Genomic DNA, 288,358 nt, shown 5'->3' with positions numbered 1-288,358 from the left:
AACACTCTTCTCAATGATACCTTGGTCAAGGAAGGAATAAAGAAAGAAATTAAAGACTTTTTAGAGTTTAATGAAAATGAAGCCACAACGTACCCAAACCTTTGGGACACAATGAAAGCATTTCTAAGAGGGAAACTCATAGCTATGAGTGCCTTCAAGAAAAAACGGGAGAGAGCACATACTAGCAGCTTGACAACACATCTAAAAGCTCTAGAAAAAAAGGAAGCAAATTCACCCAAGAGGAGTAGACGGCAGGAAATAATCAAACTCAGGGGTGAAATCAACCAAGTGGAAACAAGAAGAACTATTCAAAGAATTAACCAAACGAGGAGTTGGTTCTTTGAGAAAATCAACAAGATAGATAAACCCTTAGCTAGACTCACTAAAGGGCACAGGGACAAAATCCTAATTAACAAAATCAGAAATGAAAAGGGAGACATAACAACAGATCCTGAAGAAATCCAAAACACTATCAGATCCTTCTACAAAAGGCTATACTCAACAAAACTGGAAAACCTGGACGAAATGGACAAATTTCTGGACAGATACCAGGTACCAAAGTTGAATCAGGATCAAGTTGACCTTCTAAACAGTCCCATATCCCCTAAAGAAATAGAAGCAGTTATTAATAGTCTCCCAGCCAAAAAAAGCCCAGGACCAGACGGGTTTAGTGCAGAGTTCTATCAGACCTTCAAAGAAGATCTAACTCCAGTTCTGCACAAACTTTTTCACAAGATAGAAGTAGAAGGTATTCTACCCAACTCATTTTATGAAGCCACTATTACTCTGATACCTAAACCACAGAAAGATCCAACAAAGATAGAGAACTTCAGACCAATTTCTCTTATGAACATCGATGCAAAAATTCTTAATAAAATTCTCGCTAACCGAATCCAAGAACACATTAAAGCAATCATCCATCCTGACCAAGTAGGTTTTATTCCAGGGATGCAGGGATGGTTTAATATACGAAAATCCATCAATGTAATCCATTATATAAACAAACTCAAAGACAAAAACCACATGATCATCTCGTTAGATGCAGAAAAAGCATTTGACAAGATCCAACACCCATTCATGATAAAAGTTCTGGAAAGATCAGGAATTCAAGGCCAATACCTAAACATGATAAAAGCAATCTACAGCAAACCAGTAGCCAACATCAAAGTAAATGGAGAGAAGCTGGAAGCAATCCCACTAAAATCAGGGACTAGACAAGGCTGCCCACTTTCTCCCTACCTTTTCAACATAGTACTTGAAGTATTAGCCAGAGCAATTCGACAACAAAAGGAGATCAAGGGGATACAAATTGGAAAAGAGGAAGTCAAAATATCACTTTTTGCAGATGATATGATAGTATATATAAGTGACCCTAAAAATTCCAACAGAGAACTCCTAAACCTGATAAACAGCTTCGGTGAAGTAGCTGGATATAAAATTAACTCAAACAAGTCAATGGCCTTTCTCTACACAAAGAATAAACAGGCTGAGAAAGAAATTAGGGAAACAACACCCTTCTCAATAGCCACAAATAATATAAAATATCTCGGCGTGACTCTAACGAAGGAAGTGAAAGATCTGTATGATAAAAACTTCAAGTCCCTGAAGAAAGAAATTAAAGAAGATCTCAGAAGATGGAAAGATCTCCCATGCTCATGGATTGGCAGGACCAACATTGTAAAAATGGCTATCTTGCCAAAAGCAATCTACAGATTCAATGCAATCCCCATTAAAATTCCAACTCAATTCTTCAACGAACTAGAAGGAGCAATTTGCAAATTCATCTGGAATAACAAAAAACCGAGGATAGCAAAAACTCTTCTCAAGGATAAAAGAACCTCTGGTGGAATCACCATGCCTGACCTAAAGCTTTACTACAGAGCAATTGTGATAAAAACTGCATGGTACTGGTATAGAGACAGACAAGTGGACCAATGGAATAGAATTGAAGACCCAGAAATGAACCCACACACCTATGGTCACTTGATCTTCGACAAGGGAGCCAAAACCATCCAGTGGAAGAAAGACAGCATTTTCAACAATTGGTGCTGGCACAACTGGTTGTTATCATGTAGAAGAATGCGAATCGATCCATACTTATCTCCTTGTACTAAGGTCAAATCTAAGTGGATCAAGGAACTTCACATAAAACCAGAGACACTGAAACTTATAGAGGAGAAAGTGGGGAAAAGCCTTGAAGATATGGGCACAGGGGAAAAATTCCTGAACAGAACAGCAATGGCTTGTGCTGTAAGATTGAGAATTGACAAATGGGACCTAATGAAACTCCAAAGTTTCTGCAAGGCAAAAGACACTGTCTATAAGACAAAAAGACCACCAACAGACTGGGAAAGGATCTTTACCTATCCTAAATCAGATAGGGGACTAATATCCAACATATATAAAGAACTCAAGAAGGTGGACCTCAGAAAATCAAATAACCCCCTTAAAAAATGGGGCTCAGAACTGAACAAAGAATTCTCACCTGAGGAATACCGAATGGCAGAGAAGCACCTGAAAAAATGTTCAACATCCTTAATCATCAGGGAAATGCAAATCAAAACAACCCTGAGATTCCACCTCACACCAGTCAGAATGGCTAAGATCAAAAATTCAGGTGACAGCAGATGCTGGCGAGGATGTGGAGAAAGAGGAACACTCCTCCATTGTTGGTGGGATTGCAGGCTTGTACAACCACTCTGGAAATCAGTCTGGCGGTTCCTCAGAAAATTGGACATAGTACTACTGGAGGATCCAGCAATACCTCTCCTGGGCATATATCCAGAAGAAGCCCCAACTGGTAAGAAGGACACATGCTCCACTATGTTCATAGCAGCCTTATTTATAATAGCCAGAAACTGGAAAGAACCCAGATGCCCCTCAACAGAGGAATGGATACAGAAAATGTGGTACATCTACACAATGGAGTACTACTCAGCTATTAAAAAGAATGAATTTATGAAATTCCTAGCCAAATGGATGGACCTGGAGAGCATCATCCTGAGTGAGGTAACACAATCACAAAGGAACTCACACAATATGTACTCACTGATAAGTGGATACTAGCCCAAAACCTAGGATACCCACGATATAAGATACAATTTCCTAAACACATGAAACTCAAGAAAAATGAAGACTGAAGTGTGGACACTATGCCCCTCCTTAGAAGTGGGAACAAAACACCCATGGAAGGAGTTACAGAAACAAAGTATGGAGCTGAGATGAAAGGATGGACCATGTAGAGACTGCCATATCCAGGGATCCACCCCATAATCAGCTTCCAAATGCTGACACCATTGCATACACTAGCAAGATTTTACTGAAAGGACCCAGATGTAGCTGTCTCTTGTGAGACTATGCCGGGGCCTAGCAAACACAGAAGTGGATGCTCACAGTCAGCTAATGGATGGATCACAGGGCTCCCAATGGAGGAGCTAGAGAAAGTACCCAAGGAGCTAAAGGGATCTTCAACCCTATAGGTGGAACAACATTATGAACTAACCAGTACCCCTGAGCTCTTGACTCTAGCTGCATATGTATCAAAAGATGGCCTAGTCGGCCATCACTGGAAAGAGAGGCCCATTGGACACGCAGACTTTGTGTGCCCCGGTACAGGGGAACGCCAGGGCCAAAGGGGGGGAGTGGGTGGGTAGGGGAGTGGGGGTGGGTGGGTAAGGGGGTCTTTTGGTATAGCATTGGAAATGTAAATGAGCTAAATACCTAATAAAAAATGGAAAAAAAAATAAAAAAAAATAAAAAAAAAATAAAAAAGAAAGAAAAAGCAAAACAAAAACCGAAAATAAATAAATAAATAAATAAATAATAACTTTGTTCTAGTTTTCTCATGAATCATCTAAGTCCTTCTTGTTTTCTTTTAAAAATCTGTCCCTTGGGCCTTTCATCATATATACGATATTTTCTGGTTACTCTCTTCTCATTTTATTTTTCCTCCTCTAACTCATGCCAAGTCCCTCTCTTCTCTTATAGGTATTTCTGCCATATTGATGCCTCCTGTTTTGAGACACAGTGACTCTTTTTAAATTTTATTTTATTAGATATTTTCTTTATTTACATTTAAAATGCTATCCCGAAAGTTACCTTATACCCTCCCCCCACCCTGCTCTCCTACGCACCCACTCCCACTTCTTGGCCCTGGCATTCCCCTGTATTGAGGCATATAAAGTTTGCAAGACCTAGGGGCCTCTCTTCCCAATGATGGCCGACTAGGCCATCTTCTGATACATATGCAGCTAGAGACATGAGCTCTGGGGGTACTGGTTAGTTCATACTGTTGTTCCATCTATAGGGTTGCAGACCCCTTCAGCTCCTCGGGTAGTTTCTCTAGCTCCTCCATTGGGGGTCCGAGACACAGTGACTTTAACCATGACCAACTTTGCAAACATATTTGGTACTCTCCGTTAGCTTTTGGTGTCTTCCTGATAACAAGTTGAGATTTCAGGTGATGAGTGAGACTCAGAATCAGAAAAATGTCATACAAACCTGTCACCATGACAGATTCAGGGCTTCAGCAAATTGCCCTCTTTGAGACAGTACTAGAATGCTTTATAAACCATTCCCATCTATCTCTGGCCATAGGTAAGGCAGAAAGTTTGTAATTTTATGAGCATGTGAATTCCAGTCCTAGAATCATAATATGTATAATTGTTGCTGATGTTTTAAAAGAACTTCAAAAAATTACTACAGATAAAACTTTTAAAATCTAAACTATATATTTCCAAAGAATACACAATACTCTTAACTTACATCATCCTAAATACTAAAGTAAATGAGAGGCATTTTACCACTGAATAACCCAGGAGCATAATGCCCTGTGGAGAAATAGAACAACACAGAAACCTGGTAGCTAGACTTGTCATCCATCTCTGATAAATGAGAGGCTCATGGGGAAATTACCATTAATACTCAAGAGAGCAAACAACATCTATCATGTCTGCCTCACTGAAGAAATATTCAAATATCACAATTTCCAGGATAAAACATTTGAATCAGATAAAGCAACAGTATAATTGATAACTAATATTCTACTTTGTCAGGGTATGAGTAGCCATGGATTGCCTGCCAATTCTTTCACTGTTGGACGGACACTCAGAATCTAATAGCATCAAAACAACTTTATTTTAATCAAGATCAGGAGGGATGTAGATGTTTAGTCAATCAGAGAAGTGATTCTTGTGGCAGTGGCTGACTGGGAGATAGGAAGCCTGCTGATAAGAAATGGTGGGGCTTTCATCTGAAAGAGCTCATCACCAACTCCACCTCTTGAGCTGCATCTGATTTGCAGGTTTCCCCCCAAAAGTAGATAGGGCAAGGCTTTGTAAGGAAAACTCTGTCTACATATGAAGTATGTGCTGTTTGTAGGAAAACCCTTTGAAGAGACAACAACAGTTTTGCTGGCTCAACAACTAGGAAGAAACAAATAACATCAGTAGTAGCAGCAGAAGTGGTAAAAGAAACAATAGTGATAGAGTCCTGGCAAGCAAGTAGTCACATGACTGAAGCATGGTTGCAAAAGTGGAGAGGTTCCTGGGGATCTGCTCAGTCCCTCCTTCCACTTATAAATAGGAGCTTAAAGGTGGGAAGAAACAAAGGGTTTCTAGAAGGGGCCAGAGAAACAAGCAAAAATACCAATAAATAATTCAAATAATGTACATTTCTGTCTTACAAAGTGCAACATAAAGCTAAAACTCTGTGATTGCCAAAGCTGCTCACAGGGCAGTGATTCTGGAGTTCATGAAAGTCTTTGTAGTACACTGAGATATATGATCATAGTTATGGTCTCACATGAAGTGAGAATCATCTCAGCAAGGGAAAAAAACAGTTATATACTTTCCCTGAAATCTATATAAACAGATGCAGTTATTGTAAGGAGAGAGAGAGAGAGAATAAACAGATGCAGTTATTGTAATGAGAGAGAGAGACAGAGACAGAGACACAGAGAGAGACACAGAGAGAGACAGAGAAAGAGAGAGACAGAGAGAGAGAGAAATTAGTAAACTCAACCTACTTAATAGTTTCTGAATCATCTCCATGCTGTGTTTATCTCTTCAACGTGCATTTATGGATGTTTTTCAACACCTTATAGAAGTTTGCAGAATATTAAAGTACAAGTCATTCCAGTACTAAAATTAATGTCACATGCCCAGATTCACGTCCAATAAGATATTAACATTTAACATAGATCCATACTTAAAATGAATCTGTGCAACAAAGTTTTAAGTTTAGAATCAGGCAATGAATAGATCCAGAGACCAGCAAATCTGAAGTTCTTGTTTTATAAAATTGGGCCCAGACTTTTGGCTAAATGGCTAGCTGGTGGCTGTGGTCTGCAGAGTGTGGTGGCAGGAGGCAAGACATCCTTAATGTCATTGAATGGGGAAGTTGTTGTTATCATTGTTTATCTTGTTTGGTTTGCTCTGCTTTCATGAGACAGGATCTCTCTGTGTGGGATAGATTGACTTCTAACTTCTAGAGTTCTCCTGATTAAGTCTCTACAGTGCTCCGATGTAAGATATGCATCATCACAGGCAGCGAAAGGACATATTTTATTATAAATGAGCCATGAAGCCAGGATTAAAAATAAGAATGACATACGGAAGCCACCCATGGCAGCACCAATTAGCACAGGGTAGGATCCACTTAGGGTGTACAGAAGGGAATCTTCAGAAAGAGGGATTAGCAATTAGTATCAGGAACCCTCAGGATGCTACCAGCAGCAGGCTCTATGTAATTATGCTTCCATTAAATATATTAAATTGTGTCTGGTTCTCATTCCCTTGTAGCTCAGTCATTCTCAGACGACCCCAGTGTCCTTAAGTCTTGCACTAAAGACTTCCTCAGGAATTTACCATAGATAAGGAGGTAGGGAGAGTGACTCTCAACTAACCATGAGAGTCAAGAGTACTAGTCACAAGCTGTCTGAATTCCTTAGCATTCACATTTCCTGGCTCCTTCCTAAATGCTTCTCATCTTTACTCTGAGTATTTTTTTTAGTAGATAAATAACAGCAGGTGAAACACTTACAAAACTGAAAATAAAAGGAACCAGTAAAAGGATCTATTATTTTACCTTGTAATTTTTTTCCAGGGGGAGAGGTCACTGTTGCTCTGTTCTAACTTTTGCATTCCAGGGCCATGGATATTTGCAACAAGATCATTTGGAAACATTTTGTGATTGTTAGTGTTGTTGTTAAGAATGCATCTCTCCCCTTCCAGCATGCAACCCTGGGTTCCCTATGACTTTATCCTCTACTCACCCACAACCTATTGTTTTACCTTGGGCTGCCTTCTCAACCACTGTGGCCTCCAGAAGAATCAGACTCTGCTGGGAATAGATCCCTCTTTTGCTTCTCAAAAAATACCTAGGACACCTATTACCTTTTTAGAGGGTTGTTATACAATACCTTGGGTCATTTAAAGCTCTGAAACCACACTTGATGGGTTAGAGTCAGTTTAATCCTTATTGGTAGATTAAGAAAAAAGGATGGGGGCCAGAGAGATAGTTAAGAATACTGGCTGTTCTTCCAAAGATCCTGGGTTCAACTCCCAGAACCCACATGGCAGTTCAAAACTATCTGTTAACTCCAGGTCCAGGGGATCCTACACCATCACAAGTCTTTGTGTTGGCAAAACACCAATGCGCATGAAATGAAAATAAACCTTTTTTTTTTTTTTAAAAAAAGAAGAGAGTATCAGCATTGTAAAGTATGCTGGGGCTGACTACAAAGATTGTGTCAGTGACCTTTAATAGCTGACAAACAATGATATCTGGGGCCAATTTTGGTACTATAATTTTGCCCCAGGCTCTGTGGGAAGCTGCAGTGGAAGCCTCATACTACTAATGTCACTATCTGGCCCCAGGAAAAGTTTTCCCAGCCAAGTTTAAACCCCTGGAGACTAGGGGTGTATAATTTAAGCACTAATATAAACTAAGAGGGAAAGTAACAATACTAGCACTCCCGTAATGGAAAGATCATTATTTTTAGTTTGTATAGAAAGCAGAGCTGGCAGCTGTGAAGAAAAATGTGCCCTCTGAAAAGAACCTACTATTGTTATATTTAAGCTATTGGGATACAGCCTTTGACTCTGAGGCAATTGTCATATGCTGGAAATTACCACTTGTACAGTCACTGGCTTAATGATTTTGAAAGCAGCAATATACAAGTAAAGAACGTGAGGGGCTGGGGCTGAGAAGTGCTTTATGACCCATTATTTCTTCTGCCTGCTGAAGAATTTGTGACCGTATTGGGGGGGATAATAATGATTCCCTCTCCCTCTTTCCTTTCTGTCTTATTTCTCCTCTCTCTCCCTGCTTGTTAATATGTACCCATCTTCACTTAGGTAGGATAATAAAGAAGTTAAGGACTTGATTAAATAGATTTGATTCAAAAGATGATTTCCTACTTACTGTGTGTGAATGATTAAATTACTAACTACTCATCTTTTCAGTTACTTACAAAATAAATAAAATTTGGGTGAGGGGACCCTCTGTCTCAGAAGGACAAGGCAGCATGTTTCATTTATTTTGCACATAGTATCTCTTCCATATTTATTTGTAATTACCCTGGGTATCATGGTGTGCTGAGCTGTGGGGATACAAACAGAGATAAAGACACACAGAGAGATACATGGCTTGTAGGAACTTGATAGTTTTATTAATCATAGAAGATAATGCATATGTGCATCATACCACAAAACTAAGTAGAAAGTTGGCTGTTTAAATGTTTGCCTTTATTAAATGGCATCACCCCCACTGCATAGGCAACATGACTAAGGGGGAAGGCTGACCTCACTTGATCTAGATAGCATAGGTAATTTAACATACCTTGTATCCTTATGCATGAAGGGTGATTTACAATATTTACTTCCTAGGTTTGTAATATGGGTGAGTGACTCTTGGCATTGGGGAGGTTTGTGAATCAGGAAGCTTTCATTGTTGAATTGTTGACAAATTGGTAATGACAGGTAATGACTATTAAGTTGGATGAATCCAAAGGCCAGTAAACACAGTTGACTGATCTATCTGGCCTCAGTCTGACTTAATTGTCCCTTCTTAGTGTCTGACATGTTCCAGGTACCATGCTGGAAGGGGCAGGGCAGGTAAAAGTGAAAAATTCCTTTCTAAGGTCTTAGGTCAGGTCATTTCCCCAGAAAGAAAAAGTTGGGATTAATCCTAGGAGTGGGAGACTCAGAAGAAGCTATGCGAGAGACAATGCAGGCCACTAGGGACTAACCCTCACCACACCTTGCATCACTTCTATGAAGGAGATGCTATTATGCACCAATTTTAAGATGAAGAATCTCGGGTTTAGAAGGTCGAATTTACTGGAACAAGATCCTGTCATCAGTAAAAGGCAATGCTATGCTTCCTGATGCCTATGTTGCCTGTCCCCACAAGGCTAAAATATTTCTTCATAGTCACATATACATTGCAGTTTTCCTAGAGAGGAAAAAGTAAGTCAAGGGAAGTATAAACAATTCAATAAATCGATTCCAAGTGCCATCCGAATGAAATGCACTATTATTGTCAAAGGTCAGAAAGAAACACTACATTTATCCATGTAGAGTAATTTACCAAGGAAAGTGAGGTCACCTTTAGGTCTACTACTGAAGTCATTTTTGTCTGTTGATACCGCCTAGTCCCTTTAAAGGACATAATTGACTGTGGCCATTAAGCTAGATTTCAAAAGGCAGGAATAAAAATCTTGACTTGCAGTATTTGCCCAGGATGAGATCCTGAGATCATTTTTGTATTTAATGAGCATAATAAAATGTTAATATCATCTAGACATGTCTGTGAATTGTAATATAATTGTGCCAGTTGGTAGGTATTTAAGGACATGTGGATCTATTGCAATTCAAGTTCAGAAATAAATGTGTGTAGATTTCCAGTTAAGCCTTGCCAGGATGCAAAAGAATTCTGCAGGTTGGCCAATGGCATCATTAAAGATTATGAATGAATATGTTAAGAAAAGAAAAAGACATGAGTGGAATGCTCAGCCTCTAAAGAGAATAAAGGGAGAATGTTATTTTCTTTGATGTTAGCTCAATGTTGTCTACAGCACATGCTTTTCTCTGCTACCTAGAGAATAACATGTCTCAATACTGTTCGTTTCTCATTAATTTATGTGATGTGCATATTGAGATAGTTAGAAAGTCAATATAAGTTATTTGGAATTACATATGTACAGATGCACACATTCATGTGCATCTCTCTCTCTTTAAATCGGATATCTTATTTGTTTACATTTCAAATGTTATCCCCTTTCTTGGTTTCCCCTCTCTACCCCTCCATCCCAACCCCCCCTTACCCTGCTTCTCTGAGGATGCTCCCCCACCCACCCACGAACCCCTGCCTCACCGTCTTGGTATTCCTCTACAGTGGGGCATCAAGCTTTCACAGGACTAAGGGCCTCTTCTCCCATTGATGCCAGATAAGGCTCCTACAGCTCCTTCAGTCCTTCCCCTAACTCCTACATTGAGGTCCCTGTGTTTAGTCTGATGGTTGGCTGTGAACATCCCCATCTGTATTGGTCGGGCTCTGGCAGAGACTCTCAAGAGACATGTATCAGGCTCCTGTCAGTAAGCACTTCTTGGCATCCACAATAGTATCTGGGTTTGGTGTCTGCATGTGGGATGGATCCCCCAGGTTGGGCAGTCTCTTGATGGCCTTTCCTTCAGTCCCTCTTCCACTGTTTGTCCTTGTATTTCCTTTAGACTGGAGCAATTCTGGGTTCAAATTTTGGAGATGGGTAGGTGGCCCCATCCCTCAACTGGAAGGCCATGCCTAAACTCTGGAGTGCTGACACACCTGAGAGCATTACTTCTGCTCATGATACCTAAAAGCCATAACCTATCACCATCATCATCATTATGAATAATAATTCATAAATTATTGAATTATAAATTAACATATTAGCTCTGAAATCATACTTTTACCTGTTGTGATTTTGGTCACTGTGAGACAATGATAAGTGACTGCTGACCACTGAGGGTCTGACATTTTTTTCTGACCCCTTGATGCTCAGGTGAGGCCCTGTATAGGAAGGTAGAAGAGCGACAGCTGTCTGGAGATATCTAGACATCCAGCAGCATCGTCTTTTGGCATTTAATTACAACAATCACACATTTTACAACACTTTTTTTGTGGATTTTTTTTTCTCCATAACTTTTCCTCATAATCTTCACAGGATTTTCCCCCTAGTTTAACTTGTGGATAGTAATATAGACGATTGATAAAGTTAGTGCTAAGAGGAATGAATTACCTGCTAAAAACAGTTGAGGCTGGAATATGGGAAATGATAAAAGACCTGCAGGAGGAATCATAGACATAGCCATGCTGAAGTCACGTGAGAGTAAACTGTGGTTTGGAGTGACAGAAAAGCATCAGAGAATACACAGTTTGAAAACAAATGGAGCAGCTTGGGAAAGAAGAAGCTAACAAAGGAAGTCAGCAGGGTCAGAAGAGGTTTAAAACTCATTCTCTTTAAAACTTGGTTTCTCTTGACTTTGTTATTTTTTTTACAAAATATATTTACAATGTTTCTCTCATTTCTAGCCATCCTACAAACCCTCCTATGCACACCTCCTTTCTTTTTAAAAAATATTCATGGCTTTTAATTAATTGTTGTTACATGCTCATATGTATATTTGTGTGTTTATATGTATAGGTATATATGCATATGTGTATATATGTATATATATACACACACATATACATACACATACACACACACACACACACACACACACACACACACACACACATATATATATATATGTATATATATATATATATATATCCTTTCACACACCTGTATTTTGTAGAATACTGCCTGTATTTTTCTCTAGCAGTTTCAGTGTTTTAGATTTCACATCTGAGTCTTTGATCTATTTGGAGTTAGTTTTTGTGCTAGGTGATAGATACAGGTCTAATTTCACCTCTCTGTATATGAACATCTGCTTGTCTGAGCACCATTTGTTGAAGATGCTTTCATTTCTCCAGAGCATTTTTACAGCATCTTTTAAAAATATTAAGTGTCAGAAATTAAGTATGCTCATGATTGGGTTTTCAATTTTGTTCCATTGAACTAGACAACTGTTTTGTGCCAATGCCATATGATAGTTAGTACTATAACTTGGTAGGTAATACCTTAAGATCTTAAGTGGCAACCCTTTAAATATTGTTCTGTTTGCTCAGGACTATTTTGACTATCTGAGGACTTTTGTGGTTCCATATAAAATTTAGGATAGGTGTTTGTGTTTGCTTGTTTGTTTTTCTATGAAGAATGAGATGTAGGGTTGGTTTGGATTGCAATGCATCTCAGGCTTCTAGTAAACTGACATTTTCACAACAGTAATCAATGAGCATGGGATATCTTTCCATTTTCTAATATCTTTCTCTTACCTCTTTCTTCAGAGGTTTTAAGATTTCATTGCAAAAGTCCTTCCTGGTTAGGTTTATTCCTAATGCTTTATTTTCTTTGATGCTATTTTGAGTGGGAGGGTGTTCATGATCTATATTTTCCTATGTTTGTGGTTAGAGTATAAAAATGTCATTGATTTGTGGAAGATGAGTCTTTATCCTGGCACATTGTTAAAGTTATTCATCGTGTCTAGAAATTTTGGGGGTAAAGTTTTGGAAACTTCTCCTGTATAGTATCATGTTATCTGCAAATACAGATAGTTTGATTTTTTTTTTCTATTTGTATCCCTTAGTTTTTTTCTTTTTCTCTTTCCTTATTGATCCAACTACTACCTTGAGCACAGTATAAAAAACGCATAAGGGTAGTAGTTATTAGGGTCCTTAAACCTGACTTTAGGGAAACGGCATCAGGATTTTCTTCACTTGGCATACTGTTTGCTAGGGGTTTTTCATCTTAGATTTTATTATGTTAAGGTATGTTCCCTCTAGTCTATTCTCTAAGACTTTTTTTTTTTAATGAAGACATTCTAGATTTTGTCAAAGGCTTTGTGTGTGTGTGTCTATCAAGAAGTTTACATGATTTTATCTTTCAGTCCATTTACATGGTTTGCTACAATTACTGACTAGAATATGTTGATAAATCCCTGCGTTTTAGGGATAAAATGAACTTGGTCATGATAGATAATCTTTTTGCTTTAAGTCTGTATTGTGTGTGCAGTTATTTTTGGCTCTGTGTTCTCAGGACTATTGGACTCTACTTTTTGTTAAAATTGTTTTATCTTTACCTGATTTTTAAATTAGAGCTCTGTAGCTTTGCAGAAGAAGGAAGTACTGGTTTTGTTGTTGTTGTTTTGTCATTTTCTTTTCTTTTTTGATTTTATGAATAGTTGTAGATCGCTGAAAGTTTGATAAAATTATTTTGTGAATCCATCTGGCCCTGGTTTTTGTTGTTTGTTTGTTTGTTGAGTATTTTATTTCTTATTTTATTTTTCCATTAATTAATTGATTGAGTAATTAACTAATTAGTTAACATTTCATCCCAATCCTTGCCCCCTTCCTCCCAGGTCACCCACTCTCACAATCTTTCTTCCATTTCCCATCCTCCATCCCTCATACCCCAACCCCTTCTTCTCTGAGCTCCCTTGGGTATACCCCTACAACCTGGCACTTTAGATATCTGAGAGGCTAGGCGCTTCCTCTCCCATTGAAACCAGAAAAGGCAGCCCAGCTAGAAGAACATATTGCACATACAGGGTTTTTGGATGGTCCCCATTCCAGTTGTTTGGGACCCACATGAACACCAAGCTACACATGTGTTACATATGTGCGGGGGTGCCTAGGTCCAGCCTTTGGTTGATGGTTTAGACTCTAAGAACTCCAAGGGTACAGGTTAGTTGACTGTGTTAGTCTTCTGTGGAGTTTCTATTCCCTCCAGGGCCCTTAATCCTTTCTCCTATCTTTTCATAAGCATTCCCAAATCTATACACTGTTTGGCTGTAGGTGTCTGTATCTGTCTGAGTCAGCTATTGGGTGGAGCCTCTCAGAGGACAACATGCTCTGTCTGCAAGCATAACAGAATGTCATTAGTGATGTCAGAGATTGGTGGTTGCCCATGGGATAGGTCAAAAGTTGAGCCAGTTATTGGTTGCCCATTCCCTCTGTCTCTGCTCCATCTTTGTCCCTGCATTTTTTTGCAGGTAGGACACATTTTGGGTTGAAAGTGTGGCCCTGATATTTTTAAGTCAAGTTTTTAATTGCTACTCTAATCTCTTCATTTTTTTATGTGCCTGGAATGATGTTGACATATTCTTTGTTTAATGTTTTGGGTTTAGACAAATGTTAGACTTTATCAATTTCTTTTAGTTTTTCAAGCATATTGGGGTACACATTTGTACATCTGAATTTTTTTGGTTCCTGTTGTCAAGTTTCTCCATTCATTTCTGACTCTGTTAACATTGGTTCTCTCTCTTTTGGTTAGTTGGGCCAAAGGTCTGTCACACTTGTTTTTCTTCTCAAAGAAACAGCTCTTAGATTCGTAGATTATTTGTATTTCTTCCTTTGTGTCTATTTCATTGCTTTTTGTTCTGATTTTTATTATTTCTAGCTGTCGACTGGGTTTGGATTTTGTTTCTTCTTGTCTTTCCAAATTTTTGAGATTTAAAGTCATTTAAATCATGTGTGCTTTTTCTCATTCTTTAATATAGACACTTAGAGCTATAAATTTCCCCTGTAAGCCTGCTTTCGGCATGCCCCAGATGTTTTCTTGTAGTGTGTTTTTCTTTTCATTTAGTTCCAGGAAAATTTTTCTTTCTTTCTTCATTCTTTTTCTTTGACTCACTCATTCAGTGATGAGATATTTAATCTCCATTAGTTTTGTTGTTTACTAGAAATTTGTTTGCTGTCAATTCTTTTTCTTGCTTTGTGGTCAGATAAAATGTAATGAATGGTTTTAATCTTTTTGAATTTGGAAAGATTTTTTTTTTCTTTTGGGATGTAGCCTATTTTAGAACTGCATCCTTGTGCTGTTGAGCAGACTGCTTATTCTTTGGTATTTGTGTGGCATATTTTGTAGATTTTTGTGAAATCCATTTAAAGTATGATGTCATGTCTGTTTCTGTTTTGTAAAGATGACTTGTCTATTGGAGAAAGTAGGGTATTGAAATCACCCATTATTTATAGATTGATGTTACTCTATATCTTTAAGACCATTACATATTTTAAAAAAATTTGAAATTTGATACACCAGAGTTTGGGGAACCTTTCTTTATAATAGTAATGCTGTCTTAGTTAACTGTTACCTTGATTAGAATGAAGTGTCAGTCTTTTATTTTCTCTGATTAGTTTTAGTTTGAAGTCTATTTTGTCAGATTTTAGGATGGTGATGCATCCCGACTTCCTGGATCCATTTAATTGGAATTTTTTGGTCCATCTTTTCCTCTTCAGTGGTGAGTATCTTAAAAGGTAAGATGTGGGTTTTGTAGACAATTGTGAAGAGAATATCTTGTATATTATATGGATGCCTCACATGGCAATTAAAAATATAACCTATAGATAACTGTAGACTAGAAGGTGAGACATCTGGCAGGCAGAAGGGATTCTGAGATAGTGCCAGGCATGGAAGATTTGCCCAGGAAGATGGATGTATGGTACCTGAGTACAGGTACTCAGCCATGTCACAGAATTTGGATTAGAGTAAGCAGACTATTTTAAGTTATGATCTAGTTAGAGAACAGCCTAGCTATATGGCCAAAGTATTTGTAAATGTATTTTGAGTTTCAGTCTGATTTCTGGGAGCGCTTGAGGCTGAGAGGAAGAACCAGGGCCTAACTTCTACAGACAACAGATAGATGGTTTTGTTTCTTGATCCATTCAATCAATCTGTGTCTTCTTATTGAAGAATTGAGGCAATTTAAATTTGAAGTTAGTACTGAGTTATGTGTATTAATAGTAGTTATGCTGTTATTGAGCTTGGTGATGATGTTTTTGTTCTTGTTGGTACTTCATATTTTAATAATTATGGTTTTATATTTCTTCCACAATACTATTCAATGCTCATTCTTCTCTTTACCCTGAAATATTGCTTCCTGGATGATTTAGTTTTCGTTTGTTGGCTATAAAATGTAGGGTGATTATAGAGTAGAATTTTTTTTGTTTTTCCATTAATTATAGCAGATAATTTTATTGGGTATATTAGTGTAAGATGGCCATCTTAGTCTTATAGGACTTGGAATATACTACACAAGAATCACCTGGCTTTCAAAGTTTCCTTTGAGAATTCAACTGTTATACTGGTATTTACTGTAATTCTTGGTATTTGACTCATAGTTTTCAATACACTTTATTTGATATGTATACTTACTGTTTTATCTATGATGTGCTATGAGTATTTTTCCTGGTCTTCTCTATTTGGTGTACTGTGTGCTTCTTGTATCTACATAAGCATATCTCTTTAGTTTGGGGAAGTTTTCTTCTATGATCCTGTTGAAAGTCTTGCTCATGCCATCAGCTTGGGATTCTTCTATCATATCTATTTCTTTAATTTGAAGGTTAGATTTTTTTACTGTGTCTCACATTTCATAACTGTCCTTTTCCTGTGTTTATTTGTTTTTACATATTCCTTGATTATTTGGTTTAGACCCTTTACTTTATATTTGAATCTTGACATTCCTCTTTCTACTTAATTCATTTTATTTGTAAGGCTTTTCTGGTGTTTTGTATTTGTTTATATATATATATACTTTTTATTAAGTATTTTCCTCATTTACATTTCCGATGCTATCCCAAAAGTCCCCCATACCCTCCCTCCCACTCCCCTACCCGCCCACTCCCACTTTTTGGCCCTGGCGTTCCCCTGTACTGGGGCATATAAAGTTTGCAAGTCCAATGGGTCACTCTTTCCAGTGATGGCCGACTAGGCCATCTTTTGATACATATGCAGCTAGAGTCAAGAGCTCTGGGGTACTGGTTAGTTCATAATGTTGTATTACCTATAGGGTTGCAGATCCCTTTAGCTCCTTGGGTACTTTCTCTAGCTCCTCCATTGTGGGCCCTGTGATCCATCCAATAGCTTACTGAGAGCATCCACTTATGTGTTTGCTAGTCCCCGGCATAGTCTCACAAGAGACAGCTATATCTGGGTCCTTTCAGCAAAATCTTGCTATTATATGCCATGGTGTCAGCGTTTGGAAGCTGATTATGGGATGGAACCTTGGATATGGCAAGCTCTAGATGGTCCAGACCTTTGAAACAGCTCCAAACTGTGTCTCTGTAACTCCTTCCATGGGTGTTTTGTTCCCAATTCTGAGGGGCAAAGTGTCCACACTTTGGTCTTCGTTCTTCTTGAGTTTCATGCGTTTAGCAAATTATATCTTATATCTTGAGTATCCTATGTTTCTGGGCTAATATCCACTTATCAGTGAGTACATATTGTGTGAGTTCCTTTGTGAATGGGTTACCTCACTCAGGATGATACCCTCCAGGTCCATCCATTTGCCTAGGAATTTCACAAATTCATTCTTTTTAATAGCTGAGTAGTACACCATTGTGTAAATGTACCACATTTTCTGTATCCATTCCTCTGTTGAGGGGCATCTGGGTTCTTTCCAGCTTCTGGCTATTATAAATAAGGCTGCTATGAACATAGTGGAGCATGTGTCCTTCTTACCGGTTGGGACATCTTCTGGATATATGCCCAGGAGAGGTACTGTGGGATCCTCCAGTAGGACTATGTCCAATTTTATGGGGAACCGCCAGACTGATTTCCAGAGTGGTTTTACAAGCTTGCAAACCCACCAACAATGGAAGAGTGTTCCTCTTTCTCCACATCCACGCCAGCATCTGCTGTCAGCTGAATTTTTGATCTTAGCCATTCTGATTGGTGTGAGGTGGAATCTCAGGGTTGTTTTGATTTGCATTTCTCTGATGATTAAGGATGCTGAACATTTTTTCAGGTGCTTCTCAGCCATTCGGTATTGTTCAGGTGAGAATTCTTTGTTTAGCTCTGAGCCCCATTTTTTAATGGAGTTATTTGATTTTCTGGAGTTCACCTTCTTGAGTTCTTTTTATATATTGGATATTAGTCCCCTATCCGATTTAGAATAGGTAAAGATCCTTTCCCAATCTTTTGGTGGCCTTTTGGTCTTATTGACGGTGTCTTTTGCTTTGTAGAAGCTTTGCAGTTTCATGAGGTCCCATTTGTCAATTCTAGATCTTACTGCACAAGCCATTGCTGTTCTATTCAGGAATTTTTCCCCTGTGCCCATATCTTTGAGGCTTCTCCCTACTTTCTCCTCAATAAGTTTCAGTGTCTCTGGTTTTATGTGGAGTTCCTTAATCCACTTAAATTTGACCTTAGTACATGGAGATAGGAATGGATCAATCCGCATTCTTCTACATGATAACTGCCAGTTGTGCCAGCACCATTTGTTGAAGATGCTGTCCTTTTTCCACTGGATGGTTTTTGCTCCCTTGTCAAAGATCAAGTGACCATAGGTTTATGGGTTCATTTCTGGGTCTTCAATTCTATTCCATTGGTCTACTTGTCTGTCACTATACCAGTACCATGCAGTTTTTATCACTATTGCTCTCTAGTATAGCTTTAGGTCAGGCATGGTGATTCCACCAGAGGTTCTTTTATCCTTGAGAAGAGTTTTTGCTATCCTAGGTTTTTTGTTATTCCAGATGAATTTGCAGATTGCTCTTTCTAATTCATTGAAGAATTGAATTGGAATTTTGATGCGGATTGCATTGAATCTGTAGATTGCTTTTGGCAAGATAGCCATTTTTACTATATTATGATCCTGCCAATCCATGAGCATGGGAGATCTTTCCATCTTCTGAGATCTTCTATAATTTCTTTCTTCAGAGACATGAAGTTTTTATCATACAGATCTTTCACTTCCTTAGTTAGAGTCACACCAAGGTATTTTATATTATTTGTGACTATTGAGAAGGGTGTTGTTTCCCTAATTTCTTTCTCAGCCTGTTTATTCTTTGTGTAGAGAAAGGCCATTGACTTGTTTGAGTTAATTTTGTATCCAGCTACTTCACTGAAGCTGTTTATCAGGTTTAGGAGTTCTCTGGTGGAATTTTTATTTGAATCACAGAGTTTTTCAATTCCAACTCCATGTCGTCTTGTGTGCTCTTCAGTGTTTCTATCTCTTGAATTCTATTCTCAAGTCATAACTCAGGCATTTATTCTCCTCAAGCTCTTTCTTCTTGAGTTCTTTGAGCTGGTGTGTGTGTGTGTGTGTTTATTCTTTAATTCCTTGAGTTCCTTGATGAAGTTTATAATTGCTATTTTAAACCTGTGTCCTGTGGTTCATTTGGGTAATTCATAATATTGGCAAACAATTTTACATTACTGATAGGTTGTAGATAGGGGATATCGGTTTCGTCTTTCTTAATGTTTGTATTTTGAGACCTAGGTCTGTAGACTTAATTTTCTAAGACTAATATGGTCAGAGTAGTTTGAGGATTAGTAAACTGCAAGCATGGTAGTTGGGTCTAGAGATTGGGAATGGTTTAGATAGACTGAAATCAGGTAGACAGAGTAGACTGGGAGACTATTAAAAATGTACCTCCTGGACTATGCCTGGATTGTGAGGGGCAAATATGGATAGAAATATTAGATTTGACCTGACAGAAACCTAAAAATTGGTTGTACTGAAAAGCTGGGTATCCAGAGTAGGCCAATGTATTAAATGTGGAACCCAGGCTAGATCTGGAATTTTAGGGAGGGTGTAGGGATAGAATCCTAAGGGCACAAAAAACATCTTTCCTAGGGAAGAGCACACAGTTGACTGTCTAATATCAAATGGTCAGTTTAGAAAAAATTACTAGACAGGCTGAGTAACTTATATTTAGGAACATGCATGTAACAGCAATTAATACAAAAAGATGCCATGGATTTGAGAGAGAGTGATATATAGTAGGGTTTTGGAGGAAGAAAGAGAAGGAAAAATACTCTAAATATATAATAATCGCAAGAATTTTTAAAAGGTTTAATATCATGCAGAAGTATCTTCTCTATGTAAATGGAGATAGAATTAGAGAACAGCAACAGAAGAAAATAGGAAAATTAAAGAGTATGCAGAAATTAAATAAAAAATTCTTAAAAACTAATGATGTGCTTAGGCAAAATACAAGGAAACTAGCACTATTTCACACGAATGAAAAACAAAACAACTCACTAAATTCATAGGATGAAGTGGAAGCAGAGCCCAGTGGAATATTCATCATTATAGACACTCACTGAGAAAGAAGAAATGTCTCACATCTACAACACAACATAACGACATAAGCAAATAACAAAACAGAATGTTATGTGTGAAGCATATAAAAGAGGAAGAAAACAATAAAAGTTGGAGTGGGACCAAATAAATTAGAGATGAGAAAAGCAATAGGAAAAAAATCAAGGAATAAGAACTTGGAGCTAGGTATGAAATGGAAAATCTGAACAGGTTAAAAAAAATTAATATGATAAAGTAGTATCTATGCAGAAAACTTACACTCTCACGAGATGGATGCAAACTAGATTACAGAACAACAAACACTAAAACCTCTAGAAGAAAATAAAGGAAAAATTTATATATCATTCCATATTTTAGTGAAGATTTTTATTGGAATATATTTTATAAAATATGCTTTGATCATGATTTCTTTCTGACCAAGCTTCTCACATATCCTTCCCTCCCACAAACCCCCTAACCCACACACACCCATCTCAATAAAACAAAAACAAATCCAAAAAAAATGAATCCTCACAAAAATAGAGAAAAATATAATGAAAATCAAACAAATAGGCAAAAGTACAGGAAGAGAAAGCAAAATGAACCAAAATTTCCACCAAATATTGCTGAGTTCATTTTGTGTTTGCCAACTATTTCTGGGCTTTGGGCCTGCCTTGAAATGTGGCTGATACTCCTTTGGAAAAAAAATGTCTCGTATGCTAATGGATATTAATTGTTTCAACACAAAAATGTAAAATGCATAAAAGAAATGTGAGTTGCACCTCATTAAAATTACAAACTTTTAGGATATGGAAGTCACAGTTAACACAATTTTCTATAAGGCAATACACTGGTAGAAAATTGTTCCATTTCAAATACCTAAGATAACCAAAATATTTAAAACTTTTATGGTGTGATAATATAAAAATCAATCTAGTTTTATCTAATGTTTGTATTTTCTTCATACAATTTTATTGAGTAATATAATATATGTATATGTGTGTGTGTGTGTGTGTGTGTGTGTGTGTGTGTACACACACATGCATGGGTACACTGGAGCAGGTTGGAATGGGATTTAGGGGTCAGGTATGGGGGAGATGAGAGAGGAAGAAAGTATGAGAAGAGATGGTTGGAATTAGGGAACATTTACAGGGAGTGGATGGAAACTTGGAGCAGGTGAAATTTCTTGGAATGCAGCAAGGTGATCCTAATGAGGACTCTTAGTAACAGGGGATACAACTGGCCATCTCTTGTCACCAGGTAATACTTCCAAGATGAAGACTGGGTTGCATCCAATTGACTTGTTGGCTAAGAGAGTCTCATGGAAATCCCCAAACAACCCAGGCTGATGCTAAATTCAAAGGTTGCTCTCTTCAAGCTTACAGTGAGGCCCCATTGCGAAGAATAAACCACACAGCTCATTGAAGATAGAGAAGAAGCTGGTGCCTATCTGGAGCCTTCACCCTTACATTCTGGTTTGTCTGGTGTTGGAATGTACTCTGCAGGCTACCTAGAGAAATGTGGACACCAACGCAGGCAGAAAAACCTTTGATCTACACTCTATCCCACTTGAAAAATATGCTAGGGCAATGGTGGCACAGAACTTGTGGGAGTTACCAACTAATGTCTGGTTTAACTTAAGGCCCACTCCACACTAGGGAACTAACTCATAGCCCACATTGCTTGGTAACCAAGAACCAGACACTATATATCTCAGAGGCCTAAGGTAAAACCAAACACTACTAGTCCAAAAAAAAAATTAATCAAATGATTTCTAATGATAGTCTTCTATAGTCACAGATTGGTGCCTTATGCAGATATCACCAGAGAGGCATCCTCTGGTAGCGGATGGGAACAGATGCAGGATATTATGCAGAGAGAGAATCTAAATCAGAGTTTCCATCAAATCCCTCTCCTCAGAGTTCAGGAAATCTCTCAGAAGTGAAGGTCAAAAAATTGTAAGAGGCAGACAGGGTAGAGGACAAGAGGAGAATAAGGCTTTCTGAATAAATTAAGCAAGGTACATATGAGATTACAGACTCAAGTGCTAAGCACTGGACCCACATGGGTACACAACATGTCCTCTGTATAAATATTATAGCTCTTAGCTTGGTATTTTTATGGGGATTCTGACTGTGAGAATTAATGGCTCTCTGACCCTTGTGCCTGTTCTCCAGACTTTTTTCCTTCTATTGGGTTGCCATGTCCAACCTCAACATGATAGATTTTGCTTCATCTTAGTATATATTATTTTCTCATGTTTGGTTGTTACCTCTTAGAAGTTGGTTCTGTTGTAACCAGAGGAGCAGAGAGAGGAGAACCTGTAATGGAGATATATTGTATGAGAAAAGAATCAATATTCAATAAAAGGGAAAAAGGGGAAAATCTATTGGCTTGTTTTAATTTTATGATTTAATTTGCATACATCTATAGTGACATACAACATGTATCTATATGTATGGCATATAATGGTTTCATCAAAGTAGTTACCTTTTGATGTTAGATTTGGAATATCCACAAAGGATCACTTATTAAAGGACAGGAGCTATTGGTAGCTATAGTAGCTCTTTTAATTGATGAGTTTAGTGGATAGATTGGGTAATTTAAGGTATACTCTCAAAATGGAGAGTGACAGTCTACCTAACTCCCTCTTTCTTTTCCTGGTTAAGACTTGAGTGCTTTATTTATTTATTTATTTATTTATTTATTTATTTATTTTCTACCCTTTCCTGATGGACTATGTCACCATAGACACAAAGCAACAGGATCAGTCAATCAATCACAGATTGAACACTCTGAAATTGTGAGGTCAAAAAAGCCTTATTATAAAGATAAGTTGATATATCCCAAATGTTTTGATATCACGGCAGAAAGCTTATTAATGCGTTACTGCATCTATTTTGAACATTTAAAAATCATAGCATAAATGTATAGGGTAGATAATTTAAAATTTTAAGGTTAATTAAAACTTACAACTCATTCTGAGGTTGAAAAGGATGGAAGAATATCAAACAAAACAAATCACTCTCTCACACACACTCAAAAAATATAAAATCAGACAACAAGTACTCTAATAGAGTTAGTTACAAGTATTAAGTTCTAGTATTCTGTAGTGGAGTGTAACAACAACTCACAGTGATCTCTTAGGTATTATACAAATAAATTGATGAGAGGAGGACCAGGAGGGCCAAACTAAAGTTATTACTAAGAGCATGGAAACATTAAAGACATTTGTGTGATCTCTCCATAGTGTGGATATATGTGAAATAGTACAATCTATTTTGGGAAAAAGAGGGGTAGATTCACAGTTTCTCTGTGTAGCCCTGGCTCTCTTAGAACTCACTGAGTAAACCCGATTGGCTTTGAACTCAGAAGAGACAACTAAGCATACGAGAGCTGTGCCATGCCATGTGTTATGAACTATGGAACACTATCTCACCACACATGCATTAGAGTGACTGAGACAATTGAAAACTGACAATATCAGACACTGGTATGACTTCAGAACCACGGTTATCTCACCATTATCAAAATTAACTAAACACCTGAGGCATAATTTCCAAATTAACAAAAAACAGAATGAAAAGGGGATATAAGGACCAACAGACTCTGAGAAAATCAACAATCATAAGTACGTGATTTTTGTTTTGTTTTGTTTTTAACTATTCCACCCAATTGGAAAGTGTAAGTAAAATAGATTATATTCTTTATGCATATCAACTATTAAAGTTAAAGACCAGATAAACAATTTAAACAGATCTATAACTTGGGATCTGATTCTTTAGTAAGCTGTCTCTTCTTCTAGATTGTTCCTCACCAAATGGGTTAAGAATGAATGAAATGAGAGAAGTTTATATGATAGCATGAAAAGAAGCCACACCTGAGGACTGCATTCTAGCCAATAATGTTATCCATGAGGGTGGGCCATAAATTCTCATTCCAATCCTCATTGCAACTGAATAATTTAGTAAACGGTTTCATGTGGTGGCACAGAATTTACTCTCTGTTGGGATACCGAGGTGAAAAAAAAATCACAGAGAGATACATGGGGAAGAAAATGTGGTTATCAGTGGAGAAACAGATTGTAGACAGAGACAATAGTAGAAACAGATGTATAGCTTAGCAGAGAGATACATCACAATGTCTCTAACAGTGGGTCACAATCATGCAGGAGGTTGCATAGAGCAGTGAGAAAATTTCAAAATATAGTGCAAGAAAAAGGTGATTCAGAGTCAGACATAGGATGAATCTGAGGTGGTCCCTGAAACTCTCACTCATATTACTTTGTGTGACTTCACTATAGCTTTGGCTCTAAATACACACCATACCCAGTCTGCAATGTGCACTGCTTTAAGTGCCTCAGCCTCAGCTAAAATTCAAAACAACGCTATCATGCTGCAATTTTTATGATACATACATACATACATACATACATACATACATACATACATACATCTCTGCTTTTATAGAAACAGGCATTTTAAAATTAATTATTTTATTTATTTACATCCCGAATGATACCCCCCCCTCCTGGTACCCACTCGAAGAGTTCTTCACCACATTCCCCTTCCCGTTAGCCTCTGAGAGGATGCCCTCACATCCCCCATCCCTGGAGCATCAAATCTCTTCAGGAGTAGGTGCATCTTCTCCCACTGAGGTTAGATAAGGCAGTCCTTTGCCATACCTGTGCCTGGGACCTTGTACCAGCCCATGTATGCTCTTTGGTTAGTGGTTTTGTCTCTGGGAGCTCCCCGGGATCTGGATTAGTTGACACTGTTGGTCTTTCTATGGGGTTGCCATCCCCTTCAGCTCCTTCAATCCTTTCCCTAACTCTTCCATAGGGACCCCGACCTCATCCAACCATTGGCTTTAAGTATCTAGGTCTGTCTCAGTCAGTTGTTAGTAGAGCCTCTCAGTGGACAGCCATGCTAGGTTCTTGTTTGCAAGCACAAAATAGCAATAATAATAGTGTCTGAGTTTGGTGCCGGCCCAGAGTGGTTGTACCAGCTTGCAATCCCACCAGCAATGGAGGAGTGTTCCTTTCTCCCCATCCTCACCAGCATCAATGTCCCCTGAGTTTTTGATCTTAGCCATTCTGACTTGTGTGAGGGGGAATATCAGGGTTGTTTTGATTTGCATTTTCTGATGACTAAAGATGTTGGCTGCTCTCTCGCCAGGCGTCCTCGTTGGAGTGACATCGTCTTTAAACCCCGCGTGGCAATCCCTGACGCACCGCCGTGATGCCCAGGGAAGACAGGGCGACCTGGAAGTCCAACTACTTCCTCAAGATCATCCAACTTTTGGATGATTACCCAAAATGCTTCATTGTGGGAGCAGACAACGTGGGCTCCAAGCAGATGCAGCAGATCCGCATGTCCCTCCGAGGGAAGGCCGTGGTGCTGATGGGCAAGAACACCATGATGCGCAAGGCCATCAGGGGCCACCTGGAGAACAACCCAGCTCTGGAGAAACTGCTGCCTCACATCCGGGGGAACGTGGGCTTCGTGTTCACCAAGGAGGACCTCACTGAGATTCGGGACATGCTGTTGGCCAATAAGGTGCCAGCTGCTGCTCGGGCTGGTGCCATCGCCCCGTGTGAGGTCACTGTGCCAGCTCAGAACACTGGTCTGGGGCCCGAGAAGACCTCCTTCTTCCAGGCTTTGGGCATCACCACGAAAATCTCCAGTGGCACCATTGAAATTCTGAGTGATGTGCAGCTGATAAAGACTGGAGACAAGGTGAGAGCCAGCGAGGCCACACTGCTGAACATGCTGAACATCTCCCCCTTCTCCTTCGGCCTGATCATCCAGCAGGTGTTTGACAACGGCAGCATTTATAACCCGGAAGTGCTCGACATCACAGAGCAGGCCCTGCACTCTCGCTTTCTGGAGGGTGTCCGCAACGTGGCCAGTGTGTGTCTGCAGATCGGGTACCCGACTGTTGCCTCGGTGCCACACTCCATCATCAATGGGTACAAGCGCGTCCTGGCATTGTCTGTGGAGACTGAGTACACCTTCCCACTTGCTGAAAAGGTCAAGGCCTTCCTGGCTGATCCATCTGCATTTGCGGCTGCTGCCCCTGCAGCTGCTGCCACCACTGCTGCCCCTGCGGCTGCTGCAGCCCCTGCCAAAGCTGAAGCAAAGGAAGAGTCGGAGGAATCAGATGAGGATATGGGATTCGGTCTCTTCGACTAATCCGTCAAAGCAACCAAGTCAGCCTGCTTAATTTGAGAAAGATGGAAATAAAGGCTTACTTCTCTTAAAAAAAAAAAAAAAAAAAAAAAAAAAAAAAAAAAAAAAGATGTTGGCCATTTCTTTAGGTGCTTCTCAGCCATTTAGTATTCCTCAGTTGGGAATTCTTATTTAGCTCTGTACCCCATTTTTAATAGGGTTATTTAGTTTTCTGGAGTGTAACTTCTTGAATTCTTTGTATATATTAGATATTAGCCCTGTATCAGATTTAGGATTGGTAAAGATCTTTTCCCAATCTGTTCATTGCCTTTTTGTCTTATTGACAGTATCCTTTGCCTTAGAGAAGCCTTGCAATTTTATGAGGTCCCGTTTGTTGATTCTCTATTACAGCACAAGCCATTGGTGTTCTGTCCAGGAATTTTCCTCTGTGCCCATATGTTTGAGGCTCTTCTCCACCTTTTCTCTATAAGTTTCAGTGTATCTGGTTTTATGGAGGTACTTGATCCACTTGGACTTGAGCTTTGTATAAATAATGGATTGATAATAAAAGGAGCTAATAATGGATTGATTTGCATTCTTCTACATGCCTTCTGCCAGTTGAGCCAGCACCATTTGTTGAAAATACTATATTTTTTTTTTTACTGGATGGTTTTAGCTCCTTTGTCAAAGATCAAGTGACCATAGGTATGTGGGTTCATTTCTGGGTCTTCAATTCTATTCCATTAATCTACCTGCTGAAACAGACATTTTTTTAACTTATTTTTTTTAATCTTTTGTTTTGTTTTGTTTTGTTTTTCAATACATTCAAAGCACAGTTTCCCCTTCTTCCATCTCTCACAATCCTCCCACCTCAACCTCCCATCTCCTGCAGATTCACTCTTCTGTTTCCCTTTAGAAAGGCACAGACTTTCCAGGGCTATTCACTGAACATGGCATAACAAGATGCAATATGATTAGGCACAAACCCTCATATCAAGGCTGGAAATGGCAATCTAATAGGAGGAAAAGGGTCCCAAGAGGAGGGAAAAGAGACCCCCATTCTCACTCAATCTTAATAATTTTTTTAACCATTATTCAGTAGCCTGTTTCAAAACACCTTTAGATTGCATTTTAAATTTTTCTTCTTGAATTGTAGACTTGTTTTTTTGGGGGGGGGAGGGAGCAGTTTGTTTGTTTAACTAGTCAAATGGCAAAAGTGGCTGAAAACATAAAGGCACTTGTCACCAAGCCTGAAGATCTGAGTTCAATTCCTAGAACATTGACAAAAGAGAAACATGAGTCCTACAAATTCCCCTGTGATCTGAACACAACATTATGAAGCTAGGAAGCCTTGGAGCCATGGGGAGCAGGCCTGAAGCAAGAATTGGTTTTAGGTATATCCAAACCCTGGAAATCTTGACCCTAAACTGGCAGGAATAAGACTGCCCCACCTGTCCTGGGTCTGCAAGTCCCAGTGCAGTTGACTAGTACCTTCAACTTTGCTCTTACCTTTGCCCCACCAGGGGAGGTCATATAGCCTGGTAGCTAAACTTCCTTTCACTTTATAATGTCATGTCTAGCAGCACCTGGATTTGCTCCTTAAGCAAATGAGGATTATCCAGCACCCTGACCACAGCCAATGGTGTATGCTCACCCCATAAGCCCCTACTCAACCCCAAAGATTTACATAGCCTTTGTTCCCCTAACTAAATGAGCTGCTCAATGAATACTGCCTCCCGAGAGTCTGTTCTCACAGCAGCCTAAGGTCTCCTTCTGACTGTGGGCTATTCCACTGTTAAGGGAAGGGTAGTAAGTGAACTTTAAAAAATGTTGAAGATTCTCTACATCCCACAGCATGAACTATTCAGCCAAGATTTAATTCTGATTATTTGATTTCCTTTCCCACCCCTAGGACCCTCCCCCTGCTCTGTGTATGTGTGATGGTGGTGGAAGCCATAGGAGAACCTGGAGAATCATTATTTTTGCCTCTACTATGTGGGTCCAGACACTGATGACAAACCTCAGGATTTGTGGCAAAGACCATTAACTGATGAGCACCATGCTTTAATTCTTGTGCAAAAAGAACTAAGTGTATCATTAATATGCAATTTTGTCTTTAAGAAATAGTAAAATATATGTGTACCAAAGAATTGAGGTGTTTTTAAAATATGTATTTTTGTTATTCCTTTGAAAACTTCATACTATATTTTGATCATATTCATCCCCATTGATATCTCTTACCATATCTACTCCTTTCCCCTTTTATGTCCCCAGTTTTGGGAACCTTGAAGTCAGCTCAAGATACACCAAAGACCAAGTTCTCAGTACAGAGATGAATCATTTGCTTCAGAAGAACAGAGATCAAGGAAAAGGGACAAAAACAGGAGATAGGAGAGAAGGGAGAGGGGGAAGGGAACAAAGGCAAGGGAAGAACAGAGTCAAGGGAGAGGAATAAGGGATATTTGTTCTAGGGGGACAAAGACTGCCTCTGGATAGAGAGGAGACATACATGGCCGATAGGCAAATGAGTTTATAAATGTAAAACAGGAAACCCTGAGATGCTAAATTTTAATTAGGCATGTTAATTAGGCAAGGTAAAGAAGACTTTTGATTGCTGGAATTCAATACTTTGAAAGCTGGACATTGGTAGCAGACCTTAGGAGGAGAAAGTGGCCAAAGAAAGGAATAGACCTTGGGGGCTAGCTTTAGGAATATAATCAGATGGTTTTTTGAAAGGCAGAGGGGATGCAGGAGAAGAAAAAGACCTGCCAGAGTCAAGTTCCTCACACTGAAACTGGCCAGAGTTACTTCACCACTTATTCTTTTTTAAAAATTAACTCATCAATTCTCCATCTGTGCTGCATGTATATTATGAATGTGGGACCATCCATTACCACATGATTAACCTACAAGGGAACACATCTTTAAAGAAAAATGACTTTCCTTCCTCCCAAAGTCACCTACTGTTAATAGCTCCTGTCTCAAGGGTAAGGGCTTGGGAAGCTCTCTCTGCTCTACTGAATGTTGACTGGTTTGTTCTTATGTAAGCAACCAAAACTTCTGTGAGCCCATGGCTACAGCCATCCTCTCAGGTCCAGAAGACACTGTTTCCAGTCCCTGTGTTGCAAGGTCATGCAGATATCCCACTTAGGGCTGAATACCCCACTAATACTTACTCTTTGCCTAGTTGTGAGATTGTGTTAAGCAATAGTCCACTGCAGGGTGAAATGTCTCTGATCAGGAATGATAGAGCTGTACTAATCTGTGGGCACAGAGATTTGAATTTGGAGGGCAGTTTAGTACTGTGTCTACTTATCTGACTACTACTATTTGATCACCTTTGTGGTCTGTGAGTTCCCCAGCCATAGCTTCTTGGTTTGATTTACATTAGTAGACATGCACTACTTCGCTTGTGGAGTAGAGCTTAAATCTTGTCAAAAATTGTTGATTACCTCTATAACATTCTCACCACTATTTTACCTATGGGCAGAGTCAAAAATTGTTTTATGATATTTTATATGATTTATTATGCACAAATGTTTGATTCGTGTATCTATTTGTTTAAGTCTATGTGTCCATATAAATGTTTCTCAGACAAAGGACATTCTAAATTAAAAAGATTTAAGAAACAATGGGGTAGAGTTTGCTCGCTCTCTCTTTCTCTATATTACTCTTTCTATCACTCTCTTCCCCCTCTCTTTCTCTTTGTGTGTGTGTCTGGGGGGTGGATGGGTATGTGTAGCCTTTGTATGCATATACATATTTCCTTGCTTTGCCAGCTTAGGATACTTAGAAACAGAAACACCCCATGAGCAATAAGAAAACCTAGTATGGGGAACATGGTTTCGAGTACCATTGTCCAATAAAAGAAAACAGAGTTTCTTGGGAAAATGTATTATTCTGTAAGTGGGACTGAAAATATCCAGGATAGGCTTGGAGGATCTTGTAGAACCTGAGAGTCAGTAATAATAACCAATGTAACAGTAACAATAAAAGCTAAAACAGAAAGAGGAGCCTTTGTGTAATAAAATAGTACTGTATGAAAACTTCGAGTATGAATATTTATGACTCCATATTAATGCAAAAACCCACTGCATAAATAAATGAGGGCAGAAAAACTGATGGACATCCATGATAGGTTCTAAGCCATCTGTACAGACTCTTCATCTTGGAGGAGGTAGCCCAAAACTTCCGGTGAAGTTTTGAATATGCTTGGGTCAGGGAGTGGCACTATTAGGAGGTGTCTTTGTTGGAGAAAATGTGTCATCGGGGATGTGCGCTTTAGGTTCCTCATCCTAGCTCCCTGGAAGCCAATCTTCTAGCTGCCTTTGGAACAAGAGATGTAACTCTCAGCTCCTCCAGCCCCATATCTGCCTGAATGCTGCCATGCTCCCACCTTGATGATAATGGACTGAACCTCTGAACCTGTAAGTCAACCCCAATTAAATGTACTTTATAAGAGTTGCCTTGGCCATGGATACACAGCAGTAAAACTGGAACTAAGACACTTCCCCTCCTTTCCCGTTTGAACAAATATTTCAGTGCTGAATTATGACAACTCTCCAGTGGAGTACACTAACAAGCACTGACTCACTAGGTGACCTACATGAACTCTGACAGTGCCAAGCCACCCTGAGCACAGAAACTCTCTTTATGATGTGAAGATTGTGGTGCATTATCTCTGTAGGCTTCCTTCCACAAACTGAAGATGCCAATCAATCTTCACATGAGAGGAGACACTGTAGAAATTAACAAGCAATACTCCTAACTGTCTAAGAAATTCAAAGATGAGGGAAACTCACTGAATAACAGGGAAATCTCCTGTGGTTCTGAAACTGAGCCCATTTTTTGTGGCTGGTGAGGCCATAGACCACATAAAACTGGATGCTACCACTTTTCTGTACCAGTATAATTTCTAATTTCTAGCTACGTTCTAAACACTTATCCTTAACATATCCTCATAGCTCTCACCTGTCATCAAAGTTTTGTTTTTGTTTTTGTTTTGTTTTGTTTTTTTTTTTCCCAGCAAATGAAGACCATCACAGGAATCCTCAACTGGTCAAAGTGCAAAGACACAGTTAACTGATTAAGAGGTGCTCAAGTCTAACTGATACATCTACCATATGACCCCTCTACATAGAGCTCAAGGAATATTACAAAATAGAACCACGAGCCAAGGACTATCTCTGATGAAAGACAGTCATGAAATCTCAAAAATATGAGCCTAAGTAAGAGTAGCTCAATGGCAAAACCAGTTGGCCCCCCAGTATGGATGGGAAAATTATTGTAAGATCCTCTTTCTAGATAAAATGATACAGACAATGCTTCAGCTAGGTGACACAACCCCAAGCAGTCAACCCTAAACACATACACATATGAGACAAAAATATATATATATATATGTGTGTGTGTGTGTGTGTGTGTGTGTATGTATGTATGTGTGTGTGTGTGTATAATGAAATAATTAAAGAAGAGGCTGGTAACTCATATTTCTTATTGCTCACCAACTCTCTATGAACCCCTTCATTCCCAATAAGTCATCCTGCTTTTGTCTGTTTTTTTGTTTTGTTTTGTTTTTTTAATGGCACACTGCCACTAAGTGTAGGTAGGCTTTCTTGAATCAACATGAATATGGGGTTGTTTATTAGAGCATGAGAAACTACACTTGTGTAGTTTTATAAAAATATAAGGGGAGAGAGAATATATTTGGTAGATGTGCAGTCAGTTGTGGGTGAAGGGGGTGCCTCTGCAGGCCCATGCTGAGGCATCCCTTCCCCTTGAGGGACCAGTCACACAATGGTATAGTATAGAATAGAGCATGGGGAGGAGAGTTGAGAGGGTAGTAGAGACAGAGAAAGACAGAGAGAGGGAGAGAGAGAACAGGGGTAGAGGTCAGCCATGAGCACATGGAGAGAGAGGAGGGAGGGGAAGGGGGAGAGGTGGGAGCAGGAGGGAGAGGACAGAGCTAGAGCAAGAAGACAAGAGAGAGCAGAGGGGGCAATCAGCCCCTTTTATAGTGAGTCAGGCATACCTGTTTGATGCCAAATAACTGTGAGGTGGAGCCTAGACAATATGCTAACAACACTATACAATGAAAATGACTCTTCTTCGACTCTTCTTCACCAGCAGTCATTAACTGCCTGCTGCTCCTCAGGTAGGTGTTGGTCCTCATGGACAACCTTGAATACAATGAACATCTTGTGTAGGTTTACAAGAGATGTTTTAAGTTCATGAATGGAGTGCTCACATCACATCTTTGAGACAGAATGAAATATTTCTTTTTCAAACCTATGATTGAAGTGGTTTCATGTTACTGTCAAGAGTGCTTTCTAATTTTATGTATATTTATTCATGCATATATTGTATTTCATACATACTTACATTTTCAATTAGTTTTATACATAAACATGTTCTTAGTATGAAAATGCCTGTTTAAGTATTTGGAAGTAATAAACACTATTTATAGAATAATGATTATATAGAGAATAAGTTATATGTATAGAGTTGGCATAATGTACTCAGTTTTAAAACATCTCTGTCCACAAATATCTATTTATTAAAAGTGTTCCTTGTGGATTAGATAAAGGTTTTTAACTGTATTTTTTCTCTTTTTCATGTGAATTTTGGGTACAAATTCCAGTGATGTGGTCATATGAAGGACAGAAAATGAGAAGCAGTCGTAGGAGCCAAAGGCAATGCTTTTTTTTACAAATGAAACTTCAGATCTTGTTAGTTAAAATGTAGATTCTCATTCAGTGGCTCCTGGGTGCAGCCTGAGACTTTGCATTTCTAATGGCTTCCAAATGCTGCTGTGGCTGCAACCATCGCAGCTGCTGATGGACGGCTCTCAGGTCTTGATCATCCAGACTGGGGAAACTATTCTGCCTGGATGCAGGTGAGCTTGGTTAATCTACTGCGGTCTTTTCTGGGACGTGTGTCCATCAAACGCCATATGCTGTCTAAGAAACATAGAAACCATTTGGTTTCCATTCAGTCCTGACTACTGTGAGTTAAGCCATGAATGTAAATATTTTCTCTGTCTGTGGGGTGACTATCAATATACCCCTGCTTACTGTTTTTCAGTTTTCCTTCCCCAGACAGTTCACCTGAGCAAAGCCCTCAACACTGTATCTTGTATCTTTTGTTAAAGTTTCCCAGTCACAGAAATGGCTACATTACCAACCAAGAGATGCATGTAATGGCTACAGAACCATTAAGGTCCCTACAGTCCTCATTGCCAGGAGTGAGACTGTTTAATCCTCATTAGGGCTAATATCATTAACAGGAGAAGTTAGGAGACAGAAGTGGCAATAAAAACAGAGCCTTGTTTTCAAGGAAATTGACATTTTTAGCAGAGCTTGGCAGAGAATGGGCCATTAGGTATGGAAAAATCATCCTTAAGCAAGATCAAGTCAGTCACTGGAAGATAGCTAACTAATCTTCTGTGTTCTCAGAAATGGTTGCCCTCAGCAGTAGGCTTCCTTCAGGAGTCCATGACGATATTCTCCCCAAAATGTACAAGTATGATAGGGGTTGCATTTCTGTCTCTGAGATCCCATCAACAACTGTAAAGTAGCATTTGATCCTAGAGTCATAGCTTCTATCCAGACTAGCTTGAAAGGAAGCTACAGGGTCATTTCATGTATGTAATTGATTTGAATTTAAACATATCAAGCATATTCCATTATGATCAAGCCTTTGCCAGTTTTGATTGAATGAATGGCTAGATGTATGTATGTATGTATGTATGTATGTATGTATGTATGTATATATGTATGTATGAATGGATTAAAAAGTGAACAAACAAGTAAATTAAGAGACTGAATGAACAATGATTAGGAAGCCCAGTTACTTGCGATTCTACTAATCAATATGCCAAAAATATCATCAAATTTGTCTTACCCAGTACATGAAGAATGCTGTACTAAAAGAAATCAAGAAGTTCAAATTTACCTTCCTTAATGAATGAAAAAATGAAAAGAGTAATTTTAAAAAATGCTAAAAGACTAGCTGGCAATGCCACAATAAACCCATCTAGCATGTCCATAACTAGATACTTAGCACCTGGTTCAGTTTCTCCGTGCAGTCGAGGCACAATAAATATGATCAAATAAGTGAGCACACAGATGCTCATGACATTTGTACTAACAGTGTAAACTGTTCAAGAAGAATGGACAGGGTATATACAGAGACTTAGCTTCCAAAATGTCTGACATCATCTAATACTAACTTCTACAGTAGACACTGAGAGATGATTTTGGCACAGGTGGGCCTTACTGAGTGATCCCAACCCATTTTTTTTTTACAAGAAGCTATTTCAAGGTAGTCTCTAAAGAGGTACTTTTGTAACACCCTGATATAGTGCAAAGCTCAATACTGAAACCAGATCTTTATGTTTGAGTTTAGGACCTTGCCTCTGGAATGCTGAGTTGGCAGCTGTTGTGTCAGCTGATAATTCTTTTAAAAAGTCACAGTGCAAAACTACATTAGTTTTCATGGATTTTCTTATATGTTCCACCCTTTTTTGAAATATCAGTAATTCTTCAATCCTAGTTTAACATTGATTTACAGATTGAAAAAGAGTAACCCTGAGGCACAGGGTAAGCAAGCCACATAATGAGGGATTAGTATATAGGATAGCTATCTTCAATGTGAGCAGATTAAAGGACCAGCTCCCTTCTACACCAGCAGTTTCCAGTTAAATTTCACAAAGTCTCTGTCATCTACTGGCCAACCATTGGCTGGTTTATTTTCCAAAATCTGCTGGACTGTAAAAACAATTTATACCATGAATTTTAGTTAAAAACTAGGAAAACATTCTCCATGCACTAAAGTGAACCAGTACAGAAATAAACTGGGAAGAAATCCACATTTGAAAGCATAGCTTTATGTCATTTGCTTTTATTTAATAATTTAGTTTGACAGGCTGGCAAGGCAAGGAGATGTTCTATTGTCAGGCTGCATGGATTGGGAGGGAAAAAATAAAGGTTTACAAATCTATTTTTCTCCAAAAATGTATCTGTTCTTTTACTAAAATGATCTCCAATGGTCGCTGCTGATAGGAGTGGGTGTTTATAAATTGACAACCTCCATTTATTAATTTGTAGGTATATGTGCTCTATATATCTTGTACTTTGCTCCAAGCCAAATTGAAGGAAATTTAAATGTAACCCAATATGTAAAGGAAATATATATTGGAAGTAGATAAAATCTCAAATAAAGCAACAGGGAAACAAGGACACAATCAGAAGAGGAAGCAGAATATGAATTCGTCCCCATCTGTTCTCCTTCCCATAGAACTCTGCAAATCTCAGAGCATTACCAATCTGCCCACCCCGAAGTCAGCTTTATCGTGTCCTTGTAATTCTGACATCATCATGATGACTGTACCACTCATTGATGACGCAGAGCACACAGTTCTCTGACTCCTGTGTCAGCCCTGGCTAATACTCCATTACAACTTCACCATTCACCAGAATCACAAAGGAAGCTTGCCATGACACAGGATGATGGACTTTCACAGCTGATTTTGACAGACTGAGTATACTGGGAAGAGGGTTGAAGGGACCCATGAATACTGATGTCCTGCAATTGTGCACTCTTAGAGTCCATTTCCATTATGGTTTCCCAGTATACCACACTGGTTAGCTAAACATCCACTTTCTGGGAATTAGAAAACTATGTTCTTGTCTCTATTTTTGGTTCAGTTCCTAAGCCTCCAAGCATCTAACACAACAGTGTCCTCCCAGTTTCTCTAATAAGAGGACCTGTTCTGCTACAAATCCTTGGCAATTACTAGCAAACCTCATACAAAATCTATAACTGTGTCTAACATTTTATTTGACCACTTCTTAACAAATATATCACTTCCACAGGGATGCTACTAGCTTAAATAACATCCTCTTTGTTTATGCCCACACAGGGCCACACCCTTGCCTTCACAACTTGCATCTTTATTGGTAACTATAGAAGTGTGTGTGTGTGTGTGAAGTTTATTAATGTCCTTCTGCTTTCCTGGATTCAGCACCATGAGATTAGGAATTACTCTTGCTATTACATGTTACTTCCTTATGTTGTTCATATCACCTCAAGTAAAGGGAAGTTATTGCTGCTAGTGAATTAAGGTTGTACATATTTTCAAAGGTAGGATTTCCCCAGTAATTAATCTCTCATTGATTAAGTCATAATGATGAAGAGAAGAAGGAAGGAGGAAAGAAGGACCAATGAGAATGAGTGGAGAAGGGAAGGAAGGACAAGGAAAAGGTGAAGAGATTTAGTCTTCAAGTTGACCCTAAATTGTAGCAAAATAAATTGTTCAAATGTGTTTTCTTGGGACAAAGTCTCACATGAATCCTACACTGGCTACAAAGTCCTGATCCTCTTTGCCTCAGCAACTAAATCCTGAGATTATAGGAAGGCACAAAGATGCCTGGAATTGGTTGGTCAAGATTTTTACAACTTCCTCTGGTACTTGAGTTGGGATTAAAGCTGCATATGAATCAAGCATACCGATTAGGGATATTTCACAAAACAAGCACTGGTGTCGCAGCAACTGAGAACCTGAGGGTTAGACTCCAGCCTTATACTCTGTCCCCACTCTAGGTCAGGCGATGAGTTCAAGAGCAGAACCTAGGCTTGCGGATTGGAGAACAGAATGCATTAGGCTACAGTACGGAATTGGTGGTTAGAGGCCTGGTTTAATGCAGGGTAGATTTAGATTATTCCTGAAAATAGAAGGACTCAGTATTCCAGACAGGTTCCAATGATGTTGTCTCTCTAAGCCAAACATTTGGACAATACTGGATATTAAGAGTAGGTTTAAAATTGTTGTCCCTGGCAATATAACTAGTGCACTTCCATTGGCTTTCATTAAATAGTGAAAACATGTTTTATCCACCAATTTACAGGGATGACCCTCAGTCAAACTACCATTGAGTTAAGAAGATTCACATTAGTGGACATTTTTAAAATATTATTTGTAGTGGCTAATACTGTCAACTTAACAAAGTCTGGAACTACCTCCCATACAACTGTAAGGGTCTATTTCACTCCTGGGCATGCATGTGGCATTGTCTTGACAGGGTTAATCGATGTGCAAATACCCTCTAGAAGCGGCACCATTCCCTGGCGTGGCATCCTGGATTAAATCAAACGGAGACAATGTTCTAAGGGCCTGTCTTCATCATTCTCTGCTTCCTGTCTAGCAATATAATGTGATCCTCTAGCTCAAGTTCCTGCCTCTGGATTTCTGGCCACGGTGGACTTTATCCTTAAATTGAAACCAAAAACCAAAACAAAAAACCAAAACAAACAAACAAACAAACAAAAAACCAAAAACCATTTTCTCTCTTAAGTTGTTTTTTTGTCAGTTTCTTTCCCCGCAGCAATAGGAAAACAATGAAGACGTTATCATTTTGAGGCCTGAACCTAGGGTTTTGGGTGCGTTAGAGCAGAGGAGCTGTAATCCTGAGCCCTCTGACCATGCGCAATGACCTACCTCATTTGCAGGCTCCGATCCCTCCAATAAGCTCCAGTGGGGACACAAAGGCAAACACCACACAAGACTGTTTGCTAAATGTGGAACAGAGTCATTGGGAGTTGAATTCTGCTTCTGTGTACCCTTGTGTTCCTTATTTTTATTATTTTTAAAAAATTTTATTATTACTATTTTCTGAAACCGAATTTCTTGTATCCCATTCTGGCCTCAAACTCGATATGCAGGCAATGATTACCTTGAACCAGTGCTCCTCCTGCATCTCTCTCCTGAGTGCTGGGAATGCTCTCTAAAGAGCCTCTTGAGTCCATTATATAAATGATCCATCTATACACCTGAGCAAACTTTGTAGGCCTTCCTTCCACCCACCCATTTCATCAACCAAAAATGTAAAAGACATCATTTTTCAAATATGAGAGACAAAGAGGCGCTGTATGCAAAGCACTCAGGGGTCTCACACATAGTAAATACCATTTTAAATACCATTTTTGTGCCTTTCACCACTAGCAACTTTAGTCAGATGTTATTTTAGGAAACCCAAACCTTGACATAATACCACAAGTGATGTAACAGGAACTTTAATTTGTGAAGCGAAGCAGGTTTGAGGCCAAGCTAAGCCGGGCTGTTGGTCTTTGTTCTCTTTCCCTTGTATGCCTTGGGAAAGACCCAGTGAATGCTTTTTATGAAAAACTAAAATAGAAAAAAAAAAGTGATTCCCTAGGGCCTAGTGGCTAGATGACAAGGTCTTACAGAATCAGGCAGCCTACTGCTCTCAGTTGGGTGGTGGCAGGGCAGGCACCTGGGCCCAGCTCACAGGCTTTTGTTCATAGTGGAGTCCTACAGCCTAGGGTGTTCATGAACATTCTGTAATTCAGGTATTAACCTGGCTTGCTGAGCTGCCAGATTCTCTCCCCAGCGGTTTCTGCAGAGTTTGAAGTTTGTCAGCTCATTTTTCACTGCAGTATCTGACTCTAGATATGGCAAATGGTCTTGGGCAGCCCCCAGCACTGCTGAGCACACAGAGCACCTTTGAAGAGAATCTTCCCCTTTTAACATTGCTGGGCAAAGTGTGTGCTTAAAGCAGCTACTTGCATCAGGATTTAGAATGGGACCCAACTCTGCACTGAGAGAGCATTCAAGGAGAGGGGATATAGCCTTCAGAGACACAGAGGCACCAGAGAACTGAGGGATGCAGGAAACATTAAGAAATCCAGTGTATCTGAAGCTTTGAAGTAGCTAGGGATATGGATTGGGAGTGACAGATGAGGATGTTTGGATGACATTGCAGCACCATTGTTGTTCCAGGGTTCTTCTTGCTGTCTAAGATAGAACTTAAAGTATTGGTATAATGGGGTTATGATCACAAAATTGCATGCCTATGTTGTGAGACTGCTTAAAAATGGAGCAAAAACGTGGACAGAAGCATACAAAATACTTGTTAAAAATTGGTGAAGACCATCTACATTTTAAAATCTTTATGCACATCTTTTCTTCTGGGTGCATCATAATTGTCCCCACACATGAGCACACTCATGTGTGTACCTGCACGCGCGCGCACACACACACACACACACACACACACACACACACTTCTACACAGTTCATACAGAGAAATTTGAGTGATTATGGATGTCAGGCGTGCATCCCGTGGAAATGCATCCTTTGGGATTAAAAAATCAGATGACAGGAGAAGAAATATAGAATCAAAACATGGTATGTGGCCAAGTAGGTGAAGAATTTATCATGAAGGAAGCTTTGTCCATTGCTTCCTCCTTTATGACTTTGGGATTTTACCATTTGAAAAGTTGAAATGTTGGTAGACAACTTTCTTCAAGAAGGAGCAGGGTATGCGTATTTGTAAGATTAGTAGATAAGGAGACAGTATCATGCATGCTGTGTCCCTGTTGGAACCATGAGTCTGTTAAAGTGCTCTTTGGATCACCAGGCAGAAGTTATCTTTTGGGAGAGAAAGATGATTTGAATATTCTTCATGAAAATGCACATACAATCACTTTAAACCCATTGTTAAATGATTTAAAAAATGGTATATCTTGAAATACGAAGATGAGAGTATCCACCTGATTGAATAATTCCATAATCAATGATGGATAATTTTTGTTTCTCACTGTGCTGAAGCTATTAAATGAAGAACAAAGGACACCATTTCATAGAACATGGAGCTCTCTGCTGATTGTATATACCCATCAGATAGTCCCAAGTTCTGAGGCAGTCCACCCAGGTTATGTAGCAGTAATGTCCTTAGACATTGTCCTTAGACAAGGTTAAACGCCTCTTCAGAAGTCTGGGAGGCTTGGTTGAGAGAAAGTAGGTTACTGATAATTAACCACAGTACTTGACAACCCCAGGGCTCATTTCCAACAAACTCAGTGACTTCCTTGAGAACTGGCATGTTTTATGTCCCCACAAGCTGCATCATCTTCTTGTCTGTAAAATGGAGCTGGGAGTAGACCCTTTTCCATAGTCAGTTGTGTGAGGGTGAATATCTGCTTCCACATGCTTTTGTTCACCTTGTGGTCACAATAGTTGTGGCCTCTGTTTTGAAATGTGTTTCGACATGTAATGGGCTGTGTCTATGACAGCTTTACTATATACCCCAGTACAGTGGAATGCAAGGGCCAAGAAGCAGGAGTGGGTGGATAGGGGAGCAGGATGGAGGAAGGGTATAGGGAACTTTCGGGATAGCATTTGAAATGTATATAAAGAAAATATCTAAAATAACAAAGTAAACAACAACAACAACAACAACAACAACAAAAATACTAGGTTTTAGCTGTTGTGCCCAGAGATCAAGTTACCATTGTTTCTGGGGGAAAAAATGCATGAAAAAAAAAAAGACCTGAAAAAGCCACATTTTACCTCAACAGAACTGGTGAGGTAGACACAAGAAAGAATAACAATCTAAGTCCCACAAAGAACTCGGGAAATTCTACAATATTTTCTTTTTGTAAAATTAACTGAATAACATCTATCATAGCAATTTAATTGCCAGTAACTATGTTTTGGCATTAATTAACTATTTTATTATATGTACAACACTAGGTTTTAGGGGAACAAAAGAAGGACTATACAACATCATCCAACACATTGTATAGTAAGGATCCCACCACCCAAGGAGAACAGTAAACAGTGATATGAGCTAGTTAATCACTACCTAGGAAATGTGTGCTATTCACTGGATGCTTGGATTTCTTTGTTTTCTCTATGCAACTGCTACCTGCCTTAACGAAGAGTTAATTGCTAAATTCAAAAAGTACCCGATAGAAACTAATTCCTGAAATCAGAATGTTCCAAAGCCTTTTGCTTACTTGCGATGGGACTAAAACATAAATGTAACAGAAGACTGTGTTCTTCCTCAGAGGCTCAGAGAGAGGTACAGAGAGTCCTTGAAAATCTATGAACATAGGGTCTCCATCAAGGCCAGAAGAATGCAGTTTCTATTTCTAAACAAACTTAATATTTTTCATCTGGATATACTTCTATAAGGTCAGCAGAAAAAAAAAAGTCTGCATGCAGTTGTGTGTTTATGAGTGAGTTTTATCTTTATAACAGATTTGTAACTAAAAACAGAAATATCTTTTTATGGGAGACAGCTGGTTGGGAGATTAAAGATAAACATGGAGAGAGGGGGGTCTCAAATTAACAAACATTCCTAGACATAGAATGTCTGTGAATTTTAGTAATCTTTTAATTTATAACCTAAAATCATGTTATCTTTAGCAGTTTCCCAGGAAAGATTTCTGTCTATTAAGTATTTATATGAAGCAGGAAATTTTCTTGGAAAGCCTAGTACAAAGGAAAAACTCTACAATATCTTAAGGAATGGTAGATAACTGTAAATGCCATGTGAACCAGAAATTGGAAATAGGATGTAATTCCATTTATGGAATTCAGAAAGAGAAAGATTAAGCAGTCAGCTCAGGCCCATTGTGGATGCATTTTTTTTTTCTTTCTCTGAGGACAAAAAGATGTATGCCTGGAATGTTGGACTTGATTTCTACATTTCAAGAATCTGCCACTTGTTTTTGTTGGAAGATTGTAGAAGTTGAATTAAATTAGTTGTGTTTATTTTCTAAAGCATGCTCTTAAATGTGAATTCAGAAGCCTCTTTCTTGAGACTGGGTATAACATTTCGACTGTTACATTTGCCCCAAACTGGATTTAGGATAACAATAGTTAAAACATCTTTATTTATATGTTCTTCCTGGTTTAAAAACAGGTTGTGTATGTTTGTTCGCTTGTTTGTTTTTGGTAAATTGTAGTTATTGTCACGGAAACTTGAGCAGAAACTGCATGAGGCCGTCACTTTTACACAGTCAACCCCATGTTCATGTTCTAACTTGAACCAGTTCTTTGAGCTGCTTGATTTCTTGAATTATCTGATAAGACAAAAAACATTTGACTTTTTTCACTGACCCTAATGGAAACCCCCAGTGAAAATCCCTACTGTTGGCTGATCCTGAGAGAAATTCACAACACTCATTTTTCAGATTTGCCTTTTCATCATCTTGGGTATTTCTAAGAATTTTATAATGTCAACTTACACTTTAAAGTATGGTTATTAAGGAGGTGCTTGTTTCTCTTATAAATGAATAAGTTTTTAATTGTAATGAGTAGAAGGTTATTTTAACATAAATACAATGAAAATTGGTTGCTTCATAAAGATACTAAGCCAAACGCCCACTCTCTGTTGGGAGGAGGGTAGTGCTGTTTAAGGGCAAATCAGAAAGTGATAAGTAAATGAAAAAGGCAAATTACTAATAAAAACATTGGCGGGAGTGAAAAAGTTATACTTTTACACTGAGCATTATTTAACAGCAGGTATGCATACAAACCTAATCTCCCATTCTTAAGGCTATTAGTGTGTCGTATTCCATGCAATAAGAAGTATCTCTTTAAGGAATTAGCGACTATATGGTGCTAAAGCCATTTTACTTAAAGCTTAACTCTTAAGAGCTTTCTGGAATAAGCAACCAATACTCAGATGCTAAGAGTGAAGTTGAATTGGTCCCTAATGGCAAGGATATCCATTGTCAAAGCAAGAGAACAGTCTCCTTAGCATTCTTTCTTTACTGTGGGTGACTAGTGCTAGCTTTTACATCCATTAACTTGGAGTAGACACACCTTAGCTTTTTTTCCTGCCCATTAACCATGCTTTCTTCACTTTTCTCATTCTGGAGCTATAGAGAGAGCCCTTAACTTTTTCATAGATATTGCACCAACCACTTTGAAAACTGTTGCTCCTAGAATTACTCTTTCCTCCAGCATTCCATGACTCCCATTTATTTAGTAAGATGGATAGGACACTTGGGAGATTCTGGATCTTATACACATTGAAGAATATGTTCTTCATTGAAAGCACATTCCTTGACATAAGTAGAAAGTTGATTATCTTAGCATTGCTTGCCAGAGCACAGTTATGAGAAATATATATGGATACGCCTAACTATATAATAATGCTACATTATCATAAAATATTGCTGGATAGTGGTGGCACATACCTTTAATCCCAGCACTCAGGAGGCAGAGGCAGGCGGATTTCTGAGTTCGAGACCAGCCTGGTCTACAGAGTGAGTTCCAGGACAGCCAAGGCTATACAGAGAAACCCTGTCTCGAAAAAAAATCATAAAGCATGATGCCTTGCAGTAGTTAAAGATAGCGCAAACAGGTTGGAAAGCTCTTGCTGCTCTTAGAGAGGACCTGGATTCATATACCAGTACCCACCACAATGGTGGCTCATAACATCTGTAACTCCAGTTTCTGGGTACCTGTCCATCTCTTCGGTCTTCCATGGGCATCAGACAGGCAGGTGGTGCACACATATGTGTGCAGGAAAGCACTCATACACATGAAATAAATAAGTATTAGAAAATAAATAAAAATCCAAATTAGTTTCATACATTTTACTTGGGAAGGTAGTCACATTGTTTTTATGACACAATGTCTCTTTTTCATTACCTGATTAATGAATCCCTGGAACCTTCATGCGATCAGTAAAGAGTGAGAATATTCCCCCACGTTACACATAAACTATTTACTGCATAAGAAAGTGAGATTAGTTAGCCAAAACCACCTAATTAGTTATAAAATTAATTGTGATTCCCTTAGTTGGTTCTTTCAAATTTTAGGATATTCATCAAAAAACTTTTTAATATTTATTTATTTATTCATTTATTTGGGGTGCATGCATAGTTCATGTGTAGAGATCAGAGGACAGCTTATGAGAGTTGGTTCTTTTCATCCATTGTGTGTGTTTTGGACATGTTGGGCAAAGATCACCAGGCTTCGGGACAAGTGCCTTTACCTGTTGAGCCATCTCTTTTGTCCTGTATCAAATCATTAACTTCATGAACCTTTGAAAAATGTAGAAAGCTTTCTATGAGGAGAACTTTACATCTTTAACAGAGGACAAGGTGTTTGATACCCTGAAGACTTATATTAAGCATAACAGCGAATCAAGTCATAAGGCACACTGCTTTTTATTATCTGGGTTCAATGCTGGGTTTAGGTAAAACTGTGAACCCCAATATCGAAGATAACAACCTTTTCAAAGGACTCTCTTCTACAGCTCTGGGTTTACAGAGCCCTGTACTGATGATCTCATTTTGGGTCATTAACTCCATACTGATTTCATTTTCCTGACCTCAACCTGCCTGTCTTTGTTCCAAGGACCTGTCTGTCTGGTTCTGTCTGATTTATAACTTCTCTAAAATTTAGGGTTCTTCCAGCAACAATGGATATTGGAGCTTCTTTTTGCTTTCAGGGTAGTGCTAAGCTTATGATTTGTCCTTGGGTTAGGCTGGGTCACCAAAGTTTATTATGTTCTGTGGGGTCACCCTGACTCTCAACTATGATCTCAATAGGAGTAGCTTTCTAGCTACTCTGGAAAACCGTTGATGAAACCCTGAAGCAGGGGAATAGCTTGTTCATAAGTGCATTATAATAATAATCATAAATCTATTCCTATAGCCTCTCCTGGAAAATGAAAGCTCTGGTGGTGTGACAAATACCTTGATGCACCACTGTCATACTGACAAGAGCCTAATTATTATTGTAGTTTTTATTATCCCACAGAGCTTTGTTTACAAACTGTACATGGAAAATAGTTTTAATCTGATTTCCTACCAGATACCAGGTGTCCCTCTTCCATCTTGGTGAGAAATGCCTCTAAGCACCATCTGGAAATGAGTCTGATTTGCCATATACACTTATGTGATTCAAGGAGACAAAAGATGATCGGATGTGGGAAGACTGAAGTATATGACATGATCGGTCCTACTCTTGCAAGTACAGTTCTTGGAAAAGCTGATAATAGCGCAAAATGTATAAATATATTCATGTTTAGAATCTCATCTTCTTTAGAGAACATCAAGATTAATTATTATGGCCCCATTTTAAAGAATGTAATATTGGTGACTATGTAAATGGTTATACAATTTGCCTGTGTGCAGTTTTCAGACATGTACTTTCATTCATGACTTCAATCCCCAACATTTTATCTAATGAGGATGCTGAATCACACAATTCACAAGTGTGGCTTTCAAAAGTACAGTGTTAAGGATGCTGAGCAAATGTTCAGGAAAGATCCCTCACACTTTTGTTCCAAAGCCATCACACACAGAGAGGGATGAATAGATAGCAACTATTTTGCCCTCTGCTAACCACAGCTATGCATGCTGAAGACCATGCTATGTCAACACACAGCTGGGACTTGTTTTCAAGATATGTTTATTTCTACTGACCCTTCCTCTCCAAGGCTTGAGTTTTGCTTTTCCTTTATGGGCTTAAGTGTGAATAATCATCATCCAAATGAAATCTTACAGCTGCTTCCAGAGTCTTTAGAAAATAAGCCATTGTCAACAATGTCCTGCTAGAAGGTCTCTGAGGGCAAGGGCTTGGGGACAAGTATAGGACTAGGAGTGAACAGAGAACAAAATTCAAGCCAAAGAAGACTCTTCAGTGTCACTGTCTGAGGGAGATGGGGTGTTGGGATGCTTGGACTAGAAAAAAGTTTTAGTTCTTTTGGTGTTTATTTCTCAAGAAATCCTCTTCATGGATTCTGGGATTTGCTTCCACATGACTGTCAGCTGTCCAAGGTTTCTTGTAGAAGCTTCAGCTTCTCACCTGACATCCCTTTAATATATTCCAGGTCTTTCATGTTGTGCTCAATGTGTTTTAAAGATAAAGCATTTCACTTTGAGAAATTTTCACTGCTATTTTACAGATGCAATTCCCACAATATGAAATTCACCACAAAATCAAGTGGACTTCAGAGTACTGCCCATGTTGTGCAACCATCAGGACTGTTTAATCTAAAAATCCACTCATTGAACTGTCTTACCAAATCCCATCAATATATTACTATGAGCTCATGGCGCTCATTTGCACTGAGGAGAGAGCATGTCAAAAAACTGAAGTGGCATATGTCACAGAGGTGTGGGGTAGTGAACTAGTGTTCAAAACTCATGATTTATTATGAAACTCTCCCAACATTATTCAATGCCCCTGCTCTCAATAAGATTTCTTGGTATACAGTGTTAAAGTGTGAGGTATGGTCCAAAATACACCTCACTTCTCAGTGGAAAAGCAGATAGAGAAGAAACAGTTTTGGGCTCATGGTTTAAGATCTTCCATGGAATAATTAGAAGTCTAGCAGATTAAATTCTTCAAATTGGAGCTTTGATGAAAATGGAAACGTAATGGGCATGAACTTACAAATAAGCAAAAATGGTATGAGTTCCCACAGAAAGTCAATACATGTGCTCATGTGTACAGCAGCATCCTGCCATTCTTTTTTTCAGTTATTTTGCTACAACACTGCTAAGTGTTTATCTGATGGAGGAATTTAATTTACACTTAACTGGAAATCAAGGATGGAGTCCATGAACCACCATTTTGTTTAGCATAAGGCCAGTGTTCAAAATAGATGGGACTACTGAATGAAAGAGAATGAGGAGGAGGAGAAGGAGGAGGAGGCAAGAGGGGGAGGAGGAAAAGAGGAGGAGGAAGAAGAGAAGAAGAAGAAGGAGGAGGAGGAGGAGGAGGAGGAGGAGGAGGAGGAGGAAATAAAAATAAAAATAAAAAGTAAAAAAAAAGAAAAAGAAAAAGAAAAAGAAAAAGAAAGAAATGGCTGCAAGAGCGAGAAGTATTGTGGGAAGGATGCTTTTCCAGGATTATGAAATGAATGGAGGGCAGGAAAGGCAAAGTGGGTGAGCTCTAGTGAGGAAAAATTCTGAAGTCCTGAAGCTATACCTACATCTTCTTAATGTCTACCTGTCCTTTTCTCTATCTTAGTCTTTTTATGGCATTCTGTTTCAGAAATGTTATTCCTTAAGTTCAGAGCATGTTCACAGAGATCCTTATTATTCTAGGTACACAAAGGTATAAATGCAACAATGGAATTTATATCTGTGGGACAACCAACAGTCATTTAACAGACATTAAGATCTGCTCAGTAGGAAGGATTCCATGTGTAGTACTACAAACTTAGCCAACAAGCTCTGGCTGATGAAATTACAGACCCTTGAAAGGAACCCGTTACTGTCTCTTTCCTAAATAAGGATAATTCTCCTCTCTTTTTACAGAGTTGTCGGAGAGAACTTAACGTGGTCTTCCAGATGAAGTCTCTGTGCCTTTGGAATCTCAAGAGTGTGTTCTAATTCAGTGTTGGTGAGTTACTTCGCCAGTTATCATAGTTTTGAAATCTGGACTTCATGGATAAGCCCATCCATGCAAGCCCCCCATCCTCACCCCCATCTTCACCCCCGTCCTCAGTTGTCTCATTGGTGGCTCACATCACTTTTAACTGAACCACTTGTGATCGCTCATTATTAAAAAACTATCAAAATCTTCAGTTTAGAAAGAAATATTTGTTCTTTTTTTAATCCTTTGCAGCCATCATACTAAAGATACCAATTTCTTTTGCAAGTGGACGCATGGATTGATTTAATTTCTATTAAAGACATACCAACAGGTTTAATAGACAAAACCAATATTACTTTAAAATGATTATAGAAAACAAAAGAATTAGAATACATGAAAATTTTTTGAGAAATTAAAAAGGAGAAGTGGAAATAATTTACTGTACCTGGTCCAAAAGCCCTGGTTACTAGCAGCATCTGGGAGGCCTGGTTCATAGAAAGAGTTAGAGCAACAATGCAGGATATCCAAGGTTTTAGCAAGACACAGACGTATAGCTTTAAAACATAATTGATGTACTATTTAGAATCCAATAGGTTAAGTTTATAGAGAAAACAGTTGCATCTTGATCTGAAATCCACAACTTTTACAAAACACTGTATAAATGAGATGTTGAAAGGACAAAATATGAGACTGCCATAAATTCTAGGGAAGAGACAGACAGACAGAGAGTCAGAGAGATAGAGAGAAAGAGAAAGAGAAAGAGAAAGAGAAAGAGAAAGAGAAAGAGAAAGAGAAAAAGAGAAAGAGAAAGAGAGAGGCAGAGATTATCAGATCAAAGGGAATTTAGACTTCACACTAAAATCATAAGTCACAAAATAAAAATTTAAATAGACCCTCATCAAATATTTAAAATTTCCCCATAAAATACAAAAGAGAAACAATACACCATAAGAAAATACTGGCAATTTCTGATAAAGGATTAATATATAAAATATACTGAGAATTCCTGAAACCCAAGAGAAGCAATTCAAAAGAGCAATTCAATTGGAAACTTTATTAAAGGCAAAGACATTTTATACCAAAACTACGAGCAAAGAATGGCAAAGGAGAAAGAGAAATCCCCACATTCCTTAAAGGGGAAGACACATAGACTAAAGTCAGGAGATGTTATTACACTCTTATGAGTGACTAATCAGGATTAGGGGTAACACTAAATCCTGAAACAGTAAAAAACAAATGAACTAGCTAAATAAATAACCAACTAACTAAACAAAAAGCAAAAGCCCAGGAATGTGAAATGGTGCATCGTACATGTGTGATAAAATTTTATATGACATCACACACACACATAAATGAATACTTGCCAAATTAGTGATGCCTGTGAATCATTTTCATGGCAACTACCTGGTGTTTTGTGACAGTTATTTATGTGAGGTAACACTAGTGAGGAAGATGGGATAATAAACATGTGGGACTTCCTGACTATTATTTTGTATTATAACTCCCTGAGAGTCTCTGTAAGCACTTGAAATAAAAAAGAAAAAGATTTAAAAGACATACAAAAGAAACAAAACTCGCAAAATCACTTGACCCCTTATATTTTTCGTCTATGAAACATATGCTACTCTTCCTCCTCCTACTTATTGACTTGTTATTGCTATTGCTTGTGCTTCCATTTCCACCTTACCATCTATCCCAGTTGTATTCCTGCGGTTTTGGACCCTGCTTTGGCCTCTTAGTATTCTAAAGGGATTTGGTGCATATTCATGAAATGCTGTCTGGAAGAACAGTAGTTTAGTGAAAGGTAAGCAAATAGAAAAATGAGTCAAAATTTTCAAAGCATTGTGTTAGTTATCTTACTCTGCTGCTAAATTTCTGAGAGCCTTTAAGAAGGGGAGTTACTCTGTAGATCTCACAGAATCTGCCTGAGTTTTAAAAAGTATCCCTTTTTTTCCAGTTAAGACTTTCTTCCAGGAAGCTGATTCATGGGCATTTTGTAAGATACCAGTTAGGGAAGTTTTCATGTGGCTATACAGCACCTCCCCCTGCACCCCCCCCCCACTTACATGCTCACACTCATCATTCTGTCTTCATATTCATTATGTGGTTGCTGTCTTTTCACACTGCTCATGATCCATTCTGTTGATACTTCCCCAAAAGCTCATTATGCTCACACTAACAACCTCCAAACCCTAAACTCTAATCTCCAATGTTTCACAAATTCCGTCATTCAGGACTCATTATTCTGTGATCTTTCTCTTGGTATCAGTTTTATTTGGCTCTATAATACTTCTCCCACGTTAATCATACTAGTCATCTATTGCTCCTTTGTTTCACAATCGTATATTGAATCAACTCTTGGCTATCTCGAGTTATCTTTCCCAAAGTTAACCACAAACTGCAAACAATTCTTGTCTTATTACTTTTGTCATTTCAGTTAAATCTATTTCTACTGATTCATTCAGCTAAGTGAGACAACTGAGGGTCACTCTGGACATTACCTACTTCCCCTACACAACATAGTATTACTACTAACATTTCTAAATGTTTATGAAACTTACAAACATCTATATGTTATAGACAAATTAAACCTTATAAACTCATCCCATTGGGTAAAGAAATAATCAGTTATTCACACCAAGGCAATATAATATACCTCTGTTTAGTACACTCCAAAGACAGATTCTTTGAATTTAATTTTTCCTTTAAATGACATCTTTTAGAAATATCTTTAGAACACTCCAAAGAAAAGATTATTTGAAATTAATTTTCCAGTCAATGACACTCTTTAAATCCATTTAACTCTCATTCTCCTATTTTCAATTACTCTACAGGATCTTCCCGACTTTTTTCCTAAACACTTGTAGCAGTTTGTGAGCTGATCTTTCATTTCCGACCCTTCCTTGCCCTCCTGCTACTGTTTCACATCATTGAAAGATTATTATTATCTTTAGAATAATTCACCAGCTTCCACTGGACACTAAATTAAGTTTATAAATGTCAGCTTGCTTTCAAAAGTGACTTGCAATATGTCTCAGTCTTGATTTTTAGGTACATTTTAGTATTTATTTACTTTCAAAATGTTTGTGTGTATAAACATTAGATCTATCTACTCGAATCTACATTCTATATTGAAAATCTGAGATTTTAATTTTAAACCAGTTTATCTCACTAAAGTTATTTTTTGTCAGTTGGATTAGAAAGTCTAAAGAATTGACAATAAAGTGAATAGAAAAGTATGTGGGAAAGAGTGCATTAGCAAGCAGAGGTTTGAGGAAATTCAAGTAATTGCTGATGTTTGTCTCTAGGGACAGATGTGAAAGGATGGGTGCAAATAGATGTATTAGTGCAAGGGTTCTTGGGAAAGCAGACACCAGATCATAGTGTGTTATATAGAATAAGACTTAAAACATGGAACTTTTTTTTTTTAATCTCACAGTTACTTACCAAATCAACTCTTTGACAACACAAATCATCATTCCCAAAGTTAAGTGCAAATTCCCTGATTCTAATTATTTTAGTTTCTTCATTTCAGTAAAATCATTATCTACAAATACATTCAGCTAACTGCCTTTACCATCCTGTTTGAGTTTCTAAACAGAAAGAACTGCCCTTAATAAGTTTGTACTGGGACCACTCCAATCTAATTCTCATAGTCTCCTCATTTATGACATACTAGAAGTAAGTATTTCCTCAGTCTTCCACATGCAACCAGAGGATATGTTGTAAGGACATGAAGTATCAGTGACAGAATCAATTGTTATGCTTCACTGAAAGGTTTCCTGTGAATGGTTGGTTCCCTGAATTACACATTAAATGAAGTAAAGGGAGATTATTATCCTTATCTTGAGAAGTTGGCTCACTGACATTCCAGTTTGCCCATTATTACAGAGTGAAGATTTTGCTAATGTGGATTTCACTTGCTCTTAATAAATACCAACTCACTTCTTGTATGAGCATGATGTGACCAAAGGTATCCATAGTCCACATGAAGCTGCCATTCCTCTGTATAGCTCTTCTGGGCAACTTCATCTTGTTGCAAGATTGCCTACATGAAATGGAACTTAATGCTTTAGAAAATTTATTCTAGAATCCCAGCTATGGAAGGACAAGAAAGGAGAAATTTGAAAGATGGAGAAATGAAGCTCAAGAAAAGATTCAAATGACTTCCTAAGGAGCAATGATACATTTGCATCTGTATCAAATGGAATGAGAATATTGGTAAAGTGGTAATTTCTGTTTTCTTTGGTGTCTTAGTTAGTTTATAATAATGTTTTCCTGATGTAGACACAGGTGAAAGGATGTTTTGCTGATGTAGACACAGGTGAAAGGATGTTTGTTTTGCTATAGCAAGCACATGAAAGAGGCATAGAAGAATAAACATATGGCTCCACAGACCGTGTGAGCCAGAGCATTAGTTCGCTTTGCTCCACCTTGCTAGTCTTCCTTGAAGACAGACATGTATTGGTTCGCCTTACATTGTGTGGCTGAGCTCTACATGCACTGACATCACAGAGGGAAACTCACCAAGGAATTTCTCGGGATCCTTTTGGCTTCTTGCTGTTTCCACCAACTTGGACTGATTGTCTACCCGTGGGGTTTCTTCTGGTTTGAACTGCCCCTGCTGAGGCAGGTATGGTGTCTGCTGAGTGGACTGGACTGCAGCTGCTGATTTGTGTTTGGTGTTTGCTAGTGGACTGGACTGGGAACAAGGAAGTTTGGAATCACTTCAAAGAACTATTCCTAAACAGGTCCACTTCCCTTCCCCACCCACTGTATCCTAATAACCTTACTTGTTCTACTACCTCTGCTGAGTGGTGGCTAGAGGGGAGTTTGAACCCTTATTGAAGTTGATTGTGAGAAATATATGCCTACATGTGGGTCTTCATAATCTTATGCCGAGTAGACACTGACTACATACTAGTTTAGAGGGACAAGACAGTTCCCTCTAAGTAAAGCATTTCCCAAAGATTCCTGACTGCTGAGGACTGTCAGTGAAAGGCATTCTCAGTAGTGAGACAAGAGCTTCTTCATGTGTAAATGGGTACTTGGGTGGTCTACCATAATAATGGATCCTATCTCAAAGTAAAGTTAGATGCTTCAAAATCATCCTGACAAAGAAATAAGAAGTCTTGTTGCTGGCAGAGGTGACTTAGACAGTGTTTAGGAGTCTCCTGATATTTTTCCCTGTATGGAAAGTGATCATCCTAGTTTATAGCTCTATGTAATTCTCTAGATGTGCTGCCATCAACATTGGCAAGGCCATTTACTGCTTAGCACCTGTACCTCTTTTTCCTTCACTTCTCAATTGCTGTTCCCCTAGAAAGTGTCAGGTTCTCTCCTTTTCTCAGCTAGATTGCTATTGTTCTTATATATGAACAAAGTTTGAATCAGTTAAATTTGACCTGGTGTGTAGACAATTAGATGTCAAAAATGGAGGCATCTCTAGATTTTTGAAGACTATCTGATGAAAAGCAATACTAATTGCCTGATTGTGCTGAAGTCCTTCCTTTGTTTGTTCTGTTGAAATGTCAAGAAGAAGAAAATAATGCTGATCCTAAAGCTTTCGTTAAAAAGAAAATAATAGATTAGTTATTTTACATTCCAATGCATTGCATTCTGGCCGATTTGTCTCTAATTTCTGACTTTTATTTAGTTTCTTGTAAACCCACCATTCTTCCACATCTTCGTAGATTACTTATAGACTCTTGATTCCATGTCAGTAATACTTCTCCTCACTCTGTTCCTTCTCCTCTCCTTCTTTCATCCCCACATTTTTTTTTATTTTTAGAGATAAAGACCAACCACAGAGCCTTGTACAATATTAGGCTCTACTATTGATGTATACCCCAGCTCTATCCATCCTTGTTAATCCAAAATAACTATCCTAGTAAGCTTTGTGTTAAATAATTTGTCTTGTTCTGTAAGCTAATTAAATACCCAGTGCCTGGATAAGAGTTATCAGTGAAGGAAAAAATGATCATGCTATATTATGGTATAATATAAATATGGTTATATTATGCACCAGAGACTATGTTACATCTTCATAATTTAAAAAGTAGTCACAAATGATCCAAATTTACTATCTTCCTTAAAGTATTATCTTTATGCATTTTCAATCAGTACCATATGGTAATCACTATTATGAAATTACAAGTTATACTAATAGAAAACATATAGTAAATGTTTTTGACAAAATGAAAACCTGAATACTCATCAGTGTACATCTCTAAGTATGAATGGCTAGAGTGATAATATTTTATGACCAGGTGGTAAGTGGGCTTCATTGAGAGTCTCGATCAGGAATAGTAACAAGGAAATCAGAATGAACTGAACAGTGAGGAAAACCATGCACTTCACACATACAACTCCGTTTTCAGGGTTTGCCATCCAAGCACCTTCAGACCATGAGGGAGTGCACAATGACAAGAGTTACACTGTGTGACACCCACAATAATGTATTCTCAAATTTAAAAGGAGTTTCATTTTTCCTTCTCTTTCCTTTTTCTATTTTTAGGCTTTGTGTTGAATCCTGACATTCCTCGAGGTTTTCTAGTTTACAGAAAATGCTCTTACAGTATGCCTTAAACAAGGAAATATTCTTCATAGTGATTCTTCTGAATTTTCAAAGCATCCCCCATTGTGTTCCTCAAATGTATTTATATTAAGAAGTTTAAGAACAAATTTGATGTCAATTTTCAAGCACTTCCAAAGAATTTCAGACACTCAGAAAGCAAACATACATTAAAGGTGAATTTTAGCAGTTTCTCAGTGAAGCCAAACAGGCTGACTGTGACTTGTCAGTTCGTAACTTTTGGAGCAGGCATGAAAAGGGAGGTGCGCATGTTTCTCTTAAGCTCCATGCTATAGCATTAGTCACCTCACTGATTGCAAATTTGCTTAATATGTAAAGTTCTAAATTAAAAAAAAAAATTGTTTCTTACCACCTCCTGGTAGGAATGTATATTTTCATGAGGTTCAATCTATGAAGCACAATTTATTTTTTCATAAAGAAGTGGAATGCATATTCTTATGAGGCTCAATCTATGAATCACAATTCATTTTTCCATAAAGAAATGATTCTCTCTCTCTCTCTCTCTCTCTCTCTCTCTCTCTGTGTGTGTGTGTGTGTGTGTGTGTATCTCTGTCTCTCTGTCTCTCTGTCTCTCTGACTCTCTTTGTCTCTCTCTCTCTCTCTCTCTCTCTCTCTCTCTCTCTCTCTCTCTCTCTCTCATAATTTGGGATTATTGAATATGTGCTCCTTTAGTGGTAAATACTCTCTGTCATAATTTCCCTATGACAATTAACTATTGTCTTCTCAGTCTATCCTGTGTCTTTTTAAAGTTTATAGTGTCACCATTAAAGTTTAGCATGAGTTATACATTATAACATATGCCAATTGAAACAAATGCATAGACTCAGTACAAAACTAAAGTCAAAGGACACATGCTTTGCAAAACCCTCATAAACTTACACTTTGGAATTTTGAATTCGTGTGTTGTATCTTGTATAGAAATTGGACATAAATGTTTGTGTGTAAAATTGTATATGAAAGGAAGTATTGTAAATAGCTAAAACTGTGTATGCTGAAGCAGTTAGGGGATGTATACAATTACCTGTAGTTTAACTTTGAAACGTTAAAAAGGAAACAACTCTTGGTAAAGGAACAGAAATGTGAGTTAAAAATGAAAATAGTAAAATATTTATAATAAAAGGTAGGCACGTGGCTGTTCACTGTAAATTGCTTTCAGTTTTGCAATATGCTTGAAAAATTTGTATAATGAATTGTTTAGTGAAAAAAAAAAACAAGGAGAAAAGTAAAAGTTAACCCAGAGCAAATAAATGTAAACAAGGAGACAGTGCTGTCTCTCCCAACTCAGATATTCATTGCAAACTCCACTCCTTTCATTCATTCATTTATTTTGCACCCACTATGGCTCACTGATATGAATTGAGCATCACTAAACCCACTCATATATGTGAAGATAAAATGTCCAACAGTCTCTATAATGTGTCCAGGCTGAGACAGAAGAGTCTGTGTGTGCATCTACTTGTTCTGTGTTCATCATACTGGACTCTAAAAGTTGTTGAACAAGAGCTCTGTCTTAGGATTAGAAAGACTCCAGAGAGGTGGAAAAGAATGTTTGCTAAATATTTCTGTGGCAGATGAAATTGCTGAAGATTGGTCTGTATTCTCATTCTGACATAGGCATCCCTGTGTACATCTGAGATGATAACACAGCTCCTAAGTAGAGAGTTTAATGTCGACTTCTGTGTATTTTTGAAGCGTAAGCAGGGACATTTAATGGAGACAGCAACCCAGGTGTTTTTATTGTACTGGAGCCATTACATAATTCACATATGAGTTTTAAATTATTGAGATTGCAGAGAAATGAGTTGAGAATACATTTAAGATGTAAGCACAACTGTGGGAAAATCACATTCATTTATTTTCAGATTTTAGAGATTAGAAAATAACTAAATATAGATTGGCTTTGTTTGTTGGTGTGGGGTGATGCCTCAATGGGTAAGAGCATTTATTGTTCTTGCATAGGAGCGGGTTCAGTTCCCAGTACCTTGAGATGGCTAACAACCATCTGTAACATCCATTTCAGGGCATCAAACACCCTCTTCTGGACTCTCTGAGCACCAGCATGCATTTGATAACACATACATCCAGGAAGGTAAAACTCTCATACCCCTGAAATGAAGTAAATGAATCTAAAAAGAAAATGTACTACAGTAAAAGGAAATCAAGTTTAGAGCCAGTATCAGTAATTTCTTAGGAAGAACAACTAATTCACCAACCTACCAATTCAAGGCCCTGAGTATTTGTTTTCTTTACCTCAGTTGTTTCTTTGCAAAATGATCTCTACTATAACTTTTTGGAAATTGGTACTAAAAAAATAGTTATTGGACACAGGTGTTTGTCTCTGATCCTCTTGCAAATTCTCTAATGTCTTAGTTAAACGCTAAAAGGTTAAATGTTTTAATACAAGGAAGTAGTTCAAAGAAGGGGAAAATCTCCTAAGTATGTATAACAGTCAGTGAATATAAATGTTTTCAAAATCTTAACCAGAGCTGCAGAGGTCAGATACATGGATGCACCCATGATAAAATGCTGGAGATATTCATGGATGAGAGAAGTAGTTTATATTGAAAGCACCATAACAAAAGTGAAATTACAAATATTAAAAGAGTGGAGACTGCAAAGTAAAAGGTAAAAGTAAATAAACAGGAGTGGCCAGAGTCTAATGTTAATAATTCATATGCAGATATTTTCTAGAAATAAAATAAATTATTAAAAATTTTAAAGGTTTATTTATTTTGATTTTATTTATATGAGTACACTATAGCTATCTTAAGAAACATCAAAAAGGAGCATTATATTCCATTACAGATTGTTGTGAGTCGCCATGTTGTTGCTGGGAATTGAACCCAGGTCCTCTGGAAGAATAGTCAGTGATCTTAACTGCTGAGCCATCTCTCCAGCCATGTGAAATATTATTTAATATATCACTTTATTAATTTAAATTAATATGTTCCATGTCAAAAGGTGCATTGAGTGCCTAGTGGGCACAAGGGAAAAATGCAAGTTTCTGAATCAAATTTCAGAATACAGGTGGGGTTATGCAAAAAGAGGATGAAATAATAAGGCAGTATATTATTATTGGAGAAATGTTCCACTGCCCGAGTGCTTGCTTCTCTTCTAGGGAAGCCTAGTTCAGTTCCCAGCACTCATTTCTGCAACTCTGCTCCAGAGTATCTGACATTCTCTTACGGTACCTGCAGGTACTTGTATGCAAGTGTGCGTACACATACACACACACACACACACACAAACACACACACACACAAGAACACACATATACACACACCACAGACAAAAATATCAATATATCCTCCACAAACTACTATTCAACATTTGTTAAAATTTGAAGAAAAAGAGGTGCTTTATTTTAATTAATAATCACTTTATTTACTTTACATCTTGATTGCAGTTTCCCCTCCCCCTTTCCTCCCAGTTCTTTTCCCATACCTCATCCACCCCAAATTCACTCTTCCTCCTTTTCTCTACAGAAAAAGGGAAGCCTCCCATGGGCATCGACTAGTCTTGGCATATCAACTTATACTAAGTGTAGGTGTATCTTCTATTGTGACTACACAAGGCAGCTCAGTTAAGGGAAAGGGTCCCAAAGGCAGGCCATAGAGTCAGAGACAGCCCTTGTTCCTGCTGTTAGGAGTCTCACATGAAGACTAAGCTAGACAACAGTTCCATATGTGTAGAGGGCCTAGATCAGTCCCATGCATGGTCCCTGGTTGACAGTTCTGTCTCTGTGAAGCCTGGTGAGTTCAAATTAGTCAATTCTGTAAGTATACTTGTGTTGTCCTTGACTCCTCTAGCCCCTACAATCCTTCTTCCCCTTCTTCTGAAGGATGCTCCAAGCTCTGCCTAATGGTTGGCTGTAGTTCTCTGTATCTGTTCCCATCAGTTGCTGGATGAACCCAGTTATTCTAGGTTACAGACTGCAAATATAGCAGGGGTGTCATTAACAGTGTCAGGGGTGATCTCCATCTCATGGCATGGAGCTCAAGCTGAGTCAGTCATTGGTTGACCAAGTTCTCAAATTTTGCTCTGTCTTTAGCCCTGCCCATCTTGTAAGCTGTATAAATTATGGGGCAAAGGTTTTGTGGCTGGTTAGTGTACTGGTCTTTCCACTGGAAGTCTTGCTGGGTTACAGGAAATAGCCAGTTCAGACTCCACATTCCCTACTGCTAAGACTTAGTTAGGGTCACTCTCATAGATTCCTAGGAGTTTCTATTGCTCTATGTGGCCATGCGCATGCCTTTAATCCCAGAACTCAGGAAGCAGAGGCAAGTGAATTTCTGAGTTTAAGGCTGAATGATCTACAGAGGGATGCCCAAAATATTCAGGGCTACACACACACACACACACACAAAACCTCTGTCTGGAAAGCAAAAACAAAACAACAACAACAACAAAACAAGAAGTGCTTTCTAATATTCTAGCCTGAATCTATATTCAACCTAATGTTCCATACCTGGACAAACCAACAACTATATGTGAAAGAGTTAGAAGATATTCCTAGACACGGTCTGAAAATATTATCTGCGTGTACCCTGTCTGAAGAAGCTATTGGAAAATGTGCATAATAGAATAAGACAAGAAAGGTGAAAACTTGAGAAATAGGTAGGTTCCTCATTGGACAGTGGCAAAGGCAGTGCCCAGTATAGTGTGAAGATATATCTCAAATACCCTAGTAAGATGGCTTGAGAGCAGTGATCCTTAAGTAAAGGAGACAGGAAGCTTCAGAAAGGTAGATTTGCAGCTCAGTCATAGATCTGGGGAATGCATCATTAATAAGGAGGTGAAAAATAGACTGAAATTCTCTAAATATTATAAGAGGTTATGATTAATTTCAGATATGTGATTTTTCTCATTTGTTTTTTCTGTTCATTCATTAATTTATTCACTTTACATCCTGATTGCAGCTCCCTCTCCTCCCAGTCCCTTCCTTACATGGCTCCTCCCCCCACCGGTCCTTCATCTCCGAGAATGCTCTGGGAGGTCCTTCCGGGTACCAACCCATCCTGGCAACTCAAATCACTGCAGAACTAGGTACATCCTCTCCCACTGAGGCCAGACAAGACAACTCAGTTAGGGGAACAGGATCTACAGCAAGTAAGAGTCAGAGTAAGCCCAGGACTGGGAGTCATTCCTGGCTACTTTAGGTTCTTTATTGCTCACTTCTAGGAGTCATAACTAGAGTCACCATCATAGAATCGCTGGAATCTCCCCTATCCCAGGTCTCTGGCAAGTCCTAGAAATGCTCGTACCCATGTTCAGTTCTCTCTCTATCCCCTTCACTCTCCTGCCCTTCTCTCCCTGGTTCTCCCTAAAGCTGATACTCCCCTCTGCCCCCCCCCCCGCCCTGTTTCCCTACCAATCCCCTCTCCTACCAAATTTCTTCCCTTTATCCACCTCTGGTGACAATTTTATTTCCCCTTCTGAGGTGAAATTCAAGCATTGTCCCTTAGGCTTTCCTTGTTATTTAGCATCGTTGGGTCTGTAGATTGTACCATGGCTATCCTGTACTTTATGGGTAATATCCACTTACAAGTGAATGCATACCATGCCTGTCCTTTTGGGTCTGGGTTACCTCATTCAGAATGATATTTTCTAGTTCCATCAATTTTCCTGGAAACTTCATGGCGTCCTTTTTTAGTAGCTGAGTACTATTCCATTGTGTAAATGAACTATATTTTCTTTATCCATTCTTCAGTTAAGGGGTATTTGGGGTTTTTTTTCCAGTTTCTGGATATTACAAATATTTTATGAACATAAATACAAATATGTTATGAATATAGTAAAGCAAGTATGTTAGCAGTATGGTGGAGTATTCTTTGGGTATATGCCTGGGAGTGGTATTGCTGGGTCTTGAGTTAGAACTCTTCCCAGTTTTCTGAGAAACCACCAAATTGGTTTCAAGAGTGGTTGTACAATTTTGCACTCCCTCCAGCAGTGGAGGAGTATTGCCCTTGCTTGACATCCTTAACAGAAGGTGCTATACCTTGAATTTTGATCTTAGCCATTCTGAAGAGAGTAAGGTGGAATCTCAAAGTTTTTTTTGTTTGTTTGTTTGTTTTGTTTTGTTTTTATTTGGATTTTTCTGATGACTAAGGATGTTAGTGTTTCTTGGCCATTAGAGACCCCTGTGTTGAGAATTCTCTGTTTAGCTCTGTACCCCATTTTAATTGGGTTATTTTGGGTACTTGACTTCCTTATATATTTTGGTTATTAGCCATTTGTCAGATGTAGGGTTAGTGAAGACCTTTTCCCAATCTATTGAATACTATTTGACCCTTGATGCTATCCTTTTGCTTATAGAAGCTTTTCAGTTTCTTGAGGTCCCATTTATTAATTATTGAACTTAAAGTCTGAGTTATCAGTATTTTGTTCTGGAATTTCTCTTCTGTACCAATGAGTTCAAGGCTGTTCCCTTTTTTCTGTACTTAGATTCAGTGTATCTGGTTTTATGTTAAAGTCTTTGATCCATTTGGACTTAAAGTTCTGTGCAGGGTGATGAATATGGCTCTATTTGCATTCTTCTACATGCAGACATCCAGTTAGCATCATTTGTTGAAGATGCTTTATTTTTTTCTATTATATGGTTTTGGCTTTATTTGCTTGCTAGTGTATTTGAGATATATCTTCACACCACACTGGGCATTGTCTTTGGCTTTATCCAGTGAGGAACTCACCTGTTTCTCAAGTCTTCATCTTTCTTGTCTTATTCTGTTATGCACATTGTTCATTCAATAGCTTCTTCAGACAGAGTACATTACAGTATATTACTACTGTACATTAGATAGTCTGTTATATATTTTAAAGATTTATTTAATTTTATGTGTATTTGTCTTGTGCCTGAATTTATATCTGTGTGTAGGTATAAGATCCCTTGGAACTACAGAGCCACAGAGAGCTGTAAGAAGCTGTGTGTGTGCTGGGAATTTAACCTGGTCTTCTGGAATAGCAGGCAGTGTTCTCAACAACTAAGCTGTTCATGTTCAAGTTTGTTGTATTCTTAAACAAAAACAAAACAAAACAAAAAAACAAAAACAAAAAAACAAAAAAGAACTCAAACCTATAGCAAGAGAGAAATAGTGGTTTTACTCTTAACTGTGATTTTTCTGTAATTTCTCATTTTCCATAATAGACATATCTTACCTTTATAATTGGAAATAAAACTTTGATTTTTAAAATGCAAATGAGTTTTGGAAGATAAATCTGGCTGTCATAGAGAGAAATGATGTGAAGATTAAATGAGAAATACGAACATCTGGCATTTTCAGACAAAATACTGACTTTGTCCAAAGGTAACTCTGAAAAGCAAGGTGACTTACCTACCTTTTTTTTTGTTCTGAACTCCTGCTGTGAGTTTGCAAGCAGGCAGCACTTGGGCCCAACTACAACACTTAGAGAGATTGCCTTTTAAAAATACACCCAATGATGGGAAAATGGGTACCAAAAAATTAGTGATAAACCTTACTTTATGTCAATGTTGAATATGTAGTAAAAATTTTAAAATTTAATAATAAAATGAACCAAGACTACTATAATAGCAACTCTATGAAGCTTACTGTCTTATTTCATGTGTCTGATGTTAAAAACAAAGCAAAACAAAAACAAAACAAAACAAACAAAAAAAACTATAGGAGATCTGAATTTATTCTAGTTACAAAATTTTAACTCCTTAATTATTAGGAAACTATGAAACCCACCAACAACTACCACCAAGGGGCAATGTTATCAACAGATCTTTTCTCTGGCCTTGCATAGTCCACTTCTGTTTGTTAATTCCTATTTCTTCTCACCCAGACCTTCATTCAGTAGGTCTTTTTTTTTTTTCTCCTGTGCATGGACTTTCCTCTTTTGGCAAACAGTCTTACTTGTTGTATGTACTTCATGGAAACTAGCACGGTAAGGGAAACATTCTCTCCTCAAAAAACATTGCTAAATATTTTCTTTACCCTTCATTCTGTCATCAAATGTGTTTTGAGAACATCACTAAAATATAGTTTTTGACTCCAGGGAGTAGCAGCCTAGGACATCCCACCAGCAATGCATCCCTCAAACAGCCACAACTAAGTACATAGACGACAACTTCAGCAGAGATGCTGTAGGAGAAGCACCTAACCCTGATGACATGGGTCACTTTGCCCTATCATTGCTGTTCTGTACTCTTCTGTCCTAGGCAAGGTGGCTTCTTGCCATCAGTCTGAATTATAAAGGCATTTCCCACTGATCCGGCATCACAGCCCTTAGATATCAGTGCAGCTTCATTGAAGAACGCCCAAATTGAAGACAGATCAGGAGATTTCAGTATAACTGTATCTCCTGCAATCACTCTAAGAAAAAGCATTTGAGTGTCATGGACACGTATAGGCATATCCATCTTATTTAATGTTTGTAACAATTATGCATCGCTGTGTCGCATGGAGTAGGTGTTCCGTGAATATCAGTTAGATGAATAAGTCAAAAAATGGACTTTAGCAGACCCTCCAAGGGTGTTTTTATCAATCATTATTCAAATTAGAGCTAGATAAGATGGTCGGTCGCTAAGTATCATTCCTGTTCACACATGCTTCAGTTATACGCCACTTGTGTGTTTTAATATGAATATTTTTTTCTCTCTGGGCTTTTCTTTAACTTACTTTCAAAGAAAAGACACCAAACAATATGTTAGGTGAGAACCATAGGCTGAAATGCATATTTTGAACAAAAAAATCCTGAAAAGAAGGTGTGTCTGCAGAGGTGGAAAGACTGGTTAGAATTTCAGTACAGTGGAGAAATTGAATGTTGTATCCTCTGAGGCTAATTACCTTATTTTTTGCTAGTTCCAACACTATAGAACAGCCATTCCTTGCCCACCTCTGTTTGAGAAGTAACATCTTGTAACTAAAGATAAAACCCTTTTTAGAATCTATTAACTTATCAGATGGCAAGCTTCCATGAAATCAAAAAGCTAAGAATGTCATCAGATAGCATCTTGGGCCTATGGAGAATCGTCCCCCATCTTGAACCCACCTCGCTAGTGTAACCGCCAACATATTTTAAAATTGCCTTGACTGATGACTTTCTCTGATCAGTCAAACTATCAGAACTTCATGAAACTGCTTTCACATGGGAACATGGCATTTGGGGTAATCCAAATATGTATCCCAGGGTCATGATCAATCAAAATGGATCCAGAATAAATGATGTCCTTTTAAGATGAGAGCTGTGGTTTTTACTTCAACAAGACAGACCAAAGGTATCACAGATCAGCTTTGGTTTCCAACTCAGTTACTGCCACTAGCTAAATGAGAACCCCAAGAGTGAGGTTTGGCAGTGCAGCTTGTGTCGAATTTAAAATAACAGCAAAATAGGTGTGACTCAAAGGAGGTACTCACTCGGTACATATTTATCAAGAGAATGAACTCAGCTGAAGACTGAATGAAATAAACTGTCTATTTCCCATGGCCAAAGGTTTCAGGTGCTCACTTCCCACGTCAATACTTTGAGTAATTTAGTACAATGATGGTCCCACTGACTTGGCAAGAAGGTGTACATCTTGTCAAAATTTTATTGGAATAAAATCATACGACTTTTCTATTTTCCAACAGAATTCAAATAGAAAAGAAAAAGTGAAATGAAATGAAAAATTAATCCATTAATCCATTTCACAATGGGCCCACATTACATTATGTCTGAGGTCCTTTAACAAACAAAAATTAATTTCTAAACCCACAAGTTGTTGGCACATTGATAGACTCCTTAATTACAGGGTCTTTGGTTCAGAAAATAGTGATTGATTATTTTAGTCTGTGTTTCACTTAGTTATGGATGAGACCCTGAATATTTGCACAGAGAAATTATTTCAAAGTTATTATGATTAATAAGTGGTAGAGACATGAAGTCTGAGTTATTGCAAAATCTGAGACAATGAGAATCATTTTCCAGAGTGTCTGAAAGGATTGTTCAGAGTCAGATGTCAAGGAATTTGGAAAATGAAATACAATTCTGTTCAGTTAATCCGCCAATATTTGTACTTTATATTTTCTAATCACTGAACTTACAGTTGGACATTAGAGATACAACATTGGATAAGATTCCAAGCGATCAGTGTCATGGAGATAATCAATTGTTACACATAAACAAACTCAATGTGGTGATGGAGGATGCAGGTGCTGAGACAGGGCTCACGGGGGATCACATCTGGGCAATTTTATCAGATGAGCTCCAAAGCAAATAAACATGGCTGCCTTACAAAGACGTAGACCTGAGCTGAAGCTGGAGAAAAGTGCTAGTGGGAAGGGGAGGGGAGACACAGAAACTAGGAAACAAAGTAGGCAAAAATAGGAAAAGAGAGCCTTCACAGTGCTGAAAGACAACATCCAGGGTCTTGGTCTTCCAGTGGAAAATACCAAGTGTCGAATAGCAAGGGTAAACCTGAGTGATGTACTTCCCCTTAGAAGTTTATAAAGAAGCTAGGGAAATCCACATGGCCTCATTTTAAACTTCTTAAAATTCTCTGACAATTTTACATAAAGATATAAAGACTTTTGATTATTTTCCATTGTTTTCAGCCCCAATTGCCCCTCCCATGTCTCTCCTTCCGAAACCTGTCTGTCTGCCCAACAAGGCTTCACTGCACTTTGATATATTTTTTATTTTTCTCATTCTCTTTTCATGACCCACTGAGTTTAATTATGTTATTTATGAGCATAGGGGTGAGTTTCTTTACCGGAGATGGTCAATGTACCAATGGCTACATCAAGGAAGAAAATGACAGATCCTCCTCAAGAAACCATTAAAGCCCGTAGTCCTTAGGAGAGAATGAGTCTTTGTGAGCAGATCTCCCATAGAGATGTCAAGTGGATTGGCTCAATCTCATGTATTACTTATACTGGTGACTGCAGCTGCAGTGAGTTTATGATGGCAGATGCCACTTCGTCTCCAGAAGATACTCATTTGCCCTATAATACTCTTCCTTATCCTCTGACCCTTACATTCTTCCTGTTTATTATATCGTGAAGTTCTCTGAGAATCTTGACCTAAAAAGGGACTTATTCCGTATTCTTTAATGCTACTTTGGGAACATAGGATACATCCAATGCTCAGGTAGATCCTGAAACTCAGAATGTAATGGAAAACAGCAAATGAAAGCTGAAGCTAAGGATTCGGACCTAGGAGACTAGACATGTGTGACATGTGAGGATATTCACAAGCTATGGAATTCAATAAAAGAAATAATATTCATGGGCTGATTATATTTCCTGTTAAATAGGATCAGGGAATACCTGCAATACAAATATTTTTCTATGATGACTGATAAAGTATTTAGTAGGAAGTAACAAAGTATTTGACAAAGAAACTTCATTTTCAAAAGTAGGGATTGAGATATTTCTAAAATTTTTTACTATTATAATTCCAACAAGAGTATGGTGGGATGGAGAGCTGGCTTAGCATTTAAGAGCATTCAGTGGTCTTTCAGGACTACTAAGATCTGTTTCCAGCACATACATTCAGTGGGGCCTGACTGCCTGTAAGTCCAGCTCCAGGGGATCTAACTCAGGCTTCTGACTTCAGCAGGCACCCGCACATGTATGAAACACATTCATACACAAGTACACATACATTTAAGAAAAGACATATTTTTTAAAAGGCATGCCATTTTAAACTTCGCCTTGCAAATAGGGGAAGCATGGTTCTATAATGGTTGTTCCTGATTTGGGATCATTCACTCACGGAGACGGAATGAAGACTTCTACTTCACTCATAGCATGAAGCTATTAGGAGAAAGTCTGGGAGAGAAAGAGAAATCTGTAGGAACACAGATTCTCCTAAACGGGGCTATATACTCAACACTCATATTTTATTCATAAGCAAATGGAAACTATAGGAAAATAAGATGACAGTTCTAGGATACATTGGTGTGACTTCCGTAGACTGTCTATTGCCTTCCCTGAAGGTGGCTCTGCTTCACTTTTTTTTTCTTTTTTTTTTCTTTTCTTTTTTATGTTTTAGGTATTTTCCTCATTTACATTTTCCAATGCTATCCCAAAAGTCCCCCATACCCACCCCCCACTCCTTTACCCACCCAATTCCCCTTTTCGGCCCTGGCGTTCCCCTGTACTGGGGCATATAACCTTTGCAACTCCAATGGGCCTCTGTTTCCAGTGATGGCCAACTAGGCCATCTTTTGATACATATGCAGCTAGAGACAAGAGCTCCGGGGTACTGGTTAGTTCATATTGTTGTTCCACCTATAGGGTTGCAGTTCCCTTTAGCTCTTTGGGTACTTTCTCTAGCTCCTCCATTGGGGGCCCTGTGATTCATCCAACAGCTGACTGTGAGCATCCACTTCTGTGTTTGCTAGGCCCCAGCATAGTCTCACAAGAGACAGCTGTATCTGGGTCCTTTCAGCAAAATCTTGCTAGTGTATGCAATGGTGTCAGCATTTGGAAGCTGATTATGGGATGGATCCCTGGATATGGCAATCACAAGATGGTCCATCTTTTCGACACAGCTCCAAATTTCGTCTCTGTAACTCCTTCCATGGGTGTTTTGTTCCCAATTGTAAGAAGGGGCAAAGTGTCCACACTTTGGTCTTCGTTCTTCTTGAGTTTCATGCATTTAGCAAATTGTATCTTATATCTTTGGTATCCTAAGTTTCTGGACTAATATCCACTTATCAGTGAGTACATGTTGTGTGAGTTCCTTTGTGATTGGGTTACTTCACTCAGGATAATGCCCTCCAGGTCCATCCATTTGCCTAGGAATTTCATAAATTCATTCTTTTTAATAGCTGAGTGGTACTCCATTGTGTAAATGTACCACATTTTTTGTATCCATTCCTCTGTTGAGGGACATCTGGTTTCTTTCCAGCTTCTGAGTATTATAAATAAGGCTGCTATGAACATAGTGGAGCATGTGTCCTTCTTACCGGTTGGGACATCTTCTGGATATATGCCCAGGAGAGGTACTGTGGGATCCTCCAGTAGTACTATGTCCAATTTTATGGAGAACCGCCAGACTGATTTCCAGAGTGGTTGTACAAGCTTGCAATCCGACCAACAATGGAGGAGTGTTCCCCTTTCTCCACATCCTCGCCAGCATCTGCTGTCACCTTAGTTTTTAATCTTAGCCATTCTGACTGGTGTGAAGTGGAATCTCAGGGTTGTTTTGATTTGCATTTCCCTGATGATTAAGGATGTTGAACATTTTTTCAGGTGCTTCTCTGCCATTTGGTATTCCTCAGGTGAGAATTCTTTGTTCAGTTCTGAGCCCCATTTTTAATGGGATTAAAAATTTTTATGGAGTCCACCTTCTTGAGTTCTTTATATATATTGGATATTAGTCCCCTATCTGATTTGGGATAGGTACAGATCCTTTCCCAATCTGTTGGTGGTTTTTTTGTCTTATTGACAGTGTCTTTTTCCTTGCAGAAACTCTGCAATTTTATGAGGTCCCATTTATCGATTCTCGATCTTACAGCACAAGCCATTGCTGTTCTATTCAGGAATTTTTCCCCTATACCCATATCTTCAAGGCTTTTCCCTACTTTCTCCTCTATAAGTTTCAGTGTCTCTGGTTTTATGTGGAGTTCCTTAATCCACTTAGATTTAACTTTAGTACAAGGAGATAGAAATGGATCAATTCGCAATCTTCTACATGATAACAGCCAGTTGTGCCAGCACCATTTGTTGAAAATGCTGTCTTTTTTCCACTGGATGGTTTTAGCTCCCTTGTCAAAGATCAATTGACCATAGGTGTGTGGGTTCATCTCTGGGTCTTCAATTCTGTTCCATTGGTCTACTTGTCTGTCACTATACCAGTACCATGCAGTTTTTATCACAGTTGCTCTGTAGTACAGCTTTAGGTTGGGCATGGTGATTCCACCAGAGGTTCTTTTATCCTTAAGAAGAGTTTTTGCTATCCTAGGTTTTTTGTTATTCCAGATGAATCTGCTGATTGCCCTTTCTAATTCATTGAAGAATTGAGTTGAAATTTTGATGGGGATTGCATTGAATCTGTAGATTGCTTTTGGCAAGATAGCCATTTTTACTATATTGATCCTGCCAATCCATGAGCATGGGAGATCTTTCCATCTTCTGAGATCTTCTTTAATTTCTTTCTTCAGAGACATGAAGTTCTTATCATACAGATCTTTCACTTCCTTAGTTAGAGTCATGCCAAGGTATTTTATATTATTTGTGACTATTGAGAAGGGTATTGTTTCCCTCATTTCTTTCTTAGTCTGTTTATCCTTTGTATTCAGGAAAGCCATTGACTTGTTTGAGTTAATTTTATATCCAGCTACTTCATTGAAGCTGTTTATCAGGCTTAGGAGTTCTCTGGTGGAATTTTTAGGGTCACTTATATATACTATCATATCATCTGCAAAAAGTGTTATTTTGACTTCCTCCTTTCCAATTTGTATCCCCTTGATCTCCTTTTGTTGTCTAGTTGCTCTGGCTAGGACTTCAAGTACTATGTTGAATAGGTAGGGAGAGAGTGGACAGCCCTTTCTAGTCCCTGATTTTAGTGGGATTGCTTCCTGCTTCTCACCATTTACGCTGATGTTGGCTACTGGTTTGCTATAGATTGCTTTTATCATGTATAGTTATGGACCTTGAATTCCTGATCTTTCCAAGACCTTTATCATGAATGGGTGTTGGATTTTGTCAAATGCTTTCTCAGCATCTAATGAGATGATCATGTGGTTTTTCTCTTTGAGTTTGTTTATATACTGGATTACGTTGATGGATTTCTGTATATTGAACCATCCCTGCATCCCTGGGATGAACCCTACTTGGTCAGGATGGATGATTGTTTTTATGTGATCTTGGATTCGGTTAGCAAGAACTTTATTGAGGATTTTTGCATTGATATTCATAAGGGAAATTGGTCTGAAGTTCTCTATCTTTGTTGGGTCTTTTTGTGGTTTAGGTATCAGAGTAATTGTGGCTTCATAGAATGAGTTGAGTACAGTACCTTCTGTTTCTATTTTGTAGAATAGTTTGTGAAGAACTGGGATTAGATCTTCTTTGAAGATCTGATAGAACTCTGCACTAAACCCATCTGGTCCTGGGCTTTTTTTTTGGTTGGGAGACTATTAATGACTTCTGCTTCACTTTTACCAAGTCTTTGGTAGGGAAGTTCAAGAAGCAGCAATGGTAATAGAGAGATTACTGGATGTGTAGTGAAATAGCTCAGGACAAATAATACTAAAAAAATGCCTGGAAGAAAGTTTTACTGTGATGGTATATAAGCACTGTCTGTTACAAATTATTCCAAGAATTGAAAAATAGCAAAATTCAAGAGAAGAAAACTCCCTGGCCTGAGAAGGCAAAGGTGTTATTAAGCCTCACACAGTAACACACCCAGTTTCTGGAGAGAGAACTTTATGGGCTGGGACCCTCGAAGTAGGATAGGATTTGTTTAAGCCACTTGCTACCTCTGACTGAAGGACAGATTGCCTGTGATTCTGATTTACTTATAAACTCATTTATTGATGAAAGCAAGATAACATACTTGGCACTCATTTGACAGTGCTCCCTGGAGCAATGGATTTACATTTTACAGGTGTGAAGATTAAGGTGCCACTGGAGGGAGGTGAGACTATAAATTTGACTTGGATTTGGAATTATGTTTGCATTTTGTCTTGGTTCTCAGAGCTATTTAAGGTTGTTGGGCCTTCAGGAATAATGTAGACAATAATACCTGAGTAATTTGTCAATTCTCCAATTTGCTTCTGCTCCCTGGCTCTGGTCTAAGTGGGCGTGAAACCAGGGACCTCACTCATCAGTGAAGCCCATCAATTATTCAATCCTTGTCCCTTAATCCATAGAGAAGAGATGCTTCAGAGAAGCAGGCTATCATTCAGGAAAGAGCCAGGATACAAATATGACCATTTAAAATGCATGCCTTCAAAAGAAAGGAGTTGTTTTGCAATAAAGAGAAGTAATGATTACCAAGGAAAGAACCATGAAATAGTAGATTGAAAATAAAATATGCTTTTATGAAGTCTCCAATTTCTCATTGGAGAAAAGGGAAATAAATAAACTGTAGAAGCAGGGGCCAAGAAAATATTGCTAGAGGTAGAGTCTAATGACTTGACTATGAAACAAACACCCAGGTTTGGAGAGGGTTTAGTATATTAGTGAAATCAGAATAAATTTTTAAGTTTTCCGCTGACCTGTCATATGCTTCTTTACTCCCTCACTTTTAAGCTCCAGGTGGACCTTTATATTTTTTTCTTTTGTCCTAATCTCTCCTGATTTCATTTAAAGAAGTACTTAGCTATTGTTAGGCTCAAGTAAATCCTTGGATTCATTAGGATTCATTGAGATTCTATAATATGATGTTTTAAATAATACCCCAATTAACATTCTTTGTGCTTAAGCTTTTATTCTTCTCTAATCTCTCTCTTGTCTCACCTCCACGTGCTGCCTGGAAGCTAGCATAGTCAATGTCAAAGGACATATATGCACAATGCATGTATTTATTTATATGCTAGGTTATCGGAGCAAGCTTCTGATGGTTTTTGTTGTGTAGGTCACTGCAATGTCATATTCATTTTGAAGTCTTTAGGAACCCCTGCTCTGTGCTAGAAAAGATGCAGAGTGTTAATTTTCCTTCTCCTCTATCCCGTAAAAACAAAACAAAACAAAACAAAACAAAAACCAAAAACAAACAAACAAAAAACCCCTCATTTTTAGCATCTTGATGAATTTATAAATCAGGCTTTAAGGTTTTATTAAGTTTCAGGTAATAGCAAATTAAAATCTCATTCACTTATGCTCCATTAATTTCATTTGTTATCAATAAATGCAGCTACATGTCTCAATACATTTGAAAGTGTCCTATAAATACATGTTACTAATGAGTTCCCAGCAAGAAATATGACACATTGTTGTGTAAAGTATATTATAATGAGGCATATTTTTAAAACATGTGTTTAATACACAATTTAAATTATCAAAATGGGGGTATATAAATCATAGCAAAATTTAGAAAAGAACTTTCAAATTTATATATGCAAATTTTTCATAAGAATCATTTTACTTTTCTGGGGAAAGTGCGAGTTTTAATAATTACTTGATAGGCATCCACACATATTAATGGTTTCTAACAATGTCATAATTAGTCTGTCCTTCTGAATATAGTGGGAAAATATTCTCTTTATTCTTTTTCCTTAAATACCTGAAACCTCTACAGTAAGTATGATAAATCATATCTACTGGATATGAATGTATTCTGGACTCAATGAATATTCACAATACTCTCTAGGATTCGCTACTATTATTATAAGGAGTTGTATTATTACTTTTATACTTTGTGTGATTCAGACTCTAAACTGAAGCACATGAAAACTTCCATGTAAAATAAGAAGCCAGGGACAGCTAAGATGTCTTTTAATCTAAATGGGTCAGGATAAAGATTAACAGCTAGAAAAGTGACTGACATCAGCTCTGAGCAGATGATGTCAGCTCAGGCTGTCATTGAAGTTGAAATGCCATCCTGTGGTTGGAAACAACTCAGAATGTGTGACTTGACCAAGCAGCTCTCCTACAGGAAGAGTGCAGCCAAGGAAGGAGAGCAGTTGTGTATAGAGGAAAAACTCCCTGGCAAGGAATACTCTTTCTTTTATGTGGTACTACAACTTTTGTCCAATTTGGCCATTTTATGATTCTTACCCAAGGTCACAGCCTCATGAGATGAAGCTTTCTTTCATGTTCATAAGAATTCTTAAGCCAGAAGACCACATATTTTTTCTACCATAGATAGGTTTGTAATTCTTTATGAAATTAACCTAGGAACTTGTGATTTCAAGTTTTAGAATGCAGAACTAAAATGTCTCTGTCAGATTTATTTATTTGGCAACTAGTTGCCAAGTAAAGGAAATTAGGATTGAAATAGAGAGCAAAGATTAACTAAAAACTTAGATAATAAACAAAATTTAGCCTTGTTATAGGCTGAAAAAAGCTCCAGAAACCCCTATGTTCATTGTAAACTCTGCTGCCTCGGAATATGAACTTACCTAAAACAAGATCATTTCAGAGACAGTTACCATGAAACCACTAGACTAGACACCCAGGTCTGTATAGAAAGGGAGAAGCTGGTAGTAAGAACACATGCTCCACTATGTTCATGGCAGCCTTATTTATAATAGCCAGAAGCTGGAAAGAATCCAGATGTGCCTCAACAGAGGAATGGATACAGAAAATGTGGTACATTTACACAATGGCCTACTACTCAGCTATTAAAATGAATGAATTTATGAAATTCCTAGGCAAATGGATGGACCTGGAGGACATCATCCTGAGTGAGGTAACCCAATCACAAAAGAACTCACATGATATGAACTCACTGATAAGTGGATATTAGCCCAGAAACTTAAAATACCCAAGATATAAGATACAATTTGCGAAACACGTGAAACTCAGGAAGAATGAAGACCAAAGTGTGGACACTTTGCCCCTTCTTAAATTGGGAACAAAACACCCATGGAAGGAGTTACAGAAACAAAGTTTGGAGCTGAGACAAAAGGATGGACCATCTAGAGACTGCCATACCCGGGGATCCATCCCATAATCAGCCTCCAAACACTGACACCATTGCATACACTAGCAAGATTTTGCTGAAAGGACCCAGATATAGCTGTCTCTTGTGAGGCTATGCTGGGGCCTAGCAAACACAGAAGTGGATGCTCACAGTCAGCTATTGGATGGATCACAGGGCTCCCAATGGAGGAGCTAGAGAAAGTACCCAAGGAGCTAAAGGGGTCCGCAACCATATAGGTGGAACAAGGGGTTTGCAACCCTATAGGTGGAACAACAATATGTACTAACCAGTACCCCCCAGAGCTCGTGTCTTTAGCTGCATATGTATCAGAAGGTGGCCTAGCCGGCCATCAGTGGAAAGAGAGGCCCATTGGTCTTGCAAACTTTATATGCCTCAGTACAGGGGAACGCCAGGGCCAAGAAGTCGGAGTGGGTGGGTGGGGGAGTGTGTTGAGGAGGGTGTGGGGGACTTTTGGGATAGTATTGGGATTGTAAATGAAATAAATACCTAATTAAAAAAAAGAAAGGGGGAAATTTGAATAGACAGACAGAAATGACCACAGGAAAATACCATGACACATAGTAATGTTATCCAGGGAAATTCCCGAATGTAGGAGATTGTTTTGAATAGATTCTGTGTATTGCTTTCAAGGGGAATATGGCTTAGTGACTACTTTAAGATACCTCACCCCCACATGATGATTTATATTTTCTTATAATTTGTTTGCTTGAAAATTACAATGCAGTTCAATTTCCAGAATTCTTCTTGCCTCGGTCTCTCAACAGCTGAGATTATGTGTGAACTTTGAGATATCACAACTGGAAAACTTCTGAGTTTGTGCGTGTGTGTGTGTGTGTGTGTTTGATTTTTTTTTTTTTTTGAGATAGGGGGTTATGTAGTTTGATCTGTAATCCTTGGACTCCTAGTGCTCATCCCTCTGGCTCCCAGTTCTGGGGTTTACCAGTATAGACCATCAAGCCAAGCCCAAATTTTTCTTTTTCTAAGCTGTATAGTTTAGGAACTCTATGGCTGTATTGTCTTTGCTGGTTAATACGTGCCTGGAGTGCAGGCGTCCTAAGAACTTGCTATTTGCTATAGAGAAGGAGAAAAACTCAAGAAGCCACTCTTCTTAATTTTAATTTAACATGTATACAATAAAACTGGGGACAGAGAGCAACTGAGTATACATTATCACCTTTTTAATACTGTCCACGAATTTGTCAAACTTCCTGCTCCTTTTAATATTAGAGACTTTCAAGTTGTGTCTAGTTGGGAAAGTTGAAGTACTTTGGCCTCATTATCTTATTTGGTCATCTGGTGTACATAGGATTTACCTGTACATTTATGTAGATACTTACTTATTTTTTGAATTTTTTTCTGGTGCTGGAAATTAGACTCAGAGCCTTCCATATGCAAGGCTACCACTGAGACTTAACTCTATCTCCTATCCCTTAAATACATCCTTTGTCTTTATGTATGCCTAAATACATAGCTTCATTGGTTAAAAAAAAAAGACAGTGTTTCCAGTAGAAATATTCCTTCATTTTGAATTCTGGCATAGAAATAACAGAAAGCAATGGTAAGATAGACAAGATGAGAGTAATTCTTGATTGTCAAAAGCATTTAGGTTTAAAAACATTTTCTTAGCACAACATAATACAATGGATCTTCTTCGTGCATACAGCTCCAAGAACCACCCTTTCCATCCTTCTGATTGCATTAACTTTTTTTTCTTTTTTTTCCTTTTTTTCTTTTTTTCCCTTTTTTATGCATTAACTTTTTTATTATTTCTTTTAGATCATTATAGTAAAATTGGATATTAACTATGTTGGACTTTATGCAGACATTTAATTCATAATATGTATCAAATTCCTTTGTGTAATAAAGCTAAAATTTATTGAATATCTATTGTGTTTTTAAGCATCCTGTTCCTTGTTATCTCTACTTCACACATCAGCCTTGGAATGCAATGGGGAGAGTTACAGAAATTTTAAGAAATTCTTCCTAATCCTCTACTATGCCTTTACAATGTAAGACAGCAAATCATCTGTATAATAGAAGATTCTTTAAAAATATTTCTTGTTTTAAAAGAATAAAATTACGATTCAAAAATAGGCATTTATTTTAGAGGAGTTATTTGAAGTTTGAGAGAAAGCCTACAGAAAGACCTTGGTACTCTTCTGTATTGATGTTACGCAATAATTGACAGTCACAGAATTTTCTAAAAAGTGTATTAAGATTCCTTTATTTCCTCTTCATCTATAAAAACATTTATTTGAAGTTTCTTAGAGTCTAGAGTTAGACTTGCTCTTATTTTGCATGAAAAAATTGAACAATTTTCATGATTAGTATTATAGGACATACATTTTAGAATCATTTTATAACTGCCAATAGGAATGGGCTGAGGCGCCCAAGGAGAATATTGAGTAGAAATATTCAAAATTGATTGTTCCTAGTTGGGAAAGTTGAAGTATTTTGGCCTCATTATCTTCTTATTTGGTCATCTGGTGTACATAGGATTTGCCTGTGTGTGCACATTTAAGCAGATATTTTTTCTAGTGCTGGAATACTCATATTCTGTTTTAGTCATGGGGTTCTTCTGTGTTTTAAAAATAACCTTGGGACTTTAATTTTGTAGTTTACATGTGCATTATTATGTAGTTATATAAGCAAATTGAAAAACACAAGAAACAGAATTAATATGGAGCATCTTTAGGTATGTGGATAGATAAGAAACAAAGACTATTAGGATTCAAAGTATGGACCAAAGAACAAAGGAAGACAGCCAAGTCTAATCTCTGGTGAAGAGGACCAGCATAACATTTATTTCTAAAGGTCTTTTTCTATGGAAATTGCCATTGATGGTATTTGACATCCAGAGGTTAGACTGGATCCTTTCAGCTTTTCACAGGTTAAGGGAATTCTGGAGGCTATGTTTTGGTAGAATCATCATTTAAAGGTAGATGACATTTTTGGGATAGAAGTGCCTCACTCAGGCTAGAATGAACCAAGAAGTGAATGGGAGAAAAATCCGTTTTTATCCTCATATACTCTACACACTGGAAGGAAAGGGAAGCACCAGCCCACATCCTATACAGAGTAGCAGTGCTTGTGCAAAACCTGCAGGCATATGACAGAATGTCTAAGATTACTTCCTAAATCACATCCATAAGCTATTTGTGAGGTTGGAAGAGTACCTCAAAAGGAATAAAGAAAACAGCCAATATCAGTAATCCAAGGTAAGTCCAAGGTGGCTGTTAGGAAAGAATACAGAGATGTATGTTTTAGGAACATATAAAGGACAGAGAAGGTAAAAAAGCAGGCAGAGGCAAAAGAAGAGAGAGAGAGAGAGAGAGAGAGAGAGAGAGAGAGAGAGAGAGCAGAATTACATGGAATATTGGCAATTTGATGGGGTTCAGAATCTCCATGGGAACATACCACTGGGTGTGTCTACAAGGTCCTTCCAGAGATGTTTTGCAGAGCAAAGTATGCCTACCTTGAATGTAGTTGACACCATCTTATAGACTTCAGTCCCAAAGTGATTAAAATTTAGCCAACACTGAATATGAGCATTAATTTCCCTCTGCTTTTGATTGGTATTGCATTGTGACAACCTAACTAATGTTTCTGCTATTATGCCTTACTCGACTGGATAGACTGTATCCTTCCAGTGTGATTCAGAAAAAGCTCTTCTTTCTTTAAATTCCTTCTCTTAGGCATTACATTCCCCAAAGTGAGTGTGCGGAGGGGAATCCAACAAGCTGGTTATTAAGCTGTTGTAACTGTGTGTGTTTTCTAGAAGGTAGAAAGGAGATGGCCTGGCAAGGCCCAGACACCCTCAATTAGAAAACTTGCCTATTCACTCTTTCTTGATAAAAAGCACAGTTCTAATAACACATAAAAGTAACACTATGGGTTCAATAGATAATATTTTATATATATATATATATATATATATATATACATATATATATATATATATATATATATGCAAGTGCACAGATGCATGCAGGAATAATTGGTAAAAATTAGTGTCAATGGTTTTGAAGAAAAATGGGAGTGGTATATGGAAGGATTTGGATAGAGGAAAGGGAAAGAAGAAATATTGTAAGCAAACTACAATCTCAAAAATAAGCCATTAAAAAGAATCAGAAGGGCCAACTGGAATATCTGAAAAAGATATATTAAACTAATTAGGCTTCTTTGATATGTTAAATTTATTTAAAAACGTATTGTCACTTAAGCAATGAGAAAAGCTTGGGTCCTGTTTCTATAAATATATCATTCATGTGTTCCAAATTTTTTCACTGAAAAAAAAAAAATCACAGCTCTCCTAAATAAAACACTAGGAGAGATATGTATGGTGTGATGTGTGAAGAAAGGCATCTGTGGGAACCCTTTTGGTCCCTTGCGTTTTTGCATTCTGATGAAGTTCACCCACATTCCCTAAGTGGAATCCTAATGAAGGAGGCCTTTTGACTCTCTCTATGAACAAGTTCAAGCTTGACTGAAGTGTTTGAAAATTCATTATACTTTATTTGACACCCACACCGCTACCCTTTTGTAAGAAAGAAAATATCCTTGATGGAAGACTAGAATCAGCGGTTCGAGAATTGTACCCAGCATTGTGAAGGAGAGCTAATAAAAGGTATTTCTGAAGAATTCATGGAAAACAAAGACAAGGAACCACACAAACCAAGACAGTGCTGTGAGGAAAGCCGGCAAGCATCCCAGGCACACACAAGCAAGCATTTGACATCCGCATAATGATGTGAATGCCACTCCAGTTGCAGCTCACTTCCAGTGAAGGCTCCACCTTCAAACGAGGTTCATCTGCTTTTATTAATAAAGAATGTATGTGGCAGATGACACGACGAAGTTGTCGAAAGCAGAAAAAGTAAAAAAGTAAGCAATTCAGAAGGGCAACAGAACAGAAAGTTGTAGTTAATTATGATTTATCAACTTATTAACTTGCTAAGCATTGTAACGAAGCAGAGAACAAATTTAATTTTAAAAAAACATTAAAGTAGCAAAGTTGTCTAGATGAAAACATGAGCTTAGGAAATGTACAAAAGCTTGGGAAATCATATAATTTTAAGGAAATGGCTTAAATGTCACCTTTTAATTCAGCAGTCCTTCATTTAACATGGATGCAAGTAGAGCCAATCCAAAATAATAATGATTCATTTCCTGGATAATTGTTATTAAGCAAAGTGTATTTTTTTTTCTTTCTTTGAGAAACTTTATTTAGTATGTTAAAAAAAAGAAAAAGAAAGAAAGAAAATGTCTATGGCCATAATTTTAACACTATTCTTCACTGCCTACCTACTCTGTGCAAATTATGGTCTTCTTGTTTATTATGCAAGTACAATTAAGCTGCAAAATGCATCATTGTGTCTGCTTTGAAATTTACAAAACCAAAATCATATAGAAAGTTTGTCTTGTAATCATTTCTATCATATGTGCCAGCAAAGCGAACTTTGTTCAGTTTGATTGTATCATGTACTCAAATTGAATTACAACTTCCAACTTCTCTGGCATTGCTCACTATCATGAGGTGGGAGACTGAAATCACAGTGGGACATAAATCACAAAGCTCATCCCCAGCCACATCCTGCCTACGAGGGTGTCAGCTCTCAGGCAGCAGCAGCCTTCCTGGAGCAGCCACTCCAAGTTCAGCATGGATTGATGATCAGCCAAAGGGACAATGGATTGATGAACGATGGTGTGCCATTTTATACATGAAAGTTTTAAACACCTAAAACCATTATGTCCTCTTCACAGATTTCCTGGTGAGGCATAAATCTCTACAGGGCATCTGGGTTTTAGGACCAGAGTTTCTTCATTGTCCTGTACTCCCAGGGCACAGGTACCTGTTTTCCCGCCAAACCAAACCTCACCTTTTCTTCCATAGCATAATAAAACCATAGATACATATGCTTGCTATTGTATTGTTTTTTTATTATATTATATTTTATTTTTTTGCCATTAATCTTTTGAGACAGCATTAAGTCTCTCTCTCAGATGGAGGCCGTGAGGCTTGAATATTTTAAGAAGTCCTCCTAAACTCATCAGGTGAAACTGGTGATTGGGTCTCAAAATATCTAGTTGTGTAGGGTGTATTTAGAATGTCCAACTGTGTAGGGTGTATTTAGTCTTCTGGGTGTGGTGCTGGGGACTCTTTGTTGAAGGGCACATGGCCATAGTGTTAATTAATGGGAGCTTGATTTGTTGATTCGTTTGCTTGCATGACTCTCTCATTAGATTAGGAGCTTGTTGAATATGAGGACTATAATTTTTCCATTTACTTGAGAAACTTTGATTGCATTGTATATCCTAGACATTCCTCTGGGTAATTGGGACATAACAAGGAACAAAATAGGAAATAAATCCTACTGCTTTGGGGCTTATTTTCTTGTGAAAGAAAAGATAAATATAAATAAGTATAAAGTATGCTTCATCCCACAAAGTAGTTTTCAGAACACTAACACAGGAAGTGGAATGGAGAGGCCTAGCAGTCAAGAAACAGAGATGTTATTCCATGAGGTACAAGAGAAGACTTCAAAGGTTATGTTAATTTCATGCAAATGGACAGCAACTCCAAAAACCAAGAAGTACAGATATATGCACTGTGCAAAAAGAAACATCAACAAAAGAAGTGTGGCATAAGCTGAACGAGAGTTTGTCCAGTGGTTCAGTAATATTCCGAGAATAGAATGAAGAGATATTCATCAGGAGCCTGGGGCCATTTTAATTGATGCCTTGGCTTTCTCTGTGAAGTACCTGGAATGTTTCTCATCCAAACGGTTTTTCCTTTACTTTTTAAAAGATACTTGACTTTGACCATGGATAGGCTACTTCTCAAATCTTTGATATAGAATCCTTCTACAGGTAAATGATAGGTCTGGTAATGGATTTCTTAGCCTCTTCATATCTTATTTTAACTTTTGGAAGCAAATCAATAGTACTATAGAATACATTCTTTAATGGTTTGATGCAATAATTAAATGTCAACCAAGATGAGGTAAATCTTTGAAAGTGAGATGAATCCAGATTTATGTAACTGTGACTAAGCATCTGATATTTGGGGGGCTAACTTGAGGTATTCTATGAAGAAATAGGTTTCATCCAATAGGCACTGGCTCATAAGTACTGAATGAGAGGAAACAAAGAAGAGAAGATGATAGAGCCAACTCTTCTGCAAGAAAAAAATCCTGGGATCCACGATTTGTCGCATGTAAGTCGCAGTCACAATCTCTGAACTTAGGACATAGAGAAAATTGGCTACCTGACTTCAGGCATCCTTTCCCTTTTTTTCCTGTATTTCCTGACAATTATTCTCTGAATTAATTTGTCCCAACAGAGATGAAGCCCATCCTGGCTTCATGATCTGGATCTCCCAATGTTTAAGGGAGAGTCTCTTTCATTTCACGAGCTCAGTGAACCAAGAGTGTATTGGTTAGTACACGGTTTACCCGAGTCTATAGCCCGAACCTAGACTGTTTTATGTGATGGGTTTCCTCACTACAAGAGGAACAAACAAGAAAAGTCACTCAGTTCTATCTCTGAGGAGAGCTTCCTGCACATTCTAGGCTGCCATGTTTAGGTAAGCTACAAGTTAAAGGTGGTTAGATGTACATCAGTACGATATAATCCATTGGTACAATGTTTCACCATTGAGGAAACAATTTCTGAACTTGAAATAGAAATATAATAAATGAGATCAAATTTGATGGATTTTTCTATCTGTTGTAACTGAAAGGCAACTAAGCAATAAAATTCACAAGTGAGGCGATACTTCTCCATTCACCAAATACTTCCTGAGCTCTATGAACCATGCTGGGAGTGGAATATACAATAAGGATGAAGTATCTTAATCCTACTGATTCTGAATTTACTTATTTGTTAGGTACTACTACTGACTCCAAATTCTTGACACAGTGATTAAGTTGTTATTGTTAATTTTGAGCCTCGAGACATTAGCTAAGAGATTGTAATTATATTTATAAGTGGAAAAGTTGAATGGATGCCTATGGACCTTAAAATGATTCTAGCATAATAATTAAAAAAGGGAAATTAATCACTCTTCTGAGTATTAGCATTATGTGAAGATGCCTAAAGTTGAGGTTTAGGTGACATTTAGAGTTTTTACTTTGAAGGTCAGACAGAGGCATTGCAAGGTCATAGAAGAACACATTTTGAAATGGAGAAATTAGAGGGCTCTATGATTTATTTCCACCTGGCTAGGGGAGGAAAATATAGTTTCTCTTAATTCACTCAGGAAATAGAAGCTATATGAGAAGAGAAGTTTCACCTGCGTCCATCACCAAATATAACCAGGTTCTTGCATCTGTGTTCACCTGCTGTGTCTTTGCTTATTCCTGTGACAAATGAACTCACTTTTCTCTGAAGCCAATTTCTTTGCTGTGTTGTGAGCCCTTCTCTCCATTCTATTCAAGGATATCTTTACCAGTGTCGACCACCTACCATCATTCCTAAATTCTCAGCTTTTCCTTCGTTCCTGTATCATTCCTTTCTCACACAAAAACACTGTACTATTTCCCATCTCATGAACGCTCTCTCTTGATCCCAGGCTTCTGGTCCTGCCTATCATCTCCAGAGTATCATCCTAGGTCTTTGTTGATGCCCTGATTTCTTTTGCCACCATACCTGCTTCCAGTAATAATCACTGGGCTTTCACTCTGTCAATAGCTCACCACCCAACAGTATAATCTCTTCCTAGTCCTCTCCACACAGACTGAATGAGGTCATTGATATCAGCTCCCTCCATCTTCAAATACTCTTAATTTCCTGGAGACAGCACATGCTCAATTTCAATGCCACATCATTGATCATCACTTTTCCTTTTCCTTTCTTTCTCTCCAATTCTAAATAATGATGTGTCCTCAATCGAGTCCTGAAATTTTCTACTTCTCTATACTTGATCCCTAGGTTATCTTATTCTGTCACACTCTAAATGCCTAGGTTTTTCTCCTCCAGATACCAAAGCTGCTCCTTCAATTATCTTTTCTTGATAAATGATGAATGATATTTTTTTAATTTCTCAGGTGCAAAGCTTAGCAGCATAATAGAAAGCAAAAGTCAACCCTACCAGTTTCAGCTCTCAAATATTTAAAATCTAAGCATCCCTCAGTTTTTCTGTGTCTATTTTTCATTACAACCTCCAGCAGTTCTGCCTTGCCTACTCTGCTTCCCAATTCTTTCCTCTCTCCAAGCAGCAGGGTTTTTTTTTTTTTTTTTGAAGTGGACTTTGTATCTCCTTAGTGCAAGATCTTATTTCTGATGCATTCAAACAAACAAACAAACAAACAAACAAACAAAACCCCAGGATCATTAGATTGCATAGATTGGAATAACTAGAGGGTAAGGGAGTTTGTTATTAGATTGTGTCTCTAATAATATTGGATTCTACATCCAGAAAATCTCATTAACATTACCAAGCAAATATAAGCTGCACAAGGATGATACCAATAAACACGAAGAGCTGTTTTAACATAGTAACATGCATCTGCTTGCCTCTTCTATGAGCCCCCCATCTCTCTTTATGTTCTGGGATTGCAGATGCTTCCTAATAGTTCTATCTTTTTACAGAAGTTCTAGAGATTGAGCTCAGGCCATTAGGTTTGTGTGGCAAGTGACTTTTCCGTGCTGTGCCTTCTTGCCAATCTCATGACCATATTTCTATAGTCTGGTATTTCACTTAACATGAACTCCAAATTGACTTCACATATCTGTTTGTGCTTTTAATAAAATAGTCTTTTAGCAGTAGCATAAAGGGTTGAGAGGTAGCTCAGTGGTAGGTCACTGTGTGGCATGCTCAAGGCTCTAGGCTCAGTTCCTAACGCTGAATAACAAATAAACAACAAATGAACATACAAACAAGTAAATAATTCACGACCCCTACACAGCATCAAGATAGCCTTCCCTTACTCACCTCTTTACCCATGATTGGATACTTAATTTTTTGTTTCTATTTTAGTCCATTAGGAGCATGAGAAGCAATGCATCACTTCTTTTTAACCATTTCTCATAATGCTTCTAGCAAGCGAAAACAGGAATGGGAGAAAGGGGAGGGGACTGTTCAACTCTATGATTTTGATCGCACAGCTTTCCAGAAGGTGGTTTCCCAGCATCTGCTTTTGATGTTGACATGAAAACATTCTCTGAGACGATATTGTATAATTGGAGAGATTGTTATTGTTTCTTTTAAGAGATATTTTATTCCTACACATGATGATTCAGAAAAAGTACTTATTTCTTTCTATTGATTTTAGTGTTTGTTCTCCTTCTCCCTCCCCTGCACCCCCCACCTCTCTGTCTCTGTCTCTGTCTCTCTCTGTCTCTCTGTCTCTGTCTCTCTGTCTCTCTGTCTCTCTCTGTCTCTCTCTCCTCTCTCTCTCTCTCTCTCTCTCTCTCTCTCTCTCTCTCTCTCTCTCTCTCTGTGTGTGTGTGTGTGTGTGTGTGTGTGTGTGTGTGTGTGTGTGTGTCAGGCCTAGGTATGGTTGCAAGTATGAGCATAAATGTGTAAAGACATGGACTTAATGCCAGATGTCTGCCTCATAGTTCTCACTGAATCTAACTTTCACTAGTTTGGCTAGACTGGCTAGCCGGCAAGGCTGACGTATCTGGCTGCCTCCACTCTCTCAGCATGGGAGTGACAGGCATGTAGTGGCACCTTAGGTTCTTTTTGTGTGGATGCTGGTGATCAAACTCAGGTCCTCATGCTTGCACTACGAGTACTTTAATAACTGAGCCATCTTACCGGCTTTCTTTTTTTTTTGGAAAAAAAAAAAGTTCTTGCTTTGTAGCCTAGCCTTGCCTTAAAATTACTATGATGCTCAGGCTGGCTTAAAACTTTATATTTGCTTACAGGGATGTGTTTCCATGCTAAGGCAGAAAAATACTTGTCTTGACTCGAAAGGAGATGAATCATGAATATACTGATGGTCAATGAGGTTCACAAGCAAAGCAGAACAAAGTGGAAAACCCCAGATATCAGCCTATCATTGATATGAACCTATCAACCACTCATTTCCTGTATCACTCCATTCCGGAATATAACCAATTCTAGTCCACATTCCATGCTGGATTTATTTACTATTTCCTCTGTTTACAAAGACGTCTAAAGCAGATTCCATAATTTCAAGTAGTTTGCATAATAGGTATCTACACATTAATCTTGGAATTGCTGTGTTGTCCTAGGGAAGGTAAGGACTTAGTAGCACATGTATTCAAACATCTCTGTGCCCTTAGGTAGGTTCCTTTGTCTGCCTAGACTCAGTTCCTTCACTTATAAGACAAATATAAGGGTACTATTGATGTGCTGAGGTTGGGATCAAGACCAAAAGATGGATGGGAATGGTCTAGAAAAATTCTGAAACTTGTAGAGATCATAGTTCACTCCTTTTCCTCAAACACATTAAATTACAGCCTGCCTTGCTAACTTTCTCAGGTAATTGTTGCAGGAATATTTTCCAAAGGGCAACCTATCCTGTTGAACTTGAGGGGCCATATGAATTGCTTTGGCCAAGGAAATGTGGACAAAGTAGTATGAAGTTAATGAATGAAAGAAGCCTGGTTTATAACATCATTCTGAATTCGAGGGGTCATGACAGCCAAAGGAAAGTGGCTATTATCAGTGATCCCAGGGTAAAGACTGCAGAGAACAGAGATATAACTGACCTGCAAAGGGCGTGTACTATGAGTAATGTGCTTCCAATTTTTTAGGTCACAAGGACTTGTGGGATGTTTATTATCATAGCTTGATCTCACCTACCCTGACTGCTAGTCACCATATACCTTCTTCCACTTATCAACAGAAAAGAACCATCTAACCCATTTCAGTGAAAGAAAACATTTCAAAAAAATCCATGCTTACTTAGAACCTATAATAGAAAAGGCTCTTTGTGAGTTATTAAAATTATTTATAGATGCTATCTGCCCTAGAAGAGACAGTCCATTATCTCAGCATATGTTGTTATAAATTATCTCTGTCCTGCTCACACAAGGGAAGCTGTTCTGTGACCTGGAAACATGAAGGAGATGTCACAAAATGTCCTTCTGCCAAAAGGGTGTGGAGCGAAGAGAAAATTTCTCATTGTTTCAACATCGTATTCTACATATATCCCAGAGTGACTAGCTCACAGCAGTGTCTGTTATTGTGGAAGGAAAAAAGCAATTCCACAGCTATTTTAGTTTTCCTAATGGAAAAAACTAGATGTGCAGATGAAAGAGTTATTAGAGAAATAAGTCTTAGCTTTTCTATAAAAGCATCCAAAATGGGCTGCATGTCTTGGCCAGTCCATCAGCACTGTGAAGGTGTACATTAACTGACAGGGTCTCTAATCAAAAATATACCTTACATTCAAAGATCTGTTCTCTAGAAAGTAGCCAAAGGGAAAAATGGTGAGCCAGAAAGGATGCCAGAACCTGAGTGGATGTTTTGGCCTCATTTCCAATGTAGCTGGTCCCAATGACAGGTAAAGGTCCTGAGGCTGCCGTTCACTGGGTACTTCACAGGGCCTTTGCTTCCTTTCGTCCACATCTTACTGGTCCAGTTCTATTCCAGTTTCTGGCTCCTTTGTTGTTGGTGTTCTCAGTTTTGTAATTATATTATAATTACACTATTTCCCTCTTCCTTTTCTTCACTAAAGCCACTCTTGGATATTGATCTTAGTTCTCTTTCATATTCACGGTCTCTTCTGTCATTAATTGTTATGTGCACATATTTATATTTATATAAATATATGTATATATAGTTCTGCTTTTTATGTACTTTTCTGTCTCTGATCCTTCCCAGTTGAAAGTTTTTCCATTTAAAATTTTAAATCATGAACACAGAGAGAGGAAGAGAGAGAGAGTAGAGCTTACCATCTTAAGTATTTTTAAACATATGCATCAGTGTTACTATATTTACCTTGTTCTGAAAATGTTTTCTAAACCTTTTTACATATTGGGAACCAAAAATCTGTATCTTTTAATCAATACTTTTTACATCTACTTCTCCCACAGCCTCTGAAACTTACCATTCTTGCTGGTTGTTTCCACAAGTTGGACTGTATCTGATACCTCATAGATGTGAAATTATGAACTACTAATTCTTCTGTGACAGAATGATTCTACTCGACCTCATGTCTTAGTGATTGTTTGAATTTTCCTTTTGGCTGAATAATATTCTGGTACATGAATGTAAAATGTCTTAATGGTCCAATAATGTGTATGGATGTTTTATACCTTCTAGCTACCTCTGAGCCTAATGCCATTCTAGAAATGAGTATTGCATTTCTTTTTAATCTTGGCTATGTTCAAGACCTCAACTTAAGATAAAATGGTGTCCTTTTTCATTGAGTTGCAAGTGGGCAGGAATCCAGCTACAGAGAAGAGGTAGGCTGTTGGAACACTTGCCTGGCCATAGAATTTAAGTGGCTCTCCCAAATCCAGAGCTCAAAGCAAATAACATTTTAATCGCTGCTTTAAAATGCCATACACTAGTACAAAGCTTTCATTGTAAGTGCAATATTAAGATTTTTAAATGTATAGTATGTAAAAGAATGGTATGGACGCACGTGTAAAATGGATACAAAAGAAATAAAACCAGAAATACTATTCCTGTCTGTCTTTATATAAAATTTGCTATTTTTTTTAAAAAAGTTTTAAAATAGTGAACTGAAGTTATTATTTGTCTTGACTGCTGAGCTCTCTCTCTCTCTCTCTCTCTCTCTCTCTCTCTCTCTCTCTCTGTGTGTGTGTGTGTGTGTGTGTGTGTGTTGCTAGGGACTGAACTTAAGATTTCATGAATTCTAGGCAAGTGTCCCACCAGTGAATTAAGCCCCAATTCCTCTGCTTAGTAAACTTTTTGATAACTCCTTAATGATGTAACAGCTGAGCTCAGTCCCTCACTCTCCTCTCCCCATGCTTTCCCCATCAAAAGAATCCATTGTGTGTCCACACTCCCAAGTTGCTGTATAAGATCAGATAGAACCTTCTGCTATTATCAGCTTTCTATGTAGGAAGCAAGAAAATTGCCAGCCCAAGTTCTCATCAACACAGCGCTCAGCACTGCCAAATATATCCTACTTTGGAATCCTCCCTTTTGTGTACATAAAAAACTTGGACAAATTAGTAGACAATCAGCAGTACAAAGCTAAACAGACATGCATTGAGAACATGTAAGGGGATATATACAGCACAAAATGATGCATAGTGTTGTGGCAATAGATAGTGTGGACCGCTGAAGTAGATAGGGCCTGAAGTATTTTCATATTTGAACCAGAAATCATCTTTTCATATAAGTATGTCAGGCTAGCCTTTCACGCATTGCATCCAGGAAAATGCCTAGACAGTGCTGGCGAAGAGGTCTCAATAAAGGCTGTTACAGAAGATGCACACAGCTTGCAAAGAGGTAAATTGATAATAGGCATGCTGACACAACCTAAAAAAAAACGGTGTCACAACAGAAGGCTGAAAATAGCTTACTTGCCACTCTAAGGGAGGAAAGTTTAGGTATCATGATTTATCATCACCCCCACCCCTCGTTGTTTCATGCTAACATGAAGTTTCATGTAAGAAAAATGGGAGTTCTTGTTCACTACATTATTATAGCTGCTAAACTGGCATTGACAGAAAAATAGCATTTTGCTAATTTCATTTTAACTTCTCATGAAATCATCATTTAGAGCTGAAAGGTAGGGTCAAAGCTGGTTTAACGAGAAGGTGGGGGAAATGAATTGAAATTGATTAACTCGAAGACAAGGGAAAAGGCTTCTCTCTTAAAATATAATGGTGAAATCCATTTCTCTGGCTGAGGCAAAGCAGGGGTTTCTTTTTATTAGATATTGACAGCTCAGCAGTCTTAAAGACAGCCCATTACAAAAAGTAGACAACATTTATTGGTTGCTTTCTGCATGCCAGTTTCTGTGCTAAGCACTTATGTGGATTATCGTTTTAATACTTATGCCAGGCTTGTGAGATAGAAACTATAACTACCCCTAATTTCTACAATAGGAAGTTAGATTCAGAGAGGTTAAGTCACTTACTGATTCACACACCAGGCAAATGCTAAACTTAAGGTTTAAAGTCAGGTAACCTGGTTTCAGAGTCAGCTCATAAGTACTAGTGACAAACCTTGGGAACAAGAAAGGGGATAGGGAAAGATGGAGACTGATAGAGGGATGGGGGAGGAAGGGAGTGATGACCAAAGGAAGGAAGGAAGGAAGAAGGAAGAAGGAAGGGAAGGAGGGAGAGGGATGGATGGAGGGAGGGAGGACGGAAAGAAGGAGGAAATGAAGGGAGAAAGATTAATCTGCTTGCTAAATATTATTTTGTTCTATAAATTAAGGCTTCACTGGATAGCCCAGTCTGACCTTAAACTTAAACTTAAGATCTAGGCTGAGGTTCCAGAAAGTTCTAGTCTTAGAGGGCTGCACCCATGCTCAGCAAAAATCTTTTTATTTTCTAATCATCTAGAAATGATTGAAGTTGGCCTCCAGCTGGCAATGGTTTCAGGTAGGAATTATAGGCACTCTGCCTCTGACTAGCTTACATCATTCCAACTCCAAGGAATGAACTATGGACCCTGGAATTTCAGCATCCACATGATAGCTCTATGCTTCCCATGCCAGCTTTGTATCTTATTAGTCAAATGGAAGGCCAGGAAAGGCACCACAGAGAAAATATGGACAAAAATATTTCAATGTCAAAGGCAAAGCAAATGAGACATCTTCTCTTTGGGCTCATCTACCAGCACTCTGAGTCAGAGTAAAGTTTGATGTGTTAGTTTCTGGTATTTCACAGCTAATTGGTAACCATGCTTTACATAACCCATCCTGATAAATACATAACGACTATCAGAGTGGCTAAGGAGCTAAGCACATTATTGAGGTGATGGGATCTCACACCATTCTATTATGAGCCCCCAACCCTTACAAAGATGGAATAGTCTAGTGATGAGAAATTTTGAATAGCATCTTGGTTATCAGCTTTATCCCATCTCGCTCTAATTGGCTTCACCTCCATCAAGTGGTGTGTGTGTGTGTGTTCATGTGTGAGCACACACCCATGTGTATCCTTGTTCATATGTGTGTGTCTATATGTGTAGCTCACAGATATGTTTAAAGCTTTTGTTGTCCTGATACAGTGTGTCTGTGAACATAAGTTTTAAATTCTAGCTTTATTATGTGTTCCTGCTGGTATATCCTTAATAAAATTGTCTAACTCTTCTGGGACCTGCTTGAAATTAGAGCTAAGTTAGCCTATATTTCTAAGTGAAGAAATGCTCTCAAAGCTCCAAAAACTTATGAAGTAATACAGGTGACATATGTGTGTTGTACTTAATTTCTTCTTTTAAGACAGCATCTTATTATGTAGCATGGGATGATCTCAGGTTTTCAATCTCAAACCTTAGCCTTGGTGGGATTACAGGTATGCACTGCCATGCCCCCTTTACCTTCTATGGTTTACCCTAATAATGCTGAGGATGAAGACAAATGGTAGCTACTTTACAAAGATACTGGGGGAATAAAATCAAGTCATCATGGGGGCTCATTTTGTTTGATATTTTGCTGAAGATAGTTCCTCTATTTTTTTGATAATCATCATTTCTTATGTATGATCCCTTGAGTATTATAAAAAGTTAAACATACATGAATTTCCATTGGAAAAGCTTGGGAGACTTTTTTACTTTTAAGTTTAAGTAGCATTTGTAAGGTGCATTTCTTCTTAAGTTTATAGAATCAAATTCTTAAAATCATTTCAAAACTAAAATTTATATTCACCCCAAGAGATTCTTGTGAAATATTTGGGTTGATCCTTCAGCTTACCCATAAATCACAATTTTATGTATTACAAATAGCGCATGCTCCACTACACACTCTATATTTATGCTTAAGCTGTAATTAATCAAGCAAAAAATGAGTATCCTATTTCCTAATGATAAATTTGTGCCTGCAAAGGAACCCCTTGCCAAGATGTTAACATGTCTATACGGTTGATTGTGTCAAAATGTACAATCCCCAACTCTTAATTTTAAGTTTTAAATGCTATAAAACCTAATAATAAATGTTTGAGTTTTTACACTTTGCTTTCAGTGGTTTTTTTTAGAGGTTAGATGGCATTTAATATGGAATAACGACATGTTACAGAAAAACAGACAAAGAATGCTAAGCATTGCAAATTTGTTTGGAGAAAGACAGATTAAGCTGCTACTAATTTTAATTTACTATAACCTGAGAAATTCCACTTAACTTTTGTCTTTAGAAAAAGAAGAAGCCTTTTGTTGTATGAAATGAAATACACACTGTTTCATCAGAAAGACCTCATGTAATTGAGCCCCTATTGTGTGTGCCATGTTCTGTGCTAGGAATTTTAAGACTGTAGAACTTTAAGAAAAGCAAAATTTCTTTCGTGATTTTGGGTTTGCTCTGTTGGGATTTTAATAAGTTGTTATTGTCTTGTCTTCAGAATTCAGAACAAGAACAACAATCTGTGAAATTAAAAACCATAAAATTAGTGACAGATACCAAAGTCAGCTGAAAGAGAGGGCCAGCTTTTCAGCAAAGAACAGATTTAGCTAGAGCAAAATTGCTTGTCTTCAGATATTTGGTGAACAATGGCTTTCAAAAAAGAGGGGAAGACATTGAGAGGCCCAATCGTATGATATAGCTTATATGGACCATTCCCTTTTATGACAGCACTAAATCCTTCGGCGAGATGTTCCAAAATGTATGTCTCTGAGCCGCTGCAGCCTCTGCTTCATAGCTGATCTTTCCTCCATTTGTGAGGCTTCTCAAACTTGTCATTAGAAGACATATTCTCTTGGAATTCCCAGCACACAAACACACATACATAACAAACACACACATGCAAACACATGCAACGCATGAACACACACACACATACACACATGGGTATCTCACTGTCATTAAATTCACAGGACAAATTCCTTATTAGTAGTCAGCTTGTTTTGATACAAGCAAATAATAAATGTATGTTGAATACCTTGTGTTTCTATAGTTTCCTTCTGTTTAGTTGCTTTAATAATTCCATCAGTTTGACATCATCGTCACCACCACCATCATCATCATTGCATACATATATGTAACCCAAATGTGTTTTCTTCCTTTTATTTTTGAGCTTCAGGCAAATTCCACCTATGGAAATTTTGGTTCATAATTCAGCCAATCTGTAGATATGTCTTCTTAAGCCCAAGAAGCCCTTTCAGAGCTGACAAAATTAAATTAAGTTAGTCAGCAGGAAAAGACACTGGGTTGGTATAGAAGTGTTCCATGTTGAACAGCATTTCTTTCCTAATCCCTTTCCATACAGCATGTTAATAGAATCTTTCTGGAGTTCTGCAGAACATTCCAGCTCCTATAGCTTGTTTTACCTTGACTCTGCCTACCTATTCCCATTCTCTCAGTATTCAATTAAAGAAAAAAAGAAAAAAAAAGTTCATTGTAGTTATGATTTGCCTGAGAAGGCAGTTTGGAATCCATCTTTCTCTACTTGAGCGTTTCCTTAATATTCAACACCTACTGTGCATATTGCTTATTTCTTCATAAAAATGCAGTGGGTTTTCTTAGACAGACTGGTGAGAGAATGTCTTCCTTGCTTTTCAGTTAATTAGATAGTAAGTATGTTTCCTATACACCACTTTTACTCAACATTAAAACAATTCAAACATTAGGAAAATAGAGTCAGTGAGCAAAGTAGTCACCTCTTCAAGGACTTAGACAAGATTGAATTATTGGATTTGCAAAGCTGAAGGACAGGTGTTGAAATTCACTGTATTTTCCAAGAAGTTGAACTTGGCTGTACTGAAACAGCCATTAAAGATCTCCGGTGGGCATTTCCCTAGGAACTATAACCCAACGAATGCACTTCGTGTCACCTGTGCATGGAACAAACACATGCAAATAAGGGTGGGAATTCGGTGCCACACGATTCAGTTCCTAGCTGATGTAGCAAGGATAACTTCCACGGAGCCTGAGTCAGAAGGACAGGACTCAGAGACATAAGATAAAGCTTCACATGTTAGGTCTTGAGGGTAAAGTACTAGCAGAAAACGTGCTATGGAAAGAGGCCATCTCACATGGGAAAGATAGACATGAGCAATTTTGATATGCTTCTTAGACACTTTCTCAAACTGTCTAAATCAGCTTACAAATTTGGATTTGAATTTTAAATCTTTATATTCAAACACTTCTTTCCTTCCTCTCTCTCTTCTTCCTCCTTCCCGCTTCCCCTTACCCCCTCCCACCTTTTCTTCTATTCCTTTTTTTTTTCTTTTTCATTTTTGAGGCTGGCTAATTTATTTTTCTTTGTGTTTTGATGCTATCTCCAAATTATCTTTCCACATTTGCAAAACCATTCATTCCACAAGTTCCCCCACCTCACTCAGCTTACGTTTCTCTGGATGTCTCATTTGAGAAATTAGGCTGGCCACCAAACCCAGACACTATTGCACAATGCCAAAAAGATTTTGCTGAAGCGACCCTGTTATAGCTGTCTCCTATGAGGCTATGCCAGTGCCTGGCAAATACAGAAGTGGATGCTCACAGTCATCCATAAGTTAGAACACAGGGCCCCCAATGGAGAAGCTAGAGAAAGCACCCAAGGAGCTGAAGGGGTCTGCAACCCTATAAGTGGAACAACAATATGAATTAACCAGTACCCCTAGAGCTTGTATCTCTAGCTGCATATGTATCAGAAGATGGCCTAGTCGGCCATCACTGGGAAGAGAGGCCCCTTGGTATTACAAACTTTATATGCCCCAATACAGGGGAATACCAGAAGCTAGAGTGGGTGGGTAGGGGAGCAGGGCTGAGGGAGGGTATAGGGAGCTTTCAGGATAGTATTTGAAATGTATATAAAGAAAATATCTAGTAGAGAGAGAGAGAGAGAGAGAGAGAGAGAGAGAGAGAGAGAGAGAGAAGTTAGGCTGGCATTGGCATTCCCATGAGTTGATCTGTTCCCATGCATTTGTGAAACGCCTTCTTTGAAGATGAAATGGCGTTACTAGAGAAAGACCCAAATAAAGAAAAAAATCTCTCATCAGTAAGTGCACCTGTCTAGTTAATTATCTATTAGAGATATAGGAAAGAAACTCAGAAATTTTACAAGTCAAATACTATCTTTTCTCAGAATCTTATTCAAACCCGAGACTCTTATTTCTTGCCCTTCCTTTTTCTTATCCTACCTCCCTTCTCTTATTTCCTTTCTTATTATTTCCAACTCCCTCCCTCTGAAACAGAAACAGAATTTATTTTGTAGTCAAGCGTGTTTATTTTGATGCTGCTATCTGACTAACTGTGGGCAAGCAGATAACTTTACCTTCCCCAGCCTCAGTTCCCTACAGTAGCAAGATGGGATTTGTACCATCAGATCTACAGGTGTTTGTACAGGTTACAATACATAGCTGTTACAGAACACTATTTATCAAATTTACACACCATCTATATAGTCACTACTTGGCAAACTTTCTATTCCATGACTAATTTGACTATAGTTGCTATGGCTGTGTACGAACATTAGTAGGAAAGGAAAGACATTTTGTGGAAACCTATATTCATTCTCTAGGCATGCTTGCTACAATTTCCAATTAAAATTTATATGTAGAGTACATCATGGTAGTCCTTTAGTTCCTTCTCCCTATCAACTTGAAGTATGACCAATCTATGAAGTGGACATGTAGTCTGCATCTGAGTACTGAAAATTAACCAAGACTGTGCATTCTGAGGAGCACATGATCCTGCAGCAGAGACACACCTTCCCAGGGCCCCCACACTAGCATGTGCATAATTCTCCTTCCCTGAAGCTTCCATCAGTAGTCCTAGTTTTTTAACCCCTCAGAATGAGAAAAATGAATCAAGTCACTCCTCTTCATGATAGTCCTTTAGGTATTTGAACAAAGTAATCATATGTCCCCAGTGCATTCTCTTCTGTAAACTCCACCTGCTCCAATCATTTTCCATGTGACTCACATCCTGGAAACTACTGTATGATGAATTTCAACATGAGGTCAGGATTGAAAACTTGAACACAGACAATGGCAAATTAAAAGAGCATAGAGTCAAAGAACTGCATTGCCTATTATTGAATGAACTAAATTATTCCGTATTTTGTCTTGACAGTAACCAAGTTATCAGGTGCACAAGTCAGTAAAAATATTCAAAGTTAGAATGTATACATGCAAATTGTACATGACTCTCTCTCTCTCTCTCTCTCTCTCTCTCTCTCTCTGTGTGTGTGTGTGTGTGTGTGTGTCTGTCTGTCTGTCTGTCTGTCTGTCTGTCTCTTCTGCCTCCTCTCTTCTTTTTCCTGAAAGAAATTGTCTTTGTTCATATTTCCTCTTCCACATGTTTGTTAGGAAAATCAAGTAAATCTACATGTAAATTAATTCATGCCATACCTGACCAGTGTAAGAATTAAAAATGTTAGCTATTGTTATTTTAACATCACATATGTTCTGAAGGTCCATTACATCATGGCTGTGATAATCAGTATATCCTCACCTTTAAAAAAAGTAAGAATTTTGGGAGGAAAGATGTTAAAAATAATGGCCCTAGTTCTTAGTGCAGATGCTTAAAGCACAGAGGAAGATGTTAAATTTGTACTGGTGCTCTAAAAGAGGGGACAGAACTGGATAATAATTCAATAATTTTTGAAGCAAAGATACATGAACCCACTTTTAAAGAATAGATGGAAGTAGAGCAAATACCATGGAGACATTTATTCTAAACTGGAAGAACAGTGTATAAAATGGTAACAATACTACAGCTTGTGGATCTTTGTAGAGAGATAAAATGTAGATTTCCTTGCATCTAAATTTAGAATTATGACATCATAAGTTGAGAAGTCTTCCCTTTACAAGACATTATCTTCTCATCAAATTGGATGTTGCTCAGTTTGCTTTAAAAAAAAAAATCAAGGAATTCAGGGGTAAGGCAATTCAGTGTAAACATGGATACCCAAGTTCCACAATGCCTGAACTGTAAGCTCACAGCTTCTCACCTGTACTTCCTCCATCAATGGCATCATAGGTTTGATAAAGCTCTGCTTCTCTCTTAGAGGACCTGATTAGGATGCTGCTGCACCTATTGCCAAAGATGCTCTCTACTTATGACATGATATTTAAGACAGACATTGACCCAGTGAAATGTAAATATTCCTGAAGCCACCTTGTTAACAGAGCAAAGTCAAAGATGTTTATCATGAGAAAGCAATTACTGGGTGTTAGGCCTGAGCATGGGAATAGTGTTGGCTGAGGACCAGCTGTTATTTTGGGCTCCATTTTTGCTTTGAATTCATACCTCTTTTTTTTTACACAATGGTCCAGTTATTTTTATTTTATTATTATTATTATTATTATTACCAGAACCTTTGGTACCTATACAGACTTTTAGCTTAAAACAAGTCTCACTTCATTTTATACATCTGCCACATTGAAATAGGTTCATCTGGTGGTTTGTTGGTTTACAGTACATCTCCCAACTTTTGCTTCCATGATTCATCTGACTTGAGGAAATTAGACACCCTGCGTGCTGTTCCTCCTTCCTAGGTTGATGTGAGCAAAGCTAAAGCAGCATACTGGTTCAGATTACAAATATACACGGTCAATACTGCTTCTTTTGATAAACATTTCTTAGGCTTTCAGGGACTGCTGGGGCTGAAGTATACATCATTCCATGCAGCATACGAAAGAATTAGAACGGCAATTTGGACACTGCTCTGACTGTGTGTTCTGTGAAGTCCACACCAAAATTCATCTTGAAGAGTTGGCGTGACACATAAGATTCCCTACCACCTCTTTTCTCTCTTTTCATTTCTTTTCTATAATTCCTAATTTCAGTTGCTTTTCTCAGCAATAACTCTTTTTTTTTTTTTTTTTTTTTGGTAAGAAGATATTCTTCAATACCTCCAGAGTGCCTGCATGTTTGAGATAAACCAATAAAGTACTAATATTAACAGCCACTGGCTTCTATATATCTTTGCACAGACATAGGTAAGACCTTCAGCATAAAGGATGATACACAGATTGAAAACCAAATTATCAGTGAGTCTCTTTGTGGAGAAGGGGATATTTTTTTCTTAACTGTCTCGCTTCATGTTTCCATTCTGCCTTAGAGTAAGAATAGAAAAAAAATGTCAAGAAAAAAAAAAAAAGGAAGGAAGGGGAGAGTGGAGAAAAGCACTTACTAGGAATTGAGAATGTTCAAGCCACAGCCGGTTTTCCTTTCTAAGTAACAATTCTCAGAAGCCACCATGGACGACATTGTCATCTTAGAGCCACAGAAGTCAGAGGCATCCAGGTCTGGCAATCAAGGAGCACAGACTGAGCTCAATTCTGAGCTTGTTACACTTGCAAACCCATTTCCTAAGTCAGGGGAGTCTGCCCTACTGCTGCTAGGACCAGAGAGAGCAGAGTGGGACTGAGCACTTCGCGGACATATTAAGCAAGAGGGATCACAGGTGATGATTCCTGGATGCTGTGACTATCAAGGTATTGACCAAAGGTCAGCATGGTGATGGTAGGTTACCACAGCACAAAGCTCTGGGCTACCTGAATGTCTCTGGTGGGTTTTCATCACAAAGACTATCTCACAGTTTTCTTTGTCTATGTCCCAGAATCGCTCTAACAGATATGAAATCAATATGCATATCCTTTGGGGACAGCTTTCAGAAATTATCCTTGAGTTGATCATAATCAGTAATCCTACACTTTTAAAGGGAAATAAGTATATTGGGGCAAACATTTACATTTTAGAAATGAAAAAAAAATATCCAGAAGCTAAATGTTTTGCCTCAGATAAGAAAATTATATACTTTCAATTAATTAAATGTCAGGAGACTTGCTGTCTTCTTGATTCAAGGGGGGGTCTTTGAGCACTTTTATGTCCAAAACACTCTCATACACCCCAAACTTGCAAACCTTATGCCCAATCCCCATTCACATATGAACACAACTAGTCCATATTCATCCGTATTTCTGCTAGTCAGCAAAGTGTATCTTTAACTACAAATTACTTTAGTTAGTCACATGAAAACTCATTCCCAGGAGACATTTTGCTCTGGATGCTACACCTAGTCCAAGATGAAGACTTGACTACATTTCCAAAAACACATTCACAATCATTTCCTCTGCTGTGACACTTTAGTGAACTGCAGGACATCATGTGCTTAAGTGACCAGTCCCTAGTGAGTGTCAAACAGAACAACAATGGTAACTAAATCTATCCAATAGGTGAAACGAGGTAGAGGTTGAATTTGGGATTCTTTTCATAACATGCAGAGCTCTGAGTTCTTCATTTCTGAATTCCATACTAAAGCTCGTTAACCATTACCTTTATTGATCCCTTTTTATGTTATCAAGTAAGTCCCTGTGTGACCTGTTCCTCGCATGTGAATCAGTCTGTTCTGTGTGCATCCCAGGTTTCCGGTACACTATAACCTTTCCTTCATCATTCCCTCCCCCTATGGAAATTAGGTTCACAATTACTCTACCTCTAGGACTCGAGCAAATGAACAATATTTAATAATTCCCTGATTGGCTAGCTGTTGTTGACTTTGAATAAAAATGCCCAGTGCTTTGAAATTTCCCATCTTTACCTATAAAGTATTCACTATGCTCTGTAAGAAAATACAAAGAGTTTGCATGAAAATATTCATGAATTAAATACCCACTAAAATATTTTTTTCTAGGCTGTGACATAACTTATTGGTAAAATGCTTGCTGAGCATGCCCAGAGCCGGAGAGTTCTTTGGGTGGTTCTTTAATTTTACGAGTGTCCTGGAAGCTTATTAAGTGAGGAGTGAATTGCGTTTTACAGCTCAGAACTGAGGTGACTCAAAATGGACAGTCTGTTCCAGAATACCATTTCCAAGAAGAAAGCCCTTAAGCCACCTTTGGTGTAAAAGGACTCCAGTTTTTTGGTTCACCTTATGTTACAAGGAAACACCACTATGACTCGGCCTTGAGCCAGAGACAGCCAAGGCAGCTGGGAGAGGGAAAGATGTACAGCATCTAGATCAAATATGGAAATACTAACCTGTCATGCTGAGTGAATTCAACCACCCGAAGTCTAGAACATTAAGAACGATTAAGGATGATTTCTGCCTTTCTTTTCCCAGTACTGAATGAAAGGTCATGAAAATTGGAACACACATCTCCATGGGACTCGCTGTTGTCCAAATTGTAGTCTATTTGCAAAGCAAGCGAGTCTCAAACTTGAATACATTTCCAATGATTCTCCTGGAGAGCAAACACATTTGAATGCTTCTATTCAGGGGTTTTAAAAGGGATGTAAATGTATGCACATATGAACATGGAAATAGCCTTCTGCGAGGTGTCTCAGTAAACCACTTTCCCAGCCCATACAGCAAACAAAGTGGAGTCAAAAAGCGGCTGCAGACTTGTCATCATGCTTACCTGTATACTTGAATTTGGGGAATCCATACACTCTAGGAAAGTTGCCTATAACCCATCATTTTGTAAATTGGATTATCTTTTTAAAACCAGTAAGGGAGGTAGCTATTTTAACTAGCTTCTGAATGCAAACTTGGAAAATCGAAGGCTCTGGTTCTTTATTTTTACTTTTATTTTTTTGTAATGTGAATAATTGGCATCCTTACATTCACTTTGTCAACAAGGGACATTCGTGCCATGCTTAGATTCAAGGAGGTGATCCATCTGCTTTAGGGTTGAGGACTCATTCATTCGGATAGCATTATTTATGCATTTAGTATTCATGAATTCATTCTACAAATATTTACTGAGTGCCTACCATATGCCCAGCCCTGTGTCGGATGCTCAAGTTATAGGAGTGAACAAGGGAGGGTATGTATTTTGCCCTCCTGAAGCTTGTATCTTAGTAGGGTAAGACAACCAACACAAATAAGTCACACACACACACACACACACACACACACACACACACACACACACACACACATCAGACACAGTGCTATTTCTACTAGATACATCTGTTATAGATGGGGATACATTTGTTGAAATGGATAGGAAATGAAGGTCAGAGGTCTTTGGAGTGATGAGTGGGTGCTGCTGCTGCTGAGAGTCAGGGGCAAATCCCATTAAGTGGGCAAGTACTAATAGAGGAAAGAAATAACAGATGGATGAACTGTAAGCAACAGATCAGAGTGTCTTGACGTTGGATTACTTGTCCTCAAATGATAGCAGAGAGACAAATAGGTTATCAAGTAGCAACGGGGATCTGCAAGGTAAACAAGGGCTGCTCATTTCTACATAGCAGAAAAAGGAGGCTTGTGTGAGACAGTTACACTTAGCATCCTTGTGGCGGTCAGGAAACTCAATGCCTTCAAGCCCACAGATTTCTGCATGGAAATGGGGCCATTTTCACATGCATCTCCATGTGTATTTGGTCTTCCTTACTGCACAGCTGCCTTCTAGCTGATATACATTCTCTGTTTCTTTCTTAAAGTTTTGAAAATTTATTTGTGTGTGTGTGTGTGTGTGTGTGTGTGTGTGTGTGTGTGTGTGTGTGTGCATTCATGAGTGTGTATGTGTATGGAGGTCTGAGGAAAGCCCGCAGAAGTCAGAGTTCTAGCCATCCGTGTGTGAGTCTGGGGAGACTGAATCTGAATCTCAGGCTTGCTGGCAACCTCAATTTCAGAGTCATCTTGCTGCCTCTCTTCTCTTTCTGCCTCTCTCTCTCTCTCTCTCTCTCTCTCTCTCTCTCTCTCTCTCTCTCTCTCTCTCTCTCTCTCTGTTGTTCACCTGTTTATCATGGTCTCTTCAATGACATTTATTTACCTATGAGGCACTGTGCTTCAGGATCTGATCTATTTCTCCTCTCTTCTTCCAACTCTTTATCATAGCAAGACTGAAGATCATCACCAAGTTCTCCCTTGAAAGGCGGGCTAATGGGACAGACACCTTGAGAACCAAATACGTACAGACTGGAGCCCCAGCTCTCCTGTTTACCAACTGGAGTCACCTGGCCACTGCATGCAATTCCATCTCACAGCTCTCTCATCTGTAAAATAGGGATGGTAATATAGGCTTTAAAAGAATGTTTTGAGGATTGTTAGTTTTATATATAAATGCTTCTGGAATATCAAACAGGCTGAATAAAACCTAGCGGTTATTGTTATTACATTATTTTTTTCAGCTTGCCCTCTCCCTTTCCATCATGAACCTTGATTAAAAGTGAGGACATTGTTATAGCGATTTGAAGTGAAGCTGAATGCTTCTTCGGTCATTTGTCTCTAATATTTTGGAGAATTGTATTTGTGTCTATGAGAACCCACGGACCTGAAAACCCAAGATGGCCCTGAGGGGGAATGAGGGAAAGCTGCTTCTGCCTCTTGGAGTAGGCATCAGCTGCTCTAACATGTCCTACTCCTCTGCAAGGAAATGATTCCTCACTCAACTCTGAAGTTTCTCCCACCACAAAACAACAACAACAACAAAAACCATATTCCATTTTCCCATTGTTTTAACTATCTGTCTGGTCCTGTAGTATGTTCTGGCCAACAGGGTATAAGTTAAAAGAGAAAGTCTCCGGTACTGGACCTCACTACTCAGGAGCCTTGTATATTCCCACTCCATGGTGTCTTATATGGTTTACTTCACTGTGAGAATATGAGCAGCGTAATCTCGGAAGGATGAAAAGAAATTCAGAAAGACAAACTGAGTTTTCACAGGCCAACTAACTCTAGACCTAACAACCCAACAAACTCACAGATAAGATAGTAAATTTTATTTTAAGACACTGAGTATGGGAATCATTTGTGGTATAATATTAGCATGGTACTATTTAGCTAATACCCTGGGCTTAATCCACTCAGAAATACTAGCTCATTCAAAAACACTCACTGGCTCATTTTCTTTTGTATGTATCAGACACTGAGCTAGCTTCGAGGAATGGTGGATATTAATAATATGGACATCATCATTTCCCTTAGGGTAGGCTAGAAGTAAGATATAAAAATATTACCTATAGATTTATGAAGGAGGCATTATTTCCTATGAGCAGCTGCCTGCAGTCTTAGTTTACGGAAGACAGTGACCTGCTTGCTCCTAGTGGCAGAAAGGAGAATTGCGCCTCTGAGATTCTTTGCATTTAGTGAAGAGGAAAGAAAACTTTTAACTTAAAAATGTCAGCTCTGTAAGAATCAACCGCTATGAAGAACAAGCTGCATTTATGTGGGGAGGCAAGCAGGGGCTATTCCAAAAGCTGTTGCCTATCTGTGGAAAATGTTCTTCTAGCTGGGCTGTCTTGTCTGACCTCAATGGGAAAGGATGTACCTAGCCAGGCAGAGACTTGATGTGTAAGGTTGGGAGTGGTGGTGTGGGTGGTATCCAGTTGGGGAGCCTCACCCGCCCAAAGGAAAAGGGAATGATGGGAAGGATTGTGGGAGGGATGACCTGGAGAGGGGCAGTGAGCTCACACTCACTGTAAAGTGAATTAAAAAAATATATATTTATGCCCCCTGCACCCTACCCCCACCATACCCCAGAGCTCAACTTCGATAAGCTTTCAAAGTTATAGGGCCTGAGGCTCAGAGAAATGCTTGTCCAGTGTGACTTGAGGGACTTGTGTCAGACATAGAATGCACCCAGAGCCTGTTTATTTCTGATGTTGTCACTGCAAACTGTAATGTTAGAACAGCTTTCAACAGTTGTAGTATTCTAGGCTGAGATTCCTATTGCTGATTCTCACAATTTTAATCTGTAATTATAACATGTATTCTTCTAAATCAGATAAACCAGAGCACCATGATCAAGTGTTATAAAATGATAATAATTGATAGCTCTCACTCTTGGAATCTTTGTTCTATGCTCAACATTTACTATTTCTGAAAGAGTAGACAGCAAATCTCAACAGCAATTGAGGTTCAGGTAATAGTTCCATTTTGCAGACCTGGAAGCCACATTTGGGGATAGGTAACAGACTGCTCAAAATCATGCAACCATTGAGAGATTGCTGCGTAGGGGTATCCTCTGAGGTAACATTCTGTCCTTAGGAGAAGCTCTTAAAAGGTGAAGCATTTTATCCTCCATAGAAATCCATTAAGCTCAGCAAAGAAACAATTCGATAACTTCAGGAAATCCCTGAGACTGACCAGATTCACTCATCGTCCCCTTTTCCAAGTTCATATAATCAGCTGTATAAACTGTTGGGAGACAGTTTTGGAGAAGCCAGGCTGTGTGGAAGAGACACTATGATCTAAGTGTAAGTCATGTAGCAGGCTTCAGAGGTCTTTGGTGGGTCGTGCTAGTCTAGGCTTTTGGTGATGGAGATATTTTGGAGGTATTTCTGCTCCTGGAAGTAAACCTGACAGACTAACAAGTTCACCAAGTTGGACTATGGTGGTATCCTGACTTTGCTGTGGAATGACTTAATGTTTGTTCAATTCTTTCCAGAAATTTGACACGACAGGGACAGAGATGACAGGGACAGAGATGGGATTCTGACACAGCTAAAAAGACATGTGACTCTTTACAGTTTTGATTCTTTCTTGAGAGTTGACACAACATGGTGTTCTCATTCCATCTTTCTCCCTTCACTGCCTTGGGAGGGAATGCACGTATGGAAGCTAAGTCAGTCTGAGGAAATCTACTCTCTGTTTGGATTTTGCCTTACTTGCAAGGTCTTTTACCAAAAGGCCTACTAGAAGAAAAATTTCTAGAAGATCTGGGGACCCTGGGGCTTCTGGCTAGAAATGAAGAATCGCCACCTAGGCCCTGGGTATCTTCAGAGTTAGAGGAAAGGCACATCAAAGGGACCGGGTCCCTTTGATGAGGGAAAGACATGAAATTATCAGCTCTGCTAAACAGATAAAGACAGAGACTAGAGGAAGCTCATTTGGGCTTCCTCGGGTTTGCATTGGGAGGCATAGACAACCTTGAACCATAGTTTTCAACCCCCCTGTAAAGCAAAGCAAAAACACCAAAGAAAATAAGCAGCAGAACTTGGTAGCTGCCTGGGGGAACTTGAGGAGTTACTTCTCTCTCTCTTTTTTTCTCTTTATTCTTTTTCCTTTTACAATCTGAGCTGAAATCACACATTGCTCCACCCAAGTGCTTAATATGGATTTGGAAGATAGATCCTAACATCATCATAAAAAGAAGAAAAATCCTTTCTGAAATGCACGCTGTACGCTGTGTAGGTGTGCTCGCAGAGTCAAGCGCAAGAATGTCTGAGTCCCTAGGAATTAATCTCTTATGAGCACTACGGGGTAGGTAGGGATGAGGCTTAGAGCACTACGGGGTAGGGATGAGGGTTAAGTACTCTAACATGTATAAGGTTCTCTAATGCAGCTCGTAAGAACCAGACTTGAAGAAAATAAGTTTTTCCACTTATTTTCTCTCTTCAAATGCCTTGCAAGAAGTTCCCCCTGTGGGGTTTAGTCGTGGGTCACGGAATGGCCCGCTCATCGTCCTGAAAGAAATGCCTGTTCCTGTTAATGATCATCTGAGATGTTTTAGCAAATCTGTACAACCATCATTGCTGTTTGATTTACAGCGTTTCTGAGCAGAAACTGCTTTCAATCCACTTCAAAATAGCCAGTTCCTGTTTGTAACCTCAACCCCGGGGCAACCACTGCTATGCCGTCCACATCTGTAAACTTGCCTTTTCTAGACATTACATATGAGTGGAATAATGTGTCGTATTGCATGTGGCTTTTAGCATATTTCTGAGGTTCCTCCGTGATGTGACAAGTGTCTTGATCCCTCTCCTTTCTCTTGCTGAATAATATTCCATTGAATGGATACATCACCTCTTACGTGCCCGCCTCATCTCTCCTTGGCTATTGTTTCCCATATACACTCCAATGGAACTAAAGCAGGTATGAACATTTCACGTGACTATTTTGGTGTGGCAGGTTTTTTGTTTTTCTTTTTCTGATTTTGAGAAGAACCTTGGTGTAGAATTGTGCAAAGACTGTTGATTCAAGTGTGCAGCGCCACTTGAAACCTACCAAGAGAAGTTCAGCTTCATTGTAAATATTCGATGATGTTATTGTTCATGAAGTGGATGGATAGTCTAAAGAACAAGTAATGTCACTTAGTGAACTCTGGACAGAAAGCAAACGCGATGCCCAGCTCAAGTCCCATCACAAGTAAACAGGCTCAGACTGGGCTACACCTCGAACTGGAGTCCATGAGCCTATCCTCCACGGTGCTCTCCTCACTGCAGGCTCCAGCAAGAGGTTACATGGATGTTAGCTGTAGGTTTTGCTCGTTCCCTTCATGCAGCGCGGTAAAGATTGGAAAATCCAGGAGCTGTCATAAATGCCAGGGTTAGTGGGACACTTTCCGTTCGTTCCTCCCTCCCTGTAACTTCACTTGTTATGTGGGAATGATTAGGTAGCAGCCCCTCTGTTCTTTTACAGTGGGGACTTCCGGTGGTGGTTTGGAACGTGCCCAAAGTTTTAGGGCTTAGATCCGACTTCAGATGAAAGGACAGAGCCAAAGAAATCAAGAAGAAAGAGAAAACCTAACCCAATGGTGGTAGAAGGGGCTTAGGTCCCTGCACCAAGATGAGCAGGTAGAAAGCTCAGCTAGCAGTCTCCAGACAAGTACCGGATTCCCCCCACCACCACCTCCCCCCCCCCCCTGCTTGCTAGTCTTCCCCCCACACCCCTCCGGCGCCCAGCAGCTGCTACCAGCGGCGGCGTGTGTTGTGGCGGTGGCGGTGGGAGGCCTGGAACTTTGGGCACGATCCGGAATGAGGGAAGAGGGAAGCTGGGAGATGAGTGAAGTGGGTAGCTGAAAGCTTAGCGCCCCCTTTCCCCAAAAGAGTGGGCAGTTTAAAGGCCACGTCCACACGGAGTGACAGGCGCTTCCTTTCCAACAGTATGGTTACTGTGGGTGGGGGGTAGGGGCGGCACCCAGTGTCACAGGGACCTGGAGATGCTGCGGAAAACGCAAGCACAGGGCAGATATTCCAGCGGTCTTGTCTGCGCCTTGGTTCCTGATCTCATTTCCAGGAGCCCGACGGGGACCGTTGATCTGTGAGAGTTCCGGGTCCCCAGGACTGGTGGCTAAGTGCTTTGGTGGTGGGATTCAGCCACCATTTGTTCTCCCTGGGTTCTCAAGTGCCCTTCCCATGCGCTTTGGGTCCTGGCGCTCTCTTCCATTGGTGGCCTCTTTTCTTTTTTTAACTTCTGATTCCTGTTAAACTCCCCCTTTAGGTCTTCCTGCTTCTGCTGCATAGTCCAGCTTTTGTCCCTTGTCATTTTATTGTTCTTTTCCTGAGGTCGCCACTCCCAAGCCACCGCGACTTTCCTCAAAAAATCCCTTTTTATCCTTCGCCCATTGGAAACTCTACTTCTGCTCTTTCTAACATCTTCCAGACTGGAAACTTGTCCTAATCCAAGGTCCCCACTGAAGCATGGATCCTTAGTTCCCAGTCACGGTGCGGGTCCCCACGCTGCTCTAGGTAGGAAGAGCGCCCCGCCCCGCCCAGTCCCTGGCGCTTTTTTTTTTTTTTTTTGAAGATCCAGTTCTTCTGCCCAGACACTGTAAAGTGGACAGGAATCAGGTTGGGGTATCCTTTGCTGGGTTCTCGTGAGAAAGATATAAACAGGGGGCTGAGTCAGGGTGCGGGTATTCTTCACGTAGGCCCATCCTCTGGTCGAATGGCATTCTCTTTGGGGCCTTGAGGGGCTCTGTGGTGTCCATTCTGGGAGGCAACAAGTGAAACTGCCGGATGGGGGTGTTGCTTGTAATTGGCTGGAACAGAAGCTAGAGACTCTGTCCTGGTGGGGCTGACCCTAAAGAAGGCTTTGCATGTAGGGTAGAACAACATTGAGGAAAAACTCTATTCTTCTCAAGTCCGAATGCCCCTGTCTAGTGTCTTCACCGATTTCCCCGCAAGCGGATTTCTCAAAGGATAGATACCGGGATGCTGAAGGTTCGTGGGAGAGGGCACTGGGCAGGAGTGGTCAACGTGGAGATATTTTCAGAGTGCTAACTGATAAAGCCTAGAATGCGCTCCCTAATTCCGGATTGCCTCCCCTACTTGGGCAATGCCTTCCATCCAATCCATCCTCCGGCGGGCCGGTTGAGGCCCTAGCTTGTCCAGCTGGAGCGGATTTCAGGAAAAGAGGAAAATGGGGGCTCTCAAGCCCTCTCCAGCTTCCCTCCGTCGTCCTTCCTGATTGGCTGTGTATCCCCGGAGCCCAACTTCAGTCGCTCCAGACTGTGTCTGAGCCCCCACAGGAGACGGAGCGCTGCGACCCAGGGCAGGAGGGGCGGCCAGGCCACCTATTCCTGGGTTTGGCATCTCTCGGGGCCCCAGGGGGGGAGGAGCGCCGACAGGGTAGGCATCCATCGCCTCCTCCAGGCCCAATTCTCGGCGTCTAGCAGCCTCGGTTCCTCTCCGCCCCCCTTTCCCTCCCAGCGTCGGCCTCCCTCCTCCTCCCCCCTCACCCGCCCGCCTGCCCGCCACCTCCCCCCGGTTTCTCATTCCTGCCACTAGCGCGCTCCGCGGCTCATTCCGCGGCCGCCGCCAGCTGAGGGGAGCGTCGCGGGCCGAGGAGCAGATGCCGCGGGGGCCGCTCGCAGCCGCCGCCGACTTGTGAATGGGACTCGGACCGGGGCCCGGGCTGACACCGCTGCGCTCGCCCCGTGCCAGGGACAGCCGGCCAGGAGGTCGTGTCCACCCGCAACGGCCCCAGGTGAGGCGCTCTGCTCGGCTCTAGACCCTATCTAGATGGGGCTTCTCGGAGTAGGCAGAAAGGGGAAAGAATTGCTTCTGAAAGAGACTGTTGCGGAAGGGGGAGGTTGCTGGCTGATGGAGATCAGTAAAGCAAAGCAGAAGGGCTTTTTTTTGGGGGGGGGGTGAGGTTAAAAATCAGAGAAAAGGGAGGCAGCCTGCTGTGGACGCAGGCAGAGCAGGGGTTTGAGGCGCCAGATGTGCGCTCCCCGGTTCTTTGATTGTTGCCCCCCCCCCGGGGTGAGGGGCTGTTGCACCAAGGCTTCAGCACAGGGGGATTGCTTTGGGTTGGGGCAAGGAACTGCAGAGCGGAGCTCTGGACACGCAGACTGCTCCCGTGATGTCTCTAGGGAAAGTCGACCCCTGTGCGGTGCCCGCCCGCGCTGCGCCTGTTCCCCAGACAAGATCGCTCTCTGCGGGGTTCCTAGAGGGGATCCTCCCGCGCCTTCCTAAAGAGCTCCCCTAGACCCGGTGCCTGTGTAGAGAGTGCGGTCGAAGCCCAGAAGATAGCCGGCGGCCGGGAGGGAGCGGCGATTGGATTGGCCGCACTTTGATAGTGTGGGTCGGGGGCTGTGGACTGCGGCTCAGAGGCTGGGGGTTGCGGTGTGAGCTAGCCCCTCCAGCCCCCGCCTTTTCGGGGACTTCAGTCACCTATCCTAACCTCCCAGTGATGCAGGGAATGCTCTGTGAGCGGCTCAGACTCAGACTAGACTCGGGCTTGGACTGGAGGAAGCTTTCTAGGGTCAATGTTAACTTTGAGAATCAAACCTTCCCGGAAAGCCTGCGCCTCCTCTCGGAGCGCTCCAAGCCTCCACTGTTTCCTCACAATCGGCCTCCCTCCCTGTGCTTGGCCTCCCAGCCGGGATGTGCTGAGAGCAAGGAGCAGCGGGAAGCTGGAGGCTGCGGGAGCATCCAATTCCCCTCGCAACCCAGCCTAGCCTTGGCAGGGTCTTTTCGCTCCTGGTCCCCGGAGAAAGTGGGACCCAGGAGGCTTCCTATTCTCTCTCTTGCCAAGGCCCGGATTTCACCCGGGCTCCGCACTCCTGCCTTCAGCGGGTGAAAGGTTCGCTAGATGTTCGAAGAAGCCCTGTTGCTTTTTGTTAATAATGCAGCAGGAATTTCACGGGCTATCGCACTGCTATGAAGAAATTGCATCTTCTAATTATTTAACGGTGCCGTTTCTGCATGACGGAGGGTCGTCCCTGAGGGCTGGGAGTGGGTTTGTTAATGAAAGCCTGGCACTGCAGGAGGGTAGAGATTTGTCTAAAAGTCTCCCCTTCATTTTTTTTTTTTCTTCAAGAAATCTTTAACGATGGCTCCCGAATCCTTTCCTATTTTCTCCTGATCGGTCTTATCTGTGGACTAGGAAGCAGTAAGTTTTGGGTTTAATCACAGAAAGCAGTGATAATTAATCTGGCGAGAGGATAGATCAATTTCCTTATCTCTAGGGCTCGTAGCAGACGTCCAGGGGTTTGCGGGGTGTCTGGAATTTCTGGGGACCGGTCTACAGATGTGTTCTCAGGACCGAGGATCCCTCTCATCAGCATATTAACGAGGCTGAACTGAGTGCGAGCGCCTTTAAGGGTAGCAGAGAAAAAAGAGAAGGGACTGGCCTTCATTTCAATAATGTTGGAATTGTTTTCTCTCATAAGCAAGGAGACAGAGCCCCAGAACCTAGAAAGGGATGCTCAACCCCAGCTGCAGGCAGCTTGGTCTTCTATCAGAACAAAGGAATAAAAGTTACAAAACAAAGGGACATAGCTGTGGCCAGTACTAGAGGGACCCTGAAGCCACAGGCACATTAAGTTCCTTAAACAATCTCTGACTCTTAAGTTTTAGGGTTGGCCAGTTAGGCCCTCGTATTCGAACCCTCTGTGCAAAACATCTATCCTGCCTAGTACAAAGGAATGTGATCAGCACTCAGAAGAGACCAGACAGAGGCATCTAAAGGCCAGGAAACTTTGCTGGGTGGAACTGGGGTTTGCATCTTGCCTTCTGAGACAAGGCATTGCACCCCAACAAACATATTGAAGTCCTTGGAGTCTATACTTGTATCTTTAGTAGCAAGCAATGGTTACTGACACTCTTATAATTATTAGTTCTATATGTCCTGATTGGGATGTCATATGGAGAGAGAGAGAGAGAGAGAGAGAGAGAGAGAGAGAGAGAATGAGAGAGAATCTTCATCTCTGGAGTGTGTGTGTGTGTGTGTGTGTGTGTGTAAACAATTAGGATAATGGAAATGAGATGATCTAGTCTTGGAAATTTGTTTAACGTGGATTTATTGCATACTAGGAAAAAAACAAAAGCAAAAAGAAAAAAGAAAGAAAAGGAAAGAAAGAAAGAAAGCCTTTAAAAATAGTTTTTGTGGAAACACTGGGCCATCTTGATAACACTCCAGAATTTACATTATGTTCGGAACGCTTATCAGTGCACCACAGCAAATTACTAGAAACTTAAATTCTATTTTCAATTAAGATGCAATCTTTTGTTAATTTAAATAAAAGTAAAAGCTACAGCTCTCTCTCTCTCTCTCTCTCTCTCTCTCTCTCTCTCTCTCTCTCTCTCTCTCTCTCTCCTCTCTCTGGCACAGAACTCATATTTCCACATTTTCTGTGGTGGCTTCAGAATGTTTATTTGTGGGAGAAGGGTGCAGAGTTGGAGAGCTATGTCATCATTTGGGGGAATGTGGATCAATTTCATGCCCCTTTAATGCACATGTCTTCATAATTCATGGTTTTTCTTTCACTTTGAATAGAATTACATGGCTGCTTTGTCAGGATTCAGGTTTGGAGACCCTCATATGGAAGGGAATCACCACGACATTGACTTCATGGTTTGATTTACAGTCACAAAACCTACACTCCCACAAGCTCTGAGTGTCTGGAAACCTTTCCTATAAGTGCCAATAACCTAGGAATCAGACAATCTACATAGACTTTGATCTACAATATGTAAATCTATGTTTCCGAACCACCTAAACAAGGGCTACACATCTGATTTTAGTCTTCAACCCCAATGCTTTTATGTTGAAAGCTCAAAAGTCTGCTATGTTTATTCGAGCCTATTTTCAACACTGACTTTTTAAAACTTTGATTATTGTGTGCCCATTTACTGACTAATAATTACAAAATACACTTCATGGAGTTGAGGGGAGGCAGTGAACTTTTTCTCTTACAATCAATTCCCTGAGAATTGCTATGAATTTCTAAGTATTCCCTTAGAAATATTCATTTAATTTATATGCTCACTAGTGAGTGATTTTACTGCATCAAAATATACATGCAGTGAATTTCTCCTTTATGAAATTGGTCATTACTTCATCAGACGTTGGCTAATGTATCAAGAGCTCACATTCTTTATTTATAGTTTGAAGACGTCAATGTTTCCACTTCAGAGTTAGTGCTCCAGAAATATATAAAGATATCTAGCCTAACTAAAATTATAAGTTAATTTTTAATGGAAAAAAAGGAACAAAATCCACAGGTTTGTTGGAGGAAGAAAGGAAAAACAGGAGAAAGTTGGAAACATTTTAATTTCCTCGTCTGCATTCACCAGTCCATCAGAATGACTGTGATGGTCATCTAGAGTTTCCACTCTATGTTGGAAGGACTAAAGAACAGAGTGAAGGAGGATAACTAAACATCTTTCTGCTTTACATTTGCACTGACATTGAGAGACTTGTGCATCTATGGGAATGGACTCCTTTGCGGAAGATTGCGCTTTTGGCCACTAGAGGGCAATGGTGACCTTCTCCAACTTTCGACATGGAGCCCCTCTGCTTTTTGAGGGCACCGTGAAAAGCAGTTTTGTTACTAGTCTTGTCTGCACCTCTGCGAAGAGGCCAGATTCCTGTCTCCGCAGCTCGGGCTCTGCTCCGGTAGATTGTGTGCATGACCGTCTTCCGAGTGGGAGGATTTGTTACCGGCAGTCTTTTCGTCCTTCTTTGGACTTTGCTAGAAAGTTGGGAATTTTTGTGACTTGACATTGTCTAAGACAAAGCCTGAGGATTGGGGTTGAGCCGATGATAAGCTAAGGTTAGCTGTCACCGAGGCAGCTATGTGCCAGATGTGCACATGTATGGAGATGGATGAATAGGTGATGCTGATTTTGTTTGTTTGGGTAGGAAGAGCATTTTGATTTGGGAAGGAGAACGGGATGAATTAGAAGTGGGGGAGGGGAGTAGTCCTGATGTGTATTTAATAACATTACCTCTTCTTTCAAGAGGTTTTAAAGACATCTGCGAGACACTTGCAATCTGCAAAATAAATAAATAAATAAATAAATAAGTAAGTAAAATAAGTGCAGTTTAATTTTTGGTAAACACTTTGGAGTATGCAGTTTTAATATAGCAGCAGATGTTTTACTATTACTCTTAACTCATCCCTGATATTGCTGTATAAAACCTAACTTTATCACAGAATAAAATTTAATTCAAATTTAGTCCTCAATCACTGGGGTTTAACCATTAAGGGTTATTTCTTTCTTTCTTTCTTTTCTTCTTTCTTTCTCCCTTTCTTTCTTCCTTTCTTCAGTGATACGGACAGGATAGTTTATGATTAAATTGCATATTTGGGGCTGTAGAAACTTATATTTGCTACTGTTTGGTGGTGTCATTGCTACCGTTCAGAAGAACTGAAGAACTAATGCTATGTCATAATTAAGAGGAAAAATCTATTAAAAATAAGTACAGCTTTAAGTGGATAGTTCTGCATTTATTTATTTATTTATTTACCGAATAGAGTTGCTTCCCTGGTAGTTCAGCAGTAGAATTCTTAGCAGCTCTGAGCTGTGTTGGAATTTGTGGACATTTGATGGAGATGGAATCAATGCAAATGGATTATGGGAGGGACTATGAAGTCACTTAGTGGAAAGTAAGATGAAGTGTTTTGTAAACTGGTGCTCACTCACCACCTGACAGTTGATTTAACTTCTAAAGAAATGGCAATTTTACATTTTCATGGCTCTCGGATAGTGCACATTGGAACTGTAAACCAATTTTCATTGTCATTTGGTTTAGTGGGAGGGCATTTGTAGACATCTGGGATACTTCCCTATAGAAACTGTTGTTCCATAACCTAACAGTTAATTGAAGTTCAAGTCAGGCAAAATATTTGGTACCTAAGGATGCTAAATGAGAAAGGACTCTGATGGATAAGGGGAAGAAATCAGAGAGGGCATAAGAGAAAAATGGGGCAGGGTTATCAACTTTCTCTAAAGTGCTCTCTCTTATTTTTCTTGGATCTTCCAAAGTCCCCAGGTAGAACATTTTGGGGGCTGAGTCTGGAAGTTTCCATAAACGACTCTTCTGCCAGGGAACAGGGCATTACTGTGTGGCTTCTGTAATTGTGTACTCCTTGAAGAGTGTTTGTGAATAAACATCGCTTTCTTATCAGATTCTCTATGTTGTTGCAGATGGGGAGAGAAGCCTTTATCTCCTGATCTGGCCCATCCCACTGGAGTGACTTTTACACATTAAACTCCGCTCTCACTGTTCAGATCTTTTATAAGGAATGACTTCAGGCCCAGTGTCACCCTCCATATAATGGTGACCTAGTTATGAGAACAAGCTCAGTGGTCGGGTGGCTCCTCCCTCCTCTTAATTTCAGACACCTAGAGATCTGTTTCCAGTTCTCCTCAGGTTCCACCAGTGAATGGAGAATTTGAGGAGAGGCCATGGCTCTCCATGTTAGATTTTACTTCTAAATAAGAATAAGCTTGGTGTGACTGGCTCTGATGATTAAACTGAGGGCACTCACTGTGGTCTTTGGGAACATTTTGCCTGTGAGCATGTTGTGAAAGAGGTAGGGTGTTTTTCATCATTGCTGAAGTTTGACCCAGTTATTTAATCATGGCGGTAGCCTTGCTCAGCATCATGGTGACAATGAGGACAGGGAAGGTGAGCTTAGGCCGGTGTTTGCAGGGTTAAACATGCCATTATCTAAACCTTTGTCTTTTATTCATCATGTTTTTTTTTTCCCATTGCTCTTTAAAACGATATATTCATTTATTGTGTGTCTATATATGCGTTCTCTCTGTGTGTGTCTTGCACCCATGGAGGCTGGAAGAAGGCATGAAATCATTTGGAACTGGAGTGAAAGAGCTGTGAGCTGCCACGTCAGGGCTGGAAACTGAGCCCAGGTTTTCTGTAAGAGCAGCAAGTTCTGTTACCCACTGTATCCTCTCTCCAGGTCCTTTTCCAGTAATTTTGACTTTAAAATACGGCATTAAGTATTATTGATTTTGATTACTCAGGGTTGTATCTTAATCACCATACATACATGTTCTTCACGGAGAATACACCATTGAGCTGATCCTGGTCCCAGCCACATCTTCTCAGAACTTTAAGTAGCCTGCATTCAAAGTTTCTTTGTTTATGGATAGCCAGTGAAGACTAACCCACAAACAATGTGAAGACTTAGATGCTTTTTCTGAAAAAACAGACCTCACAGTAATATCTGTGTTCTGAGATTGCTTGAAAGGAAAAACCATGTTGCCCGGTGACTACTGAGCCCCAATAAAAGCTGAAGCTACCGACTGCAGAACTTAGACCCCGCGGCTGAGGAGACACTTCAGTCAATCAAGGGACTTGCTGAGCAAAAAGACCTGAGTTCAATCCCTAGAAATGCCAGTGGCATGCACATGTAATCCCAGCTCTAGGAGGTGGAGACAGATAAATATGCCTGGGGCTCACTGGTCAGCCAGCCTGGCTTATGAGTGAGCTCCAGGTTCAATGAGAGACCCTGTCTCACAAGACAAGGTAGATGACACCTGAGGGGTCGAAAGTTGTCTGTGGCCTCCTCTGGCATGTACACACGTGTCCTTGGGCTTGTGCCCATGCATGCGCCTGTGTGCATACACACAGCCCTTCCCCCGCACACAGAACTGGGATTTGGTTTTCTAGACTAACGATGACAGCCAGCAGCTCCTACTTTCAATGATTAGATGTAAATCTTCGCTCTAGATTGGGACATCTCTCAGTAAGTGATGGAGTGTTCGTTAGCGCCTGCCTGTTTTGAATGATTTCATGTGTTTAAGTGAGCCATCCTTTTTCCGTTTAGAATATTCAGGAGGCGGTGGAGATTTTAGAGATAGTTACTGCTTTTAAAGGGCCCAGGCCTCCTTTATACCTTTGCAAGCCTTATTTCCACTGCTCGTTTCACATATGGGTTGCTGTGGGATGTTACCCTGCAGTAACATCTTCCTGGGAAAGCTGCCTGAGCACGTGATATGCTGATATCCATCAGGGGTCTGCTTTCGTGTAAAAACGGCTCATTACTATTCCAGACTAGCTTAAAAGATAATTAGTCTCTTGATAAATCGTCTCAATTTCAAGACTGTTCCTGTTTATTTTTCAGGTAAATGTAGTTTGGGATTTCAAAGGGATGGCCCAGTGACAATTTTAACTCCTGAACAGACAGCAACTGAAGGAGTTTGTACCCCACCTGGTGATGCCTATCTTTTGTGGACCCAGAAAAGAACACAGTGACTTGACTTCTAGTTAAGAAATCCACGGGGCTCACCCTTTTCACATCTCTTACTGGTTTCTCAACCATTTTCACACCCTATATCTCAAGCAGACTGTACTTTGCCTGCTCCTGGGCTTTCTATCTGCAGCCTCCCTGAGGCAGGACTTCTTGCCCCAGGCCAGTGTTCTAGCCAGCCCTTTCCCACCAATAAACAATATCCTATCTGCTGCATTCATCTGGTAATGGGAATTAACACAGAAGGCCATTTTTTTGAGATCCTACTATGTGCCATGTGCTGACCCCATCCCTCTATAATCCTATATAGCCTCTATGGGAGCAGGGATCAGCAAATAACTGTTTAACAAAGACAGAGATAGAGAGCTCTCAGGGAAACTTGGGACACTCGAGGCTAAGTTTGCAAATCTACAAATCCCAATGCTCTGTAGTTTCCTGCTACATGGGATGTGTGTCAAATGTCTGGACCTTCCTACTAATCGTGGACAAAATGTATGACAGAAGACATGAGTTAATCGTGTGACCATGGTACCTGAGCAGTCCCACATCTTTCCCATAAAAGGGAGCTTCTAAGAGCTTCTGGTTTACCTCTCCTCAGCAGGGTTTCCTCTTGCCAACGATCTTACAAGCATCCTAAATGTCTCATGGATGGCAGCCGGTTAACCACCTCTCCGGGAAACCAGAAAGCAGTAGGTGATTCATTAGCATTGTTCATGAAAATGCTGTCTATATTCTTCTAGCTGGGCTGCCTTGTCTGGCCTCCATTGGAGTGGATGCCCCTAGCCTCAGAGACTTGATGTGCCAGGGTAGCGGGGAGCGGGCTACTCAGGGAGGATCCCACCAGCTCAGAGGAGATGGGGAGGGAGTAGGGGAAGGATTGTGGGAGGGGGTGACCAGGAGGGGGTCAGTGAGTGGAATATAAAGTGAATAAGTTAAAAAAATTGCTCTGTCTACTGAAGGAGGAGCTGAAGCGCTACCTTGTGTAACTTCTTTCATTTTGTTTCTCAGCATATTCTCATTCTTCCTGACAGCCTTACAGATATTAGAAACTGGTTTTCCATAACGGTTGATCTCCAGACTTTATTGTTCACTAAGCCAGTGCAGTATTATGCTTAAAAAGGATTCCATGCACTCTCAGACTTCCTACCCATAAATGCACCGGGTTGTCATAGTCATCATCTCACAAGAAGTGAAAAAACATCCATTTCTGGTGTTTTGGAGCAGATAACAAACACATCTTGGATTCAGGCGTCAGTCACTAAAGCATGGCTACCCTGGTGGGATGTTCTTGTCATTCAGTGTCTAGCCAAACTGAGGAGACATGGCTTCCAGATGTTCCATCATGGTCATTTCTTATCAGCTTCCACCACCTCACTCCTGAAATCTGACAAAAGGGACGTCAGATGCTGCTGCCTGCTGGGCGATGATCGCTGTGTCTGAGGAGGCGGATTCTCTCTTGTCATGAAGGCTGACGACTTGGGTTTATCAAATAGAGCCCTTAGAAGTCAGATGTATGAAGCCGTTACGCAAAGCATCCACTATTCCAGTCAGCCTTCCTAGAGAGACGAGGTGCTGAAGCAAAATCCAAAATCACATGGAAATTCCAGAGCAGAGAGGAGTACCCCTACGGACAATGGAGTGAGCTGCCCTTGCTCTTCACACAATCTCTTTTCTCTATCTACAAGCAAAAGTCAAGTGCATTTAGACAAGCATACATGCATGCAGTATGTGTGTGTGTGTGTGTGTGTGTGTGTGTGTGTGTGGCATGGCAAATGTATTTAATTTAAAAATAATTTTAATAGATGTACTAGTATTTGGTACATCTATTAAATCTAGATCTGGTATTTTTTAAACATTATTTAACTCAAGGCTGAGTAAAGATACATACAGCCTGTCAAATCCTTGCCAGCTAAGCTGTAAGACTTTACATGACTCTTACATGGGAGTCTGTCATCAATTTGATATGCCATTTGATAGTATTTTGTAGTTGGTCTCGGCCTTTTTTGGTCTTAGCCTTGAGCTCTTTCCTGCTGTGTAGTGATTTTTCCCAGGCTGCTCCATGTCCATGGTTCTCTTGAGGATGAACTGAGAGTGTTACTGTGACACTCAGCTTCCCATCACTAACGTATTGTACTAGTGGTGACTTGTTTAGAAGGAGGAAGTGGATTTGCACTCACACTTTTAATCAAGCTATGATGGATTGGTTCTTTCAGTTTGGCTTATGGCGAGCAGCCTATGGTGGTGAGAGTGAATCATGGGATAGGGGGCGTCTTATTTCACTATCAGGAAATAAAAAGAAGAGGACTAAAGAGATCTGGGTTATACTGTCCCCACCAAGTTTACACTGCCAGTGATATGAAGACCTCCCATTAGGGCCCCACCTATTGGAATTTCCTTTATTTTTCCATAGCACTACATTAGGGAAAATAACACACACATACACACACACACGTATGTGTGAGTGTGTGTGTGTGTGTGTGTGTGTGTGTGTGTGTTTGTGTGTTTGTGTTTTGGGTCAATAGAGGCAGTCAAAATCCAGGCTGTAGTAGTGACTATAATTTATTTACTGCAAGTGTCACAGGGCACTCTATAATGAGCTGTTGCTATATGAATGACTTTGTCATCAAAGGCTGTGAGTTCAACATACAGTTGTTGAAAAAAACCACAAGAATATTTTCTCAGTGAGTTGATATTGCCCAGAATGCAGAAAGTACTCAGACTCCTCTACAAAACTTGAGGTTGTAGTAGTCAGTGATGGAAAAGAAGGAGACATTAGCACATTGGGCTGAAGAAAGGACTTACAGCTCAGTGAGCAAAGGTGACATTCAGAAGGTATTGATGTAATTGAACACCTGAATATTAGGTAGGAACCCTAGAGGTTATCTAAACTAAAGCACTGTGCCAGTAAGTGGTCCTGTTTTCCTATCACACTCTAGAGATGCTGTGTTACCCTTCCTGGTGTGCACCTTATTGTGCCTGAAAGAATACCATTGGCACATTGACATACACCACTGCTAGAAATACTTCCTTAGGCCGAGCCAAATTCAGACTCTGGAGGTTAGGTTCTTTGAATTTGATGGCATGTAGGATAGAAGTAACTCATCTTCCACACTGTGACTATTTGTTATTTTTCCTCCAGGGTGGTTTCTTGCAGTTGTCACATGTCCAGATTACACAGCCCATTCATTTTCCCCTCCAAACCTCTTCACAGGAAAGGACTGTAGACTGAAATCCAGGCAGCTAGACTGTAGATTCTCAGCTCTCTTCTATACCCTTCTTTTATTGCAGCCTGAGGCTGCATTACATTAGCTTTTATTGCCAGACACATCACCCAAAGGACTTATGCGCCACAGTTTATTTGTTTATTTGTTTTTCCACATGTACCGCTGTGGAGACACATTTTCCCACCTGTCCGTGTACATGTAAGGCATGATAAGGCACCTTCTGAGCAGTATAAGCTCTAAAACCAGGCTGCCTTATTTCAAATCCAGGCCCTGGTATCTGCCACTTATGAAAGTCTGTTTTCTTTCTCTTTCTCTTTCTCTTTCTCTTTCTCTTTCTCTTTCTCTTTCTCTTTCTCTTTCTCTTTCTCTTTCTCTTTCTCTTTCTCTTTCTCTTTCTCTTTCTCTTTCTTTTTCTTTTTCTCTTTCTTTTTCTTTTTCTTTTTCTTTTTCTTCTTTTTCTTTTCTTTGCTCTCATTCTTTTCTTTTAATTATTTTTTTGCATTCCCATTTGTTTACCATGTAGTGATCTACCTTATAAGGTGGTTCTGATACAAAGTTATATTAATATATAAAAACTCTTTATGCAGTGCATGCCATGGCAATATATTATTACAATCACCTTTGCATTCCATAGTTACATGTACCTTTTAATTGGCAAACCAAATATTTTTAGACTTAATTCTGTTATAGAGACTATAACATCCCTGTCATCACTGTTAATCTCATATTTTAGGTTGTTTTAACAACATCTTTTGACAAAAATCAGACTAAAGGAAAATAAACCCAGAGATACCCAGTTGCAAACAGGGTATCATATTGAATCATACAAGACTTCAAACTGAGTGATCCAGTATGCCCGAAGAACGCCTTCTGTCTGTAACTCATTCCTCATGGTGCACATGTATAGCTTTGTTGGCTTGATCTTCTACTTGGTCACAGAATCACTTCTCAGTGTTTGGAGAATAAGCGCCTGTAAAAAGTTCCTATAAGAAGAAACTTCTTTCTACTTGCAGTCTTAAATGACCAGAAAGTGCTTTTTACTAGTTTCTGTGGTAGCCAGAGCAAAAACTCAGCCCCAGCTTCTTTGTATTCAATATATATTGTGTGTACAAACACAGAGGAATCAAGATTGAGGAAAGAAGAGGGAGAGATGGAGAAGAGGGCAGATGGGGGTTTTAGAGATGACAGGACAGCTATTGATATTATTGATGAAGGACCACTTCCATCATAAAGATAGTGATACAGCAAAGATCATGCCTCTGTAGTAGTGACCTTTCATTTATGGAAAGGATAGCTGTGGTGCCTGTATCCCCTGATTTTTATGGCAGGGTCTGGTCCATAGCTCTAATTCTCCACTCACCTGCAATTACTGGTGGTTTCTAGAACCTGTGTTCTAGTGTCCCTGCTAGAACTGAACCACCTAGAGTTTGTTTTCATTGCTTTCAACTCCACAACCCCAAATGCTTCATTTCCCCAATTTTTTTTTGGAAGGCTCTTTGAGGAATGAGCTCACTGAAATATTTAGGTGAGGGTCTTGGCTTTTGTATCCTGCTGGAAGGGTGGATAGAGTGCTGGGTATAGAATGGAACACAAAGAAATTTCCTTAAACATTAGTTTGGCTTAGGTTGACCATCAGTGTTATAGGCAGCTTCGATGTCAGGACTTTAGCAGAGCTTCTTCATATAGCTCAGTGGAAAAGGTTTTCTTTCTAGAGTTTGCCTAGAGAAGGCAGTATAACGGACTGACCTTTGTATGGCAATGTGTTTTTTGAAAAGGACAGGGAAATTATCTGGAGAAAATGATCCATAGATTTGAGCCTTGTAAGTCATTTCAAAAATCCTAAATTTTAGAATAGACAGAGATTCTGTGGCATTGATAAGCCTGTGAAAGTAGACTGTCCTCAAGATGAAGAAATAACTTGAATCACATCTCAGCTTATGTGCAGAGTGGTCTGCGTATCTCTTAGCAGCATGACAGCCTCTATTTTGGCCCTAAGTAGCTGACAGTTTCCAGTTCATGGAACTGGGTGAGTATGAATGGTATGCACACAGTACAAATGCCTTCTAGGATTTGCTTCATACTATTCCAGGATGTTTGTCCATCTGTGACTATTCTCACTCCCAACATTTCCCCCTAAAATTCATGAAGAGTAAACAGATGTTTGTCTTATGCCACCTCACTCTTCTATATATACATGGTACGTAGACACAGCTGTGCTATAAGTCATAGTTTTCATTTTCACTATTATTTTTAGAGAGCTAAACAGCACTATATAAATGAAATGTCACTCTAAGAATTATCATCTTAGAGAAAAATCACAGTTTAGCTCTTAGAGCCAGGCACACTTCCCTTCAAAGTAATGCATTGTTGATTCTTGGGTTTATTCATTGTCATTTTGACTATAAACATCTCAGAAATTCTCTAGCTTCAGTAAATCTCACTAGAATTCTTGGGAGCATTAGTCAGGACCAAAGCCAGCCAGAGATACCATATGTTTGAAGTAAAGGGTACATGAGATCACAAGGAAGCATTTCAGAAGCTCGCTCTCCATCACTTCCCTCCTCACATCATTCCCTGCATTGCAAGCCTGAGGTGTACGGGATACAGCAAAACAAGCCTTATGTTTTTTTCTTACTAGGTGTATACCTCCTGTCCCATTTCTCACAAATGGACAAAGATCATTTGTCAGCAACTTTGTGGCCAATTGCTGACAAATATTTTTCCTAATAGGCTGCCCTGAGGCTCTTTCCCTGGAGGCAGCCCAGCAGTGCAGTAAAGGCTTTGCTGATAAACAGCTCAGAGACCATGAGAAGCCAACTGACCTCAGTCTTCTCATCTGTAAAGTGGTATTTTGGGGACTGTCCAGCTCTAAAATAGTCTGGCTCTCAAATCTTTATTCAGAAATCATTTGACCTAGTGCTTGCTGACCCTCACATCTTAGGATTCTAGAGCAGGGGACACTCAAAGCAAAGTAGCAGGATGTGAATGCACAGATGTTGTTTGTCTGAACAGAGTAGATGTCCCTCGTAGTAGTGGCACCCAAGCTTGGACCCCTTTATGAAAGCGATACCTGAATATCAACTTCAAGGCTTTGGTATTATTCCTTAAATACTGGGAAGTTTTTTCTTTTTCTTTTTTCTTTTTTCTTTAAAGATATTAAACAGGGGAGTGTCAAGAGTTTTGTTAAGTAATTTCAGGACCAGAATAGACAAAAAATAATAGGAAGAAGCAAAACTCTCAGGGATAAAGTCTGCATGAGGAAAACCATGGTGTAGATGCTCCATATTGACTGAGGCACTATTGTAATAGCTAAAATGAACACACCATGCTCAGCACTTTCCACGAATTACCTCTATCCATCTTTAGTACAACCTCAATGAGGTGGAAATTGTAATTATCTCCATCTATAAAAGGTAGAAAGTAAGATGAGGGGTGGCCAAAACACTTTTCATAATGTTGTGTAGTTGAAAAGTGGAGAGACACTAATTTGAGCACAGAGTTTCTGTGTTTTGTTCTCTGTTTGTTACAGCCAACAGATTTAAGACGTTTCTACTGGGTGATTCGTGAAATTTACCACTGATCATTCATTGATCCTTATGAAGTTCTTGACTCAGTGCCTGGAACCAGACCTTCTATAACTTATTTTACTGGTTTTTCTTGATAGCCTTGTAATAAGAGCCTGAAATGGCATGAAGACAATTTTAGAGGATTTGAATTCAGGACTGAAATGCTCTGAAAAACTTTTCCTGTGATATTCCCACTTTCATCTAGGATTGATGTGTTCTTGGCACGATCCCCAACCCAGGGTGATTTAAAGATGACACAGCGTGTTATGTTTTCTGGGATGTGTTCACACAACTTAAATATTTTAAAAAGAAGTGTTAGACAGAAAGAAGATGTAGTTCCAAGATTCATATTCTCTTCTGAAGTTTGGGCTTCTGTCCAGCCCTCTCATGGTGAAAGGAGGATGCCACCAAGAGTGTCACATCACAGTACACATATCATACTCAGAGTTTACAGTGTGCTGTAAGAGTTGTTGAAGGAAGACATGTGCACTTAATTTTGATCCATCAGTAGTTGCTATCTACTTGTGATAGGATCCATCTGAAGGATAGAGAAGAAAGTCACATTTTAGGAGTTGTGGTAAATTTTTATAGAGATATACTCATTAATGTATTCAAATAAATAATCTAAATTGGATTTCAGGAGTACATTAAGAGGCATCAGAACTGAAATTGACATTCTAAGAAAACACTTCAAAACTAATGTAATTGCAAACACATGGCAGAGATTTGCACAAATCAACAAAGGGCACCAGATGTCTATGCTTTGTACTTTGATCGACCATAATCGTATATTCCTTGGTCTGTTCTATTTGTATACCACTGGATGTATCTCTTTACCAAGCCCTTCATTTTCAACTAACTCACTGTGTCCAATAAGCTTCCTACCTTGCCTGGATTCACATTTCCTCTTTAGAAGACTAGATTGCAAACTATGTGGAAAATATGGAAAAGAACAGCTAAGTTCTGCTTAAAATGTACACATAGACAGATGTTCTTATGCCCTGCTTGACTACACACTCTTTTCCTAATCTAGCTTGCTGGCATCATATTTTTATTTTGATAAAAACCAAACCAAAATAAAATAAAAAGCTAAATGAATGGCCGACCATTGGGCATTCAAGGATTTAATTCTCATCCCTGCGTGAAGCCTCCAAAATGTGTCACCAAGCTTGAGTACGTGAACAGTTTTTGAAACAAAGAACATTGAAGCTTTATGAGTAAGAGTGGGAACTGATTAAATATATTGGAATAGTATTAGTCTTGGAGACATGCTCATGTTTGCTTGCTGTGGAGAATATCCAAACTATCCAGGTATTTGTCGTCCGGATTTTACATTTGCACAGGAAATCATTTAGCCCACGTTAGTTTTTTTTTTAGAAGACAGTTTTCTTTTGAGGGGCTGGCACTGATTGCACCCTGTGGTGTGAACTTTCTCCTGTTGATTTGGATTCAGAGCCTAGCAATTTTGGGGGACAGTGGAGTCACCTGTATTTCTACCCCTCCTTTCAGGTCTCAGGTGGCTTTCTTACCAAGGAGCTCTGAGGGTTAACATTCACATGACCTCAAATATGAGGAAATGTGCTAGTTTAACTGTAATTTCCACATCAAATTGAACAAAAAAGTCATTTGTCATAATAATTATGTCTCCAGTGTGGGTTGCTACGGAGATTTGACTGTTGCCCTGTGAGGGCCCTTTGTGTTGTGGGGTGTACAGATGGAGATCTTCTAGTCTGCTAGCCCTCATTATGTCCTCTATGGCATTCTTAGGAACTCTTTCTGGCTGTGGGCTCATCTCAGCTGAGAGATTTCCTTAAATCTCCCTGTGTAGTTATTTCTCTCTCTTAATCCCCAGTGCCTCCTTGGCTCCTTAGAAGAGCAAACAAAATAAAACCCACCAACCTTTACAGAATCACAGAATTCTTAGGGCACTTATACTGTGCTTTTTTAAGATAAATAAACAAATGATGTGACTGGATTCTTGTGCTGTGATGGGAAATCCAAAGTAGTTTGGAAGGGAGACCTGGAAAGACAGAAGACACTATAGTTAACATCCAGGAACCAAGGCAAAGAGTTATTTATGTGTTAACTTGTAAATATCTGCTCTCTGATTTACTGATCCATATCTATGTTGCTATTAAGATATAAGAGTTTACAACATTGACTTCTGTCTCTCTTTATATTTTGAGGCCTTTCTTTTGGGCTTATCGGGCAGAATTATTTAAAGTCTATATCCCACTGTGGCAATAACAATAGCACAAACACACATCCTTCTTTGATCTTGGCTTTATGTTTTATCAGTTCATTCAGTTTTGTTACAGTATGAGAGTCTCATCTGTATATATAGAATTGATCAAAGGTTCAAGTGACAAAGGGGTTTAAATGAATTGTATTCAGTTCCCTCACTATAATCTTATCTGAGACTTCAGTGCAGGCTGCAGCTGTTGGACAGAGTTTTCTATACAATTAGAGTGAAGGCAGCACATAGCAGGTGTTCAGTGAATACTTGCCTTGGCTTTCTCTAGTTATGACAAAGTATCTGAGGGATGCATGTTACAGAGAGGGCTTTATATGGCCCAGGGTTTTGAAGGTTTCAGTTTGTAGTCACATAGTTACCAGGATGTTGGTGAGACAGAACAAGATGATTAGCACATGGTGAGCAGAACTCTTCATCTCATAGTGGCTGGGAAGCATAAAGAGTGCATAAGAAGGTTGAGGGTTAAGATAGAGACTCCAGGGAATCACTTTCTCCAGCTAGACCCCAACCTCTATGTTTCAATTACTTGCCTATAGCCCATCTAATTAGCAAACAATGAATGGAGTATGCCATTGATAAAATCCCAGGTCTCACGAGTCACTCACATCCCCAAAGCTCCTTCTCAAAATATTGATGCATTAAGGATCAGAACTGCGACATCTGAGCCTTTGGAAGCATTTCAGAGTCCAACAGTACTTGACAAATGGTTTCTGCAACTCTAAGTATAGTTAGTATGTTTTGTTCTAAGGGGAAGTGGAGATACAAATGATGTCTGTCTCTAAGCTGAGTAGTGTGGTTGGTGAGTGGCACTGTGGAATTAGTACTAAGTTCAAGTACTGCAGCACGTTTTTCTCCTCTCCAGCAGCTTCACTGGAGGTCACTAAGCTATTGCTCCACACTGTCACTTAGAGTTGGAAGAAGCTGCTTGTCACCTGTGACCCCTTTCATGCTTTACTTTCAAAAAACATTGGCATCTATAATGCTTTCTTCTCGGCGTGAATCACATTTGCATAATGCTGAGGATGTTAAGAACTCAATTTCCTCCACCAAATCCTTTGTTTTTAAGCTTTTATATGATTGCAATTGAAATTTCTGGAGAAATCTTCCACCCAGTGTTGCAAACAGAACTATAATGCTTGCATTATATTCTACTATATTAACAACTTTAGCATTCATAGTAATCACATAATTTAAAATTTTCCAGCTACCAGATTTTTAAAAGTGAAAGATAAATAATGATGTTAATTTGTACAACATTTTATCACAACACAGCACAAAACAAAAGATAAATCATGTATTTAATGTTAACCACATGATTATTTCTCTGCTGCATCTCAGACATCAGGCATGTGCTTGGAATTTATAACTCATTTCAGTTTGCAGTATACACATTTTAAATGGCCTATAGCTACATGCATTTGGTAGAAGCCGTGTAAATGGGTGCAGAACTCAGGTCTTTCAAAGAGGAATAATTTATTTATCAGTCTAAAAATACTATTGGGGAAAGAGATGCTCTGTTGAACACCTTGTCAGGTTGCTTTACTGCAGAGTCAAAGCATCCCGATACACCCACCCATATCTTTCAGATAAAAAAGCCTCAGAATTCTTAAATAAGCTTTTTATTAGTGTGCTCATCATTGTTATAGATGAGAAAGATTCAGAACTTGAATTTATGCTTCCATGCTTTGTTTCTCTGCTTGGAATTACATCTATACTACTATAACCATCCAGGAACACAGATGAAGAAAACCATTAATGTAGTAAAGCAAGAGCACTAACAGTAATCTAACAATTCGGTTAATACAGGGTAGTGATACATTGAAAACATGCTCTTATACACATCTCATATGTTGTAGTTTATTTTTCCTTCATGTGTGTTTGTGGACAAAATGAACCCCTCTCAATTTTCATCACTATTTACGAAGCAGGAAGATGAAATAACCCAATACACCTAGCTACTTCCAATGGTTAATTTGTCTAGGAAATCGGATTCTTGTGACGATCAGAGAGTATTGCTATGGAAGATGTGAACTGGTAGCAGGGAGTGCTGTAGCACATGAATCATATCCATAACTACCAATTTTTAGCTTAGAGTTCTGTCAACTGATAGATTCATGGAGATACATTGTGTCTTTTCTATTTGGTCCTGGAGATGAGGCAGGCAGATTTGGACTTTAGACCGTACTTCTCAAATATCTCAAGCATGGAAATCCAGTTAGTGGTGACTGACAGTGGAGAGCCTGCATGGAAGTTAACTGGAGTCTCAAATTTTCATGCACCTGGCTTCTTGATTTAAATCCAGGTGGATGACTTTGAAGAGGAAACAATTCAAAGTATATGTTTCAAATGACACTTCTCAGTGTACTGTGTTCATGACTTGACGCTTCATGTCTCTTCATGTCACGTTGACCAAGGTCTAAAGATGCTTACCCAATGGCATAAATAAAATTAAGACCTCGTGTTTTGTTTGAGGCAGCAGACAACAACAAGTGACTAAATATTACCCAACTGGGATAAGAATTGGTAAGGTAAGCAGAGCAGGAGGATGTGTCACCAAGTGCCTGACATTGGCAAATGAGAGTCACCATCTATATGAACCACAGGACAGAGGGGAAGGCAGCTGCATCTCTTCACCACTACTGGGGCATAGCAGATGCTGAGTGAAGAAGGGATAAGTTGTCGAAGTGGAAGAAAAAATATAAGGAGTAGAAAATGAGAACAGGAAGGCATGGCAAGATACTAACATCATGGAAGACATTTTTCATGAATTATGTCCCCCATAGTTGTCCTGGGAGTTGGGTCCCCACTTACTGAAAGAGAAAGCCCAGAGGTATGCAAGAGTGCCAGCAGCAGCTCAGCACATACATGTCAGGGTCATGCTTGCCTTCCTCTTAGTTGCTTACATCTACTATGGCAGAGAATGGGTTTACATGGTAGCACTCATACACTAGGAGAGAAACGGACATCTCTTTGGACATTGAGAGGCCAAGGGTAGGGGTGAGAAACAGGTTTGTGTGAATAAATATTTGGAATGGAAAAATATTAAAATATAGCTCCTTTGAATAATGAATATTAGTTTTGAGTCATGCCTGGAAGAAAAATACCCCACACGTGTTTGAGGGATTGCTTTGAGGAGAGATGTTACCTCTGAATATATTTATATAATATATATTAATTCTAGGAGTGGTTCAGATTACACACACACACACACACACACACACACACACACGTACACACACATATTCACTCCCTTGATAAGAGATGTTAGCTCTAAGTGGAAGGGCATGGAATTTTTTCCCATATGAAATTAAACATAGCAATTTTCCATCCATCCTAGGCATCATAGAGAATGCCATTCTGGTCAGGGATGCCATTGGCTGTCCTTTGGCTACAACTTCCTTAAAATAATGGTCTTTTCATTTATTTCTTCCCCAGAAATAGGGATAATAAACTTTTCTTCAGTGTGTTAGTTACTGATTGGAAGTATTGTAACAAAATGCTTGATACTGGTTGCTTATAAAACAGAGGTTTCTTTTGGCTCAGTATATCCATGGTCAAGTCCAAATCAGGTGGACCCATACTTTTAGCCTCCAGCAAGCTAAGCACACCATGTGAAAGAGTCTAACTTGTCTATTCAGGAAGAAAGGAGAGAGAAAAAGAATGGAACAGTTCTAAATTTCTTTTGAGGGCATGTCCACAAAGACCTGAGGACCTACAGTAGGTCCCTCCTCTTCAGGGTCAACAATTTCTCACACACACACACACACACACACACACACACACACCAGCAACATTTATTTAAACCGTAGCCTCTATCCTTTTTTGAGCCTGGCTTCTCTATTATTCTGTTATTTCCTGTTATTCCATTACTTAAGTAGAGTTTCTTAGTGCCTTTTTCTTTATTTTTTTTCCTCTTCAGGCATCCTCTCATCTCATATGTCCCCATTTTCAATGATGTCTCTTAAATTTCTAGCACTGTCAGTCATGCTAACACTAGTTAATGCTCTGGCTAGCAACCTTTAAATATGATCATTTCCTGTGTCCCATATTCCAATGACATCAATATCATACACCTGAGCAACTGCACAGGCTAAAGTTCCATGTTTGAAACCTCACTTTGAGTCCATTATCAGTGACTATTGTTTTTTGGGATTTGCAGAAGTCTTGGGACATACTTTTTGTGCTTAAGGATTATGAAAGCAAGCAAAGACTACCTTTGATTTTAAACTTTCAGATTTTATGCATTTTAATAATCCTAGTAAATGGAATTTACTATTTTTATAGAAGATGGAATTACTTTGTCCCAGTTTTATTTTACCAGTTTCCTTCTGAGAGTTCTCCTTATTCCCCCAGCTGCTTTCTTTGTCTATGACTCTCAACTCTACTCCACCCTCCTCTGTGTGAATGCAGTGCCATGCCAGAATCACATCACTCCCTTTCCCATGCTTAGCACATGGCAGACTATAGTGATAATCGATTGCATAATTGTAGAGCAAAAGAGCTATAGGAGAAAAAAGAAGTATATTTCCCTTATAATTGAGTACTTCAAACTTGGTCCAGCATCAGGCAGGAGTGGATATAGTACTTAAACTTTAGAATTATTTTGGACTTTCTCTTCCCATACCTGTGTCTTTGTGCATCACTATAATATGCACATATACATGTGTGCTTATTTCTGCTTCCTATCAAATACATTCTCAACAAAACAATGACACAATAGTCCCAGAAGTCTTGAAACATACCTTTTCTGTTTAAGAATTATGAAAGCAAGCAAAAAGTTATCTTTGATTCTCCATCAATAATCTCCAAAAGAAAAAAATGAGATTGCCTTTTTTATTTCTATCCTTGAGGATATTTTCTGTGTGCTATAAGCTATGTATTCAGCCTTACAGTGAACAGTGGAGTTTGGACAGAAAACAAATCTCACTAACCACACAGATGCTCTAAGTTGTTGGGTGGGTACACAGATGAATGGATGTACTAATTAATATTTGGCTTCCTCAGATGTTCCCTGTGTTTTTACCACTCTGCAGAATTCATTATGATACAGATTTCTGAGTGCTAAGCCTCGGTATTTTGCATTCTATGAAGTCTGAATTAGCATACACACTCAAACCCCTGGTATCAACTTTAAGGAAATGGTTGGAAAGAATTATTGGTTGAATGAAAGCATGAATAAATAAGTACATGGATAAATACATAACAAAATGTATAGTCATAAGATATTTTTGCAAGTTCTGTCAAAGATATTGAATACTAATATGTCAAATATCTAAAAATGACTAAGGGACATTTTGATTCTTATGTAGATTTAGGAATGATTGTTTGGAGACATAACATAGGTTATTAGTCAAATATATACTCGACAAAACAATGACACAATAGTCCCAGAAGTCTTGGGACATACCTTTTCTGTTTAAGAATTATGAAGGCCAGCAAAAAGCTATCTTTGATTCTCCATCAATAATCTCAAATAGGCATAACATAGTTCTGACAGAGCCAAGGATAAGATTTCAGCAGTTTGAGCTTTCATTTATAGACCAGAGCCCCTCAATGCTGTCCAGTCATAAATCCTGAAACTGCAGTTTTCTCCACCATGTGTGACTATACTAACAGTTTTAAGTCCTAGAACCTTGGTCACACAACCATTTCCCTCAGTAAATGTTGATGGGATAAATACCTACTATTCTAGACCCAACAGGGAATGATGTGGGGCATGTTAGAGTTCTGATCCTTAATAAGCACAGACAAATGAGAAGATACTGACACAGTCCTAACTCAGGAGCACTTCTCCATGAGGAGAATGATTCTTTCCAGGTGACTCAACAGTTGCTTTCTTTTCTTTGGTTTTATGTTCTGTTATTTTGTTACTATTTTTATGACTATCTACAAGACTTATAAGATGCCTCTGTGTTGTCTTGTATATCACAGTATTCAGGAGACTTAAAGACAAAACGGAGCGGAATATGGTGGCAGTAGTTATAGACTATTTATTACTAAACACTCCACTAGTTGTGGTATCTGAAAATATCATTGGCTGTGTAGGTCCTTCCAGCCATCACTCTACTCAGCCTTATGACTCTTCTTTCCTAGTTCATGGGCAAGGCTAATCTCTACACTATTTTGAGATATTAAGCTGAGTTGTTCAACAAGAAGGGAATACAACCGATTTCATCTTTTTTCTCCTATGCACTAGTTATCTTGAACTTTCACCTTGAAGCATCCTTAAATCACCTGGGAGGGGAGTCTCAATTGAGGGATTTCTTATATAAGAATGGATTCTGGGCACCCCTAGGAGCTATCTTAATTGTTAATTTTATATGGGAGAACCCAGCCTACTGTGGATGGCACTATTTCCTGGGCATGTGTCCTGGGCTGTTTAAATAATTTAGCTATGCCTATGGGCAGCCCAGTCAATAGCATTCCCCCATGCATTCTATTTCAACTTTGTACTTGAGCATCTGTATCACTAACATCTTCCAATGATCACTTGTAATTTCAAAGCTGAAATCAACCCTTTCTTCCCAGAAGTTGATTTTGGCTAGAATGTTTTACCATGGCAGAAAAGAAACAGAATAGCTCCAAAGGGCAGGCAGTCCATACAAGCTCTTTCAGCAGTCTTTCATTGCTATAACAAAATACATGAGTCAGACAAGTTTATAAAAAAAATAATGGATACTTTGAGCTTATAGTTAAGGACTCATAAGGTCAAAATAGCATTATCTAGGCCTTTTCTGTTTAAGGACACTTTCATTTCTCTGTGATCATGTGGTAGCTCTCCATTTTATAAAGCTTCCAGCGTTCAATTTTTGTGGCTTTAACCTAACTACTAGTTTTTTGTAATCACTTTTTAGAGCTCCTTCTCTAGAGGGCATAGCTGGGTTATTTTCTGTTCAATCTATTTGGTGCTGAGTTAGAATCTCTCTCTCTCTCTCTCTCTCTCTCTCTCTCTCTCTCTCTCTCTCTCCTTCCATCCCTCCCCCCCCTCTTATTTTGATTAGATTATTATTCCTGCAGACTTCTGTTGCCTAGATTAAATCTCATGGGGAACTAGCTTCCAAATCCATATCCTGGATGTCTTGTATTTTAAAAAACATATGTCTAATTTTTTTGAGAGTCCTCAGTCGTGACTGAGAGAATAAATATTCAGAAGCTTTCATGTGGAGAGTGGGTGATGATACCATTCTGGTTTTTGTTACAGGGCTGATAACTTGGTATGTGTTCTTAGTAAAATAAATACATCAGCTATGGAGTTATGGTTTTCTGTATGCATATTGTATTTTAAAAATTCAGAACAACAGAAAACAAATACTGCTAAAAAAGTATTGCATGTGTAGAGCAATAACAGTTATTTGCTTTATTTCCACTGGAAGTTGTTTATAATAATCTGGAATTGGGGGGGTGCGTTGGTCAAAATTTGGTAAAGGATACTGCTTGCATTTAGTGGGTGGAAGCCAGGGGTTCTGTCAAATGAACACTGTATAGGATGTCCCTCCCTCCAAAATAGTGTAGCTCTTTGGAAAACGTCCACATTGCTGAGGCTGAGAATCACTGCCTAGACTATGAGAATTAATCAAGAACATTCATTACTAAGAAACCCTGGGAACTTCTGTTCACAGAGCCATGTACATCACACATTTTATGAATCTGAGGCTAATAGATCACAAATGTAAGAGTGCATGTCCTCAGGAAGCCCAAAGCATCAATGATTAGAATAAACATTATATTTTTATTATTACTTCTGAAGTACAAAATAATAGTTTGAAAACTTATGATTATGTTTTCCCATAGCATAAAGAGAGCGAGTATGTGTGGGTATGTGTGTGTGTGTGTGTGTGTGTGTGTGTGTGTGTGTAGAATAACCAGAAGAAAAGGTTGTAACCAGAAGAAGCTTCATAAAGATATTATTCACATGGTCTCCTTCAATGATGTCTTTATTGAAACATAATAATAGACCACCATGGATTACTTTTTGCCTAGAGCTTGTCAAAAATATATTGCAAGCTGGAAGCCTTGCATTCTAGTTATTGAACTAGCTGAAATTTGACCTTTGGATACAAGTAAAGAAACAGCTGTCATTCAGGGAAGTTAAAATATGTTCCTGGATGCTGCCAGAAGACAGGAGAGAGGCTTTTTATTTTCTCCAGTCAGAAATCTGATGTTTCTATTTGAAAAATCCACCTTTACACACACACACGCACACACACACACACACACACACACACGCGCGCGCGCGCGCGCACACACACACACACACACACACACATACATGTAAGAGTTCTAATAAATTAAAATTGCTGTAAAAACTGTATTTCAAAGCCTACGTGATATTGCTATAAAATAAAAAATGCTAAGACAGGGTAATGTATAGCAGAAACTTAATACTCTCAGCTCCTGCGATGGGAAAGTCCAGTAGCACGGTCCTGAGGACTTGGTTTCCAGTGAATCCATGTTATTCAAGATGATGCTTCACATAAGAGAAGAGGGACACACACTCCCTTGGGTCTCTTTTCTAAGTAAACTCGTCAGCGGAGAGCATCTTCACAACTATCATCTCCCTGTCTTCTGCTGCATTACCTGGCCTGATTCAACATACAAATTGGGTAGGCAAATGCAGATCACAGCAGGAGATTCGCTAGACCCACCTGAAGGCCTGAAATCTGAAGGTGAGGCAGATCAGCATGACAGAGGAGTCCGTGGGTGCATGGCATGAAGCTGGAGTCTACAGGAGGATGCTCACCTTCTCAGTGGAAGCCTCGGTTCTGCTCATTCTACCTTGCAACCCTTGGCACCAGAACCATGCCAATTACATAAGGTGAACTTTTCTTTTTCTTAAGGTAGAATGAGAATGAGTATTATTTATAACACACAACTTGGCATTTTATTATATTATTAGGTTTAGTAACCTAGGCAAGTTAATAAAGAAACTGAGTTATGCCTCCAATTGGAGGCATAGATCAGGAGTAGAGTACTTTCCTAACACAGGACATCCTAGGTTCAATTCTCAGCACCAAACAGTTAACCATTCCACAAATCTGAGTGATTTTTCTTTTTTACTGACCTTGACTTTGTTTCACCTGCTGTGATCAGGATATCAAAATCTATAGTAAAGGAGGCATGCAAATCGCACTGTTTCTCTCTTCAGCTCAGATTGACTTTTCTGGCCTGGAAGACTCTTCTCTGTATATAACCAGCTACTTGCAATTCTGTCTTGATGCCCACTGTGATGTCACTCTGAGCCTCCAGGAGGCAAAGCAGGAATTGGGAAGAATGAGGAAGGCCTGGACACAGGCTAGAATAAGAGCCATGGAGGAATAATCAGGGCGGGATCTTACTTCACTGCTTCATAGAGTTTGGTGCAGTTTACCTGAGAGTTGCTAAGGCAGTGAGTGTGTTGCCAAGGCAGATATAGATACTTAGAGTTGACGGAACACATATCTGAAATACTTATTTGATTGAACATCTATTTATCTGTCAAAGTATTACTATGTAATATCCAGAGAGCTAGGTCCTACATGCATAGGCAGAAACCATTATAGCCTCCAGCTTCCAAGTGCTAATAGTTTCAAGTGCAAAGCACTTCCTGTAGAAATTTTTGTTCTGATATGTGCAGTAATTTAAACGTTTGAAACCATATAAAGACCTCACCAAATGTTAAATAATTGAAACCATAGTCATTTAGCTCCAAATTTATCTTCCAGGTACACAGTCCTTGGATGGACTTAGCACCTAAGTCTGCCTGAGCAAAGAATTGCTGTTCGGCTTTTATTAAATCTCTGCAGGCCTCCCAGGAGAAATGGTTTGGGATTTCAAGCAGCTGGCCATGTGAAAAGTCCACCCAGGGAGGCCTATGTACTTTTATGTTTATTTACCATCTTCTCTGCTCTAAAAGGGAATTGAAATAGCTTTCATAAATAGCAGCAATGAGCTGAGACTTCAACAAATGGACACTTTGCTGAAGTCGGTGTGAACGGAAAGGAAGTAAAAGTGAGGTTGAAAGATGAAAAGAAAGTCCTCAACAGGAAAGCACACCTTTATTTATGATATGGAACAGCTAATAACCAAAGCAACCAGAAAAATAACAGTAGCAAGAGAACTACCACCAAGTAAAAATGAATTACCCTTCAGGAGAGCATTAGATTGCTTAACAGCTGACTCCAGAGAACTTCCCCCTAAAGAGCCTTATAAGGAAATCAATACTACCAATGAGAACCTAAGAGTTATCAGAAAACTATATATGTATTTATTTAATTCAACCAGAAACCAAGTGTAGGCAGTCCATGTCCATCTCAGAAACCATATGTTGGTGTTTTTTGCCTTGGGCATTCCCTTTGATCTTCCTCTTTATGTTGCTTTAGCACGACTGCCTTGTGGCCTCCTCTCCAGAGAGAAGACATTGGCCACTAGTCAAGGTGGAGACCTTGGGAGCAGAGGTAGGCGTGCCCAGGAGAACCACTGTTCAGAGTTGGCTAATCAGCCAGATGCCCGGCAGCCTGGACTTTCTGCTCATTGTTGGCCAACTTCTCTTGTAATTATAGACAACACATTTCCTTCTGTGCACACACAGGAATACATCTCTATGCAGTTAAGAATCTCTGTGGCTCAGACATAAATAATGAGCAGCTAATCATGTTCAGGTGGGTTTGGATTTGTGGAACTTTTCCCTTGAGTTGCTCAAAAAAATATTCTTTTCAAGAATAATATTGGATGCTCTGTGAATTTTTGACAAAAAAAGCACAATGAGTTCCCACATAAATACCTTGACTACAATGTTCTTTTTATTTTACTTATTTTCTTTCCTTTTTGTGGAAAGTATAAAAGCTATTCTCTAGGAACTGTTTCTGAAGTCAAACAGGAGAATCAGCATAATCAGTGTAGAGTCATAGTTAATGAATCTGTGCATGAGTGAGGAAAAGACCTGTAGTTTGGGCTGAGTAACAAGAGAATGCAGAAGATACATTCCTAAATAAAGGTATACCCAGCTTTGGCTCTACCCTTGCAGTTGTCTCTGGTATTTTCCTAGGCTCCTTCCTGCTCTGAGGGGTTCCTGATAACAATGAATGGGAAGCAATGGGTTCCCCATCTTCTTCAGATTGCTATGAAAATGGTGCGTCAACGCAAATTGTCATACTTGATAAGGGGAGGGGGGATGTTGCTACTTAGAGCCTAGGACAGAGGTTCCTCTCAGTTTGGCCCAGGTCACTTTTTTCCTGGGCTCAATGATCCCTACTTGGCAGTTTTGGAAAGGACATTGGTCTGGGCGTCTGGAGTTATAACTCTTATTTAGATTCTGTCCAGGTGTTTTCATGCAAACCTTAGCGAGTCATCCCCCTCCTTGGGACATCTGCTTACACATATTTTAAGGTAATGGCCTCTGTTTTGAAACCTTGACCTTCAAGACTTACCATTTCTGAGGAGATGCCCCAGACCTTGGTGTGTGTCAGTGAACAGCATAGATACCAGCTGTGACCACTGGATTACGTGAAAAGTGGCATGGGATTTGCCACAGCAGGAATTTCTTAGATGGTGACACTTGTCACAAAGGAAAAGAGTAGACTCCAGAAGCAAAAGGCAAGATGCAATGGCTCCCTGTAGCTAAGGGAACCTAGGAGGATTTCTGCCAAGGAGAAGCATCATTACAAAACCAGTTAAACCAGTATCTAAAGAGTATGGTTTTTTTTTTCCCTATGTAAAAAAAGTTTCAGCAGTTGCAGACAGAATTGATTCAGCAAGCAATTCCTCTGCCCTATATTCTTTATGGAATATGTCAAGGCATAAAGACAGAAAAGTAAATAGTAAAAAATCTTAGCAACTTCAGTAAGAAACATGTTTGTATAGTTAAGACAAAAATCTAAGACAAGAATTTGATACATAGCTTTCAAGAGTTGTTAATCAATTTAGCGAATATTTGTTGAGCATCTATTATGAGTAAAATAGTGAAATACATAGGAATGACTTTTTATCTGTTGCAACAAAGGTGGTCTGAATGAATGTGTGCCTGCAGGGACATTGTTAGGCTATGAAACTGTCAAAATAATAGACAACACAGCTAAAGATGAATGTCTAGGTAATAAAAAACTAGGCAATAGTATTGTTACATAATGACATTTCTACAGGTATTTCACTAAAATCATTTCACAATATTTTGAAATTAACAATAAATAAATAGCTTCAAAAATAATTTTAAAGGTGGGCAATATGCTGGCTAGATAGTTTAGCTGATACAGATGTTTTCACCCTAACTATGCAAGCTGACCACCTAAGTTTCATTCCAAAAATTTACCAAAAGTTGGGAAAGAACTAATTAACTCTACAATGTTTTACTCTAAATTTTCACATGTGAGCCAGGGCACACACATAGACACAGACACACAAATAATGTCGATGATGATGATGTTGGTGATGGTGGTGATGGTGGTGCTAGTGCTGGTGGTGGTGGTGGTGATAAGTAGGCAGCAACCTTTAAATAAAACAAAGTGCCTGTCCTAGTTTGCTAGGTATTTATTGCTGTGGTAAAAACCAAAGCAACTTGGGGAAGAGAGGGCTTCTTAGGCTTATTCCATCATTCAGGGAAGCTAGGGCTCCTGGCCGGAACCTGAATGTAGGAATTGAAGCAGAGTTCTACCCACTGGCTTTCTCTCCAAGCCAAGCTTAGCCTGACTTCCTGTATCACCCAACACCAACTGCAGAGGGCTGGTCCTTCCCACAGTGGGCTGTCCCCTTCCACATCAATCATTAATCAAGAAAATGCCCTACAGACTTGCATACAGGCCAATCAAAGGAAGGTATTTTCTTAGCCAGGGTTCCCTCTTCCAAGATTACCCTACTTTGTATCAAATCAACAGAATAGTCTCTGAAATATGCATATGGCCTAAGAAAAGAAAGATCAGAAAAAAAGAAAATGTAGATATCCAACAGAAGCAGTCAGTTAGGCAAATTACATATATTGATAAGGAGTGATTCATTCGCTAGGTGTAATAAAAGACATAAACAGACACATGCTTAAATAAAATGCTACGTGGTATAGGGTATGCCACTGAGCTATTTATTCAATCCAACTCAACTTTCCACACTGAACACATAAACTAGAGAGTGAAAAACAAAAACTAAAACAAACCCTCTGACCAAATAACAGAACTGTGCAGCACTGATTTGCCCACCTTCCTGTGTTTATTTTCCCTTTTTATTTAAAATTCTACAATTTTCTGTTTTTCCACTGCTTCATTTAAGCGCTCATGTAGCAAAAAACACAACTGAAATCACCCAATACGTAGAGGAACTGAAAGAGACAGGAAACGCCTCCTTTTCTACTTCACATTATTTCTGTGTTTTAGTCACTAGGTCACTAGAGAACGGGCTGATCCTTGGATTATCAGAAGATTCCAACCTGAGGCATTTGTAAAATTGCCTCTATTTTTATCCCCAAATTAAAATGAAACAAGCATCAGAAGTGTACATGGGTACAGAAACCCTTGTTTTGTTGCATTTCTATAGACATCCCTGAGAGGGCTAAGGGGGATAAAACCGACAAGACAGTCATAAATGAACAGGAGCTTCACTTAGTCACTTCATGACAATGAGCTCAGTGTCTCAAAAAAAGCATAGTATCATGGCTGGCTTGGAAGTACATGAGGTGCCCTTAAGATATATATGTGGAAAAATAAGGCTGAGAAATGAGTTTGGACAAACCCAATCTTCCCTTATTATTAGTGATGAGAGGACAGAATGAGGGATCAGGGCTGCTCAGCTGGGCGCTACAACTGAGCTGTGATTTCAAGTGTAGGACCTTCAAAAGAGATTTTCTTTCACAAACAGAAACAAGATGTCACAAGTGCAGTGATGGATCCACTGTCAATCATGAGAAGCTCACGATCTAGGTTTAAGCTTTGCTTCCCCCCCACCCCCCATGAAAACTCAGAACATGTCAGGTTTTAGAATAGAAATGTTTATCTCCATATCTGAATTTTAAAATTCGTTGTGCATATGTTCTGTGATTTAAAAGTAACAGTCTTTTTCCATTTTTCTCATTCGATTGCAAATTGCCATCGCACCATGTCATCAAAAAGTTATTTAGTGACAACTTATGGGGAGCCAAAAAGTTTCCTGTAATTTGCATATATTTTCCACATTCAGAACGTTAGCGATTAAGTTTTTTTCCTCCCTGTGTTCACTTAAAATAATATATTATTATTGAAAATAAATATAATAATGAATGTGTGATGTTGGCTGTAACGGCATATGCTAAACATTTTCACAGTACGACACAGCATATGCTTAGTTCTTCATTAAGAGATTTTTAAAATAACTCGTATTTAGCAAGAATACATTATCTTTTATTCAGAATTAATTATATGCTGTTTTGTGTACCATAATTTAAAGTGCTACCCACTTCTAATATGTAATACCCAGAAGAAACTATGGTTACAATTCATTAGAATTGGCTTCTTTCCTTGGCAATTTAGAAGCATAATGAACACATAGTGGAGAAATGCTATTTGCTACTGGAATCAAAAGTTACATGAAGTGCTGATAGCTAACAGTTACAAATCCTTTATTATTTTTTTAAGCACAGCATGCCTCAGGAGAATGCGAGAAGTCATGAGAGTAATTCTTGCATAATTAGTCGTTTTCCCACTTTTTTGATGGCTTTAAGAATACGTTTTCACAGGGCCTATTGGAATAGGTGGGGGGAAACATTGAAAAGGCATTTCGTATTATTCAAACGCAGGGTGGCTTCAAATTATTTGCTGTGTTGAGACATACACTTTTGTTTTGTTTGGCTTTTGAAGTTTCAGGTTTTGTTGTTGTTTTGCAAGCAAACTCTTATTTTTAGCATGACTTTGAGTTTAGATATTTAGCAAATGTGGCCTACCTACTTTAAAAGGAAGTCACCTGTCTCAGACAACAACCTGGACTATTAAAGATGTCTGAAATTTTGATCATCTCCTACTTGACGTATTATTATGTTTACATGAGGAAAAAAGTACCTATTAAAGTCATGGCAATATAGCTCTTGAGTTTAGTGTTCAGGTTTTTGAGTTTTGTGTAATAGCTTCAGTTCTCCATTCTAATAATAATAATAATAATAATAATAATAATAATAATAATGACAATGTATTAACATTGAATATTCTTATTCACAATATTGGGGATCAGCTATGATACAGTGCAAAATAACTCACAATCAAATCCCTTACTTTAATTCACTAATTTGCACGTATCTCCCTCTTTACATCTAGTCATTCATGATTTTTAAATTTACATTGTTTTTATCAACACTCATTAAAGTGACAAGAGCAGAATTTGCTCGCTACAGGAACTCAAGGTGGGCAATTCGAGTCAGAATCTGTGATTTAGTGCCTCATACCTTTACCTGTTAACTCAACTGCTGATTCCTGTGAATGGCAGCAAACACTTCTTATACAATGTGACTCGCATATCCTCCAGGCTCCTGACACTTCATTATTCCTAAGGGAAAGCAAAAGAATAAAACTGAATTCTCTGGATTCAGAAAGAAAAAGGACGAGATTAAGATGTTGACATTGCGTGGGCTCCATGACTGCCACTGGTGGAAGAAGCGATACCTCTGTCACATGCAAAATTTAATACTTCTTATTACCCAGTACCCACCTTCTGGGACATTTACCATTCACACCTAACTCTGAAACCTTTCCTAAATCAAAAGATTACAGAGTGTGTAGGTCTAGCTTTGCTTTCATCTCAAATGCTATCATTTTTTTCTCTCATTTAAAATTCACTAAAGTAGTATATATGTTTTAGATTTTCTATGAAAATTTTAGTCCATTTCTTCATTCTCACTCTCTGCAGTGGGCAAAGAGTATATAATATTGTTAGGTACTCAACCTCTAGACTCCGTCGAAGCTTTTTGAGTGAGTGCTAGAGGCCTATTGTCTTCCGTGTCTTTGTTTTTATCTTATAAGAGGTGCCTGAAGACCATCTGATTCAGTCATATTCGTGGACCAAATTTCAAAGGAAGTTCTTAGAACAGTAACCTAGACTTTTAGTGCCTGGGAATGGTCTTTGAGAAACTACTTTCCTATCATGGTTTCAGATTATGGAGGTTCCTAACTTAAGAAGTGGAGGACTTGGTCCTTCTCATTTATAGATAGCTTTCCTTCTCGTATTTTTTAAATTACATAGTAAATAACTTTCTTTATATGCTTGAATATTCTTAGAGTGCTAATCAGAACATCTCAGCTCTGTGACAAGGTATCTGAGGAAGCAGTGGTTTTCAGGGGGAAGTAGCCTTTGGTGAAAAGACATTTCAGCTTACTTTGGGCAGGTCAGGAACATCAGAGAAATGCCATTCATCTCAGGGCACCCAAGAAGCAGAGATACAATGAGGAAGAACGTGATCAATGTGACATATGTCCCTAAGAAAATGCCATTCATTTTGCATCTCCGGATCTACGACTTCACAGTAGAGCTGAGTCTAATCTGTTAATTAATTAATCCGTGTAATTAATCTGTTATCTAATGCAGGCACCCTATGGTTCCGTTGTTTTTCTCCAACTGGATCTACTATTGTTACCCACACCATTTACCCATGAGCCTTTGTGGATACCTCATATACAAGCCACAGTACAAAGGCATATATGCATTCTAATGTCACAGAACTGGTAGAAATTGACCTAGATTGGGTTGTTTGACAATGTGCTTTCTGGACCAGCAGTGCCTACATCTCCTGGGATTTTGGCAATCATCTTTTGATGTTTTTGGAGTCATCAACTCTTGCTGTCATTATTGGAAGCTAATCTACCTCAAGGAGAGGAAATGGAGCTCAGTGGTATAAAACTTGCCTAAAATATGGAAGTACTGGGTGCAGTCTGTAGCAGCCTGAAAAGAAAATCCATCCAGATAACTGGGGATTTTGGATGGTTTGGAACCACTGGTCTAAAGTATAATTTTGAGGCCTTCAGAGCTAGTGGCAAACCTCCATTTATTAAGTTGTCTCCCTCATCAATGTGTGCCAAAGATGAGACAGTAATTTCTTTCATCCCACAATTCCTGTTAGAGAATCTCCCTGACTTTATACCCTTGCAAGAAATTTTAGAATCAATGTCACAAGCAAATTCTGCCTTTAAAACAGGTAATGACTCTACTCAGAAGGTAATGGCTTGTTCTCCTAAAAGCAGCATCAAAATAACATGACAAGCCCAGTTGGGCCTAAATTAGATGACAGGTTTCTAAGTTAAAGCTAATTGAGTTGAATCTTGGTTTTGACATTTACCAGCTTCGTAGCTTTTAGGAAAGCTCGAGACTATCCAGGAGCCTTCCTTTTATACCAGAAAAGGAGTCATGATGGCACCTTTATTTCATATGGCAATTTTGAACATTAAACAAGAGAACAAATGGAAAATGCTTTTAAGGACCCAGTAATCAGCAAAGCGTAAAAGAATGTTGGAAGACATATAACCATAGATCTGCACTGCCATCCTTTCAGGCTGGCTTTCCTCATCCCAAATGTGGAGTGTATGTGGTGTCTAAAAGATGATGAATTTCAAGAATGAAGTGAAAGAGAGTATATCCGAATAGGCACTTCTATGGAAGAGGAGTAGGTGTACCCCCAAGATCCATGTACAGAGATTACAGCCAGTTAGCTTTCTTACAGAGGAGATAAACTGAATCTGTAAAAGTCGAATGGAATGTGCTCCAGATCTCCCACTTCAGGGAGGAGGTTTATGAATCATTAATGATAAATTTGCAATTTTCTATCTACGTATTCATTAATTTTCTTTTCAGCCACAGTGAGAGGAGAAAGCTTTCCGTTTTGTAGAATTTTAACTATGATTTTTAAAAAATGTAATAGTATTTTAAGCTTCTTCTGTTGTGGAGATAAACACCATGACCAAAAGCAACATGAGAAAGAAACAGGTTAAAGACTGATCGTCATTTAGAGAAGCCAAGACCGAAGCTCAAGGCAGGTCCATGGAGGCTGGAGTTGAAGTGCAGATCATGTAGCACTGGTGATGACAGGGATTGTTCTTCAGCTCATGGTTAGTCACCTTTCTATATGTCCCAGACCTACATGCCTAGGGATGGTACCAATCACAATGGGCTGGTTCCTCCCATGTCATTTAGCAATGAAGAAAGTTTCAACATTCAACAAAGTCCTGATGGAGGTGACTCTTCCATTGAGTCCCCCCTCCAGGCATGTGAAGTTGACAACAAAGAGTAGCTCTTCTATCTTTTTTGTTAGATATAGAATATGGAAAGTACTTGAGGCAGTTCTTTACTACCAGTAAAACATCCTCAAACCACTATCACCATGCCAGACAATCCAGACCACCTCTCTGGTACCTTCTATTTGTACAAGGATGCTTTCTGCCTTTATTTATGCATTGAGCACCCACTCCACTGTTTTTGAGTGCTTTTCTAGATGGTGTAATTCAGATTTCCCATTTTCATATCCAAGTAAATCTTTGCAAGTTAGTTTAAACTATAAGTGCCCTTGTTATTAACCTCTCTCATTGAAAAAAAAAAACTATTTCTTTATCATACAAGCAAGGTTTTTCACACTCAGAATTTTTGACAATTTGAGTAAGGCGCTCTACACCGTGAGGGACTTCCCTGTTATTCATTATGAGATAATTACTAATGCGCCAGTCTCTATCCATTTGACTCCAATATTTATTTCTTCCTAGCTATGGCAATCAAACACATCTCTAAACACTGAAATTTTTAAGAGGGACCAAAAAATTAGTTCCACTTAAGAACAGTAGTTGTAGATGTCCCTCTTGTCCTCTTAACTTTCTGAAAATTGGATCACAGAACTGAGTCTTAATTTATATTAGTTTATTCATTTAATACTTATTTATTCATTGATAAGATTGCTTACTATGTGATTTTGGGGACATTGTTGCAACAGCACAGAGCACTGTTAATTCTTCCTGGTGTTATATAGCTACCAGATATGCCTGTACTTAGAGCCTTTGTAAAGAGATATTGCGGAAGATCAACATCTTTCCAGTTTTATCCCCGGCCTTTGTCACTCACTTGTCAGAGTATTTTTGTCAGCACAAGTGGTCTGTCATCTAAGATTTAATAATAAGGCTAGTTTGAATGGAAAAGATAAGAGTTCTTAAAACATAAGAGCAACTCAGAAAGCACTCACGAGGAAGACACAGAACACTGGTGTATCTCATTTGAATTACCCAGAACCTCCTTTTCAGAGTCTATCTTTGAGTCCAGATTTGTTTTACTACAGACTCTATGTTGTTTCCAAGACTTTACACTGACAGTTCCAATTTAGGTAGTATGGCTACAAGGAACAGTGAGAGACAACCTTGATACCTTTCAATAGTTCCGTGTGAGGGAAGGAGATGAATGTAAATTATGTTGCCTACCATGGTGAAAGTCTTGCTGAGTCTGATGAGTGTGGGTGTGGCTGACTCAATAGTGGGGGGTGGGGGCGGAGAACATGGCAGTTATGCTGGTCCCCATTCCACTGATGAGCTGGACCTTCCTTCAAATCTGAGAAAGTATATTCACGTGACAAAGATGAGGATAGTTGACTACCAGGTTTAATATATTCTAGGGATCTGTTTTCTGCAATTAGCTTGAGGTGTGATCTTACTCCCCAGCCATGCTCAGATATTCCGTGGTACTTATTCTAATCAGCTGCTTCTACTCCTGTACAATGGGGCTTACTGCTCTTCTCTGACCTTCCAGCTTCCTGTTTAGGACCTAGGGAATAATGTCCGGAGCTGAGTTCTGAAATTTGGTCAGATTTCACATTGCTCCAGGCAGAAATTTAACATATGATGAACCTGAAACCAAAGATCCAGAAAAGATGTTTGTGGGCAAGGGGCTCTGTGGTTCATTCCTGGGTTGGAGATCACCTGACTATGGCATCTGCGTGGGACTATACCCAGGTATGGGGGTTAGAATATGTGTAGGATGTACCTTGACTGACATGAAGTAAAGATGGGGCAGCAGTGGAAAGAAGAGAATCAGTCATCCTAACAGACTCCTCTTCACTCCGCACCTGATGTAGATTCTGTATGGTGTTTACGTGAAGGTATTCTCTGCTGGTATCACAAATCCCTCCTACATTCACAGCACAGATTGATTTCAGTACATATCCATATGTGGTACTGTATGGCTACTTGAAAGCTTTATTTTAGAATATAACCAGAGGAAAAGCTTTTGTGTAAAATGGTGTCTTTATTGTTTGGCCAAGACATATATTTATATTAACCCTTATGCATTCTTTGGGTTATTGGAAGCTTTGCTGTGAACAGATGTCCATACTGTTTCGTAGGCAGCTCAAGTAAGCTACCATTTGGATGGACACTATTATATAGACATGGGTGTCAGAAACCACCGACTTACTATACATAGGTCAGCATTTGGTGGGTCTTGCACTGACTGCCTTGTCTGGGGCCTAGCATTAGCTTTTTGTACCAATCTAAGAAATACAGAATGAACTATTAAAGAGAAATATCGAAATACTAAAGACAGTCTACATAAACATATATACAATATCCTGTCATAATACTAATCAAAGAATGAGTATTTGAACAGTGTTATTTATTTTCTTTTGTTTCACGTGTTGAATTTCATTCATTTAAAATTATTTCCTTTTTTCCCTTCTCTCCCCAACATTTCCTATGCTTCTCTCTTCACTCTTTATGTGCTCTGCACTCCACTCATTCTTTAGTCTTCCCTCCTCCTCCTCATTCTCTTTTTTCTTCTTCTGTTTCTATTATTTCATTGAGAGTGTGATTACAATATACATTTCTAGAGGTACAATAATTAAAACATCGTTTCTGGGAGATATTCTTCAGGGTGTATGCAGAGTTTTCGAATGCTACCTCTTTTGACCCAGCAATTTCTCTTCTTAGCATCTGTTCTAAAAGAATGAGCAGAAGTGAAGACAGAGATTAATATACAAAGCATTTGCTGCATTGTTACTTATAATAGCAAACTTTGAAAACTATCCCTAGCCCAATAGTAGAGAGTTGAATGTTTCTACAGCTTGTTGTTCATCCTGGCAGGCAATTATACAACCATTAGAAGCAGGATTCCTGAAGACTGTTGAATCTTGTCACATGGAAATGCCCAGGGCATGTATTCAGTCAGGTGCAATACTAGAAAAAGTAAAAAAAAAAAAAAAAAAAAAAAAAAAAAAAAAAAAACTCAATTATTTGTTAAAAACAATAGTAAAAGAAAAATCGTGGAACAAAATGTTTGTTTTCTCATGTATTCCTTTTATTTTCTAAAACTTTGCAACTGAGTAGGCATTAATGTATAAAAAGAACAATATATGGATAAATGTAACGTGAAAGTTCTGTTGATTCAAATAACCACCATGTGAGATGAGAGCTGTAAGCCAGAGAAAGAGAGGTTTTCAGGAAATCAATCTATTGATTCCTCACAAAGAAACAGAAATTGTTAGGGAAAAGAAATGGGTGAGTGTTAAGAGTTCACACATGATCTTCCAATAGACAAGGAAGATGGTGGTTTCAAGGCCTTCCGGAGACTAGACTTTGCAAATGGCATCAGCATAACTCAGGGAACCAAGTTTATATGCTGTGATTGGGACAGATTTTGTAGCACCTATGTCTCAGTCAAGTCAAGGAAGGCAAAGAAGCATCAGGCTGGGAGACATTCTTTATTTTCTAACCAAGCTAAGGGAAAAAAATGCAATTTGAGGACTTACTACAGACTGTGTGTTAGGGAACACATTCAGGCTTATACTCATGCATGCACACATATGCAGATGTGTACAGACAAAGTGAATGATGAAACTTATTGTTAAAAATCAAAGTAACAAAAAAAATAAATTTATGAAATTCCTAGCAAATGGATGGACCTGGAGGGCATCATCCTGAGTGAGGAAACCCAATCACAAAAGAACTCACATGATATGTACTCACTGATAAGTGGATATTAGCCCAGAAACTTAGAATACCCAAGATACAAGATACAATTTGCAAAACACATGAAACGCAAGAAGAACGAAGACCAAAGTGTAGATACTTTGCCCCTTCTTAGAATTGGGAACAAAACACCCATGGAAGGAGTTACAAAGTTTGGAGCTGAGATGAAAGGATGGACCATCTAGAGACTCCCATATCCAGGGATCCATCCCATAATCAGCCTCCAAACGCTGACACCATTGCATACACCAGCAAGATTTTGCTGAAAGGACCCTGATGTAGATGTCTCTTGTGAGGCTATGCCAGGGCCTGGCAGACACAGAAGTGGATGCTCATAGTCAGCTATTGTTGGATGGGTCACACGGTCCCCAATGGAGGAGCTAGAGAAATTACCCAAGGAGCTAAAGGGAACTGCAACCCTATAGGTGGAACAACAATATGAACTGACCAGTTCCCCAGGAGCTCATGTCTCTAGCTGCATATGTATCAGAAGATGGCCTAGTTGGCCATCATTGGGAAGAGAGGCCCCTTTGTCTTGCAAACTTTATATGCCTCAGTATGAGGCAACGCCATGGCCAAGAAGTGGGAGTGGGTGGGGGAGGGTCTGGGGGACTTTAGGGATAGCATTTGAAATGTAAATGAAGAAAATACCTAATTAAAAAAATCAAAGTAACACTCACTGTACATAGAATATGCTAATATTGTCTTTTAATAACATTTTGATGAGGGGCTGAAGTGTATCTCATTCAGTGCTATCATGCTTGTCCAGTGTGCTCAAGGCAAGACATACACACACACACACACACACACACACACACACAGAGAGAGAGAGAGAGAGAGAGAGAGAGAGAGAGAGAGAGAGAGAGAGAGAAAGGGGGGGGTAAGCAAACATCAAAATCAAAGATTTCTCTATTCAAGAAATCAAAAGCAATGTGTATTCTAAAAAATAAGAAGCTTAAAATACTATTTTCTCATGCATTTGAGCTATTCTCTGTCCTGGAAACCTGTCTTTAAGAAAATGGCTCTGCTGAAGATACTCTCTGAACAACTAAGAACTGAATTGTACTCCTCTCTACCTGCAACTTGTCAGGAATCACACTTCCATCCCAAACAGCATGCAGATAGAGATCTATTACTGCATTTTATTTCTTACCCTGGCGCCTGGTATGCAGCTAATTACTAATTTTTTCCCGAATGGATTTTGCAGCCTCTCCTCCCATAAAGGGTTTTGTCAAAATTTATGAGTTGACTTGGTTAATTTTCACTTGAACTCAAGCTATTCAGCCTTAATATTGGAATCAACACACATATCTTAGGTGGGGAATCACACCCCTCTCTCATCGAAACTGGAGTGTGTCTTGACAGTATAGCTATACCTTGTTGAACTTTAGGCAGCTAGCAGTCCTGTGGATTATCGGTTAGCCTACAAGTTCTCTAGGAAGCATTACCTCTGCTTCCCAGCCTCCCTCTTCCTTCCTTCCTTCCTTCCTTCCTTCCTTCCTTCCTTCCTTCCTTCCTTCCTTCCTTCCTGCCTGCCTGCCTCTCCTTCTCCCTCTCCCTCTCCCTCTTTCTCTCCCTCTCCCTCACTCTCGCTCTTTCTGCCCTTTTCCTTTCTTGTGTACCGAGTATCCAAAATCAGTACCGAGTATCCAGAATCAGTCTCTGCTCCTGATACCAGGGATCTATATTTTCACCCTGCCTCATGAATTTTAGTATGAAGTTGATTGGCAGGATGATGATCCTTAATAGAGTGTGTTGGATTCTATAGTCCTGCAGAAAACTCAGTATCATAGGACGGTGGAAGAGTTGCACTGTATTTTAAAGAAAAAGACTGTCTAGTCTACAGGGGTAAGCCACCAACTGTCTTCTTTGGTGCTGTCATCCATGGTATAAGAAGTGTGCTTGTTGCCACTAGGGACATAGGTATCATATCTCAAGTAGAATGTGATAGGTCCTGAACCCGGGTAATTCATACACAATCATGTGCTTGTATTTTTAAATGATTTTCCTCTACATGGAAATAGAAACATGAGAACAACTGTAAAGTCTTGGGAACAAACACAGACACACAATACTTTCTATTTTACCCTCAGCATCAGAGAAACTTATTGGCTATTTCTATATTGTCAAAATATAGAAATCTCCAGCAGAATAAGGAAATAATGGCAGAGTAGTGTTTCTGAGTTAAGGACGGTCATGGGGTGGGGATGAGAGGGTGCTAGAGGTGTTCATAGCCCAAGGAAAAGGAACAACCCAGAGGCCTATCTTCTGCTTCCAATATGCAAGTTACTCATTTGAATTTATAAGTCTGTGTGGGCCTTAGCCACCCAGATGACATACAAATGTATCAGTGGCTGACCAAGAGGAGGACGTGGTTCATCATTAAGAATAGCAGGCAGGGAAGACAATGCACTGGCCTGTAGATAAACAGGGGCAATACAATCTAGAATGTGTTGCAGACTCCTTCAAATAGTTGTGAAATTTCTTGTTGTTGAGTCCTTTAGATGTGCCCTACCTTAACACTTTATTTAAAAGGATTTCCTCCTTTAAATATAATGTGCTGGATGTAAATCACATATAGGGTTTTTTTTTAAATAATATCTCATAATTCAAATGATCACTTTCTATGAGCAACATGTTAGGCTATCTTGTGGGTGATATTTCACAGTTGTTAATTTTCTTTTTCTCTTTTCTTTTTCTCAGTTGCCACTGTGTTGTTCATCAGGGTGTTTCCCTTGTACTTAAATGAGGCTGTATTATTTCCATCCATTTATTTATTCTATGTTGTATTTTTTCTTTACTGCCACATGTACCTTATAATAAAGGATTTTTCTTTTTCCACAGCTAAGGAAGGAAGCTACACATGTTTTGAGTTTCTACAAGTCCTGCCCGCTGTTCGATTATCTCATTTTTATCCATGTGTAATCATCTAGAAAGATGTCCATACCATTTTTCCCCTAAGATAAGAAACCTGACATTTAGGGAGATCAAGTGATTGTCAGGTGTTCATATGTTGGAATGGTAGAGGCAGAGCTTAGATGCGCTGGTATCTTTACGATTTTCTGACCTTTGCTTGAAGTATTTGCCGAAGGATGAAAACTAACACGATTTCCTCCCTACCTCCTTAAAATAGCTCCATGCAATGGAAAGTGTATATAGGACATGTGCCCTGGCAAATCTCAGCTTTATTTACTGGCAGACACATCCTACATGGCTTTTGGTGTCTGACTGTTTTGGGTTCCCAGGAGTCTTCAAACCAGACCTCTCTTTCCAGGTGTTTATAGGATTAGACATTTTATGTCCCCCAGAATGGGCTGTATGCCAGGTGGTGTTATTTCCACATCTGGTTATTTCTCTAGTCTCCGTTTTTCCAGACTGGGTTATGGGGTTATGCTAACTGGAGTTTTCTCTCTGAGAGTTCCTGAGGGAAGACTTTCTGGTTTATTAGTGTCCTTGAGAAACAGAAAAGAAAAATCAAAGGAAGCCATGCTTTTTCAGTGGGGATCAAGGAACTCAAAGAGGAGTTTGTAAGAGGAGAAGCTTGTCTGGAATTTGTATAACTGAAACCCGGGTTTATCAGGTGCTCTGGAAGGGAGGTGGGAATTGTGCTTCTCATACTGAAATGCCAGTACTTCACTCTGCAGGGGTTTATTAATACTTGGCAGGTAAACTCTTGGGATATAGCGGTGTAAGGGATCGGTTTCAGCCTGCGGCCAAACATTTATAGTTTCGGCTCCCCTGTAAAGGCAATTCTTGTGTGTCCATGTTGCTATTTCAGGCCTTGCATCCTTTGTCAAAAATAACCAGTCTCCTTTATCAAGCCACACCCCCCAAATTAAGATTTGTTGAGTTCAATTTAGCATGCGGAACAGACCCAATAGCAAACCATTATTTCTGTCTAATAGTTGATTGTTCAGAAAAGGTGGTCAACTCCCTTGGGTCTGCCATGTATGCTGTTGGCCCTGACACTGTCTTGTGTGTTTGTTGCCCATGCAGGGTGCTGCAGCCTCCTGGAAGCATCAGGCAATGCCTGATTCATCCAAGGAGATAAATCTTCAGAGTTGTATTGCCTGTCAGAGGTAGATTCTCCTGAAACACTCCTTTGGCTGTCCTGTGAAAGCCAGTGATTCACGGGCCCTTGCCAAGGGATCACCATAAATCCTGTTTAGACAGAGAAATCCCTAATGAAAGAAGGGGTCTTTGCAGTGGCCCACAGCCTTGAGCAAAAGCAGCAGGAAGAGGACTGTTTGCAACAATACTTGAGTGGAGGCTGAGGACTTGATTGCATGGGCAGGGACACAGATGGTCTTATAAGTAGGGTTTGATGAGGAGCGGCCCCTCGTGCCACAAGGCGGGTGGAAAGAGATTTAGTACAGGGTCTGTCCAAAAGCCACTGTCACATGTGGGTCTCTCTAACCCTCCTTCAGAGATTCTATGGAAAGAAAAATATTGACTAATGCTCTGTCTTTCTAAGTTGGGAAGAATAAAGGAAGGAAAGCTGCCAGTCCCTTCTCTCTCTTCCTCTCTCTCCCCTTTCTCCTCCTCCTTCCTCCCCTCTACTTTGGCCAGCCAGCCAGGATGGTGATGGTCACTACAAAATGGGGGACACATTAGCAACTACAGAGACTTTTTCATTTTCTTTCAAAAGTCAGTCAGTTCAAGTCTTCATATGTCTAATTCACTGTGTGCAGGATTCAGCTAGGTGTCGGAAAGAGGAGGATTCCAGGAGAGAGGCAATATATGTATGCATGTGTGTGGCAAGACATGCTTCTTCCCCTTCATAGGATATTTTCAGGCAAATGCATTTTAATGAAAGATATTAACCATTTCTTCTACCTTATGGTGGGGAATTATTTAATGTTACCCTGTTCTGAAAATGTTTAGACTATTCTATACAATGCTTAGGAGTATTATTAAAACTTTTCATTTTTGTGAGTCGTTACCTTGGCTTCTCTTTGGCTCTTGTTTCCCTTTTCTCTTATACCCATCTTTCATCTTTCTGCTTCTGTGTTTCCCTCCCATGCCAAGCTCACAATGCGAGAAAGTAGCTGGACTCTGGCGATGCTTCCCTGAGTGTTACAGAGTGCAACTCCCGGGTGCCTTTCGAGCAGCTTTAAGAGATGGAATGTCCTGGTCTTACATAGCACCATTTAACAGCAGTGATTTTATAAAATAAACATTGTTGGGAATCACCGTCCAGATCTGGGGAAAACCCCAGTAAATTCTAGAGAAGCTTAGCCTCTGTTGGCTATTGTGCAAGAAGCAAGTGGTAGAGCCTCTTCTGATTTCAATGGTTGCTCTTCCTTGGAGTTTTATAGAAGGGCAGGGAAAGACATTTAACTCATGGGTATGGAATGAGAGCTTGCTTTATTACTCACATCAGTATCCTTTAGATACTCCCCAATCTGGCAATGTGACCTGATACTCAGCGCCTCCTACCCCTGATTCTGCATCCAGGAAAAGAAAGAAGGGAAAAAGTAGAGTTAAGTAGACTCCACAAGGGGCAGTTGCCAGGAGTTCGTGGGTATTTGCTTTATTCTATTTGTTTGATTTAGAGCAAGACAAAACAGCAAATGTTCCCACCTCTGGATCCAAGTACTTAAGTACAGCTTTAACAACAGTGGTTCTATGAATAATGAAAGAGTTTGCACCTTGTCAGGAAAGAACCCTGACATCAAAGAGACACCAAAAAGCCGAAGCTCCAATGGAAACTTCCTCCCTGCATCCAGTATCAGTTTCCTGCTTCTGCTTTCTTAGAATGCTGTCCCTCGCCAACAGCTTGCTTACTGTCTCCTGGGGAGTTTACCAACTCTGCAGGGCCTCTGATCCCTGCCTTGACACCATAAAGTAGAATTGGTTTAATCAATCCCCCAGGTGAACTGCACAACAAAGTCACAGAAGCAACTCTCAGCAGAGGAATGTCAAACTCAGGGCCACACTAGAATAGGATGGAATGAATTATTGAGTCATCAGTAGCCTGAGGAGGTACATAATAAGAGAGGTCTACAAAGTACAGTCATCATCATAAACAATATATGAAAAGCCTGTGCATATATATTTAGTAGACACACACACAGGCACTTAGACATCTCCCACCTTTCCCCTTCTGAATCTTGTGTGGAGAAGAAAGCTCATGCTACTGGACATTGCATTTCTTGTTTTCTTTAAACCCTCTTAATTTTCAGCGAGTGAAGCTATAGAGTCTCTCTCATTTTGAACTGCATATCCGTCCACTGTTGAGCTCCCAAACAAGCAAACAACAGCGGCTTAGACCTAAGGAACTTAGTGTGATGATCTGAATTTTAAGGTTCAAGGTCAGCTCAGTGGGTCTGGCAGAAGTCACACTAAGGATGGGACAGAGCTCAAAGAAGGTGGTAAGGTGATCCTGGAGCTTCACCTGAGGACACCTCTTCAGTCAACACCGTCAATGTCACAGGACAGACTAAATGACAGAGCATTTGTTAATCTCCGTAACCTGGATAAGGAGGTGGAGAACCTTTGAGGGTTATCTGGTGAATAAGTAAACCTGAGAGAGATCCAAATTTTATTATTAGGTTTATTACAAGGTCTATTCTTTAATCATTTAGTCCCTAATGATCTATGGTCTACCACAGAATTGTGTCAGATACGTTTAGTACTATTCAAAATTCTCAAGCAAACTTACCACTGTTTTTTTTTTTTTTTTCTTTCTGTCTTTGAGTACTACATTGCTAACTCCCTTGTTATTCTGAATAGGCTTCATGATGTATGTGTGAGTTAAAATATTCTTCGAAATCATGAAAGGAGAGCAATGGTTAATGGGAGCTGTGTTTGTAATGGGGATGGCCACATTCTTGACATCTGAGCCAGGGAGGGATGGGGTCGGGGTTGTTCTTTCGTATGAGGAATAGTTATTTTCAATTCTGACTGCTGAGGTCCTGCAGCCTCTGTGGACTGGCATCCCGTGTGCCAGGTGGGCCCCACATTGCTCTGCATTAGCGTTTGCTGCCCCTCTGCCTCCTCTGTAGCAGCTACTGTGCTGGCCTCTCTGGCTTGTGTCTGCATGGGGACTCATTAGCAGTGAGTATGTGTCTCACACAGTGGTTCATTCACAGGCCTGCTAGCAGTGCCAGGGGCTAGGACTGCCTCTTAAGCCATTCTGGGAGGCTGCTATGCAGAACAAAGCTGGGCTGAGCCCTCTCACAGTCCTATGGCCCTTGATTTCCACATGTAAGATCACTGAGAAGGAAGCTTTCGGGACTCTCATCGCCACAGCCGGGATCCTGACCCTCTAGGATGACTGTAAGTGGCCAACTGCTGCTTGTGACCTTGCGATGGCACAGTAGGCACTGGATTTATCAGGTCTGGCCTCTCCATCTGCCAGCCAAGGCACAGGTGCCAGTCACCCTGCTTAGCACAGGCAGGCCAGATATGGAACAGTGGCTTGTAGCTCCTGGCACGTGGGACCAGATTTTGTAAGCTTTAGTTTGGCATTGCCGTTTTATTTATGTCCTGCTTGTATCGTTGCAGCTGCCGGTGGCTCAGCACCATTTCACTATTTCTGTTCTTTCTCCTTGGGTTATGATTGCCATTTGATTCAGTTTGTTTTTATCCCACCCTGGCCACTGTAGCTGGGTTGGCCCGGACCGAGGATCCATGTCTTAGGAACTTCAGGAAGTTTATTCTGGTGTCTCTGTGAGCGACATAGTATGGACTGGGTGCTACTGCCAGATTGCAGAGTCTGGGGACACACATGCTTGGGACACTGTTTCTACCTTCTGTGTTTGGTTGCCTCCCTCATTAAATCTTTCTGGGCCTGTGGAGTTGACTACCAATTGGTGTCTGACCTAGTTACAGGGAGCTACTCTGTAAGCCCTTGCTCATCACACGGAACGGATCTTAAAGTTTTGTTCCATGTGACTCAGAGTGGGCTTCATCGTTTTAGTGTCCTGTTATCTCCCATGTGTGTGTAGGTGGACGTGTGCACGTGTACGATGTGAGCATGGAAGAATATGTGTGTATTCACACAAGTGGGGGAGGGGATTCAGCTCCCTAAATGAACCTGGCATTTTCCATGGCAGTGTTGGGGATCTGTTTTTTTTTTGGAAACAGAGCTGCGTCTCCTTGCAGAGCCGTTTACAGATTATCTGCTTTCTGAGTCAGCCCATCTTGGGTTTTCCACATAGAACATTTTCCCTTGAACATCGATTCTCGCAGTCCCTGTCCCCAACCCTACACCTTGATATCAACGCTGTTTGCCAGTCTTCTGCCCAAGAGTACCAGGCTGTTCCTCAAAAGATCTTTTCAATTGTCTGTTCAATGAATTATGATTTCAGTTGAGACAGTTTCAGAGGACAGCACAAGGCTCCAGTTGGTTCCTTCCTCAGCACTGCTGAACTGGGTGTGACACACCTACTTGGCTGTTGTTTGTGATAAGCTCAGCAAGCAAATGTGAAGTTGGTTTGTTCAGCATATCCCAGTTTCTGAGACCCTTACCTACCGTTTTTGCAGTGCACTGTGAAAATCACTCTCTCCAAACAGGATGAAGGAAAAACCAAATTATCTTTTTTTCCATATTAAGTTAATCATACATATCTAATTGCCAATCAAAGGTCCTAATCAGTATGACTTCATCAGAATTAGCATTTATTTTCAATGCCTCTCCTATATGCCTGACCTATAACAAGAACTGGGGAACGGAAAGTGAACAGCAGCCTCAGCAGGTGCTTCTAATCATAGTGACCTTTGGTCTTTTGGTCTCTGTTATATGCCCCACTCCCACCCCAGACCCCTGACAGAGTGGCACATTTTATGAGAAAGCAGAGGCAGCCATTTTAATGTAAGACTGGACTTTGGGCCTTGCCCCTTGGCTATTAGTCACTCGTGCACTCCTCGTCTCTATGGTTCTACACAGCGGTTTGCTTTTAAGTGTAATGAATGTGGATCCGGTTCTTCCCAAGTTCCATGGCTTCTGGTTTAGTCTGAGTATCTTGGGCTAAAACAAGTCTGTTGCTCCATAGAATAACAGAGCTTCAAGTTTTCTTTTTCGTTTTTTAAATATATATATATATAGTAGCTGTCTTCAGACACAACAAAAGAGGGCACTGGATTCCATTACAGATGGTTGTGAGCCACCATGTGGTTGCTGGGATTTGAACTCAGGACCTCTGGAAGAGCAGTTAGTGCTCTTAACCGCTGAGCCATCTTTCCAGCCCTCAAGTTTTCCAAGGCATTGGTCTTACTCAACTACTAATTGTTGAAGATGAGAGAAATGCAGGCTATATTTAGAAGACAGTTTGCCTGTGGTCATAGGTCCTGAACTCAGTCACCTCAGGCTATAGGCTGGTTGGGCGGGTTACAGTTTATTACCTAGTTTATACTGAAACTATGCAGATCTCTTGTAGCTCATTTGGCAATGCTGTCCTGGCTTCAGAAAGCACATCTAAAATTAGGTACAGTACCATGTCATCAGTGATAGGTTATTTCTCTGCCACCTGTAAAATGAGCCAATTTAAGCCAGATTAGATTATATTGAAGGCAGGTTTATCGGAAAGCTGCTCTTGAGTGGCTGAGTTCACTGGCTCCGAGAGAGTCACCCTGGTGAGTGTGGTTGAAGAGAATGAGAGAAAAGGTATGTGTATAGATAGAAGAGGAGAAGAAGAAGGAAAAGGAGAGAGAGACAGAGGGAGTGAAAGAGAGAAAGAGGACAAGCAATAGCAAAATGTTTGGATTATATAGGGCCTCTGAGGGGAAGGGCAGCCTTGGGTCTAGAAAGTTTAGGGTTGAGGTAGGGTATGCCAAGTATGGACTGAAGCATGCTGGGAAGACCTGGAGGCCAGGTCTGTTTTGGCATGGAAAATATGAACCTCAGTTTTGTGTGTGTGTGTGTGTGTGTGTGTGTGTGTGTGTGTGGTATGTGTATGTGTGTGGTGTGTGTGTGTGTGTGAGAGAGAGATAGTGGTGGGAGTGACTGAAAACCAAACAGTTAAGGTCAGGGATCCAGGATTATCCATCAGCATATCCCTCACACTATGTGAGGGATATTAGCCTCACACACCATGTCAAAGTTGGTCAGGTAGATAAATGGATGTCTTGGATGGAGTGATGGTGCTCCCGGAAGTGTTATTGTCCAGCTCTAGCCTTCTGTCTGGTACTTGCTGACCTCCCTTCCTGGATCCTCCACACACCAAGGAGTATTTTAGACTCAAATTGATGCTATCAATATTTAATTTGACACTTCAATGATTCAGGCATTTAGTGTTGTAAACTATTTTCCTGTTTCTATTCTGGAATAAATTGGCTTGTTCTTTTGGCAGCTGTAGGTGGAATGTTTCTTCCTGGCTGGTGGAGAAAGCAATAGAAGGGTTTAGACCTCAGCAACCACATTCACTCTGGTGGAGTCCAGTTCAGGGATCCACCTTACAAAAGAAATATGCAGTGTTACACATTGAGATTAAGATCATGTATCTTACAAGTTACATACCAATTTCTAGGACAGATAGCAAGTTTAGTATTGAGGAAGAAGAAAGAAAATCTTGCCATATTTTATCCATGGAGATTTATAAACTATCTTTTCCTTTTTGTATAAAACTTAGGGATAACTTTATATCACTGTCATTTGAGTAGAGTGTGTTATTTCATAGCAAACCCTTCAAAAGTAGCCTATTGAATTTTTCCATTTGGCTTTCAATTCCTGAAATTGCCAAGGTGGGAAAGGCTTGCTGTTTCATGCTGTCTGTGGGCAGCACATTAGTACAACAAAGCACTTGTGATCTTATGTGGATATAAGACTCTAATCCTTTTTAGCAATCTGGGTGGAACAGAATGGGACGACTAGAGAATCATTTTGTTTATGACGTGCTTAGCATCCCATGAATTAGGGGTCAGACTGCCAAAACTTTGATGTTTTATTTCCCTTATAAAAAGGAAGAAGTCCTTGAAACAAGCATAGGGACAAAAATCTAGAAGTATTTTATAATTCAAATAATTAAGATGGCTTTGCATGCAAGAAGCTTCCATGGTTGCTAGAAGCATTTCCCTTGTTCCTGAAAATGAGTAGCGTTTCAGCTGGGTGCCAGAACAATACATGCAGTGCAGAATTAAAGTGTTAAGAAGATAACCTTGTCTTCAAAGTCTCTTCCCCATAAACAAATGAGAAGGCAGATCACTAATTACATTAAATGCTTTTGCTTACGTCCAGGTCAAATCTTTAAGGCGTAGTCCTTTAATGAGGTGACAGGGTTTTAGGCTATGAGTCTGAAGAGAGGATGTGGTAATGAGCTGCTTCTAAGGGAGGGTGGAGAAACTTTTATTAACTAAGTTTACATCATAGTTTGGCTGGTTGCTGAAAAATCTTCTTAGTCAACTAAAAATAGACAGTCTCACAGATCCAAGCATGTCACCATTTTGCTTGGCCTTTTCTTTAGTCTTATTTTTTTATTTTTTTTTAGTAGCCCTCTCTTTTCAGCTTGAAGATCTGATCTGAGACCAAAGTCCAGATGGCCTAGATGTTTGTGCTTTTTACATGTTCCTCATGAGAGTCTAACATGCAGGGTAAGTGAGATGATTTAGCAAGCAGAGATGCTGGCTTCTGAACAGGTTTCTGGTGCGATCCCAGGACCCAGATGACGGAAGGAAAGAGCTGACTCCCAAAAGTTGTTTTCTCACCATGAATGCAGCTGAATGTGTATTGACCACTGCCCCACCCCCACCCCCACACAAGAATATATAGAGGATTCTATTATGCACAACAATTATAGATGGCTAGTCAACCAAAGGCATTATAAAACCATAGCAAACAAAGGCAAGCAACATGGAGCCTGAGCACAGTGTACTGTAGATTGACATGCTTGCCAGGCCATGACACAGCATGCTGAGTTATGCAGAATAGAAAGCCTGGCTAGAAGTGAAAAGCCAACAAGTTTATGATAATGAAGAAAAAGATCTTAACCCAAAAGATGCTAACATCTAGAAGCCACAATGGAGAAAGCTTGTACTGATTAAATAGGACAAAGGAGTGAGACCCCCCCCCCCAGCTGTCTCCACCCCACCCTTGCTCTTGCAGTAGCTTTTAAGACATTTCTGGACTATTCACAATTACCAGGATCCATTTTTAAAATCACTGGATTATATCACCGAGTTGAAATTTGCTTTTAGATTTATCATGTCTCTCCCGCCTAAAGTCTGTGTCTCCCTGTATGTGGTTTACAGCAAATGCAGAACATTAAATAGCATGTGTTGCAGGAGCAATAAGTAAAGCAGAGGATAGAGCACCCCCCCCCCTTGCTTCACAACTCCATAAGGATTAGGTGGTTTGGAAATGGATAGGAAGAGGTTTCCTAAGTGCATATTCAAGGACCGAAGGTCTTATTGGCTGAGAGCAATTGCTGTAGGTAGAGGCTGTTGCCTCTCATCATACCATAGTCACTGAATATCAGCTGCTTCCTGGCATGTGTATCCCAGTGTAAATGGGTCCTAGAAAAGAAATCACAAGCCACTCTGTTTCCAAAAGCTTTCAAAACGTTCTCTGTATCCCTGATCACCTTCTAATTCTTGTCGGTTTGCAGGCTTGAGGAAGGTTTTAGAGGAAGAGTAACCTTCTTCTTTGATTCCCTAGCAAACTGACCAGTGTCTGACACCTGGTCGATGCTCAACATATGCTCATGGACAGGACGAAAAGTGCACATAGATGCTGTCTTTATGAGCAGGGTGTGCATAACGCTGTGTGTGTATTTGTGTGTGTCCTCATAATTTCTGAGGGTAGACTATCAGAAGGTGGTATTGTGTCAGTGTGTTAAAAACTAAAATTTTAAGAAGAAGGGAAAACGTTTTGTTTCATCCAGTAATGAAGGAAACATGGTGAAACAAGACACCAAACCTAGGAACTCAGTGGGTTTCTGGCCGAGTCAGGCTCAGGCTAAGGCTGAGGCTCACTTAGGTAGAGTCTCCCTCAGAGTCCTTATATACCAATTGTCAGGAACAGGAGCCCTGAATGAAGATTCCCTGGGTATGAGTTCCTATAGGCTATGAGCCTGGACTAAATACCATGTATAATCTTAGTTAACCCCACTTTCAAATAAGGACAATCATTTCAAATAGACAATCTATTAAAGTATGACATTTCACACAAGGCAGGGTGTACAAAATAGGAGACGTAAAATAGGACAAGTGCAATAGGAGACATTGGTGCTTTGCAACTCGGAGTGGTCTATGCAGCTCGCTAGCTCACGTCAGCATGCACTATTTCTGTGAGGATGGGCTTTGTCTTTCGTCTTTCTGGCAGCAGAAAGTTATTCAGTATCCTTCTCATTTCCCCTCACCTGAAACCGACTCCAGGTCCTCGCCCACCATAGTATGCAATGCCCCTTAATTTTGCTTTTGAAATGATGCTTGTTTTCAAGACTATCTACTTGAAAAGAAATGGGATAAATAAAACAGTGACATCAGCACCTAGTGCGGCTATAATCAGGCTGGACCTGGTGGAATGTCTCTGTCTCATTGAGTGAAGTAGCTCTTGAAACTGCATGGCTTTTGCTGAGAACAAGCATTGCATCAAAACCTCAGTCAAAGTTACTTAATGCTGTCATTTCCCCACCCTTATAATATTGTATTATATAGGGCACAACCATTTTTGGCACCGAATGTGTCTTTGTAGGTAGACTTAAAGTCTCTTTGGGATAAAACAGGGAATGTTATAAATGCTCAATGTGAATTTTAAGGGAAGAAGAGCATAGGGTGAACTCTGAGCTCTGTAATGTCCAACCTAGTTTCTTATTTATGGAGACCTAGTTTAGTGCAGTTCTTACACTCTGCTCTCTCCCCTGTCACTAGGTCAGGACTGACATTGCCTCTGCCTATAATTCTTTTTCTTTCTGTCCTCAGAAGAGAACTGCCATCCTTCCCAGTGGTCCCTTTAGACATCTCGTGGCCTGGGATGCTAATGAGGCCAAGGTACAGAGATTTGGGGATACTAGATGCAGAGTCTCTGGTCACTGAGATAACTGCAGTTTCTTCTCATATACCCTCTCTCTATACCTGTTTCTACCCCTTACAAATAAACACTGAGTGATAGATCGACCAGTGTTTCCCAACTCTGTCTCCTTTGTTATTCACTCAATACTGTCTTTGTGCTCATTCTCTTTAAGTATCTTTGAAGAAAATTATATTATTCTCATTTATGGGAAACTAGCAACTGCTGTTAGCCAAACCACTAGATATAACTAAAAAGCTGTATAACTGAATTAATTCTGAGCCCCAGGCTGCCTTCTCTCTTTGTCACAAAACAGAAGTCTTAGAAATCGGGGCAAGAGAATACTTTATGTAGGGATCAGAATTCAAAGAATAGTAAAGGTTACAGTTAAATCTTGGTTAGTGGCTAACTAAGGTCAACAAATATTGCTCTTTGTTAGGGACCCTATACAATAAGGCATTGTACTAGCTCATTTTTATAGTGACTTTGTAGCAGGAAAAGTTTCTGATAATGTCAATTAATATTTATTAAGCAATGTCTTTGTCCTAGAAACAAGAGTATAATTTATAGACCTCATCTCCTTTGCCTCAGTACAGCTCTGTGAGGCTTATGATATCTGTTTGGTTGGTATTGTAAGAGATGGTGTCCCAGGTCAGAACTGGTGAGTGGTAGAATCCCAGAGGAGAACCTGTCTGTATCTCTTGTTGAGATCTCCAACTGCCTATAATTTATAGACAGTAGGTCACCATCACCATATCTTTGTCCCTTCACTGTAGTCTGCTTCCTGGAAACAAGCATGTTTTGTTTGAATGATGGAGTTTTGTATGCTTTCTCTGAGGCCAGCCTTTTGTCTATGACTCTGAAGATTGAACACCTGTATGTGCTGCATGTCGCCTGGAAGCTGAATCATAGCCCCTACCACCTTCCCCTTACAGTCCTTTTCTTGTTCAATATCCCTTAAAGATTGCCCTCCTTGTGATATTGGGATTGTCTCAACTCATGTTGAACACTGGGGAGGCACAATCCGTTAAAACACTGGTGGATTTCTTTTAGTCAAGAAAACTGATGGTAATAATCGAGGAGGAGAGATACTTACCATCACGTTTATCACGGTACTCAGAGTCAAATTAACTTGGCAACTTACTGGATAGAGAAACTGGCTTAAGTATCTACAAATATTAACAATCAAATTAGGAGTAGCACCCCTGCTGTGTATGCACAGTTTCACGTATCAATTATCCATCAATCTAGCATCTAGATATCAAACAATACATCAATGACGAGAGCACGTTAGGAACAACTGACTTAAATCCAGCCTACCTCTCTTGGCTGAAGATATGAGATAAAGCACCCAGTGAGTGTTGTGGTGGAAGGATTTCAAGAAGCTTCCAGCCTCAGACTTAAATAAAGCTCCTTCCACTATGAGAAGGATTTCTTTCCTGCCAGTCCTACAAAGAGAGTAGTTGCAGCCCCATCTGATGACATGACACAGCTCTACACAACTGCAGAACATGGTTTTTGTTTTTGTTTTTTTCTCAGGAAGTTTTGTTTTTATTTCCTCATTCTCAGTTCTTAACAATATTCTTAAAAGCAGGCACCACTTTTAACAAAACAATAGCTATAAAAGAAGAAAATGTCAGGGGGAACTCTGAGGATACCTTGGCATTCATGCAGGTACCTTGGAGGTAAGTCTTGAGGGAATCATCCTAGATAAAGCTTCCTAGGAGGGTAGTAGCTTAATGCTATTGTCACGTGACTTTGTCCAGCACCTTCGGGAGCAGCAGATGTATTCTTTCCAGTGAAGTATGCTATTCCACTGACAACGTTCAGCAGACCACAACTGCAACATTTAACAGTACTGTTCACCCTAAGACCCAGGCTCCCCACTGGATTCCTTCTCTGGGGAATATCACTTTCAGTGGCCAAATTCATATTTGTGTGTGAAGATGACAAGCATTCATTCACGGAAGCTCTTCCAAAGCAAAGGTGCTTTAGTAAGAAAATGGTGTCAAGCACTCACTGTCCCCTTACCAGCTTTCCTGTCTAGATGATGTTTGTGATTGCTTACCTTGAGCCTTTATCAACCTGATAGACAATGCATGAGAAAACAAGCAAGCATTTTTGCCTTTGTGAACTTACAGACAATTGGAGTTCGCAAAGCTTTTGTTCTCAGGTCATCTTAGTAGAGTTGACTAATAAGATAGCTGTTTGCTTTTTCCAGTTATGTATTTATTTTATTTGACAGGCAGTGAAGGTTAAAGGGGAACTTTGGGGTGGCAGTTCGTTCTTTTTACCATGTAGCTTCTGGGAATGGACCTTAGCAGCAAGCAGTTTTACCTGCTGAGCAAGCCCAGGTTAGCGTCTCAGTGTGGAAGGATGATGCCACTTAATTTTGAATATCTTTATTGTATTTCTTTCTAAACATTATATCTCCAAAGGCAACTCCTATCAATGTATCTTAAATTGGTCATATTGCTATGGAAGCTACAATCTCCCTTTTTTCTGATGAGAAAATAGTACCAGGCTGTGACTGTTTGGGCTAAAACACTGAAGTGTGAGCATGTGTTTCACAATGACTCTCTGACGATGAACATTGTTGCCTGCCTTATTTAAAAGTTTGCAGATAATTTGGTGTTGTGTTTTTGTGGGGGTTGCCCATGTCTTACCAAATGTTAGAGACACTGTCTCTGGTCTTGAGGGTGTTTAAAAGTTGGTTCTTCACTGTATTTGTGAGTTTCAGTGTGCTAGTCCACTTAGCTAATATGGTTCTTAGTCATTTTAAAAATGACATCAGTAGAGAACTTCCCTCAAATCATTGCCCTAATTTATATCTAAAGAATACCGCTGATGAATACAATTTGATAGAATTAAATGAATTGCTGTAGCTTGAAACAACCTGTGTCTGGGTCCTAGGCTCTGCTTTTGGCATTTGATTGATGGAAAATCCAGATATCTTTTTGTACCTCAGTTTCCAAGCTATGAAATAGAGGAAACATGGAACTTGACTACAAAAATCTTGCAAGAATATCTGTGTGTGTGTGTTTGTGTGTGTGTGTATATGTGTGTGTGTGTGTGTGTGTATACACATATATATGTATATATACATATATATATATATATATATATATATATATATATATGCAGACAAGTACTTAGCCTACCATCAATGAGTTGCAGACAATCAATAAATGTTATCAATTTTCAGTGCCTATTTGGATTAAGCTGAGTCTAAATAACTCATACCTAAAATTCCTGAGAGAATTCATGCCACCTATCATGTATCAGATTCCCACAGAGTTGAAATGCCTCACTTGGAAATAATTTTCTAAATTCAGTATTGGCAAAAGCACTGGCATTTAATGCAAATAAGAACATGCCTGTTGTTTGGGCACTTTTTATTATAAAAGCCATGGTTTTGTTTTGATAAACGACAAGGACAAACCTCATAGTGTAATGTTCCATTATTAAGGATGAGTAGTTTGAACATGATCATAGTTCTTGGACCTAATCACAAGTTATTACTGTCATCTAATACATACATGGGAAATATTTTAGTCACACACATATGTGTACATACATATAAATACATTTGTTCTCACTCTGATTTTTCCTACTGTCATTTATTAGGTACTACAGTAAGTGAGCCTTAAAGAGGACAATGAAAATGAGTGCAAGATGCATTGCTGCCTTCAGGTAGCTTACAGTTTCTTTGGGTGCAAAGTTGTGAAGGGAAGATAGCTACAATCACAAAGACTTTCTGTCTGTAAGACAATTAAAAAGGCATAGGATGTAGTAAGGAACTCCAGTGTGGAATACTAAGAGGATTCTGAAGTTCTTTGAGTTAGCGTGATGAAGTCATGTGAAGGTCCAGTGATGTGCCACCAACAGTGACTGAAGAGTTTAGATAAGAAACAGCATGGCCAGAAATGCACAGAGGCTGTCAGTCACCAAGCCATAGAACAGGACTTCCTCATGCAAAAGGTATGGTGGGGAGGTGAGGCTGAGACAGACTCAGGAACAAATACCTCCCAATCTGTAAAGAAACTGCTGAATGGGGCTTAGAAATGGGACGATGGCTATGAGTACTTGCTGTTCTTCTAGAGGATGCTCGTTCGGTTTTCTATCAGGAATCTTACAACCATTTGCAATTGTAGCTCCAAGGAAACTGATGCCTTCATCTGACTTCTTTAGTCACCTGCACACATAGGGTGCACATACAAACAAGTAGGTATACACATATGTACATGAATAATTGTTAAAAAAGAATTACCTGAATATTTTAATATCTTCATATACACATATTTGTATGTGTTAGATAGGGCATTCTCTCTCTCTCTCTCTCTTTCTCTCTCTCTCTCTCTCTCTCTCTCTCTCTCCCTCCCTCCCTCCCTCCCTCCCTCTCTCTCTCTCTCTCTCTCTCTCTCTCTCTCTCTCTCTCTCTCTCTCTGTGTGTGTGTGTTTCTGTGTTCATATACACATGTACATGATCTGCATTTCTAGCTGGTAATGTCTGTTTTTCTATATGCATATTTTCACGTTATTTCATTTATGACAGAGCCAAGCTAGCAAAATAAGACAAACTATACAAATAATAAGAGGTGCTGCAAAAGACATATTGATTATGTATATGTGTTTGCCTTGTTCACAGCAGTAATTCTCCATTAAATCTTATTAATAAACTGTACAGGTGTCTTAAACTTGATTATGTTACTTATCAGAGTTTTGCTTTTCAGTGTAAGAATAAAATGTGTCGTAGACAAAGAGTTTTAATTTCATTATATTGTAGGGTTCTCAGGTGGTATAACTACAGGAATAGGTTCAGTCATTGTGTATCACTTTATGGTGATTATTCTGAAACAGCACGCTAACATATTATGGATTCCCCTTTTCTTCCTCCTCCTCCTCCTCCTCCTCCTCCTCCTCCTCCTCCTCCTCCTCCTCCTCCTCCTCCTCCTCCTCCTCCTCCCCTTCCCAATTGTAACCCAAACATCAGGATGGAGTAAAAAGGCAGAGCCTTGGGAGTTAGAGAACTCTAGATAGGAATTCTCATTGTGCTAATTTGCCAGTCTATCTTGGGTAAGTTTTTAGACTCCTCTGAAGTCTGCATTCTTTCTCTTTTTGAAGCTGGGGTGAGATAAGGAAGCCTCCCAACACCTGGCCTCCCAACACCTGGCCTCCCAACACCTGGCCAAGCCTTCTTGGAAACATTGATTAAAAGTAAATGCATGCAACAAAACATACCTTGTCCAAGGCAATAGTATCAGGAATCTACATTCCTTGGAAAATGATGCCACATCACCTGGCATGGAATTGTTAATATGCTAAAGAGAGAAAGTGAAACTATAATTTGGGCAAGAAATTGTAGTGGACATGTAGAGGAACCGGCGCCTACCTCCTACTAGAATACTGATTGTTTATTCACTTCTCAAAGGTATTACAAAGGCTGTGAATATTTATTTAGTTCTGCTCCCAATAGCCTTTCTAATAGGGAATTATTTGGGTACAATGAAAGACATTTGTAAATGCGACTGATAAGACTGCCATTGGACAAGGAGTGTTTTGTTGGACACAAGAATTCTATTATCCCTGGCTTCAGTTGTCAAGTGCCCGGGGAACCCAGAATTTATGGTAGCAGCACAATGGGCCTTTCAGGGCCCAGCGAAAGAGCTGTGAGATCCTGCTCCATGGCTTTTCAGGGCTTCTAATCTTTTTATCGGGCCAGGACAATGCCGGATTCAGCTGCTGCCTGAGCCTCCTGACTGTCCATTGGCCATCAGGTATTGTGCAGTAATTACCATGGTGACAATGGACTCTCTTCTACGCCTGTCCATTGGCTCCTTAGAAAACAGCAAACGTTGTCACTTTGTATTAGGTGCTTCTAAAGGCATGGCTTACTTAGGAAAATGACTGAAAGGGCCGAAAGATAATCGTGTTACAAGTTTCATTTAAAAGGCTGCTGTGTCAAAACCATTTGGAGCCCAGGAACTTTTGGTCGATGGTTTCTTGTAATTACAGTTACTTGTTGGACAGCATCTCAGGTTCTGTCAATGAGGAACCAACTTGAGAGACTTCACATGGGCCATGAACCATTCGCTGCTGGCAAGCCCCTAAACACAGAGTGGGAGCAAAGGTCTAAGTAGAGACAATGAATATCATAGCCACATTAAAACTCCTTGAGCCTTGGTTTCTTTATATGACAAAAAAAAAAAATGGCAACTGTGATGCTCAGAGATGGATATTAGTTACATTTTGTATGATTGCAAATGTCCTCTATAAATGCTGATGTATCTCCTGATGAGCTCTATTCAAAGATATACTGAAATATAAAACAACATATGTAAAATCACAACGTGTATCTGTCTTTTGATAATCACAGCTCATGATTTTTAATTGAGGTTCTGAATCCATTCTTACTAATTTTTTTGTAGTAATAATAATCCTCCACAGTTGTTACTATCTACATTTTATATAGGAAAAAAAAGGCCTCAGACAGTTACTGCTTATTCAAATTCAGTATAGTTTAGCAGAGGTAAAAACCTGGGCTTTAAGTCAGGTTTTCACACAGTGCCTCTCTCTTTTAAAAATTCATAATTGACTGGCTTATCTTACAAAATATGCTTCGACATATGGTTTGGGGACTTTGGCAATAACAAGAAAGAAAAACACCCAGTGGTAATTATTAATGGTGCTTAATCATCACTTTGACAATGTTGAGAACATGTAACACCCTAAAAAGCCATAAGCTCCCATCTGTAGATGCCCAGAGCATGCTGCACTTATCGAGTCCCTTCTGCTGCTTGCTGAGCAAGAAAACCACAGAGCAGGATCTGTCACATGCGCCTAGTCCTGGCTTCTAGACCATAGCAGAGTGTAGTCCTGACAGCTGCTTCACAGCCTGCATTTTAACTTTTTAACTTAAGCTTTTGCATTGGTGACCTGGGGAGGCTTAGTCATCATTTGTTTTGATCAGCTCAGTTCTTTGCAGCATGCTTATACCAAAAGCAGAAACTATCGTTGGAATGCACAGCAGGGACAGGCCCTACTGTCTCTTAGAATCAGCTCAGGTGTTGAGACTCTTATTGGGTAGGAGGAGGAGTGGATTTGTTGAAAACCTGGTCCAGCTCTGCTATTTCCTTGCTTTGCACTTGGGCATTCACTACAAAGCCTCAATGTCTGTCTGTATCTATGAAATGGGGTTTCATTAGCATCTTCCCTATTTATTTGGTCCCCTCAATGGCAATGCTCCCTTTCAGTTCATGTTCTAGCCAATGAATTCTATGCTCATGGTACATACGGACATAGGTTTTAAGATGCACTGGAGTAAGTGAAGAAAGCTACTTTTAATATATTCTACACATACTTTTATTCACTCTTCTGTTTATATAACATGGTTGGTTTTCACCACTTTTCTGTTGAAGGAGCTTTAAGCATATACCTACCCTGGTAGAGATTATATTCTAGAAGAAGACCTCCACTAGAAATGATTCAGAACTTAGGGGTCCTTACTGCACTTGTGTAATTCAGGTATTCAGTTCCCATCACCCATGTCAGAAGAATTGGAACTCCCTCAAGCTCCAGTTCCAAGGTATATGATGCCCTTTACCAGAGTCTGCAGGTACTGCCTCATTCATGATCTACATACAGGTACACAAAGACACACAGAAACCTGAACACATATGTTAGAAATTGAACCCAAAGTCTCAGAAAAGAATTCACACAGGGTAATCGATTAGCTGTGGCATGCTTCTAGAGATCTGGAAAAGAAAAGGTCATGACTGAGTATAAACCAAATCTTTACATTTGGGCTTTTCTCAAGCTATTATAACTTTAGACATTCATCTAACCATCCATCCATCCATCCATCCATCCATCCATCCATCCATCCATTCATCCATCCACCCACCCATCAATATTTTGAGATAGGGTCTCCTGTTGAAGTCAAAGTTTATATCAAATTCACTATCTTCTGTTCCAGACTCCTGAGTATACAAATTGTCTGCCTTCCTATCTATGTTTGGCTGAGCAGTCTTGATTTTAGTGTGTGTGTATAGTGTTTCCCCATTAGTCTATAGTGCTCAGGTCTTCCTGTTCCTGATCATCCCTGTCTCTCTGAAGTAATATGTGCCATTTGATGTCTGTGTTCCTAAGAGCTTTAGTCATGTTGGTGGCCATGCATAGCAACAAAGGGAGATGCTAGAGCACTAGGTGACTGCACTGGAAGGGGGCTCTGCTGACTCCTAGGCTTGTGATATGAAAGAGGAACAGTTTAGTACTGGCATGATGTGGAGGGAGCAAGGCTGGTTTCAGGAGAACAGAAGGCACCACTCCATTCCAGGTCAGTGTGCCTAGGAGTGTATGCAAAATGACAAAATATGAGCAAGAAGACTTGTGCAGAGGGAAAAGATGTAGCATAAACACTGAAAGCCAGCTCAGATCCAGCAACATTGCCAAAAAAAAAAGTCAAGAGTTTAAAGTATTCATATTTATCCTTTTTTATACAAGGGACATGTCATAGCTGGAAGAAAACCCTTTTCACAGAGATCTTAGCTCCTTACAATGTATTGCAGCTAACAGAATTCTAAATATTTGATAATGTGTCACTTTTATTGTTGTTTCTTCCAAAAGTCTGATCTTGAGTGAAAGGCATTTCATATGGAACAGCCTTCAAGGAGGTGAAAAAGCAGGTCAAAGTGAAGGCTCTGTGGTGGTCTCCATAGATTAAATAGTTAATGCTTTACAAATAGTGTCAGCCAAAGAGTACACTGTTTGCATTGTTAGCCTGGAGAATGAAGACAGAAGGAATAAGTGCCTGAGGATTTTCCTGATAGATTCTGACCCCGTCTGTCTTGTTCTTGGCTGTGATGCTCCGCAGTGGTCTTACTCTACTGAATTGGGCATTGAGATACCGATTTTGTTATCTTTAACATAAGATAATGTATCACATGGTTTGGGAAAATGGCCTTCTCATACTGCTCATATCATTTTAATAATCTCTTAGCATATAATCACTAACGTCATATTCAGCAATGTATTGAATGATATTGCATAATTACCTTGCACAGTGCTGAGTTGTGTGAATACATTCAGACACTACTGTACTTGGAATCTCTCAGGTCCTGCAATTAGATACGTAAAATCACATAAAGGTTTGTAAAGGCCCGAAAGTAAGTTAAAATTGGCATCTTCATTCATGGGTGTCTGGGACAAATGGAGATAGGAAGGTGCTTTTTCTCTATTTGACTGTCTAGATGTCTGCCTATGCTGACTGCTCTGGGCAAAGTAGCATACATAGTGCCTGCCTCCAAGCAGGAAACTCAGGATGAATGTAGTAGTGGCGTTGGTTCCTGATGTGACTGTTCTCTTGCCTTGCTCATTTCTTTAATTTTCCTAACAGAATATACACACAGAAGACAGAGAGAGTTGGAGATAGGAATATACAGAGAGATGGCAGTGGAGGCAGGGAAGGAAAGAGAAAGAGAGACAGGCTATATATTCTCTTATACATGGATGCTAATCTCATGATGCCAGTCAAACCACCTAAATTTTTCCCAAAGGAGGTACCAGAGTTCAAATCCATATTGATTTTTTGGGGTGTGTTACAAACTTTCAACCTAAGATATGCATGTCCTTTTCACATGTAAAATAAAATTATTCAATTTGAACTGCTCTTTAAATCTGACTCGTTTTAACACCAATTTAGTATTGGTTTATTTCTATTGAAAATAGATTTTTACATAATATAGTCTGATTATGGTTCCCCTCCTCCAAGTCCACCCAGATCCTTTCTATTTCCCTTCCTACCCAAATCCACACCTTTTCTTTCTCTCTCATTAAAATACATATGGCAAAAAGATAAGTAAATAAAATAAAAACATATAAAACGAAATAGAACAAAACAGACAATCAGAAGAAAATATGCCCATGAAACTCATATGGGCATGCTGCCAGGTATGAGGCTGGCCTTAAGATTTGTTTGTATACCCAGAGAGACTCTATGGAGAAAGCCAATTTTTCTTTTGTGAGCAATTATCAATTAGAGATGGCTTTTGGGTTAAACATTAGGGCTATGAGCCATTTCACCTCTCAGGACTGGAACCCTATCTGGTTCAGACCTGAGTATATCCTGTGCTTACTGTCACAGTCTCTGTGACTTCATATGTGCATGGATACTGTTTTTAGAAGATCTCGTTTCCTTGGTGCCCTCATTCTCTCTGGCTCTTAAAATCTTTCTACCTTGTCTTTCTCAGGGTTCCCTGAACCCTAAGTGGTGGCAGGGGATGGAGTAACACTAATTTTATAGTTCCACCTCTCATTGAAATTTTATCTATATCAAACATGGAGGAGCCAAATTAAAGTTAATCTTGAAGCCAAATCCCCTGTAGCTGTAATTTGTGGACCCAAATGAATTATGTGTTTCCATCATACAATGGGGTGAGGAATAGGGAAGACAGACATTCTCATTCCAAGAGAAAGAAATCATAAGGAAGAAATGATTGATGGGTCCCATACAAGTCTCAACTTAGGAAGAGAAACTAGTAGTTATGAAGGCTTAAGAAAAATTCATTTTAGTATGAAAGCTCTGCTTTTTAGATCTATTTAGTAAATGTCCCTCCCTTGAGGTTCATTTGCTGTCAGTTTACTGGTTCCCAGGGACGGCTGATATCTGGGTCCTGAGATCTACATGTGTGACTTATTACTGGCATCAATTTTCCTGCCCAGCTATAATATGCCTTAGAGTTGCCTAATCTATCAGCTTCCGGTTATGTGAATGTCTCCATGCATGTCCAGGATAAACCCAGGGTTTCCAAATCTATGCCATCCTGAGTATCTCACACAGTAAAACAATTCTATTTTTCTTGTTGCTACCATCTCTCAGACAAGATGCTAGAAGCACATTGTAGAAGATTTAAATTTCATCTGAATTCTTTCAGTGAAGAATTTATATTGTTTTGTCTGTTTAATTTTGTTTGAGGGTGCTGTATTAAGGAGAATAATAGGGTTAAGGATGCATGCATAGAGCATGGAAAAGTAGATTTAAAATAAATGTCGTACAATTAATAAAGTCAATGACTATTCTGATTAAGGTTCCTGAGCAATCCGAGTTGATCATCAAAGGTAAATATTCTAGAATTGAAGAACATTCAAGAGCATTTGTAGATTGCAGTCTTAGGAATGCACCTTCCTAAGTTCTGTGTCTCAGTTTTAAAAGACCACAGCTGTTTAGACATTCCATCCATTTTTCTCTATTCATTCAACTAGTAGATGAATAGCTGCTCTGGGTTAGGGAATGTCTAAGAAGACATTTCAGTAGATACAAAGCTCCATCAGACCAGTAGCTAGGCAGAACACAGCTCCAAGTAGAAGATCCAGATTTTGTTGTTGAGATGGGGGAAATGCAAGCGTGTGGAAGACTGACAAGCGTGTTCAACCTTGTGCTTTGATCTTGTCGAATGTGGACGACTATGCTAACCACTTCTGTTCCTTGTCCTTGAGTGGATCATCCCATGAGGACCTTCCAGCTCTGGAGAGCTCTCCTACTCACTTTAGAAGGAAATGCATGACTGTCGCTTACTAGAAAATTGTCCCTGAATCCTTCCCATCAGCCCTGTTGGGGTTATGTCATTTCTAGAGTGGGTGCTTGTGACATTCACAGCACAAGCATTTGAAGAGTTCCCTTAGATTTTCTTTTTGTTATCAAACACATATGTGGCTAGTCACATTACCCTGGCAATTCTAAATCCACAAGTTCCTCTCAATTTCCATATCATTGCAGTAGCTCATTTATATGTTATTTGTATTCCTAGGCTATTGTCTTCAAGGAGAAAAGTTTATCTTATGCAATTGTCTATACCCAATATAAAGTAGTGGATCATTTTACTAACTTTCACGACATATATATTACTAATGGTGCTTCTTTTTTTTTTTTTTTTACTTTTTTTTTTTCAGAAATTACTGTGCTTTGTGGCCCTTTGAAGACATTCAGTTCTGTTATTTATTGAATGACCAATCAGATGGGTGGAGCATGTTATAGGAATTGGCAGCAGGTATCCAATGGGTGAAGAAGGTAAGATGGACCAGTGGTACTGAGGGATTCACATGCTACTATGTTTGTAGATATGGCAGTTATGCCTACCATTTAAAGTCCTTGTATCTGGCTTGATCTGGAATTTCACCAAATTCAAAGTAGCATTTTAGGAGGAAGCAATCCCTGTCTTCTTGGCTTTACGGAGACAATTCAATCTTGTTTTGATTGGTTTCTTTTTATTGTGTACCTTTTGATGCCCCTCTGGGGAGGACAATCAGGTTTTGGGGGTTTTTTGTTTGTTTGGTTGTTTTTGTTTTGTTTTGATGCAATCTGATATGGGAGCAAGGAAAGGGATTAAAGCTGGTAATTCTTTGATAAGGACATATCTTGATAGTCTATGGCTATCCCTATACTTCTTTTTTTTGTCTTTTCCTTGCTTTGGAAAGGAATTCTTAAAATAAAAACAAGGTAGCTTGCATTGTACAAGAAAACGAAATTGCTAGGACGCAGGAACTTTTATATCTCAAAAGCCAGGGAGCTTCAATAATGAGCCAGGTTATCTGGTTTTAATGCTAGGCTCAGCTCTGTTCTTCACTGACTGACTTTAAGTTACTGAGCTCTCTCCTTAGACAATACAGTGATTGGACTGAGTCTTACGATTTAGAAGATTTACAGTGATTGGACTGAGTCTTAAGATTTAGAAGTATTCACATCCATTTACCTTCACTCTATTGACTCAATGGTGACTGGCACCATTTCCACAGGTCATTGGCACCCCTAGATAAAAATCTGAGTTTTAGAGATGGTCTCACTGTGTAACCTGACTGGCCTGAAACTCACTATTAGACCAGATTGTCATTGAATTTACAAAGATCCACCATCTGCTGTCTTCTGAGTGTTGGGATTGAAAGTGTGCACCACCCACACCTGGCTTTCAGATTAAAAAAATATGTTAACATTAATTCTTTTGGCACTACTTGTTAATATCTGCGATTCTAGATCTGTCTATCCAAATGTCCGTGTCCATTGTATATATGTACAAAGTTCTAGGTGTTACATGTGTGCAGGACAAACACATATAGCCTATTTTTCCTCTAAACCTTCACTGTGTCCTATATCCAAAAGTTCAGTGGGAGCTCAACTCTTTAGTCAGACTAGAAATATAAGAGGAATCCCTTGTGTCTGTCAGTCCTTTATCCTTTGCAGTAACTGAGTCTAGTATATTCCTATACATCCTGTTTTCAGTTATTCTTCAATTGCTTTTGGTTCATCTATTCCAACAGACACTATCCAATGCAAGGCAAATATTGGTCTTCATGCCTTTTTTCCCCTCTCATCAGCTACAAAGAGTTCTATCTTTCATATATACCTTGAGAAATGTCTCCAAGTCCGTCTATCATGTTACTCTTCTGATTCATCCCTTTTAAAGATAGAGATATGAATTAGTTATGAGTTGCTTAAGAGACTTTCAGAATCCTTTAATAAGAAATCTACATTCTACTGACCAGACTCACATCAGCTGCTCTTTCTGAACACCCAACCTTTATTATATATTCCCCTATGAGCTACCCATTACGATATAGGCTTGTTTTCCTCAAACAATAGCATCAATCTTCTTTTTACATCTTAACTTAAACCTCTTTATTGCTAAAAAGATTTGTTTGCTTGTTTGCTTTGAGTTTTTATTCCCCAAGATCAAGTCATGGTTGTTTGCTAGACAATATTTCAGTGGCCAGGGATTACATCATCCACAGTAATTTTCACATTAGGTTTAATTGTCAGTAGGTTAACCAGTTTTCTCATCTCTGTGATCAAACAGCAACAACTCACAGGAAGAAAGATTCCTTCTAGCTCATTGTTTTAGGAAACTGAGTTCACTGTGGTGGGAAAGATAGGGTGTGGAGCAGATTCAGAGCAGCACAGATATATGACAGAGCTCCTTGCATTGTAGGCAGATAAGAAACAACAGCTCTGGACCAAACTAGAAAGAGACATAACCTTCAAGACATGCCCAAACAACTGACTTCTGCCAGCTAAGCCACAGGCTCTGAAAACATGGACACTTCTTAAAATAGCACCATCTCCTGAATGACAAGTGTTAAAACAGAGATCCTGTGAGGGACATTTCCTCTTTCAAACACAGCAGGGTGCTTAATTGGCTACCTTTCCAGCTCCAGGTTTTTGGGGTCATGGTTCTTTTAGGGACTATCATGTTCCTAGTTTCAAGCATTCTCTGACCCAGAGTATGCATGCGATAATTATTTAGTAGACAAATAAAATAGAGTTCTTTGGTACATTTTTAACAGAAGATGTTGAGATTTCAAGCATACACACACACACACACACACACACAGAGAGAGAGAGAGAGAGAGAGAGAGAGAGAGAGAGAGAAGACCTTACTAAGATCAGAGAGCTGCCATGCCATTGTATTCTTGTACTGTGTCCAAAGAATGAAAGAATGCTGTCATTAAAGATATCACTGCCTTAATTCTTGCTTTAAGCTGCAGCTACTATTATAATTCAAAAAATTTAAATGAGGAAACTTGACCATGTAGGATATTCCAATGCTATTATGTGCCAACTTAGTTTTTTAGTTTGTATTTGTGGATTGTCTATAACTGTGTTTTTTACCAGTCCCGCTCTTGTCTTATCTCTGGATAAATCTGCTAAATTATGGGCAAAAACATTTGCTCCACCCAGAGCTGCTTCTTCAGCCCTCAGACACTATTGTTAAAAAGACAGCCATCTAGCCTCTCTGGGTATAATATATAAGTCTTTGGAGATTTCCTAGATCTTTGAGTTTCATATATTAATGAGAGTCTGTTTTGGGAGAGAATTTCCATTTGAGAAGTTGTCAAACTTTTTTCCCATGCTCTGGTTAACAGTCACTAAGCAAACAGATACACAAACAACCCAACAATACATGAAGGAAAGCTGCACCTCTCTGCAAAACACCAGCGTGATTGGGAACTTGCAAGGCTGGGATGGGCTGCTCCCATGTTGGCATATTCTGCACTGCTCTGCTCTAATGCCTGGCTGGGCAGATGACTTGTGTCTCTAAGGTGGTTGTGCCTGTGAATACTAATCATCTTGTTTCTGTCAAGGCAGCTTGGTCTCTTCATTTCATCAGGTCTCTGAATCAGCACTTCATAGGGTGTACTAATGACATTTCCTATTTTTCTAGAGGGTGGGTGGGAGGGAAGTGAGGTAGCAATGAAGCAGAGTCAAAAGCTAAATAGAAAGCACTTCTAGGAAACCTGTTTTCCCACCTAGGAATTAAAACCACCTTTTTCTTTGAGAACTTTGCATGTCTTTTATCTAAGGCAAGGAAGCAAAATATTCTCATGGTTCCAGCCAAGACCATTGAGACCAAGGAGACTGCTACCCACAAACCTGTATTTAAATTAAAAATAACAACCACCAACACCACACACACACACACACACACACACACACACACACACACAAAGCAAAACATGACATAGATAGAATAGTAGAATAGACTCTTGGACTTTTCAGGACAGTGTTCTGATTTTAAGGAAAGGGCTTTTATGTCTCAGGGGAGAAAACAGCTTGTTAGGAACAAAACAAGATAAGCAAGATTTAGGCAAGACTTAGTTCTTCACTTTGGTGGCTCAGATGACTCTAACCCTGTCCATTTCTTTTACATTGACTTGTAACATGTACGGATTTTAGTTTCCTGATTGTGTCCCTGTGGTCTGCCACAAACATGGGGAGGGATGAAAAAAAGACATGTGCCCTCTCTAAATGAAGCTTGCAGCCAAGTAGATCTGCACGATGCACTCAAATCTGAGTGGAAAGGGAATGGAGGAGAGACTTTCAGATCACGGTAGAGACTGTCAGGGTTCATAGGAACACCTCTTAGACTAACCTCTCAGGAGGTCCCCTGGAGCTTTTTCTTGCACCCCTAACCTATCTGTAACTTAGGTATGATTCTCAGTTCAGCAGAGAAATTCCCCAGGAGGCTGTAGGATAGCTGTCAGCCCTGCAACCCTGCTGGGTACTTAATAAGGCACTGGTGCTTGCAAATGAAAGTCTTAGAGAAGTGTCCTTTACTGGAGAGACCTTCAAGAGCGCTCACACCCAGTGGAGGAGCAATCAGCAGGGGCTGCAGGTCACAGGTCACCCCATTATTTCTCATTTGCATAGAAGTCAATTCCAGAAAGCTGCTTGGAGGGCACCTCACCTGTGTTGCCAAATCCACCAGGCTCTGAATTGTCGCTGACAGCTCTAAATGCTGGCAGCCTGCTGCTGTGTCCTCTGAGCCTGCTGAGGCTGTCTGAGAATGCACATTTCCTATTTTGGGATGTAGGCCACCGTGGAGAAGGAGGCCAAGTATCTGTCTGAAGCCCGTGTCACTGAAATCATAAACAGACATTCCATTCACTTGTTGACTATATACTGCAACTCCTCACTATGGATAATGTAACCGCTATTTCCTGATTCAAGAAAGACTGCATGATGCTCTTATGGGGTAAGCAGAGTATCTTACCTCGATGAACGCCAGTCTAAAGGATAAGCTTACACCAAAGTACCAATGCTTTGCTGTATTTAACTCACAACATGCAAAAGAGCCATTTTAATAATAACTGGCTGATGGTTAATAAACATTGCTTTGAGGCAGGCTCTGTCTGACATGATTTGCAGTCATTATCTTGTCTGATATTGCTGGAAACTTTGGCTGCTGTGTTAGGTGCTCTGGTAGATGGTAGGATACTGAGGTTCGAAATAGCTCAAGAACTTGAAGAGGGCCACATAATTAACAATGGATAGGGTGGTTCTCTGCCTCTGTGTATGTCTATGTGGGGTCTCCTAGTCATCAATTTGTCTCCTCTTAAGTATTTTGTACCTCTTAATCAGCTTGTGTGGAAGAATGCTGGAAGATATTTCTTGCAGTTCGTTTAGTCTAGTCATGTTTCAAAAGTCCATAAGAACTTTCAAAGTTGCATAGTGGTTTCCAGCACCAACACCAACAGGCTTGTTGTACTGTTCTTCATCAGCCATCCTTCACAGATGAAACTTATTATATATCTTGAGCTAGGTACTAAGACTGCTGGAAAAGCCAAATGCTTACATATTAATATGACAATGAAATTGAAATTGTACCTTTACATAGCCCTGCTCTGCATTCTATTGATGATGTGAGGCTGGCAGACACTCAAACAAAACACAGTTACATCTATGAAGGCTACACCCGGAATCGCTAACTATGCTAGACAAAATCAGAAGATGCTTCAGTGAGAGAGACAATCACTGGGTTTAGATCTGAACATGGGTGGCACTGGCCAGAACGAGACAAAGAAGGTTCTGAGTTCTGCCACCTTTGGTCAGGGCAAAAAATACATTATAAACTGTTTATGGACAAACAAACAGGATGATTGAATAAAGGTGATTAAAAATTAAAATGGAAATTTTGGTGCTTGGAGAAATCTTGTTCTTTTTTTGGACCTTAATTTCCATCCCTGTAGCCAACCACTACATTTGGGTTGGTACATAACTATCCATAGAATCTTTTTTCGCTTTTTAATCATTAATTCATTAATTCACTTTCCATCTCAATACCTGCCCCCTCTCCTCCCAGTTCCCCCTCCCACAGCTTCTCCTTTCACTCTTCCCTCCCCTTCTCCTCTGAGAAGGGCGAGAACCCTGTGTATGACCCCACCCTGGTACTACAGTATCTGCAGGGCTAGGTGCATTTACTCCCACTGAGGCCAGACAAGGGGCACAGGATCCACAGACAGGCAACAGATTCAGTGACAGCCCCTGCTCCAGTTGAGGACAGACATGAAGACCAAGCTGTACATCTGAGACATATGTATGAAGGGCCTAGGTCCAGCCCATACTAGCTCGCTCTTTGGTTGGTTATCCATAGAATTTCTAAACAGTTACAGGGCCATACATTTAAATAGTTATTTATGTTCCTTCGTGGTGACACACAACTGTATCCTTCTGAACACTGTTCTATATCACAGTAAAAATTAAATTTCCCTTCTTTTCTTACTTGTGCTTGTTTAGGCTAAAATACTTCTGTTTGTTTTTAAAACATATCAAACCTAATGAAGAATTTAAAACCAATATAAGAAATCCTCATGAACCTTTCACCTAGAGTCTCTGACATTTAACAGTCATTTGGTTTTATTCTATGCAAAGGTTTTATGAATTATCATCCCAAATCAGGTTATATCCTGTTTGTCTATAAATCACAGAGCCAAGTAAGTTTTCTATTTGCATGCTCTTATGTAGAGAAATAGCCCGGATCCGGTGCATATTTGTTGACCTGCCGGAAGTCAACCTTGAGAATATAGATGGACTGAGGAGGCTGTCTTTAGATACCTTAACCTTTGGAGAAGAATCTGACTCAGGTTTAGTTGGTCAGCAAGGGCCAACTGTTTGTGGCAGGAAAGCATACTCCCTATGCCTGTCTTATATGCTCAGTGGTCCAAGGAAGCAACAGACAGTTAGACTGAAATCCAATCTCTTCATTTCCGACAACTAGCCATTTAGATTGCATTATCTCGTCTGTTCTGCTTGTCAGAGTCAACATGGCATCTCAAAGGCTGGTGTAGAATTCCCTCTGAAAGATCAAAGCATCTCAGCTTTACTCAAGTTTTCTGTGTACTTCCTCTATGTATTACATAGCAAAGCATAGTATGCATGCAAAATGAGCGGGACTTTGAATCCTGGGGCAGACAGGAAGTAACCTAAAAAGGCAATGTGATAGGGCGTTGTAGCCCTGTGGTCTAGATATCAAAGTATTATTCTGAGGCCCTCATTTAGGCTTTGTATCAGCAAACAAATCCTAAAAGCCTCCAGGAGACACTCTTTCAAAATCTTTGCTAGGACATACTTCATTTTTTTTCAAGCTTGGTTCTCTCAGGAGATGAAAGTGAGACAAAGAGAAATATCTCTGTTGAAAAAGCAATTGAATCTGCACACAGTGGGGTGAGCTGTCAAGGAATAATTTCCTAGATGCCCATTAATCAAATCCTTTACATACTAGACACACATGTATTGCCTTCTTTCTGAAACTAAATTAATCTAAACGCTTGCCAATAAGCTCATGATACTTCCTATTATCAAGGAACTCATAAACCCCTTCTGAGTCCTGCTATTTCCTTAGGGTGGGCAGTGTCAGCCATTTCAGCTGTTCCCTAGATAGTTTGAGAAGGAAACCAAGCCTTTGCTCCTCTGTCCTACCTAGTATCACATGGTTCCTAAGACACACGATTATCTTTCCCTCTAGAGGGTAGGAGGCCAGATTACCCTATGGCCTTTGGAGAACTCAGAGCTCAAGGCGATGAGAGAAGAAAGAACAGAGAAAGAAAGGTAACAAGCCATATTAAATCTACCGCCAGTTCTCTAGGTCTGTGGAGGATACAGAAGGTTACAGCAAGACACCTGGCAGATGCCTCCATTTGGAAGCTTTAGAGAAATTTTGAAGGGGCCAGTGAGTTCATCTATTGAGAGGCTCCGAATTTTAGAATCTGAGCACCATGCCAAATGCTGTTAGGTTGCCATAGTAACCATTCCTATACTTTTTATTTCACAGAAAAGGCATTATAAAATATTGGTCACATGCATTCACACGGTAGTTAGTATGTACCTCTCTGAATGAATCTCTGACAGATTTTCCTAGTGTCATATTTCCACCCATTGCAGATATCATGCTGGGTTTCTGGATATCTCTAACTCCATTTCCTAATTTACACTTAAGAAATGAACTGAGAGACAGGCATGGTGGCACACGCTTTTAATCCCAGAACTCAGGAGGCAGAGGCAGGCGAATTTCTAAGTTTGAGGCCACCCTGGTCTACAGAATGAGTTCCAGGACAGCCAGGACTACACAGAGAAACCCTGTCTCGGAAAAAAAAAAAAAAGAAAGAAAAGAAAAGAAATGAACTGAGTCACATACTTAGGTATTAGATTTGTTATCTTGTGTGCACAGGGCCCCAAGTTCAATCCCAGACCTACTATTCCCGAAAAATGAAGATTCAAAAAGATTGCTATGCATTGTCTTAAGTCATGTGTATTATTATTATTGAGCAATGAAACACAAAGCCTGCAGCTTATATGGTTTCACTCTCTTCAAAGCTTGATGCTAGAGACCACTTGCCCTGCACAAGCTTCACACTACTGCAGCCAGCAGCCCTGTGCTCACACAGGGCTAGCCAGGATGCCTGGTGTACAGGGTAATGAGGACATGGCCAGGCCATGTTTTTCTCTCTGGTGCACAACCTCTGAGCTGTTCTGTGGGGTTGTGTTGCATATTGTGCCTAGTAGCTTTCCTCTGAGTCCTAAGCCTCAGATGCTTGCCCTCTTTCACAAGCTAACTTTTCCAGATCATTACCTGGCATATTAGACTGATAGAAGCTTAACAGGTACTCTATCTCATCTTCTAAAGTCCCCACCTACCATGGAACCATCCACCCAGGACACATGGCTGGTGGTCCCTGAAACCTCTATGATGCTATGCTCCCATACCCATGCCTTACTCGGAACCCATTTGTCTAGATCTGAGGATACAATCCTCTCCTCTATGTAAGGACTGCAGACCCCGTGTGAAAGCTGATCACTTTTTATCCGTGTACACAGAGATCTTGGCGCTCCTTCAGAATCTCACTGTAAGTTCCATAACCCCTTTGCTTTCATGGCCCCGTTCATCCACTAAAATAAAGAATTTGCGCTTTACAACCAGTTTGAAATAAAAATGACAACTTTCAACCTTCAAAGTTAACTTTCTAGTTATTTCCTGTAACATTAATTTTTCAAAACCTATTTTTAACGGTGGTTCTTAATCACTTTAACTTCCCTTGTACCCCCACCATTCACCAGCGGTAGGAGAAAAGAAAGGATACAAGGGAAGTGGATCTGTTTAGAAAGGTTCTTTGGAGAAACTCCTGACACTGTTGTCTGGAAATTGGCAGTTCAGTTCACAGGTTAGCAGTGGCAGCTTGTTCCATTTGCTGACACTTCATGGACGCACCAGCAGTCAGGCTCAGTAGAGTTGGGAGAGCAAGCACCAATGAACAGCAGTGGCATTTTCTACCAGAGACAGTCAGGCCTCAGCCTCGTCTTGAGTCAGCAGGATGGAAGCCAAGAGAAGTTCTCAGCTGTGTCTCTCGCAGAGAACCAAAGATCAGTAAAGACTGAAGACCCACAAGCTAGTTCTATGAGCAAGCCTAGCTCAGTCTCCATCACTGTCCATAGACATTTTCTACTTGTTAGCTAGTTTTCAAAGTTCCAGAAAGTACTGTGCAGAGTGCTGGAGGAGATGAGACACAGCTGCTCTCCCCAGTACTGGACCCGAGCACAGGCGTGGTATATGACTTCCAAGGTCCTTCACACACTGAAAAACAATTGACAGTGAGTAGTTACCAAATAAGGAGAGGCGTGATTTGTGGAGAATATGGGCGTAGGTAGGTTTCCCAAGTGCCAGTCTATGGCCCTAGCTCCACCCCTGTCCGTATATGGTATATGGGAAACGTTAGCTAGACTTAGTGAGTTATCCAAAAGCAAATAAATAAAACCTGTGTGTATTTAGTTGTAAAATAATAAATAATTTAAAATTGTACTTTTCCTTCTGACTTTTAAGAGAAGTGAGAACCTTTGTGTAGCTGTCTAAACGTCCACGAGCCCTGGCACTATTCTGACTGTGCGTATTAGAGAAGTCAGTGTTGCTCTTCCTGTGTTTAATAAATACACAGCCATTTATTTATCTTCAAGTCTGCAAGGTTAAGACATTTAAGACAAACAGAAGAACTAAGATTTCAAGGCAGATAAAGATGTCTTATAAGAGAAAACATTGAAGCAAAATATACCATAGCCTTGGACATCTGTCATTTAGGGAGAAAGTAGAAAGATCAAGGGGCCGCCGAGCCTCATCCTGGGGCACACCATGTGTGTCATCCCATGAAAGAGAAGCATGACAACTTGCTGAGGGCAGATCCCCCACTGAAGATCCAAAGAGTTTAGGTGTGAAGTATCAGGTCAATCTCCTTTCTTTGTCACCAGCCTCAGAATACTAAGCAAATAATTCAAGATTCCTCTTTCCCACAATACGAACTAAGTATAAGGGATGTATGCAGCACACACTTGAAATATCAGCTTCTCAATCTTTTCATATTATCCCTATTCAATCATTTATTCACAGGGAATCTATTTTTTTTCTAATAGAAAAATTCAACTTTATTCCTGACTTCGGAAGTCTGAATTCATATAATCAGTTGTACTAGTGACCTAACCATGTACTATTGAACAATTCTATCCAGAACTGGAAAATAAGCTCCAACAGTAGCCTGTCTTACATGCATTATTTATTCTGGAAAAGGAAACATTCATGATGAGGAGCACACTGAATTAGTAAGTGTCCCAATGGCTGCAAAGAAAGACAGTATTTTTCCTGGTGTGCTACTGTGATTACTGTGTAATAGGGAGCCAGTTAACCCACCATTACACCAACCACACATCCGTTGATCCTCTTGGGACCACTTATTGCAGTTTATAGATTTTTTTTTTCAGTAAAACACAAAATCCCAGAGCCCCCTACTGACTTCTCCAAGTTTCCTAATAACAGCCAATGCTTGAAAAACACTTGGCTAAGATAATCTGGAGTTTTATCCAGACAACACTCTCTCTGTAAACCAACTTCTCTTTAGCATTAAAATGTCCTCCAACTATTACTGAACAAGGAAAGGTACTATCAGAGCACAAAGCTATAGAGATTTGTCCAACTACATGAGGGATGAAAGCAAATGCTGTCATCAATAGTCCTAAATTCTTTTCTGGGTTGTTATTATGTAGTGAAGAACTTGGATGGATCTTTGCTTTCAGTAACTCACCTGATCCTTATAACCATCCCAAAAGTTGATATGATTGGTTGTTACATACATAATAGTACTTCCCTAAAGATGGCTCACAACAAACTCCAAAAATTTTAAACTATGAGATCTTTCATGGCAAAGGAGACCTTAGCAATAGAATTGAATTAAGGATCTTGATGGTAGTTCATTCTTGTAACCTCAGCATCTGGGGGCTGAAGGTAGAAAATAGTGAGTTTGAGGTCAGCCTGAGTTACACTTTGAAATCTTGCCTCTGAATAATATAAATAAATAAATAAATAAATAAAAATGTAAAGATCTTAAGACAGGAAATTAACCAGGATTGACTTGCCGTTTTTCATGTAATCAAAAATATCCTTTGAGGAGGGCCTCAACTACACTGGAAGGAACAAAATAATGCTAAGGGAAGGGAGGTTGACCTGATGTTCTCTGAAGGTAGAAGGAGAGACCATGATCCAAAAGAGGAAGGAGGCATCTGAGATATCAAAAGACAAGACCAAAGTGATGACTTCTCTAGGGTCATCAGATGGAACAAAGCCCTCCAGGCCTGGCCTGCAACTTGATTGTAGCCTTGAGGACTCATTGTGAATTGTGCTGTTTTAAACAGTAAAATAAAGTTTGTGGTATACTGAGCCCTGGCATGTGGTATTACCATACAACACCAGAGGCAAGCTAAGGCAGCCTTTTAAAAGGCAAGACAATGGAACCTCCATGGGGTGAAATGACTTGGAAGACGTCACTATTTAGTTGACAGGATAAAGACTGCTTTACTTTGGGAAGGAAGGAAACAAATTCAATGTCATCACTGGGTGCAAAAACATCAATTCTGTCCTCAGTCAGCAAATTTGTCAAGGCTATCACTGCTTTCCACTCCTTTCTCTTTATTCAAAAAGAAAGTGTGCCCCGCCACCTCACCCCCCCCCCCCCGAGCTATTGTGCCAGCTATTATCAAGACTCACCACTCACCCAACACACCATACTGCTTCTGAAGTCAGTAGGACATTTTCACACATTGTCCTTCTGCAAAGAGAACCATTTGCCCGTGGCATTCAACAATTAGACCCACAGAGATCCATGAAGAAACCTGGCTTTCACTATAACATGAACTGAGCTCCTACAAATGCTTCAAAGCCTAGATGTGATAATTTCTTTATTTACATTTCAAATGTTATCCCCTTTCCTAGTTTCCCCTTCGAACACCTCCTATCCCTCCCCACCTCTTCCCCCTGCTCACCAACCCACCCACTCTGGCTTCCTGGCCCTGGAAGTCCCCTATACTGGGCTATATATAAAACCTTCACAGGACCAAGGACCTCTTCTCCTATTGATTACCGAGTAGGCCTTCCTCTGCTACATATGCAGCTAGAATCATGAGTCCCATCATGCATATGTTTTCTTTGGTTGGTGGTTTAGTGCCAGGGAGCTTTGGAGATACTGGTTAAAACAAACAAACAAACAACAACAACAACAAAACCCTAGATGTGACCTAGATTCTTTAGGTTATTGCAATCTTCTTTGCCTATACTATCACATAGATGGTAACACCTGGATGCCATGTGCTATTAAATCTTGCCATAAATCTTGCCAGTTCAGGGAAGCTTCCCATTGGCAAGCGCTGATATAGGTATATCAGAGATATGGTTCCTCTGAAAGTTACAAATTTTCAGTGACCTATGTATTGATTATTATATAATCAGTAGCCTGTTAAGCTGAAGATTGGAATCCAGGAGCCATTACTCCATATCTGAGCCTATCAATGGGGGAAAATGGCCCAAGATTATCAAGATCTCTTTTAGGAAGTACAAATCCTTTAAATACTGATAGAGAAACAAAGGATTGGTAGGGAGATAGATATTTCGTGTAGTTCCTTAAAAGCTAACCAAATTGCAGAGAAATGGGGAAAGAGACCATTTACTCCTTAAACTTTCCATTTGCTAAGTCCCGGCTCCCTTTCATTCTGGAAGATCCAATTATATTTAGGCTTCCTGAATGTAGCTCACCAGCAGGGATTACCTCAACTGAGCTCTGGCGGATCACAAACAGAGCTTTTGTTCTGATCTTACTGCTTAGGTTAATGCATCCTGACTTCTCAGCTGAAACCTGGTGAAGCTGAGTTTCCTGTCTACAAGGGAAATAAAAATCCTCCCCCACCCCTGAAAGAAACAGAAACGCAGCATTGTTTACAAATCCCGCGTCCGATTCTCATCCCGTTGAACAGGATGAGAATCTGACCCCTTATTGAAGTTAGGAAGCTGAGAATGACATCAAAGCTCTCTCTTGAATGCAGGGGAGATAATGACTTAAGTGGCTTTAATCTAGACATGCTCCTTACAAAGGAAACACAGATCTTCTCTTCTACGATGGAAAAAATAGACAACACCCCCATCGATAGACAGGCCAGCTCTTTCTAACCTCTGTTTCTAAACATCCATGGGTCCCACATCTCTAGGGTTTCACTTAGAAATTTCTCTTGCGTCAGGGAAATTTGATGCATAGAAAAGTTTAGAGAGAAATGGTCCTGAAAATAGAGGCAGAAGTGCACAGGAGACAATTGAATGACTGGGAAAGACAATCCAGTATCCTCTACACAGACAAAAGAAAGAAAAAAAAAAAAGGTATGGTTTGTTTTTCTTCATGTCTTTGCAACTAGGTGATACTTCACCTCTGTGGTACATATATAACAGTCTCACAAGGTTCCTATAGAAAAAGATGAGCGAAATGAAGAGAAGAGGCTTTCCAAAGCTTAAAACATTCTGCAGAGACAAATCCTAGTGGCTGTTGGTCCCGTCCATGCTCTTCCTATATTCCAGGGTCTGCAGTTTCTCAGAACCAGTGGAATTGAGTAAGAAAAATGTGGACATTGTAGCAGTGGGGCCCAGAGATGAGGACACCAATTTGAAACCTCTGGGGCATATCATGAACTGATGATATACTTGGATTCACATCTGCAGGATGGATATATGTTTTCCTATTTTCCTACATGAAGGACTTAAAATCCTCAGTCTATCTGCCATATCTTTCAGGCTGTATTAACATAGCCTAACTCTCTGAATAGGTAACAAAATTTACTGTAAATTATATGTGTGGTGTAAAACACACTTTAAAATTGCAAAATATATAGTATTCAAATGTCACAAAATTTGCACATGGAAAGTAACATCTTGGCTAGTCGTCATAAAACAGTACATGAATCACTCTCTACCTAATTCTACAGTGCATCACTGTCTCTCACAAGCAATGCCTCATAGCCATTAGCAGTTTAGATTTCTAGAACATAGGTTGCTAATCAGCATCCCTTTGAGGGATGCTTTTCTTTGAGGGCTAAAACTCTTCTCTAAAGTCCACAGTGAATTATTCCTAAATTACAGCACTTGTGTACATGGGGGTTACAAAGAGTGCTCAGTGGTTAAAAGAAATCCCTATTCCAAATGATCCAAGCTCTGATCACAACACTCATGTCCAATGGATCATAGCTGCCTGTAATGGGATCTGTAGGAGATCTAACCCCTCTTCTGGCCTCTGTAGACACTTGCCCATGAAAAGCATAAATGAAAATAAATTTGAAGCTCCATACACTTTTCTGGAGTGGCCAAATTGACAGCAGAAGTCTCTCTAGCCTTCCCAACTAGATAGTATATTTTTGGTTGACAGTGGACACACATATATATTATTTTCTCATAGCCTTAAACATGAGCTTGGAAACACATAAGTAAGGAGTAATAGGCCCATGCCATTTCTCCAGAAAACCAGCATGTTTGTCATCTGTCTACGTTTCTGAATGGGCAAACCTCCACAAGCTGTCATGTTCCGTGATTATTTTCCCCTAACATGTGTTGTTAATTTTTCATCTTAATGAACTGTCCAGTCGAGTTTAACAACCAGAATAGTGATAGGAACACAATAAAAATGGCTTATGCCTGGCTATTGTTAGAATTCTCCCTGTAACTCTGGCACATAATTGAAATAAAATATCTCAATGGCTACAAACACCATTTGTCAAGAGTAAAGTGGTATAAGTGCTATTTCAAAAATTCATGCTAACGGGCTTTATAAACATGGATTATAGAAACATTCTTCCGATTGGTACCTATTCAAGCATTTAAGTGCATGGCTATTATTCTCTGTTTGCTCAAGTGAAACCACTTTGGGTACCATAGTACACGTCAGCCCCAATTTCCCACAGGATTACAGATGTAATCTTTACTGCCGGGAGGAAGGTCAGGAAAGCCCAAAAGGACAGTGTTAACGCACAGATGCACACATAGAGAAAGCATTATACAGCCATTGGTATTTCGGGGGTGAAATGTTCCAGGACTAGATACCCCTCACATCTGACTTATCAGCCAGGAGAATCTCAGAGATGTCTAAAGATTTTGCTCACCCAAGAAATGGAGATAAACCCAAGCTCTCAATATCTTGTTTTATGAACCAACATAGCCATCCCAATCCTATGGACTCATACAGGAAACATTCAAAATTGTATATTTGTTCTGTTATTCACTCTGGAATTATTTAGAAAGCTAACTGGTAGGGTCCATGTTGTCTTTGGCCCTCACAACATAGACCAGGACAGATTTCTGGAACTTTGAGGGCTGCCAAAGGTGGTAGAGGTGACTTGGACAACTCAAAAAATAACAAAGGAAGGATACAGTCCTGATATCCATCAAAGATGACAGCCTTTGAATGATTAGATGGAATGCTGAAATATGGAAAATTGGCAACAATGAGTGGAGGCTGTGGCTTCTGAGACACAAACTCAGGGAAAGTCCTTCAAGGAGGGGCATCGAAGTGATTAGAAGGTTTCAGGGATGCAGAGAGACTTTCAAGGCCGATGACATGGTACCAGCAGAGTCTCTGAGTCAGGAGGTGACTACACCATGCAACAGCAATGTGGCCTAAAGCTAAGGGATGGGACAAAGAGTAATTGTAGAAATGGGGAGGTAGACAGCACAGTGAGCATCTGGCTTCTTTCTAATTCAGATGTCAGGGCATTAAGTGAGTTGACATTGATACCATAGAAATGCAACTCTTCCAATTGATATCTACAAAGCCTATAGGAATGACAAGGAAACTTCCATTTCACCTACTCTTGACACATTAAAAATCTTCTTTTGCTCCATCTTATCCTCAGTGTCTGGCTATGGCAGTGACTCCCATTGGCATGCCAGCTCCACATCTCTAAATCCTTCTGAGTAATCATCCCATACTCTATTCTTCTCCATGCCCCCCTTAACCTAGACTCTATCTAGCACCATTATATAGGGCTTAAATAGAGTAAGTCTAAAGCAATTACATTCCAACACCACTACTGATCTCTTGGAAGCCCCATTTTCTCTATGATTCCTTGAGCAGAACCCAGGCTATAGAATGTTTCTATTAACCTTCCTTCAAAGAACAAGACTGTCAAAATGTTTGGATAAAGTCCATAAGTAGGATTAAACTCTGTGTCCAGAGTAGGAGCCTGTTAAATTCTATGTGACTAGAGGTCCTGATAACATCTCTGTTTTTGTTCTTAGCACTGTGCTAAGAATCTGATAAGTTTTCAATGAAAATAGTATTGGAGCAAGTGACACATTCAATGACATAGAAGTTGTTGCAATACTCAACAGAGTACCATAGATTGGCTTGAGACAAAATTAACATCATGATGCTTCCTAGGGTTGCTCTTGCTAGCAATAACTGGAAAGAAAAATAACAAGGAGAGGGATTCTTAAGCAGAAGGTGGGGTGCAATGTAGTCATACTACTGCTCTGATCACCCTGCTTGGTCCACTGGGCTGGGGATAGATGATCCATCAAATCCATCCCTATTAGAGATACAGTGGCCAAACTTGTACTTATCAGTCTCTCAATGTGTGTTAACCCAGGAAATGGAAACTCCATTTTCCTTAGTGAGATGGAACCTACAATGGAAGCAATCCTTGCAGTGGCTAAGCTGAAGATGCTTCTCAGCTAAGAGCAAAACCCATAAACCCTGCAGTGAAGGTGGCATAGTGATAGAGTTCAACCTTAAATAGCATGCCAACTACCAATGAAGCACTACAGCAAGCACTGGAAGCCTTTCATGGTGTGATCTAGGTTAAATAAGCTAGATCATCGAGGCACACCCTGAACAGGATTTTGGGACAGCATCTCCTTTCTCTCGCTTTTTCTTGCCAGTCACCATTAGGTGACTGGCTTCAATACTAAATGCACCTTCAGCGTGGTAATCTGCTTTGCAAGAGGTATAAAGCAATGGAGGGAACCAGGGACTGAAACCCATGAATTGATTCATCTCAAGGTATTTGTTCCAGCAATAAAAAAAAATTAGCACATCTACTACTTAGATAAAAACTCATTTGGCATCTTCAGCTTCTCAAAGATCTTGCTACTGACAAAATTGTCAAAGAAAAATGAATCTGCCTCAATTTGTCTTAATTGCTCCCTGGATTAGAAGAAATATATATGTGTGTATATGTGTGCATGAGTGCGTGCGTGTGTGTGTGTGTGTGTGTGTGTGTGTGTGTGTGTGTTGTGTATCCCCTCTGAGTTTAAGTTGTTCTTCCATGTAATGAGATGAATTTGAATGTATAGTGTCCATTCAAGTAATTAGAGTGGAAAGTTTACAGGAAATTAATCCTAACTTTTAAGGACTATGCTGTAATTGTGAAGAATAACACTTGTCCCTTTAAAAAATAGGTTTGAAAGCATTTTTCTAAATTCTAGTTTGTCAAAACCTGCAGCAGTAGGAAGTCAGGTGGTTATAGACCATGTTTTCCTCCTGCTTAAACTGTTCACCAAGCAAGCATGGTACATGTAACCCATATTTCAGCAGGCATAGTGTGGTTGAACACCCAGAATTTATCTTAAATTTCTTTTTTTCTAGTTGATTTAGGCAGAGTTAAGTGACTGCCTGGTTGAAAACAGATTGTGACTTAAGCATGTGAGTGACCCCTGTTATGTTCTAAGTTCATTCCCCTGTGAAGAGTGGAAACAGTTCTTTCATGACTTGTCTTTGAATGGAACATTTCTGGCTTCAATCTTGGAGCATACACGAAGCTTCTGAAGTAATCAGAAGATATCACTTTGCAGAGCACTAGAATATGCCTCTTTACATGAATTGTGTTGGGTGAGAAAAGATGTGTTACACCAAAGAGATGGGCCTACCTTTATTTTGTGATCTGATTTTGTCTCCATCATCTATCATCATTTGAATACAATGATTTCTGATATTTGCACACAACTAATTTATTTCACCAAAAAAGTAACAGTGTATGTGGAAGAGAATATTCAAGTTTCTCCTCCTACAAGTAGCTGTAGTTCAAATCTAGTCTCCTAATTTCCTAGCAGTCTAACACCAACCCTGTCTATCAAACTACACATCATACCTACACTTCTGACCTAATAAAAGCCACTGGGTAAATCAAGAGATTCTGAGGGCAGAGAACAAGTGAAAATAACACGATTGTTAAAGAGGCTGTGCAGATTAGGCAATCCAGCAAAGTCTAATCACTAAAAATAAACCCGTTAAGATCAGTTGATCAGGACCACAGCGGTATGGCTTTGAGTGAGTTATATAAAGTTCTAAAGCTTCAATTTCTTCATCTATAAGATGTGAGTGACATAGGGGAAAACACCATAAAACTGTGTGCAAATTAATGAGAGGCGTTTACTGGACACTCTGCACAGTACTGAGCATCAATTGCAAGTCACCATCTTTGTCCTTCTGCACATTAGGGTGACTGAAAATTTGTCTTTATGGAGGGAGCAGATTTTTCATTTTGTAAAAATGGTGTTCCAGCATCACTTCTATTTTATATTTTTATTATTATTACTAAAGATATAGTTTACATCTTGATCACAGCTTCCCTTTCTCTTCTCCTCTCAGTCCCTCCCTCTCCACCACCCTTCATCCCCCATCCACTCTTCTTCCCTTTCTCCTTCGAAAAGGATATCCTTCCTTTGAATATGAAGCAGCCTTGGCATATCAAGTTGAATTAAGACTAGGAGCATCTTTCTCTATTGAGGCTAGCCAAGGCAGCCCAGTTAGGGAAAAGGAATCTACAGACAGAGAATATAGTAAGAAATAACCCCTGTTCCTACTTTAGGAGTGCCACATGATACAGCTACAGAAATGCCACATCTGCTCAGAGGGCTTAGGTCTGTCCCATGTATGCTCTCTGATTTGCAGTTCAGTCTCTATGAGCTTCTATGGGTCCAGAATAGTTGATTCTGTGGGGTTTTTGGTAGTGTGCTTGACCCCTTGGCTTTTTAGATACTCCCCCATCCTCCACAGGGTTGCCCAAGATCCACCTAATGCTTGGATGTGGGTCCCTGCATCATTTTCCATCAGTTGCTGTGTGAAGCCTCTCTGATGAGATTTATGCTAGGTTCCTGCCTGCAACTATAGCAGAATACCATTAATAGTCTTAGAGGTGGGCTCTCTCTCTCTCTCTCTCTCTCTCTCTCTCTCTCTCTCTGTCTCTCTCTCTCTCTCTCTCTCTCTCTCTCTCTCTCTCTCTCTCTCTCTCTCTCTCTCTCTCTCGGCATGGGTCTCAAGCTAAACCTGTCATTAACTGGCTCTTCTCTCAAATTCTCTTCTGTCTCTTACCCCTGCATATCTTGTAGGCAGGACAAATTGTGGGTCTAAGATTTTGTTGTTGGGTTGGTGTACCAATGTCTCCTCATTGGAAGTCTTGCCTAGTTATAGGAGATGACCAGTTCAGGCTCAGTTTTTAAATAACATCTATCCACTAACTAGAGTCTGAGCACTAAAGACCATATCTGGCTTATTCTTTACTCCGTTGTTTAAATGGAGAGAAAAATAATCTTCTCCTTTGTCAGTCAGCAGACATATAAAAAGATCAATTTTTCCTAAAAGTCCTTTGTCAACCATTAGGTACTCTATTGTGTACTTGAGATATTGTCCTGATTTCTATCCTGAAGATACTCCATAAACAGTGTGATTACTACTGGCATTCATTAAGCATTTGTGTCTTGTTAAACCTGTCTGTATAAACTATCAACAGATGGGCTGGAAAGGCCACTCTAATTTCAGCATCAACACCTGCTCTAAAGGTCCACTTCTTAACAATGGCCTCCCAGTGGTTGCTGGGGATGCTAGCAGGCTTTAGGTCACAATAGTTAGCTATGACATCCTGTGGTTTCAACGTGTTTGGATTTCAACTATGTGCTTTATGACTCAGCCTAATTACCAGCTATCTTCTGAATTTCACTTCCTCTTTGCAAATACAAAGGTGGAAATTGTAACCTCATTGGGAATCTCAGGAGAGTACACAACATCACAACATAATAATCACCAAGACAAGGCTCATTTCTGAGTGCAAGACCATAGAAATCTTCTGACTGCCTCAGTGTGTGTGTGTGTGTGTGTGTGTGTGTGTGTGTGTGTGTGTGTGTGTGTGACAGATAATCCATCTTCAGTTTGTCAAGCCACTCAGTAAAATACCAGTTATGGTTATTGTCCTCCCCTTGAGTTGGGTTTCCTAGGAGCCCAAGGTCACAGCCATCCAAGTTCCATTTCTTCACTTCCAGTCCTTCACTGGCTTTGTTGAACGCCAGGTTCTATAAGAGGTCAGTTCCAACATAGTGAGGATTCTGCAGATTCCAATGCCTCTTCTTGGTAAGTTGACCAGTGCAGTGGAGAATGAGGATGGGAGAAATGGAGGAGAGCAGGTGAACTATGACAGTGAACTCTATTCACATGACCTGTCAGCTTCCTGAAACCAAATCCATGCTACTGGGATAAGAATTAATGGAAATGCAACATCACTAAATTTGGATTTTCATGGCCGTAATTACAAAGGAAATTTATTGAGCATTTAGTATATATAATACAAAAATACTTAGCATGTTACAAAACTACCTCATTTGATTCTCATATCAGCACTTGATAATTGTTGTTTTCAAATGGGAACTCATGCTAAGGAATAGGAAAAGTAGGCTCTTGGTCAGCCTACAGGGAATTACTGGCTAGTCGGCAGGATGATTGGGAAAGGAGGGACTTAAGAGAACAAGGCTCTTCTCCAATCAGTTTGCAATTTGCCCTTACCTGTTTGTATTAGGGGGCTCTGCGGTTGCCATGGTAACAAAGTACGGCATAGTCATGGCTTAAGTGACAGAAATTTATTTGTCTTTCAGTACTGCTGGAAGTGTCAGGTCAAAGTGTAGACAGAATTGGTTTCTTCTGTGGCTTTGAGAAAGAGCAGGTTCATGCCTTCCCCTTCACATCTAGTATCTTTTCACTTGCCTCTGTTGTAGCCATGCATCCCTTGATGTCAGTTTCTCCGTTCCTATCACCATCAGTCATATTATGTTCTGTTACTGACAGATTTGATGGTTTGTCTTCACTCGACCATTTATCAAGATCTTATGTTCAAATGAGTCTGTGGCCATGAATATTAGGAGTTTGGACATCAACATCTTTTGGGGTGGCAATTTTGACTTTGTGATATTTAACCTTACTTCTAGATACTCCTTTTAAGCACAAATATATACAAATTTATGTCTTATTTTTCTTGCACATTCAACCACCAAACACCTGCCAACATAGGCTGATACACTCAATACTATGCTGCTTTTAGAGATAAGGTGATTAAACCCACTACTTCTGATCATCATCTTTATGAAGCCTCTCATGTTGATAACAGTACCAGAGAACAATTTTTCATCATTAACTTCAAATGACTTATCTAAGGAGAAGAGAGCATCCAGCTTCATTTTCCTGAATAAACCTTGAGAGAATAACCAGGGGCCCAATCTTAGTATTTGATGGCTTTTATTTGCTTGTTCATAGTTCTGATTCCCTTGTGACTTGGCAGATGTCTTGGCACTGTGTATGTGACTTTTGTCGTTTACTGAGCTGTCTTCCGAGGCCTCTTGGACCACGCCTCGAAAGCATGATGAGCTTAACCAGGGCATATCGCTTATTAGGTGGAAGAGTGATTAGCCTGTGCTCCGCTTAATTAAGCCTTACTTAATGGGCAGACGTTCCTTTTAACGGGGCTTGCTGTCACTTCATCAGTTATTTAAGGCAGTTCATTGCACAGCAGGGGGGAAGAGAAAGAGAGAAGGGGGGAAAAATCTCCATTTCCTTAAACTCAATTGGTTTGAGAAAAAAGCTTGGCTGTCTGGAAGGTGCCTAATTGCTGCTGTGATCATCTGCTTAGTCTCTATTTAGTCTCAGCATTCTTATTGAAACGCTAATCAGGCTTAGGTCTCACCTCTTGATGAATGATTTTGTAAAAATTTGATATTCGTCATCTTAGCTAGGAATGTCTGCATGCAAGTCTAATGCCGCTGAAGCTGAATGGGAGGATAACTAATGCCCTTAATTTTGCAAAGAGGCCCATGATTTGATACATACAGCACAGATCAGGGGAAATCAGAATGAAATTAATTTTCTCCTTTGCATAGGCATCACCTCTGTTATATCAAGAGCTATTTTTCTCTGGATGTTTTTGCTGGGGATTTAGAGAATGAACACTTGGCATATGTGTGTGGGCTTATTTCTGTCACTGGGGTCAAATTCAGGTTATGCCCCTTTATCTGGTGTCAGAAGTTGGAGAACTAGGAAGTTTTTTAATGCTCTGAGTCAAGGAAGGAACAAAAATTGCTCTCTCACAAGACTTATAGGTATTAAACATCATCCATGCTTCCAGCTCATGTCTAACATCGTCTATGTACAATACAATGGTCACTTGCTCATGCTTCCAATGTGTTCTCTGTCTGCTTCTGCAGTAGTTCTCACAAGGTAGACAAAAATATTTGGTGAACATCAAACAGTAACAGATGTATTCATTGACACACAATGTTATGATCTTCTAAGGTCTAATTTAATGAATTCTAATGGAATTTTGATAAATGAAATAGGGTATCCAGTTATTTTGACCCAGGGACACAAGCACAGTGGACATATTTGTCTTTTTTTTTAACTGTATGCTTACCTAAATTCCTTCTATATTTACAAGCATCAACATAGCTATTTTCTTACCTTATATTAACCAATCGTATTGTTATTATTTCGCTTATTACTTTTTATTCATGTGTGTTCTTCAATGCCTGTCCACATACATTGTCTTACCATTTTCCTGTTCCTTGAATAGAAAGTATTTAAGACTCGTGGCCCTGAATGGCCACCTATTGTTTTCAATGCTTAATGTAGTTCTCTCTGTCTGGATTACTATTCTCTGTAGCACTTGGTTCCTTCATATAGTTCAAAATGTACTTCAAACATCCTTGTTTGCCCACTAAGCCTTCCCTGATTAACTGTCTGTTAGCAGCTTGTTTTGGGTGACTCCTCTGAACCTTGTATCAGCCTTCATCAAAGCACATTTCACCTTGTATTTGCACTTATCTAAGTTTTGAGCTGTCTCCCAGTCTACACTAGCTCTCTCCCCTCCCCTCCCCTCCCCTCCCCTCTCCTCTCCTCTCCTCTCTCTCTCCCCTCCCCTTCCCTTCCCTCCCCTCCCCTCTCCTCTTCTTTCCTCTCCTCTCCTCTAGACAACACCAAGTCCCCAATCCCAAAGTACAAACTTTGGGGATAAATATTTTCTGTTACTTTGTAGTACCTGTGAATGGATATCTACTAGTGTTGCTTCCTGAAAAGACCTCAGAAGTTTCCTTAATCCAGTATGGCAATGCTCTTAATACAATATAAATGATCTTGACTCCGGGATTACAGCATCAATTGTTTTCTGAAAACTGGTGTCAACCCAGAGGATAAAAGAGAACCCCTAATTCCTCAACCAATTAACATCAATGATAATCCTTTCAGCCTTACATCTTTTACATTGCAGGTCACCTGTCAATAGAAAGGGCTTTTCTGTTTTCTTTAGGGAAATCAGAGATTCCAATTGAAGCTCTCTGACCTCAGATCAGTGGATGTGAAAAGTTCTTAGACTGTCAGTGTTTCTCCAAGTAGGATCTATTCTGTACTCTGAAGCAGCCTCTTTAGGGACCACACAGAACATCTTAAATTCACAGAGATGAGGATTGAAAAGAAACTGACTCTGAGATTTAGAGTTAAAGTAATTTGGAGCTTGATGCTTGGTTTACCTGGTTAGGTTCATTGTTTTAGTACCCAATACTGTTGCTAGATAAAAACATAGAATGCCAGTATTTTCATACTGAATTTCATAGACAACAGTGATTATTAATTTTTTAGTATGAATCCCCCAAACAACATAGATATCCAGGAATAAAAACAAAAACAAAACACTAGTGCTGCTTATCTAAAAGTTTGATTGGAAGACTTGCACTTAATTTTCTAAGTCTAATTTTCCCTTTCCCTAAGCATATCTATAAGCTGGGCTTTATTACAGAAGTTTCTTGATATAGCAGATATGATACAGTGTTTTTACCATTATCTATGTAGGTTTTCTGAATCCCAAGCAACTATTTATTGCTTAAGTCTTGTGATCAGCAGGATTCTTTCCAGCCTTCTACAAAAAGCCTTTTTGCAAATTAGTGATGATTATAGCTAAATACTTAGAGTTTTTTTTTTTTTCCTAATTCACTGTTGGTTTAACATGGACACCATCTCTAGAGAAATGAGTCATCTTAAGGTAGTTGGACCCAGAATATTTGAAACTGCTTTCTCAATAAGTCTGGCTGCAAACATCAGGGAGTCCCCTTGAACACATGACATATATATGATTCTGTAGGTTACTGAACAAAAGGCAAAAGGAAATCTATGATGGAGATCTAAAACCACACTATAGAATAAGGAAGAAAGTATTAGTGGTGAACATTTTGCTTGTCCCTATGCATAGTGGACAAACATATTTAGGTTCTTCAGGCTCACCAAGAAGATGATTCAGAGTTCTTCAGTAATTAGAAATGAGAAAACACATCATCACAGCAAAGCCTTTATTACTGATCGTAGAACTTCATTTTCATCTTTTCTCATCTGTCTTCTCAAGGCTTAATACCAGTGCCAAGGTTTTTATTTGTGCTTGCTTGAAGAAGGTTTTCATTTCTTCTTACTCTTTAAAATATGCTTAACAAGACTGCTGTTTTCTTCTCCTCACAGGAGCACTGGTTGGATATTGTCATACTTCACACAGAGTTTTCTCAGGTTGACAACTCTGTCCCCTCATGTCAAGATGCCAAGACTCCGTTCACTATAGGATAATTAGTATAACACTTAAACCCTCCTTTTTTAGGAGAAACACTTTATTTATCTATATTTTACTTGAGCAAAACTGTCTTATTGTAATAAAAATACCATGAGAGATTTAACTGTATTTGTAGTATTGCTTGCTATAGATATAATGCTTTATAGCATGTCTCTAGAAATATGTTCATTTAGTTCAACTGATATTTATATCTGCTGATTAATAAATTAATGAATCTCCCTTTCCTAACTCCTACCTACCCACAACAATTATTGTTTAATATTATTAATTTCAGTTTTTTTAGATACTTCATTCATCCATGACCATGTGGAATTTCTCTTCTCTTGATTGTCTTATTTCATTCTTCATATTATCCTGAAGTTGTTTTTCCCCCCATGTTGTTGCATATAATGGAAAATGATCTCAAAAACTCATACAAGTACAAAGGGCTGGTTATTTGTTGATGTGGGTATATGAGCCAAAATAATATTAACAGGAGAAAAACAATTATAGTGGGCAACAGCGAGAAGCTCAGTTCATCGTGTACTGTACAAAGTGCCATTCAGTAGCATCTGCAAAGATTCAGCCACAGAGCCAGCTAAAGAGAGCAGGGACTGGAAGGATGCTGAGGCATCGGCATATGCATCTGGAGCAGGGGGGTGGATGGTGGTGGTAAATCTATAAACACTCTTAAGGGCCCTAGAGTCTTTGATATGGTTTCCTATATAGAATTCTCATTTTGGGGATGGTGCAAAGACACAGCAGAGATATATAGACATAAGCAGGACACAATTTCCTTTTCCTCTCCTAATCAAGTTGGAGCCCAAGCTTTAGGCAGACTCTAGGTGTTACTTAGCAGACCTTAAACTCTAAGCATTTAAACTACTGTTCTCAGTAAGGGCTGTGGTCTCAGCAAGGACCAAATAAAATAGTTGGTTTGCCAGGAAACCTGACGTGAACCTGGGATATGGCAAGCACAGTTACGGGGGAGACATGGAGTAAAGGACAATAATATGTCTTCCATTTCTTCCTTGAAAGCTTACCGTTGTTTTAGGAATCTAGGTCCTTTCTGGTGTCTTATATAATCCTGAATGTATCTTCACTTTCCCTAATACTAAAGTGTGATAGAGATTTAACCAACTAGCTTGCTCTCAGCCCGCTCATTGTTTTATCTAGGTGAATACGTTTTAATTCAACTGATTTCCGGGTACTGACTTCTTCCCTCTGAGAGTATTCTCTAGTTTAGACGAGGGCTTAAACCCTGGAGACATCTGACAGAATCCAGGAGCAGAAGAGGTGAAGGATACCTTGATGTTACACACAGTCACAACTACAAACACAATTGTAATGTTCGGATTGAGAAGCAGTTGGAACCTCCCAACCATGAGGCCAAGAATGTTTCAGCAGTCGACAGGTTAGACAGCCTTCACAGGAAAGGATGGCCTAGCATGGCTACTTTACCAGGATGGCTGCCATTCCTGATAGGCAGAATTCATGGTTTATTGATCTTTCACAATCTGTTCCTCATTTGACTATGGTGGCTGTGACTCAGCAGAGCTTTCCTTTAGAAAGTATTGCCAAAGGGCATTTTCTAACCAGTGGTGCCACGGATTGCAAATCTATCCTTTCAGAAAAATCTCTTCAGAAGATGTAATTTGCTAGTAGGCTGTAAGACCTCAAAACCAAAGGCCAAATCCACGTCTGGCCTCATATGTTCCTCCTGGGGAGACATTATTCTGCTAACACCACTTAACTCTTCTTTTGTGAACAGCATACCCAATCTTGTTGACAGTGATTAGCTCATGAGACATCTCACAGAACTGTTTCCTGTTGGGTGGCCTCCATTTGCTCCACTTACCATCTGGCTGCCTTCCTACAGTTCCTTGCACTGCTTGGATTTGTTGCCTATTAGCACATTAGGCAATGAGAGACACACAGCAAAATTTTATTCTAATGTAAAAAAAAAAAAAGAAATATATGGTTCAGGAAAAGAGTCTGAAAAAAATCAGGATTTATTCATTTTGAAACTGTTTCAAGGAGTGAGTTAGGATGGAAAACATCTGTGGTGTTCTGGGTGATTCTTTTAAGTCAGGATGGATATTGCTTGAGGTAGAGAATGTGAAGTCCCATAGGAGAACATCTATTCTCTAAGAATTCCAGGAACACATAAGCTCCTTTCCACAAGAAATGTCTATCACCACCATTTTCCATTCTACTTTCTCAGAAATTCCATTCTCCACCTATATTTCTTCAATGGTCGTAGTGTAGCAAATGAGAGTGTTGAGTTCTGAGTTCATCCTAGAGACAAACTTTACGAGAACTACAGTGAATTATATCTTTGTAAAACACCACAGGATAGATAGATAAGAGGTTGGAAGTGGGCCATGGATAGCTTCAAAAGCCATTTTGAGAGCCACATATCTAACTGACGACAAATTCAAGTGTTCCATATCCCTTTTCCTTTTCTGGATAATAGATACAAACATAGTAACATGATAAAGATACTGTAGAGAAGCTGATGATCAGGAAAGGAAGTAAAGCACATGCCATAGTGCCTGCTGCATAGAAGATATGCATTATAAAGAAGCTGATTAGGAGACAATGTACTAATGCAGTTACACTTTGGGTTTTGAGTAATAGGTGTTCTGAGTATATAGAAAGCAAACCTGAAAGAATAAATAGCAAGTAACAGATAGAGAAACACAGCAGACTGCTAGCAAAACAATTGAACTCATAGAGTCCAGCAGTGACTGGGGTAGTTGGGTTGAAAGAGCAAGTAATTATCTCTAACAAATTTCAGAGAACAGCTGAGAAATTTGAGGCAACCAGAAATAGTTTCTGCAGAGCTTTTCTCTCATGGTTGAGCATCTGATCAGAACACTTTCTGAACATAAGAGGAAGAGAATGTGGAGAGTATAAATGATTCAAATTTATATATAAATATATAAATATATAAAACCATTGAACAATAAAAAACATTTAATTGAAAGTGCAATTCTGGGAGCTAAAATATTCTTAAAAGGTCAGAAAAAGCATTTAAATACACAAGGTCTCAACAGATCTTGTGGTAGAAGATATACTTACATATTAATGAAGCCTATTGAAATAGATTAATATAAAGAAAACTATATAAGACACGTTATAGCTGAATTATTAAAAGCTAAAATTAAATGTCACATCTGGAGAAAAAGAAATTAAATGATGTACAGCAACTCATGAGAGAAATTTGAGCCCAAGAACAGCAGACTAATACCCTTAAAGACCTGAATGTTAAGAGCAGAAGAGAAGCAAATTCAGAATTTTATATTTAGAGAAAATATTCTCCTAAAATAAAGATGACATAAAGATGTTTTCAGTTAATGGAACTTGAGACGAATCATTGCTAGCCAACATCGTAATACAAGTTTAAGGGAATTGAGGCTGATGGACATGAGCCAGCTGGAAATCTGGGTGTGTCAAGAAGGGAAGCACAAGAAGGGGGGACTGAATGGAGAAATGAGAAGACTATCATTGTGTCTTCATTTAAGTAAGATATTAGAGCATTTAGCACAAAAATCATAACCTTAGCCTAGTAAACATAAGAAAAATAATACTTATTGTGAAAAAATTAATGATCAGGGGATTAAAAAAATCAATGTATTCAAGAGTTCTAAACTTTTCATAATAAAGTTAGGGAAGATTGTGTAGCTCCCAGTAGACATCTAGATGTAAGTCAAAGAAAAAGAAAACAGATTAACAACATTGTCACACAGTGGCCCTTCTTTAATGGAAATATGTGCATCTATCCAGGGAATATTCCATGGGGAAAATGCATGAACTAGTCTGTGTGGAGAGGGGGCAGGACAGGGTAGGGTGCAGTGTTGCATAATGTTTGCATTATATTCATTACAAATGATATTGTGTTAGAACACAAAAGCAGTACAAATGTAAGCATTAAAAAGAAGGAATGTGTGTGTGGGTGTGTGCATGGGTGGGTGTGACACGCCCCTCATCTGGCCAAGATGGCTTATACAAGCTTCCCATCAGTTTTGCCTCTCCTCCTCTTGATTGTTCCACTGTCTTATCCCATATCATGGAAAAATTAAATGACCCAGAATTTCTTCAGAGGACCTTGTGCTCTGGGTTTCCTTAGAGGCTGTGACTCATATGTCACAGCTTTTCTACTGGAATCATACTCCCACCCTCTGACCACCACACAGCATCTCACAAGGAGGAACTAAGGTCAGCTTCCTCTTATGAGATTACAATTCTGGGTTCTGGGACAAACAGACACTAAGTGTGTAGGTGTAAAAGGGACCTATCTGCAGCATTGGGGATATTTTATATTCTTACCTGAGAAAATGAGAGAATCACACATCTGTCCTGTAACAATAAAGGATAATTTACGCTTATCTACAATCCACAATGCTGAAGGTGAAATGTCAAATCCTTTAAAATTAGCTGAAGTAATCTTAGCATGTTTTTCACCCTTATTCTCGCCTACATAACCTACATTATACTTTTGTAAAAGCGTCCTCATCTATTATCTTACCCAAACCTGAATTTAACTAGGGAGGGTGAGAGGTCAGATGACACCCATCTTATTTCTCATATGAGGAAAAAGACAGTTGTGAGTGCGGCCACCATCTACTGAGTAAAGGCCTCCTCCTTATCCCAGACGATTATGGGTATTGAAGCAAGAAATTTCTTAACCTGCTGAGAAGGCAAGCCCACTAGGTTTTCAAGATATCACACATGCTTTCTCTCTTCCTTGTTATTTATAATAAAGCAGAGCTGGTTTTCAGTGAAAAATTTTATTGAATGTAGCCTTCTGAACTCTATGAAATGTGCAGCCAGTCAGTGACGGCATCCCCAGGCACTGTTGCCCCTTCTATCTAGATTTTTCCGATGATTACCTTTAGTGCGGCACCCGAGCTACGAAGCCCTTTATTTCACAGACATGAAGATGGGGTTGAGGACATGAAGCAGCAAGGTAGTCGTAGATATTAGGTGCCCGGTACAGCATCATTTGTATAACTTCATTCATCAAACAAGCATTACCTGCTTCAGAGGTTAGTTTTCACTTCTAAGACAGTGAGTGACTACTAAAGCATTTTACAAGGACTTAAATAACCTCTCAGAATGGCTGATCAAAGTGACTTAAATGGAACTAGTGCATTAAGACATTTGGGACTAAAGCTTAACTTCAAATAATTTTAAGAGCTATGGATAATGGGGTCCCCTTAGAACCTTAAATATGCTATATTCTGGGGTTACTTTATCTCTGTTAGATTTAGGGTGTGGTAAGGAAGTTTGTAAGTTTCCCAGGTGATTCAGGTGTTCAGCCAGGGTAAAAGTCAGTAGTCTAGGTATTCAATTCCTTGAAGGTAATATCAATTTGTTCTCATGGTCCTTTGTACACAATAGCAAGGACTGTAACGAGGAGTTAGTCACCAACTAAAATTTTGGAGAATTTACTGTATCCTACATCATCTTCTGTTGAAATATCCTATTTGAATTTGTTAATCAACAATGAGATCCAAAGGAAAGGAAATTGTCATTTCTACCTAAGGAAAATGAAAGGGAAAACCTTTCTTTATTATGGCACTAATAAATTAAAACCAAGGTACGTGATTTTTAATTTTTTTGCCAGAAATGTGTGTGGAACAATAGATTATTCTTTTACATAAGTCAAAATCGCATCAGTAATTCTCAGTAGGATTAACCTAGGATTATAGAAACTGTAATTAAATGAACCCTCTCTCTGTGACCTAAAAAGGACACTTGACATTACCTTGGAAAGTTCCATCTGTCTAGGGTGGTAGGCTCATGCTTTAGCAAGTACCAGGAGGCCTGGGTGAGTTTGCTCTATCCAATTGCTTTTCTTTCATCATGACTTCAAAAATATCCCATTCTTTCTGATAAATGGCATTAATTTACTGAAGAAAAAAAAAAAGAGTGTCTTTAAAAGGTTGGATTTATTGAAACAACAGTGAGATAATTATGAAGCTTTCTAAAAATAAATGGGTGAGACATCCTTTGTAATATACACAGGCATATAAAAGAGGCATTTAAATATGTTCCACGGTTTATTTAGACTGCCATGAGCCATATGGGGTGGTCCAGACAGAACATTAAGAAAAAGACCTCTGAAATAGCCCACCCACACTCTGGAGAGAACCAGGCTTCTGGTAATTGGAAGCAGCTTGACTCTGCATTCCCCATTCCTCTGGTTGAGCTAAAGTGATGCTTGTGGATCTCGTGGCTAACACCATGGATTATAATTTTCTGACAGAAGATCTGGTACTGGGTTCTGGTGACTTCAGGCGCTCTCTTCCCTGGTTGTAGTGATCAGTTTGCAAGACTTCATCAAGCCTTTTTTTAAGGATGAAGCCCAACTTCAAAAAAGACTTTCTCTCACTGTTTATCTATCAGAAAACAGACTGACAGTAGCTCTGTGAGAAACCTCAGGTACTAGGGAGAATATACAGAGCAGTATCTCTTATCTCTTCCACCTCTGACTCTTTAAAGAGTACTCTTAGGTTGCTTAAGATATATTTCCCTTCATGAATCTGAGGCTTTTGTTTCCATAGATATGACGTGACTGGAAAACTATATTTAATGCAGGAGACAACAATCCTATGGAAATTGTCTTTCACTTCCTGATATTTCTTTCTCTCTCCATAGAGTAGGGGGGTTTGAGGCTCACTTGATCTAGTTTTAAATGTTAGCCATCAGCTCCTATATTTCTGTTTCCCCTTTTCTAATGAAATAAAAATAAAGAAACAAAAGACAAAACAAAACAAAACAAGACAAAAAAAAAAAAAAACCTTAATAGTTGAGCATCTCTACCTTGTCATTTAATTTTGGATTTCTGAAAATTCACGGTGTAACAAAATCTCCCAACCTGAAACAGACATGATTTCATTTCATCATGGTTTCATTCATTCATTCTACTAGCGGAAGAATTCTGGGACTTTCTGTGATTTCACACATTCAAAGTTTTTAAAACATAGATCTTGTTCCCAATCCAGCCCTTCTACTGAGGCTAAGGACATGAGCATCTTTCCCTCCATCTACTTTCCCAGTGTCTCCTTTTGGGTCTGCTGAGTTCAGAAGGCCATCTGAATGTTTTCTCAAATAAATAGTTGTCTAACTAACTAACTAACTAACTAACTAACTAACTAACTAAGGACAGCAGTCTTATTTCATTAGTTCTCTAACTCAGAGGATTGCTATCACCAGAAAGTCTTTGATCACCCTCCTCTATGAAAAGGTTTATGGTCTTCTGATTATTCTTCCCTGACTACTTGTGGCTACTTAGCTTGTAAAAGTATGGCTGCTCTCAACTGTGACTTCAGTATGAAATATACACTGAGCCTAAAACAGAACATTAAAACAAAGTAGAAGTAAAATAAGATAGCTTATATACTGGGTAAATGCTGTAATTATCTGATGGGGATATGACTATGTGATAAAATATATGGTTAAAATTAATGGACTTTTTATAACTTTTAAAAATGTGTCTTTCTGAATATTTACCATTCTCCAGATTTCAATGAATTCTATGTTAGTGAGTCCTAATGAAGTTCTATATGACCGGGCCTACTAGCTGACCTTAGACCATTACCAAGGGTTGAAAACTACAATCCAGGAATGGCTGCCTCAGCACTGACCCACAGACAGACGCTTGTATACAGAGAGGCATTTAATGATATATTTCTGTCCTTTTATTTTAGAGGAGAATTTTGATTCTAAGGAAAAATACTTTGTCTAAGTTGCACAGTTATGTACTAACAGAACTTATGCTATAGCATACACATCTTCCCTTATGGTCTAGAGATCTTTGGCCCAATGGTCTTTGGAAATTCAGAGATTTTTAAAAATATGGCATTTTATACAATTCCACTAATGATCTTCACAGTGACAATATTTCACAGTTGGCCAAAAAAAGAACTGCCAATTTATTTCTTTAAGATTACCATAAATTTCTACAGTTGCTGTTTGGGTGATGAAAGAAAGTTCCCAGGCTAGCTCATGCACAGGAGGTACACTGACATCTTATAGGTAGGGTGCTGACAAACAGCTTAGGGCCCATGGTGGCAGCAATAGAAGCATAGTCACCTAGGTCTTCAGAGAAATGAGATCACATCACGTGTTCTGCCATTTGCATGGTCTGGGGAGAGATGCTATAGTTTCTCTTTCGCTTCTAACTAGTTTGGTTGTGGCCTTGATTTTACTGAAATCTGAACAATTGGCTATTACTTTGTAGCTACTCTATGCTTTAGGTGCTTCCTAACCTGACTTTGCAAGGCCTTTCACTAGTTACAAATATTTTCTGTTGTTTTTCATTGAAGTTCTTGGAAAATCTGGTTCCCATAGCCAATCATTTGAATGCAGGTACCCCTTGGCCACAATGATCAATGGTTAGTTTATGGTTTACTTGTCAGAACAGCAGGAGAGGTTTCATCAGCCATACCTCAGAGAAGGAGTAGGTAAGGCATTGGAGACTATGGACAAGCTTGTTTGCTTGGAAGAGACAACAAGAATAACCACGTTGTTACAAGTTCATCTGCCAAACTGATTCTGGTTGTTGGATGCTTTGTTTGTAGTGTTGTTAGATCCACGCATTCCTTGAAGACTTATACCAAGTTCTATAATTATCTAAGCATCAAAAACACACTGAATCCTATGTATCACCAAGGCCCATCCAGACTTGACCCTGAATGAATGAAGGAGAAAATAAGGATAAAGAACATTTTTTATATATTTACTGTTTGGGCACAGAGGGAGGTTTGACTGTATGCTTTTCAAATTATAAATGATGTCACAGTAAGCTAAGCATCTTATCCTTGCCACTTCATGCATGTCTTCCCTCAGGTAGTTTTGTTCGGAACAAGAAAAGTCAGAAGTGGAATCTAATTTTTTTCCACACATTCATATGGAACATTTATTCACAGTTGGAGCTGACATTGCTCACAATGTTGTTTCGGGTATGTGTTGATGTATTTTATTCATATCAATGACTAAAATTTAGAAATATTAGAGTGAGAAAAGCTGTCTCAAGAATTGAGTGGAGCATGAATACTAGAAGATATTCTTTGCACTCATTGGCTATAACTACCTTATTGCTCAAATATGATTGAATTATTGTGAGACAGGAGGTCTTTGGATTCCTATGGCCATGGGACCCACGAGTATCATTTATATTAAGTTATGTTGAAAATGCTATGAAATGCTGCATAGCACGCTCTATTCTGCTGGCCAGTATTATAAAAACCAGATGACTAGGAAGAGATGAAACTACTATTACCATAGCTGCTGCTACTGCTGCTGCTGCTGCTACTACTACTACTACTACTACTACTACTACTACTTAAGTTTATGAAATCTATAAGGGAATTAATCAGATGGTTGACTAAGCTTTGCATAACTCTCTGGTTATTAAATGTCATTCCTATTTCCAAAACTGTGTGGAGGCAAAAAGTGACACATCTTTGAGCCCCTGTAAAATTCTATTCAAGTTTAAAATTATCTTAATTTCTGTTTCTTTGCTATGACACACTATAGTATTTGTGTCTGGCATTTGAGAATGGAACGATATACATTATGATATTTTGTATAGTGCCCACTGTATATTCTGTACCCAAGAAAAAGTGAATCCAAACTTAAGTCTTGCACCAAATGCAGAAATCTGAGATAGAGAATTACGTTTCAACAATTCTCGTAATACTTCCTCTCTCCCTCCTCTATGATTTTCACAGACAAGGCATAATTCCTGTGATTTGATTTGAAAGAGGGAACAGCTCTGCGCTGAGTGATGAGATCTGAGCGCGGAATAAAATATTCTTGAATTAATTTGCATAATAGAATCCGATTGGTTACAAAGCTGTGTTTGTTGAAGGAGAGACCAGAGTCCCTTTGCTCACCCACAAGGAAACCTTGCAGATACAAAAATAGGATTTTGAACTCTGGTGGGAACCTTGATAATATACTTAGCGTAATGATAACCTGTCTTTAGCTGTAAATTAGCTCGCTATAAAAAGAGTGGGTCAGTGTGTCTGATCCTTCCAGCTCTGTGGGGAGGAGAAAGCTGAAAACCAAATCTGCTTGCTTTTTGCTAACCGTTTTTGTCTTTCATTTCTTACCCGATAACAATTTCCAGCATGGGGTCCAAATATACTTAAACACCCATATATGTCATTTTCTTTTACGGAGACAAAAGCAGGCTCAGTAGGAGCGTTTTATGCTCAAGGCGCAGCCACTTAAGACGGACTCTCTGCTCTCTAGATAGAGGGGTGAGCCTTCCACTTAGAACTGGTGATTTTGCAAATCCATTTTCCTGTCACGCTATTACTCCTGTGACTTTCAACAACATTTTTTCCCCTCCAAGCAATGTGCTCCCATCGTAAAGTGAAGTCTTCTTACGTGTGTTAGTGGAACCCCGATGCTTAGGCATCCTCGCCAGCTGCTGGGAAGAGCTTTAATGGGAAGATTGCCATTGGGGTGGCAAGTGCCTTGGGGTTCTTTATTAATACTAATTAGAACATTGATAGATTTCTCTAATTATTACCCACATCAAGGTCTCCTTAGGAGGGCAGCCTGCTATTAATTTCTGTGTGAGATCTGTGCTAAATTTCTACAGTATTCAACAATCCATTCTTGAGAAGTTCCAGGTCTTTCTTATAAAAATCACAGAATTAGATAAACAAAACTCCCTGAATCCATCCTTTAAAGGCTACCTTTAGAAATTCTGAGATAGAGATTTAAGGATAAGAAAATAAAGATTAGTTATACTACATTGTTACACTTAATATTGATAATTTATAATCTTATGTCCATCTTCATTTCAATATCTTCTATGGAATATTTTCTCCTTCATTTTCTGTTCTGACAATTTTTTTTAACACTTGATCTTAGCCAAAAGGCCAAGAACCAATGACAATTTTTTAAAAAAAAATATCATCATGTATGTACTCACTTCAGGTTCCTCAGTCTTGATTTAGTATCAAGAAAAGGCAATTAATTATAAGCCTGGCAGTGGTGGCACATGCCTTTAATCCCAGCATTTGGGAGGCAGAGGCAGATAGATTTCTGAGTTCGAGGCCAGCCTGTTCTACAGAGTGAGTTCCAGGACAGCCAGGGCTACACAGAGAAACCCTGTCTTGAAAAACAAAACAAAACAAAACAAAACAAAACAAAACAAAAACGAGAGAGAGAGAGAGAGAGAGAGAGAGAGAGAGAGAGAGAGAGAGAGGAAGGAAGGAAGGAAGGAAGGAAGAAAAGGCAATTATGTAGATACTGAGACAGAGGCATCTCTCTGTGTTTGGTCTTGGATATGCAGGACCAGATAGAACTGGAGAGGGTAGAATTCAGGTCTGAGATCTGTCATCCCACAGGGTTCAATCCCATCTTTTCCCCTGGCATTCTTGGAAACTTTGGAAAAGTTACTTACTTCTGTGTGCTTTATTCCACTTGAATATGTAATGGAAATGACAATACCATCGATGTTTGTGTGGTTCTTGTGACTTAAGTCATGGAAAGTCCACCCGAGGAGGTTTGGAGGATAATACTAAAAACACTAGCTATTCTTTTTTCTTTCTTTCTTTCTTTCTTTCTTTCTTTCTTTCTTTTCCTTTTTTTTTTAATCACAGGTCTGTTATTGCTATCTAGCCAACTCCAGACCATGAACTAACATTCTTCAGTTTAATAGGTCTTAGGTAATATTTTTCATTTCTTTATGCAGTTTAAAAATAGACAAAAGGGGGCTAAAGAGATGGCTCAGCAGTTAAGGGCACTTCCAGAGGTCCCAAGTTCAATTCCCAGCATCCACATGGTAGCTTATGACCATCTTTAATAAATAGGATGTGATTCCTTCTTTGGGTATGTGTGAAGACAGAACACTCATATAAAATAAATAAGTAAATATTTTTAAAAGTAAACATTAAAAAAAAAGAAAAGAAAAAAGAAGGTTTTTGGTTTTGTTTTGTGTTTTTCAAAATAGACATCAGAGTTAGATGGTCTAGGCTCAAATCAATTTGGCTATCAACAGAACTTTATAGTGGCACAAATTGTATTTAATTTGTCTTGATCTCAATATTAATATCCTTTTAACAGAATATTCACAGTTCCCATTAATAGGGTTGGCATATTAATCAATAAATTACTTAATAATTATGAAGTTTTTAGAATGATGGCTAATAAAACCTAATTTTATCAAGTTTATTTTACTCAAAGAGAATAATTGACTTAAAATTCAAATTCTATAAATCAATGATTAATTATCAGGGTGGCTAATATTGAATTATAGTATGTTATATTCAGTTATATAAGCATTTAAAAATCATGAGACCAATCAGTTACTTTTATGCATTTAGTTTTGCTACTGTTTTCAACAGAAAATTTATAATGTTATCTTTTTTATAAAAAGAGTAAAGTTCATTGTTTATTGGTCACATTGGAACTCTTACTAATTAGTATGAAACTAGAGGGTTTTTTAAATATGTATATATAAAGTAGAAAAGTTGTCATGTAGTTTCAGCACTTTAGTGTCAGAAATAATTGTGCTTTACAGCAACATGGCAGCCAGGAAAAAAAAAAGAGGTGTAGAAATATCAACTTTAATTAAACCCTTTCTTTCAAATACACTTCACAGTTTATATGCAGGAATAATTTATCACCTTGTGAATGAACACTTAATACTTGGCATGATATAAAATGGGCAGGAACCCTACACCATATGTTCTCTTCTTTTTCTTCCTCTAGAATTTCCAAAGAGAGAGAATTAAGTCTGAAGTTCAAGGGTGTGCTTGATCTCATACACTGAGCTGTTATGGATGGCCCCTTTAAACTCAGGTCCTAATGCATGTGTAGTAAATACAACTAATTAAGAAGCTACCAGTCACAGCCCTAGCATCTGAAACAGAAAAGACACTCCCCACAATCATTCATCAAAACCCTAATCACATATAAGAAGATGGAAGCCACTGGTAGAAAATTTTATTCAGGACTTTCCCCAATTAGGCGGCAGAAGGGAACTTCAGAGCTTCAGGTACATATCAGCGTAGAGGCCTTGTTTCCTCAGTTAAGCCAGACTTCTCTCTGTTGCTTCCTGGGGCCTCACTTTAAGATCTTCTCCTGCTGCAGACTTCACAGTGCTTTTTCCACATAGTGCTCTGGACTTGCCGCAAGCAGCACTTTGTGGATCACTAAACTGATGCTTTTCTGGGCAGTAGAGATTACTCAGTGGTCAAGAACATTTGCTGATTTTGCAGATGACCTCAGCTGGGTTCCCTTCACTCATGTCCAGCAGCTCATAACCAACTAGAGCTCCATCTTCAGTGGATCTTATGGCTTCTGGCCTTATGAGCATCTGAACTCATGTACACAAAAATAACAACAACAATGATAAGAACATCAACATCCCTTCACCAGTCACACACAGACACACATACACACACACACCCTTACATACACAGACACACACACACACAACACACACTCACAACAAACACATACACACATAGGGAGAGAGAGAGAGAAAGAGAGAAATGTCAGTGTTAAACTATAAATGTATTTAATGTGAGGGATGAGGTTGGTGTGTGACAGCAAAGCATCTTTTACCTTTATTCCTTCATACTGCATTTTACATATTCCAATGCATCTGTAAACAACAAATACTAAGGGCTTCAATTCCCTATTTCTTGAGAAGAGACAGGAGTAATCCTATGGAGAAGTTCTATTTGGATGATAGCAGACACCTTTGTATCTGCAGCATGTCCAAATATTATCTTGGTGTAAGACCAAAGACTTGAAAAGGCTAAGTCAGACTACCAAGAGAAAAGGGATTTGCTATGTGAAAAAGAAGTCTATCAGCCCTCGTATGCCCAAGACTACTAAAGCCAAATGGCTAAGTAACTCTACTTCCTTTCTCTCTGAGTGTTTCCCTGCCCCACACCTTTTTTTTTTTTTTTTTTTTTTTTTTTTTTTGTCTTGTCATCTCCAGTTTCAAGGCACATGTGCACAATCTGGTTAGCAACAGTGACAGGCTTGCATTTTGCCTCCCTGGGAAAATAGGAGGAATCTAGGTTCTCACTCTGTGTTTACCCATGTGTAATGGGTTAATAGAGAATGCATGTGTTTTTGAGAACACCTGGACTCTGGATACCACCAAGAAGAAGCAGATACTTCTAAACAAGGAACGATGAATTTTAAGTGGGGGGAGTAATCAAAGAATATTATATAAGGGGAAATTTATTTCCTGTACTAGAACCCTGAAATTCAAGAAGTCTGGGAGCTAGAGGGACTCTAGGTCAGAGAAACACAAGGAATTTGGGAAGGCAAACTGCCAATGGCTCCATCTTACTGCTAATGAGTAGGAGTGTGCTGGTTGGGTTTGAAGAAGCAATAATATGCTGCCTACAACAGGTTTACTGTTCAATTTTTCTTCTTGTAATTGGGGTGAAACTGGAAAGCATCCTATGAAAAGCTGTCCAGCAAGATAGGATGCTGAGCTGGTGAGGGAGACGTCAGACCATAAAAGAACAAATTGATGCTGTAGCTGTAATTGACTTCAATAGCATTAATAGATCCTCCAGTGAGTCAATGGGAATTTGACCTATTAGTTGACACTGTAGTGTTAATTGATCAGCATAATTTAATTAATTGATTCACAAAACTCAATGAAGACTTGACCTTTTAGAATTTTTTCTCTATAAATACAGCACCTTGCTAGGTTGGGCTGTGCTGGAATTCACTATGAAAGTCAGATTAGATCAAAGTAGCCTCTGACTTCATAAAATTGCTGTGATCCTTCTGTGCCTGTCTCCCACACACATACCTTAGTCATTCATTTCTTCATTGATTATTTCATTCCCATCATCATTTCCTGAGGTCTGCCTTGTCTTTCCTTCCATCTCACAGTCTATGACATAAGATTCCTCTTATTTTCCATTTGTGCTTAAGTCTTGGTTTATGCTGTGGTTAGCCAACTGTAATGGTTATGGAATTCTGGTACTTTTTTTTTCCTCATGATATCCTATCTTCTCCATTCTTAACATAGAAGCTTTTGCTTTAGTATTCAATTCAGGCACCATATTCTTTAAGCATCCTCTCTTTACTGTGCTGGCCTCTGGCATCCTTACTGTGGATGCTGTGTTATGCTCCTAGGCTTACTTCCCTAGTTTCTCTAAGCCATGAACATAGCCAAGCACACATATAATCAATGAATAATAGAGAGTTTCTGGGTTCTAGACATTGTGTTAGTGGCCTTATATTCCCTTTTCTCTTGATCATTGCAGCAACCTTTCAATGAATATTATTCTTATCTACATTTTGAAATGAGCAAGCTGGGTTCAGAGAAAGCTGTCAGCTTTCCCAAAGCTGACAAGTGGTAAACTGATATTCAAACCAACATGTTTGCTAAATGGAAACGAAACAATAGGTGGATGGAGGCTGCAACTAATCTCATTCTCTCTCTCCTTGCAGAAGCTGACTGCGGAGGTGACCAACCCTGGCGTGATGTCCTCAGTGAGTGAAGATATTCCATTCCAGAGGAGGTCTACTTGACACATCTGGGAGGCCGCCATCCGAAAGAAAGCCACTCTGTTGGTGTAGGGAGTGACAGCTGCATTCTCCTGTGCCTACTGCATAACCAAAAATGAAGGAGAACTACTGTTTACAAGCTGCCCTGGTGTGCCTGAGCATGCTATACCACAGCCAGGCGTTTGCTCTGGAGCGACGAAGCCACCTGCATCCCTCTTTCCATGGACACCATGAGAAGGGCAAGGAGGGGCAGGTGCTGCAACGCTCCAAGAGAGGCTGGGTCTGGAACCAATTCTTTGTGATAGAAGAGTACACCGGGCCTGACCCTGTGCTGGTGGGCAGGGTAAGGCTGCTTATATTTGATGTTGATATGTCTATATGTGCTCATTATCAGTGCAGAAGGACATGACCAGGTCAGAACAACACAAAACAAACAAATGAACAAACAAACAAACCAACAAAAAACAAGACAAAACAACGGTAGGCAAACTAATGAATAGACGAAAGCAAGGTAAGTACATCTAAAACAATGAAGCAGAAAAAGAGAACAAGAATGATCTACTATCATTGAAAAGAGAATCATATTATGTATATACGCATCCAGTCTTCTCCTCCTCATTCATGGACCAAACCACACTGAGAATGCTTCTAATGTTCACTTATTATAGGATAAGGACTCCATTTTGACTTTGAATTTCTTTGGAGTCTATTAAAAGAAATACTGCCTTAATTTATTGAACCATTCTTCAACTGGAGGAATTTCTCGGACTATATACTAACCTCAACTTGCCTGTTCCCACTTTTATATTCCCGTGTCTCACCAATCCCTTTCATCCTACGTTGCTGTTTTACATGTCTGCCTCTGTCACTTCATTTCCTTTTACTTTGTATGAGGAATTAGATTAGCCTCGAATCCTTATGTCTTGGCACTAATACCAAGTCCAATGGAATGAGTAACTATGTGTTTTTAGGATAGGAATGATATTATCCATTTTGTCTTTAGGTATGTTTTTGCTGTATTTCCACTTCTAAGATTATGCACTGGTTATTCAACTCCATTGGAAATATAAATGTAGAGAGGGCAAAACACATTTGGCAAAGTGACTTCTTACTACTTATTATGATAAAACACGAGACAGTCTCTTAGGTAATATTGACACTGGTTCACAGGAGATCGTTATTTTAATATGTACAAATTGAAGCTCTATTATATCGAAGTGGTAGACAGACAATAAATCAGGTTGAAGCATTACCTGACCCCAAACAAGCAAGAAAAAGAGGCAGCCACTGCCACTCAGTCATTTAAGAAAGAAGAAAAAAATATAATGAGGAGGGTAATGAAATTCAATTTATGTTCTTAACCCTAATGAAAAATAGAGGCAAGTATCTAATAACCCTGACATTCAAGTTAAACAGAACTGATTTGATATAGAGAAATGCAAGGCCAGATGATAGAGATATCTACTTTTGAACCCAAAGGATGCCAACAAGTTATCTTGGTTGGTTTTTTTTTTTCTCTTTTTGATATGAAACAGCAGTCCACTTTTTATATCTTTTTTTTTTTTTTTTTTTTTTTTTGGTTTTTCGAGATAGGGTTTCTCTGTATAGCCCTGGCTGTCCTGGAACTCACTTTGTAGACCAGGCTGGCCTGGAACTCAGAAATCTGCCTGCCTCTGCCTCCCAAGTGCTGGGATTAAAGGCGTGTGCCACCACCGCCCGACATATCATTTATTTTTATGATTTTTTTTGTTTGTTTTTTCGAGACAGGGTTTCTCTGTGTAGCCCTGGCTGTCCTGGAACTTACTCTGTAGACCAGGCTGGCCTCGAACTCAGAAATCCGCCTGCCTCTGCCTCCCAAGTGCTGGGATTAAAGGCGTGTGCCACCACTGCCCGGCAACAAATGTTCATGATAATCTCAACCTATTTTAGAGCTGGAAATACATTTTTTAGAAATAATGCTCTAAATAATTTCACTCATATATACATACAGTGAAAAAGATGTAGAAGTAGTCTTGATAACATGGAAGTAGGAGAAAATAATTGACCAGCACAATCCTGTAACCGAAGAGCTGTGCTGTGTCCACAGAAAGGAAGGGGAAAAAGACAGCCCCAGTAAAGCAGGGCAATTTAGCTCAAGCAATGTGTAGAGCTGGGTATTAAATTGCTCTGAGAAAATGACCCTCTGCTTTGTCACTGTCTCAGTGGGGGACAGAGTGTGTTTAGGCTTGGTGGTGGCAGGGGGGAGAGGGCTTAGTGAGTCAGACGACTTTGTGTCTCTCTGGATATAACAAATGTCATATGATGCACTCGGGAGAAGACGAGGAATAGAGAGAGGAAGGGGAAATCTGGCATCATCCCATGTATGACCTTGAAAAGTAAGGTTTGTGAAAGGACTCTTAGTTGGATGCTGTGTGTTTGTGTGCGTGCACGTGCCTCTGCATGTGTGTGTGTGTGTGTGTGTGTGTGTGTGTGTGTGTGTGTGTGTGTGCCTCTACATGTGTATGTGTGCCTCTGCATATGTGTGTGTGTCCATATGTGCCTGCTTAGATCTGGCAAAATCTTCCTTCTGAAATGGTGCTAAGATGATTCCTGCTTAAGTAGGAGGAATAGTTGGCTTGCTCGCTAACAGTCTTTGAATGGTGACATTCAAGGTTGAATGCTTGAAAATTCCCTAAAAAGGTAGAATTTGGCAAAGCACAAAAGACTTACAGTTTGCATGTAGGAAATTCAGCCTGTGTCATGCTGTGCTGTGCAAAGAGAGAAGCAATCAGTCTTTGGAGTCAGGAACTGGCTGTGCATGTCTCAGCAACTGGCCCCTTGATAGCACTTGCTGTGTTCCCAAACTGCTTTCGTGTAGAACCTAATAAATAGTATTGTCAGTACAGTAGATCATCTTTGTGACAGAGGAAAACTAGGGAAGACATATCCAACTCTTAAACCTTGGAGGGAGGAGAAACAAAGTGGAAATGGGATAAGCCGGATGCTTGGTAAAAATTTCAGCTCCATGGCTAGTTATAAAATGCCTCTTTTTGTTTGTTTGTTTGTTTGTTTTTTGTTTTTGTTTTGTTTTTTTTTTGTTGTTGTTCTTTTGCTTTTTTGTTTTTTTGAGACAGGGTTTCTCTGTATGGCTTTGACTGTCCTGGAACTCACTCTGTAGACCAGGCTTGCCTTGAACTCAGAAATCTGCCTGCCTCTATGAAATGCCTCTTTATGTTTTCATGTGTAATGCATGAAGATCTTTAGAAACTTTCAGTACCTTGACATTTTATATTTACATCTTCATTTATTTTTTAATAAAAATTAGCATTTATTTTTATTAGATATTTTCTTCATTTACATTTCAAATGCCATCCAAAACATCCCCTATACCCTCCCCCCGCCCTGCTCTCCAACTTACCCACTCCTGCTTCTTGGCCCTAGCACCTTTTGAGGCTATGCCATTGCCTGGCAAACACAGAAGTGGATGCTCACAGTCATCTATTGGATAGAACACAGGGCCCCAAATGAAGGAGCTAGAAAAAGTACCCAAGGAGCTAAAGGGGTCTGCAAACCTATAGTTGGAACAATAACATGAACTAACAAGTAACCCACAGAGCTTGTGTCTCTAGTTGCATATGTAGCAGAGGATGTCCTAGTAGGCCATCAGTGGAAGGAGAGGGAGGAGAGGTCCTTACTTAGTCTTGCAAAGATTATATGCCCCAGTACATTTTTTTAAATGATATATTTATTTATTATATGTAAGTACACTGTAGCTGTCTTCAGACACACCAGAATGGGGAGTCAGATCTCATTACAGGTGGCAGCAAACCATCATGTGGTTGCTGGGAATTGAACTCAGGACAGTCAGAAGAGCAGTCAGTGCTCTTACCTACTAAGCCATCTCGCCAGCCCCTGGGACTTAACCTCTAGCATTTGATACCCATGGAGCACAGGGTAAAGAAGAACACCACAATCCTAGGCCGGATAGGAGAGGGGAACACAGGCCTTGAAGGAAACAACATGAACATTGTGGATACTCTATTAGTCCACTGAAATTCATCAAGTAACTTCATATTTCCCTCCACAAATGGCCAAACTCTTAAGAATTACATCAGTCATATTGCATTAAAATGGTGGATTATATTTTCTTACCTTTCAGAAGCAGAAGTTTTCCTACTGTCCCTGCCAGAGAAGCCCTGGGATTCAGAACCAAAATGGTTGTAGATTATGCCTATGTGTCCATGTTGGAGCTGAAATTGTTGGTGTTTCACCAAAACTCTACAAATAATTAAACATATTTAGGAAATTTAAATGATAGCACCATTTTAAAAAGTAATATATTCAGTTTTTCTTTGTGAACCTCGAGCAAACTGTGTAGGCCTTGGTTTTATAATAACGATAAAAAATTTACTAACAGTAATAAAATGATATTTATAAATTATTAAAGTCATTAATATTAAATAAAAATTAGTTACAATCTTTATTGTAGTAAATGAGTGGATATAACTTTTTCTTTACTGTTTATTTTATTTTTCTGAATTTCTATACACAACAGGTTTAATCAATTAGTATTTTTAAAATCTTCTAGCTAATTTTCAATACTATAAGGCAATGAAAATAACTCATATAATAGCATTCACATATTAAAATATATAAATTAGTTCAAACCACGTAACAATTTCATATAACAATTAAAGTAACATTAATATAAAAGAGGTTAAGGACCTCAGAAATCATGAGGACAGAAAGTGAGTGCATAGGCTTTATTGCTGCAGGAAAATCAATGAAGTCTTTGATGGGCGTGGGCTCTGAAACACAGAGCAGAATTCGGGCAGAGCTGCTGGTCGAATTGGCAGCTAAAAGACTATAGTAGATTCTTGACTCCATCAATACATATTTAGGCAAAAATCATCTGTCTAAAGGCTTTCTGGAAAACATGAAAATCCCAAGGATATTGGAAGTTCTTCCAAGGGTCTGGGGACAACATGTCTATTACTTTGCCCCACTGTCCACTATGATCATAGGGTCATAGGAGATTCTTCTCCCAAGAAGATGATGGCTCCAGACATTAGACTCTGGACACTAGACAGTAGATCTAGAAAAATCTGATTAGTTGAAGGATTTGTAGTAACAGATGCCTGGACTTGTATTTGTAGTAACAAATATAAGTGTCCTTTGAAGAGGATCTCTACAAAAATTACATTAATATCACATGGTGGATAAGGAAGCCGTTTATACCTAGATGTTGATGGAGCTGGAGAAGTTACAGTTAGAGGAATCTAAATCTACAATTTACAATATACAATTTATAGCCCTGATTATGTAAAATTAAGCAAAGAGCTTTTAAGAATCTGTGGAGATAAGTTTGTATATGTATAGGCTTGAAATATTATCTCATAAAGGAGTCATAAGAAACTGGCAAAAAGGTGATTCATAGCTGAAGAAGGGATGAAATGGGAATAAACACTGAGAGAAATATGCTGCATAAATTCATGCTTATATCTTTTTGAAATATATACGTGCATTTCTTTCCAAATAACTATTATGTGCCTGTCTATATTTTGTATGTATGCATATATACAGTCAAAGAGAGAGAATAAGAGAGGAAGAACATGGACCTCAGAATTAAACATTTGCAAATCCATCAGCCTCATCATTACCTTGGGTCATAGCAGTTATCTAAGACTCCATTTCTCTATTCAGAAAATGATGATGGAAATCACTTCGTCTCATGATATGTGTGTGACTGTATGTATGTGCACACATGTGTACATAGTGTAACTTTCAACCTATGTGTTTTTATTGTGTTCCTCATGAAATTACAAATCCTGCATTCTTTCTTTCTTTTCTCTTCTTTTTTGTTTTCTAGCTTCATTCTGACATTGACTCCGGTGATGGGAACATTAAATACATTCTCTCAGGTGAAGGAGCGGGAACCATTTTTGTGATTGATGACAAATCAGGGAACATTCATGCCACCAAGACATTGGACCGAGAGGAGAGAGCCCAGTACACACTGATGGCTCAGGCGGTGGACAGGGACACCAACAGACCACTGGAGCCACCTTCAGAATTCATTGTTAAGGTCCAGGACATTAATGACAACCCTCCAGAGTTTCTGCATGAAATCTATCATGCCAATGTGCCTGAGAGGTCCAATGTGGGTACGTAAGTAATGGTCACCTATTCTAATTCTATCTGGTATGTCTACAGGTTGACAGGCTGGTGCCTGCCCTCTAACCCAGGAAGCAGAGCTTGTGTTGAATCATTGCACATTAACAAGGAAAAAAATGCCTTGTTGGATTCTTAAAAATTAAAATAGTTTTCTTTCCTCACACAAAATATCATGATTATGTTTTCCTCTCTTTCCACCCCTCCCAGTTACTCCACACATCCCCTGCCATCCACATTCACCCTTTCCTTTTCTGTCTCCGTAGTAAACAATCAGAATTCTAAAAGATAATAAGAAAAGAACATATAAGATTAAAAAAAATCCCTAACACATTGAACAAAAGAAACAAACAGAAAGGAAGGGCCTCCAAGGTAAACTGCATGAAATCGATATAGAGACTCAGATTTTCAAATGTTTATATTAGACTTGAGGTTGTAAAGTCAACTATTAATTTCCTATTAACTAAGAAGTCTGGAAGGGGGAAGAATGAGATTCAGTTTAGCAAATCCTGACTTATGTTCAACTGTGTGAAGTGACACCATTTAATATTTGCTCTTCCTCTGCAGAAGAGGAATAACAATTTCCAGTCTTCAAAGAGTCATGATTATATATATCCAATCACTAGGGCATTGATGTAGAATAAGTAACAGCAATGATAATGTTTGCTGCTTTGGGCTTTACATTAATTGATTGCGAACACACCCCAGCGTGTTTAACTTCCCCATGATTAAACTTTGCAAAGCAGTCATTCCAGTTGGTCTTGGATAAATGAGAAACCGAAGCAGAAAGAGATTAACTAATTAGTCCAGGGTCACTTGTGTTACTAAATTCACCCAAAATGCATATAAGGCTGCCATCAGCTGATGATTTCAAATATGCTTAAAGACATACTGCTTTGCTTGAAGATGGAACTCTAACATCTGCCTCTTGGTATCACTTCTGCTTGAATTTCTAGAATGTGGTCTTTTGAGTGGATCTGATCCATTGGCCCCGAGTGAATCTAAAAGCCATCAGGGATAGATTGTTCATTTTACCAGTGAGAGAAAAACCAAGCACCGATTATAGAGATCAGCTTACTCAAGACAGTCAGCTGTGACTTTAGGGCTCTGAGAGACTCCAGTCTGTGTGTGGAGCCTCCTGTGACAGAGCTGCCGTTGCCCTAAGATGTCTACTAAGATCTTCTCCTTCTTTTTTATTAGATGTTTTCTTCATTTACATTTCAAATGTTATCCCCTTTCCTAGTTTCCTCTCCAAAAGTTCCCTATACCCTTCCCCCTCTATATCTATCTATCTATCTATCTATCTATCTATCTATCTATCTATCTATCTATCTATCTATCTATCTATCTACGCATATGTGACTACTACTCTCCCTGCTCCCCAACTCTCCTAGCCCTGGCGTTCCCCTATACTGGGGCCTAGAATCTTCACAAGATCCAGGGCCTCTCCTCCTACTGATGACCGACTAGGCCATCCTCTGCTACATATGCTGCTAGAGACACAAGCTCTGGGGGTACTGGTTAGTTCACATTGTTGTTTCTCCTATAGGGCTGCAGACCCCTTCAGCTTCTTGGGTAATTTCTCTAGCTCCTTCATTGGGGACCCTGTGTTCCATCCAATAGATGACTGTGAGCATTCACTTCTGTATTTACCAGGGACTGGCATAGCCTCACAGGAGACAGCTATATCAGGGTCCTGTCAGCAAAATCTTGTTGCAATAGTTTAGAATCCCCAAGATACAATTTGCAGAACTCATGAAACTCAAGAAGAACGAAGACCAAAGTGTGGATACTTCGTTCCTTCTTAGCAGGGGGAACAAAATACCCTTGGAAGGAGTTACAGAGACAAAGTTCGCAACTGAGACTGAAGGAAGGACCATTTAGAGACTGCCCCACCCGGGGATCCATCCCATAAAATCTTCTTTTACTGAGAAAAACCAGGCTGAATCATTGTCTCCTTCCTTCCTTTTACTTATTCTTGTCTGGTCCCTTGACTGCGCTATCCTCAGATGTGAATTCTAATGAGAAGAAGGGATGGAAGAAGCAGAGTTAGCTAGTCATCCAAACTGATAACCCAGGTGGACTTTTGCTCCTTACAGGACACTTTGGAGCCTACGGCAGTGCTCAGACTTTCTACTCTACCATATGAAATTATTGTCTTCGTCATCAGAAAGCTGTGTGAACCAGGGCTCCTTTGTTTCCCTTCTTAATTTATTGCTTTGTCGACTATGAGATCAAGATAATAGTTACTAATGAGTTCTGGGTATACAGGTCAAATAGAAATATTTGATAACTCCTTCAATATTAGAACTTTTCAGTTTTAGAATTTTTAAAAATTCTAAAATAAAATAGAATTCCATTAAATCATAAAGATTTATAACTTACTTAGCATTCCATGAAGTCTTTTTCTGGTATAACACCCATTTTCTAGAATAATCCCTACTTTGTAGGAAGACATTCACAAAAGACAGTGGGTATAGAAAATTGATTTTGAAAAAGAGTGAACATTGTCTTGCGTTTCTCATAGAAGTCACAGAAACCCCTAGGAAGTAAAGGATAGCTACCCGTAAGTTGTGTAAACAGGTTCTGTACCCTGCCAGGAGGACCTCCCTCCCACCATTCTGCTGAAATGTCAAAGGGGAGACTTGGGCTTTATTCTTGCTAGATGTCCCTGCAAGACAGATTCCCAGCTGTGACAATAAACAACATGAAAAGGGGATTTTAAGATGTCATATTTCTCATCCCAAATCTTCCCAAAGTAAAACAGATGCCAAAATGTCCAGCAGAGAATGGAGGCACTTTACCTGGAATTTACCTCAGACAGTGCCTGACAGAGGCATCCTGGATAATTGCCTCTTCCCTCCTTCCCTCTCTGTTGAATCTCAGCATGGCATGTTTCAGATGCTTATTGTGACAATATAGGTTATAAAGAAAAAAAGATCATCTCATTCCTTTATCCCCTGATTTTCATGTCTTATGACATAGGAATGTCTTAGATCCTATTGATCCCTCACTCATCATTTCTGTGACATGGATACCAGACCCTACAGAGAAGGAAACATGTAATTTTCATGACATTGGGGAACAGCATTTTATGTAATATTTATAGCCACAAATTAATTAAAATTTAGTAAGAGAAGTAATTTTATAGCATGCAGAGCAACAATGAAATGATATGTTCATTGTCACAGATGGGAAAGTGCCCTCTATCCTTTCATGAAAAGCAATTCTTCATTAATTATCATTTATTGCACTCTCAGGAGAAATCTTTATTTGATTATGTGATATACTAAACATTTAATTCACATGGTTCTAGGAGTATTTGATGAGAATGTTCATATTATTATTTTAAATAGCAAACCAACCAGGAAGAACTGTGAAAGTAGAGAGTTTCGTTTTAAACCTTAGTTTGGCCTTGCTGATAAGAAAGAAACAGAAGAAGGAAACTAGAGAGGGAAGAATGGCAGGGAGAGGAGTGGTCTGCACTTGAACTGTAGGACAATCAGATCATATAGAGTCATTGTGAGCTTCATTACAGGTCTTCATTTTAAATGAAATTCTGTAAACAGCAATGAAATTTGAGAAGTTTATTCGATGTTGCTAATTGCTTCCCCTGACCCCCTTTTATTTAGGAACATCAGTTATCCAAGTGACAGCCTCTGATGCAGATGATCCCACCTATGGAAATAGTGCCAAGTTAGTGTATAGCATCCTTGAAGGACAACCCTATTTCTCGGTGGAGGCCCAAACAGGTATGGTCGATTACATTGTCTTTGTAAGTCATGACTTATTTTAAACAAGGAATCTATGCCTCCTCATTTAACTGCTTTGGCTCTAAAATTCCTTAAATTAAAACAGAACTAAAGGGTCACTTGGCAGTTAATACTAGATGGCCTATGTATGTTCTGTGCATATGGATGAATGGAATAATACACATTTATTAGTGTCTCAGAAGATAATTACAAATATTTAAAGTTAAAGTTATGAATTGGAAATGACTTGAATTGTGGATCCATACTAAAAGGGTCAAAGGTTGTTACAAAGTAGTGTTAGCTTTTAAAACATCCTTGGAAGACCACTGGGTAAACTAAGAAGTGTCAGGAGTAACTGTAAACTTTCACCCTACTAGAAGACCCAGCACATTCCCAATCTCCTGCTGTGAACACAGGTTCCCAAAGGATGCTGTAAAATAAAGAGCAGACCAGTAAAGTTAGTCAGTATACAACAGAAACTAAAACAATGTTTCACTTCATTTATACTAATTTGATTGTCCACAAGAGTGAACACTACCATCCTATAACATTGCTCTTCCGCAGCAGTATTACACTTTTCCTTCCCACGTAATATGTTCTATACCTTTGAAAGGTTTTCATACAATTTGCAACTTTTACATCAATTCCTAATTTAATATTTTTTACTTGCTTTCTTAACTCTCACCTACTTATATATTAATTCATTTTTCATTCCCTTGCTTCAAACAACAACTTGTGGAGTTATTGTCTATGGTTTCATAGAAATCTTTGCTTTTAGTCTTTGGGTAAACTAAAGATAAATGTGGGATTTCATCTAGACTACTTAAAATAGTAAAAACTCTAGTCTTCTTTCTCTCAGGGAACCAAGGCTAGTGACTAACAATAGTAACTCATGAAACTAACCAATAAGGAAAATGATGTCTGCAAAGTGCTGCAAAGAAACATCTCAACACTGGGCTCAGTGAGGCGTAACGTAGCCCAGCACTTCTTCCTTGCTCTTTGTATTTACACTACAAATATTACTTTATTCACTGAGTGTAAAAGCTTCCATACGATTCCTAGAGATGTAAGTAAGCATATTTTTATGAACATCATGTTTCAATATACAGAGGTCATGAATAATTCAATCCTAAATTTATCCTGTTTTTCAGTTACATGTGATTGTCCACTGAATCTTTGCACAAGTTTTGTTCATCTTTCTAACTCCTCTGTTCACTCACTCAAAAAATTAATAGTAGCTATTTAATGTGTTCAAAAAAGTTTATGCCTCCTCTGCAAACCTAATATGAGCTGAAGAGATGTTTCTTTTCTTTTTTTAAATATTTATTTAGTTTTTTTATTTATATGAGTACACTGCAGCTGTCTTCAGACACACACTAGACAAGTGCATTGGATCCCACTACAGATGATTGTGAGCCACCATGTAGTTGCTGGGAATTGAACTCAGGACCTCTGTCAGAGCAGTCAGTGCTCTTAACCGCTGAGCCATCTCTCCAACCCCATAGTGATGTTTCTACTAGTTCATTTAGGACTTGATTTCTGAAGCTTTTTGCTAGAAGTCCCGAAGTATAGATTCAGATATGACTTATCACACAATAGGCTCTTATCATTCCAGTCTTCAGGATTCTTGTCTCTGTTAGGGAAGACATTGTTACTTGCATGCAGAGTGAGAAAAAAAAACAACTAATTAATATGTTGTAAGTAATTTTTATTATTTGCTTGATAATCATAGGTGTTATCTTCAACGCTTTCTGTTATGTTTGCCATGTTAAAATGACTTTTATTTGAGCAGGCTATATTCTATGTATCTTTAGTTTCCCAGACCTAACATTTTTTTAAATCTTGTCATAAATGAATATTTGTGATTTTTTAATTTTCATTTGATAGGTATCATCAGGACAGCCCTTCCCAATATGGACAGAGAAGCCAAGGAGGAGTACCACGTGGTGATCCAGGCCAAGGACATGGGTGGACACATGGGTGGACTCTCAGGGACAACCAAAGTGACGATCACTCTGACTGATGTCAACGACAACCCACCAAAGTTTCCACAGAGTAAGGAGTCAGAGCTGGTCTTTGCTAATGACCACTGCTCAGCGAGATCCTCATCTTTTCATTCACTCCCAAGTCACCCAGCTTTCAAAAGGAAGAGTCTAGAAATCCAAGAACCATTTTCAGGATTCTTGCAAAAAAACTAGAACAAGATAGCAAAGACTTAAAAACACACAAAAGAAAGTTAAACAGTATAGAGATCATGAGGAGTAAGGAAGACATTAAAAACTGTGTAACTCTAGAGACCGGAATATCTGAGTCTTGAGGTATTTTACTTATTAGATATTAATCATAAAAGGCAGTCATCAATTAACTTTCTCCTGTCTCAGTGTTCTTCACTGATGCTAACAGAACCGTGATCTGATACTTATCATTCCATAAAAATCTCCCCCACATCTTGATGGTTATAAGTAACAGTCATTTATTTGTTTCTTGACTTTAATTTGTGCAGAGCATAGGAGAAATAGCTACTCTGTTGTCACTCCAGCATCAGCCGGACACAGTTCTCCTGTGGCAGAAAAACCCACTTCTAAGATTTCGTATAAGACTGGCAAATTGATATTGGCTTGTGCTTCCTCTCCACAAGGGCCTTTCTGTGGCTGAGTTCTGATCATGAGAACTCTGTGACCACAGGAACCAACTGCGTTACATTTTTTGAGCTGATATCAGAAGCCGTGGGACTTCTTTCCCTGTAGCATTAAGGCTGCCAGCATAGCACTAAAGCTCAGCCAGACCTCAACAGTTCTATGAGAGGACCATAAAGTAACATTGGAGGGGCCTGTGGGATACGTGCTATACTTGTATACTTTTAGAAGATGACACCCTAGGATTTAACTTAAATAAAATCTTTGTTCAGATTAATCCAGCTAGTGCTAATTTTTATATTATCTGAAAAAAAACTGGCAATAATTGTTCAGCCATTGTTATTTTGAATACTGTACAATATTTATGAAATTACTGAGGGAAAATAAAGTTACTTGGCAGTTGAGGGTATATAATTCTTTTGCAGGTTCTTAGCAACAATATTATTGGCTCTGAACAGCTGAAATTCAGGGCCAGGAGGACCTGTAGCCTTCCTTTGGTCTCTGTTGCATCTGCATTCCTAGTCACAGAGCCACATAGACACAGGCATATGCGTACCTAAAAGTAAGATACATCATTAAAATTTTTAGGTTTACTATTTTAATTATGTGTTTATGAGTGTGTCTATATGTGGATGTTTCCTATCTGTAGGGACCCACAGAGGCCAGGACTGTCAGATTTCCCTGCAGCTGTAATTATGTGTGACTGTGAGCTGACTTGGGTGGGAATAACCAAACTCTGGCCAGCAGGAAGAGAAACATACAGTCTTAGTTCTGAGCCATCACTCTAGCACCAAACAAAACAACTCTTTGGAGACAATGGGATTGAAATATTGAAATTAATGATAGCTGCTAATTGCATCATCATTTAATATCTGGTCACTAATGTTATAAATATCTAAAAAGAGCCTATGTTTTATAGATATAATTGGCTCCTAGGGAAAGGACATTGGGGGGACTAAAGATTTTCTGGAATCATATTTTAGTGTGTACGTGCAAAGGGGAATACAGAGTTATAACACAATAATTATGACTCTGAGCTTTCCAGTAATGACAAAAACACCCATGGCTCCAGTTACAGAGAATCTGAAACACTTTCTGGTCTCTGCAGAAACACACACACATACACACACACACACACACACACACACACACACACACACACACACTATACAAAATAATAAACCCAAAGGAAGTCAGTTAAGTATACCAATTAAGGAGGCACTATGGTTATTCAAAGTTACCCAAGACAATCTACCAAATGAAGATATCATGGTAGAGGATCATGAGACACATATTAGCTCTTGAGGACTCCAAAAGAGATGGGTCAACCATGCTATTCCTTGTCAGATGGAAAGGTATGCATCTTTGATAATATTGAGGCACATACAACATAGTCAAAGCTGCCTATTCCACTTGCACAATGTACAATTGTTCCATATGCCATAAAAGTAGGCAGGCAGACTTATTCATGGACGTCCACTAATGCCCTTTTTTGATACAGAGTGGTGTAGAAATTTTATATTTCAGTTTTAGTATTTCTCAGTCATGGGCTTAAATAAGACTTGGAGAAAATTATATTGCAATAGATCTTCTGAACATTGTTATACATTGTTCATTTGTACAGAAAGTCACACTCACTGTGCCTTAACTGTGAATACAATACAAGATTAGGTAGAAAATGGATACAGTATAATCATGAAAAGAATGCAGCACTGCAGCATATAAAAGCTACAGTAGAGGAAAGAAAGAGTCTAAGGGAGTCACCTAATACCAGAGGGCTGAGCACTGCAGGAGACACACACACACACACACACAAACCCCACTTCCCTTTATCTCTTACCATACAATACTACTTAGCCTATAACACCATAGTGTATCTAGTTATGTTTTGTTTTCTCTTTTTTTTAATACCATGTTGATAATTATAACTCTTCCTTTACTTAGCTTCAGAGCTAAAAGAGTGTATAGAATTATTTCTATTCATGAAAAATAAATACTATAAACATAAATATAAATATGCATGTATGGCACCATTCTTCATTTCTGAAAAATATAATCATAAAGGGAGTTGACTGTCTAAAAGTTTCCAGAGCAGTCCATGCCTTACCTAGTGCAAAGGATGAAGAGTAAGACGAGAGGGAAATATCTCTTTGCTCAAGAAAGATTCTTGAAAGATTTGTATTTGTCTCTAAAATAAATATGAAGTGATGAAACCTTTTTAAGCAGAGGGTAAATTTGTTCTTCTGTGGCTGCTTTTCCTTGAGCAATTAGTTCAAGGAATCCTTGGCATTAGTTTGTGGGACACCGTGAAAAGGAAGCCTCAGGTGTTCCAGCATGTGGACTCTTGCATAGGACCTTGTCACTGTTTTCCTTTCTCTCTTGTGGCGGGTGACCTCATCATCTTACCAGGACCCCAATATTGTTTTGTCATCCTGTAAGGAACACATTCTTCCTGCAAGCTGGCCATCTGGGATCCTCTTCCCATCCATCCGCTTCACTTCTGTGTCTACCAATAGAAAGTTCAATTTTAAACCCTTTGAGAAATTTACTGGGATTCAATGAAATCTGAAGTCTTACAGCTGCCAAATAAAAAGGAAAATAAAAGTAGATGTCTTCTTCTTTCAGGCGTGTACCAGATGTCTGTATCAGAAGCAGCTGTCCCGGGGGAGGAAGTAGGAAGGGTGAAGGCTAAAGACCCAGACATTGGAGAAAATGGCTTAGTCACATACAATATCGTTGATGGAGACGGCATAGAACTGTTTGAAATTACAACAGACTATGAAACACAGGATGGTGTGGTGAAGCTGAAAAAGGTAGGTTAGAGAAATCAGACATGTCAGTCATAAGGTCTGTGTTGCCCAGGCAACCTAAGGAAGACAGTGGACTAATGGCTAAGAAATGTGTCTATGAAAGACAGAGGGAGGACTTTATCAATTTGTGGCTAAGGCTTGAACTCTGAGGATATGAGAGAAGTCTTTTTCATATTGATGCTGCAGAAAGTGCTGTCCAAAAAGCAGATTTTACCTTCCTGAAGTTTCTAGCTTGTTCTTCTGTATTTTGTCAAAATGATCTGGTGGGAGAAACAACAAATTCATAAACCTGAGTTTGAGAAAACCAACTTTACTTTCATTGAGGTCTGTCAGACTAAGTCAGGTAATATATATATAGTGTCTTATATACAGAATATATAGTGGTCTTATTTCAAACATTGCTAGTTCACAACACTGTGGGATGGTCTGTGAAATTTTAACTAATCTCCATTTTACTGTTTTTTTTTTTTTCAAATCTGAACTTGAAGTAACAATAAAGATTCTCCTTCCTTATTAATTTAAACTCTCTTCAGAAACGAACCATATCCCTGAATGAATTAATTATACAGGAGAGAATATTGCTTCCTTTTGTTTAGTTTTAAATCCGTCAGTCTCATATTTACTCTGTAATAACTGTGCAGCAAGAATAACCTACCACTCATTCATTTTTTAACATGAGAAAGTCATGAAATAAATAGATAGTTCCAATGATCAATAATTCCTCAACTTAATTTTGTCATTGAGACTCAGACCTCCTCAGTCACAGTCACATAGATGCATGTGGGAATTCAAATATAGATGCTATTGGAAGCAATGCTTCTCTTTAAGACATTTTGGAAGCAACTGAGCCAGAAAGTCAGGTAATCCTCCCTTTAAAGTGAAGAAACAATTACGGTACATCCTAAAGCTCTTCCCTTCTGATTCACCACTTGAGAAATCAACACCTCTCCATCATCACAGAGTATGGAGCGTTAAATGTGAATTGGTTGAGGGGATTGCCTTGGTTTTAATCAGGCATTCGTTTTCGACTTGGTTTTATAGTATGAATATTAAGCATCTTGGTTTGATAGAAAAGATCGGATTGTAACAATGAGAAAAAATTAAATTGAAGAATCAATAATGGAGCGAGTACCTGGAGAAAAGAAGGTGGCCCTGGGGAAGATATTTTTCAGTAGAGGAGCATGTGTGGCTGATCTTTCACTGTAATGCAAAGCACATTAGGGGTGTGTGAAACATTTAGAAGCCATAGAACAAAGAAAACGTAGGTGACCATACAGAGAAAAAAATAAATAAAATCTCAGGTGGAAATTGAGGTAAAGGTCAGATACTTGCAAAAGTCTCTACTGCTTACTATGTTTCATGACCAAAGATGTCTAATTATCAGCCACAGGAGGATGGAGAGCTGTTCCTTCCGGTGTCTCTTTTGGAAAGTAGCTCTGTGAATTGTGTGTAGCTGTCAACTTTCTTCATTAATTATATTACTATCCCTCCTGCATGACATTGACCCATGAACATTGACAGCAGCGATTTCTGCCTCGCATCGTTTACTGCTCAAGTAATTGGATAGTTGGCTAGGCGAAGGTTGTCACCTGTTTCCAGTTTATTCAAGGCATAAACACATAGGGTTCTAAAATCCGGAAACATTTAAATCACCCTCGTGAAACTCATACATGGCAAATGAGCTCTCTGCATATGATTAATCTGTGCACTTTCCCCAATTCACTGTTTATTATAGGCAGCAGGGATAAGCTTTTACAAAGCAATGACATTTAAATTTAAAACAATGTAGGCTGTTATTTAATTTGGAAGGGAAGGTTTGTCTCTACTTGCACCACAAAGTTCCAAATGCCCAACAGGAAAATGAAATTAAAGTGAAATTAGTAGACTGAAAATGTTGAGATGTCTTATGGAAGGCATTACATACGATTTAATGATATAAAGGCACATTAAAAGATCCCGTAGGTATATTTTTGTATTTTAATTTTTTTTCTTTAATATAGCATTTTCATTTTCATCTTAATTCAGTTGTTTATTTTCTTATGGGTTAATCAATTGTAACCATTTGTCAAGCAGGGTGTGGTAAAAGCTGGGAATCTCTAAGGTAAGAGAGTGGGTACCATAGGGAATCACAAGTTAACAGGAAAGTTTAGTAAAATGTCAGTTATGATGGGAGGAGTTCCCTCAGCCTTGACTTTATTGATTCTTCAGGCTTGAATAATCTTGGTCATAGAAGAATATTCCAAAAACCATAAAACATTTTTACAATTCTTGAACCTTCATCATGTATAGGTTCATATGCTTCTCCTCAACCCACTGTTATGATAATGGTTAAAATATTGTTTTAATTTTTACCAAATACCTCTGGGGTGACAGGGAGCATAATCAGTTGCCAGTTGAAAATTCACTGATGGCAAAATCTGTGAGAGCACCTGCCTGGGCCCGGTGTGGCTTCTGTGAGAGCACCTGCCTGGGCCCGGTGTGGCTTCTGTGAGAGCACCTGCCTGGGCCCGGTGTGGCTTCTGTGAGAGCACCTGCCTGGGCCCGGTGTGGCTTCTGTGAGAGCACCTGCCTGGGCCCGGTGTGGCTTCTGAGAGAGCACCTGCCTGGGCCCAGTGTGGCTTCTGAGAGGAATATACCCCGAGTTAATCCTGACACCTAAACTCCTAGATTGACAAGGAGAAGAGAGTGCCCCAAACCTGGCTTGGGAAAGACTGGTTTCAGGGAGAACAGGGCCTAATGAAGAAACAGCATGGAATTTGCTCTTTAGAGCAGAAACACATTGACAAACTGTTGTTGGGGGAAAAAATAGGGAGATTTCAAAAGCTGAAAAAAGGCACAAGAGTATGGAAGAAGATGTCGGGGACACTGAGGATGTGGGGAGTGATGTTTGGAAAAAAGGAGATAGATTTTAAGTAATATCTTAAATGTTAACCACCCATACTGTCCATAGAGCCTATACAGCCAATACAGTCAATAGGACGGAAGTAAAAGAGCCCATGGAAAAGTCATTCTTAGGTACCTGACAGACTTGAGAGATTCCATTTAAAAAATATTTTTCAAAAAAAATACTTTTCAAAATAATGTTTGTCAACTTCTGACCCGGGTTCAGAGTTTCAAGTTAAAGAAAAAAAAAAGCCTGTGTCTGAGTGTTTAACTGTCTCAGTGCAGTTCTGGACAGAACGATTTAAAATACAGATTAATGTCTAGGTGGCTTGACATCTGTCAGGACGAAAACTCCAACCATCCGTCCATTATGGTATCATTGGCCAGGTAGACATCCCACCCATTGTAAATAAATACCCGCATAGCATCTAAGCTGTTTTTTGAAAACAAATAAACTTGTGAGGTACTCTGAGAACAGCAATAGATGACATTTGAAGCATTCCTTGTTTTAATCAAATGTTGATTTTATTTTATTTTATTTTATCTGTGAATTTGTACACATAGATGTAGATATATTTTTTGTATGTTTCCAGTCTCAGGGTGATGTGATTTGTAAACTTAATGTCACTACATAAACACTTTACATGCTGTTATATAACACACATAATCATTTTTAATGACTACATTATAATCCATCCTATTGATGGACCACAATTTCCTTAATAAAATCTCACAGTTGGATTTTCTGTTCTATATGTACATTTTCCCAGATTAGATATAACATTCTATTATAGCTAACAAATATTGTGCATCTTCAATGCTGTTTGTTTGCATTTTCTGTAGAATGAATCCCTAAGGGAGAATTTTCAGAGGTGAGGATTAGTAAGCTGTGGTGGGCATTAAGATTTTTATGGCTTATGCAGTGTGTCGCCTCATTTAGTTTTATTTCAACTATTCATAACATGGATATAAATATCCACATGGGGGACTACCTCAAATCCTGTTTGGAAGGAGAAAGGGAATTTATTGTAAGTAAATTCTTAAATGTTACCGAAGCATTACCCCTGCTGCTCATTCAATAAAATGATTGATGCCTGTTACCACATGAGGCAGTCCTTCCTGGTTATAGGGAAGCAAAGATCAACAAGGCTCGGTGGATCCTTTGGAGATGCTCCACCATTAGCAGTGAAAGGGAGCTACAAGACCACACAGAGCTGGTTGGTGCAATTGAGCAGAGGTTCTCAAAACAACAAGGCTGGTCTAACTTCCAGGGTACTTAATAGGGTCTCACCGCTGTGGGGAAAGATATTCCAGACAACTCATTGCAAATACCTGGAGCTCATAGTGTGAAAAGATCTGGATAAAGCCAACTAGTTAGACTGCAGCATAACCATGCTACTCAACATAAGCAGGGCTTTTTAGTGGAAACCATAACTAGTAGGATGCATCTGGGTCCTTAGGAATCCATCGAGTTCAAAAGATTTTGCATTAGCAATAGTAGACTGATCTAATTACAATTTACCCTGGTCTCAGAATTATCAGGTTCCAATGTGTGATTCTGTTTACACTTTACAGAGATTTCTGAGAAATTGCAAGAGCTTTGTATTGCTAATCTATAAATTCTCTCTTTTTTATTTTTGCTTCTCAGCAATACGTCTAAGAACCTAAGAGCTGGTAGGTTCCACCTGGGAAGATAGAATAATGGAGAATTAGAGAATAGATTTGTTAGTCACAAAAACGAGTGGTCCTTGATTATAGGGAGAGGAAGATGGGAGGTCAGAGTCAAGGATGCTGAATATGCTTAAGCTTTCTGAAATGATGACAGTCTTGAGTCTGGAGCAGTACAGAACTAGGTCAGTTCTAAGCCTGTGATTGTATATCTATTCAAAATAAGTATTTGCTAGGTAAATGACAGCTGCACAGAAAGTAGATGCCAGCCTTAAAAGATCAAGCTTATTCCAAATATTTGTTAGGTCTGCCTTGTTGGAATATTGCTTTGGAAGTTGATTCTTAGGCCTTGGGCTTAATACAGTTTTGCTTGTCACCCTGTGCTAACTCTCTGTATTGTTTATTCAGAAATAAGGAGGACTTTCAATCAACAGTCCTATGACTGTGTCTATTCAAATGCAAGCTCTGAGTTGTTTTTCTTGTATAAAAATATGTTCTTCTTATACTTGTTATTCTATAGATGGACCATTTTGTCATATATGTGCTTTGACCAAAGGAAAGGTCACATCTACTGTCAATTATTTAGCCCTAAGAGAAGAAAACCTCATAATGAATGCACACAGATCAGAACTATGGCGTTCCATTTCAGCTAGAAAGCTGTAAACATCTATTAAAAGGAGGACGGGAGGCGCAAAAATTATTAAATTATTAGAATTATTCTGAAATGTCTAAGATTCAAAGATTTGGAAAAGGTAAAATTATGCCAATAAGTATGTAGGACTGGAGAGATTTCTCAGTGGTTACAGCATTTGATGTATAAACAGTATACACGAAGACAGGCTTCCAGATGCCTGAACCTATAAAAATATAGGTTGGTGGAGTGGTCTTCCTGCAACTTACTACTATGAATGTAGAGACATGGAACCCTTGCAGGAGTAGGCTGGGTAGCTAGACTGCTAGTAGAGTATTCATGAGCCCTGAGTTCAATTGAGAGGTCCTACGTTCATGTCCATGTATAAAGTGAGGAAAGATTGAGGAAGATTCTCCTTGTCAGCCTGAAAGACATGTGCACACCTATACAAATAGAAAAAGGGAGAAATTCTATCAGCATTATTTAAGAGATCCACCTGCCCCAATCTGTCTATAAACTCTAATAAATAATCCGATGAATGTGCTGGTAAGATCATTGTCTTTGGAAAACACAATCTAGTCAAAACTGAACAAAAGAAATGAAGCCGTCAGTCTGACGAAGCGAGAACATTGTGTGTGTAGGAAACAGGCAGTATGGAGCAGTTAAGTTATTATTAGATTTGTGGCACTTCACAGAGTAGGCACCAAATGGATTTGAACTCTATCTCAATGGCTATAGAGAATGTAGTTGGCTTTATGTGGAGTGGTACTTCTGTGCTTGCAATGATCTTATATACCTCACACTTCAACAACTTTTTGTTCTAGTTTCTTGACCACGTGGTTTACATTATTGGATATTGAACAGGCATAAATTTTCTCTCTTTGAGAAACTTTGCTTTACTCTGTGTGCCAATCATGTTTTTATCTCCCATTCTTCTTCTTCTTCAAGAAACTAGTTGCCAATCTTCTTTTCGTTCTTACAGCCTGTAGATTTTGAAACCAAAAGAGCTTATAGCTTGAAGATAGAGGCCGCCAATGTTCACATTGATCCGAAGTTCATCAGCAATGGACCTTTCAAGGACACTGTGACCGTCAAGATTTCAGTAGAAGATGCCGATGAGCCTCCCATGTTCTTGGCCCCAAGTTATATCCATGAAGTTCAAGAAAATGCAGCTGCTGGCACTGTGGTTGGGAGAGTACATGCCAAAGACCCAGATGCTGCCAACAGCCCAATAAGGTACACATGCATGGGAAACTTTAGAGATGGGAAGGTTAGGATGAGTCTTACAGGAACCCACATCGTTTCACTTCAAAATATGCCCAGGCTCAATAGATTCCAAGCAAACTTAAGAGTTACAAGATAAGAAACCATTTCATTTTTGCTGCTAACATTTTGCTTAGTGTTCAAGCTCCCTTATTCTCTACAAAAACCAGATTCCTTGTGTATATTGGTTGCTATAGCCATTAAGCAGGTCTACCTGCTTTATGGAACTGAGAGGCAGTATAAATAATTATTATGAAATAAGGATAGTAATTATCATGTATTCAATATCTCCTTAAGCCCCCGTGACTTTAGTACTTGCGTGGACATATGATCCAATGTACCTTCTCCACTTTGTTCTTATATGAACTTTAGTCTCTTAAATTGATTAAAAACAATTTGGGATGCAGCAAGACAACATGAACAGAAGTGCATAATTTGTGATCGGCGACAAGTCTTAGGGAAGCTCTGTCTAATCCCGATGAGCACTTTGCAAAGGTGCTGTTATTAAGAAGCAGAAGTCTCCTTCTCCTTCCCTATTTCAAATGTCAGAGTTGTGTGAAGTCCAGTTCTACGCATTAGACTGCCTTTTGTCCTCTACATGGCCACTCCGTCCTTTTCTTTTTCCATGTGAATCCTCAGAATCTCTCTGCATGCAGGCTCTCAGACATCATACTGATATTAACCTTTTAGCCAAAATGACTGCTATAAAATGCACATTCCAATGTCACATGATTGAAAAACAGCAATACTTAGGAGTGAATTATCTCTCATTAATTCACCTTTCAATATAACCTAGCGTTGTATCTCAAGATCTTGTCCAATCCCCCAACCCATCTAAGTCATTCTCTGAGGCAAAGGTACGAACTCATAATTCCTACCCTTTACATAATCTGTCCTCAGACTGAGATCTCTGCTTTTCAACTGATGGTGTAGTGTTTATTATGCTAATCTCAAGTAAGGTTGGTGCCTGCCTCATCTAATATTCATCCTGCAAGACAAATCTAGACATGAGATTCTCCTATCCTTCCCTTTCTCTCTCCTCCATATAAATTCTTACCACCTTTCCTTCATTGCCTATTTTCTTCTGAAAATCTCCATGTCATAAAGTGTTATATACATCCTTTCAAAGCATATAGGTATTTAGTTTCGCTCAAATAAGCTAATGCCACATGTAATCCGGGTGCTTCCAATTAGTATCATTTTTTGAATCAATCACATTGCAGATTGCATCTGAAATTCATTTTGATTGCCAAATTATATTTTACTGTATGACTATCCAGTGTGTTGTTTATCTATGTGTCATTTACATGGATATTCATGTCATTTTAACTGTTGGATTTCACAGATATAGTTTTTGTTCACACCATTCCACACATCTTTGCATACACATATTGTCTCTCTCTTGGCTGTGTAATTAGAGTTAAAATTGCTTAATCATGTAGCAACCCTGTGTTTAAATTTCTGAGCAGCTGCCAATTCCTTCCACACTGGCTCTGCTATTTTCCAATGGTGGCAGCCGCGTGGCTTATATCTTCTTGATTCTAGGCACCTTAACAATTTCAAAAACATATGTCATGTTTGTTTCACTGACAGATAGTGATAGGATGTATCTGTATATATAGATCCATGTAGTAGCATTCCATGTCTTTCTAGAGAATAAACAGCTGTTTAAATCCCTTTCTCATTATGCAATTGTATTAACCATCTTTTTATTATTGAATTATAAAAGTTCATTATGTATTCTGGCTTCCATAGGGACTCATTTGATTTGCAAATATTTTCTCTCATTCTGTGAGATGCCTCTAAATTTTCCTGTTTCTTTAGAGGCAAACTGTTTTTATTATTATTATTATTATTATTATTATTATTATTACTATTATGATTAAGTCCATCCTTTTCCTCCTTGGTTGCTTCTACTTTACTTGGCTGATTTAAAAACTATGGCCTATTCTAGATAAACTCAAAAATACTCATATCTCTATTTTATTTGAAGAAATTTTATAGTTTTAGGTTTTTATTTAGATCTTTGATTTATTTCAAATTGGTATCTGTGTGTGATGTGAGCGAGAACCTCAGCACATTACCTTGCTGATGGATGTCCACATTCTGGACTCTCAATTGGAGTCTCTTTACATTTGTGCCTACCCGTATGTCAGTGTCACACAGTTTTGGTTATTGTAACACTAGAAGAAGTTTTGAAGTGAGCAACTGGGATTCTTTCACTGTGTTTAAATTGTGTTTTGTAAGAAAGTAATAGTAACATTATTTTGCATTGTCTATGATCCCTTCATGCTACAAGAAGCAGAGTTGAATGCTTTTGACAGGGACTCTGAGTCTTTACAATCTTATATGTTGGTTAGTTATCCCTTGCCACTGGATGTTTGCTCACCTGTGTTCTAAGTAATGAGTGAATTCTTCTACTGACTGTGGTGCCTACCCATGGTGGACATCTGTTTACTGAATGAATAATGTAATGACCATGGTTTGCTTTAGTAACTCAGATTCTTAGGTATGGAATTGATGGCACATCCTTCTAAACTTATACAACGAGTCTATATTAAGCACATACCAGAAAATCCCAAAATACCTGAATAACCCAGAAAAAAATCCAATGAGAGATTTACACAATAAAAATATACAAACAGCCAACAACTATGTAAAATGCGCTGGCAGAAATAGCTCATTAAGTCCTAGTGTTAAAAGCATAAGGACCTGGGTTTGATCGCCAGCACCCAGCTTTGTGGTTAAGCCATGCATTGGCTAGTTAGATAGCTGACAGAGTGAGAGGAGTTCTCGTGCCATTACAAAGGCCAACATTCAAACTCCAGAATCCACACAAAATGCCATGCATGGCTGTGTGCATCTGCAAACCAAGCAGAGGTGGAGTAAAACTAGGTGGAACTCTGGGGTTTGCTGGCTTCCAGCTTAGGTCCAGGTCCAGGTTCAGTAAGAGGTTCTATTTCAAATGAATAAGGTAAAGAGAAACAAAACAGGACAGCTAACATTCTTCTCAGGCTTCTACACTCCATGTGCTATACCGGAATATATTCTACACACATAAAAACATTTAGAAACACACAAGGTAGAATAAACCAAGCAAAACAATACATATGTACACATAAATATAGATGTTATGTACACACACACACACACACACACACACACACACATACACATACACACTTGAAAGTGGCAAAGTATGTTTCTAACCCTAGCATTGGGGAGCCAGAGGTGGGGGAAAAATTCCTAGAACTCACTGCCAAGCCTGCCTAGCCTGCTTGACAAACTCCATGAAAGGGTGAAATCTTGTCTCCAAAAACAAGATTGGCAGTCTTTAAGAAAGGGTAACCAAAGCTGTCTTCTGGCCTCCACATGCAGGTGCACACATGTCAACCTGCACACCCATGAACCTACACACATGTACATGTACATTCTTAAGACGGTTAGTTCCTATTGAAAACAACTAAGCAAATATCAGTGAACACTGCAATTTATATTTCCTTTTGCCACAGCTAACATGACCAGTCTCAGCCTGAAAACAAAAGCCAAAGAGAAAAAAAAGCAAGCAAGGAAAGGGAAAAAGAGAAATACTCATTTACTGTTGATACGAATGTAGATTTGTATACCCATTACATCAAATAGTACTGGAGACTCAAGACTCAACAGTACCATATGGTCTAGCACTATTACTAGTGTGTATCCATCTAAAAGACATAAAAGTTGAAGGACATCTGTATCTCCATGTTTATTGCAGGGCTGTTCACAGTAGCCAAGATTCAGACACAACCTAAATAAATGCCCATCCACAGATAGTAGATAAGAAAATGGGATGAACCCACATCGCACAGAACTGTTCAGCAATAAAAGTCATGGAATTCTATCAGTTTCAGTTTTAGGAATGAAGATGAACCAGGGGGACATTTCTTTCAGTGAAGCAAGCCAGGGCAAAACACCAACTGACCAAATAAAGCAGAAAAAAACAAATAGTACATGACCCCACGCAAAGGGAGAATGTGAAATCTCAGACAAATTTCGTGTTGGTTAGTGATTAGAGACACTGGGGAGAGTAGGAGGGCTGGGGACATCCTGCCTGCCTCTGCTTCCCCAGTTTTGGGATTAAAGGCATAAACCACCACTGCCAAGAGGACAATTTTTAAGAAGAACATCAACATAAGGACACACGGAGCAACTACTTATTTCCCCTGCACTTCATTTTCTCTATGGATCCACATCTGCAATCCATTTATTTGTCTCCTATTTTCAGTTCTGGCTGTCCTGGGCATGCAGGCAATTTCCAAGTCTATAAATTATCCACAGATTCTCAATAACTAAATAGAGCCAAGCCTCTGTCCTACCCACTTGGGTTCCTGCTTAGGCCGGTTGGATAGCAAGGACCAAGGGTCTGTTTGTGTTTGTTACCCCAGGGCTGGTGTTGTATTATGTACCTCCATGATGGGTTTTTCTGTGGTGATGAGGATCTAAGTTCAGTCCTCTTGTATATGATGTTTGACGTAGGTCTCTGCATCTCTACCTATCTGGCATCTCACTGATGATAAAGATCGGGCTAGGGCTAGACACTGATCTATGAGTATAGTAAAATATTATTGAGGATTATTTAGCTAATTAATTAATAAGTTAATTGATTTGCCAGCTGCTTTTGCTTCTATTGTAGGTCTTTGGCTCACCTGGCTTTCTTATTTAAAAAAATTATTTTATATATTTATACGTCAAATATTGTCCCCCTTTCCTGTCCCCCCTCCATGAGCCCCCTTCCTATAACTTCTCATTTGCCTCTAAGAAGGTGCTCCCGACTCACCCATCCACTCCCACCTCATCCCCTTAGCATATCCCTTCTCTGGGGGCATCACGCCTCCACAGGACCAAGAACCTATAAAAAATGCTGGGTATGGTGGACCAGGCTTATAGTTCTTATCTTCTGGGTTTTCTGACTATGAGCTTTGCTTACTTGGAAAGAACTCCAGGGTAGTGGCAGACCCTTGCCCCCAAAACATGGTATAAAGTTCTTGAATATCAATAGCTGAGGTTTTCTTTCAGCCTCTAGTTCACACGTATATACAAGTATCCACATTAACACACATGCATTGGAAGCACAGTGTATAACCATTGTCAGCACCACTACCATAACCAGCACCAGCATCATCACCATCACACTCAAACCCATAACTGCATCCCTGCCTAGCACAGGGTTGAGTCCTTGCTTTCTTAACATTGCAACCTATTCCTAGTTGAATTTTACCCTCAAATTTTTTTTCTTTTGGTGAATTAACTTAATTTTGTGTTTCCTCATAGCTCCCTCTCAGGCACTCAGGCAAGAATGTTTCCAAAACTCTGCTAAACATCCCAGATATGCCAACCTTGATTGACTCCTACCGTTACTCTATTCAACACATAGGTTTCAATTACTTGGGCATTTCAGTTGATATTTCTTTAAAAACTACATCGAATTCTTACATTTCCTCTGTTCTCTTTTTCTCAGAGGAAAAAGATTACCAGAATGATTACCTGAGTAATCATTCCGTTCTTCTGATTTCACTCCTTTGCTTATAGGTCTTCCATGTTTTCTCATTGGCTATGGCATGGAGGTTACCTCTGGCACCCAAGAGCTTTCCTATTTTCTCCCCAATATAACAGCAGCAGGGGCGACAGCAAAAATAACTGCTCTTTTGGGTTGCACTGCTTAATGTCAGTGAGGCATGAGGATTTCTCATTTTATTCTTGCATACAATATACAGTTAGGCACCTTGTTGTGCTAGTTTAAACATAAATATGCTGAAATTAGGCATTTTACGTGACTTGTAAAAATTATACAATTCTGATTATGTGCAATGCAAAATGACTGGCTTTAAGATTTTCCAAGATCCAGATCCAGGGATCATCATCCTATTTGTAGAGTAATATCTTGCCTTAGCATCTTCCTCATTGCCCATGTGTCTTCATGTTACTTAAATAGAAAGCTGCCTTATGGCAGGAAGCACATCTTCTGTTGTATATAGAGCTATCGGCTGCAGACTCAGCTACAGAGCTTCTCCTGGCTTTGAGGAAATGCAACACCAAGTTGAAGTTCATCCCTCGGAAAAGAGGAACTGTATTTCTCTTAAGGAGTTTTAGTTCAAAGTATACCATGAACGACTTCATGTTTTGAATACTTAAAATACTGCCAGTTGAGTGACTGTCTTTCCTGGAAAGGATGTGACTGATCTGAGATAAGAGGAACATTGGTTCCACAGCCAGCAGACATACACCATTTGTAAATCTCATCGTGCATACTTTTAGGAGAGAGTAAGGTCTTTGATATTCATAATCCTTACTTCCTCTGCTTTCTTTTATTTTTAACCATCACTAGTGCCTTAAAATAGGCACATTCTATACATTTTAGGAAAACATAGCCAAAACATCTAACATGAGGAAACTATCCTCTTTTGAAGTCCAGGTGCTATTTGTATAAGCGTGGTTTATCTTTGTTCTTCACTTTGGTGTTGGTGATAAAATTAATTGGTGGGACCTTTCAAGCTTACCAGACCCATTAAATTTCAGATGCTAGAATGCCCCAAGTCTGGCTATGTTGTTGGACTTCACCTCAAAGTCTCATTCCTCATCTTCCACTTGACCTTATGTACACCTCCATAATACTGTGACAACAATTCTGTCTTGTTCTGAAAAAGACAAACTTCCAAGCAAGTAAGATTTGATACAACCTTTGTACTTCATTGTGAAGCACAACACACTCAGTAAGGTATGGAGAGGATAACCTATAAATAACTGGCTGGACCTTGTTTTGCATCTTGGAATTCAGGATGAAATTACCTATATAATTATCTATAGCTAAATAAACTAAAGCAAAAAAACCAAATCAAACCAAACAAAACCAAAAACCATGTAATATATAACTAGCACTATTCTTTTAGTGAGGAGAGTCCTGATGTTTAGAGCTATAAATGATCTTTAATGATGAATTCAGATAAACTTGAACCTATTTAATATTTCATATCCAAATCTTGGCAAAGGTTGGATACATTTGTGACTTTCTGAGTAGCTTGGGCGTGAGGCAAACTCACTTCCCAAATGCGATTTCATAAATATTCAGATGGTGGGTGATTATAGCAAATATGGAGAAATATGCAACACATTATTATACTTCTCAATCAAATATGCAAAGCAGTGTTTTCATTCATTGTATTGCATAAAGAAGGCCAACAGACCAAAATGATTTCTATAAAAGATTCATGTGTAAAGTTTGAAAAGTAAATTTGATTAAAAAGAAAACTTAACTCATGAGATCAGTTGAAAAAGAAGTTGCTTTAAATATAACATAGGGAAAATATTCAAATATTAAGCTGCTCTGAATGTTTTGGTTTAATTGCCTCATTTGCATTCTGCTTAGGTATTCAATTGATCGTCATACTGACCTCGACAGGTTTTTCACGATTAATCCAGAAGATGGTTTTATTAAAACTACGAAACCTCTAGATAGGGAAGAAACTGCCTGGCTCAACATCTCTGTCTTCGCAGCAGAAATTCGTAAGTATTCTCCTAAGGGCTTTGATTTGACTTCACTAAATATTAATTCTTCTATCTCTTGTCTATAAAATGAAATTGCTGAGAATTGCGATTGTTATGTTTTAGATTTTTTCCTCCTTTTAATGAAAATAGATTTTTTTCTTAAATAATATATCCTCATTTCATTTTCCCCCTCCATTTACTCCTCGCAGTTCCATTGGGATCCACTCCTGTTTTGTCTCTCATTAGAAAATGAATAGGCTTCTAAGAGATAAAAATATAATATAATATAGTATAGTATAATATAATATAATATAATATAATATAATATATGTAGTAATGTAAAACAAAACTAACACATCTGACTTGGACAAAATAAACCAACAGAAATAGATCTCATGAGAAGCCACAAGAATCACACACACTCAGAAATCACCAAAAAACACTAATCTTAAAGCCATGTATATGTAGAGGAGCTAGTGCAGGCCCTGTGCATGCTGCCTGTCTTTGTGAATCCCTATGAATTTTGATCATGTTAATTTAGAGGTCCTTAGTTAGTTAGTTAGTTAGTTAGTTAGTTAGTTAGTTAGTTAGTTTGCTTGCTTATTTGGTGTGTTTGTTTGTTTGTTTGTTTGTTTGTTTGTTTGTGTTCCAACTCCTCTAGCTCTTAAACTGCTCCTGCCTCTTCTCTTGCAGGGTTCCCTGAACCCTGATTTGATGCAGACATCCCTTGCAGGGATGAGTGTTCCAGGGTCTCTCAATCTATGTATAATACCTGGCTTTGGACCTCTGTATCTATTCTCATCTGCTGCAGGAGGGAGTGTCTCTGATGATGGTTGAGCAAGGCTCTGATCTATGAGTATAGCAGAATGACATTAAGAATCGTTTTGTTGTTATATGTTATATAGCTATTTTTAGAACAGTAATATTTAGTTTTATGGTAAGTTCCTGGGCTTTTCCCCCTTTTTGTTCTTTAAATTTTAATTTTATTTATGTATCTAGAACAATAATTAGTCAAGTAGAATTTTTTTCATTTTGTTTTGAAGCTTTGCATACACACTCAGAAGGATGGCACATTAGCTAGGATTCTCCAGAGCATCAGAATTTACAGATTTAATCTCTCAATAGACATATGAATGGATCTAGAGAATGACTTACAGGCTGTGGTCCAGCTAATCCAACAATAACTGTTTATGAATGGAAGGTTTAATAATCCAGTAGTTGTATGGTCCATGAGGCTGCATGTCTCAACTGGTCTCCATTAGACACTGAAATCATGAAGAAGTAGGTTCTAATGCCAGTAAAGGAATGAACTTGCTAGTGATGGTGATGGTAAGCATGCAAAGAGAAAGAGCTTTGCTTCCATCTTCCATATCCTTCATTTAGGTCACCAGCAGAAGGTGTGGTCTAGATTAAAGATAGATCTTCTCACCTCAAAACATCTGGATGAAAGGTTTATCTTTCCATTTTAAAGTTCCAGATTAAAAGTGTGTTTTTCTCATTTCTAACGATTTAATTAAGAAAAGAAAAAAAATCTCTCACAGCTGTACCCGGTTATTTGGGTTTTAGTTAACTCCAGATGTAGTCAACTTGAAAAACCAAGGATAGCTATCAGAGATGCTCTATGGCCTCCAGCAACTTAGAACATATGGCCATCATGTTAAACCTCAAACAGCAGCCTTGTAAACAAGGCTTGTGGCATTTTGAATAGTGATTAACTGATAACTCTTAAACATGATCATATGTCAATCGCTCTCGAACCATCTCATGGCTCTCCTATTATAACAAAAGTTCTTGGACTCATCATGGGAGTTTCTTATTCAAAAGATCTATACTAGAGTCTAATAATTTAGGTGTGGTACAAATGACCAGGTGGATTAATGCTGCTCCCAAGAGTCCACTTTAAGGATCATGATAATAAATTACTTACTAGCAGGACCAGGTTGCATTAGCAAACTTTGTAATTATTCTCAGCCAAAGTAGGAAACTGGTTTAATATCTTCTGGTTTCTGAGCGGCATTTATTCCCTCAATCCTTCCACCCAATTTCACACACTTCTGATCTGAGATAGCTTTTGGGTCAACAATTCATGTGTTAGGTGTTTGTTTGTTTGTTTGTTTTGCTTTTTGGTTTTGTTCTGTTTTGGTTTGTTGTTGTGGTGGTTGTTTTGTTTTGTTTTTTGTTTTTGTTTATGTTTTTCTTCACCCAGCTCTGTAAGAAGTACCCAGGAGGATAACTTAAAAAGAACCGGGATTTAGTTGTATCCACAGATTACAAGTTGCAACCCATGGTCAAACTTGCTCTATCCTTGTGGGCCTATAAAGAAGCCAAGCATCTTGGTAGGCAACCTGCTACAAATCAAAGATGTTCACATCCTGGAAGACCGAAAGCAGAGTGGCTTCCTTTCTCTAACTTGGCTCTACTTCCTACTTTTCATTGTTTTCCAAATAATACCACAGTATTATGAAGCTTTCAGTAGGTCATTAATTATACTAGAGGCCCCTGGATCTAATCACTTTCCAAAGCCCACAAACTAGAAACCAACCCCTAAAGATTTAAGTGTGTCTGGACATTTCCTAGTCAAGCCATAATGATGCTTTTCTCAGAACCGCCCATATAGGGATTGAAGCTTATTCACTCTGAGAATCAGCTTGGACTATTACATATTCTTACCTTTGTTATTTGTTTACTGTCTGAATTCACTTTTTGCAGACAACAGACATCAGGAAACCAAAGTCCCAGTGGCCATCAGGGTCCTGGATGTCAATGACAATGCTCCTAAGTTTGCTGCCCCTTATGAAGGTTTTATCTGTGAGAGCGATCACCCCAAGGCACTCTCCAACCAGGTAAGGCTAGCTTCTCCTGCCCTGACCATAAGCAATGAATTTAAAATAGAGCTTGTCTATTTTAATATTCAAGCTGTGTTACCTCCTTCTGTCCATGAAATTTCATGTGTTAGTCCTGTTTTTATGAGATGTTAAAAGTTAAGTCTGCTAAGACATTCTGGGTAAATGATATTCTAATATCATCATTCTTTATTTATGGGCAACCTTTCTCTTTCAGCCAATAGTTACAGTTAGTGCAGATGACCAGGACGACACAGCCAATGGACCAAGATTTATCTTCAGCCTACCCCCTGAAATCATGCACAACCCAAACTTCACAGTAAGAGACAACAGAGGTTTGTACCATAGCTCCTATGAATTCATAGATGTAGAGATGGAAAACAAATGCTTTGTATATTCCACAGCACAAATATTTTCGCTAATCTAATAATTCCTTCCTGTTGAAGAATAAACAAGGAATAATAATGCTACTTCCGTTTTGACACATGGACTCATTTGATACATATGAATAAGTGAATCTAATTTTATTTTCCTCATTTTTTTTCACATTAGCTTTGATATTCATGAAGCAGCAGGAAAACCAAGTGGGGAAGCTTACAGGGTCAATATGCAAACAACTCCATTTATCTAATTTTTAAAAAAGATTGATAAACCCTTCGGGGTAAGCGTGGCTTTATGAATATTGATACCAAGTAAAGCATTAAAAGAGATTAGTTCAACTTTGTAAGGCAGCATAATCTTTCACGTACAGGCCTTCCCCTCAAAACCTAGTTGCAATGCACTGTGGCTGGGAACAGAACTCCAGATCAAAAAGGGCTGACATTGGTATTGCTGGAAGAGGTTTAAGTGAAACACTGTCCATTGCAAACAAGAACAGGACAGTATTCAATGCAGTTCTTGGTTTTCATTGTCTGTCAAGGAGGATACAGACTTACAGCTTGCTAGAAGGTCAAGGAGATGGTTTGGTTGTATAGACATATACAATCTTGGCATAGTCCTGGGACAAACTTAGTAGTGGAGCCCAGGAACAAAGAATAAGCGATTGTTTTGACTTGCAGACAAGTCTGCAATGCTCTGATCATTTCTTCTCAGTGGAGATTGTGTATGTAAAGCCATGTTAATCTCAACTTATGAAATTGATACAACCAATGCCATCATCTAGGGTGGGAAACAGAGGGAGGCGTTCTTGATATAGGTGTTCAAGTAGCTCCAAGTTTTCCTTATAAACATTGTAGGGCTGTTGCCTTCATTATGACTGAGAACAGACTCAGAGCAGAGATTGCAAACTAATGTAATGACCATAGATACAATCGAACACTGTTATACTGCCTTCGGTACCATAATGCCAGTCACCGTGATGCAAGCACTGTGTTGAGATTCCTCCCCTAGTCTGTTCACTCAGTTTTCATTGTACCACAGGCAGGTCATTCCCATTTTACAGATGAAGAAAATGAAGCACAAAACTTTTAAATAATTGGCCTAAAGTTGACCATCAAAATAGAGTGTAGAGCTGAGTTTTAAGGCAACTTGGTTGATGTTACTGTTTTAACTTCTTCCTGTGCTGATATTGTAATGGAGCTAGATTCTTTATGCTACTTGGATCTGGAGGCAAAGTGATCTGACATATTTTAATATTTTGCAAAGTGACTACAGCCTTTAATTATCGGTCTCATAATTTAAAGATTTATCAATACGAGTCACTTAGAAGAAATACCCTAGGGGCTTTTCTCTCTCAATACATTGCTTTCTCAGACAAAGCAACACATATCATCTGCAGACATGTGGTTTAAAGGTTCCTTACAGTAAGCCCAGCTTTCACTTTAAAAATGACTCCTATCATTTCCAAATAGCATCATTATTTTGCATCCTTCGTTTTTGTCCTTAACCTAGTTCTTTTTCACACTCTTGGCTTTATGTGCAGGAGTAAGTTCTTTTAAGAAATAATTGGCGAGAGACCTAAGAGACAGGCCTATAATCCACCACCCACTTCTCACCCCTACTCTGAAGTTCCAGGCAAGAAGAGTGCAAATTTGAAGATTTGCTGAATTAGAGAATGGGTTCAAGGAAAACTTACACAACTTAGTAAGAACCTGGCCCCCAAATAAATTTAACTGAAAGGGCTTTGGTAGGGAGCTGCCTTATAGGGTGTCCCCATGGTATGCAAGAGCCGAAAATTCACATTTTCAATCCACAGCATAGGAGATGGGAGCAAGGGAGGTAAGGGGAGAGGGAGAGAGGGAGGGAAGGAAGGAGGGAGGGAGGAATCAAGAGAGACAGAGAGAGAGACAGAGAGACAGAGAGACAGACAGAGACAGAGACAGACAGAGACACAGAGACACAGAGAAGGAGGAAAAGAGGTATTTTGGTTTTGCAAAATATACTAGGGTAGACAAGAATTCTCAGCTAGGGACACTTAAGTTTCATTGGCCAGAGAGTAACACAGAACTCATTTTTCTTATGGTGTTTTTTGAGTACAGAGGAACGGGAGTGTAGATGAGAATAAATGTGTACTTAGCTAAGTGGAGAAAGGTACACATAGAGATTTGATAAGGCTTTCTGAGCTATCTGCATGTCTGTATTTTAGCACGAGAGAATGCCCGCTTTTGCTGCTAACAGCTCCCTTCTTTCCAAACCAGTTTCCAATACTATGTTGTATCAGCACCTGGCTTTGTTTTTTGCACTACAGTGGTAATATCAGTTCTGACCTACTGTTGTCAGCAGTGAGGCAGCGTGATCAGTTGTCCAGGAAACTGTGGGGAAATTGCACAGGTTTGTTATGTCCCTGCTGCTTCTAAGATCCCCTTTCTCAAATATTTGTGCTCATATTTTTATCTCTGTCTTGATATAATCCCCAAATTACATGGGAAGTCTAATTCCTTGCTCTAATCCCAGCAAGATCTGCATTTACAGTATGCCTCCTGAAAGCAGCAGGCTGTTCTGGGCTTTATTCCTTGTGTCAGCGGTGCTATCCTCATCACTTGCACAGCCTCACTTATTTATTCATTTATTTTTGAAATGTGAAATGGTATTTTGTCTCCATTAACCTCTGTGAACTCTGTACTATGGCATATTGTTCTCCGGAGGCTTATGAGTGTTTTCTTTTGCCACAGTACTTTGTGGACGCCATCTATAATTTCATAGAGATTATATTGCCACCAATGAGCCAGCCACTCTTGCAGTCCTTCTCTCCTACCCTCTCTTTTAGGAGACTAATCCTACTGTCGAGCTATACTTTTGCAGAGAATTGCTACTTTTTAAGAAAAATTGCTTTATTAACTATGGCAAACAGTTAATGAAAACTCCCATGTTTAGTGCTATTACAAAACCTCAAAGCAAATACAGTCCTATAATTATCATTTAATAGAGTTTCTTTCTGCTGGCTTCTAAAAGTAATTACACATTGAAGTAATCCAAAAGGAATAATCACATTCCATAGCCTATTAATAGCCTACTGAGTTACCGAATTTCTCGGCAGAGACTATTTTCCAGAGAAAACAGGAGATAATGGTTTAGAGCATGCTGAGTAAAAGTATCAAGTTCCTATCTCCTTGAGTGTTTACTTCCATTATGCCATGTGAAGAGTCACTATTGTGTTTGCCAAACGTTGTCCTAAGCGTCTTTAGAAGTATAAAAGCGAACACATTTTAATAGAAATCAGCCTTTTATTTCACTTTGTCTTACTCCATCCTGAGGTCTCAGCTTCAAAGCTGGATCAGCAGGTATCAAGAAAGTAGAACACTTGATGGCTCTTCAACATTTAAGTCCATCCTTAGCTAGTAACATCAGAATGGAGTTGTTTGAGGATTTGAGGTACATTTACTTTGAAAACATCAGACTTACGACATCTCTAAAAACACAAGGAATGCATAATGGATAAGAAAAGTACAAGGTTGGAGAAGTCAGGGAATGATCCCTCCCACCTAGCCAGCTCTTCACTGGCTTAGAAAATCTTTCCGGAACCAATTTCACCCAGTTCTTTAAAGAGCCCATAAGGATATGTTATATGTCTTTAGTCACAATTTCAAATGTGCACAAACATGAATTGCCAAAAAGCACTGATCTATCCAAGGCCATACACCCCGTCACTAATAAGTCTAAATATTTGGAAGTTATTGTTCGGTGCATATGATGTGCTAGAAATTACAGAGAACGCCATAATATTTTCCAGTTATTTCAGTTCTATTTTCTTTTTTTTTCTTTACTTGATAGTTAAGAAAGAGCCATTCTTAGGACACATATGCATTTCTGTTCATCAGCCTAGAAATCAGGGACTGCATGAAGAGAAAATGAAAAATGATTTCATGTCTGTTTCAGTCATAGTCATAATAATTGTAGTTAAATATATTTGCAAAGCATTTTATGATCTTCCTCTGTTGCATAATTAATATATATCCCTTGTAAGAAAATTTAAAAATGCAGACAGCAGAAGTAGGATTAAAAATAGTAAAACTAATATGACAGTGCATTGTCAAAAATAGGCACTGTTGTTTTATAGTCCCTTCTAGCTGTTTGTTTTCTTATTTTTAAATAAAAGTCAACTTAAACAATACATCTATTTGCCACTCTGCAAGTGATACACATTAGTATGCACCAGAATCTTGTTAGGAATGCCCTGTAACTATGGTCCTGTTGACTAAAGGACAACCTTTGACTGCTGTTTTTAAATTCATTGCTTTTGCACAACTTTGCCATATATGTGATTAATTCTTTTAGAATGAATTCTTAGAATGACTTGAATAGATCAAAATCTTTTTTTTTACCAGTTTGTTATTTATTTTTCTTTCATTAAAAATAGATTTTTATGTAATATACTTTGACTTGTAATAATATGCAAACTGTCCATTGAAAATGTTTTATTGTTTATTGAAAGCATCAGGAAAGTCACTTCTCTCTGACTTTCTCATATGCACACTAAACTCAAATAACCATATTTTTAGTCATTAACTAATAGACAAATAAAAATAGTAATATTATTTCACAATTTTCAATCCTTTCATCTTTTGCAAAATTTAAATAAATTGTTCCTTAGTTTTCCTCTTTTAAGATGGCATTTTAAAATTTTTATTTATGTGTATGTATGTGAAGCAGTCAGGTATGTGCATATAAATCTTATTTCTACAGAGTGTAGAGATATGGCGTCCTGATGGAGCTAAAGTTACAAGTGGTTGTGAGCCGGCTGATGTTGGTGCTGGCAGTCCAATTAGGCCCTCTCCAAGAGCAGGACACACTGCATTGCTGAGTCACCTCTCCAGGCCCCTTGCTTTATTCCTAGGAGGTGGTTGTTCACATTCCTTTCCTCTGTTTTAAATAAGAAACTCAAATTTTACATTTGAGTTTAAAAATCTCACCTTCTGGGAATGTTAACCTTTGACCTGTCCTTCCTTTCTATTGTGCAGAAACCTGATGTTGCAGCATCTTTTAACTCCTCATTATGCCATCTTCAATATGAACATTGTACTTTTCCTGTACCTTTTGTCCTCATATTATCCTTAGCAACTGTTTTCTCACTAAAATTAACAACAGTTCTCACCTCTCTACCTTTTTTCTTCACATGTCAGCTTTACATTCTAGCCTTTTATTTATGGCAATTATGCATCCTTACATTTGTGGTCATTTCATAAGTTAAGAAAATCAGAATATGTGTAGGGTCAGTAAGTTCCCTCTCTGAGCACTAGTGACACACACAGGTACACTAATGACTATGCAAATGCTGCTTTTAATTTCTAATATTTAAGTCATTCAGATTGACAATGACAAGATGGTTGGTGCACCAAATCAAAGCAAATTATTCCAAATTCACAAATTTAAATGAGCATAAAATAATTCTGTAAAATCAAACTTTCTAGTAATATTGTTATAACTGTGCATTATACTGATTTCTGAAATACACACATGCACATACAAACATACACACAAATATACACATATATGCATTATATATATGTATGATGCATATATAGCAATATGATTTATATATATTATTTTATTGTTATATATTTATTATATTATTTTATTACATATCATTATATTATCAATATATATGATGGAGCTATTTGCCTGTCTTAGTGAAGCTGGAGCCTGATAGAAAGTAAACAAATGTTTATTTGGCTACTGACTTAATAATGAATTACCTTAATATATGGCAGAGTTTTAATGAAATGGCTGAATTTACCTTGTCCTTAAGGGTTTGATGAATTAGCAGAACAGGCAAATTTGAGTGAGAAGGGAAGAAATTATTTCCCTAGGAGCAAGGCCTACTTTACTTTCCCCCACATATGTAGTGATCTCAAGAGCAGATTCTCAGACTAAAGTGCCTTATAAATAACCAGAGTGCTCCAGTTGGTCATGGAATGAGAGTTGTTCACCTTCAGGGACTAAACCAGCAGAGAACCAAGAGATGCAAGGAAGGACTTCCGGCTGATGTCAATATGAAAACAGCAGATCATTCCAGGACCTTGCTGCCCTGTTTCCCTGGGTTACTTTTTTTTTTTTAAGTTCTCTACATTTATTTTTTTATTAGATATTTTCTTCATTTACATTTCAAATGCTATCCCAAAAGTCCTCTATACCCTCCCCCCACCCTGATCCCCCTGGGTTACTTTTTAACATGCAGAAACTAAGCCCATTTCAGGCAATATGGCCTTGATTATCAAGATTTGGTGTCCAGTGTAGTTTAATATCAAGGGCTGTTTCTCCATCATACTTTTTCTTTTACTGTCACATTTTATGTATTTCCCCATTGGGCTACATCTTCATCATAATGCTTATATTAGTATCCCAACTTGGTGCCATGGAGACCATTATCATTAGGAAACCTTGATTTTTGTCAGTATAATGAAAAACTGTGTACGTAAAAGCAGCATGCCATTAGAAGCCCATGTTCCAGGTATAAATTTTTGAAACCTGAATTTATTTTCTCCATTTATGGGAACACTACCATCTTTGCATGACATATAGTGGTAATTAATGGCAATATTTGCAAAGTTTTACCTAGTGGGGAAAAAGTAGAACTGATTATCTTACTTTCATCCAAAGCTGAAAATATTGAGCATCAGGATGGAAAGCCAAGGTGCTTCACAAACATTTTCTTTCTTTCTTTCATTTTTAATCCTGAGGAAATATATAGCCTAGAACTTAAGTACAAATATGTTCCTTACTTATGGAGTTAATGTACTTCCGCGTAGGCAGTTGCATTTGAAGCTTTAGTGACATTTCCAAGAACTCATTTCCCTATCCTTGCCAATGAGTTTCTTGTCCTATTAGTCTCCTACCCAAAGAGTTTCCAGAAAAGTATTAATATTCTCTTAGCATCATCAGCAGGCTGACACCATAGTAAGTGCTACTGTGAATGGAAGCAATGTTAATCCTAAATATATTAATTTCATGTCTAAAGGGAAATAACAGATATGGAAAAGATTCAAGATATAAATTACTTCTATTTGATCCTTAAAATTGAGTGGTTTTGTCTCTTTCTAGGCTTTTGATAAATAAGAAAATAACCTGGAAATCTCAAAATGTAACATTTAAAATTAATGTAATATTCATCCTTTTATAGTTCCTTTTAATTACTATGTAGAAATCTCTCAGTCCCTGTAAATGTGCCTAGTTAAACTTCTTTTCATTTCATATATCTAAACTAAGGATACTCAAGTGTGAGTGGCCAGCTGCTTAGAAGAATTTAGATGAAAATTATACACAGTCATGCTTAGAGTGCAGTATTTGTCCACAGAAGGAAGTTTTACTATTGTTGTTTGTGTCTTTTCCCATGAGTTCATTTAGAACTCATTTTCAGTTGCTCCTGACAATATATTTTTATTTCTGACCATGTTCTGTATGGATCACAAGAAATATCATCATAGGTTACAATGCTAGTGCTTGGAACTGCTCATATGGAAAAAGATCAGACTACTGTGGTAGGTGGGCAATGTGGGCATACAGAGAAAATATTTTATGTATTCAAGCAATTTAGATCATTTCAATATATGGCCTATTCATAAACAAGCCTTCTGTCTGTGACCTTCCCCTTTCATTAAGGCCCATGAATATATTTTGGATTGGATGCTAAGTTTCTGGTTGGCAGATTAAGTTGGTACCTTTGGAAGACAAGTACAGAAGATAGCCAAAGCATATATTACACCATTTAGTTCTAGAATTGTCTCAGACAAAATATGAATAGATCTACTTGTTTTAAAGATGAGCTAGTGAGGCTCTAGACAGGATAAAACAACATTCATCATTTAATCTTGCAATTAGTATTTTTGGAAGACTCATAGTCCATTTCCTTCCTACCTCCAGGACGGATCCTAATGCCTTTGTCTATAAACATACTAGATGATATTTTAAAAGGAGTATTAAGGATCCCACTGTTAGATCACTCAGAGATAGGAACTTGTTCAGCCATCCTGGAACTGAAATGCATTTTTCTGTAATAATTTCAGTGTTTCTAAGAGCAGCTGGATTTACAGAAGATGACACATTTTGGACTCATATATTGCTGATGTTTTCAGAACTACTTTATACTAGTGTTTGGGTTTTGATTCCTCTCCTGTAGAAGCCTGACTTCTGTGATCTGTAGAGGAAAGCTTGTGTGGACAAATTGTTGAAAAATAGGCTTAAAGTTGTTATTTCAAAATTTTTATAAAAACAAAAAAGAGAACATGCTCAGTTGAGGTTATCTACAGCCATGATATCATGGTACCAGAGGAGAACCTGCATGGTCAAGGGAGTCAAGGTCTGCTATGGAGTTCACTCTTATTACAGTTAGTTTGACCCATACAATTAATTTGCTTATGTTTATCCATTTTTAATATTTATTTTATTCACAATGCCTATAATGATATTTCAAGTCACTGAACTGGAGTAAAGATTGCAAATGTTTAGTTGTCTTGTTAGTCTTATTTGAATTCAGAAAAGTAGAAAAGAGACATATCTGTAAATAGTTTATTTACTTATTTATTTTTGGAGATTTTCGAGACAGGGGTTTCTCTGTATAGCCCTGGCTGTCCTGGAACTCACTCTGTAGACCAGGCTGGCCTCGAACTCAGAAATCTGCCTGCCTCTGACTTCCACATGCTGGAATTAATGGTGCGTACCACCACTGCCAGCTTAAATAAATAAATAGTTTATTATAGACACATACATTTAGTTGCTAAGTGAGGGATAGTAGTGTCACAGAGAACAGAAAAGCATCATTAGGAAACTGTTATTTGTAGTTTACTTTCCACACTATTTTATGTAATATATGGAACTTTTCTCATTGGAGAAAAGCACAATGTATCAATCATACAAAATCCAGAAGATCTCAAACTGAGAAATATGGTGCTTTGGCTTGGAGGTGTTGGCAGTACAATGGCTGAGAAACTATTATCCTAAAGATTGCCAAAGTCAGTGAATCAGTATAGTTCACCTTTGGCACCACTCAGACTGCATGCTCAACCTTCCATGAGACCAGATCTACCAAGTAAAATAATTTTTTTAAACCAAAATACATAAATTTCTTTTTGAGATTTTTGGATGTTTTCCTACTATAGAAACAAATTTATGGCCCATGAAGCTACTTTAGGCTGCAAGTTAGTGGGACTTGCTATCAGCTGTAGAATTCTCTTTGCTATGAATTATTGCTTCCTAAACTACAAATGGACAGTCTACATCAGCAGATCAATTGATGGAGCATGAGAAATTTCCACTTTTTTTTCATCCAATGTTTTCCCACTAGGTAACATATTCTATATTTTGTAGTTGCCTGTAGAGTGAACATGATGAGGAAACACTGGGGAGTAGAGGTTATAAAACATGGAGAAATATAATAGCCATCATCTGGAATTTTGATGAAACTTTTCCCAGTACCTAATTACATTATTTGCTCAACAAATATTTATTAAATGTCTGCTGTGTGCCTGGTAGTAAAGGGCCTGAGATGAATCAGATAAAATCCCTTGCTGTCTCGAAATCCCCAATCTCATTGAGGTCAAAGTGGTTTTGTCAACAAATTCTGAGCGATGTGTAGAGTATGTACTTTTATAGAGATAGGATTATACAATTTAATTAGTCATGATATACAAGAGTAATAGAAAGGTTCAGGAGGCATCGTTTAAGGGTGACTCTGGAATGTATCCTTGAGCTAGGAGAGGTTTCACTTCCATGATAGAAATAATAGCTGTTTGAGGCAAGGGAACATTGGATGGAAAGTCAAGGCAGGTGGAACAGCAATGAGCTCTTCAAAAAGAAGCGAGTTCTCCACAGTGGGCTGAACTGGTTCATTTGGGACAACAGGCTATGTTAACGTGGAAAACATGATCAAGTCTAGGACAAGAAAACACAATGTTATGCTTCACAATCTTGAGCTTTGCAACATGAGTGAGAATTTATGAATCGGGTGTAGGTAACATGCTTAATGAGTTGGTTGCTTATGCTTGTTTGAGTTTCAAAGAGATGATTCTGTGACCCTATTGTGCTATATCAATGGCCCCTATTGACATCTATCTGAATTAACAAGTAAGAAAAGTTCCAACTTTGGCTTTGGTAGTATAAAATAGGGTTTTATGCTGGCAAGCTGCAGGCAGCTGTGACTGGCACGGACCTATGATGCAAACTTACCCTGTCTCTGTTCTTCAAACAGATAACACTGCAGGAGTATATGCCCGACGTGGAGGGTTCAGTCGGCAGAAGCAGGACTTCTACCTCCTGCCCATTGTGATCAGTGATGGTGGCATTCCACCTATGAGTAGCACCAATACCCTCACTATCAAAGTCTGTGGCTGTGATGTGAATGGGGCACTGTTGTCCTGTAACGCTGAAGCCTACATCCTGAATGCCGGTCTGAGCACTGGGGCACTGATCGCCATCCTTGCCTGCATCGTCATTCTTCTGGGTAAGGATCTCCCTGCCCCATGGTGCAACCAATACACACGTTTCAAGAGATTTATCCAGTAAGGCTGGCTGCAAGGTTGTACTGTGTCCAATCACATGGTTTAAAACAAACTGAAAGATGTGATAGCTCTCATGAAGTCTGTTGCACAATAGGTAGGGCGGCTGAGCTGGCAAATTATGGTGGAAGAGTTTGAGGAAGGCCATAGTGTGTACTTTATATGGTATGGCAGGTATGTAAGGCAAATGCCGTCAGTGATCTGGAGGGGCACTGGAAACAGTTTTATAGCTGAAGTATTTAGGCAGAAACCTGGTGTGCGAGAGAGGGTTTTTTTTTGTTTGTTTGTTTGTTTGTTTGTTTGTTTTTTTGTTTATGAACAAAAATAAAAATGGATTGGGGAAATGGGACAGAAAGAATAATTGTGACAAAGAGATGAGGAAAGAGGAGAACCTTTGATAGAAGAAGCAGAGCAGTGATCTTCTAATTATCTGCAACATCCATCCATCTGCATGCTTTGGCTTATGGTCATGTCCATGTGCCTCTCCAGCAGTTGGTGGTGGTGAGGTGGGCCTTATCCTCTTCTCATGTCCTAAAAGAACAAAGTACCACTATAGGACTTAAAATGCAAGGCAGCTGATAACAATTCATACATTTTCTATGGAATGAATTAATAGGATCACCTTCAGAGAAAGGAAACACATAGGTTGGTTTAACAGTTACTGGGTGCTATCTAGGAGTCAGACCTGATAGAAAAGCCTGAGAGATATAGAGAGATGTCTTCAAAGTCTCTCTGTTGAATGAATTACAACATTCTCAAGGAAGAAAGTCAATCCAACAGAGGTACACAATAGATTCTATGATTGGGACATAAGGTAATATGGACGTAGGGTAGAGAATGCCTTTCATTGCTCAAGAATATCAGACATATATTCCTAGAGAAAATGCATAAAATTCTGGAAGCAGAATTTTATACCGAATAAAAGAGGCTGGACTGTATGGGCACTCTAAACAAGATATAAAGCTCTCTCAAGAGTTAATGCTGGATGCATAAACCAAAGTATGATAATAAATTTTCTGATGTCATGGAGCAGGAGCCGATAGACCTGTCTTGTTTCTGACATGAGATAGCAAGAAATGTTCCTTAAGTGAATGAAAAACCAAACCAAAACATACACAAACAAACGACAACAGCAACAACAATGAATCCACTAGTTAGCCAAATAAACAACAAGAAAGAGTGAAACAGGACACTCTGGAAGATGAATATCTGGAAGCAGAGAGTCACGGGGCTCTGTGGAACTTGTGAAATCTGAGTTAAGTCCAGTTTCTAATCCCTGCTTCTCCAAACCATGTGAACCCAACGAAGCTCTCACTTCATTGGCCAAAAGCAGCCGCAAGCCTTCCTTTCAGGCTTGCTGACTGTGTGGGAGAGTTTTCAAACAAAAGATTGTTGGAGCCTCCTGATGATGGTGGGTAGGCACTGAATCGATAGAAATTAAGAGGTATCTAGCATTCCTTATAAATGACTGCTGGCTCTGCCAAGTACCCGAGCCTAATGGAATACCTCTCCAATGAAAGATAGGATTGTTTCACCTGGGCTTTTAAATAGCACTCTGTACTAATGCTCTTATAGGCAGTGTATCTTTCGTCTGAGGGTTTTTATAGTTGCTCTTCCCCCACACCTTTATGATAAGGTTTCCTTCTGTCCTACAGAGTAGGGCCTTTGGACAGGAGCTGCCTATTTTCACCTCAGTCCTGAGTGAACATTTTAATCTTACATGTGGGGAAGTCGGTTACACTCCTTTGCAAAGAGAAATAGGCATTTGCCTCTTTTAGGCAACAGTAATCCTTGCTGATTCTTCAGAGGACTGCCAAGTAGCATTGGGATTAATTTGCAAAATGCTGAAGATAGTTCCGACCTGTCAGTTTACAGGGTGTGATGCTCTCAGGGCAGGCTGTACAGACAGAGACAGGGCAGCATGTAGCTCTTTGAGAGTTCTGGAAAAGCTATCCTTTTTCTCACCACTCCAGGTTCTGAAACAAAGCCCCTCTGGCATGAGTAAGCCGGGGGGGATGAGCTTAGCACTGGGTTGGCTGACATTCTGTTTCTTCTTCTACAGTCATCGTTGTGCTGTTTGTTACCCTGAGGAGGCAAAAGAAAGAACCACTCATTGTATTTGAAGAGGAGGATGTCCGTGAGAACATCATAACCTATGATGATGAAGGGGGTGGTGAGGAAGACACTGAAGCCTTCGACATAGCCACCCTGCAGAATCCTGACGGCATCAATGGATTTATCCCTCGCAAAGATATCAAACCTGAGTATCAGTATATGCCTAGACCTGGGCTGCGACCAGCACCCAACAGTGTGGATGTGGACGACTTCATCAACACAAGAATACAGGAGGCAGATAATGATCCCACAGCCCCTCCCTATGACTCCATCCAAATCTATGGTTATGAGGGCCGGGGTTCCGTGGCTGGGTCCCTGAGCTCCTTGGAGTCTGCCACGACAGACTCAGACCTGGACTACGACTATCTACAGAACTGGGGACCTCGTTTTAAGAAACTGGCAGACTTGTATGGCTCCAAAGACACTTTTGATGATGACTCTTAACAATAATGTTACAAATTTGGCCTTAAGAACTGTGTCTGGCATTCTCAAGAATCTAGAAGATGTGTAAACAGGTATTTTTTTAAATCAAGGAAAGGCTCATTTAAAACAAGCAGAGTTTTACAGAGAGGAAACATTTAATAAAACTGCAAGGACATCAAAGTGGAAAATACTGTGAAGTACCTTTTCCCACTTAAAAAGCAAATATTGAAGTTGTTTATCAACTTCAGTAGAAAAAAAAAAACCACTTGGCACACAAAATATTTAAATGAAGGAGAAGTCCACGGTGAACTTACAATGAAGGGAAATCGTCTATGTGTTAAGAACATCTAAGTCTCTCTTATTTTATTTTTTAATTTGTCAAAGAAGCTTCCACAAAATTAGAAAGGACAACAGTTCTGAGCTGTAATTTCGCCTTAAACTATGGACACTCTATCTGTAGTGCGTTTTTAAACTTGAAATATATAATATCCAGCCAGCTTAAACCCATACAATGTATGTACAATACAATGTACAATTATGTCTCTTGAGCATCAATCTTGTTACTGCTGATTCTTGTAAATCTTTTTGCTTCTACTTTCATCCTAAACTAATACGTGCCAGATATAACTGTCTTGTTTCAGTGAGGAGCACCCTATTTCTATGTCATTTTTAATGTATCTATTTGTACAATTTTAAAGTTCTTATTTTAGTATACATACAAATATCAGTATTCTGACATGTACGAAAATGTTACAGCATCACACTTATATTTTATGAACATTGTACTGTTGCTTTAATATGAGCTTCAATATAAGAAGCAACCTTTGAAATAAAAAAAAGATTCTTTTTTAATTCTGGGTTTGATTCTTAACATTGAAAAAAAATAAGGGTTTCTAATGATCCATTTATATTCCTAATTTAATTGTGATCTTTAATAACCCTATTTATGATCTGTTGTAGTCTGCTGCTCTCATTGTTTATTTAAATCAAATATGTTTGAGTTTTTTTAAAGATAAGATTCTGTAACTTCATGTAAATGATTTTTTGTATGTTCTGGCTTTTCCTGGAGTATATCTTCTAAAGAAGGACATTAGAGATCTAGACTAGCCTATGATTAGCCTATGATTTTACAATATGTTATATATTATGCATTTAACCTGTGAACTCATAGTTATGAGAGACAAATTCATGAGGACTGCCAGACCTCTCGATGTTCTAGATATAGACTTGATGCCCTGCCTTGAGCATTGTGGAGTTGAAGGGGTGCAGAGTCAAAGCCAACTCTGGTTTTCCTTATGTAATTTTTATTAGGATAAAGACTGACTGACAGTTGAAAGTTCTCATTTTTGTCCTCCTGTAATTTTATTTTGTCTTCAAACAATATAAAATTTCAAGTCTTAATGAGAGAAAGGGCAATTCACTCTCCAACCTTTATTATAGAAGATGCTTTGGGCCATGTACTCTCAATGAGATCAGGGATGATGCTGAACATTGATGATTGATGCCATTTGATCTGTGATAATGCCACAGTCATCTGCAGTTGCCTCTAGTTTCCTGGGAATTGGAACTTCTGTGAAGGACCTTTCACTTGTACAACGGACCAAAGGTCCAGACAAAGCAATACTTGGGAAGACATCACACAGAGTCACACTGCAAACACTTCCCCTCCTTTTCTTGAAACACAGGGCACAAACAATTTTTTTCTCTTGGATTATGGAAAATTTTGATTTTTTTTTACTATATTGTGATTATTTCATGAGACCTTATATACTGTTTTTTTATGATGCACTCCCTCCCAGTTCACTTTGCATTGACATCAAATCAGTTGACTAATTCAATGGGAGAAACTTAGTCGACATTGACACTTGAGAGTCTTTGATCCCAGGAAGGAATGTGTATTCTCAGTACTTGCATAATTGCAGGTTACGTTTATTTTATAGATAGGCTTTGTAATCCAAAGAATATTTTGCTAGGTTCATGCTGATCTCCAATTGAATTTAAAATTACTGAATAACTCAAAAGGAAAATGAACCTCACTCTGCTGTAAGTCCCCTCACCATCAATATGATCCTTTTACTTATATAGGAATGTAGTCAGAATACAGTTGACAACTTCTTTTCTTTTCCATTTTTTCTTTCTTTGTTTCTTTTTCTTTTCTTTTTCTTTTTTTTTACTTTAAGTATCTTAATGTTTGTAGAATCCTCTTAGAAGCTCGGAAATAAAATGTCTTTCCCAATTCATGGAATCTTTTGTCATTTGGAACATGGTACCTTAAGAGCAATCTTATCTTAGGCTGTCCTTATTTGGTTACAAAGCAACCACAGCTTCACGACATTGGTGTGCACACACATGAAAAAGAGTGCTGGTGTGTTCTCTCTGCTGGGTGTCTCTCTTGTGTGGTGTGGCTTGTATTCATCATTCATTCATTCATTCATTCATTCATTAATCAATTTACTGATGCACTCACTTTTCAAAATCTGACTCTTGCATGCCATACACTAGCAACTTGAGGTTTAGAATAATCCTTGCTACCTTCTTCAACAATGTTTATTCTTCCCCATTATGGTTCAAAATATTTTGTTGACTTCATTCACCTGCTTCGTGTTCAGATCAGCTACCCTTCAAGAGAATGTAATGCTGAGGGAAAAATAAGTATGATGGAATACATAGGAAAAAATGGTAAGATGGAGTATAGGTTTATTACAACTGTTCTTGTCAGAAATCCTGAGGATGATGTGGGAACATGAGATCAGGCCATCTACACCTATTACAGAGCATTTTAAAGATACTAATTCATGAAACCTAGTGAAAACAGCTCCCTCAGTGTGATGGGATCTGGTAAAGAGTGTTGGAAATTGCTCTGGGGTCTTGGGCTACACATTTGCCTACTGTCTGAGTGCCTTTCCAGTTCAGTCAGAAGAGCCAAAGGGAAACGGAACTGTGGAAGGAATAGTACCACGCCCTATGGAACAAGCAGTTCAGGACAGATTAGAAGCATATACACACTAAACATGACAGGACATATCCCTGGGTGAAATTATGACATAGTGAGATCATAAAATTCAGTTCATCAGAGATGGGAAAGAGAAACAGGGCTGTTTTGCTCAACCACTACTAGGCTAGTTTGTGAAAGTGTTCAGACTTACTTTTGCTCTTGGTTTTTCTCCACAGAGAAGTTACTGTGTTATTAAAACAAACAAACAAACAAACAAACAAACAAACAAACAAACACAGATTACAGGGTTCTACTACATAAGGTGTTTTTCTGTTTTTTTCTCAGACTTAAGATAAATTTTGACTCCTTTGCTTTCTTATACTATGAGAGTATGATCCTGTAAATCTCTTCAATTTTTTTTATCAGTCCATCTTGATGTCAATGCCTGGCACTGAATCTACACTACTTGCCTTTTAGTTCTCATATAGATAAAATATGCCCCTCCCCAACCTTACACAGTCCGTTAATGGCCAGTTACCTGGGTGCCAGTAGTCACTCATAGTTTATGGCCTTTTGGGGGTGGGGGTTTCTGAGCACCTATGAGAATGTAAGAAGTCATCGCTCCTGCTTTCTCGTTTTGAAAGAACAATAAATATTTGCTGTGGATGACAGCACCCTGACATAACAGGGATTTTGGGACTTGATGTCTGATTAAAGAAAAGCATTATGATTTTAAACTTCCCTTTCTGAGAAATTTGAACTCCTTTGATCTTGGTACCTGAGATTATGTTAAGAGGAAAAGAGGATGAAATTGGAGAAAAGAAATTTAGCAAAATGTAGAGAGTCATATAAATTAGAGATGTTGTGATGGCTAGCCTATTTACTACCCAGTAGGACCTCATAACCACATGTGTGTAAGTTCTCACTGGAGAAGCAGGGGTGAGCAGAGACTGAAGAACTATTGAGTGTGTACACAAACTCAACAATTTCTTCTAATGGGCTTCCAGTAATCTATCCCAACTTTCAAAGACTATCTTTTAGGATAGGTATGTCTGGTTTTGAAGACTAATACGGACTTTACTTTTATTATGAGAGGTAATATATACAAAATGTATCCTTGCATATAAAAACCTTTGAAAACAAGAAGGAAAGTTTCACTTAGTGTTGCTTATTCCCTTAATCTAGTAAAAGTTTTGAAGCCTTTTACTATATGGGAGTCATGTGCTATCTTATTTTTGTGGCAACTCAAAGCATGTCTTCCAGGGAAGGATGTCATAGTCTTGAAGGCCACATATATCCCCAAAGAACTACAGGAACCCATGTGAGAGTTGCATTGAGAAGAGTCTCAGAGATCTTGCCCTGACCAGGAGCCTCATCCTCTAAGCTTGGGCTGAGGGTGTCACAGGAGAAGGCTGTTACTCAGGATCGGTAGCTGATACACTGGTGTTGAGAACATTGAAAGAGACAGAGGTTTCCTCACGTTCACTTGCTTAGTTTACTATGTGTGGTTTTAGAACATGCTGATATCAAACCTCAGCAAACTTAGCTGCCTGCTAGGTTCAAAGTACTTTAGGGGGCAGAACTACGATTTGTACTGCTGGAAATGTCATCTGTGAATTGTTAAAATCAAATATAAAAGGAAGGAGTTAGGCAATCCATAGGTGTTCATGTTATGTTTCACAGAGAAGGCTGATATTTCACCTTCTTTATGAAATTAAAAATGTATAAAAACAAAGGAGCTACCTCACTGAACATCCTGCAAGTTCCCAGTGTGGGAAAAATATTCGCAGTCCATCTCTTTACACGCAAAGTTGGTTTCCTACAGCTGGAAAATTACTACATTGCTCTGGATAATTTTTAGAAAGTGTTGGTCAACACATGGCTATCTCTCAATGATTTGCAGAGATAAAGCAAATTAAGGTTCAGGATGCACCTTTCTGTAAAATGCACTCGAACCTGTTATAGCTTTTAAACTTCAGGTAGATAACTTGATCCCTCTTGAATTCATTTCCACAAATGTACAACATAAATAACAGTCTCTAATTCGCCAGCAGTGGTGAAAACGAACCCACTCTAGTTTCTGGATCCAATACATGTTCCCAGGATTCACAAGATGGTGGCAGTAATCACACAAATGCTTTATTGTTTCCCGTCTTCACGCCCTTGGACAATACAAGAGAAGATTCATCCCACACATTGTTCATTTCCTTTTCTCTTTAGAAACAATACTCTTTCTTTTTTTTCTCTCCCCTGAACCCAAACAGATGACAGATGTCTTGACAGGACCACAGTTTGCTTTAGGCAGGGAACTGACTGACAGTGCTCCCACCCCTAAAGAGAAAAAGAAAGCAGCAACAACATAGTTGCTTTGTCAGTGGATACATGGAAGTTGTATAAACTAAGTAGCACAATACTGGAAAAGAAGGATACAAAATAGCTATTAAATATTTGTTCAGAAAACAATTTATCGTGACTGTAATATATATGTACATGTGTACACACATATATTTAATATGTAATAATATATATGTAAATATGTCATATGTGTACATATATATTATGGGTACGTTGCTGCTATTATTATTTTAAGCAATACTTTGGAGAGGAGGAGTTTATTTTGTGCACAGTTTCAGAGTTCAGTCCAAGGCAGAGAGGGCAACAGTAAGAAAGTAGAGCAGGAACCCCAAGAAAAGACCAGGGCAAGACAGAGGGTCAGGGATGCATACCTAGTGACTTCCTTCCTCCATGCCCTACATGTCATATTCCCATCACCTCTCAGTAGGATACTAAATGTCCATATCTCCCAGTAGATTAATCTATCCAGAAAGTCAGTGCCCTCATGTTTCAACTGTATATAAAAATACTCACATAGACACATGAACACGTATGCTTCTCTAATCCCTAGGCGTATTTTTACTCACTAGAATTGACAATCACAATTACTCAGGGCAATTGGATGGGAACTCTGTATCAACTGATATTTGAAATTTGATTGCACTTGTCAAGAATTGCACATAGTTTGACAACTCCAACATAAGCAATTTCATGTTTGATATAATTTTGCCTCATTGTTCAAGTAATGGTGCTGCCTTTTATTAGACACATAACTCTTCTCTAGAAATATTTAGATTTTAAGGCATACAATTAGAATCCAATTTTCATTACAAGTCTAATGAGCTTAACTACAATACTTCCATCATTTCAGCACTTGGAAATTTGAAATTATTGTATGCTTTGATGACATTCTCCCCATTCCCCTTACTCAGAAAAAATAATAACTCAGAAAAAATTAGCTATGCTTGTTTTAAAGTATAATTAGCAAACTGTTTTTCCTTATGATTCAATAAATGGATGATGAGTTTAATAATATTGACCTGAAGATATATCACAGTGTGTTAAGGATTGCCAGTGGGCTATTATCAAATATCTGTGTCAACTTTTACTTACATTTAAGTTTGTGGGGGCTGAAAAGATGGCTCAGTGTTTTAGAGCACTGACTGCTCTTCCAGAAGTCCTGAGATCAATTCTCAGAAATCACATAGTGGTTCACAATAATCTGTAATGTGATCTGATGACCTCTTTTGGTATGTCTGAAGACAGCTATAGTATATGCATATACATAAAATAAATTTAAAAAATTAAAAATCATAAATTTAAAATTTTAGATTATTAACACAAAATGTGCATTGAGGAAATATTAGGGAAGCTTTTCTTTATCTATAGCCAGATAAAGAAAACTGGGAAGTAAATTAGTTATTTCATCTTGCAAATAGGACAGCATTCAAAGCCATTAGAATTACAAACATATTAGTTTTTATAGGTGACTTGCTTTTTTCTAGTTCTCATATGTTAATATCATTATGACCCCATGGAATTCTATGACAAAGAAATAAAGACCACATCTGAATGAAAAGTACTCACTACACTGAAGATATCTGTGAAGTGGCACCAAAGCATCTTTATGACTCACGAACTCTTGGGGGTTCCCCATTTATGTGAGTCTCCCTTTATCTACACATACAATAGGGTGATGTAATCTGTTTGGAGCAAGGTTCCAAGAATTTTAATGAGTGTTGACCTAGAATTGAAAATAAAAGTAAATGTATGACTCATTGCATAAGTTAGTGATTCCATAAGTTAATGACAATGGGAGTTGTCCGTCTGTAAACCAGAATTATCTAGCACTAGCAAAATATTCAGAAGAAATCCTCAGATGCAAAGATGAGATTGAAGGGCCGGTGACTTTCTCTTTCTGACCTTTGTTCCAGTAGTCAAGCTGTACTGATTTTGGGAGATGGTACCTTTCATTTGCTGGTATGGATTTTCACCCCAAGTGTTCTCTTAGTCCAGCTTAACCCTTTAGTCTTTAGCCCAGAAATTAGTCTCCAAGAAAGTCTGTGGAGTACCCCTATCTGGGCTTTAATGTTTTCTAAGTCTGAGATGGGTCTGCTATGTCACTGGCTGTTAGGAAGAAGTAGTAAGTGAAATTCTGAAAAGAACAGGACAGTCTTTTCGTAGATAAGTAAGCCTAAGCAGGTTATTTTCTAAAGCTCTTCCTCTGTGTGCTAGCATATCCCCCTTGACAAGTTCTCTCTCTGACCATGAGACCATCCGAGAGCACACTTCTACCTCTGGATCTTCTCATTAGTATTTTTTAAATTTTATTTTAAATTAATGATCTTTCTTCTACAGACAAAGGAACGTGAAGGAAAACATGAACAAAGACATCATTTTCCTAACATATCCCAGAGTCTGGAATGTTGTAGCTGTTCATAATTAATCACTGGTGACATGGGCATCTGGGTAAATGTTGTATAACTTCTTCTGATTGTTTTAGTCCAAAGCTGGGGTTATGTGGCTAATCTCTCTCTATAAATTCCTGGTTTTGATAAAACAGTTAAAAACTCATAAGCCCTTTGTCAATTATGCATATAAAATATCAGAGTTTCTCTCTGAGAATTTCCAGGATCTTATTTTATTTTAAAAATTATAGTGTCTCAGATTGATATTGTAATTGCTATTTATATATTTGCTTGTATGTATGTACATGTAAACCACACACACACACACACACATGCACACATGCACACACGCACATGCCACAGCACCAGACAGCATAGTGACCATTTCACTAGGAAAGTAGTTTGCTTTGCTTCTCTCTCTGTATAAGAATGCAAGAATTCAAAACCATGCCTAGTACTTATTGCCATCCTAATAAATAAGAACCTAAAAATGTGAGTGAAGAGTAATAAGCATTATCAAAACCTGACTTTTAAGCATTGGTTACACAGTTTGAGTGTTTTCAATCAACCTCTTATTAATCTTCTTAATCCTCTTCATTAATACAAATGAGGTTGTCAAACAAAGGTGAATCTAGGAAGAACAGTTGAGTGTCTTTCCTTCCAGAGGATAGCCACACATCTATAGGAAAGCAGACTGGTCAGAGGGTGTTAATCCCTTCTGAGGGTTTTCCTTTCCATCTTTTCCAGTGTCCAAAGGGCTAGATTACCAGAAATCAAGATATTCCCTGTGCTACACAAGTGTCTTTAGATGAAGGGAATGCAGATGTGTGATTTGTCAAAGACCTCTTAGAGATGGCCTTGCATAGGTTCCCAATATTTAAACCAAAGAAAATTTCACATCCTTATTCTAATGTCCCACAATAATATGAGTTCTCTCAACAGGAGGTTTCTTTGAGGTCAGTGTGATAGACTTCTGCCTTAATTTTGTTGTATATAGAGTTCATAGATTACATAAGACAATTAAATCAGTGTTAGTCATTGTGATAAATATTAAATATCTTCTTATAATTTATGATCTTGGATGAAGCACACATTATTCATTCTGTAAAGTATCAAACTGGCAATTTATTGTCAGCTCATTGTAGTATGAATCCTGGGTAATTTTCAAATTCTTGGTGAACTCTCTTTAAATGTTTCATTGTTTTATAAAAATGCATACTATTCTTGATGCTACAGACTTTATGGATATTAATTCTTTTGTGATATTCCTGGAAGGGTAATTTTTGTCTTTATGTTTGTACTTTGTATAGGGGTGGTGCAAGCATATAAGGGCTTACATATGGAGGTCAGAGACAACTATTTCAAGTCACTTCTTTTCTTCCACCATGTGGATTCAATATGATTCAACTGAGAACATCATCTTTGGTGCTACAAAACCATCTTCTCTACTATCTTATCAGCTCATGATTTTTTGGTTGGTTTGTTTTTATTTTCTGTTTCATGTTTTATTGTTTTTAATTGTCTTACTAAACTCAGTATGTAATGGATGACTATGGTGAACCCCTGATCCTCTTTCTTCTGTCCCCCAAATTGTAAGGGTGTAGGTGTATGCAACTATACCTGGAGAGATAATTGAAGTCCTAAGGATCTAAATATAACAGTGCACTTTCCTGAACATTTCTCTGCTAGAGATAGATTGGATCAAGTTTCAACTTATGTGAATTGCTAACATACATAGTCACCAGATATCTTATTTCTCCTTTCACTTTCATCTCCAAACTGACCCATTATAGGCAATAAATAATACAATGCGAAACTGTGCTGGTAGTCTTGTGAGTTTCTGATAGCACAAGGAAAGAAGAAAATGGCACAAAACTTTAATTTCCTTAATATTCTAGAAACATTTTTGCTCTTCGCAGCTTAAAAGTTTAGTGGTGTCTTAAAAAAAATAGCCTTAAGTATCTATCCTGTATATTTATATAGACGATACCTCTAAAATCTATATTCTATAAATATTGGAAATAAAAGACGAATACTCTATTCATATTGTGCACATTTCATGTTCACTATATTATATTCAAGATAGGTGCATATTGAATATGAAAAACTAATGTTTTAAATTCTTACTTTAATAGTTGCCCAATTACATATTATGTGGATGATTACAAAATCCCCAAATATGTTTGACAGAAACATCGAACTCACAACAACCTGAATGCTGGTGAAGGCCCAAGGAAAATAGTAGTAACAAAGTGGACCAGATCACTGCTTTTTGGAGAAGTCTTAAAGAGAATGTCTAGATAAAAAAATAAAATATCATTAGAAGTGTACAGCTAAAACTTGTAATTACAGAAGATATATAGGTAAGTCATTTTAATTAGAATCAAAATCAGTCTGCTCTTCTGGTATTACAAATAATATATATTAATACATATGTACACAGTGCAGCATTTGTAGCTCTGATTATTCCCTTTAGATGGGTTCTAAGACATGAGAGACAAGAAACTGGGAATTAGGATACAAATATCACTTTTTGGAACTTGAACACATTTTTATTCCAGAGAAAGAGTTTTATCAATTAGAAGTTTGTTTGGTGGGTTGGTTGGTTTTTGTTTTCTGTTTTATTTTGTTTTGTTTTTAAATCAGAATTTTGAGTTTTTCTTTGTTAATATTAAGACTATGTTGACTTTCATTTGACAAAATATCTTTCCTGTTTCATGTTTCAGATTAAGTTTCTGTGTTTTTTAATAACAGATACTAAAATACTATACACAGAAACATTTGTGGCACTTTCTTTTTGATTTCACCATTGCTGTTATATTAAATATTTCAAATTAATTTTTGTACTGTGATTTGAAAGTTCGGGTCTTTTCATTTGTCTATCCAACAAACACAGCTTCATAGAAAATATTTAGGAATTATTAATTTTAATTGTCAACTTATACTTACATTCTATAATCGCCTGGGAAGCAAGTCTCAAGGAGGGATTGTTTACATCATGTTACTCAGTGTCTGTCAGATATTATTTTGATTGAATTAATTGATGTGTGGATGACCCTGCCTACTGTGGGTTTTCCTGTTCCCTAGGTTTGGAGTCTTGAGTGATGCAAGTGAAAAAAATTAATTGAGTGATAAGATTGTATTCCTTTCTCTTTGGTTTTGATGATGGATGTGATATGACTATTTGTAGTTTCTACGATCTTGACTTTCCTTATACAATGAATATAGAATTTGAACTAAAATAAATTCTTTCTCCCCTAAGTTTATTTTTATCAGGGCATTTTGTCACAGCATCAAAACAAAACCACAGCATTATCATTATTATTTACCTTTACAAAGGTGACACTTAATGAGAGTATCATGTTTACTATAAACAAATCCTCCATGTCAGATTATATAATATGTATTCTGCCCCGTTGACTTAGATGATAAATATGTCCTTTATGTACAGCTTCATATAAAATTTTGGAGTCAGACTGTATGGATGTTTCATTGTTTGATGTGTTTAACATTTATTTTAGTTTCGATTCATACTTATGCATGTATGTGTGAGTGTGCATCGGGTCTGTTCAAATGCCTTTAGAGGCAAAAGGAGAGGCAACGAGTCTTTGAAGCTGTAGGAACAGGAAGTAATGTGCCATGTGACATGGATGAGAGTAACTGAACATTAGTCTTCTGGAAAACCTGTAATACATTGCTTGGTTTTCAAAATATTCATTAAATTCACATTCCCGAAACCATCCCATTTGCTTATCATATACTGTACAACAGTTTTCTCTGAGATTTCAACCTTCCATCTTAGAGAAAACCTTGCTAAGACACAGAATATTCTAAGATGAGGTGAAGTATTCCAGGCTGAAGGGAAGCACAGTGACCTCAAGAAAATAGATAACCTAATAGATTTACGAAGTCCCTAAAATTGAATAGAATTGCCAGAATCCTTGTGTGTGTGTGTGTGTGTGTGTGTGTGTGTGTGTGTGTGTGTGTAGCTCTAAGGACTACTGACAATCACTGTTAAACAATCCAAACTGACTAGGGGAAGCTCAGACTGTTCAAACCACCTATAAGTAGTAGAGACCAGCCAAGCTGCCTGGAAGGGACACAGACCAATTGAACTACCAAAAACAGTCTCAGATCTATTGAACTATCTGTATTACATGCTATAGGTCACCTTTATCCTGAACTGTCATGCAAGCTAGTGTGGGCATTGATGAAATAACTATTTTTGAGTTATTTCTTGTCTTTTAAGTAACTAGTAGCCCCTATTCCTGTACATATCCCCAACAAAACCAATCAGTTCACCAAATTGGACTGTGGCAGTATCTATACTTATTTCTGTCATCAGTTTCCTATATGGAGTGGGTACATCACAACAGTCCAGAAAGAGTGTCAAACAACACACATATTTGCTATACATTTCTTGGTTAGTGTCTTAGTTTAGTATTATTTGGGTCAGAGAAAGTACATTGTGTGACCTCAACTTTTGTGAAAATTTTCAATTGTTTTTAAGAATCAAAAATTTCTCTGTTTGTAAATCTTGCCCAGTGCTCATGAATATATTTATATCATTGCTTGGATTTTCAGCCTGGAATACTTCACCTCATCTTAGAATATTCTGTGTTTAGTTTAATGCCAATTAAACTAAATTAGAAGAAAATATTCAAATCTCTCTCTCTCTCCTTTTTTTTTTTTTTACCAATTTTCTGTTTAGTGATTTTTAAATCAATTATCTAAAAAAAAACCTGTCGAAATATCTAATTATAATTCTAGGTTATTCTATTTTTCTTTCATCTCTGTTCAGTTTTGCTTCAGATATTTGAAATGCTATTTTGGGTACATATTTTTAGCATAGTTACCATGTCTTATCTCTGGTAATAGTCTGTGCTCTCAAGTGCAATTTTTCTAATGTTAATGTCATCAGTTCTTTCTTAAGTTTATACTTCATACTGGTTTGCAAGGTGTTTCATTCTTTAACTTTTAAATTAGTCCCTTTACATCGAAACAGTCATGATTATTGTTCTTTTTATGGTAATGTTAAAAACCTACTGTTCTAAATTCAGAGAACTAAGATCATTAATTCTCAATTTCATTTGTCTTAGTGTTCCTCTCTACAAGCTTAAAAAAGATGAAGATTCTGAGTCTCTTGTATCTATTTGCATATGCATTTATCTTTAACTTTAGTAATTGAAAATTGAGTATGCACTAATCAATTACTCTCAGAATAAGAATAAAAATTCTATTAGAGTTAACATTGCAATATTTGGCATTTAGAAAAATTCACCACAAATCCTACATTATTATCACATTAAAAGAGTACATTCAAGTCCCCAGTAAAGCCTACCACTTAGAGATGAAAAAGTGAATCTCAGACATGAGCAATGTATAGAGAATCCTCTGTCGAGGTCAAAACAACCTACTCTTCTCCTTTCTCAAAGGTTCAATTTCTTCAGGTCATGCCAAAATTTAACCTTACTTTAACTTCATCAGCCCCAACACTTCTCTGCCTTAGCTAAAGTGAGAGAAAATGATTGAATGTCTTCCTACCCAATCATTAGTTACCTCTTCATTGGATTAGATCTGTCATAAGAAGACTCTGCAAAGCTATGTGACTTCAGGCTATGTCTACTTCCTGCAGAGCAAATATCCTTAGGTAGGAAAAGCATAATCTTTACCACCTTTCTAAATGGGAAGTGATTGGAACAGAAATGTTAAGGTGAATCAACGCCATTAGAATTTAATAAGAACCTGAAACAGGGACCTAGGGAAAAAATCAAATACTACTTGAATTATAAAGGAATGTATGATAAAATGATTCCTAATCATATTCTGCTATACTCATAAATTAGTATCTTGCTTAACTAAGAATATGGAGAAGCTTCAATCTATAGTAAATAAGAGCAAATGCAGCTATCCACAGCCAGATATCGTGAAGAGGTGAGAGATGTTGGAGCACTCAATTCTCAATGGGATGTATCCATCAGAACCCTTATATCAGGCCTCAGAGAACCTGAGAAGAGGAGGAAGGAAGACGGCACAAACTAGAGCCAGAGGGGATGGAAGACATCAAGGAAACAAGGCCCTTTGCCCCCAATGAAGAAGCTAGAGAAAGTACCCAAGGAGATAAAGGGGTCTGCAACCCTATAGGTGGAACAACAATATGAACTAACCAGTACCCCCTGAGCTCGTGTCTCTAGCTGCATATGTAGCAGAAGACGGCCTAGTCGGCCATCACTGGGAAAAGAGGCCCCTAGGTAATGCAAACTTTATATGCCCCAGCACAGGGGAACCCCAGGGCCAAGAAGTGGGAGAGGGTAGGTATGGGAGCAGGGTTGGAGGAGGGTATAGGGAACTTTCTGGATCGGATTAGAAATTTGAAATGTATATTAAGAAAATATCTAATACATTTCTATTTTAAAAAAAGCAGCAGGATCAAGGCACATAAGAAATCACAGAGACCGTAACAGTATGTATAGACCCTGTGACAGATGGGATCTTAGCTCTGAGAGGAAATGGACAAATCTCCCTACTTTAACACAGAAGCTACCTCCAAATGATAATTCTTGCCAAGGAAAAATTAGTTTTCTCCAATGAAGTCCCACTCAGAAGGGAAGGCCTCTACCTAGCTGTAGATTGACAGTATAAGATGAACTCAGTGCCATTTTGGAGCGTTTGTTTGTTTGTTATTGTTATTGTTATTGTCTCATGTCTCATGTTTGTAAAATTTTATTTTACAGGTCCTTTGTGTACATTATATGGGATTTCTATGTGGGGGAACATTTGTCTCTGCATGAGATTTTTGTGCCTTTTCTTTGGTTCTTTGTCTTCTGGGGTTTTTGTTGTTGTTGTTGTTGCTGTTGTTTATTTTGTCCTATTCTGGTCTGTTTTTTATTTTATTTAATCTAATCATTATTTATCATTATAATTATTACTAATTTATTTTAGATGCTTGATTTTATATTAATAAGGGAGAGAAATGTTATGAATTTGGATGGATGGGGGAGAAAGAAGGATCTGGAAGCAGTTGAGGAAGAGGAAATTATAATAAGAATATGTTGCAAAGATAATCTATTTTCCAGAAAAAGCATAAATGGAAAAATAATATTGTGTTGTATAATCTTGTAGGAGAGAATAATAGACAACAACTTCTGATAAAATTACTAAAAAAAATATCAACATACAAAGTTAGAGTTAAAATTTTACAAAACTTATGTAAATATAACTATAAGTAACTATAAGGAGTATAAGTATTAAAGAGGAAATGGAAAGAAATTATCATTTTGGAAGCATCAATATTTGGAGGGCATGACTAGCTAATCATAAAGATACCTAGTAAAGAAACTTTCAAACAGGGATTAGTAAGAAATAAACCAACCAAAGCACAATGACCTAATGAAGATATTTACAGGAAATAGTATAGAAAACAAATTTGAGTTTGCCATCAAAACAGCTCCTTATAAGTCATTATGACACTATTAGATAAATGAGAGAAAGCTACACTTGACCAAAAAGTATAAGTACAGAAAAATTTTATGTATATCACCACTACTTGTAATAAAATATAAGCATTAAACAGAGATAGCATTTTGGATGATACAAATTGACAAAACTAAGATAAAGTATACAAATAGAGCTAAGACTATGATAGTAATGTTGGCAAGAATTCAGAGAACACTTGAGTGTTTTGATGACAGAAGTGTAAATTAGTATATTTGTTTAGGTATCAATTTGACAATATGTACTAAGAGCCAAATTGTTGCAAATACCATCGTTCTATCTCAGAGAATCCATCTAGTCACCCATGTAATCCAAATACGGAAAAACATTGGCTTGTCTCCATTTATAAGAGTATCCAGTGATCTCCCAGATAAATTACGTACTCAATCACATGATGTGCTAGAAGTTATTGTGACAAATCATTATCATGGATTTGTGTACAGTTATTGAAAGCCACGACTCCAAAACTTTGGTAGCATAGTGACATAGAAAATGCTTCTGAAATGTTAATAAAATGTATGGGTTTTTTTTTTGTGTGTGTGTGTTTGTGTGCATGTAAAAGTGAATTACAGTTTTTATTTATAAACTTATCTCATGTCTAGATTTGCATAATCCTGTACTGGAGGGTTTATTTATCATCCTTGTGGAAGAGTTTGCATATCAGATATATAATACAAGGACTTGCATACACATTTCTGTCATATTATATATTTATGTACCTATCATATTTCTTTCTAGCTACATACCTACTTATCTATATACCATTAGTCTTTCCTGGTATCATTATCTATTTATGTTAAGATATAGAAAGTGATGTTTTGATACATGTACATGGAAATGTTATATTCAAATTCACATATTTACAATTTCACTGTCTTTGTATGTATATAGTTATAACACTAAAAATGTATTCTTGTCACAAATTTTCAAGACATGTATTTGTTCCTGTGAATTCACATAAAGCCAGAAGGAGAGAACTGAACACACAAGTTGTCTTTGAACCTCCATTCACACACTATTGCATACTTACCCTCCTTCATAGTAAAACAAAAAGTGAATATTTAGCAAAGAAGAAGGACTAATTAGAGTTTTTAAATAGATGCAAATTTGAACTATACTTTATGGCAGAGGTTATTCTAGAAAACTTGCACAGGAGTTTTAGTATGACTTTAAAATTGTCCTTTCATAGTATCTACTTTCTAATCCCTTGTGCAGACTGAAAATAATGAAGGGGACTATATTATATTCCTGTCATCTCTAGCCACACAGTAAGTTTAGATTTTTCCAAACATTAACACTTGTCAAAAACAAATAAAAATTGTGTCTCTATAAGTAATAAATTGTTTTAAAATTATAAGAGTTGAATGTCAATGTCTTTCTTACTGGGTTATAAAATAGACTCTGGATCCATTAAATACTCTATTAATTGCACTTTCAAAGTTCATATAAATGGGTTGATAGCTGAACACCAAGAATTTTTTTAAGACATTGTTAGTGGGAGTATTAATAAGAATGAAAATTCTCAGTGAAAAGGTAGCTTGCAAGTTATGGTTTTTTTCTTTTTTCTTTTTTGGTATTTTTCTTTTTTTAAAATTAGATTTTTTCTTTATTTACATTTCAAATGCTATCCTCTTTCCTAGTTTCCTCTCCATAAATCCCCCATCCCCTCTCCCCTAACCCTTCTCCCCAACCCACCCACTTCAGCTTCCTGGCCCTGGCATTCCCCTATACTGGGGCATAGAATCTTCGCAAGACCAAGGGCCTTTCCTTCCATTGATGGTTGACAAGACCCAGAAATGAACCCACACACTTGATCACTTAATCTTTGACAAAGGAGCTAAAACCATCCAGTGGAAAAAAGACAGCATTTTCAACAAATGTAACAAGTTATGTTTTTAGAAGATAATAAACTCCCCATAAGACAAGGACCTTGAAGTGAGTGCTATGTAGTCACTGGCTCTATAGTCCTTAATCATGGGGTATTCTTCTAGATTATGGGAATACATAAATTTTTGTTTTTTGTTTGTTTGTTTGTTTGTTTTTGTTTGTTTGTTTGTTTGTTTTTCGAGACAGGGTTTCTCTGTGTAGCCCGGGCTGTCCTGGAACTCACTTTGTATACCAGGTTGGCCTCGAACTCAGAAATCCACCTCCCTCTGCCTCCCAAATGCTGGGATTAAAGGCATGCACCACCACTGCCCGGCAGATGTTTTTACCAGATAGATAAAACTTTGTGTTACACAAAGTAGTAAAAGCCTAGGTACTTATTTTCCTCAGTGTAATTAGAACTTTGTCAAAGTTATCCCACTTTCTTAAAAATGCTTTTCCAGCTTAGAATTTGTATCAGCGTACTTAATATCTTGACATTTGTTCTCTTGCAGAACATACTTGGTTACAGAATCTTTCATTTTTCGAAGGTATTGCTTATTTTTATTGTTACAAAGGAGGAAATTTGAAAGCTTATTTCAAATAAATTTGCCTTTAAGGTCTGGACCTATAAGGGTAGTAACTTTGTCTTCTAACGATTTTGAGTCAACAGCAGCAAAATTATGTTGTTGACTTAAATCCCAGAGATATAATTTTCACATGTTCCTTTAGACAGTATGCCTAGAAGTCTTAAAATTTAAATGATTAAATCATACTAAAAGCTGAGAATGAGGACTTTGAAGGAAATATGTAACTGAAAGATAAGGAAAACAAAAATATATCAATATATATAATAAATGCAGAACTGTTTAAAATCAATTTGACAGAAAAACCTCTGAGCTTAAATAACTTTAATTTTGTAGAGCAAGAAGGCTAAGTAGTTTCATAATCAATATCATATCCTAAATAAACAAAGAAACAAATAATGGGAAAGAAATATGAGATATAAAAATGATAATAATGAGAAAAATAAGTTAAATGTTAAACTCATTTAATCATTAAATTACACATTATATATTTCCAAATAAGTGAATAAGTATTTGAGCCAATGGCTCAAGACAAGATTAAAACCTAAACTAAAATAAAAATATTTATATGTAAAAAGCTTTATACTTTATATCTTACTCTAAATTCAATCAGAGATTAATGTGTGTGAATGTATGTATTTTGAAACTTCAAAATAACAAGACGATATGGGAAAGATATTTGTATCTTTGAATGAACAATAGAGTTTTTAGCCTGTTCTAGGCCCAGAAAAACATGGCCAAATGAACAACATCCATAATAAGTATTTCCCTTCAAAAGAATTTAAGAGGAAGGAAAGAGAAGCCAAGAATGAAGAGACAATACTTCTGGATACTTTAATAATGAATTCTATCCAGAAAACCTAAAGGAGTCTTTATAGTCACTAACTTAAACCCTGGGTCCCTTTCTATGCCTGCTTTCCATGGAGACATGAAAAATACTTGGTTCTATACATGCTCCCACTACTATGATATACACGAAGCCATGTGACCTTGGGCTAACCATTTTTGGCAACTTCTGAAAACCTATATCCCACCCCTGGCCTCAAGGAACCATATGAGCTCTGAGTTAAAGCCTTAGGTTGTTTTGCTTTTCCCATCATATAACATTCCTAATGGCATGGTATTTTCTGGCTGTGATTCTTGCTCCCCTCAAATACAACCCCTTGTAACATTGTTTTTCCATCTGGTTGTTGTGTGTCCTTCATCCACTTTCAGACTATGCTACTACACTGTTTACCTCTGACTGTACTCTTCATTTTAGTGTGGCATGATCTAGTCCTCATACTCTTGTCCCTAATGTCGTCAGTGACCTTTTGGACAGACCAGTGGATACTTTTCCTGTCCTCCAGCATATTACAGAACATGAAACCCAAGCCACTCCACCCTCCTTTGGCTAGTGCTCATTTATGTCTTTGAATCTTACCTCACTACCTGTCTTAGGGTTCTTTGCTGGCTCCATCAATGTTTTTGGACAAGGCTCCAACCTTGGTCTAGCATATTGTGTTGCATTGTCCTTATGACAGCAGAGTCTAAGTCATTGTCATTTGCATACACATCACTTCCAAACTTATCTCAGCCTGGATATTCTTTCTTACCTCCAAATCTGCATCTTTTATTGATCACCATTTATCTATACATGATATGCTGTATGTAGTCTCTGGGCTACAAGAGGTTGGGCCAGTTTTCAGGTTCAGTTCTCAGCAGCATACACAGCTTGTCCTCTTCCACCTCTTCCACCTCTTCTTCATCTTCCACCTCCCTCCTCCTACATTTTAAAGTAAATTTTATTTTTTAATTTATTCATTTTACATGCTGCTCACTGGCCACTCCTGGTCACCCTTTCCCACAATCCTCCCCCTTCTTCCTTACCCTCTTCTCTGAGTGAACAGGGGCACCTTGTGTATAACCCCTACTCTGACACTTCAAGTCTCTATTAGGCTAGGCACTACCTTTCCTACTGAGACTAGACAAGGTAACCCAGTTAATAGAACATATCCCCCATATGGGCAACAGCTTTTGGGGTAGCCCCCATTCTAGTTGTTCAGTATCTACATGAAGGCCAAACTCCAGATTTGCTACATATGTGCAAAGAGGCCTATGTCCAACCTGTGTGTGTTCTTTGGTTGGTGGTTAAGGGGGTCCCAAGGGTACAGTTTATTTGGCTCTGTTGATCTTCCAATAGAGTTCCTATCCCCTTCTGGGCCCTCAATCCTTCCTCCTATTTCCTCAAGGTCCATCCACAGTTTGGTTATAGGTGTCTGTATCTTTCTGAGTCAGCTGCTGTGTGAAGCCTCTCATAGGACAACATACAGCTTGTCTTGTAAGCACAGTCTGATTCTACTCTAACACTACTGATATTTTTGGTGGTCATCCCATGGTACTGGTATCTCTAATACCTTTCACAACTGGGCTGCACTTTTAACCTTTCAACAATATCCTCTCATAGGGTATCTTCATGGTGCCAAACAATAAGCTCTTTACATAACCACTTTCATCCTGGACCTTGAGCTACTACTCTGGATGCGTCTTCAGAAATGGCCTATCCTGGCCTTTCAGAATAACAAGCATTGGCTGCTCTCCATAGCCCCTTTGTCTTCAAAACGAACACCAACTGGGTAACTCTTACCCTACCAATTTCAGCTTGCAGCATACGTTACAGCATTTGCAGCCTCTGGAACAGAGCTTCTCTGTGTGCTGATTCTGAGAAGACACTTCCCAGAAGATTTCTCCTCAATGAGGCTTGTCTCTTCTCAATCATCAGTAATTTCTCATCTCTAGATCACCAGCAGCAATTGTCTCAGGAAAGCAAAAGTTTCACTTCTATGATGCTGGTCTCCTGTGAATCAGAGTTCACTCTTCAACTACAGCTGACCAGAATCTTTATTTAAAACAGCTAAATTGCAATAGTCATGATGGTCTTTGAGTAACTCTAAAACTTCCTTCTTGAACTTCACAAGCCAGGTCTCCATAACCTGCATTACTCTTCTCTGTCTTTTCTTCTAAGTTCCCACAGAGCAACTCACTAAGGTTTGAATGAAAAAAAAAAATCTGGTCTGAGAGTTGGCTCAGCGGTTAAGAGCACTGACTGCTTTTCCGGAGGTCCTGAGTTCTGAGTTCAAATCTCAGGAACCACACGGTGGCTCACAACCATCTGTAATGAGATCTGATGCCCTCTTATGGTGTGTCTGAAAATAGGTACAGTGTACTTACATACAATAAATAAATCTTTTTTAAAAATTCTAAAACAAACAAACAAACAAACAATCAACAAAATAAACCCTAAGCTTTGATCACTCAATGAAAGTTCGCACCCAAAGCCCCAACATCCTTTTACAGTGCTTCCCAAAACAACTTGGACACAGACAGGTCTGTCACAGCAATACCTCCTGAACTTGTGACCAGATTCTAAGTTATGGTTATCACTGTTGTAATGAAACATCATGATCAAAGAAACCTGGGGAAGAAAGGGTTTATGCCATTCTACCTCCAGATAACTCAGGACAGAAACTTAAACAGGGCAGGAACCTAGAGGCAGGACCGAAGGCAGAGGCCACGGAGGGGTTCTGCTTACTGGTTTTCTTCTCATGGTTTGCTCAGCCTGCTTTCTTATAGAACTCAAGTCAACCAGCTCAGGGCTGGCGCCACCCACAAAGGGCTGAGCTCACCTCTGTCAATCAATTTTTAAAAATATTCTATATAAGCTTGTTGCCTGCAGCCTGATCTTATGGAAGCATTTTCCCCTCCACGTGGAATACTATAACTTTGGTCAAGTTGACCTACAAACTTTAACACAAGGGAGTCACAGTCAAGAGCCAAATTATGTCAGCAAGCTTCTCTATATGACTGGTTCTAGCCAGAAGCCTCTGTGTGAATCCCTGGCTGCATTCTTCCAGAGAAGCGAAATCTGGATGCTTTCCCCATTGCAATCAAACCCAGGAGTTCAAATGTGTCTTTTTTTTTTTTCTTCATTAAGTTGCCTCTGCTTGGTATTCTGTGACAGTGATGGGAAAAATAACTAATGCATAAAATAAATGGAGCAGTGATTATCAAGTATGTAAGATGTGGGTAGAAACTGACAGCAAATGGAATTTCTCTTAAGTGTCAGTTAAGATGCTGTGTAATTATTTGTGTTTTTTGAAGCTCAGACCCGTGCACTGAAAAGGGCAAGCATTAAAGTTACCTTAGAGTTCATGGAAAGATAGATTAAGCCACAGAACTTCTTGGCATTAGGAATCAGGGACATCACGATCTCAGGCAATTGCCAATGTTCCTGGTGCAGGTAAGACATTATAGAAGTTGTGGACTCGGCTACTTGGCACACCTATGTATCCTTACCATAGGGTGGGCCTCCTGCCAATGCTAGGCAGCTTTGTAGGCTGCCAAGAAGTATTCCTCTACTCTGATTAATCCCATTAAGAACGAGCCAATGACTTTAATTTGGATTCCTGATTGAACTTTAAACTGTGCTCCATCTGCTTGGTCGTCTGAGCAACAGATAGGGCAACAGTTCTTGGAGAGAGTTTCATGTAAATTATAAAACTGAGGAAACAGAAAACTGGAAGATATGGACATCAAAGCACTGGCCACTAGGAAAGTCACCTTCAGCACGAGTATGAGAGGTAGCCTTTGGTGATGGACTCATCTTGCTTGCATCCATGGAGACTTTGTGGAGAGTACAGAAGGATGTATTAATGTGGATAATGAACTTTCTATAGAACTCCATTTTAGGTAGACTCTAACCTGTCCTGCATGGTGGTGCATGCCTTTAATCCCAGCACTCGGGAGACAGAGGCAGGTGGATTTCTAAGTTCGAGGCCAGCCTGGTTTACAAAGTGAGTTCCAGGACAGCTAGGGATATTCAGAGAAACCCTGTATAGAGGAAAAAAAAAAAGAAAGAAAGAAACATTCCTGATGCAGGAATTAGAGGAAGTATTCCAATAGAGGAACAGTTGTTCCCACATCTAAGTTGCAACTTTGTCTAAATTTAAGCAAATGTATCATTCTGAAAAAAAGAATAACCTCCTGGTTTTGGAATAAAGTTTTCTAACAATTTCAGAGCAGTGGTTGCAGCTGTCCACATCTGAAAGGTCTCTGCTTTTGCCAGGTAATGTGATTCACTGTCAGTGTAGTCTAAACAAGAACATATATTTCCAATGTGGTTCTTTGAGACACTTAGGATATAAAATAAAAGAGGACAATGTGAGGCTTCAAAGAAGTGAGATTCTTGGGAGCAGATATTGGGACTTTTTTTTTCCCCAAGAGATATTGAAGACAGAAGTAATGGAGTGGTTATTCTGTGGAAAGAAAATGGATGGAAAATGGTATTCTAAGCTACATATTGCAATCTACCCCCAAGATAGGTCAGAGAGAACCTAACTTAGCAGGTAATTTGGCTTATTCAAATTTTGTGAAATTCATGTCTTTTTCTTGTTCTGTTCTAGATTTTACTAAAGGTCTGAGCCCAGGGCCCCAACACTGATGGATGCTGTCAATCATTTGATGTGAGGAGACTTTCAAAACACCGTCCTCATCTAGATACCTAACTCTCCTCTATGTTCGTTAATCTTTTCCCTACAACATTTCCAGAAAAAAAAAAAAGAATCTGCAATTTGACTCCAGTGCTCAGTGTCCAGTATTTAGAGTATTTCTTCACTGGTTGTGAAATGAGACACAAACACTTATCAAAAAACTAGCACACACCATATTCAACTTTTACAAATGACATTGTTGGTATGTAATTCACATGTTATATGATTAGTTGATACAAATTATACATTAAATGTATATTTAAAACTATACTAACATCACATAAAGCATTACTACCATCGAACTTTGGCCCATTTTTTCCCCTTGATAGAAATACTATGCACATAAACAGCCATTATTCATTTTCCCTGATTTCAGACTATCCCCTGACTTCAACTGGCCATTTTACACAAATAGATGTGAAGAGCACATGGTCTTACATGTCACAAAGTTTCCTGGTTAAAAATAAGATATTTTAGATGATATCAAAGTAACATATATTTTTTTTCTTTCATGTCTTATTACTTTTTATTGAGTCCTGGACTCTTTAGGTAACATTTTGTAGTAAATTTGAATAGAGATCCCCCAGGAAGCTATTGATTTTGGCTCTTTGTTTGATCCCTTATTTGTTCTATGATGTGGATGAGACTGTGCAATATACCTTGGCAGTGTCCAATTTCGGATGCCCTACTCCTATCTTTAGATGGGCTGCCTGTAAACTTGCCCCTGGCAGCCACAAATTGGGTAATGATTAATGTTAGTGTTTAAGCCTTTTCAAATCACTCTTCGATATGCAAAGGCTTGCACACCAGGCTACAGAGTCAATGGCCAATAAAGAAATGCTGGAATTATTTCCTTCACACAAACCCATGCATCATGAAAGCAACACGAACACATGCCTCCCTTCATTTATGACTTCCTTTTGCTTATCTTCTTAATTTTAGCTATAGGAACTTCTCTTCTCGAAGCTTAGAATTTGAGAGACTCCCCTCCCCAAAATTTGCACTTTTTCATAGTTTTCTTTCATCTTCCTGTTAAACACATTCAGTTGAAAGCACTTAGCAAATTTGTCTGACTTTGTGCCTTCACAATTTTGAAGCAGAATTTTATGTGCATAGACTGAAAATTAATATATGCTTATTACCTTTATTCTCCCACTGCAACCTTTCCTATGTTCTGCTTTTGATTTCTGTTGTAACGAGACTGTCCATTTCCATTGCTTGAGTCTCAGGAACAGAAGACAATGACACTCGTGTTTCTTCTCCTGAGTTTCCCCATAAAAGAAGTACTATACTATTTATGTGACATATGTTCGATACATGTCTGCTTATTGATTTGCTGCACAAAATGGAATTTCCCCTTATGGATTTCTTCTAGAGGGGCATGAAGGGAAAGCAGCAAGAAAAGAGGTGAAGGTCTTCTCATCTGTGTAGAAGAATTCTGGTCCATCTTCCTTACTTAGGAACTAACAATCTTCTACTGGGTGGCCAGGGATATGTGCGATAGCTATTAGAAGAGTTAGGGTATCAGTCATTATAAAAAATGAGAAAAAGATGAATCAAAGCAAAAAAAACCATTGTTAAATATAAACTGAGATTTTATGAAATTTTACAGTAATATTTTGCTGGTATAGTAGGCGAGAAGTAGGGCAGGATTCTGAGACTGCCACAAAATAGCTTGCATTGGCCTTTGTGGTACACTAAATCATAAATATGCCAAAAGAGAGAAGCAGACAGACTAGGAATGGTGTGGTACCCGAAGGAAGAACAAAGTTTCTATTGAACAGTCTAGAAATTTCTTTCTAGTGCTGTGCAGGTCATCTGCCCTAAATGGTTTGTTGCATATTAAAATAGCCAGACTCTGTGTTCTGCGGGTGAGCTGTGTGGAAGTGACCCTGAAAGAGAGGCAGAGAGCTGTCTTTCTGTCTGATATTGCTTCTGTGGGCTGACGTGCTTCAAAGAGGAGACATTTATGGACTCAACTCTGATAACAAATGGAGATAAATGAGCTGTGTGCCTCTGTATAAGGCCTAAGCTGGCATGAGGAAGACAAAATTGTTGATTAAAATACACTTTAGAAATGTATTGCAAATATCATATATATATATATTTTTTAAAGTCCTCTTTTAAAACACCTTGAAGAGTCACTGAAGTAGAAACAAAAAGCAGTTGCCGTGACTTTGATATCAAACATCCTCTGCTCTTCCCCAGGACACTTCATTTTCTGTCTAGCCTATTTTGTATGCAAGTTCTACATTGCCGTGATCATATTCTATGCACAATTCTGCACCTTGCATCTTTCTTCTAATAATATATCATATGTATTTTTTATGTTACCAATTTTCCATAAGCACCATTTTAATGGCTGCATAACAGTTCATCATATGGATATGTTATCATTTAATAATTTCTTTTATTATCTATTTAGTTTTTTATCTTATCAACAAAATGGGAAACTGTGCAGTAATAAACATATTTCTGCAAATATATTTATACATATTTGTTTTCCTCTATGTCTTAGGTTATTTCATTTGGAGAGGTTTCTGGAATGAAATTGCTGGATCATAATAACCCTGTATGAGCAATTTTAAGACTCTTGATCTATTAATGCCAAATTGCTTTGCGAGACTGTTGCATCAATTTACATTCTTGTGAAGCATATGTGAGTCCTTAGGAAGATAAATGCTGAGGCAGAGAGAAAAGAGGATGCAATGCATCTACGTAAGAATTAATGAAATAAACTGCAGGTTATCTTGCAAGAGAGGAAAGGAAGTAAAATCATACCAATGCTACACAATTAGGAAGCATTCCTAGCATACATCTGAGTAGTAACTGATTACTTATCATCACCCTCTACCATGATGTATCCTCCCCAGGGCCTTCCCTCACTATGTCCATTAAAATGGAGAAGTTGGAAAATTCCTTCCAGATAATTCTTTAGTATCCTGCCCTAACCACTCTTGTAACAGCTGGTTCTGCTCATATAATTATCTTAAGCCCCAGTTCATCAGAGGTACTCATACAAGGTTTGTTTTATTTGTTGTTCATTGGAAAAGACCATGGAGGATATGCAAAGAAAGGAGGCGAAAGGAATGTGAGTTGAGAATCAATACTGGGTAATGAAAGCAAGATGGGGTAAGGATTCAGTTTGCTGTGTTAAATCCTGTTTTCTCTCTAGCTAATAGTTTGTAACAATTACCTTGCATAGTTCCTGAAGAAATTCACAAGAAGAATGTAAAGAGAGTTGGTATTGTTAGAAACTAATGCGGATGAGGTAATATATTTTATATGCATGAATATAATACTAGGACATTTACTGTTATAGAGGTTGTTGTGTGTGTGCCATAGGAGTGTCCTGGACAGGTATAATAGCATAGGTTGATATTTAGATAGGAGACACTGTTTCTTAGAGACCAGGAGATCCAACTGTTAATGATCCCCAAAGAATTTATATTTTATAGAAAACCAAACCAAACCAAACCAAACCAAACTAAACTGGAACTAAAACAAACAAAACAATAACAAAACAGGGAGAGGAACATGTCTTGTTTTATAACCATGCTTGTGATTTGGGGCTGAAAGAAGCTGTGCATCTGGCTGTGATGAAATCATTGAATTTCACATGTACAGAAGGCCATATCTTGCAACCTTCTACAAATCTCGTGGGAATAGAATATCCTAATGCCTATAGAATAGAAGGCTGGCAAGAACCACTATCTTGGCATAGCTTAGGATCACTCACTTCAAGAAACTGAACAGATAGCTGGTGTGGTGGTGCACACCTTTAATCCCAGCACTTGGGAGGCAGAGGTAGGCGAATTTCTGAGTTCGAGTCCAGTCTGGTCTACAGAGTGAGTTCTAGGACAGCCAGGGCTACACAAAGAAACCCTGTCTCGAAAAAACAAAAACAAAAACAAACAAAACAAAACAATCAACAACATCAGCAACAACAACAAACCTGAACAGATATCAACAAAATGAAAAGACACAGAAAGGGTATTGGATCTGTTCCTGAAGCAGATGTTTGGTACCTATGAGGAGTCACTCGTGGTGAAATTAGGTGTGGTCAACATCAAACCACAATGTATTGGAAATGATGGTCTTCAACAAAGATCATTATATGTCATTCGGTATGGATAAGTTGAGTTAATCTGCTCAGATTTTCCCTTCCTTCTGCTGGAGGATTTAAGCATGTATGTTTATGTATATGCAATTTATATGCATGTTTATATACATATGTATATGTATATTTACTTATATATTTATGGAGAGAGATTATTCAATAATTCATTAGAGCCACCTCTAATACTCTTTGCATAGCCATATATTTATCATATGGAGTCCTGGCCTAGGAAAGATAGGCCAAAAATCTTACAGAAGGAAAAACTGACACATTGTCCATTGTCATTCAGAGTAAAATAGTAAATGAATGAACTAAGATGCTAGAAATGAAGAGATGTGGAAAACCTGAGCACATTTATGACTAAAAAGCAAGAGATTTTATTAAATTATTTATCAAGAACACATGGCTGTGAATGATCAGATTGTAGGCATCTGAGTGTTTTAGTTAATATTATTCTTGTGTATTCAGTGAGATAATCACTGTGAGTTAATAACTCATGCTATCCTCGAGAACTCAAAAGATAACTTGGGTGACAAAACATATTTTTATAAATACCAGAAAGAACATTATCTGTTTAAAAATAAAATTTCAAGTTATCATGAGAATACTTAATTTCCTTTCAATATTTTTATATGTGCATGCAATGAGAATCCATTCTTTTGGTCTCTCTCACTCCTTCTCAGATCTTCTATTCTACTCCCTAAAGAGTCCACCCTTATTCTTATGTGGACCATGCAAATTCTAAGTATGTGTAGAAAGAAAGCCTGTGACTCACTTATAGAACAAAATGAACTGAAGGGATAAGAAATCCTGAAGATAAAAGGAAACTGAAAAAAAAATTCAGGAATGCTACAAAAATCCACAAATAACAACTTTGTATGGTTGTATGCTTCGTGTGGTTATGGCTTTTCAATGTGTAGTTCTGAAGACATTTTACACAAAATTATCCGATTAAATGAAATGAAATAAAATTGTAAAAATTTAAGACTCAATTACAGAGTTGTTACCATTACTAGTATAATTTGGGCAAATATCTAACCTGATGGACTGTCTTTCTATCAGGATATTCCCATCCATCTCTGCATGCATTAAAGCCAACGTTCTCTGTTAGATTCCAAATGAAAGATGCCTTGTTTCCTGATCAGTGGTGCTTTATACTTCTGTGCCATTTGACATTGAATTATATCAATTTCTTTAGAAAATTCAGTGTCTCATCTAGAGGCCCCTAGTTTAGTATTTTATCTGTACAGTAATTATTTATTAAACAAGGGCAAGGGAAGGCAGGGTGTGTGTGTGAGTGTGTGTGTGTGTGTGTGTGTGTGTGTGTGTGTGTGTGCGATTTCAAAGCACTTGGCATGTATTTTAGAGTGAGTAATGCATTGCTGGTGAGAGCTTCATTTGCAAATTTATACTACAGTAGAATTACCTTTGTCCCTTTCCACTCAATATTTGATAGCCCTGTGAATCAAGCTGAAAATAAGTAGCCCCACTGGTGAGCTTTGATTGACACAGCCCATCTATTCTGGGCAAAGTTCTGTGCTCAGCATGGGGATGGCTGAATCAATAGAACACTAAAGCCTCAAACCCATCTTGGAGATGTTTGAATGCCCAAATGGAAATGTTGACCTTTTCCTTTTGGAAATTCACTCCTCCATTTAATGAAGTTGCAGCTACAAAGAAAAGTGCATGGTCAGCTGGAGTCAGGAAATGATTTTGTACTGATTGGATGTTGATAGGTCCTGACATCAAATCCCCTACTCGAGTCCTGTTACTCTAAGTCGTCCTTAGGGAGCAGAACTTTGAGTGGCCCAGCCTCTTGTTCTTCTCTCAAGCAGACCCAAGAGAAATAATCTTTTTGTAAGAACAGTTAGGACATGTCCCTTCCTCATTCTCACAGGGACTCAAAGGCAGATCAAGCAAGACATTGAACAACTCTAATCTGAGAGGCTAAGAGGTTGCAGACGAGATGGGTGAAGGATGGTTTAAAAGTTTCAGCTTCCTGTCATTCACTAAGAAATAAAAAGATGACATGTTTCAAAAGTACACCAATGTTAGGAAGGGATGCTGAAGGTACACCTATTTCTCAGTTGTGGTCCAGTCATTTCTCATGAAAGAGAAAATCAGGCTTCTTTGACATTCTTGATTTTTGAGGATTTGGTCCATTAAATGTGAGGTATTTCTATTATGGACGCTGGGGAGTCAGCTTAGCCACTAAAGTGTTTTGGCATGCATTTAAACATGAAGGCATGAGTTTAGGTCCCCAGCACCAACACAGTCAATTGCAGCAATGGTACCTGTAATCTCAGTGTAGAGGAGCCAGAAACAGGGAACTAGCCACACTGCTCTTGCCGGATAGTCTAGTTGAGCTGATGAGTTTCAGGGTTGATAAAAGACTCCATTTCAAACTATTAAGGCAGAGCAGTCAACAAGGAAAAGACCAGATGTCATCTTTGGCATGGACTTGGGTAGGCATATAATTGCACCCACACACATAGCCAAACAAAACAGAAAACAAGAAACAAGGGATATCTGAATTTTGTGTTTGACTCAGTAAGAACAGTTGCCTCTTAGTTCCTCTGAGCTAAAGATAAACTGTAGATGGTTGGAAAGTGGGACCTAGCTTGGTGCTTAACGCTGTTTTTGTTTTTGCTTTTCTTCCTAAATATCCTTATCCAGATCAGAGGACTCAAACAGAAGGAGCCATCTTCAAAAGAACACCATTCAGTACTCCATCTTCACAGGGGTCTCGAGATATGATTATAGAAATACGTTTCTGTAATATTATAAAGAAATTAAAGGTGCCAACAATTGTTAGTAGCATGCATGTAGAGTTGACCTCTGTTGATGAAAATTAACTGTATCACCTGTAAAATGTGACTTTGAAACATTCCTCCTTTGTGCATGAGTACTGGAAATGATACATTGTGTACAGTGTCTTACAAAGCCTCTTACAGCAAGGAAGCACTCAAATTTAGTTCTCTCCTTAGAAATAATTCAGCTGATCCATCCCATAATCAGCTTCCAAATGCTGACACCATTGCATACATTAGCAAGATTTTGCTGAAAGGGCCCAGATATAGCTATCTCTTGTGAGACTATGCCGGGGCCTAGCAAACACAGAAGTGGATGCTCACAGTCAGCTATTGGATGGATCACAGGGCACCCAATGGAGGAGCTAGAGAAAGTAACCAAGGAGCTAAAGGGATCTCTAACCCTATAGATGGGACAACAATATGAACTAACCAGTACTCCCCAGAGCTTGTGTCTCTAGCTGCATATGTATCAGAAGATGGCCTAGTTGGCCATCAGTGGGAAGAGAGGCCCATTGGTCTTGCAAACTTTATCTGCCTCAGTACAGGGGAACACCAGGGCCAAGAAGTGGGAGTGGGTGGGTGGGGGAGTGGGTGGGGGAGCATGTGGGGGACTTTTGTGATAGCATTGGAAATGTAAATGAAATAAATACCTAATAAAAAAGAAATTAAAAAAAGAAATAATTCAGCTGTCATCTGAGCAATGCTCAAGATGAAAATTTAAACATATATTGTGCTTCAAGGTGTCCACCTCAATTGTCTCAGGAAAGGGAAGTTTTAATAAGTATGTGTGCTTACACTGGTGATATGCTGACATTTAAAAGCAATAATATTTGAACTGAGCAAGAAAAAAGGCTGCCACCCCAACGTGACTGTTCTAAATAATTACCTCAGCCCCTTTTCTTGTTCACAATGCAAGATTGTGCACCTAAGTTCAGTGTGACACAACTTGCTTTGCGTGCAGATGAAGTTTAAATACAGTGTCAGTCAATGATATGCTATTGCATTTCTTGTGCAATGTCACTGTCAGAAAGTAAAAATAAAAAATATAAGTGTTTTTATACCTGTTATTCAAAAAGCCTGTATTAAAGATGGACCATTAACAACTAAGTGCCATCAAGTAATCAAATTCATCACCATTGTTTGATCTCTAAGGAGTGACTGTCGCATGATATTTCAGTGTTTAACAACAAAATGAGTCATGTATGCTTAGTGCAACCCTTGTCCACAAATGAATACATGCATTTTATATAATCTCATTAGAAGAAATTTTCCCCTGATAAACTAATCTTAGAAAAGAAAACACACTTAAAAATGCAAAGTAATATCTTAAATAATTAGGGACACCATCCCTTTTGGATAGAAAAAGATGTGTAATAGCAGAAATTACGACAAAATTGTATT

The 288,358-nt window shown here is 38.9% G+C and overlaps 1 protein-coding gene and 1 pseudogene across 4 annotated transcripts; both read left to right on the top strand.

Annotated features, from left to right (window-relative positions):
- Gm8730 (predicted pseudogene 8730) lies at window positions 25,338-26,435 on the top strand (annotated as a pseudogene).
- On the top strand, window positions 105,717-259,115 carry Cdh11 (cadherin 11). Of its 4 annotated transcripts, XM_030243272.1 has the most exons (14): window positions 105,717-106,314; window positions 170,680-170,797; window positions 204,593-204,705; window positions 211,199-211,598; window positions 217,104-217,398; window positions 221,038-221,157; window positions 223,045-223,212; window positions 226,419-226,606; window positions 232,768-233,021; window positions 240,451-240,587; window positions 243,279-243,412; window positions 243,630-243,747; window positions 254,031-254,282; window positions 256,400-259,115. In XM_030243272.1, the coding sequence occupies exons 4-14, from the start codon at window positions 211,371-211,373 to the stop codon at window positions 256,894-256,896; spliced, it is 2,391 nt and encodes a 796-aa protein (XP_030099132.1). In that variant the 5' UTR covers window positions 105,717-106,314; window positions 170,680-170,797; window positions 204,593-204,705; window positions 211,199-211,370; the 3' UTR covers window positions 256,897-259,115. The 4 variants fall into 4 exon arrangements, with proteins under 4 accessions (XP_030099132.1, XP_006530689.1, NP_033996.4 ...); NM_009866.5 differs by lacking the exon at window positions 204,593-204,705 and having other exon boundaries at window positions 106,099-106,314; XM_006530624.3 differs by lacking the exons at window positions 105,717-106,314; window positions 204,593-204,705 and adding an exon at window positions 151,460-152,066.
- Window positions 259,116-288,358: the final 29,243 nt, after the last annotated feature.

This window comes from Mus musculus, chromosome 8, assembly GCF_000001635.26.
Source record: "Mus musculus strain C57BL/6J chromosome 8, GRCm38.p6 C57BL/6J".
Lineage (NCBI taxonomy): Eukaryota > Metazoa > Chordata > Mammalia > Rodentia > Muridae > Mus > Mus musculus.
The sequence above is the reverse complement of the archived record's forward strand: the minus strand, read 5'-3'. Positions and strand labels throughout refer to the sequence as shown.

Coding starts and splice junctions, on each gene's coding strand:
- Cdh11 (XM_006530626.4), top strand. CDS start 211,371: ATGAAGGAGAACTACTGTTTACAAGCTGCCCTGGTGTGCCTGAGCATG. Junction 223,213..226,418: donor CCCACCAAAGTTTCCACAGA/GTAAGGAGTCAG, acceptor TTCTTCTTTCAG/GCGTGTACCAGATGTCTGTA. Junction 243,413..243,629: donor CCAAGGCACTCTCCAACCAG/GTAAGGCTAGCT, acceptor TTTCTCTTTCAG/CCAATAGTTACAGTTAGTGC.